Source organism: Eleutherodactylus coqui, chromosome 13 (genome assembly GCF_035609145.1).
Source record: "Eleutherodactylus coqui strain aEleCoq1 chromosome 13, aEleCoq1.hap1, whole genome shotgun sequence".
NCBI classification, from domain to species: Eukaryota; Metazoa; Chordata; class Amphibia; order Anura; family Eleutherodactylidae; genus Eleutherodactylus; species Eleutherodactylus coqui.
Window position 1 is genome coordinate 117,641,800 of NC_089849.1, and position 288,358 is coordinate 117,930,157.

At 43.5% G+C, this 288,358-nt stretch overlaps 3 protein-coding genes across 7 annotated transcripts; 1 reads left to right on the forward strand and 2 right to left on the reverse strand.

Moving 5' to 3' along the window:
• Positions 1 to 22,653: 22,653 nt before the first annotated feature.
• On the reverse strand, positions 22,654 to 177,920 carry BAHCC1 (BAH domain and coiled-coil containing 1). 5 transcript variants are annotated; one of them, XM_066586714.1, is made up of 29 exons: positions 161,315 to 161,422; positions 159,023 to 159,663; positions 143,471 to 143,714; positions 93,878 to 94,060; positions 68,655 to 68,753; positions 61,998 to 63,713; positions 60,524 to 60,626; positions 60,197 to 60,405; positions 59,689 to 59,847; positions 59,148 to 59,338; positions 58,684 to 59,062; positions 53,178 to 53,999; positions 49,161 to 49,348; positions 48,905 to 49,041; positions 47,642 to 47,752; positions 37,256 to 37,376; positions 37,034 to 37,151; positions 36,480 to 36,671; positions 36,114 to 36,355; positions 35,901 to 35,996; positions 35,450 to 35,573; positions 35,192 to 35,306; positions 34,970 to 35,045; positions 34,537 to 34,645; positions 31,248 to 31,364; positions 30,361 to 30,534; positions 28,843 to 29,927; positions 26,007 to 26,243; positions 22,654 to 24,707 (listed from the first exon to the last, which is right to left on the reverse strand). In XM_066586714.1, the coding sequence occupies exons 3-29, from the start codon at positions 143,622 to 143,624 to the stop codon at positions 24,501 to 24,503; spliced, it is 7,464 nt and encodes a 2,487-aa protein (XP_066442811.1). In that variant the 5' UTR covers positions 143,625 to 143,714; positions 159,023 to 159,663; positions 161,315 to 161,422; the 3' UTR covers positions 22,654 to 24,500. The 5 variants fall into 5 exon arrangements, with proteins under 5 accessions (XP_066442811.1, XP_066442807.1, XP_066442808.1 ...); XM_066586710.1 differs by having other exon boundaries at positions 36,902 to 37,151; XM_066586711.1 differs by having other exon boundaries at positions 36,902 to 37,151; positions 159,023 to 159,535; positions 161,315 to 161,339.
• Positions 177,921 to 219,681: 41,761 nt separating this feature from the next.
• LOC136587439 (uncharacterized) lies at positions 219,682 to 222,934 on the forward strand. Its single transcript, XM_066586007.1, has 5 exons — positions 219,682 to 220,087; positions 220,239 to 220,342; positions 220,435 to 220,581; positions 221,291 to 221,615; positions 222,923 to 222,934. The coding sequence occupies exons 1-5, from the start codon at positions 219,998 to 220,000 to the stop codon at positions 222,932 to 222,934; spliced, it is 678 nt and encodes a 225-aa protein (XP_066442104.1). The 5' UTR covers positions 219,682 to 219,997.
• Positions 222,935 to 223,105: 171 nt separating this feature from the next.
• LOC136587440 (uncharacterized) lies at positions 223,106 to 225,293 on the reverse strand. Its single transcript, XM_066586008.1, has 5 exons — positions 225,191 to 225,293; positions 224,519 to 224,612; positions 224,293 to 224,434; positions 224,000 to 224,150; positions 223,106 to 223,910 (listed from the first exon to the last, which is right to left on the reverse strand). Exons 2-5 carry the CDS (start codon positions 224,567 to 224,569, stop codon positions 223,106 to 223,108), a joined length of 1,149 nt encoding a protein of 382 aa, XP_066442105.1. The 5' UTR covers positions 224,570 to 224,612; positions 225,191 to 225,293.
• Positions 225,294 to 288,358: the final 63,065 nt, after the last annotated feature.

Sequence of the window (288,358 nt, forward strand, 5' to 3'; positions counted from 1 at the left end):
GGGCTGCCGCTGCGCCGGGCTGCGCCGGGGGGGGGGGGGGGCTGCCGCTGCGCCGGGGGGGCTGCCGCTGCGATGGGGGGGGCTGTCGCTAGGCCGGGGGGGCTGTCGCTGCGCCGGGGGAGCTAGCGCTAGGCCGGGGGGGCTGTCGCTGCGCCGGGGGAGCTAGCGCTGGGGAGCCGGGGGCTAGCGCCGGTTACCTGCTGTCTGGTCGGCGGCTGCGGGGCGTCTGGTCGGCGGCTGCGATGCGTCCGGTTGCCATGGAGACACAGCTGGCGGCGTCTCGGGAGCGCGCACGTCGGGCTGCAGCGAGCGACGGGGAAAGAGCCGGCGGCCATCTTGAGGAAACTTTTATAACTTGCTGAAACGCTGGAACGGTAAGTACGAACCAGCTAGAAATGTCATTTACAGGGGGGCTTAGTGATGTGTGTTTAATGGGGGGGACTGGGCAAAAAAAAAAATTAACTGCTTCCTCGAGACATCTCCTTTAAGGCCTACCACTGGCCTTTGGCCACTTGACTGGTTCTGCCCTGTGAATTCCAGTAGCTCAGTCATACGCACCTAGGTCTCACTACAGGCTTGCGCATCATTGTTTCCTGGCTCTGCTGTGCGTTCCGTAAGCGAAGTCAGCCTCCAACCACAGGCCAATAAGCGGCACATTTAATTACAGTGTTCTGTTTCTGCTCTACTCGTAATACACCATGCTGAGGGGTAGGGGTAGGCCTAGAGGACGTGGACGGGGGCGAGGACGCGGAGGCCCAAGTCAGGGTGTGAGCACAGGCCGAGCTCCTGGTCCAGGTGTATCGCAGCCGACTACTGCGGGATTAGGAGAGAGGCAAGTTTCTGGCGTCCCCACATTCATCTCACAATTAATGGGTCCACGTGGTAGACCTTTATTAGAAACTGAGCAGTGTGAGCAGGTCCTGTCGTGGATGGCAGAAAGTGCATCCAGCAATCTATCGACCACCCAGTCTTCTATGCCATCCACAGCTGCAACTCTGAATCCTCTGGCTGCTGCTCCTCCTTCCTCCCAGCCTCCTCACTCCATGAAAATGACACATTCTGAGGAGCAGGCAGACTCCCAGGAACTGTTCTCGAGCCCCTGCCCAGATTGGGCAGCAATGGTTCCTCTCCCACCAGAGGAGTTTGTCGTGACCGATGCCCAACCTTTGGAAAGTTCCCGGGGTCCGGGGGATGAGGCTGGGGACTTCCAGCAACTGTCTCAAGAGCTTTCAGTGGGTGAGGAGGACGATGACGATGAGACACAGTTGTCTATCAGTGAGGTAGTAGTAAGGGCAGTAAGTCCGAGGGAGGAGCGCACAGAGGATTCGGAGGAAGAGCAGCTGGACGATGAGGTGACTGACCCCACCTGGTTTGCTAAGCCTACTGAGGACAAGTCTTCAGAGGGGGAGGCAAGTGCAGCAGGGCAGGTTGGAAGAGGCAGTGCGGTGGCCAGGGGTAGAGGCAGGGCCAGACCGAATAATCCACCAACTGTTTCCCAAAGCGCCCCCTCGCGCCATGCCACCCTGCAGAGGCCGAGGTGCTCAAAGGTGTGGCAGTTTTTCACTGAGAGTGCAGACGACCGACGAACTGTGGTGTGCAAGGTTTGTCGCGCCAGGATCAGCTGGGGAGCCACCACCACCAGACTCATCACCACCACTATGCGCAGGCATATGATGGCCAAGCACCCCACAAGGTGGGACGAAGGCCGTTCACTGCCTCTGGTTTGCACCACTGCCTCTCCCCCTGTGCCCCAACCTGCCACTGAGATCCAACCCCCCTCTCAGGACACAGGCACGACCGTCTCCCGGCCTGCACCCACACGCTCACCTCTGCTGTCCTCGGCCCCATCCAGCAATGTCTCTCAGCGCAGCATCCAGCCGCGCAACTGTTTGAGCGCAAGCGCAAGTACGCCGCCACGCACCCGCACGCTCAAGCGTTAAACGTGCACATAGCCAAATTGATCAGCCTGGAGATGCTGCTGTATAGGCTTGTGGAAACATAGGCTTTCAAAAACATGATGGCGGCGGCGGCCCCGCGCTACTCAGTTCCCAGTCGCCACTACTTTTCCGATGTGCCGTCCCAGCCCTGCACGACCACGTCTCCCGCAACATTGTACGCGCCCTCACCAACGCGGTTACTGGCAAGGTCCACTTAACAACGGACACGGGGACAAGCACAGGCGGGCAGGGCCACTATATCTCCCTGACGGCACATTGGGTGAATTTAGTGGAGGCTGGGACCGAGTCAGAGCCTGGGACCGCTCACGTCCTACCCACCCCCAGAATTGCGGGCCCCAGCTCGCTACCAACTCCAACATGGGCGGCGTAGTGGGAGTCAGCCTCCTCCATTCTTTACAGAAGAATGGGCCTGGTTGGCAGACATCTGCCAGGTCCTTGGAAACTTTGAGGAGTCTACCCAGATGGTGAGCGGCGATGCTGCAATCATTAGCGTCACCATTCCTCTGCTATGCCTCTTGAGAAGTTCCCTGCAAAGCATAAAGGCAGACGCTTTGCGCTCAGAAACGGAGGCGGGGAAGACAGTACGTCGCTGGATAGTCAGAGCACCCTCATGTCTATATCTCAGCATGTTTTGGAGGAGGAGGAAGAGGAGGGGGAGGAGCATGAGGAGGAGGGGGAAGAGACAGCTTGGCCCACTGCTGAGGGTACCCATGCTGCTTGCCTGTCATCCTTTCAGCGTGTATGGCCTCAGGAGGAGGAGGAGGAAGAGGAGGAGGAGGAGGAGGAGGAGGATCCTGAAAGTGATCTTCCTAGTGAGGACAGCCATGTGTTGTGTACAGGTACCCTGGCACACATGGCGGACTTCATGTTAGGATGCCTTTCTCGTGACCCTCGCGTTACACGCATTCTGGCCACTATGGATTACTGGGTGTACACACTGCTTGACTCACGGTATTAGGAGAACCTTTCCACTCTCATACCTGAAGAGGAAAAGGGTTCGAGAGTGAAGCTATACCACAGGACCCTGTTGGACAAACTGATGGTAAAATTCCCATCCGACAGCGCTAGTGGCAGAAGGCGCAGTTCCAAGGGTCAGGTAGCAGGGGAGGCGCGGAGATCAGGCAGCATGTACAGCGCAGGCAGGGGAACACTCTCCAAGGCCTTTGCCAGCTTTATGGCTCCCCAGCAAGACTGTGTCACCGCTCCCCAGTCAAAGCTGAGTCGGCGGGAGCACTGTAAAAGGATGGTGAGGGAGTACGTAGCCGATCACACGACCATCCTCCGTGACGCCTCTGTTCCCTACAACTACTGGGTGTTGAAGCTGGACACGTGGCCTGAACTCGCGCTGTATGCCCTGAATGTGCTTGCTTGCCCTGCGGCTAGCATCTTGTCAGAGAGGGTGTTTAGTGCGGCTCGGGGAATCATCACGGATAAGCGTACCCGCCTGTCAACTGATAGTGCCGACAGGCTTACACTCATAAAGATGAACAAAGCCTGGATTTCCCCAGACTTCTCTTCTCCACCAGCGGACAGCAGCGGTACCTAAACAATACGTAGGCTGCACCCGCGGATAGAAGCATAGTTCTCTATCACCATAAAAAACGTGGACCTTTTAGCTTCATCAATCTGTATATTATATTCATCCTCCTCCTCCTGCTCCTCCTCCTGAAACCTCACGTAATCACGCCGAACGGGCAATTTTTCTTAGGCCCACAAGGCTCAGTCATATTACTTTTGTAAACAATGTTTATACGTTTCAATTCTCATTAAAGCGTTGAAACTTGCACCTGAACCAATTTTTATTTTAACTGGGCTGCCTCCAGGCCTAGTTACAAATTAAGCCACAGTAACCAAAGCGATTAATGGGTTTCACCTGCCCTCTTGGTTGGGCATGGGCAATTTTTCTGAGGTACATTAGTACTGTTGGTACACCAATTTTTTTGGGCCCTCGCCTACAGTGTAATCCTAGTAATTGTTATGGGCTTCGCCTGCACTCATGGTACAGCAAGGTGTGTGGGGTTGGCCTACACTTTTGATACATAAATGTAACTGGGGCCTTGTCTATACTGCAACTACTGAAATGTGAAAGAGACTGTTATCTCCCTAAACTGCTGCAACGGGAATGTTACTGTGGCCTGTCTTGACTGCTACTACTACTGAAATGGAACTAAGACTGTGCTCCCCCTATACTGCTGCTTCGGAATTGTTACTGGGGCCTGTCTTGACTGCTACTACTACTGAAATGGAACTAAGACTGTGCTCCCCCTGTACTGCTGCTAGTGATATGTTACTGGGGCCTGACCAGACTGCTACTACTACTGAAATGGAACTAATAATGTGCTCCCCCTATACTGCTGCTAGTAATATGTTACTGGGGCCTGTCTTGACTGCTACTATTACTGAAATGGAACTAATACTGTGCTCCCCCTATACTGCTGCTAGTAATATGTTACTGGGGCCTGTCTTGACTTCTACTACTACTGAAATGGAACTAATACTGTGCTCCCCCTATACTGCTGCTAGTGATATGTTACTGGGGCCTGTCCCTAATGCTACCGCTGAAATGTTACTAATTCTGGGCTCTGCCTATACCGCTGCTAATACTATGTCACTGGGGTGTGGAAACAGAGGCTTCCCAAAGACATGATGGCGGCGAGGCCATTTCCCACCAACGCGGTTACTGTTAAGGTGCATATAACCACGGACACGTGGAGAGAACACGTAGTGCCTCAAAAACATCCCCCTCCTCCTCCAACAATGAAAACATTCTTGGCAAATACCTTAGCATTGGTCCGTCTGGTGGCAGTCCAAGAATTTCACCTTTAACGACACAACAAGAGAGCCCCCCCACCATCCCCCCGCCACGGCCCACTTAATCCTGGCCACATTCCGAAAGCCAACTAAATAAAACCGCGCTACTAGGTCCGCAGTCGCGACCACATTCCCACCAACGCGGTTACTGTTAACGTACATATTACCAGCCTGACTGGGGCATGCACTGTGGGCCAAAGCCCACCTGTATTGTATCTGACGTTAGCTCTGCTGAGCAGGGCACTGCAATGGGATACATTTATGTACCGCCGATGGGTTCCAGGGAGCCACCCATGCTGTGGGTCCACAGGGACTTCACATTACGGATTTGTACCTGCCAGTGTCTATGTATTAAAAACCCCGGTCAGACTGGGGCATGCAGTGTGGGCCGAAGCCCACCTGCATTTAATCTGACGTTACCTCAGCTGTGCTGGGCACTGCAATGGGATTTGTTTATGTACCGCCGGTGGGTTCCAGGGAGCCACCCATGGTTTGGGTCCACACGGACTTCACATTAGGGAGTTGTACCTGCCTGTGTCTACTTATAAAGAACCCCAGTCTGACTGGGGCATGCAGTGTGGGCCGAAGCCCACCTGTATTTAATCTGACGTTAGCTCTACTATCCGGGGCACTGCATTGGGACAAACTACAGGAGCAATACAGCGCTGATGAGTCGTGCACAGCTACGCTAGCATTGGAGTCCGCTGTAGGCACGCGATTGCTGAGGGTTTGTGCAGAGGCCTATGTCCTGGGTGCAGTGAAAGTCCGCTTCCAGCCTAGGATTGCTGAATCTGTGGGCCGAGGCCTATGCCGTGGGCGCGGTGCAAGTCTGCCATGTTTGGTCGCTCAGATCAATTTTTGGTTCATGTCTTGGGTTTCCTAGGACCCACCTATGCTGTTGGTGCAAACTTAGTTCCCATTGCGGTGTTTGACCTGTCTGGCACAAAGGCACTGACTGACTTAGGTAGGGGGCAGAGCGCTGACGGCTTTCCCCTTGCAGTGTGGATTGAGCTATGCGACACCTTGACAGAATGAATACTGTGTGGCACATGGATTCCCCATTGCTATGCCCACGTTTGCAGCTCCTGACGGAGGTGGCACAGGATTGGAGTTCTCATTGCTTCTGTACAGCATTGTGGGCTATCGCCCCGCCCCTTTTAAAGAGGGTCGCTGCCTCGCCCTGCCAACCCTCTGCAGTGTGTGCCTGCGGTTCCCCATCATGGCAGACACACTTATAAATAGACATGAGGGTGGTGTGGCTATGAGGCCAGCGTGTGGCATGAGGGCAGATGAAGGCTGCGCAGGGACACTTTGGTGTGCGCTGTCGACAGTTGGTCGTGCAGGGGGGTTGGGCAGCATGTTACCCAGGAGAAGTGGCAGCGGAGTGTCATGCAGGCAGTGATTGTGCTTTGTTGCAGGTAGTGTGGTGCTTAGCTAAGGTATGCCTTGCTAATGAGGGTTTTTCAGAAGTAAAAATTGTTGGGGGGGGGGCCCACTCTTGCCGGTATTGTGGCTTAATAGTGGGACCTGGGAACTTGAGATGCAGCCCAACATGTAGCCCCTCGCCTGCCCTATCCGTTGCTGTGTCGTTCCCATCCCTTTCTTGAATTTCCCAGATTTTCACCAATGAAAACCTTAGCGAGCATCGGCGATATACAAAAATGCTCGAGTCACCCATTGACTTCAATGGGGTTCGTTACTCGAAACGAACCCTCGAGCATCGCAAAATTTTCGTCCCGAGTAACGAGCACCCGAGCATTTTGGTGCTTGCTCATCTCTAGTTACTATAGATGTAAATATAACTAACAAAAAATGAAAAAAATAAACTCTTTGGTAGTCATGGCGCCAGCCGTTTTTTGCCAGCATGTAGACTTCTATGTAACATCTACAGACCTCCCCACCTTAGATCCTGCTGAGATAGACTCAATAGTTGAGTCAAATGTAGTAATACCACATCAATGTAATATATGTATATATATCTTAGTCTTAGGCTGGGTTCACACAGGGCGGATTTGTTGCAGTTTTGCTGCGTTTTTTCCGTTGCAGTTTTGCCGCAGAAGAACTGCTTCTGCGGCAAAACTGCTTCAAAGGTTATTTTTGTTTTGCAGATTTTCTTGTGGAAAAATCCGCAAGCGTTTTTTTTGCGCAGCGCTTTTTTACTTTTGCAGCGTATTTTGGTGCGTATTTTGCTGCGTCCATAGAGGTCTATGGACAAAAAAGCGCTGCGGAAAAGACAAAAGAATGGATATGCTGCGTCTTGAAAAAGCGCACGCAGTTGCATTTCCGCACTGCGGCTGTGCGGAAAAAATCCGTCCTGTGAGAACAGCTTTTTGCCCAAACACATTTGTACTGCATTGCACTGCAAACGCAGCAGTGCGGATATGCAACGGCAAACCGCGGCAAAACCGCAGCAAATCCGCCCTGTGTGAACCCAGCCTTAGACATGGTGCAGTTTGTTATCAAAACAACTCTGCCCTCATGGGCATGTATTACCGTATTTTTCGCTTTATAAGACGCACTTATAAAGCGGGGGGTGAAGGGGGAAGTCTTTGCGCCTTTTAAAGCGAATGTACCGAAATTTGTTGCATCGTCATTTGTTTGCGCAATTGTACTAACTAAATTGCGGTTGCGCAAAAAAAAAATTGCGACTGTGCGAACAAATGTGCGATCAGTTACCAGTTCCCTCTCCTCCCCACTGCCGCCCATACGTGCCCCTGATTAGTGGTGAGCGCCGGCGGGAACTGCTGCTGCTTCCCTGCCTCCACCAATTGGCTTCTTCTCTTCCTCCTGCTGAACAAGCACCGCTGCGACACGGAGCTCCGGGATTTCAGACCTCTGCTGCTCCTTCTGCTCCGTCGCCTGGTACTATCCACTGCACTGTCCCTGGGTGAGTTATAAATATTTTTTGCCTATTTATCCCCTCTAATACCGGGGTGCGTCTTATAAAGCGCAAAATACGGTATGTATCTATACCTCTATGTTTACAAAAATAGGCCAGTGGGGCAACACGCAAAGGAACCTTTATGTTGGTTTGCCATTAATATTTTGTGTATTCGAAATAGCCAATGCCTTTGCATTGTAACTATTATTCCTAATTCCACTGAATCATTTTCCTGAGCATGGAGATATATATATACACTGTCACTAAGACCCAGTAAGCAACTATCCCAGTGCCTAGGATTGTGGAAGAAAGAATTTATTACCGTATATACTTGAGTATAAGCCAAGCTTTTCAGCACATCACTGACATCACTAAATGGCTGTGATTGGTTTATCGAGCGCTGGCTGTGATTATCTGGCACTCGATCCAATCACAGCGCTTACTTAAACAGCGCTGACAGCGGAGGAATTCAAAGCTGAGCGGGGAGATGACAGTGGGGAGAATTCTCAAGTAGCTTTGTGAGGGTATATGTATATATTGCCATATGTTTTTTATGCTTTTATACCTGTATGCAAGTTCTATTCAATTCTAAAATGAGAAAAACTTAATCTGTCGCCTTACATCAGATATTCCAAAGGCCTTGCAAGGCAAAGACAAAATGTATCTTAAACACCGCAAGGAAGAACCGGATACGAAGGCCGTGTGCTTGGCTGTTTTCCCAGAAGCGCCGTATCTAGATAACGACTGTTCAACTACATATATAACTTTCACTGTCTCAGCCGGAAATCCGGACTTTACATATATGGTTATGCGGTGAATTTGAGCCAATGAGACCATTACCCATTCCTAGTGATGAGACCAAAGGGTATAAGATCCCATGTAATCTGTAATAAAGTGCGTAGTCATGTCCCCGTGTGAGGAACTATACCAGACCTCCGTGTGTGGTGTCTCTTCTTTACCGCCAGCAGCGGGGCATTGGGGTGGGCCTGATTGGTGCTGTACGCAGAAATTTCCCTGACAAATGGCGCCCAAAGGTGGGGCGGTAAAACCGGAGCCGTGCAGCGCAGTCCACCCGGATCCACGCCACGGGGAAGCCGTCCTGCTGCAAACCGAGCCTGATCAACTACAGAACTCCAGGTAAGACCAGCATATATTTATGTTGTGTTTTACACTGAGAGTCTTGCAGTAGGAGGGACTATCTGTGTTTTGTGACCGGACGGGTTGGGTTAAGAGTTCTACACGGTAACTCGTGGGCTTCGGGTTTGCCGTCACGGACCACTGACCGTGATAAGTGCACCAATCGCCCACCTAGGAACTAGTCTGTAGTCTATTTGTACTCTGAAGTCCGTAGCGTTTTAGCAATAGTGAAGGTTGTTTGTTGTATCTGCAGAATTTCTTTTTCTCGTTCTCTTTTCATTTCGTCTCACAGAAGAAGGGACCCTCGGTTTTAGTTTAGTTAGTTGTTGATGGTTTAGCAGAGAGGGATGCACTCTGTGAGATAGGTCCCATAGAAGAAGGGACCCTTGGTTTTAGTTTAGTTAGTTGTTGATGCTTTAGCTGAGGAGGAGATGCACTCTATGGGACTGGTTCCATAGAAGGAGATGCCTTTGGTTGTTTTGCCGTATATAAGAGGCTAACAATTTGGGTCAGAAGGATGCACTCTATGGAGCGTGTTATTATTATTATTGTTGTTGTTCTAATATGCGTAAGACCTTATTAAAGAAGACGGAGCCCAAAGGGTATAAGATCCCATGTAATCTGTAATAAAGTGCGCAGCTATGTCCCCGTGTGAGGAACTATACCAGACCTCCGTGTGTGGTGTCTCTTCTTTACCGCCGGCAGAGGGGCATTGGGGTGGGCCTGATTGGTGCTGTATGCAGAAATTTCCCTGACAGCTTGCCACACCTCCAGGGAGACCATCGCGCCGGGGACACAGACGCAGGCTGGGAGGTGAGTATTGCGAGAGGGGGGGTTTACCTAGTATATACTCAAGTATAGCTAGGCTTATACTCGAGTCAATAACTTTTACCAGTTTTTTGTGGTAAAACTTATTGACTCGGCTTATACTCGGGTCGGTTAATACTCGAGTATGTACGGTAGTTTTATGCTATGGAATAGGACATTCTGGTGATTAATGCAGCAACTAGTTGCCCTGGTATTTCTCTATTCTCTTAAAGTCTTCTAACAGAGTCGTGCCTGATGCACAAGTCCACCAGGTTAGTGCACTAGGTTACACTTTTCTGGCATTTTTCTGCTCTAAAGTTTTCACACCAGGAAGCACCCCTCTTTTTTCTTGCATAAGTATGGACAGATATCGCCTTCCATTACTACCTCTCGGGGTGGGGCATTTCATGGTTTGACTTCTCTAATTGTAAAAAACCCCTTTCCTATATAGATGTCTAAATTGCTTTTCTTTCACCCGTAAAGAATGTCCCCTTGTCCTTTGTAGAGTCCAGAAAAAAAAATACATCATTTGCCAGTTCTTTATATTGACCATACATACGGTACATATAAGCTTGGGATTACTTCTAAGGGGCCTGTTTTCACAAGACCAATTTTTTTAGCCTCTCATTTTTAGAGAGACCTCCCATCCTATGTAATAATCCAGTTGTCCGTCATTGAACCCTCTCCAGCTTTCCTATATACTTCTTAGAATGTGGATCCCCAAACTGAATTCCATACTCTACCTGTCGTCTCTTGTAGGAGGGGTAATGTTACATTGGGATCACAGATTTTAATCTCTCTTTATATACCACCTGAAATGTTTGCTTTGGAAGCCGCTCCTGCTGCTTAGTTTATTTGTAACCAGAATACCCGAGTCCTTCTCTTATTCTGTTGTCTGCAGATCTATTCTATTTAATGTACATGCAGTAATACAATTACTGTGGCCTTGGTGTATTACCTTACACTTATTAACATTAAAATTCATCTGCCATGCACTTGCCCAACTATGTGAGTTCAACAGGGTTCACTGGCAAAATATTAAAAGCTCCTTAAAACTATGGATTATGGCTTCTCGGATAAGATTATCTCCCTTTACCACCATCTCTTGCCTACAGGTAAATGGAACTCTCTCCCACCCTTTCACAATCGCCAATACATGTCTTATTTTCCACCAATATGGTTGTTTGAGGACTCTTTTTTTTTATGGGTATCCTGTAGTTTTTACTGCTACTATTTTGAAGTTCATATGACTTTTTGAAAGCTTTTTATGAAATTTTTTCTTCGAGACAGAGGTGACTAAAAAGGCGCAATTCTGGCATTGTGTGGTTTTTTTTTCCAATGACATTGACCGTGCATGATAAATTATGCGTTATTTTGATATATCAGACTTTTATGGATCCAGCGATGCCAAATATGTTTTGCTTTCGATTATTTGTTATAAACATGGAAATGTTTTTTTCTTTTTACTTTTATCATCTTTTATTTTTACTACTAATAATAATTTTTCTTACTCATTTTTATGTATTTTTAGTCCCCATAGGGGACTTGAACTTGTAATTGTTTGATCACTCATACAGTACGGTGCAATAGCATAGTATTGCATTATACCAAAGCCTGACAGGTAGTCTATGAAGAGGTTCCACAGGCATGTCTTGTTAGGCAATAAGTTATAACAATCCTAGCAGCCTTCAGAAAGCCCCAGGCTGCCATCGCAACTGAATGGCACCTCACAATCTCATAGCAGGGGGCCATTTGGGACATTTAACACCTGCAATTAGCATGAACACTGATTACATAGTAACATAGTTTGTAAGGCCGAATGAAGACAATGTCCATCTAGTCCAGCCTGTTTATCCTCCTCTTTTGTTGATCCAGAGCAAGGCAAAAAACCCCAAGAGCAAAAGCCAATTAGCCCTTTTGGGGGAAAAATTCCTTCCCGACTCCCTAATGGCAATCAGACTAATCCCTGGTACAACCCCTAATATTTCCTATCTGCTGTATACCCAGATTAACAATTAACCTAAGATTTATATCCTGTAATATCCTTCCTTCTCCAGAAAGATATCAAGTCCCCTTTTAAACTCCTCTATTGATTTTGCTATCACCACATCCTCAGGCAGAGAGTTCCACAGTCTAACTGCTCTTACAGTAAAGAACCCCTTTCTGTGTTGGTGATGAAACCTGCTTTCCTCTAGAAGTAGCGGATGCCCCCTCATTACCGTCACAGTCCTGGGTATAAACAGATCATGGGAAGGTCCTTGTATTGTCCCCTCATGTATTTATACATGGTTATTTGATCGCCCCTTAGCCGTCTTTTTTCCAGAGTAAATAATCCCAATTTTGATGCCTCTCTGGGTATTCCAGTCCCGTCATTCCATGTATTAGTTTAGTTGCTCGTCTTTGAACCCCCTCCAGTACTGTAACATCTTTCCTGAGCACCGGTGACCAGAACTGTGCGCAGTATTTCATATGGGGCCTGACAAGTGCCTTATATAATGGAAGGATAATGTTCTCGTCCCTCGCCCCTATACTTCTTTTAATGCACCCCAAGACTTTATTAGCTTTTGCCGCAGCTGACTGGCATTGGTTACTTCAGTTTAATCTACAATCCACTAGTACCCCCAGGTCTTTTTCCATATCACTTTCCTCTTGCAGTTCCCAATTTAGTGTATATTGGTGACATCCGTTTCTCCTGCCCATGTGCAGAGCCTTACATTTATCAACATTGAACTTCATTTGCCATTTTTCTGCCCAAGCCCCCAGCTTATCCAGGTCCGTTTGTAGCCGCACATCGTCCTCCATTGCATTGATTATATTGTATAATTTTGTGTCATCTGCAAATATTGATATTTTACTGTGCAGCCCCTCTATCAGGTTGTTGATAAATATATTGAACAGAATGGGGCCTAATACTGAACCCTGTGGCCCCCTCTAGCGACGGTGACCCAATCAGAGTATGAACCATTTATTACCACCCTCTGCTTTCTATCATTGAGCCAATTCTTAACCCAATAACACACGTTTTCCCCCAGTCCGAGCTGCCTCATTTTATATATCAGCCTATTATGCGGCACGGTGTCAAATGCTTTAGAGAAGTCCAGATATACCAGATCAATAGACTCTCCCAGGTCCAGCTTAGAGCTTACTTCATCGTAGAAGCTAATCAGATTTGTCTGACATGATCGACCCTTCATGAATCCATGCTGGTGAGGAGTTATTCCGTTGTTCTCCTTGAGGTATTCTAGGATGGCGTCTCTCAGAAACACCTTCGAATATTTTTCCCGTTATTGAAGTGAGACTTACCGGTCTGTAGTTTCCAGGCTCACTTTTGGTCCCCTTTTTGTAAATTGGAACCACGTTGGCAATGCCCCAGTCAAGTGGTACAACACCGGTCTTGATAGTATCCAGAAATATTAGATATAGCGGCCTAGCTATCTCATCACTTAGTTCCTTTAGTACCCTTGAGTGTATTCCATCTGGGCCTGGCGATTTATCGATTTTAATCTTCTTTAACCGGTTCTGCACTTACTCCTGCGTTAGGTATGAGATATTTTGTGAGGGGTTCATTTTATTCCCCTGCATCTCATGTGGCATTTCCTTTTCGTTTGTGAATACGCTTGAAAAGAACCTTTTTAATAGATTTGCCTTCCCTCCATCATCTTCAATGATTTTTCCTGCATTATTTGTTAAAGGGCTCGTTGCAAATTCTTTTGCTGTTAATATAGTTAAAAAATAGTTTCTGGTTGTTTTTGCTCTCTTTGGCGATCAGTCTTTCTGCCTCCTCCTTAGCAATTTTGATCTTATCTTTGCATATTTTGTTTTTTTCCCTGTACGATTTTAGTGCTTCTTCGCTGCCTATTTGCTTTAGTAGTTTGAACGCTTTCTTTTTTTCATTTATTGCCTCCCTTACCGTCTTGCCGAGCCACATTGGTTTGCTTTTACTGGAAGTTCTTTTATTTTTAAAGGGAATGAACTGCTCACATGAGGTGATTAGGATCCTTTTAAACTTTTCCCATTTGTTGTCTGTACTGATATTTTGAGGATGTTGTCCCAATTAATGTTACCGATAGTAGTTCTAAGCTGAACAAATTTTGCTTTACTAAAGTTTAGTTTCTTTGTCGCTCCCTGATAAGGCTTCTTATTGAATGACAGCTGTAAGTTGATTATATTGTGGTCACTGTTCCCCAAGTGCCCCTCAACCTGCACCCCCTTTATTCGGTCCGGTTTGTTAGTTAGTACTAAGTCCAGAATGGCCCTCCCTCTAGTTGGTTCCCGCACAAGTTGGATAAGGGAGTTATCTTTAATTGATCTCAAGAACTTATCACCCTCTATGAGAATTGCAGGTTTCATTTTTCCATATTATATCTGGATAATTAAAGTCCTCCATAATAATTACTTCATTGTGGTTTGACACCTCTTCTATCTGCCTTAGTAGTAAGGTTTCAGTTTCTTCTGTTGCTTTTGCTGGGCTATAGAAAACCCCTATCAGGATTTTGTTATTTTTTCCTCCCTGTATTTCTACCCACAGAGATTCCACCTGTTCATCTCCTACTCCTATATCTTCCCATAGTCTCGGCTTTAAGTACGATTTGATGTACAGACATACCCCTACCCCTTTCTGATTCCCACGGACTCTTCTGAAGAGATTATAACCCTGTAAATTCACCACCCAATCGCTCTTTTCATCAAGCCATGTTTCCGTTATTCCGACTATATCATAGTTTTCATCGGCCATTCTCGCTTCAAGCTCACCGATCAGACGTCTTGCATTCGTGGTCATACAATTTATACAGTTTTTTTTTGTTCTTTAAGTTTGTTTTGTTGCTAATGGTACTATTGGCTGACCTGTCAGTTCTAACTGTACTAACCCCACCCGCTGCTTCACCCTCATCCCCATTGCTTAGACCCAGGTCGCTAGCTACACTGACTACCCCACTATTTCTCTTTTTGCCCTCCCCCCAGTCCCTAGTTTAAACACTCCTCCAGCCTTCTAGCCATCTTCTCCCCCAGCACAGCTGCACCCTCCCCATTAAGATGCAGCCCGTCCCTACGGTAGAGCCTGTAGCCGACAGCAAAGTCAGCCCAGTTCTCCAGGAACCCAAATCCCTTCTTCTTACACCAACTCCTAAGCCACTTGTTTACCTCCCTAAGATCCTGCTGCCTTTCTAGTGTGGCCTTAGGTGCAGGTAGTATTTCCGAGAAAACTACCCTAGAGGACCGTGCCCTAAGCTTGGACCCTAAGTCCCTGAAATCATTTTTGAGGGCCCTCCATAAGGGTCTGTTGTGTGGTGCAGAGTGCTAAGACAGCAGAAATGCTGTCCTAAGCTCTCTCTCATGACCTGAAGGTTGTGGGTTCAGTCCCCACTTGGTTCAGGTAGCCAGCTCACGGTTGACTCATCCTTCTGGGGTTGGTAAAATGAGTACCCAGCTTGATGGGGGGGTAATAAATTGCTCAAAAGCACTGATAGTTGGTGCCATACAAATAGCAAGATTTTTTATTTCTTGGCAGGTGTGAGGTGTTAAAGACAGTCAGCACCCACTGTGTATGGAGCAGCATTGGCTGCCGATCCTGTTCCTTCCAAACCTCACATGCTCAGGATGTGATTCTATGCCATGGGGCGTGAAGGGATACTTTAAAGTAAGGACACACTTTCTCGACAAGTTGTGCTTAAAAAAAAAACCCTAGACTGTTAAGGTTTCTGAATAGTGTATGGTTATGCAGTGACCAAGAACTAGTGTGTAGCTCAAAACGCGTAGTGTTGCACTGTGTTATGGACGTTAAACTGATAATGATATTATAAAGAATAATCTGTTTTAATGAAAGTGTTGGACTTTCCTCTTTTTTGTTGCATGCGAATAGGGTAAGATTAGTATAACAAACAACCAAGCACTGATATGTTTCCCCAGATTATTATTATTACTATGCAAGGGCCAAATATAACCCCAAACCATGACCACATAATATATTCATACTATTACTGAGAAAAAACCTATGTAAAGACTAATATTACTTCCATACAACGACCATATAGTGGTAGATACTAGCTGCACACAGGTGCTATACAGTATGTATAGTCTGTATAAGTGGTTATAGTGCTGTCATGTCTAGTGATCAGGGGTGATGTCCTCTCTGACTGTAGTCATTCACTTTTTCCATATTTTCTATCTGACCAAGACAACCGTGATGAGTTCTGCTGGTCATTACTTTACCCTGCAGAATTTGACACACAGACATCTATGGCTCTTCACTTTTCCAGCACCCTCCCTACATTTTTCTCATCTCTACATAATCTTACTATCCGGAAAGTCCCAAATCATAATATTGCCATCCGTGATGCCCCAAACAGCAACCCTTTTGTGCCTGCTGTAGTCTCCATACAGTAAGCGCTGCTTTTAATGCCTTCACAGTAAAAGTGCCGCCTTTATGCCCCCATTCAGTAATACCACCTTTAGGCCCCATTTCTGTAATTTAGACATCTTTGATGTTCCCAACATGGTAATGTCCCCTTATACTCTTCCCTTGCTAAGTAGTAATGTCCTTATACACCCACTCAGTAACAATGCAGTAATTAAGACAGCCTCCTTATGCAGCCACTTAGTATTTCTGCCAACTTTATGCCCTTTTGGCACCCCTGAAAAAAATAAACTACTTTTGCTGACCTAACCCTATTCTGACTTCTGTATTTGCAGTCAGATACCTGCTCTACCATAGAATTCATTTCCACTACTGGATAATATTAGCTGTGCCTGCTCCTAGTGTGCTGTAATGCTGCTGAGTGCTGGGAAATGGACAGATGTGATGGTAGGTTATTTGTGTCCCGGAATGAACCCTGTGATGCTGCAGGCTTGACACTCACTTGTGCAGAGCAGATGGCAATGAACGGAGTGCACTGCAAGGCATGTGTACTTGCCAAGCTGAGCAGCCCAGGCCCCTCTGGTGCTACGGCGGTAATTCCACCCTTGGGAAACGTTATACTGGATTAGAAAACCAAGGAGCAAGACACACTGACTGGACTAGAAGAAGGTACTTGCAACTAGAACAAGGAATACTGAATAAAACACGTCACAGCTATCAACTACACCATACTGTAGAAACCAAAAGTATTTTAAGACAGGCTAACCAATCAGACACTTCTCTCTGTAATGAAGCTAGACTGAACAGTGTTATTTTATCCCTTTCAACATTCAGCTGTGGGAGCAGGTGCATAGCAACTACCCCAACAACAACTTGGACAGCAGGAAGTAATGATGCAGCATTTCTCCTGCTAATCGTAACACTTCTGCTTTTGAAAAGGGCTTGCAATAAGCTACTTTTTGTTGGCACTTGGTTGAAAAAGGCATCATCTTTGACTTTCAGGAGAAAAAAAAAAACATCAACTACAATGTCAAATTTCTTGGGAGATGAAGCAGGCGCAGATTGGCAATGTATTCTACTGGGAATTTTCCCAGTGGACTTACCACCCCACTAAGTATGAGCTGGGTCTGCTGCTGTCACTGACAGTTAACTAAAAGCAACTGGCCATGTAACTGCAGTGGCCCATCATATCAGGCCATTATACTAACACTGCCTGAGAAAGGAAGGGGGCAGGGCACAAGGCAGAGAAACAGCCCGTTTCTCCTCCCTCCCCTGTCTGCTGTTAGCCAGGAATGAGTCAGCCACAACCGTCATTCTGCTGCTCCACCAATCACTGTACATAGCTCTGTCACATGGCATTTCTGCAGAGGAAGCCTGCCTGAGAGTGAAAGTGCAGGCTGTAGTGGAATCTTGCCTCCTTCCTTGAAGCTCCCAAATGAGAATCTCTAAACCCTCTTTAATCACTACCTCAAGGGTATGTAAAATATGTGGCAAATCTGCATATAAGACACTTAAAGGGGTTGTCCACAATTAGATAAAACATGGCTGTTGTATTCTAGAAACAGTGCCACATCTATCATCAGGTTATATGTGGTATTGCAGCTCAGCCTAATTGAAATGAGTAGCTGTAATACCAGCCACAACTTGTGGACTGGTGTGGTGCTGTTTTTGGAAGATAGCAACCATGTTTCTTTAACCTTTTAAAAGATCAAAATTCTGCAACTGCCGAAAGTATATTTTAATATGGTATAGCTGTTTCCAACTCGCATTAGGGGGTAAGTCATCCCCCATCCAACATGCCTTCACAATAGCACACTGTGTATCACTGAACATCTGTTTAGGCTAAGTGTGTTGGAGAGGTCTTAATCTACAGGACCTCATTGACTTGTGAAGCCAACCAGTGAATGTTGCCAAAGAGCAGTGTCCGCATTCAGCTGCAAAGTCCAAAACCTAGCATGGAATTCCCATCACTGATTCTGGGACCATTATTTGGCAACCACAAACCTATTTGGATGCAAGTGAACTTTTTGGCAATGTGACCTAGCCTGACAGAAAAATTACCCTGTTGTGTCCAAGACAACAATGACAGTACCTGGTCTGTACACAAGGATAGGTCATTAGCATTATGGAAGCTAATATTCAGGGGAGAACTGGCATCATTTTTGGCTGTGGATGCTTGCTTGATGGTCTCAGAGACAGCAGCAACACATGTTACACACAATAATGGGGAAAATGCAGAGCTGGCAGCAGCTGCATCTGTATGTATGATGAAGGGGATTAGGACTCTGCATTCTGATGGGCATCAATGACATGTAAATAGGCAAATGAAAGTATGCATTGACTGTGCACTGTATAGCACGGAAATAACCCAGGCCTAATATTATTTTCTTACCTAATTTGAGCCATATTCCATCCAGAGAACAGTAGTTGGGATTTTGCCCCTAGGGGCATTGAGACAATCGTTGAAAGTGTAGTCAACAACATGCCAGGTTTTTCAGTGTAGGAGCATTAGGTCATATCCTAAACTCTATAACTCAAAACTATGGGATAAATCCTCTGAGCAAACTATTTGATTCATATATGTATATCCTATTAGAATAGACCAAGGCATGAAGAAGTGGTCTGGTACAACATCATGATGGTTGTAACTAATGTCACTTTTGGAATCTGTATGTATCACACATAGACAATGTCAATGACAGGACCGTCTATAAATCTTGCAGAGGAGTTCCCAATCTCATTAGTAATTGTGCCTGTATGGACTTTAAAATTTGGGTAATGTCAATTTAGGCTCAATGCCTGTGAAACAGGATGAAATTGTAGGGCAGAAGTAGTGAGATGGATGTATCTGATGATTTGCTGCTGCTCTGTTGGGTGGATAACTCTAAATATGCTTACATGTTGCAGATTCGCTGTGGATTTTCCATAGTTGAGAATCCACAGTGAATCTGCAGTAAATCGTTACTAAATGTACAACAAATAGTGTGAATTTCGGTACAGATTCATATTGTATTTTACCCCCTTGTTTGAAGGAATGAAATCCATAAGTAAAAATCTGCAGCATAAATTAACATGCTGTGGCTTTAAAATCCGCAGCCCAGGTCAATTTACGCTGCAGACATTCTCCCCAGGGTGTGGATGAGATTTCTAGATTGCTATCTGCAATGTTTGTGCTGCAAATGCTAATGCAATTCCACTGTGGAATATCTGCAGCATTTTTGACCCATCTGAATATAGATCCTTGTACTGATATCCGATCCTTTTTTGATAACATGTTTCAGGGCTAGCATGGCCCTAGTTCACTGCACAAAGGGGTTGGCCAAGACATAAAAAATTCTGGTAAAACAGGAAATAGGCATACTTACCATTCCTATACGCATATTTGGTATTTCAGCCGCACTTAAGCGGCGCTGCTGATTAGAGCCACCTGATTGGCTCTTCGGCACCACGTGACTACACTGCGTGCACGTGGATTGCCTTAAGCAGCCGTGCACTACACACTACAGTTAAGCAGCCGTACACGATGAGCCGTGCTAACCCTAAACCTAACCCTAACCCTAACCCCTAACCCCCCATGGGTCTGTGAAGTAGCACTCGTGCACATCTCTAAAGGGGGGTCTGTGCACGGCTGCTTAACTGTAGTGTGTAGTGCACGGCTGCTTAAGGCAATCCGCGTGCACGCAGTGTAGTCACGTGGTGCCGAAGAGCCAATCAGGTGGCTCTAATCAGCAGCGCCGCTTAAGTGCGGCTGAAATACCAAATATGCTTCCTGTACACATTTGTGATCACTACAGCCAATCACAGGCCTCAGTGGTTGCATGCTTCACACTGCTGAGGCCAGTGATTGGCTGCAGCTGTCATGTGGGTATATGGGCATGTCCCCACTCAAGCCATGTAAATAATTTACAGCCCTGGAGTAGCAGGGGATCACACTAGTGAGTACATCTGTTTATCCTCTTTTTTTATTTCAGAACATTTCCCCGATTTCTTTTTTCTATTTCTTGGAAAACCCCTTTAAGTTATCACTTCACTCCCCCACTCTTCAGTTGAATGCAAGAAAAAAACTTTGCCAAACCATCCAACTTTGGTCTATGTTCTTATATTTATAAATGTCTCCCTAGTCTCCCTGATGGGAATTAACATTTTGGATGACAAATCCCAACAGTGGTTTATTTTCTTTACCCCATTAACATTAACATGAACGCTTGGCTGAGCCAAGAGAGTATGTTTATGGTGGAGTCGGAAGTAGTAATCTCTTGTATGGCCAGCTTTAGGCCTGGAATCCATGTGGTTCTACAGCACTATACTTCAATCATCATAGAAGCCAATGCTGATCCCAGTTTAGTAGAACCACAGAGGTACTGGGGTTACATCCATAAGATCAGAGGCCACATGGGCCCCATGTAAGCTCTCATTACCATACTAAAGCTTGCAGCAAAACTCTTATTGTTGCTGGGGAGTTTACTGTGCAATTAGAGAGTTGTGACTTTTTCCACGAGACTTGTGTGGCATGTGACCTGTCTGTTAGTGCCATGTATGATGCATGTAAAAATGTTGCATGATGGGGGCCCATGCATACTTCTTGCACTAGGGCCTCTTCAGTCAATTTGCACCTCTGCAAAATTCAGACTTCAATGTGTGACCTAACTCTACAAACTGCATTGCTACTTATTATACTTCCCCTAGATTCCAGCACATGGAAGTCTGATAAAAATGGTCTGTGTTATTGTGATAAACTGCAAAGAAGTTCAATAAAGAAAGACCATGTGTAGTGGCCCAGCAGGTCCTACAGAACACTCACACCAACACTTGTCCTGTCTCACCTGTCTATATGCCGTCCATGGACATAGAAGGTGCCGCCTGTAGAAGAGACCCCCTTTCTTCCCTTCTCTCCACTAAGCCTAGAGCATAGCCTGATGTCAGCTGCAGTCCCATTGGCTGATAGTCAGATTCAATTTCACTGGTGCAGAGTCCAAAGGCAGGAAAGCCACAACACAAGTCCCTATGCAAGAGTGGGAGGAGTCCAGAAAGTGCGGGAAAGAAACAGAGGAGATAAAAGGCAGTGACAGTGAGCAGTTAAGCAGACTCAGCCAGGTGTGAGAGAGGAGAGGTTGCAGTCAGTCGTGTTGGAGAGGACAAGGTACGCGTACAGAAGCAAGTCAGCAGTGCAGCACGAGTTCTCCCAAGGTCGAGTGTGGTGTGAACCCATTCCCTTGGCATCCCACAGTAGAGGGAAAGAGAGCCTTTCTGAGGTCGGCCTTCTACTAACAGTGAGTCATAGCTACCCGGTGAACTCAAAGCCAGGATTAGCTTTACAGCCACTTTGCCCTCTGCTTCATCTACACTTCACTAAACTCAAATCAGTCCTTCAGCTAGATCAACTAGTAGGGAAATTGTCTGTCATGTCATTTCAGTAAAGGAAAGGAGAGAGCGTTGAAGTCAGGTCTTAATCAAGTTAAAGGTTACTGTATTTCTTATAGTGTACAATTGCCTGCCTACTACTGCATCTGCGTGTACCTATTCAAAGTATTGATAGTAATGTAAACTGTTGAAACACAAGATGATATCAATGATCATTCATACAAAAACCTCTCGGTTATTGAGTAATATAAATGCTAATAAATTAGCAGATATTGACTTGCCATGTCATCAATCATAGACCATTACTGGAAATACAATATTTGGGATCCTCATGGCTGAACAGAAAAATCTTCAATTTTTGGTACCAAATAAAGTGGTACAGAGCCATAGTCAGCAGGCCTGCAATCCCATATAGGTTTATCTACCTCTGTGTGCCACTGTATCTTGGTATGAAAGAGTTTTTTCTATGAACTCTGTGTAAACCTCCAAATAAACGCCTCACTGGATGCCCAAGGGCACCGATTTCCCCACATAAATCAATGGAGATTTAAAGGGGTTGTCCCGCGGCAGCAAGTGGGTCTATACACTTCTGTATGGCCATATTAATGCACTTTGTAATGTACATTGTGCATTAATTATGAGCCATACAGAAGTTATCAAAAGTTATTCACTTACCTGTTCCGTTGCTGGCGTCCTCGTCTCCATGGTGCCGTCTAATTTTCGCCGTCTAATGGCCAAATTAGACGCGCTTGCGCAGTCCGGGTCTTCTGCTTTTCTCAATGGGGCTCCTTGTAGCTCCGCCCCGTCACGTGCCGATTCCAGCCAATCAGGAGGCTGGAATCGGCAATGGACCGCACAGAAGCCCTGCGGTCCACCGAGGGAGAAGATGCCGGCGGCCATCTTCACCGGGTAAGTAAGAAGTCACCGGAGCGCGGGGATTCAGGTAAGCGCTGTCCGGTGTTCTTTTTTAACCCCTGCATCGGGGTTGTCTCGCGCCGAACGGGTGGGGGGTTGAAAAAAAAAAAAAGCCGTTTCGGCGCGGGACAACCCCTTTAATATCATCCATGCATAAGGATTCAGTCAAAAAACTCCATTTGTGTACATATGGAAAAACATGGAACTCATACAGCGCCAGGAAGAACCCCATATTAATGTCATATAAAAATGCATGGAACATCATCTAGTACACATTTGGTACCCTGTGGAACATTATACAGAAGCCAATGGCAAATGGTAAAAATACGGTACCATATGGAACTTCACAAGCTCATGCAGGACATTGACCTTCTCCAGGTGTATAGATTGCCTTCACTAGGACTTAAAAAAGAAATACAAGGCGACACTTAATTTATATAATATATATTTATAGAATATTTTCCTTTTTTTATTCCATCGGACCATATTGACATTCCCAATACATTTTCTTTTACTTTTTTCCTTAAAAAATGTCTTAACACAAAAAAAATATTTCAGACAATCTATATACATATTTCCAGGAATTTGGTGTTTTTAACAATAAAAGCATTTAAATGTGATTTTTTTTTTTAGATATTTCTCACTGTCCCCCCTCCCCTTCAAGTCCCCATCTAGTTCCCAAGTGCTTTTATTCTCTGTAGCCCACATTATAATTACAAATTATACAGAATTCCTAATATTCCCAGCCTTGCCAAAGGACACAGTGCATAATTTATATTTCAGCAACAGCAAAATAAGGGGGTCATTTTTTTTCCATTGAGTTGAATTTTTTTTAAGGATTTTTTTTTCTAGTTTTCATTTTGTTAATAAAAACTTTTCAAAAGAAATTCAGTATTTACACAGTGAATAAATAGAATATTATTACACCTGATCCTGCCTTTCAGGAAGAAAAGCTGTTAAGAGGTACTGGGGAGAATATGGCTTGAAACTTGAGGCTGTTGACCATAAATTAGGAATAATACACACAATAAACACACAAAAAAAATTACAAAAACAAGAAAAAAATTTACAAAAAAAAAATACAAAAATGTGATGGTAAAATGGATGGAGCAGTTTTGCTAGGAAAAAATCAGTTTGATACTTGCTTGTAGAAATTCAAGAAGATAAAGGGTTATTGTTATTGGTTTGTTATTGGTTTCACAGCTGTTTTCATGCTCCTTGTGTCTACGCTCTTGGTTATAGAATGGAACGTTTTTTTATGGTTTCTGCTTATAGAAAATGTCATATAAATGTTTTTGTAAAAAAAAATTCTGTAGTGTTTTGAAGTGCTACGTTGTACCGCCTGCCGTTGGCATATGAGGTGCCAATTGATGTATAATACTGTAAAACCGTAAAAGAGCAAATATTTATTTCGGGCAGGTATCAAAATAAAGAGCTTCCTAGCACAGCTGTACATTGCCCTTCTGCAATCAGTAGGTCTATATTAAGTTATGATATCAGGTGTTACAGTGTGTTCACAAGCTTCGTAAATGGGGTGAAGACCATCTATATAATGGGCGATACTTGATGGCCAGGATTTTGAGCCAAAATGTGTCCAACTTTGAAACACACTGTGGCCTGTCCTGTCAAACTCAAATCGCCAGGGCATGACAGTTGGACCAATGGCTTCATCAAAGTAGCTGTGACCACTTTGAATGGGACCTACACTTTTCAATTTCCTTCTAGGCTCTCAAAGGTGATCCATGAAATTGGGCCTTTCCACCTCATGTCTTCAAAGAGTCCCAATATTTGTCATAATCTGACCAGCAGTGGATGTGACTGCCAAGGTGGCGTAGGTTGAAATTTTACAAAAACAGGACATCTAAAAGAAAAAAAAAGGGAAGAGTAGCTCCAATTTACCATGTCAGAGCTCTCCTTTAGTGTTGCGTGCCCCAAGTGCCTTGGGCATCATTTTTTTTTTTTAGAAATGTATCAACCAGGTCCTCTCGTTAGGAGAAAGATCTACTGATTTCAGAAGCAGTCAACCTACATGAGACACAGGTGCATCGGAGACTGTCGTCTTGTATTAGTGAAGCACAACAGTGTGTTGGTGCACACTCCACATGTCATTTAGGTGGCTAGGACTTGTGCGTATCAGTTTCCATGACTACGTCTGATGTGTGAAGTTTAGTGTACAGATTTCCAGACTTGTCCATGCTACCTGTTTCAATGTAAGAAGAAGTGCTGTGTAGTTAAGTGGTACCCTCCTCCACAAGTCAACTCCCATTGTGGCATTTCAGCACAGCACTGGCACACCCTCTGCGGTCACCAGCCGCCCTATTCCTGGGTCATAGGTTCCTGCCAGGTAGTAGAGGTTCTGCCGATCTTGGTAGCGCTTGCTGTGACTCATCTTGTCATACTGCTGGCGGCTCACCACCTGGCACTTGTGTGAGATTGTCTGTACATCATTTTCATCCTCATGGGATGACTGGTACAACGCATTCTGCAAAAAAAGAAAAAAAAATCACAATTGAAAATCCCTAGTACTGGCATATCATAAAGGGCTATAACTATTAAACTATGGATACATATCCATCAGTGACTGCCATGATTACCAACCTATTAAGCGCTGCGGAATATGTTGGCGCTATACAAATAAAGATTATTATTATTACCTATTGAAGCCTCATTGCACTCAACTTGTCATGAATAGTCATGATCTTGTCATGAACATATGGGCACAAAAATAACCCATTGGAATAAACATATCTTGTATCCTAACTTTATACAGAAAATGCAAAATCTACGCAATCTTGTTAGCATGACGAGCACATGCTCTGGATCTTTTGCCTAGTGCCTCGGGTCTCTTGCTGCCAGCTATCCCCATATTCCATTGTACCTGTACCTTCCCACTTGACCACTGCTTCAGGTATTTTCAGAGCCTACCAACACTCCTGTATCACATCTTTTTCTCTTAGATGGTTTTGTAGCATTTATAAAAGCACAAAAATTGGGATTATGGGAAAAGTACTGCATTGCAAATGCAGAGTTATTTAGATTCTGCCATTAAGATCCCCTAGAAAAGGAGTCTCTGTGATCCCTAAAACACAATCCATCGATACATATAAGTATTATCATACATCATCAATCCAGACAAGTGTCTACTGGCAGGGTAGCTACAGCGGATTCTTCTTGGTTCCGCCATCTTGCATCTACCATGGTTTCTTCTGATGTTCTGAACCTATCTGTACCTCCAGTTCATGCCCCTTCTAAATATTTTTACCAAGTAGCTTAATAGGATTTGTGCCCATTGTCTAGATTCACTGTTCTATGAATCACCCCTTATATTTTTCTAGGTAGGCAGGCTTTAACTTGAAGAAACATAATTATTCCATTAAAAGGTTGTCTCATCAGAGGATAGAAGTTGTGGGTCCAATTTTCGGCACTGCTGGCAACAACTGATTTTTCTGGGGGAAAGCTGTGCGGAGGAAATATAGCATTACATGGCGGTTGATGAATGGCCATCCATCTAATATATGGACGATTCGAGACTGCCAGACTAGAAACCACTCTTCCAGAATGACTTCATTCTGGCTCATAAACAATGAGTCCTGAGCAGAGGCACCCCTCTATGAGGTCCATATGCTCTAATGGGCGTATACAGGAGTTGGTTGTTGTTATCCTCTAACAGGGTATATTGATAAGTTGGTTGTCATCATTAGCAAACCCCTTAAGCTAAAATTACAACCATAACTATGTCAACATTCAACCAAATCCTACACATCCCTCCGTAATGCCTCACCTTGCCATCGCTGTGCCTTTTGCCCAGTTTAGTCTCTTCTGGATGGTAAAACCACTTGACTTTAACCACCATATTGCCACCCCAGGACTCCCACATGCTCTCAATACGTCCTATATAGGGCAGATTGGGGCGTCCGGCCGACAGGAAAACTGCACATTCTCCAACGTGCAGAGTTTCTTTTCCTCGCACTATTGACTTGTAAAACAGTTTTCTGGCCTTCCCTTTCATTCCTCGCCTCTACAGATAGAAAGAAAAGGGACCTGTTAGTAAATAGCATGGATGACTCCGCATCTTAGATCTTTAAAGTGCAAATACACTGCCCAAGAACAATTCAGGTCCATATTTCTATCCCAGAGGTGCAGCTTCATACACTGCAGTTTAAGGGCTAGGTTGGTAAACCTGTGGTACGTGTACATCAGGTGGACCTTGCCAGAAGTGGAGAACAGTATATGATTATGTCCTTGGGGCACTTTTTTAGCACAGGATACTTGCTTTTGGAACATTAAAAAATGGATACTAACTTTTCAGACAACTTATTCTCATCCTTATCAATCTTGTAATATACATTAACATTTTTGTTTTACCACTGTAAATCAAGTTTAAAGACCAGCCCCTCTGCAATCTACTGCCTGTTAGGACTAGGACTTCTGAACAGTGTACTTAGCTGTGGGGGAGGGTCTGACAGCTTCCTTCCTGCTCTCACACTGCTCTGCATGCTCTCAGATCTGCAGTCAGTGTGTACACAAGCTCTGTCTTTCCCAGTCTTATACAGATATTCCCCTAATTGCGAACATTCGAGTTGCAAACTTTGCTACATGGAAACAAAGTTGTCCGCAATCTGACAGGCATTCTATCAATCCGAACCATAGGCACGGCTTGATAGGCACTCTGCAATGACAACCCTGAGGCCTTCAGAAGGCCTCCGGCTGCCATGGCAACCCGTGATCTTATTGCAGGAGGCACTGCGAGCCCCCCCCCCCCCCCCCCCCCCGAACATAGATCAGGGCATTTAAAGGGTTAACAGCTCCGCTGAGTGCGGCTTAACCGAGCTGTTGCGGGCAAGTGTCAGCTGTAAGAAACAGCTGGCACCCACGTTGTATAGAGCGGGATCAACTCCCAATCCCTCTGCATACAAGCCCCAGTACGGACATACGAACAAAATGCACTTACGAACAGCTTCCTGGAATGGGACCTGTTCGGAAGTACAGGACTATCTGTGTTTATCCAATCTGGTTGGTGCTGTCATCTATCTTTATGTTGTGTATGTGTCTCCAGTTTGCGGTGTGCAATGCTGCAGAATGCCTATTGGATTTATCTTTTATTGGATGCTCTATCAGGTGTTATGTGTTTGCATGGTCACTGCATATAAAGAGATCTCCATATATGCAGTGACCATACAAACACATAAGATCTAGTAGAGCAGATAATAAAGATCAATTGAATAAAAATGATGCCACTTCGCCTACAACATAAAGCTAACTGCACATACAAGGTAAGGGCCCTTTTACACAGCCCAATAAATCGTTCAGATTCCTGCATCCAGCAGGAATCTGAACGATTATCGTCCAGTTTGAATGCATACCCCAACTGAACGATGAATGAGAATTCGTTTGTTTCTTGTTCGTCGTGCCAATTTCTGCAAGCAGAAAATGGAATGACGGATCGGCCCGTCTAAACAGGCAGTCATTTACTTATGAATGACTGTCTGTTTATTGTGAATGGAGGTGGGTGAGCCAAATGATTCCCGGCCCACTGCGCCTTCATTCACTGAGTGATACTTGTTCCTGTGTAAAAGCACAGGAACAATTATCGCTGGCACAACCTATTGGACATCTTCACCCAACAGGTCATCCCATGTAAAAGGGCTTTTAGGAAAGTTCAGATGAGACAATTTTACCATGATTGTGATAGTACAGTGCAGAAAGTTATCTTATATTAACCCATTAAAAAGCTATTGTTCTCTTATCCTCAGGGCCCTTTTACACGGGTCGACCTGGCGGGCTCAGGTGTCCAAAAGGTTATCCCAAGGAGCAATCATGGCTCAGTGAATAGAGACTGAGCAGGTTGGGTATCGTTCCAGCCCGTCCAACTCCATTCACAGTAAACAGGCTTCCATAAACTGAATGATGAATGAGAAGCTAACAGGGCATGCATTTACACTGAAAGATAATTTTTCAGATTCTCGCACAAATTTTTATTGTAAAGTAATTCGAAGTATAAATAAACCACCCTGATAGCATGGTACACTATGATATCACATCACGTTAAGAGTCAAACTAAAGAGCAACCCATCCGTATAAGATCAGCAGAGATTGTGTACCTACTGACTGCAGATCTGAAATCAGTGTGAGTGCAGGGAGCTGAGCATGTGAAGATAGCTGCGATGGAGGGGCTGAAAAGAGGTCCAAAAGTTCTAGTTGCTAGAGAAGCTGTAGGCCCAACAACATGCAGTGGAATGCAGAGGAGCTGCACATCAAACTTGATTTACAGTGGTAAAACAAACATTTTAATGAAAGTATGTTACAAAATTGCTAAAACACATGCAGGCTATTAGATAAGCATACATCTTTTAAATAGAGCTGGTTTAAAAGGTAAAATAAGTTTGCTAGACTAATAGTTGAAATGGCTTCAGGAGGTTACAGCTATCATTCTATACCAGGATGGCGCACAGTACAGTTGACAATAATCAGGCTCTACCAATGGTTCAAATATTTGCAGCTGCTACATAAGTGGTTGGAGGATAAGGAGATGTGTCAATTATTCAAAAGGACTTGCCTGTCTTTAAGTGCACTTATTGCAAAAGGGCCACTAAATTTAAATTGAAAAAGATTCTTACCTGGGTAGGCTCCCCAGACCATTTCCATAATTGGCGTGCAGGCAGAAAGGCAGAAATCTTTGGCCGGTTTTCAACAGAGGGCAAGCGCTGCTGTCTACGTAGGGGCTCTTTGGTTTTAGGGAAGTTTGAAGGGGTCCCTTTCCTCCTCTGTTTGGCTTTTTGTCCTGAGACAAAGCAGCCCTGGGATCCTTGACCACCATCTTCTGTGTGTTGTGCCAGCAAGGTAGGCACAGGGTGAGTGAGGCAGGGCTGCAGGAGCATTGTAGAGTCTGCTTCATCTGAACTTTCCGATGAATCCTCATTGTCCGAAGAGCAAATGCTGGAGCTGGACATGGAGCCAGAGCTAGATGATGAAGAGGACCCAGAGGAAGAGGAAGAAACTGATAGTCCTGCAAGAAATCTTGATGGAACCCTTGCCCGTAGACCTCCCTGGTTCTCCTCCTCATCCTGGTCAGAGTATGAGCAGTCACTGTCACAGTTCACACCATATTCTGTTTGCCCAGTGTACTTTCCAAGTGCCAAGCCCATGGATAGATGATCATGAAGAGGTGGCTTTCGTTTCTTGTCCTTAGTCAGTCCTGATGCAGAACTGTAGTTTTGTCTAATATGAAGCCCAAAGTCTTTATCATACAGTAGGAGCGCTTTGCCATTTTTAGTTTTGGGGGACATCACACCCTCATGATCGAGTTTCACTAAAAACTCATTACCTGCTTTCCTTTTCCCCCCTTTTCCCTTGTCCTCCTCCTCTGGCCTTTCCCCTTTTTTTGTCCGCACAGGTTTTTGCCCAGTTGTAATCCCAGTGTTGGCACTACTTCCAAAAGGACTGTACGAGTTAGCCAAGCTGCTGAAGGAATCAGCTCCAAAGCCATTACCAAACACATGAGGCTGTTCTCTACACTTCTGTTTCTTGCCACTCCCCTGCGACTGGAAAGGATCATGAAGCCCTGTGCTAGTCTTGTTGCCGGCTTTGCGTTTTCCTTGAGAAGGCCAGCTCATCAAGTCCACGCTTGTCGAACGACCCAAGAAGTTGTTGGTGGCAGCAGGTAACGGAGTTTTTGCCCCTGAGTTGAACACATCCATTTTATCTGTAAAATCAAAGTGTGAATTGAGTCAGCTCTGAATGTGTGTCACCACTTTATTTTAGTCATACCTGTGACTTTCAAAATTAGAAAAGGTTTCACACTTAGGTCATGCGGAATCTAAAAATGTTAGATAAATAGGATGCTCCTTTGATAAAGTTTGCTCATCATTTCTGCTAGAGCTTGTGATTCAGTTTCTCAAGCATGGCTTGGAATTGGAGAAAATGCATCTTGAAAAGTAGCACATTTTGTTCCACCCTTTAGAAAACATCTTACGAACTTTCCATATCTAGCCCGATGACTGTTCAGAAGGGCAACTTGACAAAATCAATCGATTGAACTCACCCAAATCACAAAAGATGAAGGTCCTTACTTAAGCATCTTTCTCTAGGTTTGCTGATGTCATACCAGTGGTTACAACATTTTCGGTTCCACTCACCCATTTTTTCCTTGTTCAACGCTTTCTTCCCATTATTTCTTGATGTCTCTACTGAATCTCGATTGTCTGAGGATGGGTTCTGAGAGGCTTCAGATGTTGAGGTGCTATTACTGGCAAAGCGCTTAGTTCTGCGACTCTCTGCTGACAACAACAAAGCAGGGGAGGGTTCTGTACCTGCAAAGAAGAGATCAATGTTTTATTGGAATGTCATTGCCAATTACTTCACTGTCACTTATAGCATCTGTAGATCCCACCAATGTGCATTGTTCATATGTAGCCCCTGTCTAATGACTACAGGTGCAAAATTACATTGAAATGTGGGGGTTTTTTTTTTTTTTTCAAGAGACGTGGTTCTCTCTAAGGCTGGGTTCACACAGGGCGGATTCCCGTCAGAAATCTCGCGGTTTGGCCACAGCAAAAACCGCGAGATTTCCGCCTGGAGAACCGTCGCGGTTTAAGCCGCGGCGGCTTTGAAGCGGCCCGGCCACTTGCTTTTCCGTTGCGGCCGGCGCTCCCATAGAGGAGAGCGCGGCCGCGACGAAATTGAACAAAAAAGGAAAGGTAAATAGACATGCTGCATCTTCTGAAACCGCGGCTGCGGCGGCCGCAGCAGCGGTTTCAGCCGGACTTACCGCAGCGGATTGGCCATCCCGTGTGGACGAGGTTTCTGAGAAATCTCGTCCACATGGCTGGCTAACCCCGAGATTAGCGGCCGCGGGCGGATTTCCCGCGGCAAATCCGCCCTGTGTGAACCCAGCCTAAGAATATGGTCAGTGTGCATAGTATATGGGGCAACTGAAAAATGCAGTCTGGATAAGGAAGTGGAGTTCTCAAACAGGTGGTCTTGGAGAAGGTTCTCTGTATTCGTATTATTTATTTTCACTCACACTGGATGGTAAAATCAGGAGGCAGTAAGCGAATGTTGTTCAGAGTGATACGTCCACGATCACCATCATCAAATGCTACAGTCACCGAGTCAGACTCCCCTTCATCATTTGAGGAACCTATAACGATAATATAAAGGAACATTCCAATATAAAACAAGACACTGAGAAAACTCATATGACTCATATTAAATACAACTTTACATGTATAGTTTATGGAGGGCACGTTTTTTCATAGTGGTGATATCATGATATCATGTGAAAGACATAGTAGCATTGACATTGCTTGAGGAGCCTGACTGATTGTTAAAGTGTTCCACGTTGGAATGTATGAGACTCCATGAACCCATGAATTAAAAATGTCTGGAATTATGAACCACTTGGTATTAGGAATCCCCTACTGTGAAATTAAAAGGGTATTAGAAGTCACCTGTACAATAGCCTGCCCCCTCATGTGTTAATATGGCTGCATAGCTCCTTACTGAATACTTATAGCATGAATTAAACAGCTGGGGGTATATTATTCCAGTTATTCCCATTATGCATATCCGTGTATTTGGCACAATTACAGAGATCATAGTTTCACTTTTAGTCATGAATTTATTGTTTTAGCATTCTAAATTTTGGGGAAAATTCATAAAATACATAAAAAAGAAATTTGAAAATCAATAAAAAAAATAAGAAGGAAGCGACATCAAAGTAGCAGAACTTGTTCATTATCATTTTATTTTCTTTTTCAATTTTTTTTTTAATGCAGTTCATTGTAAAATTTGCAGAAAAACACCAAGGAAAATAAAAAGAAATAGCGATAATGTAAAATTGTGTTTAAACATGTCTATAGAATACAGGTGCTTGCTGTTTCTCATTAAATCAAGAAATCAATTTAAAATTCTATAAGGATCATGTGACCGGCCGGCCAGTGGTGCAGGTTGCTAGGCAACGTCCCCTCTGACAGCAAGTGTCAATTACTATATTGAGCAGGAATGGGTGTTTGAGATTGTAGAGCAAGTAGGGAACATCTGAAGATGATGAATGTGGTATAATACAGGACTGCATGTTGTCCATAATGTATCATTCCATATTTGAAAAACAAGCCAAAAAAATTGCGAATGAATTTACTGCTGTCGCCGCACCACTTAATGCATTTTACACCCCCCCCCCCCCCTCCCCGCCTGTAAAGAGAAAGCCCTGTTGTTGTAAATAGGTGACCTACAATACACGGGGACATCATCAATGGGGAACATAGATTTTCTTACAGTAGGATTAATGAATCTATATATATAAAGACGAAAGCCCTCACTGACTCACTGACTGACTCACTCATTCACTCACTGACTGACTCGCCAAAAGTTTTACAACTTCCCGATGTCGTAGAAACATGAAATTGGGCACACGCATAGATTATCTCCAAAATAGGAAAAGTAATTGGGTTCCAACTCGATTATTCAATTCTAGCGCAAAAGAATTGGCGTCGAAATTTTACGTACGGAATGTAATTTTTTCACTTTCCAGCGTCATAGAAACAGGAAATTTGGCACAAGCATTGATTATGTCATAAATACTAAAAGCTAATGGGTCCCAACTCCATTATTCAATTCTATGCGCAAAAGAATTAGCGTCCAAATTTTACGTACGGAATATAATTTTCTCACTTTCCGGTGTCATAGAAACGGGAAATTTGGCACGAGCATTGATTATGTCATAAGTAGGAAAAGCGAATGGGTCCCAACTCGATTGTTGAATTTTATGTGCAAAAGAATTAGCGTCCAAATTTTACGTGCGGAATGTAATTTTCTCACTCTTCGGTGTCATAGAAACGGGAAATTTCGCACGAGCATTGATTATGTCATAAATAGGGAAAGCTAATGGGTCCCAACTCCATTATTCAATTCTATGTGCAAAAGAATTAGCGTCCAAATTTTACGTGCGGAATGTAATTTCTTCACTTTCCGGTGTCATAGAAACAGGAAATTTGGCACGGGCATTGATTATGTAATAAATAGGAAAAGCTAATGGGTCCCAACTCCATTATTCAATTTTAGCGCAAAAGAATTGGCATCGAAATTTTACGTACGGAATGTAATTTTTTTACTTTCCGGTGTCATAGAAACAGGAAATTTGGCACAAGCATTGATTATGTCATAAATACTAAAAGCTAATGGGTCCCAACTCCATTATTCAATTCTATGCGCAAAAGAATTAGCGTCCAAATTTTACGTACGGAATATAATTTTCTCACATTCCGGTGTCATAGAAACGGGAAATTTGGCATGGGCATTGATTATGTAATAAATAGGAAAAGCTAATGGGTCCCAACTCGATTATTCAATTTCATGCACAAAAGAATTAGCGTCCAAATTTTACGTGCGGAATGTAATTTTCTCACTTTCCGGTGTCATAGAAACGGGAAATTTGGCACGAGCATTGATTATGTCATAAATAGGAAAAGCTAATGGGTCCCAACTCGATTATTCAATTTCATGCGCAAAAGAATTAGCGTCCAAATTTTACGTGCGAAATGTAATTTTCTCACTTTTCGGTGTCATAGAAACGGGAAATTTGGCACGAGCATTGATTATGTCATAAATAGGAAAAGCTAATAGGTCCCAACTCCATTATTCAATTCTATGTGCAAAAGAATTAGCGTCCAAATTTTACGTACATAATCTAAATCTCTCACTTCCCAATGTCATAGAAACGGGAAATTTGGCACAAGCATTGATTGTGTCATAAATATGAAAAGTTAATAGGTCCCAACTCGATTATTCAATTCTAAGCGCAAAAGAATTAGTGTCCAAATTTTATGTACGTAATCTAATTCTCTCACTTCCTGATGTCATTTTATATAAAGGAAACGTCGCATGGTTGCCTACACGTGATGTTTCCTGGGTAACGCAGAGAACTATGCAAAATGGTGAACATATGTTTTTCCTCAGTATCTCTAAAGTAACCACAACTTCATAAGATTTTCCGTGTGAACACCAGATAAACACCAGTACCAAATTAACTCGGGCGAAGCCGGGTATATGAGCTAGTTCAATATATACGCCAAAATGTGAAAATTATTTGAGAAATTTTTTAAACACATAAATACAAAAAAAATGTATTCATTCTCTCTCTCTCTCTCTCTCTCTCTCTCTCTCTCTCTCTCTCTATATATATATATATATACACATATATATTTAGGTTATTTTATATAGGGGCTTTTACGTTCTATCCTGTCTTAATCATTCTATCACAGCTTCATTCTTTATGCTCTCTTTCCAAGTAATTTACATGGAAAGCTTCGTACCTCTCACCACATTTCCTGGGTATAGGCAGCGTGACTTTTGACTCCAGTAGGCACAGACACGAGTCCCATGTGGAAGGCAACGTGTTGACTGAGGCCTCACATCTACAACCTGCAGGGAAGTGGAGCTTGTTTGAATTGCAGGGACATAATTCACCACAATATATTTATTGATACTATAATATACAGCAAGACAAAATAGCTATTTTATAGATTACTACTACAATATATTTTTAGGAGGCAATTTTTTATAATTTTGATAAAATTCATAGTTTTTTTTTATTACATCTACATTTTTTTCTAGTTATTTTTTAAAAAAATCTATGCAATATTTACACAGCCCACATCAAAATATTTTACCTCTGACCTACTCTACATTTTGTGTACAGGAAGTTCTAGAACTTCCTGTTGCAGCTGGCACACATTCGGTACTTACAGCTTCCTGTAGAAGTTGCTCCTGGGAGTAAATACGAGGCCGATTTCCTCTCTCACCCTCTATCACAACACTGTATCTGTAATGAAGTACAAAATAAAAGTAGTCGTACAGCCATAAGTAGTCACCATTCTCGAAGAATCTGATATTTTAGTGTTCTGACTACAACAACAGAACAAGGGCCAATCACGGACAACATTGAGGATGTAATATGTGGTCGCTTACATGTCAGGCGGCTGCAGACTGCGAATACTGGCTGCGTACAGTAAGTTATCCTCCTTGGGTATCAGAACCTGCAACCCTTCTCTCAAGTCCATCTTGGAAAGTGAGCAGATGTGAGCTGGAACGAGTCAATTACATCACAAAATCACTGGTTTGATACTTCAGTAGTAATGCTCATGAAGACAATAGGAATAAACCATCAGATAGGACTTGCTTCTTGAGGACAGCAGTTGGTCATGTGTCTTTAAGGAATTATCTTACCTTTGTTCTTGCTTGTTGAGCTGGTTTCCTCGTCTCCTTCTGAAAAGCTGCTGTTATCATCAAATTGAAAGTCGTCTTCTACAGCAAAACTTTGCAACAGTCGACTGACTGCTCGACCTCTCTCCTAGATAGGAAGGAAGAAGTTAAGTGATTACAATAGAAATGGATACTGAGAAAAAGACAGGACACTGTCCCAGTGGTGAAACGTGGCACTGAAAGTTTTTGGGTAATGGGGGCATTTTCTGAAAATCTTGAACTTCCAAAGCTCTGTCAGTATGCCTACATGAAGACAAAGCCTTCTACTAGGTGAATGGGAAACACAAACAAAGTCCTACACACAAATACCAGATAACCAACTAACAAATATCCATTAGTGATCACTTCTAGTTCTTCACTCCAAGGTCTGTACCTTTTCCTAAACTACAAAAAGAATAAAAAATATGCCACATACCTGTTTGGACTTCATTCTTCCCATCTTCATGTCTTCTTTCACCATATTCTTGGGGGATCGAGAGGTCAGGGAAAGACTCAACAGTCCATTTTTTCTCTACATAGATGGATAAAACATGTTTAACATAAGCATAATAATATTTCATAGATATGGTTATACTATATAGGACAATTCCTTGTAAACCTATCAAATACTTGTACTTTGTTAGTTTACCTGGATATTTTTGAGCTTTTTGTCCTTTTTGAGTCCCTGGCTAGGAGCACAGAACAAAGCCTTGCTGGGTGTCAGAGCCTGGGTGTCAGGTTGTATTCTGCGCCGCATGTTTCCCTCAGCTTTCTCCTTGTGACCCAAAGATTTTTTCTTAAGAGGCTTATCAGAGTGAGCTCGAGCTTCCAACTTGGCTGAGCGTTTGCGAATCTTGACTTCACTCTCAGGGCTGGTAATACAATATGACCCTTGGAAATAAAAAAAAAAGAATTAACATATAACCTTTAGACACTCTATAATATAATACAATATGTGGATAAAGGAGTATAATTACGCTCCAAACCATGCAGAGTGATATTAAAGGATCCTTACCTAGCAGTCCCTGTCTTTCAATTTTCTTTTTAGCTTTTTGATTGGCTTCCATTTTTACTACTGCAGAGGCGGAAGGACCCACTAGGGATGAGTTAGCAGGAGCATTGAGAGATAAGCTGCCATCATGGTTGGATAGCCCAGGGAGATCCTGCTCCGCATCTTCACTGTCCGAGTCCTCATCATTGTCCTCATCTGTAGAGAGACCACCAACATATAATGTTTGTGGGGGAAATTTACTACAGATATTTAAAACACAAGCCATAAAGGTCTGCTAACCAAAACAATCTAAGGACTCACCACTACCTATGCATTATACACCAAAGTATCCAGGTACAATACAAAATCTCAATTCACAAGCCTGGTTGGAACTCCTATTTAGCGCACTACTAATCTGTATCAGAGTCCAACATAACCCTCCTCACCTGGTTCCCCAGCTCCCTCTGGCCTCTGTCTCTCCTGCCCTTTCCTTTCACTTCCTTCTTTGACCGTTATACATGACCCTTTGAGCCGAGGTAATTTCTTCTGCATCTTACAAGTTGGAAGAACTTCCTTACGGTGAAAAGGGCTTGTGCCAGAGCTTAATGCCTTGCTCTTCAGTTGCGAGACCTTCCTTGCCAGTTTGGATGCCAGCTTGTTCTGTGGGCACACCATCTTTTTGCAATGCATCTTAACCTGCAAGAAGATACACATGTATATAGACTAGGCAAGTAAGCTGGCCTATGAGGGCCCATAGTTGTTTTTAGCAATTTAGGTCACTCATTTTAAGTAGAACTTACTGTCTTCTGTGAGTGGTCTGGATCACTGTAACCTTCCTCTGATATTTTACTCCTCTTATTCTTGGGCTCTCCATCATTGCGAAGCTCTGCACATAGGAGACTTAAAGCTCTACTCAAAGGCCTGGTTAAAAAAAATAATGTATACTTAGAATTTAGCCATCACATCATCTAGGTACACTGTACTACAAGATTTCTATTGATGCCAAGAAATGTCAAGAACAATACAGTCAATCCATGAGTTTTCTTTGATTTCCACTGCAAAGTGTAAGACATCTTTCATTTGAAGGCCAGAATTCATGTAAGCTTTAAGTCAATAAAACAAGGAGGGAGTCAATTGTTCTATGGAGGGTATATATGTGGTGCTGATCCATCTACTTTGGCATCTCAGTAAGCGCATATATGCTGTATGCCAAGAACATCTACAAGACTGACATGTGCATAAGCAGGTACATACCCGCAGCCTGCTTTCCTTCTGGGCACAGTAGGAATTAAATGAATGGCCTATCTGAAACTTGTCACTTCCCAACGCACTTCAGCACAGAGAGATGTGTCTCCAGCCAGGAGGAGTGAGGTTCCCCCTACCCGCTGTTAACCTCGCCTCAATGTGCCAAATTCCATGTAACTGCAAATGGGGAGGGCGCCGGGGAATTCCCCTCTGCACAGCACTCCGCACACATCTCCATCTAATTTATTTCAACCAATTCATGCTCTCCAGACCCTACTGTACACACTACCGTGGACTGAATTGTCACATCCTATGAAACATTCTGGCTCCAATTATTATAAATGGATTGCAGGTTAGACTGATAAAAAGTAATGGTCGTCACCACACTGATGGACAGGCACAGAATCTAAGCTATTCCATAGTTTAGTGAAATACAATTGGTGGGTGGAAAGGGGGCCTTTTGGAGGTCCTATCCTGGGTCAACTAGGGCTGCTGCAGCCCATGTCTGTCGTAACATCAGTGGAGAGATATGTCTTCCTAAGAGGCGTTTCTCAGGTAGTCTCAGGACCTCTTCGCTTGGCTCTGGTTTGGAATTTTATAAATGTCTACAGATACTTTTACTAATATAATACATAGTCCACAACGCTTCTAGAGGACCGCGGACAAACCTGGAAAAACACTGGACCTTATTTCATCAAGGTTGTCTAAAAGAATTGGCCTTGTTATCCATGGCAACCAATGGAATTGCACGTTTCATTTTTCTAAATCTGCTTTACCCTCTAACTACCAAGCCTTTTTTTTTGGCATTAAGGCCTTATTCATATGACCATATATACGCAGATAATTTAGCTGCACCCAAAAATCGTAACCATCTGAAGCATTGGACTCCAATGTATTCATTCAGATGAACGATTCTTAGGCACATAAAAAAAGATCGCACTTGGAAAAATAGCACATCTGTGACTGAAAACGACAGCTGCCGCTATTTAAACATTAATAGTCATTCCAAGGATTTCTGCGCTGCAGAGTGTTTTTCCACCGATACGCCACAGCCGCCGTGTGAATGGATGAGAAAATGCTAAGATCGGGACTTGATCGTGGCTTTTTTTCATTCATGGGATTTTTAGCCACGATCGATCGAGCCTAAAAACGCATCTGGTCGTGTGAAAGAGGCCTAAAGCCATCGCAGTCAGAAAGCCATAACTTTTTTTCTTCCCATTTAGGTTGTTGAATGAGGACTTTTTTTTTTTTTTTTGTGAGATGAGTCGCATTTTTCAATAGCACCACAGGGATATGTGTAACTCATTGATTAATTTTTATTAACTCTTTCTGGAGGGAGCTAAAAAAAAAAAAGGTCAAAAACTATTTTATTGATCAGTAGGATTACTGCTATACCTACTATGTATGTTTTCTGTTTTACAACTTTTGAACAATAGCCCATCTGATGAAAAAAGTAGTGTGTGTGTATATATATATATATATTGTAAATTACTATTTTTTTCCATGTTGTCATATTCAGAGAGCCATCATTTTTTATTATGGTTCAAAAGTATTTTAATAAAGAACTGTAGGATACAATGAGAATTGGTTTTACATTCAATATGTTTTACAGCAGAATGATACATTTTTCTTTTTTCGACCTCAAACTGATCAATTCTTGTGTTTTAAGCTATACCATAACTTTTTTTTCCTGTTGATGTAGCCATGTAACTACTTATTTTTTGCAGAAAAGAGATGTAGTTTTCATTGGTCCTATTTTGGGGTGCTGGGACCTACAGATTAACATTTGTTGAGGGTGGCTCGGTTAATAAAGCAATTATTTTTTTAAACAAACTTTATGAACATTTCTTTAGTCGCACTAGACGCTTTTCAAATGCTTTGCTATAGTATACCAGTGCATTATTTCCTTTGCCTTTCAAATTCACACTTAACTAATCTATTAGGCTGTGTTGAAGAGACAGTCTAATAGGCATTCAGCCATTGCAGTTCTGGAGGTCTTTATAGGGCCTCCAGTTGACATGGCAACACATTAGCACCGCACGACTGTACGCAGAGGCTGATGGGAACGGAGGGTGCCCCCTCCCTCTGCCACACCACCTGGATGCTGCAGTCAGCAGTCTATGATCCCGTCTATTATTGCAGGAGTCCCACTGTCAGTCAATGCCACACTCCTATGGAGATTGTGTGTGCACAGTTCCTGCACCTATATGATCACCATGAATTAAATTTCCATCATCCAGAGTTTCTATGATGTATGTTTGTGTCTTGGTAGGGAAAGGGGTTAAAAAAGAAATTAAGCTCTGGTTGGTAGCTATGGACAACAACATGTTGAGTTTTTCTGTTAGACAGCTTTAATAAATGAAGCCCAACTGAATAAAACAAAAATATTACTGTCACCACTAGGTGGAGCTCACTGCATACTGATCTATTATGGAGTGTAATGAGAGTTGTATAAATCCCTATGATGTGTGTTCCACCCAGTGACACCAGCAGGCAAAGAGAATTTTATTACAAAAAAACTAGAGCTCCATTAAAAAAAAATCCCTCTCTGACCCCTGTAGGAATTTATAGTTACTCTAGACCACCACGCTTACATACTATAACGAAGGGTTAATAATTTAGCAAATGTAGAAAGTTATGGGGAAGAGGAAATTGCCTGCCTCTATAACGGGCACCATTGTACTTGAAATCCCCCCTTAAAAATCCTCCATTTGTTCTTGCTTGGTGTGGTGGGCCTCTTTAAAAGCAAAGATATACAACAAAAACATATCCTTAGGGTTTCATTGACCCTTACAGAACCTCAGGTTAGACAGGAATGGACTTTACTACAGACTTGATGCCACTAGGCAGATGGGCAACAACAAACGAATACAAAGAGCCAGTTCTATAGGACCTGGAGATGGACTTCATAGTTGGGGGCCAAGAGGTAGACTGGAGGTCAATCTGACCATGGGGGATTTCTTTACCGAGCGCGGGTCTTACAGAGCGGATTTTAGCCAGCTTTTTAAATCTGTAGTAAAAGCATCTCCCGCAGGCAGATCCATCAAAGCCTCTTAAATCCGCTCTGGAATCTCAGCTGGAATGATTTAACCCTTACAGCACCCAAATCCACACAAAGGACTTGAGAGCCCATGAAATATTTAGACATGACGCAAATGACACTTTGCAAGTGTCATCCCAAATACTCAAACAACCCTTCGTAAAGTGGTACATACATTACTGGTGAGAAATTATTAAATGACGTGCACATAAATAATGTACAATGGTCTTAGGAACGTATCCCTGGGAATCCATACACATACTGCATGGAATTGAAAGCTAAGCCTGAAAATGGAGGAGCCTTTCTCCTTGTAAAGATGGCTGCCAAACAGAAGCTTTATAGGTTTGGATGAAAGGTGTGTACAATGCCATCACCTTATTTTCCATCTTCCACATATCACACGGAGTCCAAATTGAGCAACCAGCAGGGTAGAGCTTAGGGGAGGAAGCAGAGGTTGCTAAGCAACTATTGCTGCGCTTGGCCTGAGGATATATAGCCTGCATCCATGCAGACTGGAGATGCCGCCGTTATATCATGTGGGGCCAGTATGGAACGAGTGACTGAACAGGGTATTACCATCAACCCCGGGGGAAGATGCAACCATCTAGCATAAACCATAAGTGCACTAAAGAAATATTTTAAACAAAGTCTTTCAAAACCCTTATCTTCCATGACTAATGAATGCTGAAAACTCTCAAATGCACCTGCGCCCTACAAGGGTCTTCTGCGTTCAACTACTCCGCGGAAGATGTAATCTTTGGCCATGTTAAGGTTATGAAGTGCTGGTATCTTGACCTTACCTGCCTTTATAAAGCTCGAGTCTTGAACATCATATAATAGAGCTTTCTACTATGGGCTACTGTTCAGAGCTATTATTGGGACTGTGCAAGGCTACATACACAATGGGGGGGCGGCCTACCGGCTTTGCGCGAACAGACCACTGTGGATGCCACAGCAGTTGTCATTTCCCTGGCCTTACGCAGAAGTGAAGGGAACAGGGAACTCATAGGAAGGCTACCTGCAGTAGATGTAATTGGCACTGTCTTAATGGAACCCTGATTAAGAACATACTGCCCAACGTGGTTGGTTCTGCTACACATGGAACTAGAGGCTAACGGGGTCCTGTGACCGTCCACCATCTCAGCAGTAATAGGACAAATCACTTGACAAATTTGAAATTAATGGCTAGGTTCTCACTAGACCACCAGGGATCATACCTTTTGTACACTCGACAACAATGACTTTTTTCTGATACCCCCATACTTGGTCACCATTTTCACTTCTGTTTTTCAAACCAAGAACAAGAGGCACACATAATGTTCATGCACAGGCGCCATCTGTTGTCTGCTCCTGCCCTTGCCCTCGATGCCCATTTAAGAGACATACAGAATCAATTATTATGTTATTGCAGAATAATTGACGCCATCTAATCACTTGACTTGAGCATGCAGAATAGGTGACTACTGCATTTGTCAATATTAATGAATACACAGAGGTGTCTCTTTAAAGAGGGCAGAGGAAGGTGAGATGCCGCTATCCAGTATTTTTTAAATACTAATGACTCAGCCGCCTCTTGTGCCCACAGTCTGTAAAACAGCTGCTTTTGTAATAGGGAGGAGGGAAAAGAAGAGAACCAAGGGGGAGTCGACAGCCAGTATTAATCCAGACACTTGCAAGTCCCTTAATAGCAGCTCAGCTAAAACCTGCTATCCCTCTCGCTATGGTCAGGAGGCATGAGCTGCCCCTTGCCCCAGTGGCACTGCCAAGCAAAACACTGCATCTTTTTGTAGACTCTTTCTCTCTGTCCTCCAAGCATGCAACGTTTGCTAATGTTTTCTGACATAAAACTCCGACATTTATTTTTTTTCCCTGTGTCTTAATTGAGGGAGTCATTTAGTAGAGATTTAACTATTATTACCAAATCATAGAGCTTGATGCATTGCACACACTCTCCAATCGTGTTTGGACTAGCTTGGAGGATTTATGCAAATGGCCCTGCCGGGAGAGGCAATTTGTAGCAGAGAAGGACAATTATACAGGGCCCGTGAGTGCGAGAATAGCTGCACCAGGCGGTTAATGGGTAATAGCAGAGCGCTGGAACCAGTGAGCAGCACCATAATGTGACCAGAGGCAGTTACATAGCACAGACAGGGGTTCTGATGCTTTGCTGTGTGCCACTTTTGTGGGAGAACCTCCCCCTAACAACATGTATCTAATGGGAGAGCATCAAGAGGTGGGAATGGACAGTAAAGGAAAGAAGGAAAAGTCCGGATTTTGAGTTTTTAGTTTTTTTTTTAATTCTAGTGATTTCAAACCATATTTCAATTTCACTAAGTAGTAGTTCTGTTCTATACAGGGATGTAGATAAGGGGAGGGGGGAACGACGTAGCAGTCACGCCTAGTCTCTGGTACTTGAGTGGGCCCAAAGGCTTCTCTGTAGACACCATTATTATTAAAAGGTACATGGTAGGTGGGGGCATTTGGACCCAAGAGCTTTAGGTTGTACCCCTGGTCTTATAAAAAGGGAGACCGGAACCGGAGCCCGGAGGGCCATAGGTAGAGGCGGACATGACGGGGTTAACGGGCAGGAAGGGGTTAATAATTTTAAAAGAAAATAGGAAAGTATGAGGCAAAGGGGGGGGAGGGAGTCAAAAAAGGGGAGTGAAGGATTATGGGTAGCGAAAAGAGCGCGAAAGAAGGGGGAGGAGTCATTCCGGGTGCGGCAGGGGAAGAAGAAGGACCTGGAGCCGGACGGAAAGAAGAGTGAAGAGCGGTGAGAGAAAAGTGAAGACAGCGGAAAAAAAATAGAAGCAGAGCGGGAGAAGACCTGAGGAAGACGACTTTCAGGGGAAGACAGGAGAAAGAAGACTCACGGGTGAAGACCGGAGGAAGAAGACTTACGAGAGAAGACCGGGGGAAGAGGTTTGTCCAGGAGAAGACCGGAGGAAGAAGATTGTCCAGGAGAAAACCGGAGGAAGAAGATTGTCCAGGAGAAGACCGGAGGAAGAAGATTGTCCAGGAGAAGACCGGAGGAAGAAGATTGCCCAGGAGAAGACCGGAGGGTGCAGCGAGTAGGAAGAGCCCGAAGAAGACGGTATCGGGGTTAGAATGGAGGCGTTAATGGAGCGGATCCGGGCGGCGGCGGCTGAGAGAGGCATCGGGTGGCTGGAGAGACTGGCAAGTGAGGGAGAGGGGGGAGCGGCGGCAGTTCCAGAGAGGGAGAGGAGGCCGCGTCGGACGCGAGCGCCGGAGAGGCTTAGCCCCGAGCACGCGCCTGTGCGTCGGCGCCGCACAAGGAGCCCAGCTATGGAACCTCCAGCCGGGTTAACCTCCGCAGCGGCAGGCGGGGGGGCCAGGGCTGGGAGGAATCCTACCCGGCGGCGTAGCGCAGCGTGCAGCTCAGGTACCCGTGCTGGAAGGGGTGCGGGGCCTGCGGCTGCACAGTCAGCTCCAGGAGCAGTTAGAGGGGGGGGCCGCTCCAGCGGTGAGTGTAGTAGAGAGGAGCGCCCCTGTCCCAGATCGTCGGGAGGATCCGGAGCAATAGTTAGCAGAGGGTCCAGAGCTGCAGGTGAGGAGCAGTGTGGACTCAGTGGGGGGGCTAGTCAGGAGACCAGAGAGTGGGGTGGGGAGCAGAGGATCGTGGTTAGGAAAGGTGGAGCAGGACAACGTTTCGGTGTCGCGGGTTAATCGGTTTATGGCGGGGGTAGCGTTTGGGTGCAAGTTAAGGGGTTTGGGGGACATAACTAAGAATTTTTTAGTGAGACAAGCTTTAAAAGGTTTTAAGAAAGGAAAAGGGAGGATTGATTTACGGAGGCCAGTTTCGTTTGAGTCACTAGAGAAGATTGGGGAGGTACTGGAAGGCATTTGTGAGGTATTATTTGAGAAAATGTTATTCAGGTTAGCATTTTCGTTGGCCTTTTTCGGGGCATTTAGGGTGGGGGAGTTGGTTTCTCCAAGTAAATCGGTTGGGGGAGGACTACAGACGGGAGAGGTAAGGAAAGTTGATGACCATTTAGAGTTGGTCATTCGCCGATCGAAAACAGATCAGACAGGGAGGGGACAGTTGGTCAGGTTGGGAAGGGTTCATGGGTCAATAATGTGCCCCGTGAAGGCGTGGGAGGACTATACCAGGGTAACGGGCAAGAGGTTAGGTCCTTTACTGCAGCACGAGGGGGGAAAGTTTTTGTCACGCTTCCAGTTTGCAGCGATCTTTAAGAAGGCACTGAGGAAGTTGGGCGTAGATGAGTCACAATTTGGAACGCACTCGTTCAGAGTGGGGGCAGCTACAGAGGTAACGGTGCAGGGGTTGTCAGGGGAGTCGATCAGGAAGATTGGCAGGTGGCAATCAGGGAGGTATAAATTGTATGTGCGCCCACATTTGTTGTAAAAGGTTTGGGGTGCGGGGCTAATTTAAAGGGGAGTTGGTCAATATTGTTTTTTCTTTCGTTACAGGTCCACAATCGGCGTTAGTGTGGATTATGGGCCACTCTTATGTTTATTGGGGGGCGGAGAGAGCCAGCGTTAGGCAGGATGGGAGGCAGCTGAGGTTCCCTAGGTCGGAGGCGGTTTTGAGATGGATGGGAATTAGAGGGATGTCTTGGTGCAAGGTGTTACAGGAATTTGAAAGGATGGTGGGATTAGACAGGGCCCCGGACATAGTCGTATTACACGCAGGGGGTAATGATTTGGGGAAGAGGCCATTCAGGGACTTATCAAGAGATATCAGGTATGATATCTTGAGATTATTAGCGTCGCATAAATAAATGGTAGTGGTTTGGTCTGAGATTGTACCAAGACAGATTTGGAAGTTTGTACGGACAGCAAAGGGTTTGGACAAAGCACGAATAAAATTAAACAGAGAGGTTTCGCGCTTTGTCAGTAGGAACGGGGGGGTAGCAGTGCGACACATAGACTTGGAGGCTTGCACTGGAAATTATTGGAGACAGGATGGGGTCCATCTAAATGAGATTGGGCTAGATTTGTGGCTAGAGGCAGTGCAGGAGGGAATTGAGCGCGCCTTGGTCTTGTGGAAGGCGGCGCAGGCTTGAGGGCTCAAGCCGTGCTGGCTGTGGCGGTTAAGGAGGGGTCCTTGGAGTCATTTACGAGGGGGTAGGGGGGGAGGCAGGGGTAGTAGAATTACCTCCTCCCCCCTCCAGTTCGGATTAAGTGTAGGTGGGTCTGTCGCCTCTTGGTTGGACAGGGGGTTCCCTGAAATAGTGGTTGGTGTTGCTAGCCGTGGTATGGCTAGATAGCCCCGGGGTCGGGAGGTAGGCGACTCGAGGTGAAGTGGCGAGTCTCCTGAGTCAGGTTATTAGAGACGGGAGGCGTGTTTTTTAGGAAAATAGGGTCTCCCGAGTCAGGTTTTTTAGGAGACGGGAGACAGTTACACCTATTTTTCCTTGGGTTTTGTGAGGCGACAGACAGTCTTAGTTGGGAGCTCCAAGGATCTCTCCAAAGTAATTTAAGGTTAGGATTAAAAAGTGTTATTTATGTTATATTGTTATGTTATAATAAATTGGCTGCTGTGGCCAAAAATTAGTCCAAAAAAGAAGTTGTCGGTGGTTATTTTAGATAAGTGGGGGGGGGGTAAAAGGGGGGTGATAGGCTGCAGCAGACGACTCCGTTGTACCGAGTCATGATTTTCTTCATATACTTATGCATAGGGGAATGGAGTAATGACTTCTATTGGGTTGTCTGTACTTACAAACCTGGAATTTAAAGAATATTTCCACCTAATATCCAAAGATAACCAGTGAATAGAAGCCTTTTTAGTTTTCTTTTTCTGCCACATTGTTTTAAAATTCAATTCAGCCATTTTTTCATTCTATTAAACGTTCTAGCAAAGCTGAGTGACAACACATATGGCTACCATTACAGTTGGCTTCTTGTTGGTGGCCCAGCTTTCCTAAAGTCTTAACCCTTTGCAATCCAATTTTGGATTCAGGGTTTCCTAGGGGGCTTTCTCTTTCTGCCATTATACAATGGCGCCGTCTGCTGGCTAGAGCCAGTACTGCAGTATGGGACATGCTGGAGAGGCCCCCGACAATAGAGCGGCCGGTGATATACAGTAAGAATACCCTGCTGGACGTCTTCCGACATTGGAGCTTTACAGCCTTCAATCAGAATGTCTTCAGACAGTGGATTGGAAAGGGTTAAATAACATCTGCCTAGTTATATAGTAACTCTAAAGCAGGCGGGCAAAGTTATCATTCAGCAGTGCGGGAAAGCTCCTTGACCCTATAGTTTTGTATTAGAAAGGAAAGGTTTAAGGGCTTTTAACAAACTGACAGAGGAGGATGAATCATGGACGTCAGATGGGTTAATGGGGGTTTTAATGTTGGATAGACATGTACTTGAAGACAGCACAACACAGGTGATTTTGGTGATCTCACAATTTATAGGTAGACTCATCCTCTAAACCTAAAAATGTGAAGATTTGACAAATAAAATTGAATTTCTTATTGAAGTCTACTATTTCAGTTCCATACTAAAAGGTAACTGCGAAATGGTCAAGCTGCTACGGGTTTCAGGTGCAGGTTAATGAATAAATGCAATATTTGCATTGTAGAATTGGGTAGACTGGAACACATACCTCTTGGTCCTAATGAGAGTACACAAGTCATATGATGAGAATTGAAGGGCTGAGAGGCAGGTTTAGACAAAACTCTAAAATTCTATCATGTGGAAATTGAATTGCCTTAAGATAAATAGAAGGGGCAGATATGTCTCCCCCCAAAAATGCAGACACATACCAAGATCTCAAGGGAACATAAGACAATACACTACCATAAATGCAATATTTGCATTCCAGGCCCCAGGGACTGTGTATCATGGCCGCTGTTGCCTAGCAATGCTTACAGTTCTTATTGGAGGAGTATAGAGATATATTCTGGTAACTTACTTGGTCTTCTTATTCTCGTACGGCCGATGCGAGGAGGGAGCACGACAGTGTGGGCGTTTTCTTGGCCTCCCTGGACCCCGTCGAACTGGACTTCGAGAACTCTCTTCCTTACTGTAAATGGAGAGAGAGAGGAGTCTGATTTAAAAGTGTTTTAATGGACACAAATATAAAACCTCTTCAAGATTTTGATGGTTGACCTTGCAGACAGAGATCGTTTAGTTCGCCCTTGATGTCAGACATGTGACCTATTATCTCACTACTGCAGCACTAGTTTTAATTTAAGTCTGTAGACTACATAAATCAGTGGTCTCCAATCTTTGACTCTCCAGCTGGTGTGCAATTACAACCCCAGTATCATCTAAAAGGTCTATCTAAGCTGTGGGAGGTCAATTTTATCTCTGCTTTGACTGTAACCTCAAATGGTCTAATGATTGACAGGTCATATTCCAAAAATGGAAGAGACTCCAAAAGCCATACATCCCACAACTTAGATATCCCAAATACCCATTACTCCCTTAATGCTACAGGATATATATATATTTATGTCATCGGGCATGGGGTTTGTATAGAGCAGGATTAGGGTCCGATCCCACTGCTTACATGGCAGGAGGTGCCGTCTGTCTTTGACGCTCATACTGATCGCAGCTATTAACCCCTTAAATGCTACTGTCAATTCTGATAGCTGTATGTAAATGCCCTAACCAGTATTCGGGGTCCCCAAACACCCCCAGCAATAAGATCACGAGGTGTCGTTTGGTTGCCATGGCAGCCTGGGTCTTTGTGATAGCCCTCAGGGCTACCATGGCCGATTCCCTATCATGTAAAATTTGGTATCGTCGTAATCGTACTAACCTATATCATGTCTCTTTTGCTGCAGTTTGTACCCCCTTCAGCCTCAAAGATAGTGGAATTGTACTTTTCTCCATTTCACTCCATGTAGAAATGTTTTTCAGTACATTAAATAGTACAATTGAAAAATATAATGCATTCACAAAAAATAAGCCCTCAGACAGCTACGCTGAGAGATAAATGAAAAAGTTATGATTTTTTTTTTTACGTAAGGGAGGAAAAAACAAAAATGGAAAAAAGAGGGCCGCGTCATTAAGGGGTTACAGTAACAGCTGGAGGCCCCTTCCACTTAAAAGCAATGTAATTTACAGAACATTGATCATCCCTAACATGAAATGCCCCCAATCCTCACTGTCCCCCTACCATGCTGCCCATTTATATCTGCTTTGGTGATGTACTGAAACATCTACTTACTCATGGTCATGTCTCCTTTGCAATTTCACCAGCTCCCTTTGCTTCTCTTTATATCGTCTCTGGATCTCTGCCAGTTTCATTCGCATGTCGACCTCCTCAGTGTCCAGGTGGTCAATGGCAGCCTTCAGCGGACAGACCTAAGGATGGATGAGAAACAATATCTGTTTAGAGTGATACTATGTAATCAATAAATGAATGTGAAGGAATAGGTGGGAATACAATTATTATCTGGATGAAAACGGCTTCTCTCATTTACCGGCTTTGTTTTAGGTGTCCAGATATATGTCCGGCGTGATAGGCGGACACGAGGTGTCTGTTTCGGGCAGCAGGTAAGGTGGCATGTTGGTTTAGCACCCTCTAGACTATCAGCCTCGGCAAGAGACCATGCAGCAGCGATGGTTGCAAAAACTTGAAGATCAGAGATTACCAAATCATCTTCACTGGCTAAAATGAAAGGAGAAATTTGTCAAATAAAAAATTTCAAAAAGCCCACTAGGACAATTAAATTTACGTAAAAACCGTTATTTTACATTGATGCATTTATGTAGATATTAATAGAAAATAGACCAAAAGTATACCCAGAGAGGCTATCCAAATTGGGATTATTCACCCTGGAAAAAAGACGGCTAAGAGGTGATCAAATAACCATGTATAAGTACATGAGGGGACAATACAAGGATCTCTCCCATGATCTGTTTACACCCAGCACCACGACGGTAACAAGAGGACATCCGCTACGATTAGAGGAAAGTAGGTTTCATCACCAAGATAGAAGGGGATTCTTTACTGTAAGAGCAGTTAGACTGTGGAACTCTCTGCCAGAGGAAGTGGTGATGGCAAAATCCATAGAGGAGTTTAAAAGGGGACTTGATGTCTTTCTGGAGAGGAAGGACATTATAGGATACAAGTCTTAGGTTAATTAATCCGGGTATATAGGCAGGTAGGAACTATTAGGGGTTGATCCAGGGATTAGTCTGATTGCCATTAGGGAGTCAGGAAGGAATTTTTTCCCCAAAAGGGCTAAATTGGCTTCTGCCCTTGGGTTTTTTTTGCCTTCCTCTGGATCAACACAGGAGGATAAACAGGCTGGACTAGATGGACATTGTCTTCATTCAGCCTTACATACTATGTTACTATGTTACTATGTTACTATGTTACTATGTTATTACTATGTATGACTTTGAATCTTAATGTATTGAATAAAAGAATTGAGGGACAGCAGGAAGAATCATGATGGCAAAAATGTCTAAATGTATGACTATATAGTATAAATGCAAAGTTAGAAAGAAAAAATTAGTGTATGATTTAGACTGGGTTTCCGTTCATCGGTTATGACCAACCAGTATATTTATGCAGGAGCCAGACACAACTAATGTCTTTTTGGTGCACTTTTGGCACTGGTCCTGCATCCATAGCCGGAGCAAAAAATATGATTTTTTTCTAGATGGTGTAGGGAGAAATCCATCAACAAAAACGCTGTATGCTTCGAACTATCCCATAAAAAACTATGAGATCAGTCCTGGCATGGCTGGACATATGGGAAGCTGACCTTAATAGTCATATAAATTGAACATAAGAATTCAGTGCACAACCTGCTAGGAGGGGGATCCGATGGTGTTAATATCCTCCCAGTTTTTGGCTCTCCACTTGCTAGGCAATCTAGTTATGGGTTGAGAAGGCTATGATACCATTCAAAATTGTTATTACAAACGTATAGACAAATATCCAAGTGGATCTTGCAAAAAAGCAGTAATAATATCACCATTGTTACTTTTACATATTTCCAGTTACTTAAATATTAGAATGATTAATCTGTCTTTAAACCTGCAGTAATATAAGCCCTGCATCTTTGATTCTGGAGGACAGATCGTATTTTCGTTTTCTTGTTTTTTCCCCTCATTATATTAAGGATATAAATTCTCTAATTCTATCTATGATAATAAACCAAATCCATTAAAACACCCAGCACAAAATGCAATGATTCCATCAAATAAACAGGTGTAAGAAGAGGTGTTGCAACTCCCCTTGGAACAAGCAAGTTGCCAATTATTGCCACTGCTCCCCGTAAAGATGCCCACACGAGTGTTTAGAGAACCATCTTCCAGACACCAGACGGTTGATGTGGTTGCATTTCCGTGCATTACCTTATCCACGATGGCAAATGCAATCAATACTAAAAGCTACTTGGAGAACATTGCCCTATTTAAGTATGGCTTCCTGTGCAATATCGCAGCTTAGCACATGTGTCCATCTGTCTTCCAACTGACAACACACTTCCGATGGGTCCCATGACAGACACACAAAGGGGCTGGCCTGCAATATGCAGCTAATTATCACCCCCATTACGCTACATGGTTTATAATTCATCATCCAAAGAAAAGCCTTGCCACAACTTACTAGAGAAGGTTTATTATAAAGGGGCCAACAGGCATTGAGAGGGTTAAGACTTGTAGAACGTCTATTTAGCCCTTTAACAATGGGGAGCAAAGGTAAAGACAAGAATTTAGCAACTGATTAGCATTTGCTCCAAATAACCATTATTTATGGGACTGCACAGACCAATATTTACAGAAAGTAGTTTAGATTATAGACGTTCGCGAAGAATTTCATAATTTTTTTAGTATTAAGAAATAGGGATTTTTAGGTGGCTTGTTGGCTTGTGAGGAAGAATGTCCCACTGATCTGCCTAGCAAAGCATATAAGTCAATGAGAGGACTATGAATGGTAATCAATCAATATCAACCCTTAAAACCCCTGCCCAACTTCGCACCTTGTGGCAGCTACATTCTCCTATAAGACCCTATTGTTGTTTTGGGATAAAAAACTGGGTCAGGCAAGGTTGACATCCGATATAGAACACCCTCAAGGTTGTCACTATTTCTATAAGATTTCATTGACCTCCAGAAGTTTACTTTGTGGCACAACTCACGTACTCACTTTCATGGCCCAACATTAATAAATGGATATATGCTTTTTTGAGGTAAAAGAACCCCTTTGTCTCACGTCAGAAGAGATTTGTGTGTGAAGCTCCATGCTATATCCTATAGCAAAGTTAATAACAATTAAGAAGAATAAGATTTTTTTTTAAATACCAAAATTTGCAAAAATAACCAAAAACAGAGCAAACTACCACTGATGGTCTATTTAAATAGTAAATGTTAAATACCAGGGTGCCCAAAATAACAGTGGTCTTGTTAACAGCTTGCTAAAGACCAAATCCCTGATGTCCCCTCAAAAAAAAGTAACTCCAATAGACTGGGCATCATACTGGCTGGTAAGAGACTGGAAGCTCAGTCACACTGTATCGTTGCACACTTCTATGCTGCAGTGTGTTTATTTGCTGAACTAGGGAATCAAATCCTCCCTCTTAATGGCTGTTCTAAAAAGTGACTTTGGAGGGGAAGGTCGGGGGCTCAGGGTCCCTGTGGAGAGCAAGAGTCTGTGATTAACTAGCACACTGCTCTTAGAGGCCTGGGCTGCAGTGTTTGGGTTTAATAATCTCTCAGGAGATGACAATACTGAGCATGCAGGGAAATTAAGTGCATACGATCCTGGGCTTTTAACTGCTCTTAGAAGAGAAAACCCTTCCCTTATTTTCCCTACAGACTTCTGGAAAAGCTTCAAAGGGTGTGTATTAACCCTACCCACACCTTATTATAAATAATTAGTGCATGCTGTGGACTTCAGGAGTGAGATGCGCATCCTACTGGTCAAGTGATCTTCTGTAGGTTACTAGACAGCAACCACTAAACAAGGCTACAGAAGCCAATAACATTTCGGGGGGGGGGGGGGGGAATGCAAATTTTTTTATTTTTTTCCTTCACTGTTTTTTTTGTCTGCTTAATTGGATCTACTGCAACCTATAGTAGATCCAATTTTGCTCAGGATCCTTCTATGGTTAAATAAACAATACTTCTGTTCTGTTGGCAGTGGTTGAGTTTTGGGCTTATGCCGATACCTAGCAACCAATTTTAGCAAGTTGTAAAGTATGGCGAAGGTACAAAGGAACAAGCTGGTTCTCAGAAAAATTAAGGAGGTGGATTTCAGACTCCCTTAAACAATACAGCTCAGCTGGAGTCACCAACCTTATTGAACAAAGACTGACCATCAATAAAGGAGGTAAATGTTTTAAATGGAAAATGGAAATCACTGTGAAAAAAAAAGTTAAAACATGACTTATTAACCTTATTGAGCAAAAACATAAAGGGCTCTAGTGGTGGGTATTGGTACTACCAAAACAATTACACTAGTAAAGAGTACAAAGATCACTTACCTTTCGCATCTTGCAGCTGGTCTTGCAGAGCCAGATCTGCTAACTCACTGAGCAGAGCAATCCCATGAATACCTGAGCTTGTGGGAAAGGATGAAGTGTCGGCAGCTGAGAAGAAGTTCCCCTCTTCCTGAATGGAAGGGAGTTCTCCTAAGGAGATACTGGCAGCTATGAGTGTATCCAGACTATAGAAGGATTCATGATGGTCTATTTCAGCTGGTGAGCAAGGTGATGAAGGAGTTAGATGCTCATCATCTTCTGCCTGTACATCCCTAGAGTCCAGGTCATTATTGACCTCCTGCAACAAAGTCTGATCTACATCACTACTAGCCCTATCATCAGGCTCCCCCACAGTCACTGAAGCCTCAGGTGGCTCCTGAGAAATGTTTGGCAACTCATCAGCCAATGTGCCCTCAGTGTTACAACCATCACTTTGTTCTTTATCTTCATTTGCTTCAAAACATTGAGATTCTGCATGTTCCTTCTCTTCCACATTAGTCTCTGGCTCATCCAAACTCCCACTGGCTATATCTTCTTCACTCTCCTGGGACTTGGAGAGCTGGGGTTCTTGGCTACAAATCTCACTTAGATCTGTGTCAACTAGGCGAGGTAATTCTTGGTGATCCTCCAAAGAGTCCACTGCAACTGCTGCGTGACAAGAGGATTGTTTTGAAGGGGTAAACGTCCTTGACTGCTCAGGTTCTGCTGCAGTTGATGCTGTTTGCATAGTTTCAGGAGCAACAGGGTCCACAGAGTGCACACGGTGGGGAGTTGGAGAGGTATAGGATTGGACAACCTCTGGGTAGGGGTATCCAGGAGGCAGATCTATGTAACAGAAGTAATGAAATCAATGAAAACCTAAATCCACCACAAAGGTTAAAAGACAGGAAAAGAAAAAAAAACACACAGAATTTTTAGGTAGAACTTATGCTGAATAGTTAATAACACCATTGCTTTAAGGATATTACATTGTTGACTCAGTGACATCTAAGGCTCCCTGTCCACAGATCTCAGCCGCAGAAGCCGCCACCCGGGAGCAGGAGCCAACACACGGTTCTCCGCAGGTCAGCCTATCTGACAGATAGGCTGACCGCGGAGAATCGGGGCAATTCGCAGCATGCTACGAATTGCCGGCCGCGAGTGGAGAATCGCAATGATTCTCCACTCATGGACAGGGGGCCTGCGTGATCTGCCGGCGATTTACCGCCTTACAACTTTAAAATTATAATGTAGGTCCTTAGTAGGTTTTGGCACCTTCACGGTTATTTTTTCAGTTTAAGTAAGATACCACCCTTAATTAGTTTATATAATTTTTTTTACTGTATCTTTTTATTTCTATAGCGCCAACATATTCCGCAGCGCTTTTAAGTAATTACAAGTAATTACCCCCCCAAGCTGGGTACTCATTTTACCGACCTCGGAAGGATGGAAGGCTGAGTTCACCTTGAGCCGGCTACCTGAACCATGTGAAGATTGAACTTGCAACCTTCAAGTTGTGAGCGAGAGCTTAGGACTGCATTTCTGCTGCCTTAACACTCTGCGCCACACGGGGAGGACAACTTATGTGTGGACCCATGCAACCGAAAACAAAGAAAAGATACTCAAGGACTACCAAGCAGTGGTTAGTAAAGCCTTTTTTCATTTACTATTTTTGGCAGTTCATCTTCCACTTCCTACAATATCAGTGTTTTCAGATCTGAGTGACATTAGCCAAACAAAAAAAAAACTATTTGTGATGATAGCAAATCAATTTTCAGGAACAATTGGCCAAGCATTACTTAAAACGTATTTGTTGTCTGTTGCCAGCATCCTGAATGTGCAGCCAAATAAGTTCAAATATGTGAAGAGTCAAATATGGTAGCCTATCATAGAGACCCCATTCCAGGCTGGTCTCATCCCCATTTTAATGGGTAGTCTCCACAGCTGCAGTGCACTTAAGCCATGAAAATAAGATGTGGGCCAAAAGAATCCCCGGTTCCATTAAAAGGTCATGAGAGTGGAAGTGCCAAGCTGCTGCTGAGAGGGGCCTAATTTTAATCTTTGCTATTGGGCCCCATTTCTTCTATGTGCACAACTGTGTTAATCTGTAACTCTTTGCCATAACCAGCCAAAATACCCTAGATGAATGCTCTTCCAGAGTAGTGTTCTCTCAAGAACAAGGCCGATATATATATATATATATAGCATATAAAATAATTGAAAATTCATCATAGATCAAGGTTGATTTTTTCAAAAGGTGATTTTTTTGTTGTTTTCACTAATATGCACATGGACACTCGTATGAAATGTGTACCACTGTATAGTGGGATTGAGCCAAGATCATGAAGAAAAGACGTAGAAAATGCCACGTGTGTTTTTAGCTATCAGACACCAAGGTGGCGGATGAAATGGCAGCCACTGAAAAGTGAAAATGCACTATAGGTTTATACAGCAAGGAACTGATCTCGTATATATCATAGAGGAAGCTACTAGGTGGGTCAACACTTTTTAATGTTTAACCCCTTGAGTGGCGGGTTTCCTACCACCCTGTCGTGCACACCAGGGCGGGTTTTTTAAAATGGTCTAATCATTGATTTTCAACTAATTTTGCAGTTGCGTCTCAAGAGCCATAACTTTTTCATTTTTCCATTGACATGGCCATACGAGGGCTTGTTTTTTGCGGGACAAGTTGTGATTTTTTAAACAGGAGGGAGGAAAAAAAGAAATGGGGAAAAAAGGAAAAAAGGGGCCATGTCATTAAGGGGTTAAATAATGTATTAACTTCCTTCTCTGGGTCATTACGACGCATGGATACCACATGTGTGATTGTATTTTTGATTTTTTACAAAGTAAAGGGAGACAAGTGTTTTTATAAAAAAAAATTTATAATTTTTTAACTTTTTTTTTTTTTGTCCCTTTAGGGGACTTCCACTGGGACCCATCAGGACCCCCTGATCACATTCCGGGGGTCCGATGGTGACAGCCCTTTACATGCTGCAGTGACAGCCCTTTACATGCTGCAGTCACATAGACTGCCGCATGTAAAGGGTTAACACAGCAGAGATCGGAGGTTTTCTCTGATCTCTGCTTTAAGAGCTGGTACCTAGCTGTCCTCTGATAGCCAAGCACCAAGCTCTCCCTGTCACAGAGACCATCGGCTTGCTTCTGACAAGCCGATGGTCTCTATGGCAACCTGTAAACAAAGCAGGAGATTGCCGGCATGTCGGCAATATCTTCTGCTGGTTTTTCAAAGCCCTTGCTTTGTTCTTTGTGGGACTGTGCAGGCAGAGCACAATGTCACAGCTTGTGGCATTGTGCTCTGCAGCTCCCATAGTGATACATAGCCCGGAAATCTTCCGGGCTATGTCACTATGAGCAGTGGAGCTCGTCCCGGAAAATTTCCAGGCGTGCCACTCAAGGGGTTAAAGGGCATTTTCACCAGTAACAGTAAATAGGTATTTGATCCATCATTATCTGTGAAGCTGAACAGTTCTATTAACTCAGATTTTTTTATTTGTATTTTGGGACATATGGATTATAACCAATATGGGCCCCATTACAGCTGCCACTTGGTTGTCACCGGGCTTTCATGGGAATTATATAGTTTTGCAGTGACATAGGAGTCTGAGATGTATCACTTCATAACTAGACAGATTTGCCATTCAGAAGTCTGTGAAAGCTAGATCACCTTTCTTCAAGGAAGCTCTAATGATGGAAATATTTGTTATCACCCAGGTTCTTAGAAACACATATGAAAGGAACAGTGGAATAAATATTTTTATAACCTTTGAAAGGAAATACTCATTAAAAAAGGAATGAAGATATTAATGCTGGGAGTTCCTGTCCCAATGACTACTGCTGAAAAGTGTGGGACAACAGTAGTCACCAGGATCACTACGCGAGTAAAACAATGAAGTCAAATACACTAATAAATGTAAAGTCATAATAAAGGGGTAATTAAGGGCTTGCTGTAACTATTTTAGTGCTTAGTCATGTGGGAGGAGTAATTGAAACAGGATACTACAGTGTTACTAGCCAACCTTCATTAGGTGGACATACCCTTTAAGGAATACTCAGAATAAGGGTACATGCATACGGTTAATATGCATTCTTGGACGCAAGTTGCATTGGACAGCACTCGGACATCCCAAATGGGTGTATGCACATGTGCCGAAAATCGGCCAAAAATAGGATTTTTTACTCAGGCTTTCTGTCGGAGTGAGAAAAAAAAAAAGGCCCATGTGCATACACTCATTCAAATGAACAGGAACTATTTCTGTCCGAAAATTGGCCAGAAGAAAATGCTGTATGCATGTACCCTAAAAGCAGTACAACTGAAGACATGGTCAAAAATATTAACTTCGTAACCCTTTGCAACGCATGAGAATGCAGCGCATGCACTCACAGAATCGTTGATTCTTCAGGCCAAACACAAAACCAAAGCTTTAAAAAAATAAATAAAAAATCAAAAACAGAATGAAAAGGACGGAAACAACGAGGGACTGAGAGAAATAATGTAAAAATTTGATGACATGAAAGCTCTTAGGCTTCCCCTTGTTGCTAGACCACCGGACAGGAGCACCATTCAGGAGGACGTGGGAGGTGTAAAAAGAAATGGTCACAATGAGAAATGGAGTTGAAGCTGCAAGCGTGAGAAAAAGAGAGGAATGATGGAAGGAAAGAAAAGTAGAAACATGACCAGACCAAGCATTAGATAGATGAAGTAAGAGACTGCATAAAAGGGAGGGTGAATGATTGAAAGCAGAGGAGATAGATGGACATGGGTGGGTGGGGGGTGGATTAGACAGGTTTAGAAGATGGATGAAGCCAGCGGGAATCATTACCCTGGCTGTTTTCTGGGTGTTTATGCAGCTGACACAGACTGAGGACTAGGAAATAAATGTTATCACTCTGTCTTGAGAAGGCTCTGAAGGTGCCCGAAGTTGGCAATGCCCCCCCCCCCCCCTCCTTTCCCTCCATGGCTGCTCATCATCATAGGGTTATTAATGGTATCCTTCCACCCTCCTGACAGCATGGCCAGATGAACAGAATATCACTCCACCGGCTTAGTCCCTCACACAAGAACAGTTCAAGGAGACATCCGTGACTCATAACCTTGGGGTTAAGACACAGCCTGGTCTTTGAAGTAGAAGTAATATTCTGTGATCCCAAGCCAGTAAGGCTTCGGGACCCATGAAGCAGTTCTTCCCAGAAAATGAGGAGTGGGACTTTCTAATTTTAACTCCATAAGTGTTTGATTGTGCCTGGAATACACTGCAGTGATTCAGGCACGGGCTGGCAGAACCTACAGTGGAGGGGAGCAGATTTCCAACCATACGCAGAGGAGACGTGGTGACAAATGGGCCTTGCGGCATGCAAATATGTTTTTAATTTAAAAGGCAATCAATAGCACTGCAATTCATTTAACGGGATGTGTAGATCCCTTCCATTGCGCTGCAGATTTTTTTTTCCTTTGACTTACTGTTAACCTCTTTAGCGCCAACAAACACCATGAGCAATGTGAACGTACCTGGTTCCAGTGATTTGGGATAGTCTCTAGGGGGTTGTCCTTCTCCTCTCCGATCTTCTCCCTCTTTCCCCTTGGAGCTTTGAACGGGCACAGGGCTAACAGCTGGAGAGCTGGGCACCAAGGCGGAGCTGCCATCAGGGCAGGCCGGTAAAGTGCATGGGGCCAGTGGCCGGGGTGTTGGGCATTTGGACGGAGGCCGTAGGGCAGGTGAGTGTGAGCAGGGTGAAAGCTTGGGTTGTGCAGGGGCAGAGGGTGGTGGAAGCAGCAAGCTGGGTGGGGTCTGGCTCTTGGAAGTGTTTAAGGCATCTGCTTTACTATGAGGCTTTACTGCCTTTTCTGGTGGGTCGTCAGGCTCTGGCAGATGATCTTCAGTCTTCCTCTATAGAAGGAAGTGAATTGTTACATTAGTGCCACATATGGAATAGAAGCAATCATTAACATATAAGAACTCAAGTCTGACATACTTGAAGATGGGTTTGCCTCTGAAGCTCTAGAGCCTGTGCTGCCCTTTGCTGTTGCAGGGCATAGAGCTCTTGTTGCCGTAGAAACTGTGACCGTGAGTAGACCGGGAGCTGTCCTGGATGCTGGAGGTGAGAGGCGGGTCCTCTGCCAGGGTACATCGGAGGCCACAAAGAAGCCTGATCCATGACATCAGCTGGGGAAGGAGGGAAGCATAAATTAGAATGCCGAACAGTCCATGCCACTTGAGCCAATTAAAACAATTGCTTTCACTTATTACTGTGCTAAATAAACAGTCCATATATAATATGAGCTTTACATTTTCAAACTTTTTGGTTAAAAGGTCCATCAGCCTTTGCCTTACTCTTATCTCAAATCAGTATATCTCCTTATATAATTTACGGTACCAAGTAATCATACAGAGAACAATTTTTCAGTACTATGAGGCTACTATATGGCACTGTTGCATGCAAAGCTTCAATACAATAGAATTTTAACCCTTCTAGAACACATCATTCATAAAATGCATTGCCCTTATTAACTTACCAAGAGAGTGTGGAGCAGTGTGGGGAGAGGGCTCCGGAGGTAGAATGACCAGTTGGGCAGGAGGTTCCTGTGATAGGGGGAACACTGGTTGCATGGCACTAGGCATAGATGGGGGAAATCCTGGGGGCAGGTTCTGATGCAAAGCAGGGTGACTAATACCTGGTGGCAGATAGATTAGCTACAGTTTATACGACTTGGAGGACTCTGATATTTTTCGCATCCATCATAGTTCAAATTATATATTTTTATATAATAAAAAAAAATCTGTGCAAGTGCCAGGGCAAGGGAATATTTCCAAATTATGTCCAGTGCCAAGTTACTCAATACCATTTTATTTGTCTTCACATGGGAAGACCAGTTTCCTTTGAGCACACACGTCTAACAAATTTATGCCAGCACAAAACTGCAGCGTGAGTTTGGAACACTTGATTACACATTGTTCTGCTTTTCAGTTGTGCAAAAAAATCCATGTAGCCATGATATAACTTCTTAAAATTAGAATACTCACTGTATGAAGGGCCACCCATCCATATGGAAGGACTCCTTGTTCTGGGTAGCCAGTGGGGATGGGTTGGGTGTGTATGTGGTGTAGGATCAGCTCCTAATTGGCTGGCTTGGAGAGAGGAACTGCTCGCTATCATAAGATGAGGGGTTAGATCACCAGGGCAACCGCTGGAAGGATGGATTCTAGCAAACTCAACCAGGTCCTTGTTTTCTCTAAAATGAATGGGACATGAAAAGTGTGAAACAGGATTAGGAGTCCACATTCCTGGGATATAGCCGCCCTAAGAGCTAGAACCAAGGAGTCTGTTGTATAGAACTGACAACTACTCACTGCATTAAAAGGTCTCTACCAGGGATCCCTAGCCTTTCATCACAAAGACGGTTTCTCTCTTCTTCTGCATCCAGGTCAATCACATGCATGGACCGACCAGAGCCTGCAAAAAGTATAAAAAGGGGTCAGTGTAAAAACAAAAGACTATTCATGTATACCAAAGCAGATCTTCTATTCAGAAGGTGTTGACTTCTACATAGACTAGGATATTCACAAATATTAATTAGCTTGATTTTTTTCAAAAAACACGCAAGGTGACATGGTCTACATAGTTCTTACACCACAAGCAACAATCAATCAGTCAGGATGACCGTAAATATTAGGTCGAGTAATAGATCTCAATGGAGAATAGTGTTTCAATAACACAACGAAGGCACGATTTACAAAAGGCAGTTGCATACAGAGGAACATAGGTTTGGGTGGACATCATCTTTTAGAGTTGGTGGGCTAAAAAGTTGAAACACTCATAATACTAAGAAAAGACACTCCTAAGTTCTGTAGCCTACCATGAGGTGAGGTCAAGAAGGGGTTAACATCTTAATTCTGAGGGTCTTGCCAACTGACTAGACAAGTCTCAACTGGAAGCTGTGTCTTATTGGGAGATTGGCCCAGAGGCCGGCTAATAAAAAACATGTGCTCTAAACAAGCCAAGGGCTTCTGGTAACCCCGGATATTATTTTCCTGCCAACATCATAACCCCTCCCTCTCTGTTGGTCCCCCCAAACCACATGGTGACATCACTCTCATCACACATCAGACAGGAACCTCTCACGCCTCCTACTCACAAAACACTTCCTCCCAGTAGAATCCACTGTGCAAATCTTGATTTAGCAGGTTTCTTAACTTAGCCACTGACTCCTGGCACAAACTAAAGGTTTGGGTGTCTGTAGCTCCACGTGTTAACAGCAGTACCATGCATCTGACACCACTATAGTTGTAGAATACTTTGCCTGTCTTCAGATTAACCATTCTCAGATCCAGATAAAAGCTTCGCTTTGGGGGAAAACTCTTAAGGGCATGAGTCATACCTCCAAAGCAGCAACAAATTTAGTCATGTACTAGTTATCAATCTGTATACTCACATGTGACCACAAGGCTTTGCACACTTTTACTTTCCTTTAGACAGGTGCATACACAAAACACAATGCTATGTATAAACCACTCTCTCAGTACCTAAATAAATCTGGGCAATTGAGTCAAGAAAAAAAGCAGACGGTTGATAAATTCTTAGTGTAACTTAGTTCTAAGGTTCATATACATCCATGTTTAATGGTATAATGGTGGAAAATGAGGCCAATGCCAGCAGACCTAGTGGTAACATGTCCAGGGGCATGGATAACTCAAAAACATGGTGAGTCATCCCATAAACCAACATCACATTTTGAATACCAGCATGTTTTTAGGTCATTGCTACCGCAGGTAGAGCAGAACTATGATAAAGTTGCCCACAACAACTTTTGCTAATTGTACCTACCTTTCTGAGATACATTATTCCTGCTCTGTCGACTTGAACCTGAACCATAAGATGACTCATGGCGGCTGCTATTATCTTTTTGACGTGCCACTGCCACAGCAATGCCAACAGGAGGCTGCCTGACTTCCCCTTCACCATGAGAGGTGTCATTCTCTCTGCTTCGGGCACAGTCCATCCTCTCTTGTTCAGGCTGGCACTTGTTTCCATGGAATTTAATTTCTTGATGGGAACAGCTGGTCTTCATGTTACCCAACCCCACAAAGGGGGTCCTTTGACCCACAATAAGTGCTTGATTGCTGTATTTAAGCAGGTTTTTCATAGCAGACACCTCATCTGTGGGGCCTTGTATTTCCTGGCTCAGAGGAGGGCCTGGAGTCATCAGTGCAGCCTGTTGTAAACTTGTGCTAAAGGGGTCAAGGTAAGAGTTCTTTCTGTCCTCGCCAATAGACATGGGAGGTTCTGTCCATGGGGCTAAATGAGGCCCACTGTAGCCCAAGGAGCTGAGCTCAATGGTCTTTCTTTTTCCATCGTGGCTACTTCCTGTTTGCTCCATGTCTGTCGGCCTGTGCTGCTGGTGCCGTATCCTTGCAACTTTTTGAGAGCTACTGTGCACGTGGGAGTCCTTAGAGGACCGATCTAAAGTGCAGCAGGACTGGCTGGTTTTTATACAATGTACATCCTGGTTAGGACGGGGACAGTCTTGTGGTGCAGGCATATCAAAGTATGAAGTCTTATCAATGCCCCTCTGCATAACAGTCTCTGAATTTCCATGGTTTGAGAAGTCCAGGTTTTTGATCCTTGCGGTTGTGTTCTGTGGCCACTCTGACCTCCTATCCCCTTTTGACTCAGCTTTTAAATGGGAGAATGTATTAGAATAAGACCCAGGAGGGTGGGAGTCAGAGTTCATATCGTGGCTCTTTTCTTTTCCATCTCCTCCTCTGTCCATATGGCAGTTATCCTGGGTCACCTGAAAAGGCCGGCTTTTGTCGGTGAAGTGCCCCACGGAAGGCACTAACGTGGGCCTGCCCATCTTTAGATCCCTGCCAGACTTGTCCTGCAAAGAGCATACAACGTCTGAGTTGGAATGAAGCTGCAGACAGGGGAATGAGCCAGTGGAGGTGTTAAGTGGAGCAGGAATGCTGGGGAGACTCGATGGGACAGTGTATGACACAGAGTGGTGAAGCATTTGCCTCCGCTCTAGGCACTCGCTGTAAGGTTGCTGGGGCTCATGCTGGGGATATGACCGATCAGATCTCATTTCTTTGGCACATCGATTCTGGCTACTTTGACGAGGCATTCCTGCTCCAACAGTGCAGCTGGACAGCAATGCTTTACCGGGGTCCCCATTGAGTACCTTTGAGGTCATTAGGCAAGAGTTCAGATGCTTGGTCCGATTATCACACGATCCTCTCTGGTGCATGTCCTCCTTGCAATGACTGTCCATAGACATGGGCAATACCAATTTCTGCCTCTCCTTGCCATCTTCCTCCAAGTGCCTATCCTTCAGGTCCCCTTTACCCATTTTCTCCTTGTTCAATTCTGTGCCCCCCAAATAACGGTCATTGTCCTTAGAAGATTTCTGCATGTGACTGTTCTCTCTGTCTCGGCTACATGAACCAATGGGATGACCAGGAGCTGCCCGTGCAATGCTGGGAAAATTGTGGTTGGCTGACAAGAGGGTTGGTTGGGCTGGAAGGTTCCGCAAATAGAAATTATCTGGAAAAGTAGAAGACACAATTTTAGGCAAGATCATACATCAATTATCCAATGTGTTACAAATATAAAGTATTATCAAACCCAACAGTTAGCAAAACAAATCTTGAAAAACATTTACAGTAACTGTCCAAGAAGTCAAAGAGTTTATACCCTGAGGGGCGACCCCTTTAACACCCGTAGTGACTACCATATTGAGAGTCACTCAGCATTCTTGCAGTCCTGAATAGCAAATCTGCCTGGTTAAAGGTGTTGTCCAGAATTACAAAACAGGGCTGCTTTCTTCCAAAAAGATAACCCCATGTGTCTACAGGTTGTGTGTGGTATTGCAGCTCAGCCTCATTCACTTTAATGGAACTGAGCTACAATCTCACACACAACAACTAGGCATGTATGGTACTGTTTTTGGAAGAAAGCAAGCAAGTTTTCTAATTATGTATGGTACAACCCCTTCAAGTTGTGAAAGCTAGGAGACAACCATTGATTGCAGAGCTCTGTACTTGGCTGCAGCAGCCTGAGAAATCCTATACACAGGCTGCTGCAGCCTGTAAACAGTATACCAGTGTGGAGACCCAGATCTGTCGGCAGAAGACATGCAAAGAGCTGGGAGGACTGAGTTTGAGCTCATTTGTTATTTTATGTTTATGGGGCAGTTAATTGTGCAATAAAAATATAAGTTGGACGTGGAAGCAGAAGATCTGGGCAAACTTGTGCTTCAGGTGCCTGAAAAAGCTGGAGGTGGGGGCCAACTACTGAGAAAAGCTGTACTGACATCCATGTTGATTTGTACTCAGATTTACTACATCAGTTTGTCTTTTTTTGTTTTTTAAACGTTTTTATTTTTAAAAATTCACGGCTTTTTCTTATTTTTGTCTCCCTCTCTCTTACAGTCCATGAGGCTTCAGACAGATAGAAAATCCACTGGCTCGCTATTACCCAGGATTAGTGGAAAACCACAATATTGTGAAAGGTGAGATCCCATTATGAGAAGTCTGTCAGCGCAGGGGTTCAGGGCCTGGACTCTCCCAAAATGTGCAGGACGGGGCCCCAGTGCTCTTGGGTTACACTCTAGCGACATCTCTCCACCTGTTCATTTCTGGACAGTCAAAATACAACTTTAATGGAGACAAATTGTAAGCCAGAGGCAGAAAAAAGACACCGTGGCATTCAGCTGGCACCGATGCAGGAAACAGAGTTCTAGTTTATAACCAAGAAGGAATAAATCTTCCTCCCTCCCTGCTGGGAAACGACGAGGCTGCTATATGTGGACACAGTATCAATATACATTTTCGATTACCCAAAACCTTAAAGGTCAGACTGCTAGTGTACTCAATTTATGTCTGGCGGACCATATTCCCTTCTAGAAAACTGACTTGAAATCCCAACTGTGCTATTCTATCCAAACACGTCCTGTAAAAAACTTACCAGTGAATGGATACCATAAATGTCTATAGGTGATGGATGCCATTTTATAGCATCTATCATGGGTATCCGTTTTCAGATACATCAGGATCTTCTCAATAACCTTTAGTGACCTATCAGTTAAACAAATACTATCATAGGTTATGCGTGATGGATGTATTAAATGGATGCTTCACAGTGGTATCCATCACCCATAGGTTAAAATAGCATCCATGTAACAGATATATATATTATATATCTGGTAAGACTGAGGTACTGATCATGAGTGCCCACCAGCATTAGCCACATTTGATGGATGTTCTAAGAAGGAATCAAAAGAACAGTTGGGGGCACCACAACAAATATGTAACACCAATATCTATATATAGGATAATTTTATTTTATTTTTTAGCAATTGGTGACATTCAACATGTGCATGGGATTTGTATGAAATGGGCTTGGGATTGGAGCCCGCTCTATATACGGCGGGTGTCAGATGTTTTTGATAGCTGACACCTGGCCTCAACAGCCATGATCAGAGTTCACCGACAGTGGCATTTAAATGGACCAATCAGAATCGAGAACTATGGAACTGCTCCTCTACAATAAGATTCAGGTGTCATTGCAGCCACGGGCCTTTTGAAGGCCCCCAGAACTGCCATGAATGTTTGCCCATTAAAATGTGCCATAGGCACGTGTTAATAGAATGCATGTTAAAATATAGTAAACTTCAATACCAGTATTGCAGTACACTGTAGAAGTGAGCAAACGATTACAAGTTCAAGCCTCCTGGGGGAAGGAATCTTCTTAACAGATTTATTTTTAAGGAATGAAAAGTACCTCTCCAGACACATACCAATATCAAAATGTCCAGGACCGGGAAAGCTTTCTATAGAAAATGTTACCTCTGACATGAAAAATAATTAAATAAATCTCACAGCTATGTTGGCCATGGTGTTCACACTACCTCAACTGGAAATACTGAATTAGCCATGCCAATACAGCGCCTTGTAAAAGGATTCACATCCTTTGGTGTTTTTACTGTTTTGGTGCATTACAACCTGGAATTATTATGGATTTTATGGCTTGAAATAGTATTATTACTCATGCACCCAGACAGTAGTTTATTCTGAAAAGTCATGTGAAATGACAGATATACAAGTGTTATATCCACATCTATTGCAGGTTTCATTGTTTTTGATGCAGAATTTAGCCCGGGATTTCACTCACTGCATTGCAATGAATGAAATCCACAATGAAAATCTGCAGTATTTCCACGACATATAGGGCATGCTGTAAATTTGAAAATCTGCTGTGGATTTATTCCTCTGCGAGGGAACTGGATTTGTTAAAGCCCAAATCACTTCAATGGAAGTGTTCAAACAAAGGCTGGACAAATATCTGTCTGGGATGATTTAGTGATCCACCACTGAGCAGAGGGTTGGACCCGATGACCCTGGAGGTCCCTTCCAACTCCACCATTCTAGGATTCTATGAACATTGTACTGTACTCTGTTACAGAATTTTGGTGTGGATTTCGGAACAAGTATGTGATATATGAAAGTCATCTAAAAGTTATGTAGAGCAGATTGACGCCACTTACCTGCCAGCAGCATGCAAAGGTTTTTTTTCCAGCAGATGTTAGCAAACATTGTTTTTGATGCCTGGTGGCTACAAACTACACAGGAAGATACTATTTATCCCGGTTTGCTATCCCTCCCTCACAAACCCATCTTTATTTTGCCTTTTAATCTTAATATTGTCACCAGTTTACTACTTGCTATTCCTGCTGGCTCTTCAGCTTCAGAAATGCAACGAAGGACAGATTAGTGGGGGATTACTGGAGGAATTTTTATGCGGCAAGTAATACAGAACGTTGAGAAGGTTAAGTAAACGCAGGTCATAAAAAATTCAAGTCCAGTCCTGTTATTTCAGCTTAGTTATAACTTTGCAAAAGGAAGAAAAAAAATCAGCGTGAAGGCTTGTGGGAATGCAGAATTTCTGCATGCATGCCTGCCTGGTGCCAAATGAAGTAGCTAAAACTTCTGCACGACATGTCAGCAGGCTGGTAACGGCAGAAAGTTCTACCAAGTAAGGAAGGTAATGGAACCAATTTTATCTTTTTGTCTTTACAACAGCAGCATTTCTAATGACCAATGTTTTTTGCCATTTTGTAACTCGATGCTTTTTGCGGTTTTTTGAACAGTAATTTTAGTATTTTACAATAATTAGGCTGTGATTGAGGCGTTTTATTGTGCATTATTATTAATAATTTACGTATTTGATTTACATTGGGTTTTTTTTACATTCCTCTTTGCTTGATTAGTAGAGTTAATGAACAGCAGAGTTTACTCCATACTTCCACTGGTGACCGGCATATGTGGGTCAAATACCTCTGAATTTGTCGGGAGACTAGGTTTCTAGTAATTACCTGCACACTAAATGTCTAAGTGACTGATTCATTCAGCGAGAAAAAGTTGAATTATAATCAAACCTGGTTCATGGCTGTCCAAGATTAGGAAGGAAAAGTTGTTGTTTTTTTAAATTTTCAACCCATGAAACAGTGCCCACTTGTCTACAGGCTGCACCTGGTATTGCAGTCAGGCCCATTCAAGTAAATAAGGCTGAGCTGTAATACCACATACAGCCTATGGAAAAGAGTGGCACTGTTCTGTGGGAAAAGCAGCCTTTTTTTGCTAATCTAAGACAATGGATCTTCTATGTTATAAATATCTTCCCTCTAATTCATGCAAACATAATGGTTGCATGTCCTTCTTATTTTTGTGTTTTCATTCCAAATTGAAGACCTCCGACCTTATTCATAATTGTATTATGCATAATAATTGATTTAAACACGACTTAAAGGGAATCTGTCACCTACTTTTAGCCCTATACGTTAAACTCATAGGCTAAAGCAGGTGACCTGCTGAATCCGGGGATGTAAGCGTTATACTTACCTCCCCCCATCATTCCCTTGGGGTGAGCACTGGAAGCCCCAGCTGAATGCACACTAAGTAGTCCGACTCTTCTAATTTTATAATGGGTGGACTACTTAGCAGCGCTGCTCAATGCGGCTTCCAGCACTCAAACCAGGAGAACGACAGGCAAGATAAGCGTAAAACTTACATCCCTGGACTCTACTAGTCACCTACTTACAGTCCATAAGCTTAGCTCATAGGGCTAAAAGTAGGTGACAGAGTCTCTTTAAACTTTTTGTATTATTCATTTCTCACCTCTTAAGGTCTGGTAGCAATAAACAAAAGGATGAGTAATGGACACTCCCAAAATACTGCATTCAGAACAAGAAACTAGAGGATATACCTTAAACATAGTTGGTTACAGCAACATTGGATAAATAGCTAGAGGTTACATATGACTTGAAGTCTGTTACAAGGAATTAGGAGGGGACTGCACTGCAAGGCAGTCAAAAAAGGAAACAGGCAAGCGCCAGGATATGGATGTCCACTAGGGGCGCTGCTTCTGGACTTTGTAGAAGACGGTGTTTGGTTCTGGTATAAGTAGTGCATAATATACAAATCTTACCTTTCTGGGACTCGTAGAAGCGATGTTGCCCATAAAGAACATTGCTGTTTCCGTGATCCAAGTGGCTCATGGGTAGAAAAGTGGAAAAACGAGGATAACCTGAAAAATACAGAATTAGAAGACCATTTAAAAACACAGTACTATGTTGCTCCTGATTGTCCCTCTACTGCTTTTTGCCATACTGTTCAGCAGGGGAGGATTCCCTTAATAATTAGCGACTTACCAATTCAAAAAGAGTGCATCAAAAGTGTCTAAACATTTACTTTCTTTTACTGCCATTTACTTAACAAACCTAAACCCAACATTAGAAAGTGTGTCTTGTTGACTTCGGTTTTCAGATGCCATGGTAGTTACTAGCATCACTAGTGAACTAAAGTTGGCCAAACTACTTTGTTGAGGATGGGGGCCGGGGGTCCTTGGGTTGGGGTTTGGGTTGTTGTGCTTGTTGTTTTTCATAAAACGTTTCAATAAAAGCTATACTACATGATTTTAAAAAATGACAAAACACCAAGAATTGGCCACAATCAGTTCAGTGATCTATTATTGGGGCGACATACAAATGAAGATATTTGTATATGGTTGGAACTGTGGTTAAGTAATACCCATCATAGTGGGAATAATCACAATGTAAAATGGTCAACCCTTTATGTTGACCATTTTACATTGTGCTGCCTCACATTCACTGCTACAAACACTCTCTATGCACCTATTATTCCTCCTACAGCCCATTATACCCAGGACTGCAACAGTAACAAGAGGGCATCCGCTAAGTTTAGAGGAAAGTAGGTTTCATCACCAACATAGAAAGGGATTCTTTACTGTTAGAGCAGCTAGACTGTGGAACTCTCTGCCTGAGGACGTAGTGATGGCAAAATCCTTAGAGGAGTTTAAAAGGGGACTAGATGTCTTTCTGGAGAGGAAGGATATTATAGGATATAAATCTAAGATTATTTGTTAATCCAGGTATACAGGCAGGTAGGAACTATTAGGGGTTGATCCAGGGAACAGTCTGATTGCCATTAGGGAGTCGGGAAGGAATTTTTTCCCCAAAAGGGCTAATTGGCTTCTGCTCTTCGGTTTTTTTTGCCTTCCTCTGGATCAACAAAACAGGAGGATAGACAGGCTGGACTAGATGGACATTGTCTCCATTCAGGCTTACGAACTATGTTACTATGTTACTATTACTGATCCCCCAAAACAGCCCTACTCTTGTCCATTGGCTACATCTGATTTTTCAGAAGATGAGGCTGAGCTGCAATCACACACATTGTCTATGGACAGGAATTGCGCCGTTTCTGGGGAAACAATAAGCATACAATTTTTTCTGCTCTAATGCATGGTTTTAAGTAAATACCCACCAAGCCTTTGAGCAATTATCATATTACTGAAGAATGCAAATGTACTAAGTGAGTAATCACTTCTGATTACCGACTAGACCATGATAGTCGCGCATTCCTTGTTTAGACCTCTGCCCCAAGAAGACAGCATGTCATAATCTAATAGCAGGTTATAGCATACTAGCCATGCTTCCTGTAATAATCTGCAGAGCCCCTGAGACCTGAACAGTCTGTACAAAGGGTTATCTTACCCAGGAAACCAATCAAACATTCCTTGGTCTTACATAACTAAATGATGCAATATAAGAAGTGGAGGATGTACCTCCTCCACCAACAAAACTAAACTGGGTTAGGGGCAGGATACGGAGGGGAAAATAATCTACAACCAGGACTCTGGAAGAACTAGGCTCAAGAGTATTTGCTACTTCCCTTCCCCCACGCCAAAATGAGGGAGAATGCAATTCAACTAGCCTAGACTGGTCTTCAACAATTAATAGAGCACGATTGGAAGTGCTACCTGCTGTAGACAATCCTGGACTTTAAAGGCGAATGCCATGAAAATATGATTTAGAGTCATATTCTTTTAAATTTAGCCAATGTTGCTTGCATATATGTGGGACCTGAATTCTATTCAATTACAGATATGTATAGGATGGAAAATTCCTTTATACAATTCTGCATGTAAAAGACACAAGACCGACTGACATAAAGGGTTAACCCAATAGTTCACATATACAGTTTAGCTAATGATGAACTAAATCAGCAACATTTTTGCATATCCAGCCACCCAATGGGACACTATTCTTTAATATCCCCTCTTTATCACTCATTATTACACACAGTGAGCCTCACTCACCAAGTAATTGCATCAAACAGCAAGAACGTATTCTGGCCTTTATTACCACACACAATAAGCCAACTTTATCTCCTGTCAGAAATGATTTATGGGGCAAATCTGGGCCACCCTACAGCACCTGGACCTAAAAGAACCCCAAAATGACTGTATTATAAACCACCACTAGTTCTGAGAATAATGTAGCGTAGTTACCTTGCAGGTCATTGTACTCAAAGAACTTATATCTTCTCAAGCCTGTGTTCATTTCTGGTTCTCTTGTCTCTACCCACATCATTAACATACAGATAAGTAAGTTTGTAAATAAGTAAATAGTCTGATAAAAATGGCTACATTAGATTAGAAGGTGCAGGCTTATGAATGACTAATATTAACAGAAAACCCAAATCTTCAAAGTTTAAAGTCTGTCTATGGTGCACATCAATCCAAAAAGAATCAAAAATAACCAGATGCTTGTTTAAAAGAGCTGCAAATAATTTAGAAGTCAGTAGCAAAGTTTTTCTAATTCTATATAACCCACTTTAATATTCTGCATAATTGTCTGTTGTTGGCCTTGGGAATGAAAATTTTAAAAAAAATTAACAAAAATGTTAAAAATCCTCTTGAGTCTTGCAATATTTGGGTATTTTTCATTTTTGGAATGCCCTTTGGGAAAGCGCCTACATGACGCAATGAATGTAATCATGGTAATAGTTTTCTATGGCCAGGTCAGTACCACAAATGGAGCCCTTCTTCCTTTGTATGGTCACACCATCTCAGTCATATAGATTGTAAACTGCATCTCTGGCTGGCTTTAAGATGAGCCAAGATGCTCTAGTGAGGAACATAAAATGTTTTATGGCCCACAGCAGCTTGTACCTTGCTGCAATGAAACAGTCAAATTTCCTTGACCTGCGGTGGAAAGATTTCAGTCTATGGAGGAGGACTGGGAAAGAAGAGTTCTAAGCTTTCGACATTCTTGCAGCTGTCTCTTTTAATTGCCTCTTGTTAAAAGACTTTTACTAGCTTTCATTTAAGTAAACAGCAGTCAGTAAATTCCTCTACCACAGATGCCCTGTTCCCACGTGTAACCTTCTACTGACCCCTGGACTCATCCACCGCCTCCCAGCATTTCATATGGAGTTAGTGAAGAATATTATAGGTGAACATCTGTTCTCCTCCCCCAGTGACATCTTTCTAACCTGTTCTAACAAAGAATAAGAGTTGTATCTTGGGGGTAGGAATCAGAGTTATGTGTCAGTACCGCAGAATGTTCATTACTGCAAATGTCATATTTCATGTTACATCAGTTTGCATTGATGCATCAAGGTAGTCAACCTCGCCCGCAAGTAGCAAAACAAGTCTTCAGATGATTGGATACAAAATGGGCCACAGGGAAGTTTTTGAAAGCAAACAAAAGATGCTACGAATATGTACAGAAGGTGAAGTCCTATTAAAACATCCATATGGGGCCTTCTGGTGATGGTCCATGCCACCATATTCCAGGATAGGAGTAATAAGTTTATCCCACGCCATACAACCCTATCCCTTGGAGACAGAGATATATAGTTGCTTCAGGTTTGTCCTACCCTCCCCGTAGCTAAAGAAAGAGGTTTCTAAAAGCATTCTGTTTTGGTCAGTACAGCATATTAAATCGTTGTCTAGATAAGTGAAAACCTAGCTATGGTTGCTGTCTTATTGGTAGAAATGATAGTTGAGCTCCATGAAACAAATTGGCCAAATGAGTTGGGATGCCTTCTTTCCTCACAAGCCCTAAAGATGCCATCCTGTGTTTCCTTACATTCCCATGTTGAACAATACAAAGCCAAAAACATCTAGACAAAGTCTTCTACTGTTCCAGCTTAGAAGGGTTTGTCATTTCTTCAATGCCTTAAACTCCCATCCCTTAAGAGACAGACAGAGGGACAGACAAAGTTTGTTCCAAATCTTTGTAGAGAGGGTGAGGTCTATGCAAATTCGTGTCATCTATAGGAAGAAAGAGGTGGCCTACAAAAACTGGGACCCCCCCCCCCCCTCCATCCATACAGGCTCCATAGAAGATGCTGTCCATAGCATGGTTGTCTACAGTTGTACAATATAAAATCAAAAACATTTAAACCAGACGTCTACTATTCCAGAATATAAGGGTTTGTGGCTTGTTCGAGGCCCTACACTCCATTCCCTTGGAGACAAGAGTGGTTCCCTCTAGTTTATCCATACTTGTGTTTTAGGCATAGAAGTTGAGTTTTATGCTGGTTCAAGTAACTTAGAAGATATTGAATTGGGACCATCTTTCTCCACACAAACCCTACAGAAGAAGTTATTCAGTGTGCACACCACATAGCATTCTCCATTTGAAAAATACAAAAACATCTAGACCGGGTCTTTGACTATTCCAAAATAGAAGGGTGTGTTTGTCTCCAATGACAGGGAATGTAGGGTGTGGGACAGAGAAGTGTTACCCTCAGGTTTGTCATGTCTTCTCTTGCTTGCAGGAGTGAAAGGTGAGCTCTACACAGGTTCAAGTTACCTAAAAAGCAGGTGGACAAACGGGGTTAAGATCCCTCCTGTCACACAGGCCCCATAGAAGATTCTCTCCTGTGTGTCAATAAAATAGAGGTCTCCAGTAGAACAATACAAAACCTAAAACATCAAGTCTAATTGTGACCTCCTTTGCATCTAGCAATTGCTGCAATTATACTTATGGATCATGGTTGATTCCCCAGCTTCAGCTATGGAAGAAATACGCAAAGAGACAGAGGCAGCACATCCCATGTGACATAAATAGGTGCATGTTACTATATACAGGCACCCATATGGTAAAGTCTACCAGTTTCGAGGTAAAGTCTACCAGTTTCGAAAGGATAGATCTGATGTCAAAGAACTTTTCATTCCCAAAAAGGATTCTATAGATCTTGCTGGTTAGCTAAGGAATTTTGGCCAATTCACATATACCAAAAAAAGTTTTAAGACGTTATGGACCATGTCGGTGCTATATAAAGCATGATAACAGATGCTCATTGATGCATATCTTAACTCAAGCTTACTTGATCTGTCTAGCAAATTCATTCCCTAAGATCAATAGTCCCTATAAATTTACAGTTGGTGTGAACAGAGATCATTAATGATACACTTGATGGATTCCAATCATGCTTCGTCTTCCTGACACATGGAAAGACTTATGCGATATAGCAAGGCCATATTTATTTACATCTGGAAAGACATGTCCAGTCAGTAACACAGCTAAGCAGACAGCTCCCTCAGCAGGAGATAAGGCTTCTTTGAGCTTAGGACTCCTATTGAGTATTGAAGAGAGTACTTTGAGTACTATGAATTATAACAGCTGCCCCTTGGAAAAAAATTGCATCTCATCTCACCCCCCAGTCATAGGAACAGAGCTGGCAGTTCTGAGCCCCATAGAATGAAGTTCCGTGCAGCTGTGCTTTAGGAATTCCCAGGGTGAAGGGGCAGAGATGCCCGGGTACAAAATGTGCAGTCTGCTTTGAAGCCTGAAGCCTATGCCAGGGCCTGAAATGGCTTCATTCAAGGACAAACACAGAAAACAAGTCTTTGTATGTTGTACAAAATGAGGAGATAGACGGGCTAGGGAGGATGGAGTACAGCAGAAAGAGAAGGAGCCAACTTGTGTCTGCAGCTGACAAAAAATAATGTAAGAAAGTATATTAAAGAGATAGAGAGAGAATGTCTGATTAGAAGGCAGAAGAGAATGTAGCATTCTACTACTAGTAGCCCAGATGGTGGTGCTGCAGGACTACCTGCCTGAAGAATTAAGTTGCCACCATTTACAGCATACCCATCCTTCTACGATCTAGATTTTATTCCTACAGTGAGTAGAGATAGGAGGTTACCAGTTTTGAGATAGAGAGGAGTCTTCTGCCCACCTAGTCCCCAAAACATTTACATCTATGTGTAGGCAATGCTTTAATAACAATTCCATTATTAGTCATGTAGTCATGAACCTGTGCCTTGTTGCAGAAATTGCTGCGACTGCCCCATTCATGTGAATGGGGCTTGAAGAAATTTCATGTGCTTCCCACCAAAACAACTCTATGCAGATGAATGGAACCAATTCTCAGTTGTAGAACTTTCCTCAGTTGCAGCAAACCTACTACAAATGCCTATCGCCTTACATTGAGATAGGAGCACCCACATAAAATATTGAGACTTTGAATATCCAACCATCTACAGTACATAATATCATCAAAAGATTCAGAGAACCTGGAGAAATTCAAGTGCAGAAGGGACAGGTCCGACGGTCAATACTGGATGCTCGAGATCTGGAAGCCCTCAGGCGGCGCTGCATTATAAATAGGCATGGTTCTGTAATGCAAATCACTAAAATACTTCCAGAAATCATTGTTTGTGAACACAGTTTGCTGTGCAATCCACAAATGCAAGTTAAAACTGTATCATGCAAAGAAGGCGTATGTCAAAGCAATGCAGAAATGCCGACATCTTCTCTAGGCCAAAGCTAATTTAAAATGGACTAAGGCAAAAATCTGTCAAAATTTTGATATTCTTTTTGGAAACCACCGCGGAGTGTCCTGTGCACTCAAGAGGTTAAGAATCATCAAAATTGTTATCAGCACACAGTTCAAAAACCTGCATCTGTGAAGTTGCATTAGTGCTTATGCAAATAAGAGAAATAGAACAATACCTCTGCAGCGTCACCTTTTGGAAGGCAGTATCCAGCAAGTCAATATTAGACTCTTTATACAAGCCTTGTAACAATGACTGGGAATTGAAAACCAATTCAATTCCCAGTCATTGTTACAAGGCTTGTGTAAAGAGTTTAACATTGACTTCCAGGATTGCTGCCTTCCAATAGGTGGTGCTGCAGAGGTATTGTTCCATCTTCTTATTTGCATATTAAAGGAGCATGAATGGCCTTATAAGTCTCTTCACTCACCCTCTAGGTGCATCTCCCTAAGGAGAAAGGATCATAGAATGGTAGAGTTGGAAGGAACCTCCAGGGTCATCTGGTCCAACCCCCTGCTCAATGCAGGATTCACTAAATAATCCCAGACAGATGTCTGTCCAGCCTCTGTTTGAAGACTTCCATTGAAGGAGAACTCACCACCTCCCGTGGTAACCTGTTCCACTCATTGATTCATTTAATTCAATGAATGGCCGAGCACTGCCTGTGATTGACTGAGTGCTCAGCCAATTACATATAGGCCTTTCAGCAGTCAGGGATCTTAAATCCCCGCCTGCTCAAAGAACTTCACTACACTGCCGGGAAATCAAGCGGCTAGATGCACCTGAGCCCTGACAGCGGCGGAGAGGTGAGTATATATATATATATATATTTTTTTTTTTTTTTTTTACAAAAGCCAGGGATGATTTTCGGGGAAGGACTTGTAATTAAAGCCCTTCCCAGAAAATCACTGCAGGGGCGGCCTCATTGAAAGCAATAGTGCACGGAGCTGCATTCACCCGTGTTTTTGCACGTACAAGGGGGCACGGTTTTGTGCGCACCTATGTAAGCGTGAATACATACTCGTGTGATTGAGGCCTCAGTGTGACCCGTTATATGCACAATTCCACTAAAAAACAAACTACAATCATTCAGGGTGGAAAAATAAAGATAGCAGGCTCGGGGAGGGGGGGGGGGGTAGAGTGAGAGAGAGATCTCTCTCTCCTTCTTCTCCCCCACACACACACCCGCGCTGCCCCCCGAACCTGCTGGGAAGAGAATGCAGTTACTAGAGAAGAGTGAAGCTCACTCGAGTAACTGCCTTATCCGAGCGTGTTCGCTCATCTCTAGTGCTTATGATATGGGCAGCTTACACATCTTGAAAGGCACTTTTTATGCGGAGCTGTATATAGAGGTATTGGAACATCTACTCTCATCCAGACGTCTCTCTCTCAGGAAAGGCCCTGAATATTTCAGCAAAACAATTCTACGCTACATACTGCATCCATCACAACAGCATGGCTTCACAGAAGAAGAGACCGGGTGCTGAACAGCCTGGACCGTTCACCAATAGAAAACTTTTGGCGCATTATGAAACGAAAACTCCAGCAACAATGACCGAGGACTGCGGAGCAGCCAGAATCCTAAATCAGACAAGAATGGGACAATATTCTTCCCCCAAAACTCCAGCAATCGGTCTCCTCACTTCCCAGACTTTTACGACTGTTGTAAAAGGAAGAGGGGTTTTGCTACACAATGGCCAATATGGCCCCACCCCAACATATTCGGGAGATGTGGCCGCCAATAATTTCAAAATGAGTTATTTTTCCATTCCATTAAGATAAAAAAAAAAATCTCACCTTCGCCTTCTGATTTGTGTCCTGTGTTCTCTTGTGAATAAAATATGGTTGTATGAGATTCCCAAATCATTGCGTTCTTTTTATCCTTACATTTATTTACATTTTCACACAGCGCCTCACTGTTTTTGGATGGGGGGTTGTACATGCATACAAAATAGATATAGATGTAACATATTTTGTCTTGTCTGTGGTAAGGTAAGTGTGTGAAAGGTTAAAGGGGTTGTCCCGCGCCGAAACGGGTTTTTTTTTTTTCAATAGCCCCCCCGTTCGGCGCGAGACAAACCCGATGCAGGCATAAAAAAAACAAACCGTCCAGTACTTACCCGAATCCCCGCGCTCCGGCGACTTCTGACTTACCTTGTGAAGATGGCCGCCGGGATCTTCACCCTCGGTGGACCGCAGGTCTTCTGTGCGGTCCATTGCCGATTCCAGCCTTCTGATTGGCTGGAATCGGCACGTGACGGGGTGGAGCTACGAGGAGCCGCTCTCCGGCACGAGCGGCCCCATTCAGAAAAGAAGAAGACCGGACTGCGCAAGCGCGTCTAATCGGGCGATTAGACGCTGAAAATTAGACGGCACCATGGAGACGGGGACGCCAGCAACGGAACAGGTAAGTGAATAACTTCTGTATGGCTCATAATTAATGCACAATGTACATTACAAAGTGCATTAATATAGCCATACAGAAGTGTATAACCCCACTTTGTTTCGCGGGACAACCCCTTTAAGTCATTACAAAGCTATTGTTCTCCTATCCTAACACAACAAAGCCTTTGTAAAGTAACTCAAACGGTAAACAAATTGTGGCACAAAAATGCTAATAATGCATTAACCGTTCTATATATTATGTATATGGGAGATGGGCCGGCAAACTGCAGTTTTTCCATCCTGTCTATATCAGTTCTTGACACTTTGTTTTGGCAACAAGGTCTGTGTAGCAATATTTAGAAGTCTGTTTCCAGAGCCTTGAAGTGTACTTCATCCCTGTGCTAATCCAGCAAGGAGAGGGTTGACCTGGGAGTATTGCAGGAATTCTATTTGCGAGCTTAATTATATCTCTTTTTTTTTTTTATTGCCAATGCCCGAAGACACATGGGGGGAGGGGGACCAGTATCAGCACAGAGTCATGATAGATGGAAGGCGGACTACTCTAACGATGTAGTGGTGAGTGAATATGGGGTGTGAGGTTAATAAAATATAAAAAGAGGTATATTTCTCTTTGTGACATCGGTAACATCTACTGGAAATCCGATTGACACGATTGCGCAAATTCAAGAAACAGGTCAGTAGATGACAGTTCTAATCACCAGTACAATTCATAATTTACAAGAATAATAATTGTTATATATTACTATTATCATGACTACTGGTACTATTGTATCTTGACACCACCGAAGCTAGAGGTTTGACAGGGCGAATGCCCCTGTCACACCCCTAGCTCCCAATAGGGTCAAGGCAGGAAGGTCCTAGCAGCTGTGCATTGTTTTTTGCCGGGCCTGCAGTCTTAGGGTGAGGGTCATGACCACTTTGGTCTTTGATTTTATTAAATACCATCATTTAAAGAAGAAGAAAAAAATACATTTTTATATAATCGCCATTACTATATTGGTATTGCGGTATGATTTTGAAAAAAAAAAAAACAATATTAGGTGGAAATTTCCTTTTTTGAAAAAGTTACATTTTTATTTGTTTTAGATGAAAATTATTTTGAAAACCATCATCATTTTCCATAAAATCTCATTAGATTTTTTTTTTTTTTTTTTTTTTAAACAATTATACTATAAGAAATGCAATAATTTAATATTCATTTGCCCCATCCCCCAATTCTAAGGTTGACTTGCATGAATCTTTCCAAACCTGCGGTTGCTTAACTGTTGTACAACACAGCATCCACCGTGCCAGTTGTAGTGTAACAGCTGGAAAGGAACAGTTTACCCACAACTGCCCTAACTGTACTCAACTCTCACAAATAGATAAGGAATAGGAATTGTAGTTTTATGAATTGTATTCTTTTTATATCCAGCAGAGAAACGGTTAATAAAAATAATACTGCGAGGCTGTTCAACAACACACGCTGTACGGTTATGGCTGAAGAATACAAAGCAAGCCCTTGAAACTGACGTCTGTTTTGGCAGCTACATTAAAGGTAACGCCAGGTATTTCCTTGACACCCAACCCTACAGGAGATCCCAAGAAGAGTAGGAGGAGGGAGAGGGGTGTGGAGTGCCGCTAAATCAGTCTAGGTTTATAAATATACATACCAGGTGACTGTGAAGTCGCACAGAAAGTTGGCACGCACTAACTCTGCCTGTTGGACACCTTAGCTGCCAAGAAGGGCATGGCCTGGTTTGGGTCACACGAGTGGAATGGAATATTTTCTAAATTTCCCAATATTTAAACTTTTTCTAAGTATATCTTTACTTGCTGTTTTGTCTATTTTAGTGAAAATGTTGTATAAATAGCCAAAACAAAATTATGACATTAAAATTACTGTAAGAAAAATAAGTTAAAAAAAATTGTAAGTTCATGGCTTTTAATTTCTTTTTAAACTAATTTGAATGAAGAATAGATTTTTACAATCCACCCATGTGAAGAACACAACTTGTTCTTTATATGTTATGAAGGAGGCCAAGACCCAACCCGGTCACAGATGACCGAACCATGGATTAGTTATCAGAGAGAACAGGCTGGATGTCAATAACATCTGTATGTGGGCTCATTAACATCTGCCCACTCTCCACTCCCCATTGGCTTAGACACACCCCATCCTCCTTGCATCTGTTGCATCTGGTAACCAATTAACTCACGTTATGCTGGAGTGATGAAAAGAATAATGTAGGTACATTCATTCATTATTCAATTTCTGCAAATGGCCAATATCTCATCTCCAGTCATTATGCTACACCCCTGTAGCACACAAATCAGTCCAAACATATGATGTCACTGCGCCCCTCCCTCAAGAAAAGATCAGCCCACTCCTCAACTGCAGCTGGGGTCATTTCCATGAGCCGATTGGCTTATAGGGTTTTATATCCTCATTCATATTAATGGTAGCATACCATGTAGTGGCTGCAAAGTGGCCAAGAGCCCTGCCAGCATGCAAGTTGGCGCAGCAAGCAAATGAATTGCGTTAACTAACTGTTCATTGCTAATGGCCACACGGTTTTAGGCAAACTGCGAAGCCATTAACGACATACAGCCAGTTAACTCTTACTTCATTTGCTAGTCAAGCCAATTTGCAATATGGTGGGGGAGGGAGGTCACAGCCGCAACCCAGATGCTATGTGGGATATTCCATAAATGTCTGATAGATGGAGGTTTCACCCTCCTGTTCTGCAAGCCAAGGTAGCATCGTCCATGCTTCTGTGCCTGGCGGTCTCTGTAACTCCCTAATTTTCAAAGGATAGAACCATGTAAATGTGCAACTAACCAGTCCACTTCTATATGTAACTGGCTTGTCTTCCAATAGGGAAGGTCCTACATACAAGGCATTTCAGGCATGTATAGTGGATTTTGATGTTATTTGAGACCTATTATCAATATTGTAGACCAAACATTCTGCATCAGTACAGTACAATCCCTGTTTAGGAGATTGTGAAAGACCCAACCCTTTAAATAGATAGTTAGCACAAGGACTATACGGGGTTAAAAGAAAAAAGTAATCTATGCCAATCCTGTGCAGCCCTTGGTGGTGAGGAAGGCTGGGCGCAGGAAGCTCTTGCTGAGATGGGATAAGCAGCAGATGTTAGCACTGTGGAGTTGTAGTGAGCTGGGGAAGGGTGTGTGAAAGATGTGGGAGTAGGGAACTGCTTCAGGATACGAAGCCCAAAAACAAATCACTCAACCTTACCAAATAAAAATATTATGTTCACCATTACTGGGTAGGTTATGATGCAGCATACGTAGGCACAGCACTCTGCCACCAGTAAGCGTTGCACAAGTGCCAAATATCCAAGGAGCATCATCATGTTTTTTGCCATTAACTCAAGAAGGATCTAAACCCAAAGTATGCATCAAACGTTTTTGGACGCTGAACCAACTTTTAGGAGAAAGTATAACAAAAATCATCTAAATAGTTGGAATTTGATTACCATCGGTTGGTGTACTGGTACCTTCTCACCAACTAAACTGACGATCACGATTGGCAGACTTGGTCAGGGCATAGCTGTTCCTTAGTATAAGGAACAGCTAGGCTAACGTGAAGAGCTGGGAGGGATAAGTGCTGTCTCGTCACGGTGGCACTTCCAAGGCGCTGGTCTCTGAGGGATGACATGTAGGCCAGCTTCAACACTCCTTTGGCAGGGAGTGCCAATAAAGGGGATGGGGGAGTAGTAGTACAAATCACTTGTGATGCCAACGTTCCCACACACAGTTATTCTATGTGGCGGAGTAATAAACACAGACTTGTGTGTAGTACCTCAGGTCCCTAGGTACGGTTAGGGCCCGGTATAACTTTTACTTGGTAATAAACTTGTATAACAGGTAATGCAGGAACAATTCACTTCAAGTAGTTACAGGCTATAGCTCAAAGGTAGGGAGGATGCACAGGATGAATTCGACCCTACAGTCCACGTTATCTGTATGTCACCGGTCCTGGATTGGGAGCACTCCAGAGGAGGAAAGGGGGTAGGGGTCACTCCACATACACTCTGGCAAACAACTATTCAGGGAGGCTTAGCCAATACACACCCCGCATGGCAGATGCGTGGGTGTCTCAATAAATACCTCTGTGCGGTGATCCTAATTACGTACGGCCGCACAGGCAAAGCCTGTGGTGTGTACAGGTACCTGTTTAGGATTTGGACAGTGCATCCACATGAGACAAAACATGTATAACATTTATGGAGGGGACCAGGATGGTGTTCTGGGGCACTACATAGGAATTCTGCCAAGAATAGTGACAACTGACATTTAAGAATGTTGTGTAGCTCCTCTTGCAACATGAGGGGAAACTAACCCAGGGCTGGCTTTAGTACTGAGAAAACTGGGCAGCAGTTAGGGCCCTCTATAGGGGACCCCTAGGAGCAATAAGAATTTATCACTAACTTCTTCCCTTCCCCAGATGAACCAATTAAACCTTTCATCAAACCTAGACCACCAGGGAATTTATAAGTATGAGAATAACTCTAAAAATAGCTAGCTGTGGTGGGAGGTAGCAATTAGAGATGAGCGAGCACCAAAATGCTCGGGTGCTCGTTACTCGGGACGAAATTATCGCGATGCTCGAGGGTTCGTTTCGAGTAACGAACCCCATTGAAGTCAATGGGCGACTCGAGCATTTTTGTATATCGCCGATGCTCGCTAAGGTTTCCATTTGTGAAAATCTGGGCAATTCAACAGCAACGGATATGGCAGGCGAGGGGCTACATGTTGGGCTGCATCTCAAGTTCCCAGGTCCCACTAGTAAGCCACAATAGCGGCAAGAGTGCCCCCCCCCCCTCCCAACAACTTTTACTTCTGAAAAGCCCTCATTAGCAATGCATACCTTAGCTAAGCACCACACTACCTCCAACAAAGCACAATCACTGCCTGCATGACGCTCCGCTGCCACTTCTCCTGGGTTACATGCTGCCAACCCCCCGCGCGCGCACGACGCAGTGTCCACAGCGCACACCAGTGTCCCTGCGCAGCCTTCAGCTGCACTCATGCCACACCACCCTCATGTCTATTTATAAGTGCGTCTGCCATGAGGAGGAACCGCAGGCACACACTGCAGACGGTTGGCACGGCTAGGCAGCGACCCTCTTTAAAAGGGGCGGGGCGATAGCCCACAATGCTGTACAGAAGCAATGAGAAATATAATCCTGTGCCACCGCCATCAGGAGCTGCACACATGGGCATAGCAATGGGGAACCTATGTGTCACACACTATTCATTCTGTCAAGGTGTCTGCATGCCCCAGTCAGACCGCGTTTTTTTATAAATAGTCACAGGCAGGTACAACTCCGCAATGGGAATTCCGTGTGCACCCACAGCATGCAGTGCCCATCACAGCTGAGGTAACGTCCGATTAAATGCAGGTGGGCTTCGGCCCACACTGCATGCCCCAGTCTGACTGGGGTTCTTTAGAAGTAGACACATGCAGTTACAACTCCCTGTGGACCCACAGCATGGGTGGCCTTGACTGGGGAGCGGTGACACAGTCTTGCTGAGGAGCCAGAAAGCTGTCAAAGGCCTTGGAGAGTGTTCCCCTGCCTGTGCTGTACATGCTGCCTGATCTCTGCGCCTCCCCTGCTACCTGGCCCTCGGAACTGCGCCTTCGGCCACTAGCGCTGTAGGATGGGAATTTTACCATCAGTTTGTCCGCCAGGGTCCTGTGGTATAGCATCACTCTGGAACCCCTTTCCTCTTCGGGAATGAGAGTGGAAAGGTTCTCCTTATACCGTTAGTTGAGCAGTGTGTACACCCAGTAATCCGTAGTGGCCAGAATGCGTGTAACGCGAGGGTCACGAGAAAGGCATCCTAACATGAAGTCAGCAGTGTGTGCCAGGGTACCAGTACGCAACACATGGCTGTCCTCACTAGGAAGATCACTTTCAGGATCCTCCTCCTCCTCCTCAGGCCATACACGCTGAAAGGATAACAGGCAAGCAGCATGGGTACCCTCAGCATTGGGCCAAGCTGTCTCTTCCCCCTCCTCCTCATCCTCCTCATGCTCCTCCTCCTCAATGCGCTGAGATATAGACAGGAGGGTGCTCTGACTATCCAGCGACATACTGTCTTCCCCCGCCTCTGTTTCCGAGCGCAAAGCGTCTGCCTTTATGCTTTGCAGGGAACTTCTCAAGAGGCATAGCAGAGGAATGGTGATGCTAATGATTGCAGCATCGCCGCTCACCATCTGGGTAGACTCCTCAAAGTTTCCAAGGACCTGGCAGATGTCTGCCAACCAGGCCCACTCTTCTGTAAAGAATTGAGGAGGCTGACTCCCACTGCGCCGCCCATGTTGGAGTTGGTATTCCACTATAGCTCTACGCTGCTCATAGAGCCTGGCCAACATGTGGAGCGTAGAGTTCCACCGTGTGGGCACGTCACACAGCAGTCGGTGCACTGGCAGATGAAAGCGATGTTGCAGGGTGCGCAGGGTGGCAGCGTCTGTGTGGGACTTGCGGAAATGTGCGCAGAGCTGGCGCACCTTTCCGAGCAGGTCTGACAAGCGTGGGTAGCTTTTCAGAAAGCGCTGAACCACCAAATTAAAGACGTGGGCCAGGCATGGCACGTGCGTGAGGCTGCAGAGCCGCCACCAGGTTACAGCCGTTGTCACACACGACCATGCCCGGTTGGAGGCTCAGCGGCGCAAGCCAGCGGTCAGTCTGCTCTGTCAGACCCTGCAGCAGTTCGTGGGCCGTGTGCCTCTTCTCTCCTAAGCTGAGTAGTTTCAGCACGGCCTGCTGACGCTTGCCCACCGCTGTGCTGCCACGCCGCGCGACACCGACTGCTGGCGACGTGCTGCTGACACATCTTGATTGCGAGACAGAGGTTGCGTAGGAGGAGGAGGAGGAGGAGGGTGGTTTAGTGGAGGAAGCATACACCGCCGCAGATACGATCCCCGAGCTGGCACCCGCAATTCTGGGGGTGGGTAGGACGTATGCCGTCCCAGGCTCTGACTCGGTCCCAGCCTCCACTAAATTCACCCAATGTGCCGTCAGGGAGATATAGTGGCCCTGCCCGCCTGTGCTTGTCCCCGTGTCCGTTGTTAAGTGGACCTTGCCAGTAACCGCGTTGGTAAGGGCGCGTACAATGTTGTGGGAGACGTGGTCGTGCAGGGCTGGGACGGCACATCGGGAAAAGTAGTGGCGACTGGGAACTGAGTAGCGCGGGGCCGCCACCGCCATCATACCTTTGAAAGCCTCCGTTTCCACAACCCTATACGGCAGCATCTCCAGGCTGATAAATTTGGCTATGTGCACGTTTAACGCTTGAGCGTGCGGGTGCGTGGCGGCGTACTTGTGCTTGCGCTCCAACACTTGCGCTAGCGACGGCTGGACGGTGCGCTGAGAGACATTGGTGGATGGGGCCGAGCACAGCGGAGGTGAGGGTGTGGGTGCAGGCCAGAAGACGGTAGTGCCTGTGTCCTGAGAGGGGGGTTGGATCTCAGTGGCAGGTTGGGGCACAGGGGGAGAGGCAGCAGTGCAAACCGGAGGCGGTGAACGGCCTTCGTCCCACCTTGTGGGGTGCTTGGCCATCATATGTCTGCGCATGCTGGTGGTGGTGAGGCTGGTGGTGGTGGCTCCCCGGCTGATCTTGGCGCGACAAAGGTTGCACACCACTGTTCGCCGGTCGTCTGCACTCTCAGTGAAAAACTGCCAGACCTTTGAGCACCTCGGCCTCTGCAGGGTGGCATGGCGCGAGGGAGCGCTTTGGGAAACAGTTGGTGGATTATTCGGTCTGGCCCTGCCTCTACCCCTGGCCACCGCACTGCCTCCTCCAACCTGCCCTGCTGCTGCCCTTGCCTCCCCCTCTGAAGACCTGTCCTCAGTAGGCATAGCAAACCAGGTGGGGTCAGTCACCTCATTGTCCTGCTGCTCTTCCTCCGAATCCTCTGTGCGCTCCTCCCTTGTACTTACTCCAATTACTACTACCTGAGTGATAGACAACTGTGTCTCATCGTCATCGTCCTCCTCACCCACTGAAAGCTCTTGAGACAGTTGCCGGAAGTCCCTAGCCTCATCCCCCGGACCCCGGGAACTTTCCAAAGGTTGGGCATCGGTCACGACAAACTCCTCCGGTGGGAGAGGATTCGGAACCATTGCTGCCCATTCTGGGCAGGGGCCCGAGAACAGTTCCTGGGAGTCTGCCTGCTCCTCAGAATGTGTCATTGTTATGGAGTAAGGAGGCTGGAAGGAAGGAGGAGCAGCAGCCAGAGGATTCTAAGTTGCAGCAGTGGACGGCGCAGAATTCTGGGTGGTCGATAGATTGCTGGATGCACTTTCTGCCATCCACGACAGGACCTGCTCACACTGCTTATTTTCTAATAAAGGTCTACCGCGTAGACCCATTAATTGTGAGATGAATGTGGGGACGCCAGAAACGTGCCTCTCTCCTAATCCAGCAGCAGTCGGCTGCGATACACCTGGATCAGGAGCTCGGCCTGTGCCCACACCCTGACTTGGGCCTCCTCGTCCACGTCCTCTAGGCCTACCCCTACCCCTCAGCATGCTGTATTACCAGTAGTGCAGAAACAGAACGCTGTAATTAAATGTGCCGCTTATTGGCCTGTGGTTGGAGGCTGACTTCCCTTACGGAACGCACAGCAGAGCCAGGAAACAATTTTGCGCACACCTGTAGTGAGACGTAGGTGCGTATGACTGAGCTAGTGGAATTCACAGCGCAGAAGCAGTCAAGTGGCCAAAGGCCAGTAGTAGGCCTTAAGTATTTTGCTTCTATTTTTTTTTAAATGCTGAGCTGATACAGCAGACAGATACTGTAGGCAGCGTATAATATTATGTATACTGTTTCCCTCTGGCGGGATGACAGCGCTGATGTAACAGAGACAGCAGATCCAGGAAACAATTTTGCGCAAGCCTGCTGTAACGCTTAGCTGCGTATTAATTAGGACTACTACCCCCAGCAGATAGATACTGTAGGCAGCATATAATATTATGTATACTGTTTCCCTCTGGCGGGATGACGGCGCTGATGTAACAGAGACAGCAGATCCAGGAAACAATTTTGCGCAAGCCTGCTGTAACGCTTAGCTGCGTATTAATTAGGACTACTACCCCCAGCAGATAGATACTGTAGGCAGCGTATAATATTATGTATACTCTTTCCCTCTGGCGGGATGACGGCGATCATGTAACAGAGACAGCAGATCCAGGAAACAATTTTGCGCAAGCCTGCTGTAACGCTTAGCTGCGTATTAATTAGGACTACTACCCCCAGCAGATAGATACTGTAGGCAGCGTATAATATTATGTATACTGTTTCCCTCTGGCGGGATGACGGCGATCATGTAACAGAGACAGCAGATCCAGGAAACAATTTTGCGCAAGCCTGCTGTAACGCTTAGCTGCGTATTAATTAGGACTACTACCCCCAGCAGACACGCAGTAAACTGAAGACGGTCACAGGCAGCCCAAATATAGTATTTTTCCCCAATTTTTTGGAAAAAGCCCACTGCCTATATAGCCTGAATATCTCTTTCCCTGCCTCACCAGTACTGGCCCTATACTTTGTACAATGACTGCAGACTGCGGACGCAATGCTCTGCATGGCCGATATACAAAAAAAAAAAATTATGCAACACTGCTAAAAGCAGCCTCAACACTACTGCACACGGTCAGATGTGGCCCTAAGAAGGACCGTTGGGGTTCTTGAAGCCTAAAATCACTCCTAACACTCTCCCTATAGCAGCTCCGGCACCAGCAGCACTTTCCCTGATCTCTGTCAGAATGCATCTGTGGCGAGCCGCGGGAGGGGCCGATTTATATACTCGGGTGACACCTGATCTCGCCAGCCACTCACTGCAGGGGGGTGGTATAGGGCTTGACCGTCGCAGGGGGAAGTTGTAATGCCTTCCCTGTCTTTCAATTGGCCAGAAAAGCGCGCTAACGTCTCAGAGATGAAAGTGAAAGTAACCCGAACATCGCGTGGTACTTGTTACGAGTAACGAGCATCTCGAACACGCTAATACTCAAACGAGTATCAAGCTCGGACGAGTACGTTCGCTCATCTCTAGTAGCAATGCTTTGCGGGTTGTGCAGCCCCATTTTCTATACATCCTGTATTGGTTTAGCCTGATGTGTGTTTTGGGGTGCTTCCAAATTTTGGGGTAGCAGACAGAATGAGCTGGTTTCTGGAGTGATCCAACAATCTCCTTCAGGTTGTAATACTCTGTTCATCTCTTTCTATGGCATATTCAATGGTAAATTGCCTACAATATTATGTAACAAAAAAAAGTAGTGTTAGATTGGTAGATTTTTGGGACAGATTATGCAATTTGAAGCCTGATGCCACATTCCTCAAATTCCATATTTGCGCCAGTATTCTGTCACCCTGAGGTTCATTATCCAGCCTCTATGTAGTTTATGTTCTTTAAAGTGCCACTCCAGCTAAAACACATTTTTCCACCTCTGTCCCTCTCACACTCCGGAGGTCTCGTCTGTGTATTCCAACCACTTCCCCACAGCGTAGCCCCTAATCAGCTACTATCTTGATGCTGACAGATTTAGGTTTCACTTTCACATCTATCTGATGATGCATCAGCACAGCTATACTATTTCTTTCTGCAGGGGGACAGTTGAATTATCATTTCTTCATACAGTACATAAGTATACAGTTAGAGGAGATCACAGCTCATCGTCCTATCATAACTGTGTGGTCATCAACAGTAAGGCTGCCTGTCCATGAGCGATAGTCCTAGCGTGATCCACGGCGATAAATCGCCCGCGGATCACGTTATGAAAAGCTTTTCATAGGCTAACTATGGAAAGTGCAGCCCGACATCCACGAGTGGAGAATCATGGCGATTCTCTGCTCGCGGGATTAAGATCACGGCATGCTGTGATTAGCGGCGATTTTCCGCGGTGAGCCTATCTATTAGATAGGCTCATGGCGGAGACCTGTCAGTGCTCCCCTCTCCTCCCCCGCGACGGAATATCACTAGTGATATACCGTCATGGCCGTGGACAGGCAGCCCAACTGTGATAGGAATGCCTGTGTTCCCCTGCAGACAGGTCCTGTTTAACAGTGTAAGGGGAAGGCTTTACAAAATGGAGTGACTTTCAGGCGCTGGGACAGAGGCCTAAGAGCCGCGGAAGTTGGCCTCCGCCCCTCCCGGTCCAAGATGTGACCAGGAAAAGGGGGACACGGAGTTACACAAAGCGCCTGGCAGCACATGTTGTCAGCACTGCAGTGCGGTGTTACCTGCTCCCCTCTGCTGGCCAGAACCACAGCCAGGGAGGAGAAGCAGACAAGGCTCAGGGTGCAATATTGGAGCTGCTGGGTGCCACCATTTTGTTGTAGCCTGAAAGGCTGAGGCTGCAGAGTGGCTCTGCCCAATAGTGACATGGACGGTGATGCAAAAAGCATGTCATTGCCCAGAAGAGACACCCCCATGATAGGGGAAAGTGTATAGATCAGGGCTGAGACACCTACCATCCATAACAGCAGCCATCTTGACCTTGCATGGGAATTGATCTGCACCACCAGGGAGGTGCATTGGCAGCAGTTAAAGTAGAAGCAGTAGGGGGTGCTGCTCTAGCATTGCCCAGCAGAGACCCCACTGAGTGAGGGGGCAAGAAAGAGAGACTCGCAATGGCACGTGGTGTCAGCTGTTTTCAACGGCAGCTGAGAAGCACTTGAGAGAATCCGGTAGCCGGGTGCCCCGATGCTAGACGCGAATACAGTGCAATAGCTTCCGAAGTTAGGCACCTAAGACGGTACAAAGCTGCATCTGCAGTAATAGGTACAGTAGATAGTAATTAAGGTCTTCGCAGTACCCTGTCACTTCAAGGAAACTTGCAAAGATGTACCAATAGTGCACTGGATCCACATGCTGCGGAGTTCTGGGAATATTATATAGAGGTTAGGAGTGTGAAGTCCAGTTAAAGTAAGGTTAGCGTGTAACATTCAAGTATTCCCTCCTATGGAATGAAAGCACCAATTAACCCATTAGTTCAGTAAAATACATATCACCATTTTACATGCCATGATTATTGTTCCAAAAATCATTCGAACAAGCGAAAATGAACGATAATCGTTCAGTCTAAACGCGAGCGAACGACCAAACGACTGAGTGAGAATCGCTCGCTGTTTGTTCATTTTCTGCAGACATGAAAGTCATCGTTGGCTCGTTCACTAATCATTCGGTTTAAGCAGCGCTCAGCTGTTGTCAGCCACTTCTACAGCGAATGTGAACGATTTCTTGTTTAAACGAGCACCAATGTATCTGCCTGTATAAACAGGTTGCCCGTGCAAACAAGCTAACATCGTTCACTCATTCAAATGAGAATCAGCTTGTCTAAACAGACCCTTAATTTAAACATTTGGAGCAGCGTGCTGAATCTTGTGGTTCCACAAAGGCTTGGAAGCAGCAGACTGCCTAAGTTTGCTGTAAATTCTGAACTTGTGGCACCAATAAGATCATTCGACCAAAGTGAAAAATATGATACCATTTCTTCAAACACTATTGAGTTTTGCAACTGGAAACTCATCATGTTCCTCCACCCCCACAACACACACGCCATTACATTACGTAGTATCAACCCTTTCATAACCAACATAGTCAATACCTGGCTTGATATAATCTCACACGTAAGAATCTGCAATCAAATGGTTAAGGGCAAGGCCATCTTCTCGCCACACCCCAATTCCTCCCAAATTAGTTCAGTCACAGAGAGACAGAAACACGCAGAGTTAAAGAAAGTGAGATCGGGAGGTGGTATTGGCTATGGGCCCTGGCATCATGCCCGGCTGCTAGTCTGAAAAGATGCCAGCTGGCTTGTTCCACATCAGAACTACACCCCCCACCCCCTCCCCGTCCAAACTTCCCCTCCCTTCTTTAGTCTCAATATTCAAAAGAGAGGAAGAGAGAACAACCAGTGCAAAGAAACATACAAAGAGACTGAGAAGAAAACTGATACAAGAGGCAAACACAATAAGCTGGAGGTCAAAATGCAAGTAGCCTCTACACAATGCCAACCAGAATCACAACACCTCAAAAAACTAAATAAAACAGAAATGGGAAAGTTCCACCTTGTCCTTTAACATACATGAAGAACAGGTCAGCTTGGGCTAAAAGTTATTCTGGAGACTTGGGAAAATTGTTTTAAAATTTCCCTAACATTTCCATTATTTCAAATATTCATCTATATTATCAAACTGAACTCCAGTACCTTTTTTTGCTGACCTGCGCCACCGCCGCTTTCCAGACAGCTTCAGATTTCCACATTGTTATTTTAAATCAGTGCCAAAGAGTGCAAAAACTTCATCTCCCACAATAACCCACTGCCGGTTACGGACCAGTGCGCATTCACAACTGTACAAACTGTGTCGCCATTACAGAATGTGAAGGCACTGAGCAGCCCGACCAGTAACACAGCGGAGCCAACAGGACGTAACCTAGTCAAATTCATCAATTTCTGCTGGATAGGCTGGCTATATCATGTGTATAGGAGGCCCCAGACTCTTATGGAGAAAGACTGGTGGTGTATTTAAGATTTCAATATGCTTCATCCTTTGTTCTCATAGGACACAGGCCAAGAAGACAGGAGAAGTATTTAAATCCGTATGGCCACCCTTAGGGTGCTTTTAGACGGAACGATTAAGTTTAAAAAAAAAAAGTTCAATCGAACGAAAGTAAATGATCATCGTTCAGTCTAAACGGGGCCAACAACTGCATAACAAACAAGAATTGTACACTTCTCGCTCATTTAATGCAGACGTTCGCTTATAGCTAATATGAAAGACTCACCGTTACCAAACGATTCAATGATGTAGCTTCCTGTCTAAACAGGCTGCACAAGAGCAAACAAGCCAGCGGTGATGTCACCTGCTGGTTCTCTTGTGCAAACGAGATTCAGTTAGTCTAAAAGGAGCCTTAGAAGTAGAGCACCAGCCTAATGATCTAATGCTACTCTATAAAATGTCAAATGAAGACTCATTTGTGGCTCTTGAAACACTGAGCGATTAGTGCACAAGAACTGCACGATTCTCAATGAGATTCTACACGGGATGCCTGAGCTCATTCACTCGGGCAAACGAAAATCCTAAGATTCTCGGCCCATGTAAAGGGGGCATTATACTTACCTCCCATGTCGTTACCCTGGTGTCAGCACTGGAAGCCACCGCTCAGTGCATTGCGCGGCGAACTAGGTAGTTCGCTCATTATAAACTTGGAACGGACGGACTATTTAGTTGCTCAATGCATTGAGTGGCGGCTTCCAGCGCTGACACAGGGGGAACAACAGGAGGTTAGTATAACACTTACATCCCGAACTTCGTGGGTCACCTACTTCAACCCATAAGCTTAACTCATGTGGCTAAAAGTAGGTGCAGATTCCGTTTAACAAGTCAATCGCTTCTTCAATAATTATTGGCTCAAAGGTCCATTCACAGGAAGGTATGGTTCCAATGTAGATGAGAGGTGGTAGTGGTTAATCAACCAATTGTCCTCCAACCTGTATGTCTACATAGCAACACAAAATTATTTCCCAGCACTGCATAAACACAATAACATACCTTGACATACTTGAAACAACTTAAAATACAAGCTGCTCCACCCTAAGGAACCTTGGGGCTAAAACAGTTTGTCTTAATACACTTTCTGCCAAAAGCAAAACGGACTATCAACAACTTGATGACAATAACATCCATCTCCCAGGACAGTCCCTAAGGGGCACTTCATTTACTCAAAGCATTGAATCAAAAGGAGCTTGTCCAACAATGCTGAAATGACTACATGCAAATGTATACACCCAAGGGCTAGGAACATACCAGGTATGGATATTTTCTCCCATTGTCAAGTAGGGGAGTCACCTGTTAGGTGACTTCCGAATTCAAAAAAAGAATCTAAAACCCAAGATGGGGGAGGGCATTATTACATGATAGAACTATTTAAATGCAGTTTTGGCCTAGGGGAGAAACGTTGGCCATAAACACAACTTTATTTATACTTCTGAGGCCAAAAACCCTGATAAGTGACACCCCTCCCTTCCCAATGCATGCATGGACTTGCTTGTTATGAACACGCTACAGAATAGTGTATACTTTTATATAGTAATTTAGAGCAGTAATTATCAGATGGGAGATAGTTGGGTTTGGCTGCTCTTGAAATGTCAATGGATATGGATACTATGATTAAACTCTGAAAATATTTAATGTCACTATGAACCCAACCTCAATGGTCAACCAAGCATAAAGTCTGAAGGTCACTACTCACTACCCTAGATCCTCAACAGAACATACGTTTTGCCCTATTGATGTCGTCCTATAGATTGTCTTACAAATTTAACAACCATCCGGTTCCTCAAATTCTGGCCACCACAATGTCAAGTTGCTTTTCAGAAGGAAAGGATTAAAAGAGTAATGATTAATATGCAAGGAAGAGGGCGCAGTCATTCCTAACACTCTCAATAGGTCAAGGGTTATCTAGCCTAAGCGCTCAGGATGCTAATGACAAGAAGCTCCTGCTTGCAGGTGTTTCTATACAAGGCTGCTAAGCAGGTTTTGATGAGGAGGAGATGGAGGGCAGTGGAGTGCAAGGTTAAGGTTTAGACAGGCTTTGTTGTAGAAATTTCATACAGAGGAGGTGAGAAGAGACAAGATGATGACAGAACACTTGGATCAACTATAAAGTCTTTCTTTGGGAAGGGGGCAAGTATGTACCAAGGCTAGTGGTGGATGGAAAGTGAGAGGCCAGGTTCCAAATCAACATAAGGAACAGTCCATGCGTAGCGGCCAAGATGCAGCTGAAAATTTACCGATCTTGCGGTTTAAGCGCGGATTGGCATGTACAACTGCTGTTTACCCACAAAATCACATAGCCATTAATAAATTAAAAAAACACACCATTTTGCAATAAAACTGCAACCCGCCCCTATAGCATACCTACCGTACTAATATCTAATAGAGATTTTTAGAATGATACACCCTAAATCCAGTATGATCATACTACAATTCTATTGTAGTCTATACACAGAACACGGCTCCTCCCAACATGACCTAACCATAATATAATACTATTATACTCTATACAGAGATCACTACGCCTCCCAACAGCACAAAAATATGACTTTATTATACATAGTACTACTGACCTTCATGGGAGTGAGAGAACCAGATCTGGGAGGCTCCAGCCCCATGGGGTCCCCTGTATGTGGTTTCTGATGGAGATGAGGATGCTCCTGCCTGGTGTGCCGATGCTGCTGCAGAGCCCAGGCTACTACTCAGAAAACTGCCCATGAAAGAGGGGGAGGAGTTTGCCATTAAACCGGTGCTTGCTGAAAAACAAAGACAGAAGTCAGTAACCTGCTAACTGAACAATATAGCAAATTATCAATCCAGCAAATATTAAGTTCTTTGTATAGCGCCAACATATTCCACAGCACTTAGGCAGCTCTCACAGAGCGTTTTTTTACAGCGTTTGAGCCGCCCACTAAGAACGCTGTAAAACACCTCTATGGATTTCAATGGGGCTTCTCAGACAAGTGTTTCAATGCAGCGTTTATAACTACTCGCTTTTTGAACGCTGTCTGCTCTATTTTAGAGCGTTTCAGCACTTTTTAACGCATCTCATCACCCATTGCAGTGGTGGGGTCTGCGTTAAAAACGCTGTCGAATGTGTTTGAAAACGTAGTTCGAAAACGGGGTAAAACAATGCATTTTCACTAACGCCTGTGTGAGAGTGGCCTTAAAGTTGAGAATGAACATACTGGCATGCTGTTTAAGTACGTAACACTGAGTGGCCTACTAGGTGGCATGGATAAGCAAGACACATTGATATCAATCAGACTGGATATTGGGCAACATTTCTCCTCATAGAAGATTGGAAAAGCCACAGGATTTCACCAATAGTCCACTGGTAATTCTTGACCACTGCAAATCTCAGATGCAAACATTGGAATTTGATAACTAATAAGGTGAAAGCAATAGGCTCAGCGTATAGCATGGAGGGGAAAGCTTCACAATGATCCCAAAATGTCAACATACTATCACACCTCTCCATAAGACCAAGTCTTTGAGAAGATCCCCTCCCATTTAAACCTATTTTCTGGGCTCTGCTTTTCAGAAGACCACGTTGATAGTATTTTGGATGGTTGTCTCGAAATTTTCACTGCCTAAAAAAATGTTTGTACTTGTCATTGGAAAACAGTCAACGAAATATGCTGCAAAGTTAGATGCGACAGGATTGTTCCCTATGGGTACAACTAGATGGTGGAAGCAGGTCAAACTTAAATCTAGCCCACGCCTACACAGAATGAGAGAAAACATCAGGATTCAAAGCTCTTGTGATAGTAGCCAAGACTATTACTACTCATCGGCTAAATATCTACCTTAATAAAATTTCTAGGCTTGGAAACATGTATATCTACCACTGTAAATGTACAGAAATTCCTTTGGGATCCCAAGAACCCAACCCACTCTCAACTAATCTCATGCCGGAGATGAGTAATTCTCAGCCATAAAAAGGAGGAAGAGAAAGTCAGGGGGAGGTGACCTTCTCGGTTGACCCAATTCTCAGTTACAATATGCACAGTTCACGTTATGGTCAGAAAATGAAAGAGCTGTACACTGGGAAATTCAGGATTCATTTTTCATCCTATTCTTGGATCACTCATGCACAGAACTATCGAGCTTTAATTCCTGGGCCCTGATGCAAACTCTGTCCTCATAGTTGACCCTTTTTGCTACTTTTGGGGCTAGGGTCTTGTTGCGATTTCAACCTCTGCACTCCTTCCCCATAGCTACACCACTGTAAATTTTGCCGTATAGCTACAGCATGACCTTAAACTTTGCATACAGCTGTCAAGGTTTCAGGAGAAGTTTATTGACTTAACATTTTTGCTATTATGGGATTAAAACTAAAGGGAAGAAGGAAAAAAAACTTTTAACCAAAGTGTAATTCAGAAGTTGGAAAGAAGAAATAGAGTAATTAATGGAAGTCATGTGCAATAGGCGAGCAGTGTACAGGGTGTGTACTGTATCATTGGATGATCAATTCCCTTCCCTCCCAGCCTTTGGGGCACTGTTAAAATCTTGCATCTTCTACCAAGCCTCATACGACTCCCTCCCCCTTTCCCATCTTCCTGCAGCTGCTGCTGTCACCTGACAGGGAGTGATTTCCAGATGCAAGATTCCCCGTGAGATGTCAGAAGTGTCTTTCCAGATTATGCCTCATACACACACATAGCCCTCAGCCAAGACCTCCCTTGCTTAAGGCTAGGCTTAAACAACCGATGGACCTTAGAACATCAAGCTCCAGCATGCTCCACCTGCAAGTATAATAGGACTGGTAATCCTATATCAGCCGCAGAGTCATCACTTGCCAACCTATAACACCAGTCTGTAGGTGTGCCGCTCTAATAATAATAAACTTAATAATAATAAACTTTATTTGTATAGCGCCAACATATTCCGCAGCGCTTACATAGACAGGGGATACAGAAAGACAAAAGTACAAACATTACAGAACCACAGTTACATAGTAATCAATTGATGGAAACAATAGGGGTGCGGGTCCTGCTCCAACGAGCTTACATACTACAAGTAATGGGGTGATACAGAAGGTAAAGGGCTGGAGATGTGCACTGTATGGCGAGGTGGAGAGTGAGGGGTGATATACACATAGACAATGGTCAGACATTTAGCCGTGTGACGGCAGAAACAGTATGACTGCAGGAGCGGTTTATGATGGCTATCGGGGATTGCAGTCAGTAGGTCAGGGAGCATGTTATCAGGCGGAGTACAGAGAGGTTTGTTTAGGGAATTCGGTATGCCTCCCTGAAGAGGTGCATTTTTAGAGCACGCCTGAAGTTTTTCGAGTCCTGGATTGCTCGGGTAGCCTTTGGTAGTGCATTCCAGAGGACCGGTGCTGCTCTGGAGAAGTCTTGGAGGCGGGAATGAGAAGTTCGAATTAAAGGGGCGCTCAATCTGCTTTTGTTAGCAGAGCGGAGAGCCCGGGCTGGTTGATGGATTGAGATGAGGGAGGCGATATAGGGGGGCGCTGCACTGTGGAGGGCTTTGTGGATGAAGGTGGCGAGTTTAAATTGAATTCTGTATTTAACGGGCAGCCAGTGCAGTGACCGGCACAGGGCAGAGGCGTCCGAGTAGCGGCTGGACAGGAAGATGAGCCTGGCTGCCGCATTCAGGATGGATTGGAGAGGGTAGAGTCTGGTGCAGGGGAGGCCGATCAGCAACGAGTTGCAATAATCGAGCCGGGAGTGGATGAGGGCAACAGTAAGCGTTTTTAGCGTGTCCACAGTGAGAAAAGAGCAGATTCTTGCGATGTTCTTGAGGTGCAGCTGACATGTTCGGGCCAGAGATTGGATGTAGGGGGTAAAAGAGAGATCAGAATCAAATATGACTCCAAGGCAGCGGGCATGTTGTCTAGGAGTTATGGTGGCACCACACACTGAGATGGAGATGTCAGGAGGAGGTTGGTTAGTGGAGGGTGGAAATACCAGCAGGTCAGTTTTAGAGAGGTTTAGTTTTAGGTAGAGAGAGGACATGGTGTTAGAGACAGCGGACAGACAGTCGGTGATGTTTTGGAGTAAAGGTGCAGAGATGTCACGGGAAGAGGTGTATAGCTGGGTGTCATCAGCATACAGGTGGTATTGGAGGCCAAATCTCCTGATGGTTTGTCCAATAGGGGCTGTACAGATAGAGAAAAGAAGGGGGCCAAGGACAGAGCCCTGGGGGACCCCAACAGCAAGGGGAAGAGGAGGGGAGGTAGAGCCAGCAAAGGAGACACTGAAAGAGCGGTCAGATAGGTAGGAAGAGAACCAGGAGAGGGCAGTGTCCTTTAGGCCAATGGAGCGTAGCATACTGAGGAGGAGTTTGTGGTCAACAGTGTCAAATGCTGCGGAGAGGTCGGGGAGGATCAATAGGGAGTAATCGCCCCTCGATTTAGCTGTCAGTAGGTCATTGGATACCCTAGTAAGGGCAGTTTCTGTCGAGTGTTGAGGTCGAAAGCCAGACTGTAGGGGGTCTAGGAGAGAGTGCTCTGATAGGTAGCTTACAAGGCGGGAGTAAACCAGCTGTTCTAGTAGTTTGGAGATGAAGGGGAGGTTTGAGATAGGTCGGTAGTTGGCAGCATCAGTCGCGTCCAGAGTCGGCTTCTTTAGCAGTGGGGATATGATGGCGTGTTTGAAAGAAGAGGGAAAGATGCCAGAGGTCAGAGAGAGGTTGAATATAGTGGTGAGATGGGTGATGACCACTGGGGAGAAGGAACGGAGGAGGTGTGAGGGGAGGGGGTCGCTAGCACAGGTGGTGGGGCGAGCAGAGAAGAGCAATTTGGAGACTTCTTCCTCTGTCGCTGGTCTGAGTACAGACAGTGAGCAGGAGCTCTATTAAGGAATCTACCAAAGAAAACCCAGATGTTCTATAGTGGTTATAAACAAGAAGCTTCCACCGCATTCCATCCCTTGAACTGTGAAACCCAAAAGATCAACCTTAGCATGAACCCAAGCCAGTTCTTCTGAGCCCTATTTTTAAAAACTTGTATTGTTCCCAGTTGTTTCCACAGAGTGCCAGTTCATAAACGGCTGTGAGAAGGAGAGATGGACCATGTTCAACTCTAACCTAAAAAGAGCAGCGCAATATGCTCAAAGTATCGGCTTGCCTGCCTTTTCAAATATGTTCCCAACAAAACGAGAGGAAAAGGCAAAGCAAGAGCCACATCCTAAACCACACCCTGACTCACACCCACGGTACTTGACGGGGGATTTCCATTCACTGCTGGTCATTTGCTACGGATCTGAATTACTTACTGAATGTAAATGGACACACGTTTCAATACTTTGTATTCCATAACATGCCTGGAAGTAAGTTCTTATGAGCACAAGGTGAACGAATTAAGCAATTTTCGGAGATACCTACTGAACACATGTCTTAGAAAAAAAATTATGCGGTTGGAGTCTATGGGGGGCCAACTGGGCACAGACGGATGGAAAAAGTAACTATTTCAGTCTATGGATTCTTTAGGAAAGCATGATTTACCGGTATTGAACCTATTACACCAAATGCTGCTCCTTAAACTATCACTGATATCAGACAGCAAACAGTTGGTCATTCATTATGAACCAGGTGGTACAAGTTGTTAGAAAGGGATAATTTCCCCAAAACAACCCCATCAGTGGGATCAAACCCAATGATATTCCTACGCAAAATCATGGGAACAACAACATTTCCAGCTAGGCCCTCCACCTTTTTTTCACCGATACCCAGAAGCTTGCAATCAAAAATACAATACAAGCTAAGAGACTCCACAGTCCCATTTACTTACCCCAGAAGAACATGTTCCTCAAGATTAGTTAGGACTGTCGTAATAATGATCGCTCTGTACTGTTTTATCACATACCCCATAAGGGTCCAATAAATAGCTTCACGATGAGGAAGCAGAGGGAGAAACAGGACCTGCCAACCAAACAGCAGCCGTTCACAGGAGAAAATAGCAAGGGAAACAGTTACACGGATCATAAAAAAAGAAAACTTTTATTGTGAGATCATATGGTGGGGATCTCTCCTGGGATAACAGTCCTGGAAACATGGATACAGTAACCCTACCACGTCCAGATGGGAGCATCGCAATGTGATGTGTCCTATATTATTTAACTGCTTTTATGGCTCTTGGCAGCAAAGGGGTTATCCAATATGCAGCCTGCAATTGCAAAAAAATTTTAACCCTCCCTTCCTTTGCGCGGCATGTGTTTCTAAATGTAGGAGTGCAAGAAAAAAAAAAAGGAAAAACACACAAAGTAATTTGCCTCTGATAGAAAACAGGTCCTTGCTGTTGGTGATGGGAGGGGATTCGCCTGTGGGGGTCGCCCCACACTTCAAACTGCTTCCTCCTAGCTGTTTTGGAAATGATTGTCCCAACTGTTGTTTCAACAGGGGGAGTGTTGTCTCTCTTCCTACTTAACCCCATCAATACTGTCTTCTGTTTAAAGATGTCCATACATCGGGAGGGGCATCATCTCTCCTTAAGGAGAGCACTTAGAAGGTGTGTGGAGATACCTAGGAGGTGAGTGAGGAGACTTATAAACCAATGCATGCTCCTCTGCGAAAAATACGCAAATAAGGAAGATGGAACAATACCTCTGCAGCGCCACCTATTGGATGCCAGCATTCCTTCAAATCAATGTCAGACCCTTTAAAGAAGTCTTTAAAAAAATGATTGGGAATTGAAAACCAAGCCAGAATCCATACACAGACAGCTGTTTCAGGTGCTTGCCCCTCATCGGTGTGCAGTAGGTTTCTGACATGGCTGTTGAGAGACCTGTGATGGGGGTATCATCTCTCCTTATGGAGAGCACCTAGAAGGTGTGCGGAAACATCTCCCCCCTCCCCCCATAAATCTGCCATCACATGATAACATATATTCTATCGAGATGTTTCCTAGACACTTCCATTTTTGGGAAACCTGGGTGACAACCAATTCTGGTCTCCATCAAAGGGATAGCTATGGGGCTACAGAGGTAGCAGACACATTCAGGCCTTTTGCCTTATAAAACAACACCATTATTATAAAAAGGTAAGTGCTAGGTGGAAGTTGGGGCCTGTTATAGATTTATAGATTTTGCATTGCGACCCATGAGCTGCAAGTTACACCTCAGACCTTCAATATGGCTCTTACGAAGGTTGCCACCAGGGAGCGTAACTATAGGGAATGCATAGGATGTGGTTGCACCTGGGCCCAGGGGCCTTAGGAGGCCCAAAAGGCCTCTCTTCTCCATATAGGAAGCCCAGAACTATGAATAAAGTATTATAGTTGGGGGCCCTGTTACAGGTTTTGAATTGGGGCCCAGAAGCTTTGCCTTACGCCACTGGTTGCCACCAAGCTTTCTAAAGATCCCAACTGGCACATTTGTCTAGCTCTACAGGAATAAATTCCCCTAGTGCCATATCCCTGAGACCTAGGTTAGGCAGATTTGTCATTGGGGATGTTGGAGGACACCCCTCTTGGGAGCTAAGAGGTCTAAGATGACTTCTTTAGAAACACATCTGACTGCAGAACATCTGAATGGGGAAAGAAATGTGGTCCCTCAGCAAGAGATGCCAGAAGAATAAAATTTAAGAGCAGCAGGAAGATTCTATTTTTGGAGCATTTTTGGATTTTTATTGACTGTGAACAAAGGGCAACTGTAGAAAGGAAAATTCATAACTGTTAGCTGGCAAGACAGCGCCCATTTTCCTTACCTCCATGGAAGGATAGTGACCAAACATAGTGGAAAAACTATGTGTGAAAGTGTTTACAGAGGGCAAAAGGGCTCCTCATCTTATGGAATATAATGAGGCAGTTATTGTAGGTCAGAGTAATTCCCAGAAAATAAATTTGCATCGATAATTGAGGTTTCCGTCAAATACCATTGAGCCTTAAGATATGTGTTATGAAGGTGCAGAACACTCAGCCACGTATACCCCGAGGCGTGTAGATTGGAAATTGTCGACAGCTTTGTCTGGACCAACATCCCCAGCTGGTATCAATGTGTGGAATAGACAAACACAACTCCTTTGGTGAACAGATGTGCAGAGGATACAAAATATGGAAAGAGTATGTACAAGGCAGTGTCCTTCGCTGAGTAGATAGCAAAATTCCTTTAATCTGGCAAACAATACTGGACACTTCATATCAAATCACACTGTTCGCCAAGATTTCATAGCTCTCAATTGTTCCTTAGAAGGACCCCCAGAACACGTTCCGTTCTGCATACTGAAAGTGCACAACTCTCTTTTTGTGTATTACCCTCAAATGGCATACATGGAGCAAAGAGAACCTCATAGCAGAAATGAAACCCCTAATGAGTGCCCAGCACATCGTGTTCCCAGCCCCCATAAAATACCAGTCAAGACATTGGTTGTTTCTCCATTTCCTTCATACATCCCATAAAATGGGGAGGAAAAGGCTAACCTGAATCAACCCTATGGGCCACATAGCAGCCGAAGGCATACCTCCCGCTATTTGAACCCCAATTTGCAGGATATTTCAAGTCCCAGTTTCGGTTCAGTCCAGGAACGCCCACTTTGGGACATATTTGTACTCCCTTTGAAGTGGGCAGTCCCATAAAAAGTAAGGGGAACAGCATAGAACCCCTTATTCCAACAGGATATGTAATGGGATATACCCGCTTACATGCTGATAATTCTCTACACCTATCTAATCACAGAAGTCTAGTATGGGGGCAAATGGGATAAAGTAGGAGTACTTAAAAGGAACTATAATGGCAGCCGTATTTGTTGTCACTCTGCTTAAAATAGGTTTTCTAGGCCTTGTGATGTAGTTGGCCTATTTTCCCGTTTTCTTCTATTTTTGAGAACAGAACCTACTAAAGGATGTTATTATAATGTTTGTCATATTTAAAATTCCTCCATGATATCTTCAGAACGTCCTGCGCTATGGAAGCTCTCCGCGATTCAGGATGCATTCCAGTCTGCATCTCTCCAGATTCTGTGAATATATTGACACTGTCCCCGGCCCCCTCCTTCCCACTTGAGTTTCAGCACTGTCTACAACTGGTGTCATGGCCTGTTCTGTTTTCATATGATGCTTATCTGCCTGGGCACAGTGCCTGACCGCACTGCGCACTCACCAAACTGAACACTTCTAGTGTCTTACACACAAACAGACTGCCACACGGGGACACACACACCAGCGTCACGCATTCACACAGCTGACGGAATTACTACCGCCTAGATGTGACACAAGGACACGGACAGAAAACTTATTATAGACAGTATAGCTCGGTGCAGTCTGGACACTGATGGGGTTGGTTCAGCATTAGAGAATGATGCCTGCCGTCTTCCAACAACACTGCCACTCCTGTCCACAGGTTGTGTGTGGTATTGCAGTTCAGTCTCATTCACTTCAACTGAGACTATTCAAGCGGTTTGCATGATAATTGTGCAATGTGACCACATGCATTGAAAGACGCTGATCATGCAAATCATATAAATCATTGTTTGTCTGCCGCTGCATCGTTCAGTTTAAACAGGCAGTGGCTCATTTATGGACTGCCTGTTCACTGTGAATGGAGGCGGGTGAGCTGGAACGATCTCCATCACGCTACCCCTTTATTCTAAGGACAGTAGTCCCATGTAAAAGGTGTGGTATTGTATCGGGTAGGGTGAAGAACCCAAATTTATGTAATCCAACCTAGGTATAAAGTGCTAATTCTTCATAACTAAACATAATTGCCATTGTGCCCAGCAGGAAAGTTGGGTTAGAAATTGTTACACTCTTTTTTCCAAAGTGTTACATCTGTCTAATCATGTAGCATTAGGAGAAAATCTACATCTGTGCATAAGGAGGCAACTGTATCCTTCAGGAGTCTGGGATGGCTGGTTGACATTTCCACCGGCTTAATTGGCAACTGTAACCCAGCTTTCCCAGAAAAAAATATAACCGAGAGCAAAGTTATGAAAGTCGACAACTTGGGGCTTCGCATTTATAGTGGAAATGTTTTTGATTTTTGGAATTTAATTTTTTTTAACTTAAAGGAGAAATGCCCCCCACACTTCTATTCAATGGGGAAAGTGCATTCAGGACTCTGGCAGACACACAAGCACAAAAATCTGGGAGATACAAAGACCCATATTTCCCACACATGTTTAATAATACCCCCCCCCCCCCTCTTATTTTATGGAGCAATCCACCCACTTCTGTCCCAAGCCAACTTTTATAGAGGAACACGGGACACATGTATGGCACCTGAGGTCAAGAGCATGCATATGGACCGGGCTTGAGTACATATGGAGACCGGGTGACAGGCGCTTCCCCTAATGCCACAGCAGAGATGTCGCTGGCACAGGGCAGGATGGAAAACCGACATTTCAACATTTGCTTTCATTTAAAAAGTGAGAGGGAGAAGCCTCAAGATTCTAGGCGAAGCGTTAAAGGAACCAGCACTGGGGCCGTCTGCGGGTTCCTGAGAACGAAACTGCATGTTCGGATCCCACACCCCCTCCGCCTCTTAAAGGACTAGTCCCAGAGGTGCAGTCTCTCAGCTTGGACCAGCGTTCCAGGTTCCCAGGCTTCATCTGCAGCGTTCACACACATGCACAACACATCTCGCTGCCCCTTCACACGACCTGTTCCCCTGCACAAGTGGCTTTAGCCAGAAACGTATTCACAAGATTCTGTGGCTGCGATATAATTGTTTTATATGAACTGTAATAAATCAAAGACGGATCATTGAAAAAAGAAAAAGAAAAAACAATGCCTGCGCTCACGGGAACACAGGAACGATGACTGAATTGATTTCAATTACAATCAATTTATTTTAATACACAATATACTGAGCTACGCGTTTCTGCGACCATTCTGTTGCCTTTTTCAAGCTCTTTGGAGGTCGGAGGTTCCGTCGCAAATCCGTCTCAAAATACTTGAAGAAAAAGCACTGCATGCTGCGCCAAAAGTTGGGCAGCTAGGTGGAAAGTGAACTGATCCCATTCTAGTCAATGGTGCCTGTCCAGCACTGTTGGTTCGTCCAGAGGCGAAGCTGTTCGGCCTCAGGGATTCCTCTTTCCTGTCTCCCAAATGGACCAGGAAAGGAGAATCCCCAATGCAGGTGTGAGTCTACCCTAATAGCATTAGTAAATCCTCCCCTTTGTTTCCTCAACAACTTCAGGATCTCATTTTGATGTCATTGTAGAACATTCAGGGGCTGGAAACAGTCCTTATATCCAACAGACACAGCTGCGAGTCACCATATACCCTGTTTCCCTGAAAATAAGACATACCCTGAAAATAAGACATGATTTTCCAGAATTTTTGATGATGCAAAATGATTTTTCAGGCTTTTTGAGGATGCTTGAAATATAAGCCCTACTCCAAAATTAAGCCCTGCTAACAGTTAATTTAAAAAAGTCAATTTAAATAGTGTCCAGGCAGCTATACATGTAAAAAAGTTAAAACGTTTTGAACAAAAATTAATATAAGACACTGTCTTATTTTCGGGGAAACACGGTAGTATTGGTTAAACATGGTCAGAAAAAGCAGTCTAACATGAACCCCCAAATCTGCGAAGTCAATTTAGGGGTTCTATTAGGGCGCTATTGCACAGCATTTCTCTGACACTAAACGCAGGTAGAGAAGCGTTTATTTGGGCGGGCATCGGGACTTGCCATAGTGATTGAAGCGCCCTAGGACCACATTCAGATGAGCAGATCAGCTTATACAATCTGTGGACCATAATAGGGAGCTAATGTAAGTCTATGTATCCTTCAGAGCCATGACCTACTTTCTTTCCGTTTTTACCTTCGTATTGCAATAATTTTCTATTGGGCAAATAGGGACCAGTATTTGTCCACAGGATATATGGCGGCAACTAGTGATGAAATCGCGATGGCACACGGTTGTAATGTCATCTGTAACACGCATGTTATGGATCAGTATTACAGACATGCTGCAATAGGCTCATCCGAGAGCGGCCTAAGGCTAGATGCACACTCACATTAGGAAAAAAATCGTCCTGTAAAAAAATCACGCAATTCCATTTTTTCACCTCTTTATGCCATCCTTTTTTTCACGTCCGTTTATTTACTCAGACATCACCGGGTCTAAAAATACGCAAGTGTGCCAGAGGCTGAAAGCAAACAGCACATAAGCAGTAAGCAAATCACACGCTTTCCAGATATAGTTCTCAGGCCAATGGTGTTCGACGCAGCAGAGTCAAGTTTGTCACATGGTTCAACCTCTGGTCATAGCACTTCTATGCAGTTTTACGTAGGACTACAGATAAATCCTCTGCATGCCGGAGCCCTACTAATGGAATCTACAAATAGAACAAGTTCAGAATATACATTTATTTAGAATTTAGGATACATTATGGCAATTCATGCAGGCAGAGAAGAATGGAGCGTGCCAGGTACAATGGAATGGAGTTTGTCATTTGCAAAATTCATGGCGCTATTCCAGCATTTACATAGGACTGAAGGTTAAGCTGCCATGTTAAAAACACACAAACAATACAGCTCCACTTACTCAGTTCTGCTACATTTGTATTCATAGCCAGAATGTCAATCTATACAACATCTATGTACTTATGATGAACTTTAACCCCTTCACATCAGGTTCCCATAATGGTCCATATTGCACTACCTGCCTTGTAAGGGTTTCCTATTAAACTTACATGGGAATGGCAACCGTACGGAGCAGTTCATATTTGTACCCATAATAGGGAGAAAAATCTCAGAAACAGAGAAATAAGACTAAAAATGGGTTGTGAGCGGGTGTGTCACATCCACTGGGGATGGCCGACCCCAAAGAAAAGGCATCCTACTATTATGAATCACACACAACTGATCCATTAACTTTGTGTTGGCTGCCACCCCAAAAAGAGTAATTTAACCCATGAAGCACCATGGCAACCTAACTGAACACGGGTGCGCCACTATATATATATATTACATAGTATTAGTAATTGCCAGCTAACCCGTTTTTGCTATATGATAATGCTAATAAAAGATCTTCTTAAAGGGCCACTAATCCTGAAGGCAATAGAAATGAGATATGGATGTAAATGTTTTTAGGGGTTCTCAGCACTAGCAGGGGGCACTGTTATAGGGGTGCAATGTAAGGCCTTATATATCGCGGCTTATTTAGCCATGCAAAAAACCGCGCCCCTCTGAAGCGTTGGTTTCCCACGTATTTATTCAGATGAACGATTTTTTGGGTGTGCAAAAATGTCCGACCAAAAAATATAGCACATAAGTGCGTGAATTCAGCGACCGAAATTCCATGGCTGCTGAAAATCATAGACCTTGCCCTATCTTTGGATCGAATAACGCTGGAGGCTTCATACACTCTTAAGCCTCATGTCCACGACATGCGCGGAATCCAGCCGTGCCCGCAGCCATGGACATTGCGGTGCGGGTCTCGTCCGTCTCAGCCGGATCTTCTTTCTTTCGCACGGCGGATGCGTGCGTGCGCGTCGGCACAGTCCTTTTTTTTTTTTTAAATCTCCTGCTTCCTGCATCCGCAGTGTCAGCTGCGAGTGTCTCGAGGATCCAGTCAATGGAAGCCGTCCATGCGGGAATCCGCATAAAATGGAGAGCACTGATTTTTATTTTTTTTTTAACCGCGCATGTGATCCGCAAACCAGGAAAAAGGGCATCTACAGGTATTTAATTACCTGCGGCTGCCCAATGATTGTCTATGGGCTGATTCAACTACAGATCGCACGTGCGGGGGCCACGCACAGATTCCGCAATTCAATTGTGCCGTGGACACAAGGCCTTATGGGAGCAGTCAGAAAAGGGGGGGGGAGTTTAGCAGCGGCTAGCACTGCTGAACAATGACAGGTGTCTCTAGTGAGGCATTTAAAAGTGTTTACTAGTAGTTTTGCCGAACGAGGGTTTTCGGGGCTGCAGCGTAATTTCCTTGCAATACGCCACAGCCGGCCGTGACTTGGTTGCTGCTATTCATCATTCATGCGTTTTTTGGCTGAGATGCGAGCTGCGTTAAAATGCCACGCTTGTGTGAAGGAGGCCTAAGCAGTTCTGCCCAGTATGTCCCATTCTGCCACTTAAGACAACAGTGTAATAAATAGTAGCTGATAGTAGATTATTACACCTTTCTGCAGTAGACAATGCCAGTGAAAGGGTAAATGTGCACGGGTGGATTTTAACCAGAGCAGGCGACCGCCTCTGGATTCCGCAGCACATACCGCCCATAACAGGGGGGTACGGTCCGCGCTCTGAATGCACGGTCTGCGCGCTGACTTACAGGGGTGACCTCCTGGGAACCTGCACTATGAGCATCATGAGGATGGCTTCACATCTGCGCTGGAGCTTCCGTTGCAGATCCGGCATGCAGCGCTTTTTCTTCCAACTGAAAGATGGGCATCTGAGCAGAAAGCGAATGGACCCCATTATAGTGCATTCAGCGCTGTTCGGTTCTATCCTAAAACCAAGCCTTTCGGCCACGGGGATTCCCATTTCCTGCTCCCGAAACTAAGCCTTAATTAGGGATCATGACCGTGTTTTAACCACGTATTAAGTGTACATTGCACATTTGCGTGGTAAATGGAGTAGATGAAAGTCAACTGACTTTCATTGTACCTTTCACACCGGCGTGTGGACGCCGCGTATCGATATGCAAGAGAAATAAATCGCAGCATGCCCTATTTCTCTGTGTACCAGGCAGTGTGAGCCCTATATACTTGTGTGAGCTGCATATGATACACTGTCCATATGCAATACATTTTAAAAAAAAATCACACTGCGCATGTCCGTGAGTGTGTGATTTGCGGGCATGAGCAGTGCCATATGCTGCCCATACGCTACCTGCAGCGTGCATGGCTGGAAATGTGTAAAACACCACGGGGAGACCCACAGCATCTTACGCATACGGGCGTGGGCATGAGCCCTTGTGCAGGGTTTCACGAATCTCCTAGCGTATTTTTCATGCAAATGTGCAGGAGAATAGAGCCCGCTGCGGGGTTATTGTATTTATAGAAGGAAAAATATGCGCACGTGAAGTAAACAGTTGAAATCAATGGGTTCTATTCATTGCACAACGCACATGCAAATTTGCCCTTGTGAATCCGGCCCAAACTATAATGGCTGATGGTGTCCCTGGCTCATTGACAAACCACTGTGAAGCACAGGGGGTCATCCTACAGTTATACAACCCAACAGCTTTTACAAAAGGCACAGAAAGGAACGTTCACAACGGACAACCAAAATGCATCTACTTTACAGGGTATAAGATCTGTATATACATCTATATTAGAGGGTATAAGATCTGTATATGCACCTATATTAGAGGGTATAAGATCTGTATATACATCTATATTAGAGGGTATAAGATCTGTATATGCATCTATATTAGAGGGTATAAGATATGAATATGCATCTATATTAGAGGGTATAAGATCTGTATATGCAGCTATATTAGATGATATAAGATCTGTATATACATCTATATTAGAGGGTATAAGATCTGTATATGCATTTATATTAGAGGGTATAAGATCTGTATATACATCTATATTAGATGATATAAGATCTGTATATACATCTATATTAGAGGGTATAAGATCTGTATATACATCTATATTAGATGATATAAGATCTGTATATACATCTATATTAGAGGGTATAAGATCTGTATATGCATTTATATTAGAGGGTATAAGATCTGTATATACATCTATATTAGAGGGTATAAGATCTGTATATACACCTATATTAGAGGGTATAAGATCTGTATATACACCTATATTAGAGGGTATAAGATCTGTATATACATCTATATTAGAGGGTATAAGATCTGTATATACACCTATATTAGAGGATATAAGATCTGTATATACACCTATATTAGAGGGTATAAGATCTGTATATACATCTATATTAGAGGGTATAAGATCTGTATATACACCTATATTAGAGGATATAAGATCTGTATATGCATCTATATTAGAGGGTATAAGATATGTATATGCATCTACTTTAGAGGGTATAAGATCTGTCTATGCACATATATTAGAGGGTACAAGATCTGTATATACATCTATATTAGAGGATATAAGATCTGTATATACATCTATATTAGAGGGTATAAGATCTGTATATACACCTATATTAGAGGGTATAAGATCTGTATATACACCTATATTAGAGGGTATAAGATCTGTATATACATCTATATTAGAGGGTATAAGATCTGTATATGCACATATATTAGAGGGTATAAGATCTGTATATGCAGCTATATTAGAGGGTATAAGATCTGTATATACATCTATATTAGAGGGTATAAGATCTGTATATACACCTATATTAGAGGGTATAAGATCTGTATATACACCTATATTAGAGGGTATAAGATCTGTATATACATCTATATTAGAGGGTATAAGATCTGTATATACACCTATATTAGAGGATATAAGATCTGTATATACATCTATATTAGAGGGTATAAGATCTGTATATGCATCTATATTAGAGGGTATAAGATCTGTATATACATCTATATTAGAGGGTATAAGATCTGTATATGCATCTATATTAGAGGGTATAAGATATGTATATGCATCTACTTTAGAGGGTATAAGATCTGTATATACATCTATATTAGAGGGTATAAGATCTGTATATGCATCTATATTACAGGGTATAAGATCTGTATATGCATCTATATTAGAGGGTATAAGATCTGTATATGCACATATATTAGAGGATATAAGATCTGTATATACATCTATATTAGAGGGTATAAGATCTGTATATGCACATATATTAGAGGGTACAAAATCTGTATATACATCTATATTAGAGGATATAAGATCTGTATATACATCTATATTAGAGGGTATAAGATCTGTATATACACCTATATTAGAGGGTATAAGATCTGTATATACATCTATATTAGAGGGTATAAGATCTGTATATGCACATATATTAGAGGGTATAAGATCTGTATATGCATCTGTATTAGAGGGTATAAGATCTGTATATGCATCTATATTAGAGGGTATAAGATCTGTATATACATCTATATTAGAGGGTATAAGATCTGTATATACATCTATACTAGAGGGTATAAGATCTGTATATACATCTATATTAGAGGGTATAAGATCTGTATATACATCTACATTAGAGGGTATAAGATCTGTATATGCATTTATATTAGAGGGTATAAGATCTGTCTATGCACCTATATTAGAGGGTATAAGATCTGTATATACATCTATATTAGAGGGTATAAGATCTGTATATGCATCTACATTAGAGGGTATAAGATCTGTATATGCATTTATATTAGAGGGTATAAGATCTGTCTATGCACATATATTAGAGGGTATAAGATCTGTATATGCATCTATATTAGAGGGTATAATATCTGTATATGCAGCTATATTAGAGGGTATAAGATCTGTATATGCATCTATATTAGAGGGTATAAGATCTGTATATGCATCTATATTAGAGGGTATAAGATCTGTATATGCATCTATATTAGAGGGTATAAGATCTGTATATGCACATATATTAGAGGGTATAAGATCTGTATATACATCTATATTAGAGGATATAAGATCTGTATATACATCTATATTAGAGGATATAAGATCTGTATATGCACCTATATTAGAGGGTATAAGATCTGTATATGCATCTATATTAGAGGGTATAAGATCTGTATATGCATCTATATTAGAGGGTATAAGATCTGTATATACACCTATATTAGAGGGTATAAGATCTGTATATGCAGCTATATTAGAGGGTATAATATCTGTATATGCACATATATTAGAGGGTATAAGATCTGTATATGCATCTATATTAGAGGGTATAAGATCTGTATATACATCTATATTAGAGGGTATAAGATCTGTATATGCACATATATTAGAGGATATAAGATCTGTATATACATCTATATTAGAGGATATAAGATCTGTATATACATCTATATTAGAGGGTATAAGATCTGTATATACATCTATATTAGAGGGTATAAGATCTGTATATACATCTATATTAGAGGGTATAAGATCTGTATATGCATCTATATTATAGGGTATAAGATCTGTATATGCATCTACATTAGAGGGTATAAGATCTGTATATGGATTTATATTAGAGGGTATAAGATCTGTCTATGCACCTATATTAGAGGGTATAAGATCTGTATATGCATCTATATTAGAGGGTATAAGATCTGTATATGCATCTATATTAAAGGGTATAAGATCTGTATATGCAGCTATATTAGAGGATATAAGATTTGTATATGCAGCTATATTAGAGGGTATAAGATCTGTATATGCATCTACTTTAGAGGGTATAAGATCTGTATATGCAGCTATATTAGAGGGTATAATATCTGTATATGCAGCTATATTAGAGAGTATAAGATCTGTATATGCATCTATATTAGAGGGTATAAGATCTGTATATACATCTATATTAGAGGGTATAAGATCTGTCTATGCACCTATATTAGAGGGTATAAGATCTGTATATGCATCTATATTAGAGGGTATAAGATCAGTATATGCATCTATATTAGAGGGTATAAGATTTGTATATGCCCCTATATTAGAGGGTATAAGATCTGTATATACACCTATATTAGAGGGTATAAGATATGTATATGCAGCTATATTAGAGGGTATAAGATCTGTATATGCAGCTATATTAGAGGATATAAGATCTGTATATGCAGCTATATTAGAGGATATAAGATTTGTATATGCAGCTATATTAGAGGGTATAAGATCTGTATATGCATCTACTTTAGAGGGTATAAGATCTGTATATACATCTACTTTAGAGGGTATAAGATCTGTCTATGCACATATATTAGAGGGTATAAGATCTGTATATGCACATATATTAGAGGGTATAAGATCTGTATATGCAGCTATATTAGAGGGTATAGGATCTGTATATGCACATATATTAGAGGGTATAAGATCTGTCTATGCACATATATTAGAGGGTATAAGATCTGTATATGCAGCTATATTAGAGGGTATAGGATCTGTATATGCACATATATTAGAGGGTATAAGATCTGTATATGCACATATATTAGAGGGTATAAGATCTGTATATGCACATATATTAGAGGGTATAAGATCTGTATATATATCTATATTAGAGGGTATAAGATCTGTATATGCACATATATTAGAGGGTACAAAATCTGTATATACATCTATATTAGAGGATATAAGATCTGTATATACATCTATATTAGAGGGTATAAGATCTGTATATACACCTATATTAGAGGGTATAAGATCTGTATATACACCTATATTAGAGGGTATAAGATCTGTATATACATCTATATTAGAGGGTATAAGATCTGTATATGCACATATATTAGAGGGTATAAGATCTGTATATGCATCTGTATTAGAGGGTATAAGATCTGTATATGCATCTATATTAGAGGGTATAAGATCTGTATATACATCTATATTAGAGGGTATAAGATCTGTATATACATCTATACTAGAGGGTATAAGATCTGTATATACATCTATATTAGAGGGTATAAGATCTGTATATACATCTACATTAGAGGGTATAAGATCTGTATATGCATTTATATTAGAGGGTATAAGATCTGTCTATGCACCTATATTAGAGGGTATAAGATCTGTATATACATCTATATTAGAGGGTATAAGATCTGTATATGCATCTACATTAGAGGGTATAAGATCTGTATATGCATTTATATTAGAGGGTATAAGATCTGTCTATGCACATATATTAGAGGGTATAAGATCTGTATATGCATCTATATTAGAGGGTATAATATCTGTATATGCAGCTATATTAGAGGGTATAAGATCTGTATATGCATCTATATTAGAGGGTATAAGATCTGTATATGCATCTATATTAGAGGGTATAAGATCTGTATATGCATCTATATTAGAGGGTATAAGATCTGTATATGCACATATATTAGAGGGTATAAGATCTGTATATACATCTATATTAGAGGATATAAGATCTGTATATACATCTATATTAGAGGATATAAGATCTGTATATGCACCTATATTAGAGGGTATAAGATCTGTATATGCATCTATATTAGAGGGTATAAGATCTGTATATGCATCTATATTAGAGGGTATAAGATCTGTATATACACCTATATTAGAGGGTATAAGATCTGTATATGCAGCTATATTAGAGGGTATAATATCTGTATATGCACATATATTAGAGGGTATAAGATCTGTATATGCATCTATATTAGAGGGTATAAGATCTGTATATACATCTATATTAGAGGGTATAAGATCTGTATATGCACATATATTAGAGGATATAAGATCTGTATATACATCTATATTAGAGGATATAAGATCTGTATATACATCTATATTAGAGGGTATAAGATCTGTATATACATCTATATTAGAGGGTATAAGATCTGTATATACATCTATATTAGAGGGTATAAGATCTGTATATGCATCTATATTATAGGGTATAAGATCTGTATATGCATCTACATTAGAGGGTATAAGATCTGTATATGGATTTATATTAGAGGGTATAAGATCTGTCTATGCACCTATATTAGAGGGTATAAGATCTGTATATGCATCTATATTAGAGGGTATAAGATCTGTATATGCATCTATATTAAAGGGTATAAGATCTGTATATGCAGCTATATTAGAGGATATAAGATTTGTATATGCAGCTATATTAGAGGGTATAGGATCTGTATATGCATCTACTTTAGAGGGTATAAGATCTGTATATGCAGCTATATTAGAGGGTATAATATCTGTATATGCAGCTATATTAGAGAGTATAAGATCTGTATATGCATCTATATTAGAGGGTATAAGATCTGTATATACATCTATATTAGAGGGTATAAGATCTGTCTATGCACCTATATTAGAGGGTATAAGATCTGTATATGCATCTATATTAGAGGGTATAAGATCAGTATATGCATCTATATTAGAGGGTATAAGATCTGTATATACATCTATATTAGAGGGTATAAGATCTGTATATGCCCCTATATTAGAGGGTATAAGATCTGTATATACACCTATATTAGAGGGTATAAGATATGTATATGCAGCTATATTAGAGGGTATAAGATCTGTATATGCAGCTATATTAGAGGATATAAGATCTGTATATGCAGCTATATTAGAGGATATAAGATTTGTATATGCAGCTATATTAGAGGGTATAAGATCTGTATATGCATCTACTTTAGAGGGTATAAGATCTGTATATACATCTACTTTAGAGGGTATAAGATCTGTATATGCACATATATTAGAGGGTATAAGATCTGTATATGCACATATATTAGAGGGTATAAGATCTGTATATGCAGCTATATTAGAGGGTATAGGATCTGTATATGCACATATATTAGAGGGTATAAGATCTGTCTATGCACATATATTAGAGGGTATAAGATCTGTATATGCAGCTATATTAGAGGGTATAGGATCTGTATATGCACATATATTAGAGGGTATAAGATCTGTATATGCACATATATTAGAGGGTATAAGATCTGTATATGCACATATATTAGAGGGTATAAGATCTGTATATACATCTATATTAGAGGGTATAAGATCTGTATATGCACCTATATTAGAGGGGATAAGATCTGTATATGCACCTATATTAGAGGGTATAAGATCTGTATATGCACCTATATTAGAGGGTATAAGATCTGTATATGCATCTATATTAGAGGGTATAAGATCTGTATATGCAGCTATATTAGAGGGTATAAGATCTGTATATGCATCTATATTAGAGGGTATAGGATCTGTATATACATCTATATTAGAAGGTATAAGATCTGTATATACATCTATATTAGAGGATATAAGATCTGTATATACATCTATATTAGAGGATATAAGATCTGTATATGCATCTATATTAGAGGGTATAAGATCTGTATATACACCTATATTAGAGGGTATAAGATCTGTATATGCAGCTATATTAGAGGGTATAATATCTGTATATGCACATATATTAGAGGGTATAAGATCTGTATATGCATCTATATTAGAGGGTATAAGATCTGTATATACATCTATATTAGAGGGTATAAGATCTGTATATACATCTATATTAGAGGGTATAAGATCTGTATATGCACATATATTAGAGGATATAAGATCTGTATATACATCTATATTAGAGGATATAAGATCTGTATATACATCTATATTAGAGGGTATAAGATCTGTATATACATCTATATTAGAGGGTATAAGATCTGTATATACATCTATATTAGAGGGTATAAGATCTGTATATGCATCTATATTATAGGGTATAAGATCTGTATATGCATCTACATTAGAGGGTATAAGATCTGTCTATGCACCTATATTAGAGAGTATAAGATCTGTATATGCATCTATATTAGAGGGTATAAGATCTGTATATGCATCTATATTAAAGGGTATAGGATCTGTATATACATCTATATTAGAGGGTATAAGATCTGTATATACACCTATATTAGAGGGTATAAGATCTGTATATGCAGCTATATTAGAGGGTATAATATCTGTATATGCAGCTATATTAGAGAGTATAAGATCTGTATATGCAGCTATATTAGAGGGTATAAGATCTGTATATACATCTATATTAGAGGGTATAAGATCTGTATATACATCTATATTAGAGGGTATAAGATCTGTATATGCATCTATATTAGAGGGTATAAGATCTGTATATGCATCTATATTAGAGGGTATAAGATCTGTATATACATCTATATTAGAGGGTATAAGATCTGTATATGCATCTATATTAGAGGGTATAAGATCTGTATATGCACATATATTACAGGGTATAAGATCTGTATATACATCTATATTAGAGGATATAAGATCTGTATATACATCTATATTAGAGGATATAAGATCTGTATATGCATCTATATTAGAGGGTATAAGATCTGTATATACACCTATATTAGAGGGTATAAGATCTGTATATACACCTATATTAGAGGGTATAAGATCTGTATATGCACCTATATTAGAGGGTATAAGATCTGTATATACACCTATATTAGAGGGTATAAGATCTGTATATGCACCTATATTAGAGGGTATAAGATCTGTATATGCACCTATATTAGAGGATATAAGATCTGTATATGCATCTATATTAGAGGGTATAAGATCTGTATATACACCTATATTAGAGGATATAAGATCTGTATATGCATCTACTTTAGAGGGTATAAGATCTGTATATGCATCTATATTAGAGGATATAAGATCTGTATATGCATCTATATTAGAGGATATAAGATCTGTATATGCATCTATATTAGAGGGTATAAGATCTGTATATGCATCTATATTAGAGGGGATAAGATCTGTATATGCAGCTATATTAGAGGATATAAGATCTGTATATGCAGCTATATTAGAGGATATAAGATCTGTATATGCAGCTATATTAGAGGGTATAAGATCTGTATATGCAGCTATATTAGAGGGTATAAGATCTGTCTATGCACATATATTAGACGGTATAAGATCTGTATATGCAGCTATATTAGAGGGTATAAGATCTGTATATACATCTATATTAGAGGGGATAAGATCTGTATATACACCTATATTAGAGGGTATAGGATCTGTATATGCACATATATTAGAGGGTATAAGATCTGTATATACATCTATATTAGAGGGTATAAGATCTGTATATGCACATATATTAGAGGGTATAAGATCTGTATATGCACATATATTAGAGGGGATAAGATCTGTATATACACCTATATTAGAGGGTATAGGATCTGTATATGCACATATATTAGAGGGTATAAGATCTGTATATACATCTATATTAGAGGGTATAGGATCTGTATATGCACATATATTAGAGGGTATAAGATCTGTATATGCACATATATTAGAGGGTATAAGATCTGTATATGCACATATATTAGAGGGTATAAGATCTGTATATACATCTATATTAGAGGGTATAAGATCTGTCTATGCACATATATTAGAGGGTATAAGATCTGTATATGCAGCTATATTAGAGGGTATAAGATCTGTATATACATCTATATTAGAGGGTATAAGATCTGTATATACATCTATATTAGAGGGTATAAGATCTGTATATACATCTATATTAGAGGGTATAGGATCTGTATATGCACATATATTAGAGGGTATAAGATCTGTATATACATCTATATTAGAGGGTATAAGATCTGTCTATACACCTATATTAGAGGGTATAAGATCTGTATATGCATCTATATTAGAGGGTATAAGATCTGTATATGCAAGAGTAAAACGTTTACGGGAGTGCTCCTTTAAATTGCCTGTGCAGTCCTCCTCCTGGCAGCGCTACTGCAGACTCACACTTATGTGTTTCTGACTCCTAGATACTAATGAATGAATGAGCTGTGATGTAACAGACATTCCTGACTGTCCTGTCAGGGGAGATTCCCTAACCTCACCATGAGTCACCTACATTATTAACCCTATCCCTACTTCCAGCTGCAGCACTACTTCAAGTGACTTAAAGACAAACTCTTAAAGGGACAGCAATTCTATTTTCAGACTCTTAAGGGTGGCATCATACACAATGTTTATTAGGAAAATGTCAGTTTTTGATGTAGTTTTTTGGGGGGCAAAGCCAGACATGGATACAAAAGGAATGGGAAATATGAAGGAATGACTTGTGGATCCAGCAAGAAGGAGACGTATAAGTCCTTCCTTCATATTTCCCATATGTCATGAATCCACATCTGGCTTTGGCTCAAAAAAACTGCATTAAAAACTGTAGTGGTGTTTTTCCAAAAACATTGTATGTGTGTAAAACCCACAGGCTCCATGAGAGAGGAGGGGCGCTATAGCAAGGACCAGCATTGCTCCCCATCATGGAGCTACATTTTGCCTTGTTTTAAACAGAAGGGTCTTGTGCTACTTTTCCCCTCAATGTCCTTTTTATGACCGGTGGGCAAATTCTCCACCCCCTTATTAACAATACAGCAAGTCTTGTACACGTTTTCCACACCCATTAGCAAATGAGATAACCCCCTTCTCCATGGGCCACATAGCAGCTGCATGGTCTGCCATTGTGGTGTGTAAACCCTTAGGTCCAAGTCTAGTTTACAGTCACGAGTTTGGCAAATTACAAACTTAGGACATACAACCACATAAACTAATGCAACGTATACACAGATATACAACGTACGTTCTATTGAAGGGGGATATCGGGATTCGGTAAGGTCGTGCTATTTTTGTGCAATTTCTTTTTAAAACCGTTAATTTTTTCAAAACCGGGTTTTGAATGAGAAAAGTATTGTAGCTTTCTCCCAAACACAGCACCAAACTTGTCCACAGGTTGTGTGTGGTACTGCAGCTCAGTCACCTTCAACAGAACTGAGATGCAATACCTGACATAACCTGTGGACAGGTGTGGCACTGTGTTTGGAAGCAAGCTGACATTCTTTTTAAATTTCCGTATTATCCCCCTACAGCAGCATCTCTTAGATCATTGCACATTTGCAAGTCGCCAACTATAGGGGTAGTGTTCCTTTAAGAAGGGAGGGATTAGAGAAAAGGGCAGAGGCACATTTGGTTGCATGTGTTCCACAACAAATATTACAATCACAGAATAAATAAATGAAAAAAGCCCAATACATTAAGCATAATAAACAGCAAGCCACAGTCATCACTACAGATAACACTTTTTGCAATGCCATTTAATCATTTAAAGGGCTGTTCGAGTCGGGAATTGCAAGCTTAAATCAGTTGGTAACACTCTCTGCTTCACAAATGCATCTCCCCGAGGGGTTGCAGGATAATCTCTGCCCTTCACGGTTAATGTGAACAAGGCTGTAGAGTCTAAAACAGAAAGCAATGGGTCAGGAAGGCACCAAGAAGCATGAACCAGCAGTGCCAGGCAGCAAGTTGGCACAGTGAAAACGTGGCATAGAAACTCGATGCCGTATACTGTAGGTGTATACGTCAGATGATGGCTGGCAACTCTCATAGTTGGTGAGAGGAAGTTTCTGTAATATAGGAGCGCTTCTTCACATAAATCATCTATGATGGATAGATAGGCTGCCTTATGTAGTGGGGCATAATGATGCCAACTGGGCAAGTCTTTCCACATATAGTCCAAAATTAAAGTAGTACTTTCATATTGGTGTTATATAAAAACCATACGCCAATGTCTATAGTAGTCTAAGCAGTATTTACCATCAGATGTACATGGCCAGGCAGGATTTCGGATAATCACAGACTGCCTAAAGTTTGAGACCACCCCCAAACTTAACAGTAATTGTACAGCGGTATCGTTCATACTCTGTGTAGTACTCCAATTAAATTACATTGTATAAGAGGCTTTCATGTAATTACTGTACAGGGATATTTGATCCCTGTATAGCGGTATTTACTTTGGCATTGTGTGGCACTGCTACTAAGGCATTGTACATGTGTAGTTTATGATTGCAGTAGCACTATATAACTTTGTTATTTAGGCAGCTCTATGGAAATGTTATTTGGCCAACGTATAACATTTCCAATGACTTTATTGCGCTTATAATTATGTACTTTATGACATGGTTATTTGTGCACCACATAGGAGAAAGGGGTATCAACAGACGGTACCACACAGGACACCATTCCACAGCCCTGGACTTAGACCGCCTGCAGGCGGCCGGGTCGGATACGGCAGCGAGAATTCTCGCTGCGGGACCAGACCCGAGCGCCTGCAGAGAGCAGCGTGTACTCGCCCGCGCCCCGTAGCTCCGGATCTTTCATGTGCCGGCTGCCGGGCAGCCAGTGCATGCATAGACCGGAGCCGGCGGCGGGTGAGTGACGTTTCTGTGCGGGACTTGCAGAGCCCCGCACAGAAATAGAACATGCCGTGGTTTGTTTGCCGTGCGACATTACGTGGCTTGTTAACGCAATCCTATGCAGGCTTCCAGCGTCTGCAGGCGGCCTAAGGGCGCCCACCCACTGGCGTTTGCGTTTTCCGCGATTTTTACGCGCGTTTTTCGCGGCGTTTTCGCGGCTTTTCCGTTAATTTCCATTGACATTCATGGGTGCATTAGGAGAAAAATAAGGACACATATGCAACTGACAGTTCCTATGTTAAAAACGCAAACGCAACGCAAAAAAAACGCCAGTGGACAGGAACACATGTTATCTCTATGCCTGTGCAGGAAAAACGCAAAACGCAAAACGTAGGTAAAAAAACGCCAGTGGGTGGGCGCCCTAAGGCTGCATTCACACAGCAATTTTGTCAATGTCCAGCCATTCTGTCCCAGGATGCCGGCTGAATTGCCGAAAACGGCATTCTGATGGAGGTCTGAACAAAGCCATAGGCTTTCATTACTCAGGCGAAGTTGACTACACTATTCTGTCCTGAAAAGAAAAAATTCTGAAAACGAACAAAAACCTGCTCAAAGGTCGACCAAAGCTTCCATGTTTGGTCACTATTTAAATAATGAAAACCTGTGGTTCAGTGCAGGCTCCCCTCTGAATGCTGTTTTCATCGATTCTGAAGGCACCCAAGCATAGAATGAGTGGGCACACATAGAAACTGCGTGTGGACCCAGCCTGCGCTATATTGTGACATACAGATGCATAGCTAAAGTCTCATGGGCCCTGGTGCAAAAGTTTTATACAGTACTAGTACCCCTGTTTATGCCTCATAAGGTAATGGTGCCCCAACATGGTAATAATTTCCCCATTGAGCCCACCCCAAAATAATAGTGCCTCTTTATGCCTCAATGTTATAATGCCCTTTTTGGTGACCCTGTACTGTGCTAATCTTCCTTTATTGTCCTTTTAGTGTGCCACAGTTAAATTGGTGTCTTTGTGTACCCCACAAAGAAATAGTGCCCCCTTTGTACTATCTTCAAGGTAATAGTGCCCAGGTGCCTCTGTTGTGCCCCCCACAAAGTAACATTGTCCCCTCTATGTGTCCAATAAAGTGATAATGACTCTATTGTGCCTTTCACAAGCTGACAGTGCACTCTTTCACTAATAATGCCCTCTTGTGCCTCGCAGAAAATAATAGTGCAAAGGTGCCCTGCAAGGTAACATTGCCCTTTATGTGCCCCAACAAGTAATGCCCCTTTACTGTCTCTTTATACCCCCATGAATAGTATCCCTCTTCTGCCTTCTGCAAAAAAATAAAGTGGTCCTTGTTTCCCCCTGCACACACACACGAAGTAAGGGCTTCTTCACACTAGCATTAGGCTGCCTGTCCACGGGCGTTATTGAATTGCATTCCCTGCGGCGATAATCTGCCCACAGGGAACGCAATGCGCGCAGCCCCCCTGTCCACGAGTGGAGAATCGTAGCGATTCTCGTGGGCGGCAAATCGCAGCATAGGCTGACAGCGGAGATCCGTCTGCCAGCTCCTGCTCCCAAGCGGCGGCTCCCGCAACGCCCGTGGATAGGCAGCCTTAGTTATTTCCGTTTCGCTATTCCTCGTTTCCGTTTATTTCCTTAGCGCAGCAGTCCGCACTATTTGTTCACCTTTAAAAATGGAGATCAATGGGGAAAAATAAAGGAAATGTTTAATTACATTTTATTTTCAACCGCTAGTGTGAACAAGCCCTGATACTTCCTCCCCATCATCCTTCACACTCAGAGGTAGTACTCCAAAATCAATTCATTTCATAGCAACTTTGGTGATTTCTCAAAGTCGCTATTAAATAAGTTGACACCACAGCACTACTTCTGAGGTTGTACCGAGTGTGGGGATGTTCGGGGAGGTAATACTACTCTGCTTGTGTGCAGGGGGTGGTGGGGGACAACCAACTTTGCTGAATTCTTACAGCCTTAGCAGCTGTGCAGTAGTCACTGTCTTCAGTTGACCGCTCTGCTCCACTCCAGCTCCATGCGGTATCTTCATCCATCCTCTTTTGTCTGCCTACCTGGAGTGGAGCAGATGGAATAAATCAAATGAAGATACAAGACAGTGACTGCTGCAGGGCGTGTGCCCTGGAGGTTGTAGGGTGCTACTTTTTGAACAGACTTGTGCAACTTCACGTAAGAATTACAAGCATTGTCAGGATGCAATGGCACCAAGTGGCAACCATGTATATTGGGACACTGATGCCACAATGTAGAAAGAGCTTAAAGGGGTTGTCCCGCGAAAGCAAGTGGGGTTATACACTTCTGTATGGCCATATTAATGCACTTTGTAATATACATCGTGCATTAAATATGAGCCATACAGAAGTTATTCACTTACCCACTCCGTTGCTGGCGTCCCCGTCTCCATGGAGCCGTCTAATTTCGGTGTCTTCTTGCTTCTTTAGACGCGCTTGCGCAGTCTGTTCTTCTGCTGTGTGCCCGCGCCGGAGAGCTGGTCTGCGCGTCGTCATCGTAGCTCCGCCCCGTCACGTGGTGCCGATCAGCCAATTAGGTGGCTGTAATCGGCAGTGGTACGCAAGAAAGGAGAAGACAATCCATGGTGCACCATGGGAGAAGACCCGCGGTGCACCATGGGAGAAAACCGCGGTGCACCATGGGAAAGGACCGGCGGCCATCTTTAAAAGAAGATGCTGCGCGAACGGGGATGCAGGAAAGTGATTTTTTTTTTTAAATAACTAACGGAATTGATTTTAACGGGGCAGAATGCGGGGGTAAGTTAAAAAAAAAATTTGAATTTCGCCGCGGGACAACCCCTTTAAAGGAATTTTCGAGGACTTAACTATTGATGACCTATCCTACTGAATTCAATGGGAGCTGTGCATGCCATACCTATCCGGGCTGCTGCAATGTGTTCAGAGCCATCTGCTTCCGGCTCTTTCCGCAATTACAGCGGGCGCCGGCTGATCAATTATTGATGACCTATCCTGAGGATAGAAGGTCATCAGTAGTTAAAGGGAATGTGCCATTGGAAAATGACCTATTATATAAGCCACATTCCTGTGTTAAATATGGTGATCTTTGGTGAACTTTTTTATATTTTCAGTCACGATCTGTGTTAAAAAAAAAAATAAAAATCCTGCATTTTTAACGCTGAGCACAGAGCCCAATATTAGTTTGCTCTTCCTGATCTGTAGAGAAAGCTTTACAGCAGTCTCACTAACATTATTACACTGAGAGGTGACACCTATATGTAGATAACATAGGAGCCACCATTCACTATAGGTGATCAGTTGTGACTATCTACCCCCCTCCCTGTACAATGACCCCCTCATAGGTGACAGAGCATGCCCAGGACAGTTTCCTATACAAGTCAGTGGATCCCTTCCTGTCCATTATGTGAATGGCCCATGAGGCTGCTGTTAAGCGATAAAGGCTGTTAAATGTAGCTCAGGAAAGATGGTCTCTGCCATAGTCATGTATAGACATCAAAATACAAAAATTTACAATCAGAAAATGAAACCGGAATAGAAAAATGTAGTATGTTTCTCTATCTGGTTTTAATTAAAAGAAAAAAATAATGACATAGTCCCTTTAAATCCCATATAAAACCCCTTAAAAGCAATACAGGTAAAAATGTATTATCTATGTATTTTTAAGTCTATATATATATAAAGCTGAAAGCCCTCACTGACTGACTCACTGACTGACTCACTGACTGACTCACTGACTGACTCGCCAAAAGTTCTCCAACTTCCCGATGTCGTAGAAACATGAAATTTGGCGCAAGCATAGATTATCTCCAAAATAGGAAAATAAATTGGGTCCCAACTCGATTGTTCAATTCTATGCGCAAAAGAATTGGCGTCAAAATTTTACGTACATAATCTAAATCTCTCACTTCCCAATGTCATAGAAACTGGAAATTTGGCACGAGCATTGATTATGTCATAAAAAGGAAAAGCTAATGGGTCCCAACTCGATTGTTCAATTCTATGCGCAAAAGAATTGGCGTCAAAATTTTACGTACATAATCTAAATCTCTCACTTCCCAATGTCATAGAAACGTGAAATTTGGCACGAGCATTGATTATGTCATAAAAAGGAAAAGCTAATGGGTCCCAACTCCATTATTCAATTCTATGTGCAAAAGAATTAGCATCCAAATTTTACGTGCGGAATGTAATTTTCTCACTTTCCGGTGTCATAGAAACATGAAATTTGGCACGAGCATTGATTATGTCATAAATAGGAAAAGCGAATAGGTCCCAACTCGATTATTCAATTCTAGCGCAAAAGAATTGGCGTCAAAATTTTACGTGCGGAATGTAATTTTCTCACTTTCCGGTGTCATAGAAACGGGAAATTTGGCACGAGCATTGATTATGTCATAAATAGGAAAAGCTAATGGGTCCCAACTCCATTATTTAATTCTATGCACAAAAGAATTAGCGTCCAAATTTTACGTGCGGAATGTAATTTTCTCACTTTCCGGTGTCATAGAAACGGGAAATTTGGCACGAGCTTTGATTATGTCATAAATAGGGAAAGCTAATGGATCCCAACTCCATTATTCAATTCTATGCGCAAAAGAATTAGCGTCCAAATTTTACGTACATAATCCAAATCTCTCACTTCCCAATGTCATAGAAACATGAAATTTGGCACCAGCATTGTTTGTGTCATAAATATGAAAAGCTAATAGGTCCCAACTCGATTATTCAATTCTAAGCGCAAAAGAATTAGTGTCCAAATTTTATGTACGTAATCTAATTCTCTCACTTCCTGGTGTCATTTTATATGAAGGAAACGTCGCATGGTTACCTCCACGTGGTGTTTCCTGGGTAACGCAGAGAACTATGCAAAATGGTGAACATATGTTTTTCCTCAGTATCTCTAAAGTAACCACGACTTCATAAGATTTTCCGTGTGAACACCAGATAAACACCAGTACCAAATTAACTCGGGCGAAGCCGGGTATATCAGCTAGTATATATATATACATACACACAAAAAAGTTTGATTAAAATATTTGTTGTTATTTTTTATTTATTGCCGTTTATATTGTCTAATTAACTCATTCTAGATCTCTTAAGCATCGGAGATTGCAACTGAAGAGCGCTCAGCTTTCTCCCAAAAGCTTATGAAGACTGCAGCAATCTGGTTTTTCTTCATTTTTGCTGCATATTTTACTCCTTTGTTCATCAAGCAAGAAACCAAAAACAGAAATCAAAGCATTCCCTACAATAAATCACAATTATATCTTTGTTTTCTTTTGAGATAACACAATAAACATCACATCATACAAACTGCTTTCCACTGCCTGCCTACACATAATGGTGGCAGACATACCCTGAAACACAGAAATATATATTGGTAGGATTAGGCTGTCTTCACATCTGCATTGGAATTTCTGGTTGGAGATTCTGACGCAAATCCGGCACAAAATACCCAAAGAAATAGTGCTGCATGCAAAATGTTGGGCAGCTGAGCAGAAACCAAACAGACCCCATTATAGTCAACGGAGTCCGTTCTGGCATAAGACAGACCCGTTCAGCCAGGAGATTCCCCTTTCCTGCTTCCCGAACCGGAGGCATACTAACATCTACTGGACCATTCCTGGTAATATCCCTTGTGCCTACACTCACCTTTTATGTAGCCCTCATAGACAATTATAAAGTTTCAAGGCTAGGACAAATCCATACAAAAGCCCCTGGTAACTGGTCTTGTAGTAAAAAATAGCTTTCACGATGGGCCTGACCAGGAAAACTGCATTTACTCATTTATTTATGAGGCTTAAGTCACCACCAGCCAATTATTCATTTAGCTTTCTAACCCAGTATCATGTAACATACATGTGCAGTCATACATGTACTGGCCAGGGGTGATCTCAGTGTCCACGTGCTATGCTACAAGGGCTTTGATTACAAGTCTTTGTGTTGCGTTTCATTTATTGCTTTCTTTAATTAAAGTGGATGAGCAGAGCCGTCACTCGTGGCGTTCCAGTATGATCCAGCAGCAACTCAGAATTCCGGAAAAACATTTCCAGTCACTGGCAAAATGTAAGAATGCTTCTCATAGTGTCTTAGTAGGAAGGACCATGTGAAGGTCTCCTATTTTTGCATCAAGGTCTGCGTCATGTAGTCTCAAGGAACTATGCAGCATTACATTCTATGTAGAAAATCATCCCCTCTGTCCTAACATCAATGTAATGTCTCTATGGGTGCTAAAACATTTCTAGCTTTGGGGGCTGTCCAACTCTATTGTGTCCCCTGACATAACAGTCGTGTCAGTTAGCTTCTTGCTTATCTCCTTATCATAAGAGTATCATACAGATTTAACCAAGCCTTCTTTTGGGGGAAAATGGATAGAGATTTTTTTTAAAATAAATCAAGATTACCCATGGACGTTAGGCTGGTCTGCCAGTTCACATAAGGAGGAACAAGGCATTTAACCTACACATAGTTTCATCAAAAACTGTAAGCCAGGCTGAACAGTTCACCCAAGGAGTATGGAAGGTTTTCTGTCTTCTCTATTTTAGGGCAGATCGTTTGACGTAAAGAAGAAGCTCTAGACCAAAAAAACAAAATGTAATTCTGGATGTAATGGTCCCCACACACCAAGCTGAAGGTACTTTATGTAAGGACTCTTACAGAAATATCCACAGCAGTCTGGATAATTCATTGCAGATAATCCCCCATGTATTAACCAGAACACGTGATGAACAAGAAAAGATATATAGTCTATACAGATGTGCAGTGTGGGCTAATTAGCTGTCCTACCAGATACGACTTTATAAAGGTCCAGGGCAGACCAAAACCCCTGATATTGTGAATGAAATATGGATGAATTGTATTAAATCTATGGCGTATATATAATATCTCCTTTATTTATCACATGCCACTGTTAAAAAATCATATATTAATCTGAATCTGATAGTCTAGTCTGAAATGGATATTTTCTACAAAAACTATTCAAAATGGTGAAGGACATCTGGCCTCAAGAATTATTGATGTCTAATTTCACATGTTGAAGTTTAGCAAGGACCTCAAATGCACAGTTGTAGGCCCAATGCACACGGATCCCGCAGCAAATATAGCCCATAGGACATGCATTGAAAAATGCATTTCCATGCCCAGAAGCGGAAATCAACTGCGATATTCCGCTCGCGGAGTGGAAATCGCTGCATGTCTTATTCTATCCACGTGATCACCGGCCCGACGGCTCTGCACTGCACATGTGCAGCTGTGTGCCAGCAAGCACATTCGCAGAGCAGACAGACGACGCCGGACAGGTAAGCCAGGAGTCGCTGCAGGGGCACAGGGTCGCATCCCGCTGCAAGGATCTCGCAATTGGAATCCGACCCCGCCGTCTGCATTCAGCCATAGTTTCTGAAATACTACCTGTAGCATGTTCCACACCAGAGAGGAGCAAGAGATAAGAGAGGTAAGCAAATGGCCCAAGAACTGGTGTAAGAAGGAAGGGTTTGGGTTCTTGGAGAAGTGGGCTGACTTCTCTATTGACTACAGGCTCTATGGTATAGATGGGCTGCAGCTCAATAGAGAGCAGGGTTTTAGTGAGGAGTTAGGGAGAGCAGCTACACAAGACAGTGTAGACAGAAACATAGGATTTATTAATGAAATGGATGGAAGAGTTAGAAGAGCTAATAAGGACAAGTTTAACATTAAAAAAATGACCTATTAAAAAAAGTCTATTACTAAGGCAAGCAAGTGAAGCAGCAAATCACTTTGAGGTAATTATTATGGGAGATTTCAACTATGAGGATATAAACTGGGAAGCCGAAACCTGCGGATCTTCTAAACAAGTCTCTGTCAGTGACTAAAGTTAATTACCTTACCCAACTTCTAACATAGTAACATAGTATGTAAGGCTGAATGAAGACAATGTCCATCTAGTCCAGCCTATTTATCCTCCTGTGTTGTTGATCCAGAGGAAGGCAAAAAAAAAAACCCAAAGAGCAGAAGCCAATTAGCCCTTTTGGGGGAAAAATTCCTTCCCGACTCCCTAATGGCTATCAAACTGATCCCTGGATCAACCCCTAATAGTTCCTACCTGCCTGTATAAGATTTATATCCTGTAGTATCCTTCCGCTGCAGAAAGACATCAAGTCCCCTTTTAAACTCCTCTATGGATTTTGCCATCACCACATCCTCAGGCAGAGAGTTCCACAGTCTCACTGCTCTTACAGTAAAGAACCCCTTTCTATGTTGGTGATGAAACCTGCTTTCCTTTAAACATAGCGGATATCCTCTTGTTACCGTCACAGTCCTGGGTATAAACAGATCATGGGAGAGATCCTTGTATCGTCCCCTCATGTATTTATACATGGTTATTTGGTCACCCCTTAGCCGTCTTTTTTCTACAGTAAATAATCCCAATTTGGATAGCCTCTCTGGGGATTCCAGTCCCTTCATTCCATGTATTAGTTTAGTTGCCCTTCTTTGAACCCCCTCCAGCACTGTAACATCCTTTCTGAGCACCGGTGACCAGAATTGTGCGCAGTATTCCATGTGAGGCCTGACGAGTGCCTTATATAGTGGGAGGATAATGTTCTCGTCCCTCGCCCCTATACCTCTTTTAATGCACCCCAAGACTTTATTAGCTTTTGCAGCAGCTGACTGGCATTGGTTACTCCAGTTTAGTCTACAATCCACCAGTACCCCAGGTCTTTTTCCATATCACTTTTCCCTAGCAGTACCATATTTAGTGTATATTGGTGACATCCGTTTTTGCTGCCCATGTGAATAACCTTACATTTTTCAACATTGAACTTCATTTGCCATTTACAGGACCCAACTAGAGGGACGGTCATTTTGGACTTAATATTAATCAATAGACCTGACAGAATAATAAAGGCGCAGGTCGGGTGGCACCTAGAAAATAGTGACCATAATATGATAATTTTACACTTATCTTCCAATAGGATGTTTTATCAAGGCACCATTAAAAAAGTAAGCGATAATCAAAATTACAGTTATTTAGTCTAGGGGGAAAAATATCTGAGCAGTGACCAATTAAACATAAATAAGTGTCAGTACAGAGTCAGAGTCAGGTCTGTGTAGTGCTCTCTTAGTACTCAGACTATAACAAGGAGGCATCTACCAACATGGAAAACAGTCAAATGACACTATGGTGAATTCATTAAGAGTTCAAGAGGGACCAAGACATTTTTCTTGAGCAAAATAATATCATTTATAGTTTATAGATTTCTGCAGAAGGTTCATTGATCCAGGGATTTATTCTTATTGCTGAATTTGGAGTTGTAAGGATTTTTTCCCCCTAAGATGAGGAAAATTTCTTTCTACCTTCCTCTGGATCAACACTGCAGAATAATTGGTTGAACTGGGTGGAATTATGCAATTTTTTTTTGTCTTATAACCTAGCCTTACAAACTGTTACGATGTAAAGTCCTCTTGATGGCATGTGAATTTGGCTCAAAGAACCGGACAATCATCTAGTGTGTATGGAAGCCTTTTGACTCTCCATTGATGGCAGATGTCAAGGGAAAGAAGAATCGGGCAATTGGATTTCAACATGCTGATCCTTTGTTTCCTGTAGTAAATAAGCTACTGACAGATGTGTCTGGCAGCAGCTTAAGGGCCCTATTCACAGTACAACAATTGGGCACGAACATTCGTTTATTCAATCATCAAGCCATGTAAATGTGCCAACCATCAGCTGACAAACAAGCAAACGCTTATTCGTTAGCAGATCAGTTCATTTATGCAAACAGGAAAAAGCACACCGGTCAGCTGCTTATCTCCCTGTTCACACAGAGAGATGTGCATCTGATCAACGATAGCAGTACGGGGATGAACGATCATATTAACAATCGCTCATTCTAATGCTGCAAATCATTTGCATTGAATGGGCGCTGACCGACATGCTCATTGTTGGCCTCTCGCTGATTGCGTGGGAAGACGATCTGCTCATTTAAAAGGATCCTTACTCCCCATTCAGAAAATAATACATGTTGGTCGGACGTGTTTGTGAATTAGAGAGGGCTTCAGGGGGAAAAAAATTAAAGAAATCTCTGTTGACTCACAATTATCTGAAACGTATGATTCAGCTTTACGAAGATGAGATATAGAAGGAGGCGGCCATGACTAAAGTTTTCCTTCTAAGACAATGAGAACTATTTTATAACCGAAAAGAAAAGTTTTCCAAATGTACTGGAGGGCTGGAAACATTTCAGCATCACATAGTAAAGAACATATTTTGTAAGGAGAAAGACTTCCCCTGACCCTTTCTCTCTACGCAGCCTTCTCTCCTCTGTCCCTCTAAATCTCCTTCCTATCAGCACCAAGTCTCCTCCAATCCGTTCTACCTCAGTCGTAAATCAATTTGTCCAATAAAACAGGCTGACATGCTGAAATATCGGCTAAACAGCCACTCAATCTGTTTATGCAAATGGAATAAATCTATCTGTCCTCTCTAAATATTGATTATATTCCTTAATTTATGGCAAAATAAATACAAGGATTGCATGCAAAGTTGGGGAAAGTGAGAGCGGGGGGGGGGGGGATACATGCGATGGAGGAATTCTAGACATATGTGATGACGGATGTATTATACTGATACTATATGACAAGTGCCATAAACTGTGGTCAGTAGAACTATGTAATATTGATAGCAATGTGTGTGGGTGACCCTATTAATACCATAGAGCTACATGATGACTTGGGTTCCATGACGTGTGGCATCTACAGGCTTTGAACTGTTTCGCCCACCTGACGTGCTCTTGCTGCACGATCTTTGTCTCTTGCGGGCCTTATTTAATGCCCATAATGTCATGGCTGAGATAATACAAGACAACAGGGGATTTGTTTCTCACGTTCTTTGGCGGTTTCTTTAGTATACAGTATATGGCAATTATGGGAAAACCTAAAAACACTAGCCTACTGAATTTTTGAAAAGTACACCATGTATAACCATCATAGAAAACAAAAAATATATAAAGGAAACCCAGACTTCTCAGCTGAACTGTAAAAGATTATTTTAACCAAAATAATGGAGTAGGTTACCCATTGCTAGTGTTGGCATTGAGAAGTACAAGTGCAGGACAGCAGAAGAAGGGCACTGGATTTAACATTTTAATGCTAGGTACTAGAGTGTCCTATAAGTCTAGAACATGGGCAACAAGAAAGAACAGGCCAAAATGAATGGACCAGAAAGCCACATGGATCGTTTTAAATTATCTTTTTTAGAGACCATCTAGGGATTATTACCACAAAACTTTTAAAGGGGTATTCTATGACCAAAGTCAAATTCCAAAATAGTCCTAAATTAGCTCACAGTGCTACAAAACCCCCCCGATTGAAGCACAAGCACTCATTTCAGGTAAACAAAGGGCATTATTGAATACTTCACTGAGGCAGGATGTGGTAAAAAGCTAGAAGTTTTCTATAGTCCCAGAATACCTCTTTAACCACCCAAGGCTAAGGATATATATAGTTTGCTACCCCATTTGTATGCTGGTAGCAAGCTTTGGTGACATAGGCAAAAAGACAACCTATATTAGTACATGTTGTGTACCTTTAATATCATGGACAACTGACCACATGACAGTTAAAGCAGCCCTTAAAGGGGTTCTGTCATTACAATCTGTATTTTTTTTCTCCAGTAAATCTGCCCCGCTGGCACAACCTGTGGTAAATAACACATATAAAACGTTTTTTTCAGAAGTAGTACTTACCTAGGCTCCATTTTTCACCTCCATGCTCTGTTTACATCTTCAGCCCCTCCTGCTAGGAGGTCATCTCCCAGCACCCCTTGCTGTGCTGACCACTTCCGCCCTCACAAAGCTACTTCCGCCCATCCAGTGCAGTGAATAGTCCTGCCTGCAGTCTACCAAAATCTGCTAGTGTTTCTCCCTGGGTCTCTGAACACCCAGAGTTTCCCAAGGGCCTCCAGATCTTCCCTGCAATCTCACAGTAGCCACTCACTGTAGTCACTCAAAGCAGTCACTCATAGCAGTCACTCATAGCAGTCACTCACAGTAGCCACTCACTGTAGTCACTCAAAGCAGTCACTCAAAGCAGTCACTCATAGCAGTCACTCACAGTAGTCACTCCACATGGTAAAAACAGGAATATTCCCCATGCAATGTATTGTATGAGTGTATGTATATATACATTTATCTATGCGTATATGTATCAAGATGTGTGTGTATAGATATATGTATGTATGTGTGTATATATATATATATATACACATACACATACATACACACACACACATATAATATGTATAGTAATATATCTACACACTGCATAGGACATGTACGTTCCACGCTTACACCCATGTGCGGCTGCCCTCAGAGAGACAAAAAAGTGCACAAAAGTGTGCGCAACTGCACTTACATCTGTATAAAGCTGGTCTTATTGTATGTATATATGTATGTCCTGTTGTACCGCCTCTAGCTTGGATACAAGATGTGATACAGGGGGCATGCAGGCTCTAGTACCCTGTTGTACCGCCTCTAGCTTGGATACAAGATGTGATACAGGGGGCATGCAGGCTCTAGTACCCTGTTGTACCACCTCTAGCTTGGATACAAGATGTGATATAGGCGGGCATGCAGGCTCTAGTACCCTGTTGTACCACCTGTAGCTTAGATACAAGATGTGATACGGGGGGCATGGAGGCTCTAGTACCCTGTTGTACCACCTCTAGCTTAGATACAAGATGTGATACAGGGAGCATGGAGGCTCTAGGACCCCGTTGTACCGCCTCTAGCTTGAATACAAGATGTGATATGGGGAGGCATGGAGTCTCTAGTACCCTGTTGTACCACCTGTAGCTTAGATACAAGATGTGATACAGGCGGGCATGGTGGCTCTAGTATCCCGTTGTACCAACTCTAGCTTCGATACAAGATGTGATACAGGCAGGCATGAAGGCTCTAGTATCCCGTTGTACCACCTCTAGCTTGGATACAAGATGTGATACGGGGGTGGACATGGAGATTCTAGTACCCTGTTGTACTACCTCTAGCTTGGATTCAAAATGCGGATAAATACAGACGGATAGACGGATAAATACAGACGGATAAATACAGACGGGTAGACGGATAAATACAGACGGATAGACACAGACGGGTAGACAGATACAGATAGCATATATATGCATATAAATATATATATATATATATATATATATATATATATATATATGCATATATGCTTTTTATATATATACTTTTATTTATATATATATATATATATATATATATATATATGCATATATATGCATATATATATATATATATATGCATATATATGCATATGCATATATATATATATATATATGCATATATATGCATATGCATATATATATATATATATATATGCATATATATATGCATATATATATATGCATATATATATATATGCATATATATGCATATGCATATATATATATATATATGCATATATATGCATATGCATATATATATATATATGCATATATATGCATATGCATGTATATATGCATATATATATGTATATATGCGCATATGCATATATATATATATATATGTATATATGCGTGTATATATATATATATATATTTATGCATATATATATATATATATATATGCATATATATATATATATATATATATATATGCACACACACATATATATATGCATATATTTATATATGCACACACATATATATATATGCATATATTTATATATGCACACACACATATATATATATATATGCATATATTTATATATGCACACACACATATATATATATGCATATATTTATATATGCACACACATATATGCTTTTTTATATATATACTTTTATTTATATATATATTTATATAAATAAAATATATATATGCTTATATGCAGAAGCTTGCATTTCCATTGGCTAATAGAAATATATTCTGCCTGACAACAGTGTCAGGGATACATTTCTATTGGCCGAGAGGCAGCAGAAGCTTGCATTTCCATTGGCTAATAGAAATGTATTCTGCCTGACAACAGTGTCAGGGATACATTTCTATTGGCAGAGAGTGTGCACGTGTAACGTGCTCCCAGGCGAGCGCGAGCGCGCCGCAGACTCGCGCATGCGCAGTCGTGTGCCGCTGTCTCGCGCGTGCGCAGTCGTGCCGTTGACTCGCGCTGCTACCTTCATTCCGCGCTTCCTCACAAGACAATGTACGCACACGTCACTAGTGACGTATGCGTACATTGACCTGAAGGAAGCGGAAGGTAGGCAGTGTACGCTTTTTGACCGGATGGAAGAAAATCGGGTGCTGGAGGTCACGTGACCGAATTGACAAGCGGCTCCAGGAGAAGATTTGGGATAAGAAGAAGAGGTAAGCAGGCTGCCTGGGGAGCAATAGGTAAGTATAAAATTTTTTGTTTTTAATGACAGAACCCCTTTAAGTCCCTAAACAAAATTTGTCCAGGGACTGGATGGAGTAATATTACCAGGTACTGCTAACACGAGCAGTGTTGGGCTAGTCAGAAAGCAGCATGAACCGTTTGACTACGGATGACTACCCATATGCATTGAGTAATGACAGTAGTATTACATCCATGCCAGATGTTTGAAGAAGGACATCAGAAACAGGCAGATTGTCAATGGTACCAAAAAAAGGATTGAACCAAGTGATATAACTTCCACCTTATTGGCCCTGGGTCAAACTTCGTGTCTGTACTAGTTGATCATGCTAAGCTTCAGCTCGCCATGGCCATGTCAAGCTAAGTTTACGAAATGTTTGAAATAGAACTTTTCCATGAGACATAAAGACCTCATTGTTGTGGCTGTTGTATATGTTGGGTGAATTTGCTTCGAGTTCTGACCAACGTAAACCATAGGCATTGTGTGAACCTAGCTTTAGGTTGCATCAGGTTATAGCAGAGTAGAGGACAATGTAAGTCTTGCCTCTTGGCTATGATAGTGCCACCATAGGAAGGAGTATTATAGGAATGATTTCTCATCCATAAGGTACATGTAATAGAGCGTAAGACATTTATTTAAAATGGGTTACATGCAAAATCTGGAAAAAGGACCTGGTTAAGGAAATGAAGGGTAGGCATTCATGCCATCTATCAACTTATTGTTATGGCAGCTGATCATGGTCAACAGCATTCCTCACCTCCTTGCTGCAACTCTTTTTAGTTTCCTAATCTCCATAGGGTGTGCATGTAACCAGTCTGCCTCTTAAACAGCCAGTGTGTGCGCCCAGTTTTTCCATCCTCAGCCAATCTGGACAAGCCTCTGGCTATTTTAGGACCCCCCCCCCCCCCTGTGCAAAGGTGTTTTAGCGTTGTCTGCTCGCCTGATTTTGATTAATGCCTGTTCCACTCAACTTTCCTGATTTCTCCTTTCCTGACATTGGATTGTTTATTGACTATGTTTACTCTGTCTGCTGCTTGCCCAGTTCCACCTGTCCTGACTTTGTCTCTACTCCATAACCATGTCTCTGTCTAAAAACTCTGGTACTGATCCTTGAAATACCTTGTACAGGAATTTTACCTGCCCCGACTTCAGCTCTGTTCCTTGACCACGTCCCCGTCTAATACTCCAGTACTGCATTGCGGAAGGTGAGACTAAGTTGTGTCAGCAGCCACATAACTGAGACAACTTCTGGGGTAATGGTCTGGGGTCCCCCGCAGCAAAGACCAGAACCTGAATGGTGCGCTTAAAGGGTGAAAACCAAAAAGCCCAAGTGTGTCCCCCAGATCTAGCCCTAAGCCAAATCGATTCTGTGGCACGGCAGATCCACATCCACTGCCATGACACCAGTGAAGTGGGGTTTTTGAAATTAAGCTTGTCATGCTTCACCTGGAAGAGCTCCTATAAAGAGATGTGAGGCAGTCACAAGGCTCTCGTGATTGGGGAAGAAGCTGGTTTTGCCAAAGGCCTGTGGAAACCATGAACATTTGTATGAACCAAGTATATTTTCGGGGTTCTCGCTGGATAGCGAGGGATGCTATATATATATATATATATATATATATATATATATATATATATATATATATATATATATATATTAGAGGCTAGATGGCCTAGGATTGGATTTTATGTTCACACCATGTTTGGTTAAAGTGTTCTGTAATCCTGTGTGGACACAAATAAAGTCAGCTAAGTTCAGTCTACTACCAGAATTCACTGTGTTTGAGTGAATGTTTTTCACATGCCAACCATCTAACATAGAAAATGGCAATCTCATGAGCTAAATCCACTGCAATATTTATACATTAGAGTATGTTCACATAATGGAATCAGACACAGAATTTTCCACCCGTAAAACTGTGGCAAAAATCTGTGGCTAATCTGTAGATCCGTCCGTGGTTTTAGCCCTGCCAATGGGTAAATCTGCATGCAGAATTTCCTATGTGTTTCTTGCGGATCTGTGTGAAGAAGTGACTTGTCACTTCTTTGTACAAATCTGTGCTACTACATGTTTGAAATTCCATACACTCATTTTGTCCATGGACAGGCTAAATCTATGTGGGAATAGACGTCAGAAGCATACAGCTTTCAGGCAGGTGTGGAAAAACTGCTGCAAAGTAATTTTTTTTTTTTTTTTTTCAAAAACAGAAGGCGTTTGATTGGCTCAAAATTTATTCTGAAGCAGGACAAGAACCCCAAACATCCATCTTCAACAAGGAGTTCTGGAAGTGCTGATTTGGCCCCATAGAGCCCTGATCTCCCATCATCCAGTCTGTCTGAGATCACATGAAGAGACAAAAGGATCTGAGTGACATCCACAGAAGATTTGTGGTTAGTTCTGCAAAAGGTTCGAAAAAAAACGCCATGCTGAGTTCCTTCAAAAACTGTGTGCCTAGAATACTTGATGCTGATATGAAAGCAAAGGGTGCTCACACCAAATATTGATTTGATTTCATTTCTCTTTTGTTAATTGCATTTTATTAATTGACCAAAAAAACTATTAACACTTCTATTTTTGGAAGCATTGTTACTTATTTTGTATCATTTTTTCCACACTTGCCTAAAACTTTTTCCCAGTTCTATTATATATATATATACACACATACACACACAAATATCTCCGGATGAGAGACATAAAAATTCCTTTAATTTGAGGGCTCCTACATTTTTATGTCTATCATACAGAACTGCCTGAAAATTTGCTCTCTCTGATAACAGTGATTTTGGATTATACGGATTAAATAAAAAAAATTTAAGAAAAAAAGTTCTAGTTAAGATTTTATTTCAGAATGCCCTATGCCCGCCAGGAGGACTTCCACCAATAAAAATAAATTTATTGAATTCTCAATGTCAGACTCTGTTTTCCAAATGTCCTATCTTGCAGCGAGGCATTTGGTAATTATTTCAGCCCCTCTGCTAGGGAAAAGACTGTGCAGTCTGCAGGTAGATCCACACAGATCATGTCAGGTAAATTATTGAGAATGTCCATAATAAGAAATCACCACAGGCTTAAAAAGGGTGTGTGATATTCCTGGCTACACTGCGTGGAATGGTGCCAGAATTCAAGCCACTTATATCTCACAGCAACACTTTCAGGCTGAATTAATTAACTGCTCATTCACAGAATTGCTTCTTTTATGTAACTCTTTCCTTCCCTGGGAGTCCATCTCAAAGTACAGAAGGGGAAAAAAATCAAACCTTGTCGTGAAAGGCCGTACAAATGAAAATTCAACATTTTTTTTTTCAAAAAACATTCCACAAAATTGGTGAATTTTCCACCCCCTGTATTCTAATAAAACAATAAATCACTAGTTATGTACCCAAGTTTATACCCTAAACAATGGAAGCCAGACATGGGTTGGCAGCTTTCTCTTAGAGACACACAGGACATTGTTGTCACCACTCTCCCAACTGGTAATACTCAGTGTTGGTGATTTTCATGGCACAGTTTAATCCATGCACTAATTGTAATCCCATTACAGCACAGATAAATTCATTACAATTCACAGCTCATCAAGCCGGCAGCAATAACAGTTACTATGTTATTCTAAAACTGACTACCATGTGAAAAGCAAGCAGTAAACAAAAAGGAGGTTAAGCCTGGCATACAGCAGGAAGAAAAAAATCAATAGGACATTTCAAAAAGAGATATTTTTTTAAAAAATTTGAGTAATCTAAAAATATCATAGAAAACACACAGCCCTATATATTATATAAGAGCACACCAGGCAAAACTAGAATCCTCCGGAGGTTTACTTTATACATACAAGAGGTTAATGGAGGGCATCCCAGGCCTACCACGCTGAAAAGCTACCGTGAAGTACATTTTAGGGTGGGAAATGCAGTTCTTAGAAAGAAGAGTAAAGACTTGTATTTAAAGTTATATTTAAACATGAAATGCTTTTTGTGGTGAAAATACCAAATGAAAGAATGTTTATGGAGCAAAAAAGGGAAAGAAAAATATATAAATACACACACACACACATATATATACAAACATACATATTATATATATATATATATATATATATATATATATATATACATATATACAAACATACATATTATATATATATATATATATACACACACATATATACAAACATACATATTATATATATATATATATATATACACACACACACACACACAGATATACATGTGTGTGTATATATATATATATACAAACATATGTATTATATACACACACACATATATATATATATGCACAAAATATATATATATTGGCGCTCAGAAACGGAGGCGGGGGAAGACAGTATGTCACTGGATAGTCAGAGCACCCTCATGTCTATATCTCAGCGCGTTGAAGAGGAGGAGGGGGAGGAGCATGAGGAGGAGTGGGAAGAGACAGCTTGGCCCACTGCTGAGGGTACCCATGCTGCTTGCCTGTCATCCTTTCAGCGTGTATGGCCTGAGGAGCAGGAGGAGAAGGATCCTGAAAGTGATCTTCCTAGTGAGGACAGCCATGTGTTGCATACAGGTACCCTGGCACACATGGCTGACTTCATGTTAGGATGCCTTTCTCGTGACCCTCGCGTTAGACGCATTCTGGCCACTACGGATTACTGGGTGTACACACTGCTCGACCCACGGTATAAGGAGAACCTTTCCACTCTCATACCCAAGAGGAAAGGGGTTCGAGAGTGATGCTATACCACAGGACCCTGGTGCACAAACTGATGGTAAAATTCCCATCCGACAGTGCTAGTGGCAGAAGGCGCAGTTCCAAGGGCCAGGTAGCAGGGGAGGCGTGGAGATCAGGCAGCATGTACAGCGCAGGCAGGGGAACACTCTCCAAGGCCTTTGCCAGCTTTATGGCTTCCCAACAAGACTGTGTCACCGCTCCCCAGTCAAGGCTGAGTCGGCGGGAGCACTGTAAAAGGATGGTGAGGGAGTACGTAGCCGATCGCACGACCGTCGTCCGTGACGCCTCTGCTCTGTACAACTACTGGGTGTCGAAGCTGGACACGTGGCCTGAACTCGCGCTGTATGCCCTGGAGGTGCTTGCTTGCCCTGCGGCTAGCGTCTTGTCAGAGAGGGTGTTTAGTGCGGCTGGGGGAATCATCACGGATAAGCGTACTCGCCTGTCAACTGACAGTGCTGACAGACTTACACTCATAAAGATGAACAAAGCCTGGATTTTCCAGACTTCTCTTCTCCACCAGCGGACAGCAGCGGTACCTAAACAATACGTAGGCTGCACCAGCGGATGGAAGCATCGTTCTCTATCACCATAAAAAATGGGGACCTTTTAGCTTCATCAATCTGTGTATTATATTCATCCTACTCCTCCTGCTCCTCCTCTTGAAACCTCACGTAATCACGCTGAACGGGTAATTTTTCTTAGGCCCACAAGGCTCAGTCATATTACTTTTGTAAACAATGTTTATACGTTTCAATTCTCATTAAAGCGTTGAAACTTGCACCTGAACCAATTTTTATTTTAACTGGGCTGCCTCCAGGCCTAGTTACAAATTAAGCCACAGTAACCAAAGCGATTAATGGGTTTCACCTGCCCTCTTGGTTGGGCATGGGCAATTTTTCTGAGGTACATTAGTACTGTTGGTACACCAATTTTTTGGGGCCCTCGCCTACAGTGTAATCCTAGTAATTTTTATGGGCTTCGCCTGCACTCATGGTACAGCAAGGTGTGTGGGGTTGGCCTACACTTTTGCTACATAAATGTAACTGGGGCCTTGTCTATACTGCAACTACTGAAATGTGAAAGAGACTGTTATCTCCCTAAACTGCTGCAACAGGAATGTTACTGTGGCCTGTCTTGACTGCTACTACTACTGAAATGGAACTAATACTGTGCTCCCCCTATACTGCTGCTTCGGAATTGTTACTGGGGCCTGTCTTGACTGCTACTATTACTGAAATGGAACTAAGACTGTGCTCCCCCTATACTGCTGCTAGTGATATGTTACTGGGGCCTGTCTAAACTGCTACTACTACTGAAATGGAACTAATACTGTGCTCCCCCTATACTGCTGCTAGTGATATGTTACTGGGACCTGTCCAGACTGCTACTACTACTGAAATGGAACTAATACTGTGCTCCCCCTATACTGCTGCTAGTGATATGTTACTGGGGCCTGTCCAGACTGCTACTACTACGGAAATGGAACTAATACTGTGCTCCCCCTATACTGCTGCTAGTGATATGTTACTGGGGCCTGTCTAGACTGCAACTACTGCTGAAATGGAACTAATACTGTGCTCCCCCTACACTGCTGCTTTGGAATTGTTACTAGGGCCTGTCTTGACTGCTACTATTACTGAAATGGGCGGTTGGGCAGCATGTAACCCAGGAGAAGTGGCAGTGGAGTGTCATGCAGGCAGTGATTGTGCTTTGTTGGAGGTAGTGTGGTGCTTAGCTAAGGTATGCCTTGCTAATGAGGGTTTTTCAGAAGTAAAAATTGTTGGGGGGGGGGGGCGCTCTTGCCGCTATTGTGGCTTAATAGTGGGACCCGGGAACTTGAGATGCAGCCCAACATGTAGTCCCTCGCCTGCCCTATCCGTTGCTGTGTCGTTCCCATCACTTTGTTGAATTTCCCAGATTTTCACAAATGAAAACCTTAGCGGAGCATAGGTCCCATACAAAAATGCTCGGGTCGCCCATTGACTTCAATGGGGTTCGTTACTCGAAACGAACCCTCGAGCATTGCGGGAAGTTCGACTCGAGTAACGAGCACCCGAGCATTTTGCTGCTCGCTCATCTCTAATCATAAAGTATATCTGGACAGGCCTACAGTAAAGGGTTAAGTCCCCACCATAGACATTAGAAATGTGTGTAGGGATCTACCTGAACATATAGAAACTCTTTTGAGCCATTATCTTAATTTTCCATAAATATCTTTATTGACATTGATACTAGTTCTGGCATTGAATATTATGGAGTCCTCTATTTTGCTGGGTAATAAGAATGAGGCTATAAAAAGAGATAATGGAATTAATGTGGAAAGCGAGTGGACCCTTTGGTTAGATTTGTGAACATTAATGTATTGTGGGAGGCAGTGAGACGGTAACTACTATACGCAATAAAGGACCAGGATTTTATGACAGAGGTTTTCTTTCCTCTCTCAAAGAGTTAGGCCAGGCTCGTACGAGCGTAATTTAACAGCGTAATACGGGCGTGATGTATGCGCATAATACGCGGTGAATAAAGTCAATTTTCACCAATCCATTCACACTTGCATATATACATGGTGTATAATAAGAATGTAAAAAGGAACGCAGCAGGTTCTATTTTACCACGCATTATGTTTAATTGTTCCCTATTGTTCTCTATAGGCGTGTAATAAATGCTGTACATACGCAATTATATTGAAAAACCTTTGCCCTTGCATGAGTCTAGATAGGCACCTCGACAACCTAATAAGTATAAATTATGGGTCACTGATTTGCTCAGTTTTAGGTGGTGTTATTTTATACATCCATTAACAAATTGTCAGGTTTGAGGGTTTTTTGATAGTCCAAGAGCACAAGCCCAGCCCTTCCTATCCCAAATCTATTATTTGGGCCACCATAGCAGAGCTCTTATAATCACAGCATCACTAAGCAGCTGCACATACAGAAACATAATAACTTTAACACCGTCCCTAGTAGACATAGGTGGTACTTAAAATGTAAAGGCACAAGAGATGGAGAGAATGTTATAATGCCTATTGAGAAGTGGGACCCTGTAATCAAGAACGAAGCCAATAACATAAGGGGTTCAGTCTTCACTGAAACCCTGTTCTCCATAGGCACTTCCTGCAACTTTGTCTTGTGATTTTGATACCATTGAATGCAATGGTTCTATTTAGATATGACTGTCAAACTTGCAAGATTGATAACTAAAAGGAAGTCTAGCAAATATTGGAATATAACAAAAAGTAAAAATTAAAAAAGTCATTAAAAATAAGAAATAGAGAAATTCGAATTAAAATTGTTGGAGGGTGCCAAAAGCTACTTAGAAAGATAACGAAGGCAAAGATGCTTAAGCAACTTTGCAAAATGCCATTTTGTTTTCCTTCTATGACAATACCAAAGTCATTTGTAATCAATAAACATTTGTTGATACAAGTGAAATTTTGCTCAATGACACATGAGCCAGGTTGTCAAGATAAATATACTATACCCGTGGATGGACATTTGACCAACAACTATTCCTCTCTACTCCACCATACACGAGCATGTGCAGCTGAGCTGAGAATGCATGCATTTTCTATGGGGAGAGGAGAATAAGCCACTTTTGACATCTTTGTTTGGGGCTTATCTCCTATGGGAATAAAAATATTGGGTGTGTTGGAATCAACATGCCTGATCCTTCTTTTCTTTGGCATCGGCCACCAGGGAAGAGTTGGAAGACCATCATTCACATTAGATATTTGCCCAGTCCTGCTGAAATCAGAGGGGTTCTTCTGTCTCTCCAGTAACCTGTATGGGCATGTTAAAAAGGTTTTCCCATCTTCGTAGAATTTTACTAAGATGTGCCATCACTTTATGATCAGTAAGGGTCCGACTACTGTAAATCCTCAACTGATCCTGAAAATGAGGGGGATGTATTGCTGATTTAGTGCTTCATCCCTTTGTAGGCTTTCCCTCCACCTCAGTACCCCTGGCTATTTGACTGTGCAGAAAGCTGTAGTCGGCCTCATTAGGCTATTGTGCGAGTAAAACAATGAAGAGGAAAGATTGCTCAGCTAGCACTGAAGCCCCTTCATTTTCAGGAATGAATGGGAAACACAGTCTTAAGGATTTGGATTCTTGTATAGAAACACATGAATTCTTCCATTAATATCCCCCCATCCTCATACAGTGTACATTATAATTTAAGAAGAAGGCACTTACCAGTGTGAGTTGCCATTGGGAGGGGTGAGGAAAAGTATTTGGTGGCCTGGAAGTGTCCGGGATGCTGCACTGCACTGTGGCCTGCAGGTGGATTCATTCGGCCAGCTCCGCGGTGACTCAAGTGAGGAGGGGGAACAAACTCCCGGCCGTCCATCACGAGAGGGAGTGAAATATAGGGCAGCACTGTTTAGTGGGAATTCCCGGGATCCTTGCCGGGCTCCTCTTGAAGCTCCGGTATCATTCTCTATAGGAGACAAAAACAAAAGGATATTAAAAGTGACATACAAACCCTGCCCTAGAATAGTCTACAGATAACAATGTCAACTTAAGGCCCATTTACACAGGATGAATGTCGGGCAAACGATGCCTGACACTTGTCCCTGTGTATCCTCGCACGGGGTATCACTGGCTCGCTCACAGAAAGGCCAGCGGGGAGGCTGATGGAGATTTCTCTCCTCGCTCTCCCCTGCCCCTCTCTATTGACATAACATAACAACTATTCAGTACCGAACGGCTGCTATTTACACTGCATGATAAGCGATCAGCTCGTTGTCCATCATTTATGCAGCATAAACGATGGACGATGAGTTGATCGCCCAGTGTAAATAGCAGCTGTTCAGTACTGAACATCCGCTATGTTATGTCAATCGAGAGCGGCGAGGGAGCAGAAGGAGATAAGTTTTCTCCAGCCTTCCTGCTGTGAGCCAACGATACTAGCTCCTGTGCAGGTGCATGACAGCAAGTATGTGCAGGGACGAGTGTCCGGCATAGTTTGCCCGACACTCGTCCCGTCTAAATGGGCCTTTAGTATGCATACTCAAAAGAGACTATATGGTGACCTTAAAGGAGATGTCCCGCGCCGAAACGGGTTTTTTTTTTTTTTAACCCCCCCCCCCGTTCGGCGCGAGACAACCCCGATGCAGGGGTTAAAAAAACCACCCGCACAGCGCTTACCTGAATCCCGGCGGTCCGGCGTCTTCATACTCACCTGCTGAAGATGGCCGCCGGGATCTTCTACCTTCGTGGACCGCAGCTCTTCTGTGCGGTCCACTGCCGATTCCAGCCTCCTGATTGGCTGGAATCGGCACGTGACGGGGCGGAGCTACACGGAGCCGCTCTCTGGCACGAGCGGCTCCATAGAAGACTGCTGAAGACCCGGACTGCGCAAGCGCGGCTAATTTGGCCATCGGAGGCCAAAAATTAGTCGGCTCCATGGAGACGAGGACGCTAGCAACGGAGCAGGTAAGTATAAAACTTTTTATAACTTCTGTATGGCTCATAATTAATGCACAATGTACATTACAAAGTGCATTATTATGGCCATACAGAAGTGTATAGACCCACTTGCTGCCTCGGGACATCTCCTTTAAGTGATTTCCTATCACCAAATGTGGATTTGTAGGTATGGACATTGGTGTAGAGAGTATCTTCAAGGGATCACATAGCTGCACAGGAGCAAAATATCAAAAAAATGGTTCCCATATTTTAATTAACTCTAATGAGCCCTTAGGAATTTCTTTATGTCAAGTTTTTTTTCTTAATATTTCTTTCCCGTTTTTAGGCCCAAGACAGTAATATATTGAGCTAATTACTGAAATCAACCACTAAATAAAATTATATACTGTATTTTAAATATTACATTCACAGAAAACCCCATAATATTAACAGTGGTAGGGATAGACATGAGTATATATCACAAGCTCTCCACCATCACTGCCACCTCCAGGGCAAATACAGTTTAAGGAATGAAGGCCCAAAGACTGGCTTCAAACTATCCCAACTAGTAATGTGAACCATAAAACGGACTCTGACTCTGTTACTAATGGGAATGTGCAGACATTAAATGCAAAGAACAAGTGCATGCCATCCTTCCAGTCCGTGGCATGAGCACGTCTTTAGGAGCCAAGAAATTTTAGAACTAAATAAATCACTTATTTTTAGGGTAGCCATTCTATAACATTTGGTAAACACTTTTATTCATTGGTGTCCATAGATAGATGCTGCTTGACTTACAGTCTGTGTTAACTTATATAACAAGTGTGCTCTCTACATCATCAAGGCAATACATACCACTATGTTTGACAAATATTTTTTTTTTCTTGCTAGAACTAATAATTAAAAATACTACAAAACACAAAAATTCAAAAAAAATCCTAATTCTTAATAAATGCCCCCAAACTATCAGGCCACTCACAATTCATGACAGTAAAAAAAGAAGCACTAGTTTATGATACTTTCAGTAGTCAACTAAAACTTTTCGATGGTTTCTAAGCTTTTTTACACACGCTCACACACACACACACGTGAAACTGTTGCATGACAACCTGGAATCAAAGACGCAGATTTTACCTAACAAAGTTATCAGAATTGTTTCAGTTGAATGAAATAAACACCTTGTTTAAACAATAAATAAAAAAGGGAAAAGTTGTGAGTACATATTCATCCCATTTGCTATAGAACCCATAATAAGGTCTGGTTCAACCAACTGACTTAAAATGTCACATAATTAGTTGAACAATATTCCCCTGTGAGGAATCGTAGTGTTAAATGACCATAATGTCACTTTAAATACACCTCTTCTGAAAGGCCCCCAAGTCTGCAACACCACTAAGCAACATAAAGACCAAAGAGTTCTAGAAACATGTCAGAGACAAAGTTGTGGAGAAGTGTAGATGAGAGTTGAGTTATATAAAACACCCCAAACTTTGAACATTCCACAGATCTCCAAAATGGTAAGAATATGGCAGAGCTACAAACCTGGTAAGAGAAGGCTGCCCACCAAAATTCATAGACTGGACAAGGAGGGTATTAATCAGAGAGTCAACAAAAACACCAACGATAACTCTGAAGGAGCTCCAAAGATCCACAGCGGAGATGAAATTATCTGTCTATAGGACCACTATATGCTATGCACTCCAAAGTGGGGCATTATGGAAGGGCGGTCAGAAAGAAAAGTTGCATAAAAGGCTCACGAGAACAAACGTATGGGTAAAACGCTGCAGGTTCATTGACTCCATTCACCGCGTATCACGCAGCCGTGCCGTAATATGCGATGAAAACACGGTCATGGACATGAGCCCAAAGACATAAGAAAATACATTTGGAGTTCACCAAACAGCCTGTGGCAGACTCCTCAAACACATGGAAGAAAGTTCTCTGCTCAGGTTAAACTAAAAACCAAACTGCTTAGCCATCATGGAAAACACTATGGGGCAGATTTACTAACACTGTCTAATCACACAAGGCAAACTTAAAGGGGTTGTCCCGCGCCGAAACGGGTTTGTTTTTTTTTCAACAGCCCCCCCGTTCGGCACGAAACAACCCCGATGCAGGGGTTAAACAAGAACACCGGATAGCGCTTACCTGAATCCCCGCGCTCCGGTGACTTCTTACTTACCTGCTGAAGATGGCCGCCGGGATCTTCTCCCTCGGTGGACCGCAGGGCTTCTGTGCGGTCCATTGCCGATTCCAGCCTCCTGATTGGCTGGAATCGGCACGTGACGGGGCGGAGCTACAAGGAGTCGCTCTCCGGCACGAGCGGCCCCATTCAGAAAAGATGAAGACCCGGACTGCGCAAGCGCGTCTAATCTGGCGATTAGACGCTGAAAATTAGACGGCACCATGGAGACGGGGACGCCAGCAACGGAACAGGTAAGTGAATAACTTCTGTATGGCTCATAATTAATGCACGATGTACATTACAAAGTGCATTAATATGACCATACAGAAGTGTATAGACCCACTTTGTTTCGCGGGACAACCCCTTTAATCTTTAGATGCACCAGATTTATAACAGTAACTCTGCTGAGTGATAAATCTGTACGGCCCTGTTTACACAGAACTATTATGATTCAGAAAATCTTTCAAACGAACGAAATTGAATGATAATCATTCCATTTAAGCGCGGGCATAGGACTGAACGGAGAGTGGGAATCATGAGGTTCTCACTCGTTGTTCAGTTTCATCCAGAATAAAAATCATTGCCCACTCGGGCACTTCTCATTAGGCTGGGTTCACGCAGGGCGGATTTGCTGCAGAAATTCCAGGCGGAATTTCGCTGTGGCAAATCCGCCTGCTGCCGCTAATCCCTGTGTTAGCCAACCATGTGGACAAGATTTGTCAAAAATCCCTTCCACACGGGACAGCCAATCCCCCTCAAAAAAATAAATTTTAATTCCAGTGTGTAAAACAACAAAATAGGAAAAACCCCCAAGGGGCTGAATAGTTTCTAAAGGCAATTGCTGTGTACTATGCATTTTAAGCGTGTGAAAAACATGGGAGACGTACCCGCATGTGAGGGAGCCCTTACAGTCATGATGAACTGCTCAAGTACTACCAGCCTCAAAAAAATTCACCGACACATTTTTTTTTCACAGACACTAGAAAAAGTCCCCTGCTTTTACAGATCGGCCAGGAATTTTTGGCTGGTTGGCAACCCTGCCAACCAACCAGGCATGGACACAGTTAAAACGTGAACAGCAGAAAAGTTCAAAATAAGGTTAAAAAAATGAGACAAAAATGGAATGTTGCAGAAGGAAATTGTATCTATATGTAAGCTGAGTCTTCCAATTAGAAGAAAGATACAAGAAAATGGTCACCTCTGACTTATTCATGATATGGACTGCAACTATTAGTTTAAACGTAATCGACATTAACTACACTAATTATTGCAATGTGAAAAGGCCATTGGGTGTTACATGCAGCCGGAAACAGAAATCTTGCACGAAAGTTGAGCACAAACTCTGTAGGTTCTGGAAAGAGAGGTTTATAACATAATGCAAATCGTTCTTATATTAAAGAGAACTGACTGAAAGTCCTATGGGGATATGGTACTTGGACTCTATATAATTTATGATATCCCTAGATGGAATATCGGGAAGCTTATCTTGGGACTAATAACTTAAAGAATTTACTATTCCAAAGAACACTAGATCAGCCCAGTAACTCCCATATATTATATGAGCTCCTTTTGCATGGTGTTTGTGTCCCACCACCACCAGACTCATGACTACCACAGCATTTAATAGTATATCCTTAAAGGGGTTGTCCCGCGCCGAAACGGGTTTTTGTTTTTTTTCAATAGCCCCCCCGTTCGGCGCGAGACAAACCCGATGCAGGGATAAAAAAAAAAAAACGGGTAGTACTTACCCGAATCCCCGCACTCCGGTGACTTCTTACTTACCTTGTGAAGATGGCCGCCGGGATCTTCACCCTCGGAGGACCGCAGGTCTTCTGTGCGGTCCATTGCCGATTCCAGCCTCCTGATTGGCTGGAATCGGCACACATGATGGGGCGGAGCTACGAGGAGCCGCTCTCCGGCACGAGCGGCCCCATTCAGAAGGGAGAAGACCGGACTGCGCAAGCGCGTCTAATCCGGCGATTAGACGCTGAAGATTAGACGGCACCATGGAGACGGGGACGCCAGCAACGGAACAGGTAAGTGAGTAACTTCTGTATGGCTCATAATTAATGCACGATGTACATTACAAAGTGCATTAATATGGCCATACAGAAGTGTATACCCCCACTTTGTTTCGCGGGACAACCCCTTTAACTCCTTCCTTTGACTTTATGATCCACTATTGACCATTTCTGACACCCAAAAAACACTGACCACAAGGCCTGCCCCCACATGTGAGACACCAGCTACACAAAAGATCTGTAGTCCAACAATCAGATAGTAGATAGTATACGGTCTACATGTTCAGTCGAATACATAGAGGATTCTCAAAGGTGGCCTCATCATGGCTCACTGATTGGTTGGTTGCGCGTACTGAAGACAGGGGTTTTGACTGTAATGCTGAAAGTTTAAAAAGCCTCACATATTGAGAACCATAAAAAGACATCTTGAGGACTTTTAGAAAACAACATTCTAATGTCTGAATGGACAACTAGCAGGTGAAGCTTATGTTGAGTATTAAATATCTATTAAAGATGTATTCCCACAGCAAATCCTATTTCATACTATAATACTTAAAAATGCGCATGCCAGACAGAGAATGGAAGTACCCAAAATGTTCACGTAGAAAGAAAACAAAATGTAAAATACCCCTTTTGCCACTATTGTTTAAGAACGGCTGTCACTAGATACGTCCCCCTGTAGTCCATCTTGCACTAAGAAGAAACATGCATAATTGCTCCTTGTAATTTTCAATAGCGGTGTCTGAAATGTTAGAATATGTGCTGTCCAAACTACACAGGGCGAACATGGCCAGTGTCTTCTGGATGCCCCATGTGAACCGGAGAGAGCAGCATGAACCTGGGAATTGCAGTTTTGGATAACAAATTGGGTGGTAACATGGGGGGCTTGTGCTGAACTATCCATTTTGCCCTAAAAATACTAAATGTAACAGTCACAGGAGTACAGAATTTGGAGCAGAAATGAGTAAGAAGATGGCTAAAGGCACAGTTAGTGTTATACGGATGGTTGTCTACGTTTCCCAAGAACTACTTCTATTGGAAAACATACTTTAAAGGGGTTGTCCCGCGGCAGCAAGTGGGGTTCAGCACTTCTGTATGGCCATATTAATGCACTTTGTAATATACATTGTGCATTAATTATGAGCCATACAGAAGTTATTCACTTACCTGTTCCGTTGTTAGTGTCCTCGTCTCCATGGTGCCGTCTAATTTTCAGCGTCTAATCGCCGGATTAGACGCGCTTGCGCAGTCCGGTCTTCTTCTTTTCTGAATGGGGCCGCTCGTGCCAGAGACCGGCTCCTGGTAGCTCCGCCCCGTCACGTGCCGATTCCAGCCAATCAGGAGGCTGGAATCGGCAATGGACCGCACAGAAGCCCTGCGGTCCACCGAGGGAGAAGATCCCGGCGGCCATCTTCAGCAGGTAAGTAAGAAGTCACCGGAGCGCGGGGATTCAGGTAAGCGCTGTGCGGTGTTCTTTTTTAAGCCCTGCATCGGGGTTGTCTCTCGCTGAACGGGGGGGGGTTGAAAAAAAAAAAAACCGTTTCGGCGCGGGACAACCCCTTTAAGGCATTTTTCTCAGCCTTTGAGACTTTGAGGCATTGTATTCCTATAGAGAGGTCTATTAAAAAAAATGCCTGAAAATACTTGGCATGCTGCATTAGAGAAAAGCACCAGACCCACCCTACGTATGAATAATTCTAGCCATAACATATGGCCTGGGCCCCTCTCTACTAGCCATTTCTCAGAGCCACTAACAAACAGCAGCTATAACGGACACGGCACATTCATGTATTACATCTTTATGGCCAATATATAATGCTATATATACCTTCCCTGCAGTGGCCCTCTTCCACCCGTAGCTTCTCCCAATGATAGATGATCTCCGTGTAAGGTGATCATGGGTCATAGGTCACTGCTCACGAGTCCAGTGTCAACTTAAAGAGGTAATACCGTCAAACCACAATATAATCTCACAATTTTAACAATTTTAGGCCCACCAATATTAACTATCGGTATGTTATTGACGGTTCATTGTTCCCAGAAACCGTATACATATTGAAGTGGTTACCTCTTCTAAAAATGATTAAAATTAAATAAAAATTAAGATCTACAAACCCTCCTACTTATTTTTCCTTACAAAAAGAATTGTAAAAAAAATAAAATAAAGTTAACTTTAAAATATTGAGAATATCATGTTTAGGCTAGGATCGCAACACATTTATGTATCATGTGACATTTTTATTTATTTTTTGAATCTATTAAAAAATGTGCAGGAACCTTTTTAACCCTTTCCACTCCACTGTCTGACGTCTAAAGACATTATGATTTAGGGCTGCACAGCTCCGATGTTTGAAGACGTCCGTCGGGGTTCTCTTACTGTATATTGCCAGCCTCTCTGCTGCCGGAGCCTACTCAATGTGTCACCTCATGCAGTACTGGCTTTAGCCAGCAGATAGCGCCATTGTATAACAGCAGAAAAAAAGTAAGCCCCCTAGGAAAACCAGGATAGAAATTGGATTGGAAAGGGTTAAGAACAGCAGCTTCTTTTTTGACAGATCTGTTTTATCAACTTGCATCCGTTTCATAGAATTCTTACATGTATTCGTTTCAGGACTGTTCACACCTGTGCAAGGCGTTTCCATCATTGGGCTCCATCAAAGGAGCCAGACAAAGTAAACAACACAAGTGCTGGGTCCAGCAACTAACTGACATGAACGGCACTCAACAGACCCCGTTGACTGTAATGGGGTCCATCGAGCATCCAGCAAGCCATCAGGCATATTACCATGATTTTGCAATGGACCTACAATGCAGACTCCAACTAGGACCTCCAACACACATGTGAACTGCCCCTTAAACTGTTGGTATAGTGGAGAAAAATGGACTTCAAAACAGATGACTTCAACAGGATACCCATCCTAGAATATTCTTTTGCCATACACTTCAATGTAAAAAATTAATAGTCCAGGATTCATTTCTTCAATAGGACACAAAAATAAGACAATCTCCGTTTGTCTATCGTGTTAAAAAAAAACAGATCCTGACAGAAACTTGCCAACGGAAACAAAAACTCACTTCTAAACATGATGGGACCCCAATGAAAACCTATGGATCTATGAATGGATCCACTTGGGAAAAGACAAGTAAGAAAAAAACTACACCGGATATTACAAGAGGATAGCCCGCCGAGCGTGATGTGAAGAGGCGCCCTGACCCATGTGATAAGATACGTTCAGCGTTGTTTGACATACTAAGAGGGAAGGGGTTACTTGCATAGCATTCACAGATATTAGTTTTATGCCAGATTCACAACACTTTGCTCTGTTTTTTAATGTTTTTAAGAACTTTTTTTTTTTAGGCCGAAAACATTTTTTGCTGCATTTTGGGGATTATTTTTTATTTTCTCTTCTTTAAAATGCAGCATGTTTACGAATGGCGTTTCTCCATGCATTTTTTTCCTTTAGGCTTTTCTATGCGACCTCAAAAAGTCAGGAAAAAAATGTTTGTTTAAAATGTTACAAATAAAAACATTTTTAAAAAACCACCAAACACACTTGATAAAAAAAACAATAAAAAAAATACATGAAAATCATGGCATTTCTTTCAAGTGTTTAAAAAAAACATTGTGTGTGAGTAGGAGCCCTGAACTACGTATTCCAAAAAACTAAGCATCTTTCATGATATCTTTTAAAAACACACACGAGCAAAACTAGAGTTATACAAGTTAAGGTTATCAAAATGACTCTGCACAGACCTGGTATCTGCCACAGAAAACAGATACTTCTTAATAAATGTGTTGTGATATGAGATTGATCCCACTCTTGGTCCCCTGGGAGGGATCAGTAACAACAATCATAAATAAGACAAGCTTAGAATTTCTTATAAGAGAAAGTACATACTCTGGCGGTATTATGTAGTAAGCTCCAGTACATGGATATCCCAGTCCACAGGGAATTCCACCTTGAGGGAAGGGTGACACCATATTGGCTCAGCTACTTCTGTTACACAACCAAGGTACTCGGAGAACAGTACAGGAACCCCATATATAGGGTACATAATGAGGCGACATTTCCATTTCAGATCTCCGAACGTAATCACATTCAAAACTCTTCTCCCCACTCCAAAAGCCACATTTTTGGTTACTTCCTGCTATTAATCCCATTGAGGAATACTATAGTGAGCCTCTCCCCTGTCTGCTCCCAGGTACCAATAGATAACATTCAAAAATACAGTAAACAGAGATAAGATAGACTAAAGGTTCAGTGTCCCTTTAAGCTTAGGCCTTGGCAGCCTTCCCAGGACTCTTTACCTAGTGGTGAGTATATTATAAACTGTGCTTACCCAGAGTATGCCCCACATAGATAAAGATGTTGACTTATTCTAGAAGTGTTTTTTGTATATGTTATCAGGAGGTAGTGCCCATTTTGCTTAGCTTATCAATGTAAAACAACATCTATAGACCAAAGAGTCTGGTTCTCAGTTAATAGACGTATCACCCATTCAAGAAACCCAAAAGGTAGCAAGAATAGAGAATGGCTACCAAAAATCTCACTTTGTAGGAGTCAACGCATCCATACATGACAGAGATAGCCCATTGGTTTCAATGAGAACTATGTAATACCTCATTTCCCCAGCAGTGGCGCTGCAGGGAAATTGAACACTTGCTACCAAATTGCTCTATTGAATATAGCTGATTACTGGGTGAACCAGTAGAGGGACACAATCAGTTTATGACTGGGGACCCATGTAGCAAAAAATGGATTGCCCAGAGAAGAAGACTCCTTTTCAAGAGTATCTAAGGGTTCACTCAAATGAGTATTTCTTTGCTGCATATTATGCAAGTATTTCTAAAAGCCCATTGATTTAAAATTGAGCTATTCAGACCTGCCTGAAAAAAAACATAGCATGTCCTATTTTGGTGCTTAATACACCCGTTCTAGGCTACGGGTGTTTAAAATATGCATGTTGAATGCGTATTTGCTGCGTACTGTGCAATAAATGCATAAAAATACATGCTAATCATGCGGCAGACATACGTCTGTCTGAGTTAGCCCAAACACTGATTGGTATAAGGCAACAAATAATTAATATATTTACTAGGCTAAATTAACATATTAACTAACCAGTAACCAATGTGTGGATTACACTGTCTTAAAGGTAAAGAATAGGCAATTTTTGATATAGAACGTCATTGAACAGTGCCACACAGTGGACAACTCATGACATCATCATAAGACTTCAAATTGTATCAGGACATTTTCATCTGCCAACTGTCTCATGCCTGCAATCTACTTATATATGTGGTTTGGCCACATATGGATTCCACTTAAACTAATCCAATTTCTGATCAACTGGTTGGACTGATCTGATCTGTGAAAATCACACTCGGCCAACTGGAATTGAGATCAATTAATTTCACACCAGGTAGATATGTCCTTTAAAAATCTGTATTATTGGATTCTTGTATGGTCAACCTGATTTTCTTCCACCAAGCTTGATTCTGTGTAACAATGCAAGCTGTGTCCACATTAACTACCCACATACAATAGAATGGACACACAAGACAAGGTCCTCAAGGATCATAATGAACAAACGTATACCATGAGGGCCCTTTCACACAAGCGCAATATTTCCACATTCTGCAGCTAAGAACGCAGCTAAATCTGCTGCTGTGGATTTCCACTCCCATTACCCACAAGTTTACAAATGATTTTGGTGTGGAATTTTTAACATTTTTAGCTGTGAAACGCTGAAATATAACGACTATGTGAAAGGGCCGCAAGACGATTATGGTTAGTAAGACTAATCCGGGTGCAGTCAAGGTAAAATTCTGAACAAAATTACCAAATATTTTACCACCCATTAAATTTACATAAATTTACAGCATAACCAAAAAAAAAACATTCTAAGGGGAAATGTACACCCTACCAGTTTGTTACATTTTGACCTGTTATCTAAAGACAGTGAAGTTGCTTGCATAGATTGTTGAATGTTCCTAAAAAATTCTAGCATTGTTTAAATCTAGATCTATATACCGGGTCATAAAAAAAAATACTACATATGAAATCTTCTAATTACTTTTATGATAAATACAAAATAAAAAAAAAATGTGTTCTACAGAGGCACTGATATGTGAAAGATTCTAAAAAAAAGTATTTTAAATATTAATAAAAATATTAAAACTACGAAATGGTTTAAATATCCAAAATAAAACAATACAGAAAAAGGATCCCGAGGCAAAAAATATGTGTAGTGGTATACTGGGGTATTCTCAGACCTGCAATAACCATTACATAGACCAAAAATACATACATACATGCACATGCTCCATTCCCACGTTAAATCACTAATCTCACATCCTTACATGATGACACCAGAACAACAGCGAACATGGACACGATGACAGCCCAAACCAAGGGCTCAAATAATACAGAACTGATGAGTGAATTGAAAATATTGTATACATTACATGGTGTTGTCCTGTTTCCAAGATCACTCTTATTTATGTGCCATTTGTCTATTAGTGCCCACTTGTCAGGGAATACAGAACAATTACTGCATTGTTACTGTGCAATATTTCACCAGGCTGCCTCCATAAGCCAGGCCTGCGCACCTCTCCCTCCATCCAGGCTGTCTTACTATGGGACTGGTCCAAAATGCACTTCTGGGACATATCCAGCTGTTTCCAATACTCATTTTTATAATCTTACCACTTACATCATTGTAAGAGCAATGGGAAAATATACCCTAGATACACGGGGAGTCTGACCTTTGAATTTTTAATGAGAAAACACAAATACACATACAATCAATAATTATGCAAATATAATAAAAATAAATATTTTAAAAATGTATTAAAAATGTAGCTTTGCATTTACAAAAGATTGGATAACGACATTATTCCCCAAAATATTGGGGGAATGAAGTAAGATTTTGCAACTTTTTCTTTTTTTTATTGATAAAACACCTTGGAGAGTAATTCTAGCTTTACAAACAATATTTACGTTTTTGTTTTTTTCTTTAATTTCCTAAAAAAATAAAGCTTTTTTTAAATTGCTTTATTACTGGAAAATACGATTTCTTTCATTTTTTACTTCTTACTTGTCCTTTCTGCACCCAGTAGTAGACTAAACACATCATCTAATCTATTACATGTAGTGTGATTTTGGTAATGCTAATTTTCATGTGAGACTAGTCAAAGCTGAAAAAAAAGAAAGAAAACCTAATAGCTAACCATATGCCAAAAAGATGATATTGCAAAAAATAAAATTGTGTTTTTACATGAGACGGTTCGATTTTTAAAACTAAATCTTATTGTAATATTACAAGGTATATTAATGACAGCTCTCTGATAATAAAAAGAAACAATTTAGGTTACAGCTAAGGGTTAAGATTTAAAGTATATTACCACAAAACAAATTATTGGGGGGGGGGGAGGGGATTCTGCTTGTGCTAAGACACCCCTTTTGTATTTTTTATTTGCTATGAAAATGAAACTCAAATAAGGCCTCATTAACTGATATCCCCACTATGCTAAAGCCAAAGATGAAATTAACTGACCAGCTAAGATAACACCCCACAAAACAAAAGCTTCATATTAACTCACTGTGTGCTGCAGCTGTGAACAAACATCAACATTCTCTATAGGGTATCATACATATATTGGTCGCCATACCCCTGCAGTGCAATCACTCCATGTCAGTGAAAGCTATTTTTCTTACTTTTCAGACATAGGGGATAATACAAGGCTATGGATTAATGGAATCAGCTAAGACAAAGCTTTATACACAGCTGGATGGAGGAATCAGTGCAGCAATTATGATCCTGGGCAGATTTGCCATATTAGTTTTGCAAAGGATATTTTTATATATTATGCATATTACCAATCATTCATATACATGCAGCAAGTGCTGACTATACAACATATTAGGTAGGACAAGGACTTGTACAAGGTATGCGGACACTAGACAATAGAAGACCATGCAATGACAAGAGCTGTACTGTAATTATTCATTGTTATCAGGATCGGACGAAGAAGGCATCATACTATTCTATAGGAAAAGTCATCTAAAAAGATACAGGTACATAGGTCCAGCACACCAGCTCTATGGAGACCTGGCACCAGCAGGAAAAATCTATGAGAAGAACATTCAGTCCACACCTTTCTATATAAACCAAGATATATTATGGCCTGGCCTGTAAGTTACATTAATAATACTGATTATTACCTGCTATATCACAGGGTCCACCTAGATCAACGACAAAAAGGAGGGGGTTGTCTTTGTAATTGTGCAAGTTGATCTAAAGTGACACTTCCCTGTCAGTGAGAATGTAATCTCTGTAGGATCCTCAAACTGCATTGTATTAATATTTAATAGTGCACAGTGGAAATAAAGAGAGTGTGTGTCTCCCATAGACACGGATTGTCAATGCAAAATAACACATAGATACTGTTTGAAGATACATAGTCAGCCTGCACCAGCACAGAGAAGTAAGAAAGGATGTGGACTGATATAATAATAACAGTAATAATAATTGTATGTGTTTGTGTGTAATATTTTACACACACACACATATATATATATATATATATATATATATATATATATATATATATATATATATAATATATTTAGTATGTCTATATCGAACTACTATATGCATATAGGTTAATGTGTGTGGCTGTTATAGTATTATGTATTTGTGTGTACATAACAATTCTGTGTGTGTGTGCTATAAATTGTATATATAATAATATGTGTGGTTATAGTATTATGGTGTATGTTTGTGCCATGATATGATATAGTATGTGTGTGTGCCATATGTATAAATGGTATGCTATGTGTGTGGTTATTATATTATGTCATGTGTTCATTATATGTGCCAATGTGACTGTTCCTAATAAATGCATACCATACAGTATATATTTAGGCATCATAATACAATCACACACTACTATAAATATAGACACCATAATGCAACACACATTTACTAAATTTACAGATATATCTAGCTGCATTGCAAACTCTCGTAAGGACCCTCTCCTATTGTTTGAATTGTCGATTAGTTTGTCACTCTGTAATGACTGATTAATGATTATGTAAGTGCTGTGAAATACGTTGCCACTATATATAGATTATTAATACACATAATATAAATACACTACAATATATACTGACATCATTATACACACACACAAACGAGTAACATACTCCGCATAATATAATACACTGCTATAATATTTATGCAGAATATATATATATATATATATATATATATATATATATATTATAAACATATCAGTGTATTTTTTTATGATGTGTGCATTATTTGCATTCCTATATGATATGTTTAGTAATAAATATTTTACTCACACACATAATATAGTAGACATGCATAGTTTCAGCATATATACATTTATATTACACTCACATTAATATACTACACTACTATATTTATATATGTATTATTTTATAGTACACACAGTTATACATACATCATATGTAATAACCATGCACTGTCATGCTATTCATACATACACACACATATATACACAGTACACAATACACACTGTGCTACAACATATATTCATATACACACAATACAGCCGCACACTGTCAACTGTATACAACAAATGCATACCATACAGCACTAACAGAAAACACAATATATGCAAAACTTGGGGGAAAAAATAGTTTCACCCTTTTGTTTTACAAAAGGATTTTCCTCCACCCCTCCTTGGTCTGAAATCTTAATCTATTGTGTTCTTGCTGTTTTCCTTAAAATCCCCTGCTTTGCAATTACTGAGTATTGAAAGATCAGCTCCCCACCCCCACCCCTTTCCTTCCTTGCAAGCATATCATGGCTGGGGCTCTCCCAGCAGTCAACGGTTTCCAGTGAAAAAAACAAAAATCTGTCTACTGAAGATTGTATAAAAGGTGTAATTCAATAATAATGTGAACACACACACACATACACGCATTATGCTAGATAGATAGATAGATAGATAGATAGATAGATAGATAGATAGATAGATAGATAGATAGATAGATAGATAGATAGATAGATAGATAGCAATGCAAGCGATAGAGTGAAAGGCTCATACAAATAGGTTAGATCCATAGAGAGTACCTAAATTTGCAGTGACACCAAAAAGTAGACATTCCTGCTTGGTTTCAGATGTGGATTGAGATGGTGCCAAATTCCCTTCATTTGTAGATTAATTCTTGACTGATGAAGACACTAGTCCCTTGTAACATCGGTGCCTTTGGATTTTATTCTAGTCTACAGGTCCAAGAGCAGATGGAAAATAGTATCAAAACTTGTTTTTTTCTCCCCATAAATTACACAGGAATAAATCTTCAGTGTGAAAATCGAAATGGAGGGTTCTTTTTCAGGCCAAGGTAGATTGAGACAATGATATCGTCCACTACCGGTTTACTGAGCAGAAAAATGGCATAGGTGGGCAGAAGCTGTGTCCTTCTTAAGAATATCCAAAATCCAGAAGAAATCCAAAATCCAGGTTCTTGGGGAGTTCCAGCCCTTCACCACAACGATCTTGCCTTCCCCTTTGCAGGACTTTATCAATAACAAATCACTGATCCACCTAAATCCATTCTTTGTGAGGAGTTGGTTGTCAGGAGACTAAAAAAAAAATAAAAAATCAGTCCTGAAAAATATTCTCAGCGCTCTTAGTCCATGGGTGCCCCAAGAATCCAAGAGAGAATATGTATTATGGAAAACAATCCTTGTGCCAAAGGCAGAAGAAAATGCTGCAAAGTATTTTAAATATGTTTAATGAATAGAGGCTAATTAACAAACATGCCTGAATAATTATATACATACAAAATAAAAATAACGTTATTGTGGATTTTTTTTTCTAAAAATGTTTTCATTCTTTTCTTTTTGAATATTTTTGTCCTCTACGTTTATTTTTTAATTTTCCCTGCATTGTCTAGCGTTAATAAATGTTACAATAGGAATAGCATTAGAAGATTTAAACACAATTGGGGAGGTGGGGGGTAAGGTTACCTTGTTGAAGAGGCAAGGGGAGGGGGTCTAAACACAAACAGAACCCCATTTACATTAATCTAACCCTTCCCTACAGATAAATACATTTTAAAAGCAGGAAGAATGTAGAAGTTGCCGGATGGTTCATTGAATTCTAGAGGAATATTTAGGAGTAAATAAATAAATAACATAAATTTTAAAAAAACACGCCCCCATGCTGCCTTTTCACCCAGACTCAAATATTGTTGTGGCCGTGCCATGCATCTAGCTCAGTTGTGTTTATTCTCACAGATACATATAATGGACACCGGGAGAAAAAAAAATCATTTTTTATGTAATAGATTAAATTTTAAAAAAAGATATCAAGTAATCAACGGGTTAATGATTGGCTAAACAAAAAAAACCTCAACGTTCTAAAATGAAAGGTTGCTAGAACAAAACATCACGTTTTGTATATGGGGATGGGGCGCTGAACACGGGTATATATGCATATATGGAGGTATATAGGGGCTATATATGAATAATTTCAACGTTAGGGCGCAACACTGCGCCAATACTGCTTCCTATTATACCTTAGTATCTATCTGTAGAGCAGTTAGCGTCATTCTATGTACAACGATAGATATGAAATTGTGGCGTTTTTGTTTTTTTTATTCGTTTTATTCTTGTTATATGATGATCTGGGACTATCTGTAGAATCCAGGACCGGCTGAAAATGTTTTCCATGCAGCAATTCTGTATTTATGACGACGTTTCCATATAATGTACATTTCAGTGTATTATATATTCTTTACACACTGATACATTTTACAAGGACCCTTGTATGGTAATGTACAATGTTGCTGATTTCCATGTGAAGCATAATTTCTAGTATGATTATACAATTATCTTGCACTGATGTGTAATTATAGATATTATTGGACTCTTTATTTCATCTATATCTAGTTGCAGTTTTGTTTGTAAATAAGAAGATATTCCCTATGGACGCCAATATTTACAGGAATAGATGCAGCCTCATACCTTCTTGTCTTCTAGTACTTCCATCGCATGTTATTATTGATCTATTAAGAGAAATCTATGGATGATTGGATCGATTAGAAATAATTGGTTCAGATATCTTTAGTCGTCTTTATAGAAAGAGATATTTTTACACAAGATATTTTTAGTCATGGGGAGAAAAAAAGTTTCTTGTCGTGTTGTACGATGCAATCTTGGCCGATCTGTAGCGCGGATAATCGATAAAGCTCCTTTTTTCAGGGATCTCATTTTTGGGGATTGATAATAAATATGTGTCTTTTGGTAACACAGATGAGAAAAGTGCGCTAGTATTTGGGATCTGCTGGCATTGTAGGATAAAAGGTGATGGCAGTGATCTGTCACCGGGGATGCTGGAAGGAAGCGCAGGGTACTTACTGTGAGTGCAGTGGGTGCAGGGGCTGGCGGCTGGGCGCAGTGCTCTCCCCGGGCTCTGCATGCAGTGACTGGACTGGGTGCTTCCGGCCTGAGCCTCTCTGCAGCCCCCCCCCCCCCCCTCCCCTCGCTGGAGCAGCCCCCCTCTCTCGCATACTAATGAGCTGCTGCCAGTCTCATTGGCCGCTGGAGAAGGAACTCGTGCAGTTCTCTTGGCGTAAACAGGCGGCGCTATTGGATAATGCAGGGAATAGGAACTGCCAATCAAATGCTTGGGGAGGGAGCTGCCAATCAAGGGTGGACCAGAGGGAGGGGAGGTAAGGGGGATCTGAGTTGCCAATCATAGGTCTGGAGGGGGCAGGTCAGACTTGCAGCACAAAGGCGCCTAATTCAAGTATGGGGGAGTGTGCAGAGGATGGGGGGAAGGGAGCAGAGGGGAAAGGGTCAGGGGAAAGGGTTATATGGGGGTGAGGGAAGGAGGGGGAAGGATCAAAAGACTAGAGGTGGAGGAAAAGCAGGAAACTTTAATAAGTGTTACTCAAATGGATGAGTGTCACTCAACAGGAGCCAGTCTCCCTGCGAACAGCAACGGCCACTAGAGGGTTAACCACTGTGCAGGCTACTCAAAAAAATCCCTAGCTGGGAGATCAGAGGGGTCAGCAATGGTCGACGGCAGGGGTTGATGTATAATCGTTCACTGTGGTAATCAATGGGTTAAGAATAACGCACTAGCTGTAGAACCACAACTCCCAGGAGTAAGGGGAAGTTGTGGAACTACAACTACCAGAGAAGTCATATGGGTCAGTTGAGGAATTCCAATTCCCAGAAGACAAGCGGTAGGTAGTTGTAGAACTACAACTCGCATCGTATATGTTAGGAAACTGCAACAAGTCGGTGACCCCAACTCCTAGTTAATGGATATGGAGACCTAGGAGAGAATGGAGGAGGCTGTTGAACTACAAGTCTCAGGAGTCATGGAGATACAAATACCAGAATCTCATTGGTGGGAACTATTACTCCAACGATATCAGTCAACGTCATAGAGCTGTAGAAGGACTACAATTCTCAGGAATAATACACCAAAAAGTAAAACCAGTGAGGTAGGACCTGCTGGGACTTGTAGTCCTAAAGCGTCCTTGATAAAAGGCAGCCATATATCTGTCTCTGGGTAGATTCAGGGCTGTGAGTCTGGGGGATTATTAGCAGGCGAGGGGGAATTATTAAGATTGTGTTACCCTTCTCCAGTAACAGACTGAGGTGTTTATAGATATGTCAGTGTGGATTAGGGAGTCAGAGCTGCAGATGATATCAGAGCCACGACCCCTATACAATATGGGGGACAGGACTTTATATAAGGGGGATAAATAATGAGGGAGGGACAGGAGATCTCCATTTATTTCTATCCAAAGTGGGGGGGGGGGGGGGGGGGGGGCAAAACAAATTGTCGGCAACAACTGTTTTGGAACTACAATTTCAAGAATGCCAGTCATTACTTGCTGGGAGTTGTAGTTCCATCACAGGCTCCTGAGAGCTGTAGTCTCATAGATACAGGCTATTGGCTTACAAAAAAGGACTCCATTTTACTCTTCTACGAAAGGGAATTTACTAATTTTTGGTGGCACTATTTTTGATTGTCATCAGATGCAATAATTACATATAAAGAAGGAGTTCCTAGAACAAAAAAAAACGTGTTTCCAAAAAGTTTCCAGTAATTGAAGGGTTACTGCCCAGCCTGCATTATCCTCCCTTCTTTTATCCAGCCCCCTTCCCCCGCCCTTTGTAGTCGACTATGATTGGCTGGCTCCGTGCCAGCCAGCTGTCAATCATAGATTGTAAACAAGGCTCTGATTGGCTGCTGGCCAGTCCGCACTGGGTTGCCTGAAAAAAGCAATTACTGGGCCTGGCAGTTTCCAGGCTCCCCCAGCAGTTCGATGAAAGGAGATAAGCTGGAGCCGGTTTTAAGGCGCCTCTCCATAGGCAGAGCCCCATGGCCCCAGAGCCAAGAAGAGAGCAAAGTGTGAGGGCTTCAAAGGGAAACGATGCATTTACTATTAGAGAAGACTAAAAATAATGCAGGGCAGCACATGGGGGGTTTGTGTGTATCTCTTATGCATAGAAAGCATGGGGAGAGCACTTTACAATGGAGGATATGGGTAGGGGGGTAGAGTAAGGGGGAATGTACCCTCCTCCCCAAATTAAATGTGCACTGGACTACTATGTTATGTACAGAAGCCAAATCAAGGACTATGCGGCTGCTTTCCCCTTTTCTGCTTCCAGAGAAGAGATCTTAAGGATCACACAGGAGTCTCCCATTCAGGTATGGGGTATATGGAAACCATGGGGAGGTGAGGGGTTGGGGGTAGCTATAAGGACACATGGGAGAAAATACTAAGGGCTTCATTATTTTTATGCAATTACTCCTCCTAACTAGAGAATATGTCATAGACCTTATGTAAGGAGAAAAGAGGTGCAAGGGGTTAATCTTTCCTAACAGCAGAGATAGAAAGGGAGGAGGGCTATATACAAGCCTTGTAGACTGTGTGAATAAATGATGACTTTTGTAATGATGTAATAAGTGAAAATATGGTGCTGTGAAAAAGTACCCCCCCCCCCCATTTCTTCTGTTTTTGCATATTTGCCACACTTAAATGTTTCATTTCATTAAAATATTTTTAATAGACAAAGGTAACCAAGATAATCACAAAATGCTGTTCTTAAATAATTTTATTTATTAAAGCAAAAATGCTGTTTAGCCTTACCTGACCCTATGTGAGAAAGTAATTGCCCCCTTAGCTAAAAAAATCACCCAGTTAACCAAATTCAATTGACAATAGAGTTCAGTTTGACTAGCCAAACCCAGGCATGAGTATTGCCAGACCGGTTTAAACTAAACATCACTTAAATAGAACCTGTCTGGCAATGTGAAATAGTCTCGAAAGTCTCAAAAAGCAGCACATCATGCCACGTTCTGAAGAGATTCAAATATAGATGCGAAACAGCCTTTGAAATCTGTCAGTCTTGAGGGTGTTACAAAGCCATTGCAAGGGCTCTGGGACTCCAGTGCACCACGGTGAGAGCTATTCCACAAATGGAGAAACTTGGAACACTGGTGAATTCTCCCAAGGGTAGCCGGCCTACCAAAATTTCACCAAGAGTGCATCGAGTCATGCAGAAGGTCACAAAAGAGCCAAGACAAACGTCTAAAGAACTACAGGCCTCACTTGCTTCGGTTAAAGTTAGTGTACATGGTTCCACAAAAGAAAAGACACTGGGTGAAAATGGCATCCATGGGAGAGCTGCAAAGCACAAACAGCTGACAAAAAAAAAAAAGAAACACAAAGGCTTGTCTCTCACTTGCCAAATAACATCTAGATGACCCCCAAGACTTTTGGAATAATATTCTGAGGACTGATGAATCAAAGGTGAAACATTTTGGAAGACATGGGTTCTGTTATCTGGCGTAAACCTAACGCTGCATTTAACAATAAGAGCATCACACCAACAGTCAAACGTGGTGGTGGTAGTGTGATTGACTGGGGATGCTTTGCTTTTTAAGGACCTGGACTACTTGTCATAATTGATGGGACCATGAATTCTGTTCTCCTTAAGAAAATTCTGAGGGAAAATGTAAATTTGTGACCTAAAGCTCAAGCACAATTTGATTATGAAGCAGGAAAATGATCTGAAGCACATAAGCAAGTCCATCTTTAAATGGCTCAAAAGAAACAAAATAAAGGTTTTGGGGTGGCTGAGTCTAAGTCCTGACTTAAATCCCATGCATATGCTGTGGCAAGACCTTAAAAGGACAGTTCATGATCGGAAAGCCCTTCAATTTATCCGAATTAAAACAATTCTGTAAAGAGTGGCCCGAATTCCTCAACAGCGATGTAAAAGATTCATCACAAGTTATCGTAAATGTTTGATTGTAATTGTTACCACCAAGGGTGGCACAACCAGTTATTAGGTTTAGGGGGCAATTACTTTTTCATATGGGTGATACAAGTTTTGAATAAATCCTTATTTTCAATAAATAGAATGATCATTTAAAAGCTGCATTTTGTGTTTACTCATGTTCCCTTTATCCCATATTAAAATTAGCTGTATAATCGGAAACATTTAAATGTGACAGATTTATAAAAATAGAAGCAAGCGAGGGGTAAATATTTTCTCACAGCACTATATAGTGTTACATTGAATTTTGGCACTCAAGCATGCGGCATAACCAGAGAATATGCCGTAGACCTTATGTAAGGAGAACAAAGGTGCAAGGGGTTAATTTTCCCCAACAGGGGGAGATAGAAAGGGAGGAGGGCTATATACAAGCCTTGTACACTGTGTGAATAAATGATGACTTTTGTAATGATGTAGTAAGTCTAAATATACTCTGATACATTGTGCAATTTGAATAAAGGATATTTTTAAAGTCTTGCTTTATTTCTTGTGTAACCTTGATGTGGAGGTACTTACATTTTCTGGTCTTCAGATAACATCTTGGAACAAAGGACTGGAAAGTGGTGATGGGAATGTTCGGTCTTATACAGCAACAATATACAAGTTATGATTACACAAAGTCATCAGGATACGATGTATCAATCCAATGTAATGAATAAACAAGCAATATTTGTGTGTAACGTAGAAATTCTACACATCTAGTAGCAAATGTATTATACCACCAATTCTATTTCAACACATTAAGGAAATGCCATTGATAAGGTTCCAAATGAGTTACAGGTGTGTCCTATACAGTTATTAATAAGCAGAATATAGCTTTATACTATGTATTGTTTTTATTTTTTTCTGTTACTGTCTTAAACCCTGCATGATCTATGTAAGTGTTCATTCCTACCCAATAAAATGGAACATAATATTGCAAATGAATAATATAAATGTGGCATCATCCAGACTTTGAAGTTAGCACATTAAAGTGTGTGTTTAATATATATGCATTTTTTTTCTTCTCCTGTACATATTATTTATTTTTATGCCAGTAATTTATTAGTTTTATGTTTTTAATTCATTTCTGTTATATTATTTAATTTGTGAATTTTATTTAATAATCTTATCTAATTCTTATGCTACATGTTAGAATATTATAAAGTAGATATTCTATCATAATTATATGAATATTAATAATTATAAAAAATATACTCAATAAAACTAACAAAAGTAAACATAGTTATAGTTTGCCTTATACATCAAGCAAAACGTTTTCTTTTTTAAAGCATATTATATGAGCTATTTTTATTAAATTATTGTAAGTACTTTTTATTAAAAATATCTGAAAAATAATCTATACATTGGTGGGATTAAAGGAAAAGTTGTTTTTATTGTTTCCCTCTTGATTACATTGGAAAACGTACAAAATTTACTGCATAGTTATATATTGAGCTGACCTAGATACTAAATTTGAGAATTCCCCATGTAGCGACTGATCCTGGGTAGTTTATAGATGACTATAGTCCCTTATAGCGTCCTGATTTTGTATCCTCTCCCCACCTCCCACCGCTTGCTGCAGTGTGCCCTGGCTGAGGAGAAGCGCCGCTCTGGAGGTATTGACAGCTCGACTTGGACTTGATTTTATTCTGTAGTGTTTTAACTAAACGTCGTAAATCTCAGAGTCCATCTTCTCAACGGGTTAATATGATTTATTTACAAATTCCGCTGACATTTGAAGGAATTAAGGCCAAGGCAGTTACAGTTGAACAACTTTGGTAGAGTTGGGGATTATTGAAGAGAGGAACCTAATCCCCTGCATGCATCTTCTGTATAGTCAGAGGGGTGTGTGGGGTACTGAGTGCACATATAGAGGAGAACATATGCTTATAGTCGGGTGTGTGTGGAGGGGGGGGGGGGGGACTCAATGCACATATAGAGAGAAACGTATATAAAAGCTCTACATGCGCATATTATCGTGGGTTGCTACATACATATTTAGAAGAGAGAGGTGCATATTATATCTATAATATACATTGTCTTCTGCATTTATCCTCTGTATAATATTGGATGGAACTAAATGTTCATATTGTGGAGAATATATACATATATTATCAAATGCATGTATCCTCTGTGTAGTCAGGGACTATGGAATATTCAATGCAAATATAGAAGAGAGGGTATGCATACTATGTGCATGTCACATGTTATCCTCTGCATGGGTACTCTGTGTAGTCGGGGGATGTAGGGTACGCAAAACAAATATTTGAGGTATGTATAGGTTCTTTTTTGTAACATAAATGTATGCATTGTCTGTATAGTTAGTGGGAAGAATAGAATACCCAATGCACACATTGAGAAGAGCAAATACATACTATATACTTATCACATATCTTCTATATAGGGGTCGGGGAGTGTAGGATACACATACGGAAGAGAATGTATACATAATACATGTTTCCTGCATAGATCCTCTGTTGGAGAATGAGGGGGTAGAGTACTCCATGTACATATAAAGAAAAATGCATAAATACTATATTGATTACATATATAATCCCTTGCATGCATCCTATGTATAGTTAGTGGTGGAAAATGGTAGCGCGTGCACATACAGTGGGTTACATACATGTCCTGTCTGAACATGTGATGCACTGCATAGTTAGTGGTGGAGAAATGGTAATGAGCACACGTACAATGGGATACATACATGTCCGGTTTGAACATATAATACACTCTGTATAGACAGAGGAGAATATGGAAAAGAAGGCGTTTAACAAAAAATGTAAGTATAAAATATTAATTGCACGCACTACATAGTAGGGGTGTAGAAAACTCAAAGCTTCATTGAGGATAATGTATACATACATATAGTGTGCCGTATCCTCTGCAACAGTCTCAGAGGATGGTGAAGGGTACGAAATACAAATGCACATATAGAGGGGCGCCTATAATATACCACAATCTATATAGGCTATGGTAATATAAAACAACATTTATGCCATCTGTATGCGTGCTCCTATATGTCTGCTGATCAGTTGCCTTTAGTGCCCTACATTTTCCCCTGATTATATAGAGGAGGCATGCAATAGTTAATTAGCTATATGTACGTACTCCTCTGTATAAGATCCTACTTAGCCGCCTGAATACATTACATGTATCTATATAGTATATACAGTTCCTCCTACATATATAGCCTGCATTCCCCACGTGCATTTATAATACATCTATAGAATATAAGTTCCCTAAAATAATTCTATAACAGGGTATTTGTGAGATAGATAGATAGATAGATAGATAGATACCTATGACTAATCAGATAATAAAAGTACAGATCAGCCTTATCCACTTTGCTTACATACCCTTTTGTGCCCCATTATTACACCTTTATTATTATTGCATGGAAGGATTACTGGAAGATTCATGTCAGATGACTTGACTTCTATTGATTCCGACCATTTTCATCATAAAGTGCATTTTCCATGAAGCTGTCAATGGTGTTACCCCACTTCCATATACTGGCCACTGGAGATTATAACTTCTACACAGCTGGAATTTGGTTGGGAAGATAGGATGAGACAATAAAGAATAATTCCTCTGGCAGTTCAGCTGGCATGTAAGAACAGCCCTGCCTCAAGGGTATCCTGGCATTAACCCTTCAAGAAGGGGGAGTAGAGAAGTGTATTGTGAACGTAACAGCTATAATTGCACCCATGCAGGATAATATAATAGACTCCAGGGACACAGCTGCTCACAAAGCTGCTGCAAGGAGGCCCTGCTCCATGAGTAACTGACCGGTACCATGCCCATAGTCCTGCTGGAAGAAAGTTTCTCTAGCCCTATGCATCAATGGCTTCTTTGTTAACTATTTACCCTTGAGATGGATGAGAGTTTGGGGAGTTCTGCTGCAAAAACATCCGCCTGTTTGTGCATCGGTAATGACATATATCATATTTTCCATATTGCATGGAGGGAGCCTCCCTTCCAAGCCGTTGTGCCCCTGAGTCCAAGCTGCTTCCTGTCTGACAGTGCACTTCTCTGTGCAGATAGGGTGTTGCGCTGGACACAAGGCTATCAGCCTGACATCCTGCCCATTGTGCTGACTACACTGTATATAATGTACAGGAATCCACCACTGGCTTGTAATACTTCCCTTCTACTAAAAAAATGCAGCTGTAGGTAAATATTTATCCTCCTCAGCTGAGCAGGCCAGCCCCCCATCCCTTCATGTGGAGACATTCCACCCTTATATTAACCCTTGTCTTTAATGGCAAGACATAATCATGTATGCTACATATGAGCAGTAAAGCACATGACAGTATAGCATCCGAACATCTATCCATAATTGTACTATTGCAATTACGTATCAATCATTAATATCTATTTCCACATCTGAATTCTATATTAGATAGCAGAGACTGTCCGATAGATAATGCAATCACGTTGACATTAAGTATTGTTTGCATTGAAATGTATTTCTTCGGTGGAAATTTCTATATGAATTTGTGTAAAACCTGAAAAGCAAAATATGTAAGGCAGCCAAGCTGGGGATCCCACCCCACAATCCTATGATCCTATGTTAGTATGCAAATATATGTGTAATATCTGCCTACAGTATCTATTTGTCAAAGAAAGATTGAAATTAGATTTATAGCATAGACACTATACTGTCATATGTTGTTAGATAAGATCTGTCTTACTTTCTGCCTCAATCACTTATAGCGCTCTTTCCTCAACTGCATTTAATCTTCCATGTTAACAAATGATAGATAGATAGATAGATAGATAGATAGATAGATAGATAGATAGATAGATAGATATCTGCCTACCATTATAACCTCCCAAAATGCAGGGCCCGGTTCCACATCTGCATTTCATCGTCTGGGTTTATTTTATTACGGTGCATTTTGAGAGCGGCATCTAAACATTGTTTTTAGGATGCATTGTTTAGCCCATATATTAAATAAATGGACACGAAAATAATATGTAGCTAGATAATTGTGGGCAGTTAGATGACTTGCCAGTTAGTGGATGCGATTAGAAAACCAGACAGCTAGCACAAAAAAGCACATTATCTATTTAACCACTGTATTCTCAAAAGAGGAGGAGGGATGGGGTGCAAAAAGTTGAGATAAATGGTATATATATATATATATATATATATATATATATATATATATATATATAAAACCCACATTTAAATAATGATGGATGGATGGGTAGATAGGTAGATAAATAGGTGCGATTACATTACAATCGGCAAGCCAAACATAAGATTTTATAATATATGTATTTCTTGGATGATTTATCTCTTTGTGCACTTTTCAGGGTTACTCTTCGAATGGTGGTGTAAAACCTCAAGGGAAAAGGAGTTCATGCAAATATGTGTATGAACAAATCTATCTATCTATCTATCTATCTATCTATCTATCTATCTATCTATCTATCTATCTATCTATCTATCTAATCTAATCTATGTATGTGTAGGGTTAGGCATAATGTACTCCTGCACACTACCAAGCTCGTAAAACCACAAAGCTGAATGAGGTGATTTAGCCAATTTGGGGGTCTCTTCATACTCCTGGGGTATTAGTAAGTTATCACGCGCAAAGGGAGGTAGAATACAAATACAGATGTTAAATACATCAAATGTGGGATAAATTATCAAAACTCAGAAAGGCCTACTTCTACTTAAAACGACCCCGGGGATCCCCGGCTCTAGACCTGGATTGTGATTTGGCATTAAATGGATGCACAAGGGGACCCAGTGTAAAAGTCCTGACAATATCAGTGAATTAGGCATTTTGTGTCAGGATTTGAGATTCTTCCGCAAGAAGGGTTGAGTAATACAACGGTGTAGGGTACAATAATATTGTCACTACTTGCCGGTTTTAACCCTTAATCATGACCTGTCTAAACCTACAACCTAAAACCACCTCTATCTATCTATCTATCTATCTATCTATCTATCTATCTATCTATCTATCTATCTATCTATCTATCTATCTATCTATCTATCTATCTATCTATCTAACCTATCGTATTTGCCTATCTAGCTAGAAATGCTTTTATTATTACATGCTTTAGGTAACTCACCCGAATTGGATTAAATATGAACTTGGTCCAAACCACTTCCGATTTACATCACTTTGTTCACTTGTCATTACTATTTGGAGCTCTGGGGTGCCTCTGGAAGATATATGCACACCCAGTTGTGCTCGTACTTACTCCATAGGTGCTGGCAATTAATTAATGGCAGGATCTACTGAAAAATAGCATGTTCCATTGCGAGCCTATGTAATAATATATTGTCCTCCTATAATATTGGCATTGTAGAATAGTCAGTGCATACATCACATCATCAGCCTTGTATATTGCATAGTATACAGAACATATCACAGAATTAAGGTATCCATGTGATGACAACTTGACATCCTGAGGTACAATAGATCTTTTAACACAGTGAGAATATTGGGAGTGATATTTTCGTTAACCATACCAGAAGATATAGTCTATATAACCTGTATACTGTTTAGGTATGTAGCATGATACTGCATAAGAATTTTCTATATAGGTACGTATCAATTATTCTAGATTGTTACATATGCACTTACAATGGATGGATGGAGGTATGGATAGATATTAGTTAAGATAATTTTTCTAGAGAAGTCTTTGTAAACTGTGTAGAGTATATATGTGCCTATACATAATTCTTGCAATGTGGTAATGGTTCCATGCATGCTTTTATATTAATGTGTCTATCTCTTCAATATTAATGTGTCTATCTCTTCATTATTTATCTCATATCTAATCTATCTATCTAATCTAATCTATTTATTCTTCATAAGGCGATGCCAAACCAGGATGTCTATTTGCCCGGTGTTTTAGGGAAAGCACCTGGAGTGCCACACAACACAAATGACTGTACACAAAACATGGAAAAGATAGGGGAGAGACGGAAATACAAAAGCTGAATCAGCCCTTTAATCAGGAAAGTGTCAAGGGGACTTTCATTATAGCTTCCCTTCCCTCCCCCATCACCCAATTTCCTTTCCTTGGAAAGAGGCAGTTGATAAAATGTGATCAGTGGACACTGGGCAGCAATAACATAGGACAGCTAACCTTTCATAGCCACCATTCAATCAATGCGCTGACCTCCTCCACACATTGGTGTATAATGTTAATTATCCCCATCAGATCCGGGTACAGGCCAAAATAATACACACTCATTGACTGACTTCCACCATGAGTACGCTCTCCTTCACCAAAGAAACCCTTGCACCACCTTTCCGACACATCATGGACTTAACTTTTGAGGTAGTATACAGAAATGGGGATATACTGCAGAAATATATAAATGTACAGGGTGGACTACCGAAAAGTAGTCCGTCACTACATTTTTAGGAAAGCTGTCTACAAACAAATCTGTCTTTGTTGCCCATAGCTACCAATCACAACACAGCATCCATTTTTTCCTGGGCAGTATAAGAAATGAAAGCTGTGCTGTGATTGGTTGCCACGGGCAACAAAGAGATTTTCATTCTAGACAGCTTTTATAAGAGTGTGGTTGTCGGACTAATTTTTCGTGGTCCATCCTGTAGAAGTGACCAAAAAACGCCTGTAGGCATATATATGGAGGTTCAGTAGCGCCCAATGTAACTCTATGAGGGCTCTACAGCTGTGTACAACACGGAACCCTATTATGGCTGTGTACATAAGGGCCTGTTCATAGGTATGTTCATACTATCCCCATGTGTGGTTACTTTGTACCTCTATCACTCTATAGAAGAATACACATTGATAAGGATTTAATATTTTGCGCTACTGATTTGTAGCCATTGCTAAATGATATTATGGTATTTGCATTGAATTGTGGAGGTCTTCGGTCCTTACAACCACCGGCTCAGTCTGTTTGGATTGTATCTCAACATCCGACTATACACACCCTACAAAGTGTCGACTGAAAATTAGAGCCATTGCCTGCTTGCTCTATATAGTCCATTCCTTCTGCTGTCAGTCTAGACAGGTTTACATAGTAAATGAGACTTGGAATAAAACAAATAGATTTCTGACAGAATGTAGGAGTCTTAAGAGTAAACTGCCCCCTAATACATAAATGCTATATACAGTGTATGTGTACGTAATGATATGCTTATATGCACAGAAAGAAGGCCCATATACATACATAAATATGTTGGAAAATATAATTACATAGATATGTCGGAAAATATCATTATTGCTGGGTTTGAGATAGATGAGAGAGTGATAGATATGAGATAGATAGATAGATAGACTATACTGCCATAAAGTGTTATATAATATATATTTTTAAAATTTATTTATTTATGTATATCTTTCCATCTGTCCTCTGTTTATTTAGTATCTTACTATGTATGTTTCTACTTAGCTACTATATATATTTCATATCCAACAATCAAAATGTCTATTTATATTCCTCTAATAAAAAATATTAAATGCAAAGGTGGAAATGAGCATTCTAAATATATTTGCAATGATGTATGGATAGATAGATAGATAGATAGATAGATAGATAGATAGATAGATAGATAGATAGATAGACAGACTGATATGAGATAGATAAGAGATATAGATATTGTATGTTAGTACTGCAGCAGCAGATCCCCCACCCTGCGCGGTAGCCTTCCATGTGCTGGGTATTCCTTGCAGTGACATTACCCCCCCCCCCCTCCACTCTTTAGAACAGTTTACTTAATTCCTTGTTAAATGTAGATCCTAATTTGTATCTAAATATAAGCAGTGTGTTCACACACATCTCTGCGCCGGGTTGTGTGAGGTGCTCACAATGGAGCCCCCATCTGTTTTGAATTAAACTTTACTTTCATTTAGCCCGTGCTGCTAATATGGAAATTATTAATAATACGGTTATAATGGCAATAACAATAATCTCAGCATTCAGCAGGTAATTGAGAAGTCGGGGTGCTTGGTATGGATAAGGGGGGTACATCAATGACCAGAGAGGGGGTCAGTGGTCAAAGCACAGCTGCATAATCCAGACTGCATTGAACCCCCCCCCTCCCAAATAAGAGGCTTCCCCATGCAGGCTGAAGATGTGGGACTTGGGTTGCATGAAGCGAGTTGTTGCATGTCACAGGGAGCATGTTGTGATACACAGGTAATTAGTGATGTGAGGCAGCAGACAGCACAGGCTGCCTTAACACACCCAAATATCAACAGCCTCTGAGTGATCAGTGCAGGCTGCGTGTACCAACCGAACACATCACACACATACAGCAAGACCAGAGGATGGACAGGCAGATTTGAGACAGATATGAAATTATGTATTACCTCTCAAAATAAATAGTTTTTAGATTTTCTGCCTTGCCGTAAACAATGTTAGTGATTCCTAATCTATATCTGAGGATTTATCTTGACTATGAATATATCAGAATTCTACAATGGCTTTGCTGGTCTTTACAACGTCACAATGCGCAGCATAAATCCATCATATATAGATACAAATATTCCTATATCTTTAAAGGGAATATTTTAGAAGTACACCCACAGAATCCCCACACAATGGTAATGTCACATATATCCCGCGTATACACTGACACACTATAACCTTTTTATGTGTAACATAAGGAACCCTTTATTGCAACAATTAATGTATGTTTAAGCATGCAAGTTAACCCCTTGTTGTCGCGTTCTATAATCAGCCTGACCCTCGATCTCTACCCATCACATAGCCATGACAGGGAGCCTATTGTCCCCATCCAGAGGTCCAGATAAGATCAGTCCATGGCCACTGGGGGAGGGGAGGCTGCATGTGCCTGACCAGAGAAAGGGAGAGGGTTTATTACAGCCCAGTCTTGTTAGTTATTAATTATCAATGCAAACATGGACTTTGGGCAGATCAATGGTATTGAGTGCAGTTGATGTTTGAAATCATGGACAGCCAAGTGATGGATGAGCTATCCAGATGGGTTTGGATGCTGGAAATTCTCCTGGTGGAACTATATAGACGAAGAATGAAGTCTCCTAGGTAGAAGAGGGGGATTGCGCTGTCCCTGCTCTGCTGCGCCCAGGCGCAACCTTATCTCCAGCTTTCAGGGACCCCCAGACCCTTCTGAGCTTGTCCACTTAAGTATGCAGGGAACAGACACACTATCTGCGCTCTTGCAAAAAAAAAGCTAACGAAAATTGCTTTAAAACAAGACTTGCATAAATTATTCAGTCCTGAAAATATCCCATTAAAAATCCTCCCATCAGCGCTTATAAAATCTGACCATAAATGCGCCCCTTTCCGCGTTTCATATTCTAATGGAAGGATTCTCTTACGACTACAAGATGAAATCTAGTTTTCTACCATACTAACGATTTACCATGTGCACGCCAAGTATAGAAGCATATGCGACTTTATTTTGGGGTTATTATTGAAAACTCGAAAAAATGTCGCCTCGTTAAATAATGCGTATATTGCATTCACCCTGCCTCTGATATGGTTAACAAAAAAACTGCGGTCTTTACTGCCCTTGTTTGCGGTATCAACACATAAAGGCGATTTCCTGATTTAGAAAAATGTAAGTCTTTTTATCTGGTCCTTTGATTGAACGTTTGTTTCCAAATCAAGATATACAATTACAGACCAAAGGAAAAATAAAAAGATTCGAAGCGGAAACAAAAGGCTCTTTGTAGACTCCCCACAGACAGGAACACAGGGCTCACCCGGATCACCCACACCCTGATTCCAGATCCCTGCTTTGACGCCCTTCTAAATTCACTACAAAAAAAAAAATAGTTCTAAATCCTCTGGCTGCATCCTGTAGAAACCCAGGTACAGAAATAAGTTGGTTTAAGTTTATGTTAACTTCCTCTTCAAATACACATTTTACTATATTCATAGAAATAATAAAATCTGTTAGGATATAGAAAATTGTGAAAAAAAGAGAATCTAACAATTGCCAGATATGTATATTATAAAACCCACTTCTCATTTTTAAGTATAGGCTACATATAGTACAATATATTAATATGTTTTTATGTCCTCCGGTCTACTAAAAATCTGACAGCATTGAATGAATATAACTTGCTCCAACCTATATATAAAAATACTCTAGCCAACATATATATACACACACACATACGTATGTATAGATTGGCTAGAGTAACAGATTTTAAAAATATCAACACACAAAAACGACAGAAAAAAGTGTATATTATTACGGTATTATGAGGAGGAATTGATTATGCATAAATAGCCACAAAATTGTGAGTTACTACATTATATTGCTATATTTTAAGTCGTATGATTTTACTATTGAAATATAACATATATATATAACGTTTGTGTATAATACATTATAATGATGATATTATTCTTGACAATTTTCATGGTCTATGCCTTCTCCAGCCATACTGAATTAGCAAAGACTACACATTCTTTGCACTAACAAAACATCATGTGGCTATTAAATAAATGTAAAAAATTAACAACTATCAATATTTTTGTAAATAAGAAAAAATATGAAGTTGCAGATATATATAAACTAAACATGTAAAACGTCAAAATACTAAAAATCATCCTATTTAATCCCACATTTCTTCTGACTTGGTTATTAACTGAAAAATCGATTACTTTAATTAAAAATCTTTGTTTAAAATTTTTTTTTTTTTATTCTCAGCTAAAATTGTATTATTTTTGCTGTGGATATATAAAGTAGACAACAGATGAAGAAAAAAATAATTTGTTTTCTTTGATTTTTTGTTTTCTACTAAATACATTACTTTAATGAACACAAGAGGAAAATATTTTCCATATCAAAATGTATTTGCTGCTTTCTTTTCTAATAATGTTTGTTAATTGTAATAATTTAAATTATTTTAAGAAAGCAAACTATGTATTCAACTAATTTCTAATAACTGTAACAAAATATTTCTGAGAATCTACATAAATATTTGTTGGGATTAAACTCTGCTGTAAAACTATTAAATTATATTAAGATCCTTAAGCGTCTACCTGAATCCAGTCCATAATCTCGTGAGCGAAATAATTAACGATTGATCGGTTTCTATCGTATTCTCATATGTACATTAATAACGATACTGCTTGGTTATCATTTTGTGTTCGGCACAAAATAGTTTTAAAAATGCTCCAAAAAAATGATAAAATGTATCATGCTTTTAAACTCTATCTTTTTTTTTACGGTATTAGTTTCACTACATGGTGAATTTATCCTACTTCTAAAAAGAAGCAAAAAATAGCGTAATTAAATATGTATAATAAGCTATATCTACATTTCTATAAATTATTTTTGTGATAGATATATATATATATATGTGTAACATTTTTTAAAAATTATATGTATACAAAATAAGAAAATAACAATCACCTACCTACAAAGAGTAGTCTTGACTCATTCTTTAGCAATCCAAGAACAAAATGAAGGGAGGGGGTAAAAGCTTGAAAACAGTGCAGTACAACAAGGTTGGTTCCTGTTCTGCCAGAATCTTTAGTCGTTTTTATTGTTGTAGGGGGAAGTTAACCTTGATTGCTGCTCCTTATTTTGACTGTGTGGTCACTGTACAGCTCCTTTTGTACTTGGCTGTTTTATGTTGTCTTTATATCTATCTATATGTATATATTTGGTACCTCACAGCTTAGGGGTCTCTCTCTACCTGCCTTGCAATGGAGTAAATCCATTCAATTAGAGCAGAGGCTGCTGGTAGCTGTATAATCACAAATTTATGGCTGTGTGACGTATCTCCTCTCCCACAATGGAGTCCCAGTGACATTAAACAGAAAATTGATGAGAGAGAAGCGAAATTTAATCTCTTTTCCCCCCATCCAGGCATTTAAATGTTGTTTCCCTTCCCTGGCCTTTAACTCTTCATACACCGGGGTGCCCAGCCAATGCCGCTCAATGCCACTCTGGCACTAAAAGGGTGCACATACATATTTATTCTATTGCACTCCTCCTACACCATTGCAATGCAAACACACGACTGTGCAGTGACATCCAGATCTTTATTGAGAGTAGATGCACTTACCTTGGTTTAAAGAAACAGCATTAAGTCCACAGAAAGCATGCATGACCCCCTCCCCCATAAAGCAATACAGCCCCCTCCCCACCCCCACAATGCAGCCAGTCCAGTCCTGGATAGAGATCAAGCCTTGATACATTGTACCACCAGTCAACAAGGCCTATGAGGAAACACAGTCGCCCCCATGTCTTCTTGGCAACGTTGCGGCCGCAGTCTTCCTCTGTGCGTCAGCTCAGCGCTCCGTCTCTTGCCCGCGGTTTTCTGCGCTTGTCGCATTACCGACCTTCTTCTGCGGTCTTAAAGGAACCGCGCATTATTCCTTTGCAAGCTCCCGGGGCCGCTATTGTCCACTATGCCTACAAAACACCGCCCCAGGGTGTGACATCCTTGTCCCCTCCCTGAGGCTGAGCCCGGATGGTTGCATTTGTGTATTGCAAGGCAGATAAACATACCATGGTCTGATGATATTACGATCTTGCTGTAAGAGAAATTTGCCTAGCTTTTCATAGGGCTCAATTGATAGATATGGTGGAGGTTTACGGTGTCTTATTTGATCACTGGACTGCATAACATGAAATAGTTCTAGAAATGACAACTTATAGTATATGTATTATGGGGAATATGGGGTCAGCAATCAGGCATCAAGAACATTTGCACTTATGTTCTATCTATATGTGGAGGTAACTTGCATCTGAGGGCATTTTTTTTTCATTTTCCTTATCAGATCTTGTAAGACTATGTACACATGCCCTTGCAGCCTCTATGAGGTTGCCAAAGCTGGAGGGCACCCCTGCAGGGAAAATGTAGTATTGCACTCATTGTCCAAAAAAATCAAACACCTAGGAGTTACAGTAATCAAATGAAACTTTCTCTGTGTGATCGTATTGCTGTTATAAGTAAGTGGTTACAATACCAGAGCAAAAGGAGAATTTATAGCAGAAAACTGACCCCTTGAAGGGAGGCTCTAGTACCCTGTTGTACCGCCTCTAGCTTGGATACAAGATGTAATACTGGCATGGAGGCTCTAGTACCCTGTTGTACCGCCTCTAGCTTGGATACAAGATGTAATACTGGCATGGAGGCTCCAGTACCCTGTTGTACTGTCTCTAGCTTGGATATAAGATGTAATACTGGCATGGAGGCTCTAGTACCCTCTTTTACCACCTCTAGCTTGGATACAAGATGTGATTCAGGGGGCATGGGGGCTCTAGTACCCTGTTGTACCGCCTCTAGCTTGGATACAAGATGTGATATGGGTGGGCATAGATGCTCTAGTACCCTGTTGTACTGCCTCTAGCTTGGATACAAGATGTGATACGGGAGGCATGAAGGCTCTAGTACCCTGTTGTACCACCTCTAGCCTGGATACAAGATGTGATACAGGTGGGCATGGAGGCTCTAGTACCCTGTTGTACCCCCTCTAGCTTGGATACAAGATGTGATATGGCTGGACATGGAGGCTCTACTACCCTGTTGTACCGCCTCTAGCTTGTATAAAAGATGTGATATGGGTGGGCATAGAGGCTTTAGTACCCTGTTGTACCGCCTCTAGCTTGGATACAAGATGTAATACCGTCATGAAGTCTCTAGTACCCTGGTTGGACTGCCTCTAGCCTGGATACAAGATGTGATACGGGGGGCATGGAGGCTCTAGTACCCTGATGTACCACCTCTAGCTTGGTTACATGATATGATATGGGTGGGCATAGAAGCTCTAGTACCCTGTTGTACCGCCTCTAGCTTGTATAAAAGATGTGATACGGGGGGCATAGAGGCTTTAGTACCCTGTTGTACCGCCTCTTTCTTGGATACAAGATGTAATATCGTCATGGAGGCTCTAGTACCCTGTTTTACCACCTCTAGCTTGGATACAAGATGTGATACGGGTGGGCATAGAGTCTCTAGTACCCTGTTGGACCGCCTCTAGCCTGGATACAAGATGTGATACGCGGGGCATGAAGTCTCTAGTACCCTGTTGTACCACATCTAGCTAGGATACAAGATGTGATACAGGTGGGCATAGATGCTTTAGTACCCTGTTGTACTGCCTCTAGTTTGGATACAAGATTTGACACGGGAGACATGGAGGCTCTAGTAGCCTGATGTACCACCTCTAGCTCGGATACAAGATGTGATATGGGTGGGCATAGATGCTCTAGTACCCTGTTGTACTGCCTCTAGTTTGGATACAAGATTTGATACGGGAGACATGGAGGCTCTAGTACCCTGCTGTACTGCCTCTAGCTTGGATACAAGATGTGAAAGAGGCAGGCATGGTGGCTTTAGTACCCTGTTGTACTGGCTCTAGCTTGAATATGAGATGCGATATGGGAAGGCATGGAGGCTCTAGTACCCTGTTGTACCACCTTTAGCTTGGATGCAAAATGAGGAGGACGGACTTGGAGCCATACAGGTTCTGTATGGTATCCTGCAGCATATCGCTCCACATTTGCTGTAGCTGAGCCCCTAGATCGTGCAAACCCGTAGGCTGTTAAAGTTGGCATCCCAGATGGTCTCATACATATTCTACTGGCGGTAAAATTTGGCGATCGGGCAGCCACGGATGTGTGACAATGTTGTGGAGGCTTTCCTGTGACACCTTTGCTGTGTGCTGCCTTATCCTGCTGGAAAATGCTTCTTGGAAGCCGCAATGAGAGGAATACATGTGGCTGCAGGATGTCCTGAAAATATCAATGAAATGTCATTATCCCTCATACCAGGGGCGTAACTATAGAGGGTGCAGGGGATGCGGTTGCACCCAGGCCCAGGAGCCTTACGGGGCCCATAAGACCTATCTTCTCCATATAGGGAGCCCAGTACTTTGAATAAAGAATTATAGTTGGGGGCCCTGTTACAGGTTTTGCATTAGGGCCAATGAGCTTCAAGTTACGCCTCTGCCTCATACCACTACTTGGGGGGATCGACTGTTGTATGAGATGGCCCCCCAGACTAGCAGTGGGGGCAGTGTGGTGCTTCACAGTAAAGGCAGGATTGAGGCGCTCACGACGAGGTCTCCAGACACGAACACGGCCGTCATCAGCACCCAAACTAAATCTAAATTAGTTGCCGAAGACAACCTGGTTCCCCTCTGTAGTGTTCAGTTTCATCGTTCACAACACCACTGCAAGTGGAGGCAACAGTGGATAGTTGTCAAAGACAGTATACGTAATGGGTGCCGTGAGGCTAAATGTTCTTCAGCCAAACACCTGGAAATGGTTCTGTCAGACACAGGGGTGTAACAATGGTGCCACGAGTCTCTAAATGACAGACAACAAAACAGTTGGAGCTGCTCGTGCTTGTCATACCATCAGATGAACCGCTCTACTGTTGGTCTGTCGAGGGCAGTCTGAGCCCGGTCACCTTGTGTGCCCCCATCCACTGGTCCCAACACCTCCTAACAGTCTGGTCAGAACGGCTGTGGGGGACAATTTGTTGATACGATCATCCAGCTTCTCACATCCCAATAATGCGCCCCTCTCAGACTCTGGGAACGGGGTGAAATCTCGTTGATTGCATCGTAGAGGCATCTAGTGGTCAACAAGCTCTACACAAGCAGAAGAAGAGGTCACTGCACACAAGGAGCCTCCAAGAGCCTTTTATAGGCCAAGGGGGAACCACTTTTAGGGCCTCCGGTGACAAGACCGTTCATCTAATCACCACAACTCTCATCATTTACAGATCTGCCTGAGATGGAACTGCATGCCGGGTTTTGCAGCAGAAGGGGCTTGTTTTTTTTATTTACAAAGAATGTAAATGCACAAAGGTGTCGCAGGATGTGACAATCAGAGATTTGTGCCTGTTAATACATTTGTCTCACTTATGCCACTGATAGTTTACTTAGACTGGCATATGAAACATCAGTCTAAGTAAACATGCCCCAATGCCTCTAGGGCAGTATAACTGTGCAATGCACAATGCATTGGAATATATCACAGTTTTTATCTTACAGAGATGCAATGTAAGTCAATAAAATTGCATGCAATAAAGTTATATTCATGAGGCCAAATGGATCAGGCTACACATTTATATAGCGCATACTTATTCCGCAGCTCTGTGTATCACTCGATGACTCTTAGTGGGCTTCACAGTCTAAGTTCACCTTCAGTGTTTCCTTAAAATAAGACCCTGTCTTATAATGATTTTTGCCCCAAGAGAGGTGTTAGGTCTTATTTTCGGGGGATGTCTTATTATATTTACCTAGCAGGCTCAGTCCAGGTCACCCCCACTGCTCTCCGGAGCTCTGACATGCTCAGCCGCAGCATTAATTGGCCAATTCATAATTCCCGTCTCCACAATGTGATGGCTGTGATTGATTCAATCGAGAAACAATCGGAGTCATCGCTTCCTAGAGGTGGGATTTATGAATCCCATAACCAGGAAGAGATCTTTTGTGGGCGGTCCTAGGACTGAAAGAAGCGTGTCGGAGTTCTGTAATGCAGCTAGTATAGGGCTTATATTTCAAGCCTCCCCAAAATCAGGGAAGGGCTTATTTTCAGGGTAGGTCTTATTTGCAGGGGAAACAGTACGTTTTTTAGAGTGTGAGGGAAAACTGGAGTACCTGTAGGTGCTGCCCGCTCTATAATGTATATATGTCCAAGTAGGAAAATATGGACATAGTTATAATCTACATGCTATGGAGTGCAAAGGTTTGTGCTATTAAGTTCATGACATAAACTTGGTAAATGTGCTTAAAATAACTACTTCTGGTGTTTAAAAGGGATGAGCAGATTCTTGAAGTATTAGATGGATCTGTGGTGGTTCTGTCAGTAGCACTGTTCCCTTGCAGTTGTACAGTCTGAGGGTGCGTTCGCACGAGCGCAGCGTATAATCGCCGGAAAGAACGTTTTTCGCCGATCACGACCAGAGCTAGAAAGCGTATTTTTGTTTGTTCCTACTTTTCAAACGGTCTTTTCGGCCATCGAATATTCGCCGGCACGTATTTCGGTCGCATATGTCCGTTTTTCCGCGGGTTGCCGTTTTTCCGCGCCGTAAAATCGCCCATGTGAACGAATACATTCGAAACCATTGCCTCAGATGGTCATGTATATACGTTTGGTCGCAAAAACGCGCCGTTTATGCGCTCGTGTGAACGCACCCTGAGTTTGAATCTGACCAATAGCAGCATCTACATGGAGTTTGTATTTGCTCTCTGGGTTACCTCCATACTGATAGGTTGTTTTGGCATTTAGATTGTGAACCCAATGGGCATAGTGACCAATGTCAGTGATGACAATCTTTGTACATTGCTATTAGAATAATAATGGAGGCTTATGGTGGGTTAAGCTGGTGGAAAGGTCATTAGAGAAGATGGTGCTAAGGCGTACTATAGAGTTCACAAGTGGTCATTAATATCTGACTAATGTTTATCATGGCATAATACGGTATATGACTTTAAAATGTTGAGCATGTATAAATAGACATGATGAAAAGTTTGGATGTGGCCATTGGATGTTTTTGGACTTTGGCCCGAGTGTGCCTTGGCCGGGGTTTAGGATTTCAGCATTTAAACTTTGACTTGATGAAAGGATTTTCCATTATCTCCTGTCATTGATCTACCACGGTTGGTTCCTTTTCACCAGGTGTATCCATATAAATATATATAAATGTGGCTAGGTTTTTCAAACTGTAGACAAATGTATAATCCATGGTCCTACTGGACACAGTGTTCTGTTCATAGCCGAATAATCCTGAGGATACTTATTACTTCTGGCCAAGATACTAGGAATGAAAAAAGGACAATTGCCATGATATATCCACCACTTAGGGGTTTCCAACACCTTAAGCCCCATTTACACGCAAAGATGATTGCTCAAAATCTGTTCAAAAGATAAGGAGAATGACAGATTTGAGCGATCATTTTGCATAAAATACTAATGGGCACTAATGCCAATTAGTACTTTATCAGCTTCATTTGCGTGCAAACGAGCCTCCAGGAGCTGTTGCAGAACTCAGCAGGAGCTCCGCAATTAGCTCCATTGTTCTGCCATGGGTGACTTAGAGAAAACAATGTAATCTCTAGCTCCCCATGTAGCTAACAGCCTGAGGTCTGTTTTCTCTCACATGCTGCTCAGAGAATAAAATGTTATCTCCTGTTCCCCCATGGGGTCTGAAGGATGGTTTTTAAACTCAACTAAAAATCGTTGTTCAAACGAAAAGTGCACGATAGTAGCATTTACACACAATGACTATCGTTAAAAAGCCATTGTTTTAACTTATTTTTAAAAAAAATCATATTTCTCGTTTTAACGAATTTTGAGCGATAATCGTTGCGTGTAAAAGGGCTGACCATACAGGCATGAAGATTCAGTGGTATGTTTTAACCACAAAAAGAGGATGTGGTTTAGCCAGTTCTGACTTAACCCAAGCCTTTCCAAATCAATTTTGAACCTAAAGTGCCATAGTGAATTGGAAGTATTAGCAGAAGGAAAACTCCAGATGATTGGAAATGGTGAAAGATGTGGCATGATAACTACAGATAAGCTAGTTAAACAGGGGCTGGCTGGTAAATTTTTAGCCCGGGTGGCAAACACAGTCACACGTGGCAGATTTGCTGCAGCTGAAAAAATCCACAGCAAAACTATACTTTTTTTTTTACAGATTTTAATGCACATTTTTGTACAAATCTACAGCAGATTTCACCCGTTCAATTGAAGGGATGAAATCTATTGTGGATCTGCACCAAACATCAGTGTCAAAATCTGCACCAAAGATGCTGATTTTTGGTGCGGATTTGCTGAAGATTTTTCCACTGTGGATAATCCAGAACAAATCCACTACAGCTGAACGTACTTTTATAGAATGGAAGCACACAGTGCGGCTGTCTGCACTGCCTGCACCCAGCCAAACCATGGCCACACAAATTACTGGCAAAATTGTGAGGCCATTGGCCACCATGGGTGGGCATGGTTTGTCTGGGAGTAGCCTTACCCTTCTATCTTTTACCTGTTTATAAATACATCACAAGAACTCACCTCAGTACATAAGTACAGCAGCAGAACCAAGCTCATAATATAAATATAGTACCAGAACCAAGCTAATTACATAAATACAATACAATAGCCAAGCTCATAACATAAATAAAGTATCAGAACCAAGCTTCTAACATGAATAAAGCACCAGAAACCCCCAAATAAATTACATATATTCTATAAGACAACCTGTTGTATACCTCAAAATAATACAGTTACCAAATAATGTTTTCAAATACCAGCTCTTCATAGTGATTACAGTGTAGCTACATCCAGTGATCACCAGTGCTGTTGTGTCTTTTTGGTGCAGTCTGCATTCAGTTTTCTTCTCTCTGGCCCAGACCACTACTAAGACTTCTAACAATCATAACTCACCTCCGCACACTCTCCCCATACTTTTGCTGCAACCCCTAATCAAATTTTCAGTCCTCCCCCACATTGTGATAAAGTCACTGCTGGGGTCCCATTTAGTAGTAGTCACCCTTTCTGTGACCACACTTAGTATTAGGTGGCCCGACTTAGTAATCAGACCCCCTGTGTGGCCTAACTTAGAAATAAGAAGCTGTATGTGGCCCCCACTTAGTAATAAGGCTCCATGTGTGGTTCCACTTAGTAATAAGACCCCATATGGAATCCCAGTTAGCAATAAGATCTGTTATGTGACCCCACTTAGTAATAAGACCCCATATGAGACTTTATTTAGTAATAAGACCCTCTACTAAGAGCCCATTAATGGTCCCAGTGTGTAATAGAACCCCCTCTGCAGCCCCACTTATTAATAAGATCCACCCTGGGTGCCCCTACTTAGTAAGGGCCACAGCATAAGAAGGTGTGGACCAGGTAGCCCGAAACATGCACTTAAAGGGGTTGTCCCGCGAAACAAAGTGGGTCTATACACTTCTGTATGGCCATATTAATGCACTTTGTAATGTACATTGTGCATTAATTAGGAGCCATACAGAAGTTATCAGAAATTTTTCACTTACCTGTTCCGTTGCTGGCGTCCTCGTTTCCATGGAGCCGTCTAATTTTCAGCGTCTAATCGCCAGATTAGACGCGCTTGCGCAGTCCAGTCTTCTTCTTTTCTCAATGGGGCTCCGTGTAGCTCCGCCCCGTCACGTGCCGATTCCAGCCAATCAGGAGGCTGGAATCGGCAATGGACCGCACAGAAGCCCTGCGGTCCACCGAGGGAGAAGATCCCGGCGGCCATCTTCAGCAGGTAAGTAAGAAGTCACCGGAGCGCGGGGATTCAGGTGAGCGCTGTCCGGTGTTCTTGTTTAACCCCTGCATCGGGGTTGTCTCGCGCCGAACGGGGGGGCTGTTGAAAAAAAAAACAAAAAACAGTTTCGGCGCGGGACAACCCCTTTAAGGCTTGGCCTGTGTGGCCTCCCGTCTCCCTGACCAGCCTAGCTTAAGATTTAGGCACTGTATGGCATGATTATTGTTTGTACTTTTGTATGCGGACTGTATGTTGGTATAATTTAGTGTTGTGTTAGTTTAGGCACTGTAAATCATTGTTATTTGGCCATCTGATTGTCGTACTGCAAAGCACTATTTGGACTACTGCATGTGGTATGGCACTTTTTCCAAGCACTTCAGTATATGGCAGTATTATTTGGTCATTGTATAGCGTTAGTCTGATCTTTCTCATCTGTTCTTAAATTTTCAGTTTCTAATAAGCTAATGCTGAATGTAATGCAATAATTTGCCCAGGAGACTCCATATACTTTAAGGGGTTGGCCCACAAACAACATTTAGAAACTAATCATAGGATAGGTGCTAAATATATATAATCGCTGCAGGTCTGATCGCTGGGACCACCACCAATCAAGCGAACAGGCATATCGAGTCCCATGTTGGAGTGAAGTGAGAGTCACACATGTATACTACTGCTCCATTCATTGGCTATGGGACTGATGGAGATAGCTGTGTGTTATGTGGTTCATGGGCCAATTCCTTTAACCCTTTCCAATCCAATTTGTATCCTTTTTTTTTCTATGGGGGCTAAAGCCAGTACTGCATGAGGTGACATGTTGGATAGGCTTTAACAGCACAGAGGCTGGCAATACACAGTAAGAGAACCCTGACGGACGTATTCTAACATCGGAGCTGTACAGCCTTAAATCATAATGTCTTCAGAGGTCAGTGGATTGGAAAGGGTTAAACATCAAATATTTATCTAATAATTCTGTCTCAATAATTTGACTGATTTACATAAGGCTACATGATCTGGGCCGTACTAAAAACTCTCTCTTAGGCCGCCTGCAGACGGCCGGTTCAGATTCCGCTACGAGAATTCTCGCAGAATTCGCTCACCTCTCTCACGGTGCATGCACAGAGCGAAGCCGGCAGCCGGGGAGTGACATTTCTGTGTGGGGCCGCAATTTGTTTTCTGCTCAATCCAATGGAATTTCCGCCCGTGTGCAGGGGGCCTATGTATTAGCACTTTTTGTTTGATAACATAAAAATGCTACAGTATTTGTAATTATGCCCGACTTCAGAAATGTAAAGTAGGAATGTAACATTTTCTGTACCACAAATACAGATTTCCTACTGGAATAAAGTCTATATAGCATTGTAATGAATACTCATATGACGCACAGTGCTGTTTAGACTGGTGGATGCTTCTGAAATAGCTTAAAGGGGTTGTCCCGCGGCAGCAAGTGGGTCTATACACTTCTGTATGGCCATATTAATGCACTTTGTAATGTACATTGTGCATTAATTATGAGCCATACAGAAGTTATAAGAAGTTTTTCACTTACCTGTTCCGTTGCTGGCGTCCTCGTTTCCATGGAGCCGCCTAATTTTCAGCGTCTAATGGCCAAATTAGACGCGCTTGCGCAGTCCGGGTCTTCTTCTTTTCTCAATGGGGCTCCGTGTAGCTCTGTGTAGCTCCGCCCCGTCACGTGCCGATTCCAGCCAATCAGGAGGCTGGAATCGGCAATGGACCGCACAGAAGCCCTGCGGTCCACCGAGGGAGAAGATCCCGGCGGCCATCTTCAGCAGGTAAGTAAGAAGTCACCGGAGCGCGGGGATTCAGGTAAGCGCTGTCCGGTGTTCTTGTTTAACCCCTGCATCGGGGTTGTCTCACGCCGAACGGGGGGGCTGTTGAAAAAAACAACAACCCGTTTCGGCGCGGGACAACCCCTTTAATATTGTGGGCATAAATGTCTTCTTCTCACTGGGTCCACTTTTATGTGTTTCACTGTTGGAGAATGGAGTTTAAAGGAAAAGAAAATAGGAAGGCCTTTAACCTAAACAAACTAAGGGCCCTTCTACATGGAACAATTAGCATTCAGATTCTTGCTGTATGGTGGGAAGCTTAATAATAGTTCAGTGTAAATGCCGGTATGATCTGTATGAGGAACAATTCTTCATTCATCGTTCGGATCGTGCAGACATAGCAATCAAATGATGATCGGCCTATGTAAACAGCAGTCATTCATCTATGAACGACTGCCTGTTTACTATGAATGGAATGATCCCCGTCCGCTACGCCTCTATTCACTGAGTAATCAGTAAAAAGCACAGGAGCGATAATTTCTGGGGCGGCTGTCGGGCGCTTCTGCACCCTTGGGGCTATTTAACACGCTAGCTGCTATTTTCACGCTGGCTGCATCACGGCCAAAATATACGTGAAAAGGAAAAAAGCCAAAATTAGCGTTTTCTCGTCCATTCACTCAGCCGGGTGAGACGTATTAGCCAAAAAGTATGCCGCGGTCCGGAAATCCCTCGGTCGTCATAATTACTCAGAATGACTTCTAATGCCTAATTAGAGCACTTGTAAGCTTTTCGCAGCGCTGGACGCAGCTAAACTTCCTCCCCCTCCCTTATTTTGCAGCTCTTCTAGGAGTCTATGGGAGCCGCCAGCATATATCGATTGGAGGATAGGGCAAGACCTATTTTTCCCGGCAGCGTATAAATTCGGTTGCCTATGAGCTATTTTCTGGCGTGTCTTTTTCATGCAGCTATAGATCAGTCATCTGACCGAGTACATTGGAAACCAATGCTTTAGATGGTCGTGATTTTCGGTCAATGTATTTACGTGGCTATGTAGCACCTTAAACGCATGTATAAATAAGGCCTTATTCCTCACTTCTTCCTTTAAAGAGTCGTCATAATACTGCGATACACATAATACGATAATACCCAAATAATATATCGATAAATAGTTTAGTTTATATTGCTCCAGAAGCTCATGGGGGTCCCCACATTCAGGGACCTTCTTAGGCAATTGCTTCAATAACACACCTAAAACTGTTTGTTATGGAGGTGACAGAAGAAGAACAGGAAGGGAACAGAGTGAGGAAAGAGAAGAGATGTGAGAAGGATAAGAAAGGAACTGACTTAGGACAGGGAGGAGATGGAAGAGGAATAGAGAGGGAACAGAGACTGGAAATAGATGAGATGGAAGAAGTATGGAGAGAAAACAGAGACAAGTGAATGATAGAGAGAAGAGACGGAGGAGGCAAAAAGGACAGAGAGGAAACAGAAACAAGAGAGGGAAGAGACAGAAGAAGGATAGAGAGAGAGACACACACAGAAAAGGGAGGAGATGAAAGAAAGACAGTGAGGGAGCAGAGTCAGAAGAGTGAGGAGACAGAAGAAGAATATGGAGGAAACAGAGACAGGAGTGGCGTAAAGATCAACTAAGGATAGGGAGGGAACAATGGCAGGATAGAGGGGCGACAAAAGAAGGCTATAGAGGGAACAGAGACAGGAGTGGGGTAGAGATAGATTAAGAATAGGTCGAGAAAAGGAAAAGTAAAGGGAAAAGATGGAATAAGGGTAGGGAGGAAACAAGGACAGGACAGAAAGAAGACAGGGAGAGAACAGACGCAGAAGAGAAAAGATATGGTAGAAGGATAGGGAGGGAACAGAAATAGAGAGAGGAGATGGAAGATGGAAAGGGAGGGAACAGAGACAGGAGTGGGGTAGAGATAGATTAAGAATAGGTAGAGAAAAGAAAAAGTAGAGGGAAAAGATGGAATAAGGGTAGGGAGGAAACAAGGACAGGACAGAAAGAATACAGGGAGAGAACATAGGCAGTTCTGCTACGTGGTGACTACCTATTACCCACCTACGCTGCAGGTTTTTCAAACTTACAATGTCTCCTTAGGTAATGGATAGATGAAGGAAAGATGTCCACTGTGCAGGTGCCCTTCGTGCAATTATAACAGCTCTGACGTGTTGAAGCATGGATTCCTCAAGATCCCCAAAGTTGTCCTGTGGTATCTGGTTTTAAGCTGTTAGCAGCAGATCCTTTAAGTCCTGCAAGGTGTGAGTTGGGCCTCGATGGATCGGACATGTCTTTCCAGCACAAAAAAAACAAAGATGCTTGATTGGATTAAGGTCTGGGGAATTTTGAGGCCACGTTACCACAGTGACTTATTTGTTGTGTTCCTCAAACCATTCCTGAACAATTTTTGTAGTGTGGTTGAAAAAGGCCTTTGCCATTAGGGAATACTGCTGCCATGAAGAGGGGCACTTGGTCTTTACAATATTGAAGGGGATGGTACGTGTCAAAGTGGCATCCACGTGAATGCCAGGAACCAATGTTTTCCAGCAGAATACTGCCAAGGGCAATAAATAGCCTTCGCCAGAATCTTTTCTTCCCATTGTGCATCCTAATGCCATCTCTTCTCCAGGTAAGCAACACACATGATGTATAAGAAAATGTGATTCATCAGACCAGGCCACCTTCTTCTGGTTTATGGCTTCATGGTGCAGTTCTGATGTTCACATGCATTGTAGATGCTTTCAGTGGTGGACAGGGGCACTCTGACCAGTTCATGGAATACTACCTATAAGCAAATCACAGAAAATGGGATGACATTTACTTAAAATTGCAGAGAGGCCATATTAACTGATTTATTAGCAGGTTTAGGGTATGTTTACCTGAAGCAGAAATATTTGCGGATTTTCCAAAATGGGAAATTCCGTTGCAAAATCCATAGCATTTTTGAAAAAGACACATTTAGGGCTCACACCCACTTGCGTTATATTCTGAAATCAGCTGTGGAAGAGCAGCTGATTTCAACTCAAAATCCGCACTAAGGGCTGCCACCCACTTGCGTTTTTTGAACACTACAATATCGCTGCGCTTTTTTAACGCGATTGTCAATGGGACTTTCTAATGTTAAAAACACATCGCACAAAAATTGCAAGAGCGCAAACTTGCGATGCATTTTTAACATTAGAAAGTCCCATTGACAATCGTGTTAAAAAAACGCAGCGATATCGCAATGTTAAAAAAACGCAAGTGGGTGGCAGCCCTTAGGCCTCCTTCCCACGAACGGATTTATGCCGCGTAAATCCGCGGCAAAAATCCGCTGCGTTGCCCCCTGCTATTAGGTTCTATTGAACCTAATAGCACAATGCTCACGATGCGGAATTCCACTGCGGAATTACGCACCGTGAAATCTCCCGTTCTCACCCGCAGCATGTTCTATTTGCTGCGGGTGTACGCGCTGACAGCTTCCATTGCAGTCAATGGAAGCCGTCCGTTCACGCTATCTCCCGCTGCAACCAGCGGAAGATAGCGTGAAAAAACGCTTCCCCGCCTACCGCCGCGCGTCATATGACGCGGCCGGCTGCGTCACGTGACGTGGTGGGCATGTCACATGACGCGATGCCGGTGGGCGGGGAAGCGTCTTCACGCTATCTTCCGCTGGTAAGTATGGGGTCTCTGGGGGGCGCCGTGACGGGCTTCACTGCGGAATATTACGCGGCGGAGCCCGTCACGCTCGTGGGAAGGAGGCCTTAGTGCGGATTTTGAGTTGAAATCAGCTGCTCTTCCACAGCTGATTTCAGAATATATTGGGCTCCTCCTCACCTTTGAAGTCTTCGCGCTCTCGGCACTTCCTTTAACGGGCATCTGGCAGCCTCTAGTGAGAGCACCGCCACTGGTCAGGTGATGAGGAAGTGGCATCATTTGACCAGAGGCAATGCGCTGGTGAAGGGAGTGCCAAGAGTGCGAAGACTTTAGAGGTGAGGAGGAGCCCAATATATTCTGAAATCAGCTGTCGAAGAGCAGCTGATTTCAACTCAAAATCCGCACTGATGGATTGTAACTCTCTTTTGGATGTGGAAATTGCCATTGAATTTTCCGCTGCAGAAAATCCTCAGCATTTGCGTTACGTATAAACATACCCTGCGGACTTATTCCCACACAGTTCGCACAAAAATGAAATCACAGTAGCAATTTTTTTCTCGCAGCATGCTCGATCTTTGTGATTGGAATGCCGTGCCCATTGTTTTCAGTGGGACCTTAAAAGACATTGCATGGCACTCGCATGCTGCATAATGTGTATCACTTCTGTGAAATTGCGATCCTCACGTGCGAGTTTCACACGCATCAAAGGATCACAAGTGTTTCCAATTGATTTGAATTTCGAAACATCGCATTGCCCTTGCATACACATCATGCAGCGCATTGCCTCTGGTCAAATGATGCCACTTCCTCATCACCTGACCAGTGGCGGTGCTCTCACTAGAGGCTGCCAGATGCCCGTTAAAGGAAGTGCCGAGAGCGCGAAGACTTCAAAGGTGAGGAGGAGCCCAATATATTCTGAAATGCCATTAGATGATCCCTCATGTAAAACAGGGGTTACCTACATGGGGCTCACCGACCAATCCATGGTGATGCCATGACCTTAACAATGAACAAATACTACCGTGCAGTGCAAAACAAAGACCACCATGCAGTGCCCATATTAACTGCAGCAATGCTAACATAACACCAACCTAGAAGCACTAAATACCACAATGCAACACTACATACCTCCACAGCAATGTCAAACACCATAGTGCAGCACAAGATGCTACAATGTAGCAAACACACCAAACACCCCATTGAAAAACAAAATACTTTCCTAGAAATGCCAAATACCATGGAACGGCTCAAAATACTTCCCTGGAAGTTCCAAACAGATATCACAAAGCAGAAAAAAACTTCGCAGCAGCACAAAACACCAACCCGGAATGCCAAATACCTCAATGCAGCACAAAAGTTTCCCAACAGCACCAAACAAATATGACAGCACAGAATGCCTCAAATATCACAATGCAGCACTCAATAACTCCACACTGGCATCGAATACAACAATGCAGGCAAAAAAAACTTTTCTGCAGTGCGAAATACCACAATGAAGGCCAAAGAAATGATATACAATGCTAGTTATAAAAACTTGTATTGGTGGATAGGACGGAGTGCCTGCTGCTTGGCTGTCCTCTCAGTATCCTAGTGAGTCCACTTTTCACATTCCCTCCCTATTCCCTTTCCTGCCTCCCAGGCTGAGGCTGCCACAGTGTATTGTCCTCTTCCTCAATTTGTCAATTAAGACATGAAGCATGAGACTGAGGTACAGAAATGTTGGTGCGGAGCCTTGGCCAGTTCTTAACCTGGAGGTGGTCCGGGCTGATTAAGGTGCACCTTACTTCTCCTGCTTCCCCAAACATGAAGAAGTGGAGAAGGTGGTGCTGGCTATAAGAAGGGGAGTTGATAGAAACAGCACAAAAGCAACTTCTGCCTGATTCTGCACTACTGCAGGCAGGGACGGACTGGGACTAAAAAGCAGCCCAAGCCCACAAACCTCATTAGCCGACATACAAAATTGCCCCATGGTGGAAAAATAGCACCGCACTATGATGGCTGCAGAAAATATTGCTTTACTTGGTCATGCCCCTTACAATGTCCTTAAAGGGGTTTCTCCCCTTTATTATTATTGTCAAAAATGTGTTCTAATGGGAAAACTGAACAATGCCTCTACAGCTCCACCTGAAAGGCAGCATTTCTGCAAGTCATGTCTGATCTTTTAACAAGCCTTGTAAAAATTCCTGGGAATATAAGCCAAAGCCAGACTCTTCTCCTGAAGGAAAAGATAACCATGTACAGAATGACTGTTTCAGGTTTTTGGCCCTCATCATTTTTAGTATCTTTTTGAGTGAGAGGCCTATGATGTGTGTGGGGAGGGGTAAAGTTTTTCCTTAAGGAGAGCACCTATTAGATATGAGGAGACTTAAGACCCTTTTACACGCAATGCTTATCACTCAAAATTCATTCAAGCAGCTGAAAGTGAGCAATAATCGTTACATGTAAATGCTGGCAGTCGTGCACTATTCGTTCAATTATCTTTCAGCACTGGTTTTTAGCTGGTATAAAATCCATCGTTAAGCCATTTAGAATTCCTTCCATTTAAATGCAATTTGTTCAGTCTTTTCAGTGACATAAGGATTTGTTTGCTTGGCATACACAATGAGTGCAGTGTTTAGTTGTTCTGGGAGAGGACAATGTACTCATTGTGTATGCAAGGGAAAAAGACAATGGAATCTGCTGGCCAGATAATGTCTCGCATAAACACACGCCCAGCTGCTACTGAAGTTTACTTAGAGGGAAAATACAGATTACTAGGTGAAAATAATTTTATTCAAAAATGTTGGCAGTTCTTTCAGTGGTGCGGTAGTTTAAGCGATAATTGTTGCGTGTAAAAGGGCCTTTATAAAGACCTGCATGTTTCTCTGGGAAATGTATGCAAATAACAAAATAGGAAAATGCCTCTATAGCACCACCTATTAGAAAGTAACATTCTTGCAAGTCAATGCCTGACCTTTTAACAGGCTTGTAACAATGACTGGGAATATAAGTCAAAACCTCTACAGCGCTACCTATTAGAAGGTAGTATACCTGCAAATAGTACCACTCAGTACCGCTTCAACAGTAATAGTTCCCCTTATTGTCCTTTCAATAGTAATAGTGCTTCTTAAAGGGTTTGTCCCGCGAAAGCAAGTGGGGGTATACACTTCTGTATGGCCATATTAATGCACTTTGTAATGTACATTGTGCATTAATTATGAGCCATACAGAAGTTATTCACTTACCTGCTCCGTTGCTGGCGTCCTCGTCTCCATGGTGCCGTCTAATTTTCGGCGTCTAATCTCCAGATGAGACGCGCTTGCGCAGTCCGGTCTTCTTCTTTTCTCAATGGGGCCGCTCATGCAGGAGAGCGGCTCCGTGTAGCTCCGCCCCGTCACGTGCCGATTCCAGCCAATCAGGAGGCTGGAATCGGCAATGGACCGCACAGAAGAGCTGCGGTCCACCGAGGGAGAAGTTCCCGGCGGCCATCTTCAACCGGTAAGTAAGAAGTCACCGGAGCGCGGGGATTCAGGTAAGCGCTGTGCGGATTTTTTTTTAGGTCCCTGCATCGGGTTTGTCTCGCGCCGAACGGGGGGGGGGGGGCTGTTGAAAAAAAAAAAAAACCCGTTTCGGCGCGGGACAACCCCTTTAAGTGCCCCCCATTGCCCCTTTCATATTAACAGGACCCCTTCAACAATAATAGTGCCTCAAGAAAAAGAAAAACATTATACTCACCTAACAGCCGATGCCTCAGTGCAAGTCGTCATCTGCTGTTCATCCAGCGCAGGTGGCACAATGTCCTGAATGCAGTCCCAGTGACTTGTAGGACAGAGAAGGAGTAGAGCAGGCTACGTACTATACTATAAGTCCAAACTGTATCAGCACCTCTTTTACATTAAACCATTTTGCTCTGCTATTATCCTGCAAGGCTGCCACTATCAACTACGTTAAAAGCTGAAGTAAACTATGCACTTCCGGAAAAACAGCTACCAGGACTTGTGTCAAATTATTTCCGCCATGGACTACCGTAGTCCTGGATGAAATGCTGGCGTCACGTGACAAACCACCGTTCATCACCATAGGAAATGTATGTGTATTTTGTGCCACTGTGCTGCAACCGAGTAGGACACCTTTGCCGCCATTGTCGGGAGAGATTGCAGAGCCACCCGTGACTTCCATCTTGCAATCCCCGTGGTCTCCCCCACTTTGGCGTGTCTCGCTAGGACGCTGCAGCTGCTCCAAACTGATTGGAGCATGCTGTCTGAAAACTTTCTGCTGGTTGGAATCCTGGCTATATAAAGGACAGTTTTTGCTTGTCATAAAAGAGAGCTGTAGAGACTGTGTATGCAACTGATTCACTACCGGAGGCTGCTGCTGAAAGGGACAAGACAGAAAGTACCTTGCAGAGAAAATGGATACTGCCTACTGCAAGCGAAGAGAGCGAGAGATTACGCTTTAGAGCCACCAAGGAGAACACTGAGAAGTGCATTGGCAACAAGCTGAAAGTGAGGCCGACCTCAGCAAAACCACTAGGTGTGAACACCAAAGTTAGCTAACAGGCGTGCTACAAACAGGGACAGAGACATTTGTAACGTAGTATTTTTGGCTGAGAAAAAACTTGTGTCTATCCAGTTCAGTCTATTTTCCTATAATGTTGGTTCAGAGGCATTCATAGGCAAATGTGTGATCACTACAGATTCCATCCTTAAGCATAAGAGACTGGACTAAGAAAATTACCTTAAAGGGGCTGCCTCAGTTGTAGGTTTTAACTAAGAAGCCTTTCCCATGTTGTAGAAAAACTAACGGGCATATAATCAACTCTTTCTGCTCCCACTGTTTACAGGATGCCACAAGCACTGCAGGAGGAGAAGACACAAACTAGATATTAGAAAAACCTTTCTGACAGTGAGGGTGATCAATGAGTGGCTCAGGTTACCACACGAGGTGGTGAGTTCTCCTTCAATGGAAGTGTTCAAACAAAGGCTGGACAAATATCTGTCTGGGATGATTTAGTGAATCCTGCACTGAGCAGGGGGTCGGACCCGATGACCCTGGAGGTCCCTTCCAACTCTACCATTCTATGATTCTCAGAGAGGAGACATTGTGACATCAGTGTGCACCTAGGATCCCCCCCCCTTCCCTGACGTCTCCTCTTTGGTTCTGCGAGAACAGGGGGAGGAGGCGTCCGGCAGCACAGTGATGTCACAGTGTGCACCTGGAATTAACGCCAGCAGCAGCGCCAAGCAGAGCAGCAGAGGTGCTTCAAAGAGGTGGAAGGGGTAAGTATATGGATCTTGAGGGCACTATTACTACTGGGGCCGCTGTGGGGTGTAACTATTACTTCTAGGGGCCGCTGTGGGATGTCACTATTATTACATGGGCCTCAGGGGGATGTCACTTTTACCACTGGGGACCACTGTGGGATTTCACTATTACTACTGGGGCCAATGTGGGATGTCACTATTGCTACTGGGGGCCACTGTGGGATGTCACTATTACCACTGGGGCCACTGTGGGATGTCACTATTACTACTAGAGGCCGCTGTGGAATGTAACTATTACTACTGGGGACAGCTGTGGGATGTCATTATTACTACTGGGGACCTCTGTGGGATGTCAATATTACTGCTGGGGCCGCTGTGGGATGTCACTATTACTACTGGGGGCCGCTGTGGGATGTCACTATTACTACTGGGGCCTCTGTAGGGGTCACTATTACTACTGGGGCCTCTGTGGAATGTCACTATTACCACTGGGGGCCACTGTGGGGTCTCACTATTAGTACTGGGGCCTCTGTGGGGTGTTACTATTACTCCCCGGGGGCCGCCGTGGGATGTCACTATTACTACTGGGGTCACTGTGGGGTGTCACTATTACTACTAGGGACACTATGGGCTGTCACTATTACTACTGTGGCCTCTGTGGGGGTCACTATTATTACTGGGGGCCACTGTGGGATGACACTATTACCACTTGGGGCCACTATGGGGTGTCAAGTACAATTCACTGTAACACTTTGGCAGGCTTTAGCTCAGAGGTAGGGAGGATACACAGGATAAAAACGGTCCTACAGTCCATGTTATCTGAATGTCACTGGTCCTGGATTGGGAACACTCCAGAAGAGGAAGGGGGATAGGAGTCACTCCGCATACTCTCTGGCAGACAATTATTAAAGAAGAAGGCTTAGCCAATAAACACCCCGCATGGCAGATGTGTGGGTGTCACAATAAAGTACCTCTGTGCAGTGATCCTAACTATGGACGGCCGCACAGAAAAAGGTTGTGGTGTGAACTGGTACCTGTTTAGGAAACTTGTGTAGGGCTCTCTCTCTATTGACAGGACTCACTCCTCTCACATCCACGCTCCAAACACTACGGGATGTCACTCCTCTTCTTCCATCTTCACCTACATGGAAGCTGAAGGTGCTTCCATGTGGCTTTGTGTTAGCACTCTCTCAGGCAGACAAGATGGAAGCCCCTTCCCACTCTCAAACACTCACATTTATAACCTAACTTGTACCACATAACAAGACAAGCTAATACATTTACATACAGGCAGTGATTTTATGACTGTTAACTCTTCAAGCGCCGCAGCTGTGCAACACACATACTGGATATGACAAGGCAAAGTTTGCACAGTGCATCTACATAGGACAAAACATGTATGACATTTCTGGATGGGACCAGGATGGTGTTCTGGGACACTACACTAGGGTTGCTGTGGGAGTCACTATTACCGTTTGGGTATGTTTACATCTGGCGGAAATGGGCAAGGCTGTTTCAAAATAGACAGCGTGCAGATTTTGGCTGCCTTTGAATGCGGAAATGCTGCAGAATTTGCCACAGAAATTTCCGCCGAGGACATTCTGCAGTATTTCCGCATCCAAAAAGCAGTCAAAATCTGCACGCTGTCTATTTTGAAGCGGCCCTGTCCTTTTTAGAATGACGGAGGTAAAATCATACATTGTGATAAGCCCCGCCCCCTGACGTGTTGGCACTTTGCAATAAATAAGTGGGTTTTGGGTTGCAGTTTGGGCACTCGGTCTCTAAAAGGTTCACCATCACTGCCCTATATGGTAATAAGCCGGAGCACCAGACAAGGGAAATACAACATAATACACACTGAAACAGGTCAGTTCACATCTAGTGTAGTCAACACCTACAGACATACACTGAGCAGGGCCTCGTTCACACCAAGTGACTGCAACATAAAGAGAACACCACACAGAACAAGACATTGTTCACACCTAGTGTAATCCATACTATCAGACATACACTGAACAGGACGCTGTTCACACCTAAAGTCTTCTTACCTCACAGAAGGAAGGAAGCCCCGCTCAGAACCTCATGCATGCATAGATAAACAGGAGCTAGTTCAATGCTCCACTCACCGAGAAGGAGACCAGAGCGTGAGACATCACCCATCTGATGACAGTAGAGAACATGGTGTCAGACTGCACCCATCTTACAGGTTGCATAATGTCTGGAGACTGCACCTGATGAAGAGGAAGGGAGCAGGGGCCCACAGATCATACAGACGGGGAGATCAGGTGTCCAGACCATCTTCAGGGAAGGTAGGGAAAACAACTCAAACAAATAGCATGCATAACACAAACCACCAAGTACCGAGAGGGAATAATGTAAATGGACAAATGCCTAGCAGCCTCTAACAAAAGGGTCTGGAACTTATCTGCACAGACAGGCGGTGATTGGCCGACTGAAGCAATCCACCCACCCAGCCAGCTCAATCATCCCACACCCATGGACATGTGCTCCTGGTAACTACAGATCCCAAGAGCAACACGTAATACCCTTTTAAGTAAAATTGACCCTAACTTACTTCAATGTGAGAAGTGAAGTGTTAAAGGGGTTGTCCCAGTGCTAGCTATTTTACTGCAGGCTGAGTTCTATTGAAGTGAATGTACCAATTCGGGCCACTGCGCAATGTATTTAGCTGTCTGCTTCCTTCAGAAAAACAGCTAGAAGTGGTACAACCCCTTTAACCCTTTTTGTTTTGGAATAAACTGTGTATTGCATTGTGTGACTTTACATATGTGTGATATTGTGTGATTTACATTTCTGCTCCACAGGACTAATCTATGTACATCATTGTAGATAATATACTGTCGGTAGTATTCTGCATTGTGCATGACATATTGATAATCCTAGGAGTGAGTTAGCCGTAGTTAGGGATAGGTGGATCTACAGTAAAAGTTTAGCTGCTTGTATGTTATTATAACATTACACATTTTTATATCTTGGTTCATAAATCCTGTATTGTTTTGTAACTCCTTCTGCTGCATCGTTTTCTAAATCTGTGTCATGATACCACCACCAGCAGCAGGAGGACCAAGTTGTGGTTGGGGAGATGCAGAGAGCCTGGAGAGGTGAGTATATACCCATTTGTTATGTTACTGCATGGGGCACATGTTAATGAAAAAACTTGGAGAACTCCTTTAACAGAAGAGGAAGACCCTCCTGCTTCCTGCAGAGCTGCCAGCAAGATTCAGGTGGAAGCAGTGCGCCAGTGTGAGGTGAGAACTATCAGACAGTATGCCTGTAAACATTTCAACAGGATGGGGACCCATGCATCACAGTTTTTGCCTTTAGTGAGATAAAATGTCAAGATGTAGTCCACTTTTGCAAGTGCTGACTAAGAAAAAACATCTCAATAAGCACTCCTTAGTGATGTTCATATGTGGCAGAGGATCATCATATAGGGACAAATGATTGTTCGTCCCCATATATAGTTTACACGAAGGGGATATGCTGCCAACAAGCAAACATTTTATGTTTCCGTAAAATATCCAATCAGCTGATGAAAGAGCGTTTGCTTGTTTGCTGACTGATCACCAGATGGGCCAATGATGTGGCAAACGAACGCTCATGCCCTAATATCGGACTGTGTAAATGGACCCTTAGGGAGCAAAACCTGGATAAAGTCAGAAGTGTTGAAGACTATTATTATCTATGTGTTGGAAAAGCAGCTGATTTGGATTAGTTCTATACCACAACTCAGACACAAAGCCTGAGGGCCAAATCCGTCCTGCTACATCACTTCATGTGGCCCGCTGGCCATGCAGCAACCTAACAGGCATTCCACTCATCCAGCCTGTAGCTCTGGCCGGCGGTCTGCGACTGCTGACCTCTCCTTCCCTACCTGGTGTCCGCATGTGTCATCCTGTATGCAGCAGAGACGCTGAGGGGAGCGGTCAGCAGTCACAAACTCAGTAGCGGCTTCCGCTGGACCTGTAAGGATTACTACTGGAGCTACTATGAGGGGCACTATTAGTAATGGAGCCACCAATATAGGGGACAGTACTGGGGTCACTTTGGGGACACTTCCTCCTGGAGCCACTATGGAGGTTACTACTACTACTACCCTGTTTCCCCGAAAATAAGACGCGTCTTATATTAATTTTTGCTCCCAAATATGCGCTACGTCTTATTTTCAGGGGGTGTCTTATTTCGCCGTGGCAAATCCATCTGTGGCCGCTAATCCCTCAATTGGCCAGCTTTGTGGACGAAATTTCTCAGAAATCTCGTCCACATGGGACAGCAAATCTGTCACGGCAAAGCTGGGAGAAGCCGGTGTTGCAGTGTGGATTCACCGGCCACAGAAACGGAAAAGCGTGCAGCCAGGTCGCTTCAAAACAAGCAGCTGAGTGCCGTGGGTTTTGAAGCAGCGCTTTCCCGGCGGAAATCTCGCTGTTTATCGCTGTGGCCAAACCGCGAGATTTACGCTGGAAATACGCTCTGTGAGAACCCAGCCTTAAGAATTACACACAGGTTGCCTGACTCACACACAGAGCCATAAAAAAAAAAAAGGGCTGTAAAGTAACGTACCTGTCTGCAGACAGAAGTTCCTGTACCACTTGTAAGCAGGGATGGTATTGCAGCTTCCGGCCACCAGGGGGAGCTCATCACAGCAGACATGTACAGTAGGAACAGAACGTACAGTATGGACTCTTCCGGCCAGCAAGGGGAGCTCACAAAAGCACACTCGTACAGCACAGCAGGGACAGGATAACAGCAGACTGTCTGCAGATCTACCTATACATCTGGAGGTAGGAGACAACGGGGATGGCAGCAGGGGACAGGCCTCTTGACTTGCCTGCACACTTTACTATGCCTTACTATCGGGGGTGCCTTATATTTGGGACTTCTGCAAATTTCAGGGGATGCCTTATTTTCAGGGGGTGCCTTATTTTCGGGGAAACACGGTAGGATCACCATTATTACTGGGGCACATATGAGGTCACTATCACTACTGGGGCCACTATGGGGGCCACTATTACTATAGAATCTTACAATTACAATTGGCCCTTTGAAGGAAACCATAATGCTGATGTGAACCTAGGTGAAAATGAGTTTGATACCACATTTCATAAATGTCCTCCACTGTGCATAATATATATATCAGGACAGCGCACCTCGGCAAATGGAAAGCAACCCAATACGGGCAATAAATCAAAATAGACTCACCCGGTGTAAAGTGGAGCCTGGTCCTAAGCCCCACCTACACCTCCAAGTCCTAGGTAGCCTTAATACATGCCAAACGTCTCCCTGCGTATCCACGAAATCCCGATGGGCTATATCAGGAGAGCCGCCAGGAGTCTGTATCACACTCTAGGTATGACCCACTGAAGCACTGTATAGTAAAATAAAAAAAGGTTCCTGCGCTCCTTTTTGGATCCAATTTCACCAGGAAATGGAGTTACCAATGCAAAGATAGATATAAAAGTCCTCCTTTATTCCATTTAACCAAGTGCAACGCGTTTCATCGCATATAGCGACTTTCTCAAGCACAGTTTTAAAAAACACACACTCATTTAACATATATATATACACACATATAATCATATCTCCTTATGTCATTTACCTTATTACTCCTCCCTCCTCCTAACATGCGGGTCAGTCTGCTGTTGTGCCGGCGTCCTGGTCCGGGTCGCTCACGTGACGTATCAGCTATAAGTAAATCTAAAGAGTGCTCTGCTCCTACAGCTCCTAGTATATAACCACATGTGTCTGTCCTATAAATTGCATTTAGCAATTCTGTATGAATGATGTAATTAACCACCCTACTGATTGATGTTATCAATATGAACTTTGCTCCTGTAAATATTATAATAGATCAGATCTTTATAACCAATAGAATTGTCAGTCTCTCTTATCACCAGAAATACAATTGGTTGTCAACAATAACTCCCAACATAACTCTTATGGACTCCTTAGTCAGATTATGACCATTGTGTGTAGTAACCTTGAAGTAAATCTCCACCTTTGGAACTCCAACATTACATGCTCATTAATTTCCTAATACATGTTTATAGCAGTTAGAGATCTATTTTTCTGCTTCAGAGCTCCAAATCTCCTGCAAAACACAGAGTTAAAGGGGTTGTCCCGCGCCGAAACGGTTTTTTTTTTTCAATAGCCCCTTCGTTCGGCGCGAGACAAACCCGATGCAGGGGTTAAAAAAAAAAAAACGGACAGTGCTTACCTGAATCCCCGCGCTCTGGTGACTTCTTACTTACCTTGTGAAGATGGCCGCCGGGATCTTCTCCCTCAGTGGACCGCAGGTCTTCTGTGCGGTCCATTGCCGATTCCAGCCTCCTGATTGGCTGGAATCGGCACGTGACGGGGCGGAGCTACGAGGAGCCGCTCTCCGGCACGAGCAGCCCCATTCAGAAAAGAAGAAGACCGGACTGCGCAAGCGCATCCAATTGGTCTTCTGTGCGGTCCATTGCCGATTCCAGCCTCCTGATTGGCTGGAATCGGCACGTGATGGGTCGGAGCTACGAGGAGCCGCTCTCCGGCACGAGCGGCCCCATTCAGAAAAGAAGAAGACTGGACTGCGCAAGCGCGTCTAATCGGGCGATTAGACGCTGAAAATTAGACGGATCCATGGAGACGGGGACGCCAGCAACGGAACAGGTAAGTGAATAACTTCTGTATGGCTCATAATTAATGCACAATGTACATTACAAAGTGCATTAATATGGCCATACAGAAGTGTATAGACCCACTTGCTGCCGCGGGACAACCCCTTTAAATTAAAAGTTTAGGAACGTACAGCATTCTGCTTCATTATTGAATCTTATGAACTTGTTACAGGCAAAATGTGAAATGCAAGCATTCTACACAATGCCTAAAACTTCAAGGACATTAATTAAGCTGTACACATTTCCTAGCCCTAACCCTATTATTTTATACTTTGCCTAAATTAACTATAACCCAATAATTATTGGGATTAACGCTAAACCTAACCCTAATATTATTCCAGTCTAATCTATGGCTAACCCTAACATTGAATGGGTTTTCTGGACACAAAATGAACATTCTGAAATAGCTAAGTAGTAGTAACCTGTACCTTTCATCCGCTGCTCTGGACCTCCTTCTTCGATCCTGTTCACCTGCCGATCTGCCGCCGAGTTCACATGCATCACTTCCACAGCAAACACAACAACAGATTTACAGCTCCCAGCATGCACAGAGCTTGTTTACTGCCCAGCCTTGTAGGTCCGCCCACAACTTACAGGTCCTACAACTTACCAGCGCCAACCTTCCTCTTACTGAGAGAGCCAGACAAAGCTGTTGGATCAGACAGAGCAGAACTTCTGGCACTTGAGCAATACAGCGTAGTGCTTCCACTCTTGTCCTCCCATCATGCACTGCTCACAGGATGCTGGAAGCTATGGACAGAGAAGGAAGTAGCAAATGTGGACAAGATATCAGAGGAAGTGTAGATATTTTTCAGGCGGAGGTCACGTGACATAGATAGAAATGAAGAAAGTAGCTAGACCAGGAACCTATTACAGAATGACTTATTGTGATGATGTACATTAAATTTTAATTTCAACAGATTTTTATTAGGAAAAAGATAAGTGAATTATTACATACTGATCAGCCAGAAAGTTCCCCTCGCAGGGGGGTGCAATAATGTAGTTACACAATAAAAGCAAAACAATTACCATGCACACAGGGTTCCGTTTACAGGAAATTTAACAGGTATTTCTGTTGCTCTCTTTTAGATCTTCTTTCTCTTCTTTTGAGGAGAATGTGAAACCAAGGTTAGAATTATTAAAATTATGAAACAACGCAAGGGAAGCTAGGGTCAGGACTTTAGTATCAATGTACATTAGATTTTAAAAATGTAGTCTGGGCCCGTAGTACCCCTCTAACTGCATTGGAAAGGAGGAATGGTTAAAATGTAGCAATGTATGGGACCCCTAGGGTGAGTAGAACTAGAAATGGTAGACACATTGCAGTAAATGGTAACAGTCTTTAATTGGCAGCAGTATTATGAGTACAGTCTTTTGAACTTGACAACACTGTCTTTAATACTTGAGACACAGTGTCAATCTCAAAGTCCTTGCAGAATCAAGTTGAAGTTTCTTTAAATACCCAGCAGATCTGGCATAGTTCCAGTTACAAGCTTGTCGACTCACACAGTCTTTATGGTGTAAAGGCTTCCACTCAGCAATACTGCAAGTCAATGGCCAGGGTTTACTATCCTCCCATGGTCACGAGGCTCTAGAGCTAAAGGAAGCAGTGGAGGTAATTGATGAACCACTTGCCATAATCTTTGAAAATTCCTGGAGAATAGGAGTGCAGGCTATCTATAAGCAGAGAGATGGTGAGGGAAAACAATCCCTAAAAGAAGGAAGCATTTAAAGAGACCAGGATGGTAAACACAGAACTTGCACACATGTTAAAAACAAAGAAAAATATGTTTATCAAATGGAAAGAGGGGGGAATATCTAAAGAAGAATATAATGGGATCTGCAGAAACTGTAGGGCAAGTGTCAGTAAAGCTAATAATGAATTGAGGCTTGCAACAGATGCCAAAAGCAATAAAAAAGGATTTGGGGGGTTTGTCAAAAGCAAAAAAAGTCAAAGATGCTATTGGATGCTTACAGGATGAAAATGGTGAATTGGTTAAGAATGAGGTTGAGAAGGCCGAACTTTTAAATTCCTATTTTGTATCTGTTTTCTCTCAGAAAGTAGATGGAACATCAGCTAATCTTCCCTGTGCTATTGGGGGAATACAAGAATGCAGGCTATCTATAAGCAGAGAGATGGTGAGGGAATACTTAGCTAACTTAAATTAATTCAAGTCTCAAGGTCCAGATGAATTACATCCTCGGATACTAAAGGAAGCAGAGGAGGTAATTGCTGAACCACTCGTCATAATCTTTAAAAATTACTGGAGAACAGGAGAGGTCCCAGAAGATTGGAAAAGGGCAAATGTTGTCCCTATCTTCAAAAAAGGAATAAGGTGGATCCAGGAAACTACAGGCCTGTGAGCCTGACTTCTATACCGGGAAAGATCTTTGAACAAATTATTAAACAGCATGTATACAAGTACTTGGATAAAAATGGAGTAATGAACCAGAGCCAGCATGGGTTTGTAACAAACAATTAGACTAATCTAATTTTCTTCTATGACAGAATCACTGCCTGGGTTGATCATGGATATGCAGTGGATATAGCATATCTTGACCTAAGTAAAGCATTTGACAAAGTATCTCAAACAATACTTATTGAAAAAAATGACCAAATATGTAATTAACAATTACATTAGCAGTTGTTAAGTAGATTCACAACTGGCTGAGTGATCATCCTCAAAGAGTGGTCATAAATGGCTGCACATCCAAGTGGAAGAATGTATCAAACGGGGTACCACAAGGCTCTGTCCTAGGCCCAGTGTTGTTCAACATTTTTATAAATGATCTGGAGGAGGGAATTGATGGGAAACTGATCAAATTTGCCGACGACACAAAGCTAGGAGGGATAGCTAACACTAGGGAAGAGAGAGAGAACATTCAAAAAGATCTAGAAAAGCTGGAACGGCGGGTGGTGACTAACAGAATGGTATTTGACAAGGAGAAATGCAAAGTCCTACATCTGGGCAAGAAAAATGAAAAAAAAAACACATACAGACTGGGGGGAATTGAGCTAAGCAGCAGCACATGTGAAAAAGACTTGGGTATACTAATAGATCATAGACTGAACATGAGCCAACAATGTGATGCAGCAGCTAAAAAGGCAAACACAATTCTGGGATGTATTAAGAGAAGCACAGAGTCTAGATCACGTGAGGTAATTATCTCCCTCTACTCTTCCTTAGTCAGACCTCATCTGGAATACTGTGTCCAGTTCTGGGCACCCCACTTTAAAAAAGACATAGACAAAGTGGAGCAAGTTCAGAGAAGAGTTACCAAAATGGTGAGAGGTCTACAAATAATGTCCTAAGAGGAACGGTTAAAGGATCTGGGAATGTTTAGCTTGCAAAAAAGAAGGCTGAGAGGAGACTTAATAGCGGTCTACAAATATCTGAAGGGCTGTCACAGTGCAGAGGGATCAGCCCTATTCTCATCTGCACAAGGAAAGTCTAAAAGCAATGGGAGGAAACTGAAAGGGAGGAGACACAGATTAGATATTAGAAAAAACTTTCTGACAGTGAGGGGGATCAATGAGTGGAACAGGATACCGCAGGAGGTGGTGAGTTCTCCTTCAATGGAAGTGTTTAAACAAAGGCTGGACAAATATCTGTCTGGGATGATTTAGTGATCCTGCATTGAGCAGGTGGTCGGACCCGATGACCCTGAAGGTCCTTTCCAACTCTACCAGTCTATGATTCTTTCTCACAGCACAGCGCTTTCAGCTGCATCCAACCTTTCTCAGGCTCCAAGGCTCTCTTCCAGCTCACGACTACAGGCTGCATCTAACTATTTCACAAATGTCTTGTACATAGAATCAACTATACTATTTACTTGACTTCCGAAAAGTAGTATTTTCGTTCCCCTTACAAACTTGTGTTAAAATCGCACCAATATTTTTGCTCAAACTAAGACAACCAGTAGGTCGTTTCAAGGTAGACAAAAGTGTCTAAAAATGTGCTAAACTGATCAACCAACATGATCTACTATGATAAACATGGTGCATTTTAGACTGCATGTTCTACTTGGGGATGTGAAGATTCACTTGTTAGAGGAAAGTCTCATTAGACAAGCTCTTTAAGCGCTTAGTGACGAAGCCTGTTCGCACCTTAGTGATGGAGCCAAATTTTGGAAATCTTTAACATAGAATAACTCCGTAAAGGTTTTGCATATCCAAGTGATTATGACATTCCTTTTTCACCCCATATTATACTTCATTTAGGTCGTAAAAATAGACAAATAAAATTTGTGTATATTTATTAAAAATCAAATATGTCGAAAATCTAGGACATAGAGAATTTTGATGTAGTTTTTCAGAATGTAAACTAAATGATGGAGATTGTTTTTTCCTCTAATATGTACAATCTAGTATTTGTTGAAAACCAGAATGGTTTGCTCCATATATGATGTATATCGTGTCCTAATAAAAACTCTTTGAATGAAAAATCAAATATGTGCATACTGTACAAATTTTTGCTAAGACATATATTTTCATCTGTCTACTTTATTCTGGGTGCACATTTGAAAAACTGTTTTTTTTAACCATTTAGGAGACGTACAAATTTAACTAATCAACTTAATGAGGGCCAAGGCCCTCTAGCGAGTTTCGTATCCCATTTTTGTTGACCTGTAATTTTGGTAGGAGCTGTTCATGTGGTAGTATTCATTTGAATGGTATTGAGCTGCAATACAAACTACAGCCACTATCAAAAATATGAAGCTGTTCCTGGTCAACAATGAAGGGGACACAGGCTTTTAATGAGCAGTGGTTCTGGGGTTCAGACTCCCACCAATCTGATATTGATGGCTTAAAGATAGATATTGCGAACCAGAAACCAGCTCCTCTGCAGTCGCTCCCATGCAAGGACCGTCTGGAAACCACAACTGATGCACAGGAAAATGGAGAAAGTCCAGCGTTGGGTTAAAAGATGGCATATGTCCCTTGTTCCTCCATGTCTGTCTGGATCGTTTAATAAAGACCTAAAACTTTTAACCCAACGCTGGACTTTCTCCATTCTCCTGTGCACCAAAGATAGAGATAAAGATGCATAAACCCTCTAAAGCAGTGCCCGCGGGCCCGTGGCCAGAAAGGACAAGCAGTCCATGTGTCAGATGCAAGATTAATTGTAGAGCAAAGGAGTAATTTGTGATGTGGCATTTATAATACTTGGTTTCTTATGTAACAGAGAGGACCTTTGTCCAGGTCCACAAAAAAGAGAGCTATAAATGCTGCTTAGAGACATTGTCATAACCTCGTTTAAGTGTATTATAAATATGGCTGCTGAAAAAGAACTCATGATCATTATTGCCTAAGGACTCTCAGTGTCACTCTGCATCTAGTAACTTTTTTTTTTTTTTTTAAAAGAAAATAAAATTAGTACTGTGCCTTTAAATAAGGAAGTGAAAACAGGAAGCGTCCAAGTTTGTGTTGAAAATTAATCCCTGCAGGAAGCGCTGAACAAAATACATTGTTTCCTGTTTGCTGCATCTGTAAGAATGGCAGGTGTGCGCTGACGTTCCAGCTAGAAGTACTGCTTTTTCCTGGCACAGCACCAGGGTGACTTTACCATCGCTGAGTGACATTTAATGCTTTCTAAATAAATTTAAATACTTTGTCAGCTTGTTGCCAGTGATATTGTTGCAGCAAATGTGTGTGTAATATCCTCGTTTCACTGCCCTGATTTATGATGCCCCTGTCTGGAGAAGACCGAATACCCAGAATACAGCAAAGAGAATAACACAAGAATCATGCATTTCATTCACAGAAAGTGACAGTTTTACTACCAGGACTTCATTGTGCCAATACAGCGGGATGCTGGGATATGCCATGCGTTACATGAAAACATTGACCTGGTTTAAGCATCCGCATGGGGCAATGGGAGAGCACAGGATCTGTCATGCATTAAGGGACAAGATAGCTGCTGGTTCTCACGCCCTTTCTATGCAATCTAAAACCCATGGAGAGCTTTTCTTTGGATTGCCCAAATGCTCTGTGCCCCCTCACCCACTAACCTGATGTGCTACATTAATCACAGAGCCTTTGATCTCAAATTGGCTTATATGTGTAAACAGGAGAGCAAAGAAATGTCTTAACTTATTTAACCCTTCAGCAATTAGACATTCTCAAGGCCTGAGAAGGGCTGAAAAGCTTCTCCCAAGACTGAGATCCCTTCAGAGGGGAAAATAGCATGGATCCCAGTGATAGCAGGGGCGTAGCTATAGGAAGTGAAGATTTACCAGTTGCATTTTGGCCCTGGTGCCTGAGGGTTCTTAAAGGGGTTGTCCCGCGAAAGCAAGTTGGGGTATACACTTCTGTATGGCCATATTAATGCACTTTGTAATGTACATTGTGCATTAATTATGAGCCATACAGAAGTTATTCACTTACCTGTTCCATTGCTAGCGTCCTCGTCTCCATGGTGCCGTCTAATTTCAGCGTCTAATCTCCCGATTAGACGCGCTTGCGCAGTCCGGTCTTCTCCCTTCCGAATGGGGCCGCTTGTGGCGGAGAGCTGCTCCTTGTAGCTCCGCCCCGTCACGTGTGCCGATTCCAGCCAATCAGGAGGCTGGAATCGGCAATGGAGCGCACAGAGCCCACGGTGCACCATGGGAGAAGACCCGCGGTGCATCGTGGGTGAAGTTCCTGGTGGCCATCTTACTAAGGTAAGTAAGAAGTCGCGGGAGCGCGGGGATTCGGGTAAGTACTGGACGTTTTTTTTTTTTACCCCTGCATCGGGTTTGTCTCGCGCCGAACGGGGGGGCTATTGAAAAAAAAAAAAAAAAACGTTTCGGCACGGGACAACCCCTTTAAAGACCCCTCGGCCACATAAGATGACTCCAGTATTAGAGACTACACAAGGTAGGTGGGGGCGCTGATAAAAATGAAAACTGTACTCTACTCCTCAATCCTGCTGTACAGTCTTTTAACTTTTGGCTCTGATCTGCCTCCAGCTTTAGAGAGGAAGCATCTAATAGCAACCACTGTTAACCAAATTAGCTCTCACAGGACTAATTTCTTTGTCAATCACCTTCCTTCAGCTCTTCTTTGCAGGCAATGACAGTCAGACAACCCTGCTGCTCTCATGCATCTCACTGTGCGTAGATATACTCCATCAAACCAATGTTTGAAGTGTGGGATCACGTTCAGTGACTAATGTAATGTCCATCAGAAATGCGTAACAGGTGTGGAATATGACTCCCATTATCGACAGGCTTTACACCAGTTCAGATGCACAATACTTTACGATAAAGAATAATATAGCAAAAACATACAAAAGTATTATTTGGATACAATGCAAAGAGTTTGCTAATGTTCAATTAATGCTATACCACGATCTGTACCCTACGAATTGGCTGCCCTTAAAATTGTGCATGCAATATAGGATTATCACAGTCAATAAATAGTTTACCCTGGTCAGGTGTAAATAGTCTTAACCCTTTCCAATCCAATTATTTTTTCTCATTCATTCTCCCCAGCTCCAAAAAAATTGGAGTTGGGGAAAATGGGTGAGAAAAAATACATTTTCCCTGCACCCTCCTGAACTGACAGTTTAGGAGGGTGCAAGTGCTCACTGCACCGTGGGGTGGCGGGCTGCTTACCTGTCAGGCGTCTTCCGCATTGTCCTTCTGCCTCCCGGCTCGGCGATCATGTGACCGCTGGGGTCAGGTGGCACATGGTGGTCACATGATTGCCGGGCCGGGAGACAGAAGGAGAACGCGCAAGACGCCGGTCAGGTAAGCAGGTCCCACAGTGCAGGCTCCCGGCTCGGTGTTCATGTGACCGCTGGGGGTCAGGTAACACCAGCGGTCACATGATCGCCGGCCGGAATCTATGCATTGCATAGCGCTAATTGAGCGATATGTAATGTGTAAAGGAGAAGGCAGAAAGGGTTAAAAACCCTTTCTGCCTTCTCCTAGGGGGTCCTCGATGGGGACCAGTGCACAAGTGTATCTGCCCCCGATGTGTCTGCCGATCGGGTGCAGATGCACTCCTGCACTGCAGTGTCGGGCCTGCCCCGACATTGGAGCTGTGGAGGAAAATGATGATGTCGGGGCAGGCCCGACATTGGACTGGAAAGGGTTAAAGATGCTGTTTGCAAATAAGAGTCTTCTCTGAAGTAACTTTTAGGCTGGATTCACACAGGGCGGATTTGCCGCGGTTCTGCCGCAGCAGATCCGCCCGCTGCAAAACCGCCCGCGGCCGCTAATCTCGGGATTAGCCAGCCATGTGGACGAGGTTTCTCAGAAACCTCGTCCACGCGGGACGGCTAATCCGCTGCGGTAAATCCGGTTGAAACCGGCCGCAGCCGCGGTTTCAAAAGAAGCAGCATGTCTGTTTACAGTCGGTTTTTTGTTTATTTATGTTACGGCCGCGCTCTCCTCTATGGGAGAGCCGGCCGCAACGGAAAAGCATGCGGCCGGACCGCTTCAAAGCCGTGGCGGTTCTCCCGGCGGAAATCTCGCGGTTTCTGCTGCGGCCAAACTGCGAGATTTCCGACGAAAATACGCCCCGTGTGAACCCAGCCTTAGTCTTGCAGAAACTTCAGTTAACCAAATTACTCAATGCGCTAACTAAAATATGCAGGCACTGTTCCCTAAACAAATTATTGGCACAGTCAGGGCCGGGCTGAGTTGGGGGGGAGCGGCAGGGAGACGTGTTTTGGGCCCCTGCTTTTAAGAGCTGGTCCACTTGAAGAGCTCACACTGTCCTCATTATATGCGCGCACATTCAAGATCCATAGCCCTGGAACGCTAGCAGTTGGTGTAGGTATAGCTTACATGATCTTCCTCATGCTCATGTATGGTATTGCTGTCTGACGCTACGCGCTAGGTCTCACAATCTAACATCGCTTCCCCCTCCCGCTATGGCACTGCACTCTAAGTGAGCAAGTCGGGGAAGAGGAGCAATGTGAGACTTAGCACAATATGTGAGCATGAGGAAGATCATGTAAGCCATACCTATACCAATCACTAGCATACCGGGGCCACGGAGGGGGTCTTGTATGTAAGTGCATGTAATGAGAAGAGCAGAAGCTCTACCAGTGGCCAGACTTCCAGGGCTCCATAGAGGGTCTATATTAAAGGGGTTTTATCATTAGAAAAACATTTTTCCAAGCAGCCGGACCTGGAAGAAAATAAAAAATTAATGCATACTGACCTCTCCTCGGCACGCAGCTCAATGGCTTCCATGGCTCCAGCACCAGCTTCAGGGTAGATGGCCCGGTAGAAGTCAGGTGACCGTCAGGTGACCGTCAGAGGTAGCAACCTCACTGTTCCAAACTTCTGGTATCTTGGCGCTCAGGACATCCAGCCTATCCTATTTTGGCATATAATACGATCATTATAGGCTATGTGTGCTTAAATTACACAGTAAATAGGCATGTTACAGGCGTATTTGCTGCGTATTGCATTTTATGCAGACAGTAAGTCCTTAGGGTGGGTTGTTACTCGTGGGCCATTGCTGTGTGCTTGTCCCCAGTCTAAAATTTGCCAACCTGAGCACAGTACCATCAGGGATGCTATACAGTGATGCAGTCAAAACAATCCGTTTTACCAGTGAAGAGCCTGGGTGAAGGAACTCAAAATTAGGCCGCCTGCACATGGGCGGAAATTCCCGCAGAATTTCCACTCGTGCCCACTGACATAGTATTGCATTAGATAATGCAATCCTATGCAGACAGCCGCGATTTGACCGCGTGAAAACCCGCAGGTAAACAAATTGCGGCATGTCCTGTTTCTGTGCATGCCTCGCAGAGGCCCGCACAGAAACGTTACGGCTGACCCGCCAACTCTGCACATGTGCCGGCACATAGCAGAGCGGAGGAGACGCCATAGCAGTTGAGCTGCAGGGGCACGGCTCACATCCCGCTGCGAGAATTCTCTCAGCGCGATCCGACCCAGCCGTCTGCAGGAAGCCTTACACAGCACCGAAGCTTGCACATCTGGATACTGGCTATTGGTCTATCTGCTCTGGCTGGTGTTCTCTCTCCTGGTGCAGGCTCAGCGCTGGTGGTTGATAATTACAGCTGATGTTTACTTGAATAATCATTAAATCTCCCTCTGGCACTTGGTTTGCAACAGCGGGGAAATGCCACTACAAGAGTTCAAGTAGCGTGCTCTCTTTCTCTGGGGCAGGTAAACACCCAAACCCTTATTTACAGCCTAGAACGCTACAAGGGTTTGTGGGGTTTTTGCATTAACAAATAATGTTGGGAAGATGATGCAATAATAGCAAGTAATCAGATTTCAATAACATTTTGTGAATCCTTCAGACTGCAACTGGTTTTGCACTAGCTAGACTGGGGTTAGCTAGACTGGGGCGCAGAATCTAAGGGGCTTCCTGGTTTTCACCAAGAATCTCTGCAAGTAGATATGAACATTGCTGAAATTGGCAAGTCCCAAGTCACAGGTAAAAAGTTCATATAAAATGCACTGTAAAAACCACTTGGAGGTTGGAGAAGTGTTTAAACTAGGGACTGGGTGGGGTGAGGGGTGGGGTGAGCAACCACAGCTATAGAGGCAAAGACACTTTAGACAGTGACCTGGGGCTAAGTAACAGAAATGGGTGTGGAGCAGTGGGAGGGGTGAGTACAGTCAGAACTGACAGAACAGTTAATAAGGATAGAAATAATATTAAAAAAACCCAAAACTTTCTAAACAGTATGGTGACTAATGCTAGAAGCCTGGCCAAAAAGGTTGACGAACTGCAAGTAATAATGTCTCAGGAAAACTACGACATAGTGGGAATAATTGAGACCTGGTTGGACGAAACCTGTAGCTGGGTGGTGAACCTACAGGGTTACAGTCTATTCAGAAGGGATTGGAAAAAACAAAAAGGGGGAGGGTTTATTTCTTTATGTAAAACCTGTTTAATGCCCCACTACAGGAAGATATATGTGATCGAGATGAACACGTGGCGTCTCTATGGGTAGAGATACATGAAGGGAAAACAATAAAATCCTCATAGGGGTTTTCTATAGGCCAACAAATATAACAGAAGCCACTGGAAATCTATCAATAAAGCAAATAGATGAAGCAGCAAATCACAATGAGGTAATTATTATGGGGAGACTTTAACTATCTGCATATAAACTGGGAAGCTGAATCCTGCAGATCTCATAAAGGTAACACGTTTCTGTTAATAACTAACGATAATTACCTCTCCCAACTTGTACAGGACCCAATTAGGGGGACATCCATTTTGGACTCAATATTAACCAACAGACCTCAGAGAATAACAGGGGTGCAGGTTGGGGGGCATCTGGGAAATAGTGATTAGAATATAATAAATTTCCACTTGTCTTTCAGTAGGGAGTTTTATTGGGAAGCTACAAAAATACTAAACTTTAGGAAAGCAAAGTTCGATCAGCTTAGAAATGCCCTTAACCTTACTGACTGGTACAAAGTCTTCAAAAATTGCAGACAGTAAATGGGAACATCTTAAATACTTACTGTGAGAGGTTCATGCCTTACAGGAATAAAGGAATTAGGAATACGAGAAAACCAATGTGGCTCCATAAAGATGTAAAGAGGACAAAAAACAGCAAAAAGAAAGCGTTTAAACTACTAATATAGGAAGGCAGTGAAAAAGCACTAAAAACCTATAAGGAAAAAAATAAATTATGTAAAAAGTAGATAAAAGCAGCAAAGATGGAGACAGAGAGACTCTTTGCCAAAGAGAGCAAAACTAACCCTAAACTGTTATTCAATTATATAAATAGTGATAAGGTTAATAATGAAAGTGTTGGCTCTTTAAAAAAATAATGTTGGAAAAATTGTAGCTGATGTGGATAAAGCAAATCAAAGAAATATTTGTTTTTTTTTCTAGTGTATTCACAGAGGAAAATGAAATGTCAGATAAAATGCAGAGTGACAAAGTAAACTCTCCACTAAATGTCACTAGTTTAACCCAGGAAGAAGTGCAGAGCTGCATTAAAAAAGATTCAAATAGACAAATCGCCGGGCCCAATGTGTACACCCCTGGGTTTTAAGGGAAGTAGGTAATGTGATAAACAGACTATTATTTCCTACATATAGAACTCTATAGTAATGGGGTCTGTTCCACTGGATTGACGCATAGCAAATGTGGTGCCAATATTCAAAAAGGGGATGAAAAGCGGACCTGGAAACTACAGGCCGGTAAGTCTTACTTCTATTGTGGATAAAATGTCTGCAGGGTTACTAAGAGATACCTTCCTGCAGTATATCAATGAACATAGCTGTTTAACTCTACATTAGCATGGGTTTATGAGGGCTAGCTTTTGTCAAACTACCCTGATCAGCTTCTACGAGGAGGTAAGTTCTAGACTGGACTGGGGAGAGTCATTGGATCTTGTGTATCTTGACTTTTCCAAAACGTTTGATACTGTGCCGCTTAAAAGATTGGTATATAAAGTTGAAGTATTGGGCAGAAAAGTGGCAAATGAGGTGTAATACTGATAAATGTAAGGTTGTGCACATGGGTAGGAAATACATGTCACCATTAAACACTAAATGGGAAACCACTAGGGAAGCCTGACATGGAAAAGCACTTGGGGATTTTAGTTAACGCAAAACTTAGCTGAAGCAGCCAGTGTCAGGCAGCTGCTGCCAAGGCAAATAGGATCATGGGGTTCATCAAAAGAGGTCTAGGAGGTCCTTGTCACATATCTTTTGGGCTGGCCTGAAGCTCATACCCTTCTGGAAGGGAGTATTTGACTTATTACACATTATGTATTAGAGCCTCGTGTGGTGCGGAGTGTAAGCTCTCACTCACGACCTGAAGGTTGCAAGTTCAAACCCTGAATGATTCAGGTAGCCAGCTCAAGGTGAACTCAGCCTTTCATCCTTCTGAGGTTGGTAAAATGAGTACCCAGCTTGGTGGTGGTGGTGGGGTAATAAATAAAAAAAATTACCTGAAAGCGCTGCATAATAAGTTGGCGCTATACAAATAACAAGATTTATTTATTACACAAAGTACTAAAAACAAAACTCCCCCAAAAACGTAAACTTGCTCTGTTATCTAACCTTAGTGAATTATCTCACCCAATCAGATACTTGACGGGCCACTCCATGATGATGGCCAAAACAATTATAGCAAAACACTGGAAGTCTCCTAAACCCCCAAAACTAGAAGAATTTGTAAGCTGCATGGCAGAACATTGTGTGTCCGATTTGCTCCAATTGATACAATAAATATATGGATACATGCGATTTGTGGTTGAAATATCATCAGCAATGAAACCTCAATACAGTTTAGATAAGGATGCCAAGTTATTGTTAATGTTAAAAAGTTAGTTACAATAATTATAAAGCTGATTTACAAGCCCAAGCATGGTCTCCATCGACCAAGGAGTTGGCATACATAGGGCTGATTTGATTGCAAACAATAAATAATTATAAAAAGCAGAGGAGTAGATGCAAAATTTAAAAATGAAAATTATGCATTGATAATGGTAAATATATGCTGTCGACTGTATTCATAATTTGTGAAAGATATGTATGTGATGCAATGCATTTATTTACATCTGCTCGTTCTAATACAAATACAATGATTTAATAGAGGTCTACATCATCTCTCCCATGATCTGTTTATACCCAGGACTGCGACGGTAACGAGAGAGCATCCGCTACGTCTAGAAGAAAGCAGGTTTCATCACCAACACAGAAGGGGGTTCTTTACTGTAAGAGCAGTGAGACTGTGGAACTCTCTGCCTGAGGATGTGGTAATGGCAAAATCCATAGAGGGGTTTAAGAGGGGACTAGATGTCTTTCTAGAGTACTATGATATTACAGGATATAGACATTAGTGTTTTGTATAGTTTTGGGGACCAATATTCAAGAAGGACATATCAGAACTTGAGTGGGTTCAAAGATGGGTAACTAAGTTAAAAAAAATAAATTGGTGGACTACAATACCCAGAGAGGTGATCAAAATTGTGGTTATTCACTTTAGGAAAAAGATGTCTGAGGTGCGACCTAATAACTATGTATAGATTTATCAGGGGATAATAGAGATCTCTCCCATCATCTATTTATACCCAGGACTGTAACAAGAGGGCGTTCTAATAACTATGTATAAATATATCAGGGGACAATACAGAGATCTCTTCTATCATCTATTTATACCCAGGACTGTAACAAGGGGGCGCTCTACTAACTATGTATAATATATCAGGGGTCAATACAGAGATCTCTCCTACCATCTATTTATACCCAGGACTGTGACAAGGGGGCACTCTAATAACTATGTATAGATATATCATGGGTCAGTACAGAGATCTCTCCCATCATCTATTTATACCCAGGACTGTAACAATCCTCTGGATCAACAAAGAGGTTGAAACAGGCTGAACTGGATGGACATTGTCTTCATTCAGCCTAATATATTATGTTACTATCTATTTAAACTGGGACTGTAACAAGGGGGCGCTCTAATAACTATGTATAGATATATCAGGGGTCAGTACAGAGATCTCTCCCATCATCTATTTATACCCCAGACTGTAATAATAATAATAATCTTTATTTGTATAGCGCCAACATATTTCGAAGCGCTTACATAGACAGGGGGAATACAGAAAGACAAAAGTACAAACATTACAGAACCACGGTTACATAGTAATCAGCTGATGGAAACAATAGGGGTGAGCGTCCTGCTCTAACGAGCTTACATACTACAAGTAATGAGGTGATACAGAAGGTAAAGGGCTGGAGATGTGCACGGTATGGCGAGGTGGAGAGTGAGGGATGCTATACACACAGACAATGGTCAGACATTTGTCCGTGTGACGGCAGAAACAGTATGACTGCAGGAGCGGTTTATGATGGCTAGCAGGGATTGCAGTCAGTAGGTCAGGGAGCATGTTATCAGGCGGAGTACAGAGGGGTTTGTTTAGGGTATACGGTATGCCTCCCTGAAGAGGTGCGTTTTTAGAGCACGCCTGAAGTTCTGCGAGTCCTGGATTGCCTGGGTAGCGTTTGGTAGTGCGTTCCAGAGGACCGGTGCTGCTTTCAAGAAGTCTTGGAGGCGGTAATGAGAAGTTTGAATTAAAGGGGCGCTCAGTCTGGTTTCATTAGCAGAGCGGAGAGCCTGGGCTGGGTGATGGATTGAGATGAGGGAGGCAATATAGGGGGGCGCTGCACTGTGGAGGGCTTTATGGATTAAGGTAGCGGGTTTAAATTGAATTCTGTATTTAACGGGCAGCCAGTGCAGTGACCGGCACAGGGCAGAGGCGTCCGAGTAGCGGCTCGACAGGAAGTTGAGCCTGGCTGCTGCATTCAGGATGGATTGGAGAGGGTAGAGTCTGGTGCAGGGGAGGCCGATCAGCAACGAGTTGCAATAATCGAGCCGAGAGTGGATGAGGGCAACAGTGAGCGTTTTCAGCGTGTCCACAGTGAGAAAAGAGCGGATTCTTGCAATGTTCTTGAGGTGCAGCTGACATGTTCGGGCAAGAGATTGGATGTAGGGACTAAACAAGGGGGCGCTCTAATAACTATGTATAATATATCAGGGGTCAATACAAAGATCTCTACCATCATCTATTACACCCAGGACTGTAACAAGGAGGCGCTCTAATAACTATGTATAGATATATCAGGGGTCAATACAGAGATTTCTCCCATCATCTATTTATACCCAGGACTGTAACAAGGGGGCGCTCTCTACATCTAGAGAAAAGAAGGTTTCTACACCAACAAGGAAGGGGGTTCTTTATTGCAAGAGTAGTGAGACTGTGGAACTCTCTGCCTGAGGACGCGGTGATGGCAAATTTGCTAAAAGAGTTTAAGAGGGGCCTGGACACCTTTCTTTACTGTCAATGATTACTTAAGAAGGGTCAGAGCACAAGTGGTTTTAGGCTGGATTCACACAGGGCGGATTTGTTGCTGAAAGTTCGCGGTTTTGCCGCTGCGGATTTGCCGCAACCTTTCCGTTTCTGCGGCAAATCCGCATGCAATGGCCCAATTAAGACGCGTTTTTGACCGCGTATTTATCTGCGGTTCTGCCGCCGGTAAATCCGCAGGCCCTTTGTTGCGGAAAAAACCGCAGCGGTTATTTTTGGAGAGGCGCGGTTTTTCTTGCAGATTTGCCTGCGTATTTTACTAGGTGCAGATTCTTAAAAAAACTGTTTCCTGTGAGGTCATCGATCCCACCCATTTCTGCATAGGGTAGGAAGAGCTTTGTATTTGTGGCCATTTTCTCTGCAGACATGGACCGAGCAACAGTCCGTCTGAGCCGCGCATACCGACGCAGACTGATTACATTTGTGCTTATGATGGATAGAGAACAATCTGAAAAGGTGAGCGATTTGTGGTCATTGTGTGCTTAGTTTCCTTGTTGTTTGTTTATGCACTGCGGACTAGAGTGTAATTGCAGTCATGTGCTTTAAATTCATGTGCTTTAATTCATGTTAATGTGCTTTAAAAATTCATGTGCTTATTCTTCTTCAGACTGATCGTGCTTCCCGGCGTCAGAGACGTTTCTGGGTTCATCCCCTACTAACCGAGAGGGGGACGAAGGGCCATTTTGCGAGCCTCTACCACGATCTTAAAAAGTAAGTGAAGTGTTGCATGGGAATAGGTTTGATGTTGCACTCTGAATTGTTATTAATTTTAGCCCGCTCTCCCTTTCTCTTTCTCTCTGCAGCCATCCTGAGAAGTTCGTCTCATTTTGTCGCCTGCCTCTGGAGGCCTTTGACCGCCTTCTGGAGCTGGTGCGCCGGGATCTGACCTACCAGGACACGCAGATGAGGAAGGCGATCACTGCAGAAGAAAGGCTGCTCATCACCCTTCGGTAAGTTACATTTCTTATTGTGTCACTGTAGTTATTTTTTTTTTTTTTGTTTTTCCTTTTTTTTTTTTGGTTCTGTGATTTTTGCGCGGTACCTTTTTTTATGCACTGATTGCTCCGGTAGTAGGACGTAATGCTATAGCATTACGTCACACTGCTTTTTCACAGCTGGGCTATCAAGCACCCCTGTTATTAGCACCACGCCCATCATGACACCTGCACGGCTACCCCGATCTCACCGGGACGGGTGGGTCTTTATTTGCCCGTGCGTGGCATTAGAACAGCATCATCTTGTGGCTGGTTGACTTCATTGACATTGTCAGAAGCTACATTGTTGAACTTACCAGACCAGCAAACTTGGGCAACCTTTTTTGTGCACCGGCAGTGAACGGGACCAAGTTACCTTTCTGAGTGTAGCAGGAACATGTTTTCATTTTCTCATTCTCCCTCCCCTTTTGTTTGGGATGGGGAGAATGGAAATCTGAACCATGTGTGGAATGGATAGTGAGAATTTCACGGCCCCCCCCCCCCCCCCACATCCCATGTATACCTTTCAATTGCAAATCTTATTTCCTTCACACGAATTCTTCTGCATTCTCCGATCTATTTCGTGTTGAGAACAATATCTGAATACTGCATACATAGAAGTGTTGATGTAATGCAAGTCTTCATTGTGTACTAATTTTTTTTTCTCTTCTCTGCTTCTTTTCAGCTTCTTGGCCACAGGAGAGAGCTATGCATCCCTGCATCTCCAATTTCGTGTTGGTAAATCAACCATCACCGAAATTGTGAGGTGCACATGCAGCGCCATCTGGCAGAAGTTGCAGCCCATCGTGATGCCTTCACCTACCGAGGACACTTGGCAACGTGTTGCAGCAGGCTTTCAAGATGTTGCCAAATTTCCTAACTGCATAGGCGCCGTCGACGGCAAACATGTGCGTGTGCTTCAGCCAGCCCACTCAGGCTCCAAATTCTTCAATTACCAAAAATTTTTTTCAATTGTCCTGATGGCCGTGGCTGATGCACATAGCAAATTTGTTTGCATCGACGTCGGCGCCTATGGCAGCACTGGGGATTCTCGGGTGCTGCGAACATCACAGATTGGGATGCAAATTCTCCGAGATGGCGTCACGCTCCCAGCCCCACAACCTTTCCCGGGAACCACACATCCAGTCCCCTTTGTGATGGTATCGGATGAGGCTTTCCCGTTGATGCCAAACCTGTTGCGCCCATACCCGCGGAGAGGACTGAATGCCCGGAAAAGGATTTTTAATTATAGGCTGAGCCGGGCACGTCGTGTGGTTGAGTGTGCCTTCGGGATTATGGTGAGTCAGTGGAGAGTTCTAGGGACTACACTGTTAGTAGACCCTAACACAGTTGATGACCTTGTCAAGGCATGTTGTGTTCTTCACAACTACCTCCGGGACTATCGCCCAGAGGTAGATGTCGAAGAACTTGATCCTGCCTTTGACACGGTCATCAACTGGGGGGGAGGTAGGACGCCTGCTACTGCAGTGCAGGTACGCGAACTCTTCACTGACTATTTCCTTAGTCACGAAGGCACCGTGCCATGGCAGTTCTCCTGTGTCGGTGGTGTGCAGCCCTAACTGCAGTGTGACCCTCCCCCGGCGCCCAGCCCCAGAAGGAAGCGGAAACCAAACTGCGTAGAGAAATACGTATTTTATTGAAGGCACAAAAGGACACTCCTCCACCTTTAATTTAAAAACTTCAATAAAATTGTGTTAAACAGTTTTCATAATAAAATGTTTTAATATTTCACAAAAAAGATTGTTCTCCAAATTTTTCTGGCGCACAAAACATATAATCTGCATTGTAAAGAAACGGAATTGGTTAGACAATGATGGTTTTTTATTTTGTGCAAAATAAACATAGCATTAGTTGAGCCGTCTACTTTTTTTCAGCGCACATACCAATTACCACTACTTGAATACAACTAACTTTCTCCTTCACTGGCCAATCCACAAGCAGTATAGCTCTGGCCACACTTGCCGGTCATGCCGCAAGCGAAAATGATGATGGCAACAGGCACGCAGAATGGCCCTGTTGTCATCACCATTTTTTTTTTCCATGCTCGAACTCCTGTTACAAACATAGAGCGAGCATGGAAACAGACAGACATGAAAATAAATATAGGGAAAGAAAGGACTATGAGTCAAGAGAAGTGATGTACCCCAACCTTGGAGGACAATAAGGCAGCGTTAAATTGAAAACAAAAAAAAAAAAAAAAGGCAGTCCTTCTCGTACAGTAGCACAGGCCGCAAAGAAATTTACGTGCGTTCCACTGCCGTAATGGAATTAGTGCGCCTTGCCTCTTTTGCCGCAGAGCACATCTTAGCTGGGAGTGAGCGATGTTTGCAACCCCAATCGTTCCCATGACCATCCGTTGGATTTCTGGGACACCAGCATAATCCGTGCATTGGCAGACACGGCAACAGCACCACGGAACCTATACTTTCCGATGGTTTGCTGTAGGACATTGCAGTTATCCCAAACTCAACGTTTGCGATTACTCCAATGTTGTATAAGTAAAAGAGTTTTCTCCTATAATGCATTGAGATGCATTTGGTGGCGTGCACAGTCGTGAGGTGGACTGTTGCGATGTCTGTTGCAGAGGGCTATTCATGAGTGATAGAAATGACGCTTGTGATGAGGAACCGCCTGAGGCAGTGTCGCCGTAGCCAGTGTCAGGAGAGCCATGGTGCATGGGGTATACCGGTGTCCTAGAAACCCTGGGCGGTTGATCAGGGAAAGATTGGGGTGCAGGCAGCATGCGGTTTGAGTGTTGAACAGGAAAGGCTGCATTTTTCATTGCCACAATAATGGCAGTGCTATCGGCAATGGCTCTTGGCGATCCGAAAATCTCTAGCACTGTGTACAGAACTGGCGGAATTGTCCACTGCCGCTCTGAGCTGAGTTCACGAAGGCGGGACGCAATGGCTGTACCCATTGTGTCCCACTGGTCGGCCGTCTCAGAACGGCGTAATAAAGACAGCGCCTCTTGGGTGGCATCTGCCTTGCTATTCTTCCGACGCGGGCCAGCAGCAACGCTGCGGCTGGCCCGCGCGGAAGTCACCACCCTGCTAACACATGCTCTGCTGGCAGGGGCAGTAGTATTGCCACACGACACAATTTGTTCCCCCACTTCTGGAGAAACAGAAGTGGGGTTCAAATCGGGCGTGCTACACTGGCTGTCCTCCAAGGCTGGGGTACCTTCTCTGGACTCATCGTCACACGGCTCCTGTCCCGGCCCATCTTTGTCAGGTGAAGCGGTGGTGTCCGTGGGAGGCGCGGCCCCAATGTTCCCGCTGGATCTGTTGGCGAAACAAGAGTAACATTAGAGACCTAGAACCTCAAAATGACACCACATCGAACCCGAGCTAGGAGAGTTATTTGCACTTACGCGCGCAACACTCGACTAGTTCGGAGGAAGCGCAGTTGCTCCTGGTATGGACATTTCTTTTGTGAAGGCGACATGCCACTTTTTTCACAATCTTTTTCATGCTTCTTGTAGCGGTCCCGAACCGACCGCCAACGATTCTTGACATCTTTAACTGCAAATAATGAAAAAGGACAATTAAACAGGGTACAAGCAGTACCACCGACACCTGCAATAAAGAGTGTTGTTAGATGCAGTACAGTTCTGAGTACATCCAAGGAAGAAACAACAAAGCAGTTTCAGGAGTGTAAACTTACGTATTTCACTGTGGAGGGCAGCAGTTCCGGAGTCCCAATCGGGATACATGCCAGTGCATACCGATAGCCAGGCGTCTGCCTTTAAATCTCGGTCGCTGTAGCCCGTCTCGGCTGGGTCCCATATCTCAGGCCTACTTTCAACCTGAAGGGGGGGGGAAAGAAGAAAAAAAGTTGAATAGCATTCCAAGTGGGTGGATATGGTTGTGTCAGCGCACACTACACTCACCAATGTTATCATCCTGGCAACGTTTATACCCATTCGCTGGTACCACGCCATACTCCCGATATATCCTTTGCGACAACCGAAAATCTTTTTCGTCCTGTGAGTAAACAGAGAATGGTTGCATTTCATTACATACACAACATTAGTGCCCAGTGGCGCAGAATTTCAATTTGCACAAAATAACAACGAGGCTCACATCTTCGCGTCAGATGCCGAAGGGGAAAGAAGCAAGGGAGGAAAAAGGCGGGAAAAATGCATTGCAATGCAAAAGATGAAAAGGCCATAAATTGTGCAGCAAAGCAAGGGAGGAAAAAGGCGGGAAAAATGCATTGCAATGCAAAAGATGAAAAGGCCATAAATTGTGCAGCAAAGCAAGGGAGGAAAAAGGCGGGAAAAATGCATTGCAATGCAAAAGATGAAAAGGCCATAAATTGTGCAGCAAAGCAAGGGAGGAAAAAGGCGGGAAAAATGCATTGCAATGCAAAAGATGAAAAGGCCATAAATTGTGCAGCAAAGCAAGGGAGGAAAAAGGCGGGAAAAATGCATTGCAATGCAAAAGATGAAAAGGCCATAAATTGTGCAGCAAAGCAAGGGAGGAAAAAGGCGGGAAAAATGCATTGCAATGCAAAAGAGAAAGGATGCAAAAGAGCAATGATAGGCGAAGTAGTGCATTACCTTCGTTATCCGATGTGCCGCCCGCTGTGGAGGGCTCTGGGCCCGCTGTGGAGGGCTGTGGTGCCGCCCGCTGTGGGGGGCTCTGGTGCCGCTGTGGAGGCCTCTGGTCACGCCCGCTGTGGAGGGCTCTGGTGCCACTGTGGAGGGCTCTTGTGGTGCCGCTGTGGGGGGCTCTGGTGCCGCTGTGGGGGGGTCTGGGCCCGCTGTGGAGGGCTGTGGTGCCGCCCGCTGTGGAGGGCTCTGGGCCCGCTGTGGAGGGCTCTGGTGCCGCCCGCTGTGGAGGGCTCTGGGCCCGCTGTGGAGGGCTCTGGTGCCGCTGTGGAGGGCCCTGGTCCGGCTGTGGAGGCCTCTGGTCACGCCCGCTGTGGAGGGCTCTTGTGCCGCTGTGGGGGGCTCTGGTGCCGCTGTGGGGGGGTCTGGGCCCGCTGTGGAGGGCTGTGGTGCCGCCCGCTGTGGAGGGCTCTGGGCCCGCTGTGGAGGGCTCTGGTGCCGCCCGCTGTGGAGGGCTCTGGGCCCGCTGTGGAGGGCTCTGGTGCCGCTGTGGAGGGCCCTGGTCCGGCTGTGGAGGCCTCTGGTCACGCCCGCTGTGGAGGGCTCTTGTGCCGCTGTGGGGGGCTCTGGTGCCGCTGTGGGGGGCTCTGGGCCCGCTGTGGAAGGCTCTGGTGCCGCCCGCTGTGGAGGCCTCTGGTCACGCCCACTGTGGAGGGCTCTGGTGCCACTGTGGAGGGCTCTTGTGGTGCCGCTGTGGGGGGCTCTGGTGCCGCTGTGGGGGGGTTCTGCCGGCAGAGCTCCTGCTCCCTGCTTCCAGTCTCCATCAAGTCCTGGCTGAAATGGCGCCAAGCAGCTAAAATGGCCGCTGAACCACTTCCTGGGAACAAACTTTATTGCCCCTCTTTTTCATGCGAACAATCTGCTGCGGAACCGCAATGAAAACCGCTGCAAAACAAGCAATAGCGGTTTTCATTGCGGTTGTAGCTGCGTTCATGGGGCCCTATGTAAAAAAAAACGCTGCGGAACCGTCAAAAGATTGGACATGCTGCATATTTCAAAACCGCGACGCAGTTGCATATCCGCACTGCGGCTCTGCGGAAAATTTTACGCCCTGTGAGAACGGGATTTTGGCCAAACACATTCGCACTGCATTGCACTGCAACCGCGACGGAATGGCCGCAATGCGGATATGCAACGGCCAACCGCGGGAAATAAGCAACAAATCCGCCCCGTGTGACCCTAGGCTTAGAGTTTTTATTGCATCCAAAGAGCACTGTGTAAATGTACCCTTATCCAAAATCTATATGGTGGTTAGCACTGCTCTCTTGCAACACAGGGGTCCTGAGTTTGAGGGTGAAGTCACACGAACGTATATTGGCTCGGTTTTTATGCCGAGCCGATATACGTTGTCCTCGTGTGCAGGGGGGGGAGGATGGAAGAGCCAGGAGCTGGAACTGAGCTCCCGGCCCCCTCTCCGCCTCCTCTCCGCCCCTCTGCACTGTTTGTAATGGGAAGAGGCGGGGAGGGGGCGGGGCTAAGTTCTGAGAATTAGTCCCCGCCCCCGTCCCACCTCTCTCCATTGCAAATAGTGCAGAGGGGCGGAGAGGAGGCAGAGAGGGGGGTGAGAGCTCAGTTCCTGCACTTGGCTCTTCCATCCTCCCCCCCCCCCCTGCACACGAGGACAACGTATATCGGCTCGGCGTGAAAACCGAGCTGATATACGTTCGTGTGACTTCACCCTGAATTTGTACATGGGCTACATCTACATGGAGTTTGTATCTTCTCCCTGTGTTTATGTGGGTTCTACAGGAGTCTGTCTTTGCTTTTAATTTCCAGTCATTGTTACAAGGCTTGTATAAAAAGTCTGATGTTGGCTTGAAGGAATGCTGCCTTTCAATAGGTGGCGCTGCAGAGGTTTTATTCCATCTCCCTTATTTACAGTTTTCTGTACACCCCAAACCATATTAATTGGTTAATTGGCTTCCTATGAAATTGGCCTTAGTGTATGTAGAAAGAGAACGTTGATTGTGAGCCCAAATGGAGGACAGAACTGATGTAAGAGTGGTGACAACCTCTTCATAGTGCTATGGAACATGCTGACACTATATGTACTTAAAGGAAAAAAGTATGTAGAAGAGTGCTAGGCTGTTTCTAGAATTGCCATAAAAATGAATGGAAAGTGCTAAGCACACAGCCAATTCTCCATTCATTCTCTGTTCGAATATGGTGGACATTTGGTACCTCGTCAAACAGAATGGGGTCCAGATGGACCCTTTGCATGACATAAGAACGGGTCTCTATATCCTGTAGGCATTTGATAAATATCTGAGATAGGAATACCTCTTTTTAGCCTAGGATTTAATTGTATTTTGTTCATTGTTGCGTATTACTATTTAATGCAAGTTATGCAAAAATAAAAGGCATGTGGGAGAAGAGTGACATGACGTGGGTATAACGGATCTAGGCCCTGTGACCTGACCCAACCACCCCTTTTCCCCACCTTAAAGAAACACGTTACAACTTCTAACTTTGGATAATTTGGCCACAGCAGCCATTTATTATAAAATTCTTTAACAATTTATATAAAAACATCCTAAAATAAACAACCCGTCCAACCAACCAAAAACCCCGTTAGAAAAAATGTTGGGGGGGGGGGGGGAAGTCCCTGGAGCCTCATCCACCGCTGTCGCCTCACCCACAGGGACAAATTTTGTATTGCCTCCCGCCGCACTCCACCTATCCGACTCGGGAGACCAAAATTCTATCCCGCTACCGCCTCCCGCCGCAAGACCGCCGACTCGGGAGGGAAGGAACACCCGGTTGCCCCTAGTCGCTGACCTCTTGACTCAGAGACCCGTTAGCCGTTCCGATGCTAGCTCCACCGTCTCTGCAGGGACTCCGGCCTGACAGAGTCGAGAGGCGACAGACTACCATACACCCTATGAACGATGGGTGTGGGGGAGGTAGCTCAGAGCTCCCGCCTTCACCCCACCCCTATTACAGCTGACTCCAAGGATCCCCCCCTTTAAACGCCACAGCCAGCAGGCATGACCCCCTCATGCCTGCGCAGCTCGCCACAAAACCAAGGCCCGCTCAATTCCTTCCTGCACTCCCTCCAGCCACAGATCCGTGCCTATTTCATTAAGGTACACGCCATCCGTCCTCCAATAATTCCCGACACCCGATTCCAAGTCTATATGGCGCACAGCTACAAGCCCGTTACGCCCCACAAAGAGAGACACCTCCCGATTGAGCTTAATCCTGGCTTTGTCTATACCCTGCACCGACCGCACATTCCTCCAAACTTTTCTGGGGACAATTTCCGACCACACCAGAATTAGCCCCCGATACTGCGTCAGTAGACGTAACATGTCGTACTGAATGTCCCTGGATAAATCCCTGAACGGCCTCCGCCCAAAATCATTACCCCCGACATGCAGTACTAAAATGTCAGGCGCCATATCCAAAGAAACCAACCGCTGAACATCCTGTAAAACTCTGAACCATGCCATCCCCCTAACATCAATCCACCGTAACACCACCGTATCCATGCTAAGCCTCAACTGCCTGCCATTCGGCCTCATCCTAGCCCTTTCCCCCCCCCCCCAATAAATGTACGAATGACCCAATATCCATACGAGGGCCGCTCGACGATCTGTAACGAAAAGAAATTAACTGTAAATAATCGCCCCGCATTGTACCGCTACCACCTCCAACCCCCTCCCCTTATAACAAATGCGGTCTAATGTATGATTTAAACCTCCCTGACTTCCATCGACCAATTCTCATTACCGTCCGGTTGTCTAAACCCCCATTTGCTGCTTCCGTCGCTGCCCCTATCCTAAAAGAATGTGTCCCGAAATTGGCACTATCCAGGCCCAGTTTAACTAGTGCCTTTTCGAACACCGCCGAAAATTAAAATCTGGACAAAAAGGAGCCGTCTCTATGGCGTAATAACGGCCCTGCCCCATCTCCTAGCAATGAACTATATTCCCTCCAACACTTCACGGGGCACATGATGCTTCCTTGAACATGCCCCAACGATACCCGCCGGCCCTTTCCCTCTTGATCCGTTTTAGAGCGACGAATAAAAAACTCTAGTCGACCCTTTTCCTCTTTCAAGTCCTCTGCCTGCAACCCCCCCCCCCATCTTCCTGCTGGGCGAAACAAGTTCGCCCACTCGCAAAGCCCCAAAAAATGCCAAGGAAAAGGCAAATCTAAACAGTGAACATTCCACAACCTGGTCACACACCTCCCTCAATACCTCTCCTATTTTTTCCAACATCTCAAACGATACAGGCCGTCGCGTATCCTGACCCCCTCTTCCCCTTCTAAAACCTTTTAGCGCTTGCCTGACCAAAAAGGATTTAGTAATAGCTATCCTACCCCTCATCTTCATACCAAACACCACACCCCCCATAAATCTATTAACCTTAGACACCGACAAACCCTTCGCCGAACTTTCACCTAACCATTCTAACAACGCCCCAACGGTGTCTTCTTCCGTGTCAACATTCTCAAACCGCCCTAGCCACTCTTCCCATTCCGACCATGCTGCATCATAGGATGCCCAAGTACCCCGAGCCAGCGAAGCGCTTATCAAGTGCTCCGCTGTTCGCCGACCACGTTCCAGATGTGTGGTGGGCAAGACACCCCCTCCTCCTCTGCTCCTGGGGCCAACAGACGGAATCGCTCGCACTGAAAATGAGAAAGAGCATCCGCGATTGAGTTGTTGACCCCTGGCACGTGTACCGCCACAATCCATGCGTTCAAGGACAGCGCCTCCAGTACCAAGTGGCACAATAAGGCCACTACTGGAGGAGACGAGGCAGACAAATTGTTTATTGCCTGCACCCCCCCAAATTGTCGCAGTGGAAACGTACCTTTTTATCCCTAAAATATTCTCCCCATAACGCTAGGGCCACTATGATAGGGAACAATTCGAGCAGCACCAGATTTTTGACCAAACCTGACGAAAACCAATCCTTTGGCCACTTGCCCGCGCACCACCGGCCTTGGAAGTAGGCTCCAAAACCGGAGCTTCCTGCTGTGTCGGTAAACAATTCCCAGTCAAAATTGTCTACTGCTTCTTTCAACATTACCGACCTACCGTTGTATTGCTCCAAAAACGCCGCCCACACGGCCAAATCCTTTTTGTGGCCTCCCCCTAGGCGGATAAAATGGTGGGGTAGCCGAACCCCAGCCGTAGCCGATGCCAACCTTCTACAGAAAATTCTACCCATCGGCATGATTCGGCAAGCGAAGTTCAGCTTGCCCAATAAAGATTGCAGGTCCCTTAAAGTGACCTTGTTTGCAACCCTCGCTCTATTCACTTCCTGCTTTAAATCCGCTAATTTGTCCTCGGGTAGTCTGCATTCCGTTGCAACCGTGTCAATGGTAATGCCTAAAAACTTTAAACAGGTTGTGGGCCCTTCGGTTTTTTCCGGCGCCAAAGGCACCCCGAAATGCCGAGAAACCCATTGAACAGATTCCAGCAACGTCGCACAAATTGGCGACCCCGCTGGCCCTATGCACAGGAAGTCGTCCAAATAGTGGATGACGGACCTAACCCCGGTGAAGTCCCTAACCACCCACTTCAAAAATGAGCTGAACGCTTTGAAATAAGCGCACGAAATGGAGCAGCCCATGGGTAGGCACCTGTCCGCAAAGTAACACCCTTCCTCAAAACACCCTAACAATCTAATACTCTCGGGAGACACGGGAAGTAACCGAAAAGCTGATTCTACTTTAGCCAGCCTAGCCCCCCGTCCATACTTCCGAACCCATTTAATGGCGGCATCAAATGAACTATAAACCACGGAACAGACATCCGGGTCTATCCCGTCATTCACTGATGCTCCTTTTGGGTACGACAAGTGGTGTATTAATCTGAACTTGTTTGGTTCCTTCTTAGGGACCACGCCAAGCGGGGACACAACCAAATCCGCTACTGGCGGAGACTTAAAAGGCCCCGCCATGCGCCCTAACTGCACTTCCCGTAATAACTTTTCTGTGACAACTGTCAGATGCCGAAGTGCCGACTGTAAATTTTTTGTCGTCACTGGCACCTTGTGAACTGGGACGGGAATTTTGAAACCATCCCGAAAACCTTCTAACAGTAACTTCGCCTTCTCCTTATCTGGGTACCTATTTAGAAACGGCACCATCTTTGCCAGTTTCACCGGTGTCATCCCTTTTACCAGTACCCCCGAAACCTTTTCCTCTACCTTTCTTAAAACACCTTGTCGCTCCGTGTGACGTAGCGTTACACACAGAGCAGACGTGTTTGAATCGGCAGGTGTTTCCGAACTTACATTGGCCGTCGTTAAACTGCCAACATAATCCTGGCTTGTGACCCCCTGCCTGTCCCCCCGACCCGCTTCCTTGGGAACCAACAGCCGAGCTCGAAGTCCCGGCCCCCCCCCTGAAAGGGCTGCCCATACCTCACTGGGGCCATCACTCGCAGCCAAAGCCCTATATCTTTTTGGTCCCAACGAATGGACGGTTGGACCGCTTTCCTTTGCCGGAACTGCTCGTCGTACCGGAGCCATGTTTGTCCCCCGTACACTCTGTATGCCTCGCCTATGGAGTCGAGGTAACAGAATAGGCCCGAACAATTTTCCGGCGCTTTCTCGCCTATGACACTGGCCAGCGTTGCAAACGCTTGAAGCCAGTTGGAAAATGTCTGTGGGATCAACCGCCACCGACGCTTTTCCTCCTCTTCCTTCTTGTAATCAGTTCTCTTCCCTTTATCCAAATTAAATTTTTCTAAAGGGAGAAGAGAAAAAATTTTGACGTACTCGTCGCGCCATATTTTTTCCTTTACCTCTTTCTTTAAATGAGCCCCCAAGGGGCCCTCGAAGCAGACATATACTTGCTCTATCGTCTAACCGAATCCCGTCCCCATCTTTTACCGTCTGCACCGCGACGGTGACCGGCCCTGACTGCTGACCCTCTGACGCCCCTGTCATGCTACCTCCCCCTGTGCTGTCCCGACTAACTGAAGCGCAAGACGGTACTGCCCATGCCGATGTAGTGTCCCCGGAATTAATCTCACCTGGCTGCGTTGGGGCTGTGGTCCCACCAGCCGCCGATCCTCCCTCCAACGGATCCGAGTCCTCATCCGAATGCGGTCCACGCCGGAAGTCAGGATCCATGCCGGGCTGCAGTCGCACCTCCTGAATCGCAGCCGCACTTCTACCAATAGGTCTGGCTCCTGGCGGCTGCTGTCCCTCCTCTGCTTCTCTCCAGTGTCCAGCAATGGGGGGCACTTGGCCCGTGTTTCTTGCAGCTCCCGTGCTGCTACGACTACTGTGGGGCTGCTCCCTGCCTGCTGCCTCCCTTGCTGAGCAGCCCCATGCATCTCCAGCATCTCCAGCCGACAGTCCGGCACTAGGCCCCGCCCCCCTGAGCAGCACGTGACCTAGAGCCGGATGCTGCACCTTGCCGCCCTGCGAGACTCCCCCCGGGCCTGCGCTCACCCCCTGCTGCTGATGCTGGGGGGAGCCAGACCGGAGGGCCCCGTGAGGGACTCTCTACGCGGCGTCGGCGCTGTGGGGCCTCCTCTGGGCTTAATCTTGCCGGCGGGCGGGCCCATCCGCGGCCTGCTCTCTCTCACCACCGCTTCCGGTTCTCCTCTGCTCCCCCGTTGCTGCACTGACCCCTCCTCCTGCTGTTCCCGCACTTTCTATCTGCTTCCTCCCCCTTAGCTCCCCCCTTTCTCTACTCACCAGTCTCACCTTTTGTTAACCCCTACCTTCCCCGTTAACCCTGTCATGCGCTGCCTCCATCTATAGCCCTGTGGTCTGCTATTCCGGCGCTTCTACTGCTCTGCACACGTCTCTGGCTTATAAAAGTAGTTGTCACTTGTAAGCCTGTTCAGCCAGTGGTCTTGCTCAGTCTGTTATAATACTGCCCTCTAACAATATGATTTGAAATATGGAGAAAATTTGCAAATCAGCATGGATTTGACATTTAAGTAAGTGATAAGCAAGGCTGGAAAATTACTGTCACATTGCCATAATGCAGCCACATTTTTTCATCTGTATAACAGCTGCAATACCTGCTTTCTGCTCTTCTATCCTTGTAAGGGAGTGGGGGAATCCCCGTTGAATAAAATGTGGTGACTTTTAATTGCCATGTTTGTGTCTTCCAACTTTTCTTGCAAGCTTAAAGGGGTTGTCCCACTTCTTGCTGCTTTTCTACAGGAAGCAGAAAACTCTGTACATTGCTAGTGGTCTGGGTTGGTACTGCAGGTTGAGTCTTATTGAAGTAAATGGTACTTCATTTGCAGTACCTACTAAAAGTGAGACAACCCCTTTAAGCTTGAAAGAGAAGTTGGAGGAAGAATGTCTGTATTCCTCCTGCTACACATGTTGTGCAATAGCAAACTGTTCCTGCAATGTTAATGTGCAGCGTCCCATAGGGTGGCCCCGGACACAAAGCATATGTTGAGCAGCTGGGAGGGCAAGATGGACACTGGTCACAGTGGCACTTACTACGCTCCCTCCCAGAGGGACACACATAGCTTCAGCCAGGGCAGCGCTGGGCCTCTTCCGGGCACCCCATAGAAAGGGATGCCCAATGACTTTGCGAACAGGTATAGGGGTTGTCACAGTTGACGCCACCATTCCGTTACCCCCCGGAAAGACCCTCAGCGATAAATAATTGAGTCGCAGACTGGAGTAACGTGCTTCAGGTCCCTGGGAATGGTCAGGGCCTGGAAAACTTTACTTTGCATAAACAATGGGTGAAAGGCACAGTTTAGAAACAGCAAGATTAAAGTACCTCTGCACGGAGATTTGGCCTTCACTCACCACCAACACACTCATGCTCTCTCTCTCTTTTGGGGTTCACTACTCCACGGTCACTGCCATACAGATATTCGGGAACTGCTTTTCCTCCTCTATTCTTCACCACATGGGAGTTCAAAGGTACCCCCATGTGGTTGGCATTCTCAGCAGAACTCCCAGAAGCGAAGAACCAAATAGCTCCCGACACACCCAAAGTACTCATATTTATATCTTCACTCACACCACGTGACAAGACAAATTGATACATTGCAAGCATCTCCCAGTCTCTTACAAACACTTAACTCCTCATTTGCTGCACCTGTGCAATACACATAACAGAATGACAAGACACTTTTGCACAGCGCACCTACAAAAGACATTACATGTATGACATTATGGAAGGGCCAGCAACAAAGACTTCTGGACACTACAAATGTTAACTGCAGTGTCTGTCAGGCAGTTTATTTATATTGTGCCAAGGGCATGGCTAAAGGCTCATGGGCCCGGGTACAAAAGTTTATCTTGGGCCTCCCCAACTTCTCTTAACACAGAGGTGTAACTTAAAGGGGTTGTCTCGCGAAACCAAGTGGGGTTATACACTTCCGTATGGCCATATTAATGCACTTTGTAATGTACATCGTGCATTAAATATGAGCCATACAGAAGTTATTCCACTTACCTGCTCCGTTGCTAGCGTCCTCGTCTCCATGGTTCCGTCTAAATTCGCTGGCAGCTTGCTTTTTTAGACGCGCTTGCGCAGTCCGGTCTTCTCCTTTCAGCACGAGCCGCTTCAGTGTGCTCCCCGCTACAGCTCTTCTGCGCATGCGCAGACGAGCTGTCACTGCTCGGGAGCGCGCTGGAGCGGCCATTCTGTACCTTCCTCTGTTAGAGGAAGGTGCAGAGCTGCCGAGCTGTCCGGAGAAGCCGCCCAGCTGTCCCGGTAAGTGATGGGCCGGGGGGGCTGCCGCTGCGCCGGGCTGCGCCGGGGGGGGGCTGTCGCTGCGATGGGGGGGGGGGCTGTCGCTGCGCCGGGGGAACTAGCGCTGGGCCGGGGGAACTAGCGCTGGGCCGGGGGGGGGCTGTCGCTGCGCCGGGGGAACTAGCGCTGGGCCGGGGGGGGGGGGGGGGCTGCACCGGTTACCTTCTGCCTGGCGGTGGGTGACTGGTCGGCCGTGTTCACTCCAGGGGTCCGGTCGGCGGCTGCGGGGCGTCGTGTTGTCATGGAGACACAGCTGGCAGCGTCTCGGGAGCGCGCACGTCGGGCTGCAGCGAGCGACGGGAAAAGAGCCGGTGGCCATCTTGGGGAAACTTTTATAAGTTGCTGAAACGCTGGAATGGTAAGTACAAACCAGCTAGAAATGTCATTTACAGGGGGGCTTAGTAATGTGTACTTAATGGGGGGGACTGGGCAAAAAAAAAAATTCACTGCTTCCTCGAGACATCTCCTTTAAGCTCCTGAGCTCCAATGCAAAACCTGTAAGAGGGCCCCCAACTATAATGCTATAGTACTGGGTTGCCTATCTGGGGAAGAGAGGCCTTATAGGCCCCCTAAGGCTCCTGGGCCCAGATGCAACCATATCTCCCGCATCCCTTATAGTTACGCCAGTGTACTGTGCCTTAACTGATATGGCGCTGGGGAGTGATGGGGAATTTGGCAGTGGCTGGTAGAGGCCATGTGAGAGTGCGTAGGGATGAGGATAGTCTGTATAGAATCAGGTCGTAACTAGTGTTGCGCTAGCAAGAGAGTGTGCAGTATACAAGTCATGACAGGAGTGATGTATGCAAATGGGAAGATGGAACAATGCCTCTACAGTGCCACCTATTGGAAGGCAGCATTCCTGTAAGTCAATGTCAGACTTTTTCACAAGCTTTGTGACAATAACTGGGAATTATGAGCCAAAGCCAGAGTCTTCTCCAGGAGGAGAGTATAACCATACAAAGACAGCTGTTTTGGGGTGATTGTCCCTCATCAGTGTACAGTAGGTTTCTAGCTTGGTTGATGAGAGGCCTATACATGTGGGTTGGGAAGGATATCGTTTCTCCTTCAGGAGAACACCAAGAAGGTGTGAGGAGACTTATAAGGCAATGCATGTTCATCTGGGAAATATGCAAATATAGTGACCCTGTAGGGATAGCCGATTGATGGAGCCATCTTGGACATATTACCTTGCTGCGAGCATCATCCTCCACAGGAAAGTTGGTGTGAGAGATGGTCTCCCCCCTGGTCCCCCACGGTGGAATATCATTAGTGATATTCCACCTCGGCTGTGGAAAGGGGTCCTAAAGAGGAAGATATTTGATTAACCTTCATCCTGAGGACCACTGAACTGTACAACCTGTGTAACAAGTTAAATGTCTCTCCAGACTATTGCATTGAACTTTGTTTGCGCTGACTGACTGTACCCAGTAACTCAATATGTATTTGCAAGCAGCATCTGGGGTGTAGTCCATCATAATAATCAAAGCTTCTTGTTAATCCATCTTTATTGTGTCATTAATGCATACAGCAGCGACGTTTCGACTGTTTATCTCCAGTCTTTCTCAAGCCAATGAGAAATGCTAGCATATACACCCTTAATATACAAAACCCAATGCACCAAATCACCAATCACAGAAATACTTGCAGTCCTGCTGTGTAAGTCCCTCAGAGGGACACAGATTGTGTAAAAAAAAACAGAAAAATAAAGTACAAAAAAAATAAAGTTTAAAAAACCTTTTTTTATGCTTTTTCTCATATTAGCATATATATATTTTTTTAATTAAAAATCCCACATATTTGGTATTGACGCATCCATAACGACATGTACAATAAATTGAACATACTTTGCATCCTGCATGGCAAAAAGCATTTTGCCTACCAAAAAACGGAATAAAAGTGATAAAAAAAACGTGTGTACCCCAAAATCGTACCAATAAAAACTACAACTTGTCTTGCAAAAAATAAGCCCTCATAGAGCTCTGTACATGGAAAAAAAAAAAGTTATAGCACTTTGAATAATAATTTCCAAAAAAGGGTTTTTATTGCGGAAAAGTGGAAAAACTTTAAAAAATATAAGAATTTTGGTATCGTTGTAACCGTACCGACCTGCAGAAAAAAATGTAGTGTGTTATTTATGCTGCATAATTAACGCTTTAAAAAAAACCACAAAAATCTATGGCAGAATTGATGCGTTTTCTCTCCCTACGATCATAAAAAAAACCAAAAGTTTTACAATATAGCCTATGTAACCAAAAATGGCACCAATAAAAACTACAGTTCGCCACGCAAAAAACAAGCCCTTATACGGAAAACGAAAAAATAAAAAAGTTATGGCTTTTGATAAATGGAGATGAAAAAATACCAAAAATCGTTTGGTCCTCAACGCCAAAATAGGCCATGTCCTTAAGGGGTTAAAGGGGTTGTCCCGCGCTGAAACGTGTTTTTTCTTTTTTTTTCAACCCCCCCCCCCCGTTCGGCGCGAGACGACCCCGATGCAGGGACTTAAAAAAACCCCACACAGCGCTTACCTGAATCCCCGCGCTCCGGTGACTTCTTACTTACCGGTTGAAGATGGCCGCCGGATTCTTCTCCCTCGGTGGACCGCAGGGCTTCTGTGCGGTCCATTGCCGATTCCAGCCTCCTGATTGGCTCGAATCGGCACGTGACGGGGCGGAGCTACACGGAGCTACACGGAGCCCCATTGAGAAAAGAAGAAGACCCGGACTGCGCAAGCGCGGCTAATTTGGCCATTAGACGCCGAAAATTAGTCGGCTCCATGGAAACGAGGACGCTAGCAACGGAGCAGGTAAGTGAAAACCTTCTTATAACTTCTGTATGGCTCATAATTAATGCACAATGTACATTACAAAGTGCATTAATATGGCCATACAGAAGTGTATAGACCCACTTGCTGCCGCGGGACAACCCCTTTAAGGGTGTATATGCTAGCATTTCTCATTGGCTTGAGAAAGACTGGAGATACACAGTCGAAACGTCGCTGCTGTATGCAATAATGACAGAATAAAGATGGATTAACAAGAAGCTTTGATTATTATGATGGACTACACCCCAGATGCTGCTTGCAAATACATATTGAGTTACTGGATTCTTTTTGGATGACGAGTCCTCATCTGGCCAACCTTTGCATCGCTGCCCTGAAACTGCTCTAGTGAGTATACACTCCTACACAGTGTGCTGCAACAACATTTTGAAGTTTTTGGACTGACTGCACCCCAGACGTCACTTGTTACAGACATTGATGACATATTCCTTCCCAGGGTCGAAACAGGTCTAAAGATTCTTCCCAATGACGCTGATTTGCATTGTGTTTGAGTTCATCAGTAAAAGTTAATAAGAAAGTTGGTGTAATTTTCTCTCTGTAGCTATTTCTTACTAGGGCCTTTGTTCCATCTTTGTGGGTCTTACATCCACATATGGTTCTGTAGTGATCTAAACTCCTTTTAGGATGAACTGTCTGGGATGTAATATGTAATTGGATTACAATCGTATACAACTCACCTAACAATGGGAAATCACGCAAATTGTCTAGATAGACAAGCAGGAATAGTGACTAAATTAATGTATGTACAATTTACATCATCCCAAATTGAGCAAGACCTTGATGTGTAGTTCAGCGATAAGGATGTATTTCTCAGAATAGCAAGTTCTGACTTATCAATGCACTAGTGAGTCAGGCTTCCTAGAAGGGAGTTCACACTGCCTGAGCCTGGACACAATCTTAACAAATTATATGCCATTGATGTTGAACATCCACCCAAGTGACCTGTGCAGATGGTTCGGGAGGCCTGAGCTGCTGGGCCACTCTGAGCAAATTTTTTTTTTAAAGTAGTTAAATAAAATGAAATGAATAAAAAGCATCTCATACTCCCTTGCAGTGAGCCAGAATGGACAGCAGTAACTCAAGTTAGTATTCTAACTACTGCCTAGTCACAGTGGTAGCTACTCCGCATAGTCCGTGGGCCTGCGCAGTAGGTGGATTACACAAAAATTTGGCTCGTGATAGAAACGTGATGAGTTCAACGTGATGTCAGTGCCTCTTAGTAAGGTGTAATGGTGAAATAAAGAGTCCAGGCCAAAGAGCTTTCATAAATCCATAGGCACACAGCTTTTACTTGTATCTTAGAAAACAAATCACAATCCAACACAGGCAAGTCCTTACATATACTTGCTTGATTAGGTACCCGATGATGGCGATTAAGTAGTCTAGCTAAGCTAAGGGGACTCTATCCCGGACGACTATTTGTGGAGAAATGGAGGGAACAACGCTGGATGTCCTGTAGGGACTTGACTTTGGACCGAAGAGGGACAATTTAAACTCATGATTGTGGTGGTCGCTTTCCCTTACGCTAACAAGCAAATCTCCCCTGGCTGCATTCCTTGAGGGCAAGGCTGTGGAAGACTGTAGTTGAATCCCCTCCATCCAGCCATACTCCCCGACCAGGAACTTCATAACTAAGCTTTCTCCATGCCGGGACTCCAGGCCTAGGCCAGGCACTCTCAAGGCCAGGACTAGCCTGGACTCCTCAATACGTTCCCAACTCCATCACCACTGAACAACACTTGAACCACACATCAACTCCACTTGAACCACCCTGAACTCTACCTTCCCTGCTCCTGAGCTGTACGTATACCAACCCCACTAACCAACTCGGGGCCATGGGGATCTTCTTACCCAATCTCAGGTCCAGCCAGGGGTGACTGACAAGACATAAAGTGGGTTAGGGTAAATTGTGCTCAGTCATACACAGGTTAGTCAGAGAAAACACCAGACATTGACCTTTGAATGACTGGTCTAAGCCAATACACATAATGAACTAGAAATACACATAGACAACCATGAAGACAGACAAACAAGTACATTTACAGGGAGGAGCCTAACAAAGTGCTGTGGGGGCCCCAATTCTGGGCCACTACACCCCTCTCTGCTGCTGCAGTCCACGCTGTAGTGGTTCCCCACTGACGTCCGGGTAGCATGATCCTGGACAAGTACAGGTGATTGCTGTGACCAACATTGAGGTTGAGGATTAGTCAGTGAGTTAGTGTGCTTGTAATGTGATAGATTCAATGCACCAGGGGTCACTTACACCAGGTCCTCCTCTGCAGAGCACTTGAGACGCCTCCTTGCTCTTATCTATCTATCTATCTATCTATCTATCTATCTATCTATCTATCTATCTATCTATCTATCTATCTATCTATCTATCTATCTATCTATCTATAGGGTGACATAGCTATGAGTGTTCAGTGTAACATTTCTATGTGCACTGTATATTGTTACTTAATATGGATGTAGGTGCCACACTGAATTTTTGCCTGGCTATTGAAAAGTCCATGTGTGACTGTTGCTGGGAAAAATATCCGTTCTAGGAGCTTTTTTTTTACTATTCAAACCCCATGCTATGGTGCGCAAGTTTGAACTCTGAATTTGGATTTATGCCCTCTGTGCTGTGTCTTATTGTCCTCCTGGTTTAACCCTACTTTGTGCCTGTTGTTGCCTCTTGTACATCCTGTGGCTGCATTCTTCATGTCTGCTCAATGGTGGGCAGTTGCTCTATGGACTTAACTGGGGGCTCCTTGCATCCAAATCCAACTCCCATGAGGTGGCAAAGGGGAAAACAATGAGCCCCAAAGACTCTACTAAGCAAAGACGAGCTGGACCATATCGTTACAGAAGCCACATGTAGGAGAGGTAGCCTTACATGCACGTTGCTCTCTCCATTGAAGTCTATTGATTAGAGAAAACCAAGTTAGCGAATCCTTTGACTTTAAAATAGAGAGATGTGCAAATATACTAACTTCTTCATCTATTGTCAGCTGGATAGGATCACCAACCACTGTGACATGGTCAAAGTGACTGAGCAGGTAGGGGAGTATTTGGCAGTAGCTGAGGTGGGAGGCATAACATGGCCATGATAATACAAAGCTTGCTAAATACAGAAGGAGCGATGCAGCCCTGGAGAGCATTAAGATCAGTAACACTCAAGTAGTAGACATACAGAATGCAACCAGAAGGACGCCAAAGAACAAGCCACAGGTTGGTACTAAGTAATCAGAGGAAAACGTCAAAGCCACAGGATATACAGGAGGCAACATGCTATGCGAAAATCCTGGACACTCAACATCCTTGAACAGTAGAGTTTTTTGAGCAGATCTCACCACTTTTAGCTAGATCATTTAGGAGTAGCCTAAAGTTTATGGCAACTGTTGCATGACTGGTCATATTGATTTGACCTTCTTAGGTGCCAGACCAGAGGACTCCGAGGTAAGTATAAAACGTTCTTTATTTAAATGATTAAAAGCAGTAGAACAATAATGTATTGCACCGCCGAGACTGGTGGCTTTCTCAGATGGTCAAAGCCTTCAACTTTATTGCTACATACTTCTTCACAATTCAAAATGGACAAAAGACACCCTTTAAAGTGTCCACAGTCAACCATTCACCCTTTCCCATCTGATTGGTTTTGATTTCTAACTACACATATTGAAACTATCGCAGGAAATACATAATCACATCTCAAACCCCCAGGGGGCTGCCCACTGGGAGATGCCCACTCCTCAATTCACAATCCTGCAAAAATGCTAGAGAAAAAGTTACTTTGAACAAACACATCTCATAAACATCATATAAAAATAATCTGCACTGCTTCGAGCAGTCTGAGCTGTAAATGGAACAACACTGGCCTCCGCGGATCATGATTTGTTGATCCCTTTGCCCAACCCTTGAGCTTCTGCTGTTTTGTCAAGTCTTTGATACCCCATAACTGTAACATGAAGGCAATTCCACAAAACCTGAAACCCCCTTTTACACAGAAAAACCAAGAAATTCAGTGTAAAATTTAGATCTTCGATTTCTGAACCCAGACAATTTCTGCCACCACATTCAACCACTCTTTCCAAGGCTTGTTAAGATTATGCCACCTACCTGGAGCCATTGATTCTTGGACCAAATTCACAAATTCCTTGTGACCAGAGCCCAGAAGTATTAAAGGACATGCTTCCTGATTGCCACTGCCCTTGGGTGCAACTTCCTATAGAGGAACATCTGTGAAGATGCTCACCTCAAAACCATATATTATATTGTAAACAGAGTTGAACACAATGTCTAAGTAAAGCCCAAACCAGTAAACAATTTGATGACAGACCATTAACCAGCTGAAGCACTGACCTATTATCAGTCCAGAAACAAATCTGTTTATTGGCCATGTTTTGTGTGATAATTCAACCGCTAGCACAATCGGAAACAGTTCCAACAAAGTCATATTTTTTTGTCAGGCCAATTCTTCAACCAAGGTTCACTGCACCACAAGTCCCCAAGAATGCCACTCCATCGACAACCACCTGCTGCATTGGTTTCAACTGCAAATCCATGTTAGATATTTACTTTTCTTGTCAGACCATTTAACCATAAAAATTTTGTACAAAAATCTCCTATATCACAATGTCCTCTTTCATGGGATGTGTCAAACACATAAAGTGGCCCCGGTGGTACTGTGGGTTAGCATAGAACATCCTGTTGTGGAAGGCATTTGTGTCCACACGCCTGAAGGGCAGCATTTCCACAGAGCTTGCATTCAGGCTCTGTGCTTGTAAATGGTTGGGGTGCTATTTTTTTTTACGTCCCCTAAGCCGAGGGATGCAGGGCTGGCTGCCGAACTTGGACATACTAGAATACGGGATAGATGTCAATTTCAGTTAAGGGGATGGTAGCAGCTCAACTTCTGCTCTGTTTTCCACTTCTGGCTCTGAAGCTCATAGCCCGATAATCAGTTGCAGTGCAGAGGCGTGACGTAGGTGTGCTACTGTCCCCACACAAAACTGCCTCTCCGTGCCCTGAGGCTACTGCATGAGTAGGGAGAGAGATGGATGAAGGGGCAGCCACAGCAAGGGAAGAGGGAGCAGGATGAGGCTGACTCTCTGCCCTTTGGCCCAGTTGGGCTCTCCAAGGCAGCTGGTGGTGGGAGTTCATGTGATTGTGTTGATGCATGTTGTGTTGAGGTTGTTGACATTTTTAAATGCTTACCGCAGATCTTACAGATGGCCACTTTGCTGTTATCATGTGTAGTTTCAAAGAATGCCCAGGTTGCACAAATCCTGTAAGCAGACCTAGCTAGTTTTTGGGGGGGTTTCTTTTTAGTGTAGTTTTATGCAATTTATTAACTAATCCCTGGGAAGCATAATATGCCAGAGCAGAAGGCAATAGAGTATAGCTTGTATCTTTGTAAGATGTCCCTATTTGGTGCAGCATAATCGAATTCCCCAGACCTCACTGCTAGCTGCGTAAGGTCTGCAAATAATTTTGTAGTGGCCGGACTATCAGCTTTGAATGATGTCTGAAGCTGCTGACACGCACCGTGTGTATTTGCTGTTTCCCTGTTTGGTTTTCTTTTTGCTTTATATCAATAAAAAAAGCTTTGCCAACTAAGTAAACCACAATACCTGGGCAGCTTGATGTGTGAGAACAGAAGCCCCACACAGTACAGCTTGTATATTTGTGCACTGTTCCTCTTTTTCGTGCAGTGTAATTTAATTCACCAAACCCCACTGCTAGCTGCATAAGGCCTGCAAATAATTCGTAGTGACTGGACTGGTGACTTTAAATGATGTTTGAGGCCACAAACAGAGAAATGCACTATCCCCCCATGCCAAAGTGTAGTTTGTAAATCTGCTTTGCTGTTGTATACAGTTGACAGCAGCAGAAATATATCCTCTCCCAATGTATAGACCATGTTTCGTATATAAACGAGATGCAGCTTCTTTCTCTGGTCCCTCCAGTTTAAGTTCTCTGCTGGTATACAAGCTTTCACACCAGCAGCAATATATCCTCTGTAGAATACCTGGCCCTTACAACAGAGCATGTGTTATATAGGCATATATAAACATGATGTAGCTTCTCTGTCCTGTGCTCAACTATAAAATGGCCGCTGGATACAGTGTCTATGTTATATATCTAATTCATATGATGCAGGCATCTAATGAAACTGCTACCCATATGCAAGATAGAGGGCACATTTGGTGACACCAGCAAGGCACCCTGACTGCTGATTGGCTGCATGCTGACCTCTGCAGCAAGATTTATGGGAAACTCAATTTTTTGCTTAAAGTCGAATTACACAATTCAATTTTGCTAAAATTAGGGCAATGCTATTGCTCGGTTGATCAAGACAAGCAACGCTAATTAACAGTATCCTCTTCAGACTCCTGACATGACATCCACATTATGTGTGTCCTGACAAGGTGTAGATTAAAGGGGTTGTCCCGCGAAACAAAGTGGGGTTATACACTTCTGTATGGCCATATTAATGCACTTTGTAATGTACATTGTGCATTAATTATGAGCCATACAGAAGTTATTCCACTTACCTGTTCCGTTGTGGCGTCCTCGTCTCCATGGTGCCGTCTAATTTTCAGCGTCTAATCGCCCGATTAGACGCGCTTGCGCAGTCCGGTCTTCTTCTTTTCTGAATGGGGCCGCTCGTGCCGGAGAGCGGCTCCTCGTAGCTCCGCCCCGTCACGTGCCGATTCCAGCCAATCAGGAGGCTGGAATTGGCAATGGACCGCACAGAAGCCCTGCGGTCCACCGAGGGTGAAGATCCCAGCAGCCATCTTCACCAGGTAAGTAAGAAGTCACCGGAGCGCGGGGATTCAGGTAAGCACTATCCGGTTTTCTTTTTTAACCCCTGCATCAGGTTTGTCTCGCGCCGAACGGGGGGGCTATTGAAAAAAAAAAAAAACGTTTCGGCGCGGGACAACCCCTTTAAGGTTACCATCTGCCATGGACTCTAGGAAGATTGTAGGCCATCTACTAGCAAATGATGAAATTGATGCTTACTGCATAGATACAATGACAGATCCAAGCTTCCCCAATAGATGTGATAACTGAACCAAGCTTACTACATAGATATGATAACTGAACCAAGCTTACTACATAGATATGATAACTGAACCAAGCTTACTACATAGATATGATAACTGAACCAATTCTTTTGATTTGCTTTGCTATTTTTTTTGAAACCCTAATTTAAATCAATGGAAAAAAAAACATCCGTTTTTTTCAGTTTTATTTCAGTTTTTCTTCTCCAAAAATGGAGCAGCGAGACGGAGACTCTGAACCGAGCCCAACGCAGGCGTGAAAGCAGCTTTATAAACAAATATACAAAGTAAAGCTACATGTGTTTGATTTACCACATGAAAGTAAACATCTACCCACAATGCACTTTCCATTAATGCTTTCTTTTATGTGGTATTCAGTACACCGGCTATAGACATGATGTAAACACCGTGACGCGACCTTTGTCTAGAAGCGTCATTTTCTTATGATTTAGGTCTAACAGCGTGACTCCAATTATAATAGAAGCTTCTATTAATCACAGGATTTTCAAGGTGCTGATAATTCACTAATGATGCACAGCTTAGAACATGCCGCATCTAGAATTAACCCAGTCTGAGGCGAGCGTAAGCGTATTTATGCATGCTTTTTGTGGAATGAAAGTTGCGTATTTGCGCGCTAAACTGCATCCTTTACTGTACTTTTTGTGCGTGAAAGTTTTGCGCAAATTGCGCACGAAAAAAAATATGCACCGTTGCTCCCGGCCATTGTGATGGCCAAATTCATTAATCAATGCCAGATATGTTCTTTTCCTGCGTAAATGCAGAGAAACATAGGGCATGCGGTATTTTTTTTTACACAACGTAATCACGCACCTAAAACACGTACTTGTGAAAGGACCAACTGAAATCAATAGGTTCTATTTCATTCGCAAATGCGCCATGTGAATCCAGCCTCAGGGCTCTTTCCCATGACCGTATTGCGTATTTCAGTCCATGAATACGTAGCATATTCACGGACCGATATACGATGATCCCAAGAGCGTTTCTGCCTGTCGGCAGTTTTTTCCAGCGTGTAAATAACGCAGCATATTTATGCATGTAGAAAAAAACGCACAAAATCCCATTGATTTAGTGGGTAAATACGCAGCGAATACGCAGGCCTCCTGCGGGTTTATGCATGCCCATTGATATTTTGGTGTGTATTTTGCTCCAAGATACGACGTGTTGCATTTTTTTCACTCGACTGAAAGTCATGTGAAAAATGTGCAGCTGTGAATGAACCCATTGAAGTCAATCGGCTTTATTCACTGCATATTACGCGTGTAATATGTTGCATATTTATGTTCGTGTGAAAGAGCCGTTAAACAAAACTGGCCATAGACAGGAGGATTTGTCCCTGAACCAACCAGCGCCAATTGATGGGTCATCCATAGTAATGTCACTGGTATGGCCAGAAATACCTACTGTTAGGCCCAATGTCCACAGGCAAATTAGGATTTTAAAATCCGCTTCGGTGACCTGCACACCTGATCCCCACCCATAGGGATGCATTGGACACCCGCAGGTAATAAAAAACCTGCAAATGTCATTTTCCCCTGATGCCCAGATCGCACATGTGGGAAAACACCTGCAGGATGCTCCATTTTCATGCGGGTCTCCAGTGCGGACAGCTCCCGCGGCTTCCATTGAAGCCTGTGGGAGCTGTCCGGTCCCACGGCACATCCGCAGCTGTGTTTCTCCTGTGCCGCAGGACCGCGGGAAAGCAGGCTTTACAAAAAAGAGGGTGCACAGCGCATGCGCGAGGTATGCTGTTGGCGTGCCAAGCACATCCCCCGGGCTGAAGAAAGAAGATCCAGCCGCGATGGAGAGAAGATCCGCAGCGTCCAGACAGGTGAGTATATCTGATTTTTTGGCCTCATGTCTGCGGGAAAGAAGGGACCCGCAGCGGGATTCTGCATGGAGAATCCGTGCGGGCCAGAAATTTTCCGTGGACATGAGGCCTTAAGGTCCCTTTATACAGGATAACTATTGGTTGAATAATCACTCGAAAGAGCGAATTTAAACCATAGTCACTCAGTGTAACTTTGGTCACCAACAGGGTGACAAGCGATAAATTGCCAGTTGTTTCGTTTCAGCCTACCAAGAAAATGCTCACCAGTTGATCAAAAGTCGTCTAGTGTAAAGTTCCAGTTGTTCAACTTGCAAACAAATTTGCATGGAGATCCCCTCTATAACGATATTTAGGCAAACAACTAATGAACCATCAGCGCTTTGTGTAACGGCAAACGACTGTCGTTCAAACACTTCAATGACTTATCTGAACAATAGTTGCTGCGTGATCTACAGCGCAGATCGTGCTCCATATAGGCCACTTAGCCAGGAAGGGGCAGCAGAGAGATGTGAGGTCACATAGTCTGAGAGCTATTAGAAGACCAGCAGAATTATAAATACTGCTCTTGATGGGAATAGAGATCTTGCAACCATGATAAGCACAAGATCAGTAATATATTGGCATTGTTATAGTGATTAAATTGAGAGACCATCCAGTGATCAAATATATGGAACCAACAGAGAGCAAATAAACGGCAGACTGTAGCCACATAAGTAACTCGTAAAGTATTAAGATAAAACAGACATACTGCTGCCACCTAAATAGTCTTATGCTGCTTTTACACAGGAGAATAGTCCTCTAAGCCACTGCACGAGCGCTGATGTCAGTGCTAAGGTCATTAGCGCTCGTGCAGAATGTTTACATAGAAAGTCTGGATCGCTAACTCCTAGATGGCTTTGGGCTCAGCGCTTCACGTTTTATGCGGGGAGCGTTTACATGTAAGAGAAAAAGCCCGCGATTCAGCGATAGTTTTTATGCTGACTGAAATTTCTTTGCATTTACATGGGACGATTACCGCTGAAGTGCATTTGTTACGTGTAAATGGCCTATTCCAGTGACCAAATAAGTACTGTATATCAAGAAAAACATGATAATACTAAAACACAGCACAGACACAGAGTTCCAGCGCTATATCCCCATGAGTTGGCACACCAGAAGCTTGCCTCTTTTTGTCCACGCATCTTACATAGATATGAATGTAGAATCATAGAACAATAGAGTTGGAAGGAACCTCCAGAGTCATCGTGTCCAACCCCCTGTGAGTGCAGGATTAACTAAATCATCCTAGACAGATATTTGTCCAGCCTTTGTTTGAACACTTCCATTGAAGGAGAACTCACCACCTCCCGTGGTAACCCATGTCTTTTTTAAAGTGGGGTGCCCAGAACTGGACACAGTATTCTAGATGAGGTCTGACTAAGGAAGAGTAGAGGGGGATAATTACCTCACGTGATTTAGGCTCTGTGCTTCTCTTAATACATCCCAGAATTGTGCTTGCCTTTTTGGCTGCTGCATCACATTGTTGACTCATGTTCAGTCTATGATCTATTAGTATACCCAAGTCTTTTTCACATGTGCTGCTTGGCCCAATTCCTCCCATTCTGTATGTGCGATTTTCATTTTTCTTGCCCAGATGTAGGCCTTTGCATTTCTTCTTGTTAAATACCATTCTGTTAGTCGCTGCCCACTGTTCAAGCTTTTCTAGATCTTTTTGAATACTCTCTCTCTCTCTTCCCTAGTGTTTTCTATCCCTCCTAGCTTTGTGTCGTTGGCAAATTTGATCAGTTTCTCATCAATTACCTCCTCCAGATCAATTATAAAAATGTTGATCAATACTGGGCCTAGGACAGAGCCTTGTGGTACCCCACTTGATACAATCTTCTACTTGGATGTGCAGCCATTTATGACCAGTCTTGGAGTACGATCACTCAGCCAGTTGTGAATCTACCTAACAGTTGCCTTGTCAATCCCAAATTGGGCATTTTTTCAATAAGTATGGTATAACATACTTTGTCAAATGCTTTACTAAAGTCAAGATATACTATATCCACCGCATTTTCCCGATCAACCCAGTCAGTGATTCTGTCATAGAAGGAAATTAAATTTGTCTGGCATGACTTGTTTGTTACAAATCCATGCTGGCTCTGGTTAATTACTCTATTTTCATCCAAGTACTTGCATACATGCTGTTTAATAATTTGTTCAAAGATCTTTCCCAGTATAGGAGTCAGGCTCACAGGCCTGTAGTTTCCTGGATCCACCTTTTTTCGTTTTTTGAAGATAGGGATAACATTTGCCCTTTTCCAATCTTCTGGGACTTCTCCTGTTCTCCAGGAATTTTCAAAGATTATAGCAAGTGGTTCAGCAATTACCTCCGCTGCTTCCTTTAGTATCCTAGGATGTCATTTATCTGGACCTTGAGACTTGAATTCATTTAAGTTAGCTAAGTATTCCCTCACCATCTCTCTGCTTATGGATAGCCTGCATTCTTTTATTCCCCCAATAGCATAGGGAAGATCAGTTGATGTTCCATCTACTTTCTGAGAGAAAACAGATACAAAATAGGAATTTAAAAGTTCGGCCTTCTCAACATTATTCTTAACCATTTCACCATTTTCATCTTGTAACCATCCAATAAGATCTTTGACTTTTCTTTTGCTTTTGACATAACCCCCAAATCCTTTTTATCGCTTTTGGCCTCTGTTGCAAGCCTCAATTCATTATTAGCTTTTCTGAAACTTGCCCTACAGTTTCTGCAGACTGCATTATATTCTTCTTTAGATATTCCCCCCCCCCCCTCTTTGCATTTGATAAACATATTTTTCTTCATTTTTAGCATGTGGACAAGTTCTGTGTTCATCCATCCTGGTTTCTATAAAATCTTTCCCATTCTTCCTTCTTTTAGGGATTGCTAATGATTGAGCTTTGAGAATCTCATTTCGCAATGTTTCCCAACCTTCTTGGACATTTCTGTCCTTAAGATCATCCATCCATTGGATTCTTCCTACCCTCTTTCTGAGTTCATTGAAATCTGCCTTTCTGAAATCCAACCTTGAGGTCTGAGTTTCCTCAGGTCTTCCTCCCCTTTTTATCCAAAATTCAGGGATAGCATGATCACTGCCTCCTAAGGTCCCAGCCACCCTTACTTCCTCAATCATTTCCTCCCTGTTGGTAAGAATTAGGTCCAAGATAGCAGATTCCCTTGTTTTCTCTTCTACCTTTTGGAAGATAAAGTCAGCAAGAGCGGATAAGAAATTGTTGGATCCATTACTTTTACCTGAGAGATTCCCAACAAATGTCTGGATAGGTAAAATCTCCCATGATCACCATGTGATGCTTTTTTGAGACCTTGGCTATCTGATGTAGAAAGAGTTCATCAATAGCTTCTTCTTGTCCAGGCAGCCTATAGTAAATGCCCACAATAGTGTCCTTTCTGTTGTTCACAGTTTCTACAGAACTCCCATGCTCTGAAGCTTGAATCTCTGTGGAGATGAATGTTTTCCTAACATACAGTGCAATACCTCCTCCCCTTTTTTGTCTGTTTCTTTTTAAAAAGTTGTATCCTTTAAGCCTCGTATTCCAATCATCTACCAAGTTTCTATGATGCCTATGACATCATATTTCTTTTCCTGCGTTAGGAGCTCCAATTCTCCTTGTTTGTTTCCCATGCTCTGTGCATTTGTGTAAAAACATTTTAGTTTGTGATTGGTGTCTCTTGCTCCTCTACTTTCCTTCTGAATTTTTTGTCTTTGTTCTTTCTTTCCACTTTTAATAGCAAGGTTCTCAAATGTATTAATTAGCTGTATATTTTTACCTGGCCTTTCACTTCCCTTCCCATATAGTTCTAGTTTAAAGTTCTTCTAATGAGCAAAGCAAGGCGCCCACCAAATATATGCTTACCAGTTTTTGTAAGGTGCAACCCGTCACTAGCAAGCAGTCCATCATATAGGTCATTCATTCCATGGTCTAGAAATGCAAATATTTTCTGACTGCACCATTGACGTAGCCAGTTGTTCACCTATAGAATCCTGTTCCATCTTCTCATTCCATGGCCATCCACTGGGAGGATGGATGAGAAGACCACCTGTTCCTTCACCTTCTTCATCTTCTTTTCTTCAAAGTCTCTGCAGATAGTAGCAAGGTCCTTTTTTGCAGTGTCATTTGTCCCTACATGTAGTTGTAGGAATGGGTGGTGTTCTATAGGACTGAAGAGCCTTGACAGCCTATCAGACACATCTTTGATTTGTGCACCTGGAAGACAGCAAACCTCTCGTGAGGTGTCAGGTCTGCAGACAGCCGCCTCGGTTCCTCTCAATAGGGAATCCCCCACAACCACCACTGTCCTTTTCTTCTTCACAACCGCACTTCTTTTTCTCCATTCAAGAGCACTCTGGCTTACTACACAGTTCTTTGTGGGTAGAGTCATTTCTTGCTGTACCTCTTTCTCCTCTGCGCTGTTCTTTGTGGGTAGAGCCATTTCATGCTGTACCTCTTTCTCCTCTGCTCTGTTCTTTGTGGGTAGAGTCATTTCTTGCTTTCCTTCCTCTTTCCTCTGCTCTCTACTTTGTGGGTAGAGTCATTTCTTGCTCTAATTTAGCAACATATACTCTTTGTAAAAAACAAAAATCCAACACCTATAAGAAGTTGTGGTTTTACTGAAAAACTTGTTCTGCAATTACATCTAAGATAGATCTGTAAATGATGAGAGTTGTGGTGTGATTAGATGAATGGTCTTCTCACCTGAGGCCCTAAAAGTGGTTCCCCCCTTGGCCTATAAAAGGCTCTCGGAGGCTCCTTGTGTTTAGTGACCTCTTCTTCCGCTTGTGTGGAGCTTGTTGGCCACTAGACGCCTCTATGACGCAGAGAAGAGATTTCACCCCATTACCAGAGTCTGGCAGGGGGCACATTATTGGGATGTGAGAAGCTGGACGGTCATATCGACGAATTGTCCTTCACCGGGCAGTTGCGACCAGACTGTTAGGAGGTTTTGGGACCAGTGGATGTGTGAGGGCATGCAAGGCGACCGGGCTCAGGACACCCTCGACAGACCACAATAGAGAGGAGCGTCTGATGGTCCAAAAAGTACGAGCAGCTCCATCTGTTTAGTCGTCTGCCATCCAGAGACAGGTGGCGCCATTGTTACCCCCTGTGTCTGTTGGAACCATTTCCAGGCATGTGCCTAAAGAACATTTGGTCTCACGACGCCCATCACATGTTCTGCCTTTGACCTCTGTTTGCAGTGGTGAGATGCACAAGGAAACTGGATGCTATGGAGTAGAACCATGGTGTCTTCAGCGACGCATACAGGTTTAGTTTGGGGAATGATGATGGTAGACCTTGTGTCTGTAGACCTCAGGGTGAGCACCTCAATCCTTCCTTTGTTGTGGAGCGGCACACTGCCCCACTGCTGGTGTGATGGTCTGCGGGGGCCTTCCAGCACAGGGAACTGTCTATGTAGCTGGTGCCAAACATGGATTCCCAAGTAGCACAGGCAGTATTCTCCCTGAGGTGCACTGGACTGCATTTCCTTTCCTTCTGTAATATGATGCAACCTGAAAATAGAGTGACAGGAGAGTGAGGACTGACGTGCAGAACTGGAATCTGAGGGAGGGGGCTAAGCAGAAAAGGGCAGAGACCCAGAAAGTCAGAGGATAGGTTCACCTAACTTCTGGGGAAGGGAACTGTCTCAGAGATTGAAAAGGGGACAGAAGAAAGCAGATCTTAGAAATCCCACACCCAACCTGAGAAGGAAGAAACATTTGCTGCACAAACCAAAGTTCTACAAGGCAGTACAACCCCTGAGGATCATCTGCAGCACACTGTCCAGAGTCCTTAGAGACCGCTACCTGGCTCTACATTCTTTCTTAGGAGCTTCCAGCTGGACCCCAGTCCATCATTGGGCCGACTAAGTCTAGGGATGAGTCCATTTTTGGAACTTTTTACCGTAAGTGCTCCAATGCCCCCAGAAAGCGTGCCAATGTTCCTCAGCAACTGGGCCCCAACGGGTGGGCTGTGTCGTTGCTCTTTATAGCATTAGCATCAGGGTAGGAGAGGGAGAAGAGCAAGGTAGATTGTGGGTACCATATTATAACTGTGCTGTGACGTGTATGTGGTTGGTTTGCAATTATTCTTGCTCATATTTTATTCTTGTTCAGCTTAACGTTTTCCTTCACTATGTTAGCAATAAACCTGTTTACTCATTTTAGTGTAATTCCTTGTGAGTGTGTATTGAGAGGGGTGGGTGTCTCCCGAGTTAGCCCCTAGCAGAAGATGTAAGTCCTCTGGCATTCCCATGGAGTTTCAATCAAGATTTGGGTGGAGGCCCTGCACCATAGTGAGGTAAGATTCACACAACACCCAGTGCACAGAGGTAGCCCAAAAGGGGTGTTACAGTGGAGACACAGCTGAGATCGATCAATGCACAGATAGTTGTTATGGAAACTTTAACAGAACAAGAAGTGTCTGTGTGGTGCGAGGAGATTAATGTAACAGAATACAGCTTTGCAGTTAACGGGGAGTTCTGTGATGCATCTGATTAAGAAATATTGCAAATAGTAAACAGACTTCATAAACTTGTATGTCTTAAAGTGATCGACAACCGAAGGGGTGTAGAAAGACAGCTGGCAAAAGGCCTGATTGTCGTGGAACAGACTTTGAAAAAGGAATACTTTCCATCTATCATAGCTGTGCCCCAGAATATGGTCGACAATGGAAGATCATTTGACCTACAAGGCCAGTTATGAGGATTTTGTGGCAGAAATCAGACAAGCAACATCTGGGGTATAGTAGATTTTAGCTTTCTACCCCACCTAGGACCAAACCTGAGGAGACTACTACCACTGCTGATATACTCTTGACAGCTATGGAGAGGTTATTTATTCAGTTTGCAAAAATACAGTCTGAAGGGAGCTATCATTGTCTGAGGACTTTTTCAGGTGCCATTCCTACTCCAGTTGGAGAAGAAGGATATGACACTTGGAGGGATGTCGCCTTGCAGTACCTAGAAAAGGGACACTGATTCAGTGAAGAAATAGAGAATAGTGGAATGTTTGAAGGATTCCTCTATGGAAGTGGTACAGGCTGCTTGGCAAAGCAAGCCACAAGCAAATTACCAGGACTATATGACTGCTCTAGAAGATGTTTTTGGGTTCCATGAAGATGTTAAAGATCTACTATACAAACTCCACACCACCTATCAACGTCCAAATAAGAAGATATCCAACTATCTCTACCGACTAGATAAGATGGTTTACAAATAAATATCTAAAGCTGGACTTAGCCCCAGAGAAGTTAATCGATGTCGTCTGGAACAAGTATTGTGTGGATCTCTAACTCAAGATCCAATCGCCCAGCAGCAGTCATAAAGAGAAGATTGCCTGTTCCTTCCATCAGTTGCTCAAGGACATGTGACAAGAGGAAGCTACTTTAGCTGCTAGAGAGCAAACCTCCAAGTGAGTGACTGCTGTTGCACTAAAACCAGAGCCTAGCTGTTGAGAGGAAGAGCTCCTGAAAACCATGGAGACACAAGGGAAGCAGATTACTAAACTGTTAAGTGCTCAGGCTAAAGTTTGAAGGATACCGCCATGAAGGTGGTACAAGCTTCTATATACAGTATAATAAAACTCTCAAACGTGTCATGGATGAAGCAGCACCCCTTGCATGCTGAGCCTCCCAATGTAGACCACAGCAACCGTGGCACCTCCCAATGTAGACCACCTCAAACAGTCTTCCGCTCTTTATACTCCCCACTTTATCCTCAATGCAGCAGCCCGGCTCATCTTTTTGTCCAGCTACTACATTGATGCCTCCACCCTGTGCCAATCACTACACTGATGCCTCACCCTGTGCCAATCACTACACTGATGCCTCCACCCTGTGCCAGGCACTACACTGATGCCTTCACCCTGTACCAGTTACTGCACTGGTTGCCCATCAAATATACAGTAGAATACAATTTAAACTCATTACTCTAATCCATAAAGCTCTCCTCAGTGCTGGACTATCTTAGATCTGCTTCCTCATCTCTGTCTACCCATGTCCTCTGCTTTACTAATAACCTTAGGTTAAGTTCCCCTTTAATTCAAACCTCCCACTCCTATCTCCAAGATTTCTCCAGAGCCACACCAGTTCTCTGGAATGCACTACTCCAGACAATCAGGTTGATTTCCACCGTCTGCAGTTTTAAATGGGTTGTCTCAAGTTGCAATATCTCAGTACAGCCCTTTCCCTATGCAGTGACATAACAAATATTGATATATTCACCTCTTTCTGTTCCTGCTGTGTTCCGTGTCGGTGCTTAGTCCCCCACTCCAGTCTGTGTTTACAGCTTCAGTCCCACAGGGTTTACGGAACGTCACAGGAGCTGCAGCCAATAACAGTTCAGTGATGGATTGCTGAGCTTTGTAATTACAACCCCAAGTAGTGGGATTGTGTTTGTCTATAACTGTGACTTTTGATAATAATCAGAACACATTTTATTAGTAATCAAGGCAGAAATACAGATAATCCCATAGGAGTCACCTACTCTTTCTTGATCTATACACTGGCAAAGTTATGAAACTATTTCTATGTAAACTAAAGACTTAAAAATGTTATAAATCTACATAAAATAGAAAAACTCACTCAGTCTATATTGAAAAACAAAAGCCCAAAGCCATACAGCAGACCAGCCCGATTATAATCTAACTAGACTGCCTTCAACTAATAGTTCCAATGTCTATTACCAGCTTTAATGAAAAACACTGATATAAACTAGCAAGCTATATCTACAGCCACAATGGAGACCCTGAACCAGTGCTAGTAAAGCCCTAAAGCGGTCCAGCGAGAATATAAAATATCTAATGTATGTCCTATTCATTAGATCACAACAGTGATCTCTAAGCATCATACGGAACATTGAATATTAATTGCTCCGTAGGCAAAACACTATACACCAGAATACTCATATCTAGAGATGAGCGAGCACCAAAATGCTCGGGTGCTCGTTGCTCGAGTCGAACTTTTCGCGATGCTCGAGAGCTCGTTTTGAGTAACGAACCCCATTGAAGTCAAAGGGCGACTCAAGCATTTTTGTATGGGACCGATGCTCCGCATAGGTCTTCACTTGTGAAAAACCAGAAAACATCCGAAAGTCATGGAAACACCACAGAAACGGATAGGGAAGGGCAGGGGCAGCATGCAGCGCTGCATCTCAGGCTCCCAGGTCCCACTATTAAGCCACAATAGGGGCTAGAGTGCACCCCCCCTAACAATTTTTACTTCGGATAAACCCTCATTAGCAAGGCACACCTTAGCTAAGCACCACACTACCTGCATAATCAAGCATAATCACTGCCTGCGGGTCACATTGCTGCCTCTTCTCCTGGGTTACATGCCGCCCAAACACGACCCTGCGTCCACAGCGCACACAAAAGTGTCCCTGTGCAGCCTTCAGCTGCCCTCATGCCACACGCTCGTTTCATAGCCACACCACCCTCATGTGTATTTCTCTGTGCATCTGCGAAGAGGAGGAACTGGAGGCACATACTGCAGAGGGTTGGAAGGCCAGGCAGCGACCCTCTTCGAAAGGATGGGGGGGGGGTGGGGTAGCTCACAATGCTGTTGAGAATCGATGATAAATTGACGTATGATCATCATTCCAATCCCGTGCCACCTCTGTTGCAAAAATATCACGAGTCGCAAACGTGGGCATAAAGGGGACTTCTACACATCTTCACAATGCAGCAATACTCTGTGTGGGAAGTATGTGAGCGGGCCCTGGGTCAGGCTCGGTCCCAGCAAACACCTTGTGTGGCCCAAGGTGCTGCGAGTGACATAGCAATGGGGAATCCATGTGTCCACACACTACTCATTGTGTTTGGGTGTCGGATACCTCATCGACAACGCAAGGGGAAAGCCATCTGCACTCTGCACCCTACCCAAGTCAGTCAGTGTCTTTGTGCCAGACAGTTCAAACACCGCTATGGGAAGTCTGTGTGCACCCACAGCATGGGTGGGTCCAAGGAACCCAAAGACAGGACACATAAAGAAATCAGAGTGCCCAAACATGGCAGACTTTCACTGCGCCTCTGCATAAACCCTCAGCAATCGCGGGCATAGAGCGGACTCTGATGCTAGCGCAGCTGTGAACGTCTCCTTAATGCTGTATCGCTCCTCTTGTTTGTCCCAAAGCAGTGCCCCAGATAGCTGTGGTAAAGTGAGAGAAAACACATGTTGGCCTCGCCCCATAATCCATGCCCTAGTCAGTCAGTGTTTTTTTTAGTGCCAGGCAGGTAAAACACTGCTATGGGAAGTCTGTGTGCACCCACAGCATGGGTGGGTCCAAGGAACCCAAAGACAGGACACATAAAGAAATCAGAGTGCCCAAACATGGCAGACTTTCACTGCGCCGAGGACATAGGCCTCTGCTCAAACCCTCAGCAATCGTGGGCATGAAGCAGACTCCGATGCTAGTGCAGCTGTGAACGTCTCATTAGCGCTGTATCGCTCCTCTTGTTTGTCCCAAACGAGTTTCTCTGATAACTGTGGTAACATGAGAGAAAACACATGATGCCCAGTGCTGATCCCTTGACCCCAAGCAGGAGGAGGAGGTGGCCTTACAAGGCCAAGAAACCAGGACCAGGACCCACTGTAGCCTTTGTGGGAAGTATGTGAGTGGGCCCTTGGTCAGGCTCGGTCCCAGCAAACACACTGTGTGACCCAAGGTGGCGTGAGCTACGTAGCAATGGGCAATCCGGGTCCCCTCACACTATTCATTCTGTGTTGGTGTCGGATAGCTCAATTGACACCGCAAGGGGAAAGTCATCTGCATTCTGCCCCCTACCCAAGTCAGTCAGTGACTTGAAGTCTGTGTGCACCCACAGCATAGGTGGGTCCTAGGCGACCCAAGAAATGAACCATGAAGAAATCACAGTGCCCAAACATGGCAGACTTTTACTGCGCCGAGGACATAGGCCTCTGCACAAATCCTCAGCAATCGCGGGCATAGAGCGGACTCCGATGCTAGCGCACCTGTGAACGTCTTATTAGCGCTGTATCGCTCCTCTTGTTTGTCCCAAACGAGTTTCTCAGATAACTGTGGTAACACGAGAGAAAATACATATTGGCCTCGGCCCACAATTCATGCCCTAGTCAGTGAGTGTTTTTGGGCCAGATAGGTAAAACACCGCGATGGGAAGTCTGTGAGCACCCATAGTATAAACAGACCCCTGTAACATTCCAGTAGAAAAGGTATAAGCAGACCCCAGTAACATTTCGGTAGCAGTAGTATAGGCAGACCCCAGTACCATTTCTGTAGCAGAAGTATAGGCAGATCCCTGTAACATTTCGGTAGCAGGAGTATAGGCAGACCACTGTAACATTTAGGTAGCAGGAGTATAGGCAGACCCCAGTACCATTTCTGTAGAAGTATAGGCAGACCCCTGTATCATTTCTGTAGCAGCAGTATAAGCAGACCCCAGCACCATTTCTGTAGTAGAAGTATAGGCAGACCCCAGTGACATTTCTGTAGTGGAGGTATAGGCAGACCCCTGTAACATTTCTGTAGCAGCAGTATAGGCAGACCCCTGCAACATTTACGTGGCAGAAGTATACGCAGACCCCTGTAACATTTATGGAGCAGCAGTATAGGCAGACCCCTGTAACATTTATGGAGCAGCAGTATAGGCAGACCCCTGTAACATTTACGTGGCAGAAGTATAGGCAGACCCCAGTAACATTCTTGTAGTAGAAGTACAGGCAGACCCCTGTAACATTTAAGTGGCAGCAGTATAGGCAGACCCCTGTAACATTTAAGTGGCAGCAGTATAGGCAGACCCCTGTAACACTTATGTAGCAGCAGTATAGGCAGACCCCTGTAACATTTACGTGGCAGAAATATAGGCAGACCCCTGTAACATTCATGGAGCAGCAGTATAGGCAGACCCCTGTAACATTTACATGGCGGAAGTATAGGCAGACCCCTGTAACATTCTTGTAGCAGAATTATTTTGGCAATGTGCACGTTTAAAGCTTGTGCATGCGGGTGTGTGGCGGCGTATTTGCACTTGCGCTAGCGACAGCTGAATGCTGCACTGAGAGACATTGCTGGATGGGGTCGAGGACAGTGGAGGTGAGGGTGTGGGTGCAGGCCGGAAGGTGCTCGTGCCTGTGTCCTAAGAGGGGGGTTGGATCTGAGTGGCAGGTTGGGGCACAGGGGAAGAGGCAGTGGTGCGACCCGGAGGCGGTGAACAGCCTTCGTCCCACCTTGTGGGGTGCTTGGCCATCATATGCCTACGCATGCTGGTGGTGGTGAGGCTGGTAGTGGTGGCTCCCCGGCTGATCTTGGTGCGACACAGGTTGCACACCACTGTTCGTCGGTCATCCGCGCTCTCACTGAAAAACATCCACATCTTTGAACACCTAGCCCTCTGCACGGAGGCTTGGCGCGAGGGGGTGCTTTGGGAAACAGTTGGGGGATTCTTCGCTCTGGCCCTGCCTCTACCTCTGGCCACCCCACTGCCTCTTCCAACCTGTCCTGCTGCTGCACTTGCCTCCCCCTCTGAAGACCTGTCCTGAGTAGGCTTAGCAAACCAGGGGGGGTCGGTCACCTCATCGTCCAGCAGCTCTTCCTCTGAATCCTCTGTGCGCTCCTCCCTCGGACTTACTGCCCTTACTACTACCTCACTGATAGACAACTGTGTCTCATCATTATCATCCTCCTCACCCACTGAAAGCTCTTGAGACAGTTGCCGGAAGTCCCCAGCCTCATCACCCGGACCCCGGGAACTTTCCAAAGGTTGGGCATCGGTCACGACAAACTCCTCAGGTGAGAGAGGAACCATTTTTTCCCACTCAAGGCAGGGACCCGAGAACAGTTCCTGGGAGTCTGCCTGCTCCTCAGAATATGTCATTTTCATGGAGTGAGGAGGCTGGAAGGAAGGAGGAGCAGCAGCCAAAGGATTTAGAGTTGCAGCAGTGGACTGCATAGAAGACTGGGTTTGCCGATACTTTGCTAGATGCATTTTCTGCCATCCACGACAGGACCTGCTCACACTGCTCAGTTTGTAATAAAGGTCTACAACGTGGACCCATAAATTGTGATATGAAGCTGGGGACCCCAGAAGCTTGCCTCTCTCCTAATACCGCAGCAGCCGGCTGTGATTCACCTGGACCAGGAACTCGGCCTGTGCCCACACCCTCACTTGGACCTCCGCGTCCTCGTCCGCGTCCACATCCTCGACCCCTTCCCCTCATCATGGCAGATAACGAATAGAGCAATGGCCAAATAAATTACCCCACTCTACAGCACTGACAACTGGGCCATAATTCACCGCACACAGAGACTTGTAGATAGCGGAGGGTCTATGCTGTGACTAGGAAAAAGTAACCCGCTGTCTCGTGCTGATACCCAGGGGTAATTTACTGCTCACAGAGACTTGTAGATTATGGAGGCTGTATGCAGTGGGAGAAGACTCTAAAGACAGTGGATAGTGCTGGTAACTGCGGCGATCTCAACCCCACCAACGGAAATGGTATGGTGGGACGCTCTGCACAGCGGCTGAGCTGAAATACTTTGCAGTGGCCCCGGTAATATTACAGTACTGTTTAGTGGTGAGACCGTGGTCTAATTCACTGCAGACAGAGAACTGTATAAATAATTATGGAATTATTTGCGTCCACTTTCACGCTGACAGCGGTATTGTAACGCTAACTCCAGACAGAAAAAAATTATACGGAAGGCTGCAAACAGGCCTAGCTGTGAAATAGTGAAGCACTACAACTCCCAGCAGGCACCCAGCAAAATGCAGACGCTGAGAGGCAGCCCAACGAAGGTTTTTTTTTTTTGTGAAAAAGAATACTGGCTGTATACTGTCTATATCACTTTCCCTCTAAAAGTGTCTGTGTTGGCCCTGGGCTGTGCGTATAATTCACTGCAGATGCAGACCGGTGTAAATAATTATGGAATTTTTTGCGTACACTTTCACGCTGACAGCGGTATTGTAACACAAACTACAGACAAAAAAAATTATACGGAAGGCTGCAAACAGGCCTAGCTGTGAAATAGTGAAGCACTACAACTCCCAGCAGGCACCCAGCAAAATGCAGACGCTGAGAGGCAGCCCAATGAAGTTTTTTTTTTTTTGTGAAAAAGAATACAGGCTGTATACAGTCTATATCACTTTCCCTCTAAAAGTGGCTGTGTTGGCCCTGGGCTGTGCGTATAATTCACTGCAGACACAGAACGGTGTAAATAATTATGGAATTATTTGCATACAGTTTCACGCTGACAGCGGTATTGTAATGCAAACTGCAGCCAGAGAAAAATTATAAGGAAGGCTGCAAACAGGCCTAGCTGCGTAATAGTGAGGCAGCCACCCAGTAAAATGCAGACGGTCAGAGGTAGCCCTAAGAAGGACAGTTGGGGTTCTTGTAGACAGGATCCTACACTACCACTGTCCCTATCTCAGGAGCACTTTCCCTATACTCTGTATGATTGACTGCAGACTGAGAACGCTATATCCTGCACAGTCCGAGATGAAAAGAAAAATTTTGGTGCAAAACTGCTCCCAGCAGCCACAACAGTAATGCACATGGTCAGATGTGGCCCTAAGGAGGACCGTTGCGGTTCTTGAGGACAGGATCCTACACTAACACTTTCCCTATCTCAGCAGCAGTACTTTCCCTAATCTCTCCCAGTGTGTGTCTGAGGCGAATCACGGGCGGGAACGCTTTAAGTACTAGGCGGTCACTTGATCTCGCCAGCCACTCACTGCAGGGGGGTGGGATAGGGCTGGCACGCCGCAGCAGGAAGTGGTAATGCCTTCCCTTCATGTCTATTGGCTAGAAAATGTTACTAAGCATGCAGGGAAGGAAATGGAATTGACTTGAGTACCGCGTGGTGTTCGTCTCGAGTAACGAGCATCTCGAGCACCCCAATGCTCGAACGAGCATCAAGCTTGGACGAGTGTGCTCGCTCATCTCTACTCATATCCTATCCCATTGGCCATAGTTGGGGATACACCCCAAGGTGAATTAAAAGTCCAAATAAGATACATATGGCAGAACTCACTGTTCAGCAATTAAACACGAGAAGGACAGCTGCTCAAACAAGCCCTCATACAGCTAGATCCATGGTTAAATAAAGGAGTTATGATTTTTTAAAAGGAAGGGGGGAGGAAAAAATGAAAATAGAAAAAAGCAAAAAAGCTCCTTCACTAAGGGGTTAACAGATCTCATCTTATATATTCACTTAGCCTCACACGTTGCCCACATGAACCTCATTTAAGTGCCTTGTCAGGGTCTTGTCCTGATAGTTTGCAATATCACCAATATGATCATTCGCATATGCTTCTATGAAACTCTCTAATAGTCTTGCCAATGTAATCATTGGGGCGTGGGCAAAAAATCCCATGAGATAGAAGTCAGTTTTTCTCATTTTAGGAAAAAATTCCTTCCTAACCTCAATCTGGCAATCAGAATAACCCCTGGATCAACAACCCTTCTGAGGTTATCAGTGATATAACATGTAATATTGTAACACTCAAGAAAGTCGTCCAGGCTTCTCTTAAATTTGCCATCACCACGTCTTTGGGCAAAGAATTCCATAGTCTCACTGCTCTTACAGTAAAGAACACCTTTCTACAGTATGTTGGTGTAGAAACCTTTCTTCTAGATGTAAAGGATGCCCCCTTGTTACAGTGACAAAGCAGGGTCAGACTGGCCCACCAAAGTTCCACAGCCAAGGCTTTGATATAATAATGATCCCTAAAGGCCCTTTTAGACACAACGATTTTCGCAAAAAAATTGCTCAAAGCCATCTTTTGAGTGATAATCGTTGTGTCTAACTGCACTAAATTCGTGCAGTTTTCGTTAAGCCGTCGCTAAATGTTGTCTTCCAGCATGCTGAAAGATCAGCGATCAGTTATCAGGGATTATTGTTTCTGTTGTTTCAGCTGCATCCCGCTCCCTGATGACAGGTGAGGTATGAAGAACACAGCAGTGCAGCTATGTTCTCCATACCCCGCTCGGAGCACTCGGCTGTATAGGAGCCAGGCGCTCCGAGCGGGGAACAGCTGGATGCAGAAGAAAAAGCGGGGGCACTGAGCTTGTCTTCTGCATCCTCCGCTCGGAGCGCAAGGTGATCGCTCAACGTTTGAGTGATCACCGTGCGCTGTAAAAGGAACACAATGATTATCGTTAAAAAATTGCTCAAAACCGGCCTTTAAAGGGGTGGTCTCGCGAAACCAAGTGGGTCTATACACTTCTGTATGGCCATATTAATGCACTTTGTAATATACATCGTGCATTAAATATGAGCCATACAGAAGTTATTCCACTTACCTGCTCCGTTGCTAGCGTCCTCGTCTCCATGGTTCCGTCTAAATTCGCTGGCAGCTTGCTTTTTTAGACGCGCTTGCGCAGTCCGGTCTTCTCCATTCAGCACGAGCCGCTTCAGTGTGCTCCCCGCTACAGCTCTTCTGCGCATGCGCAGACGAGCTGTCACTGCTCGGGAGCGCGCTGAAGCGGCCATTCTGCACCATCCTCTGTTAGAGGAAGGTGCAGAAACTGGAGCTGCCCAGCGGAGAAGACCAGCCCAGCCCAGCCCAGCAGCCCCGAGAAGCCTCCCAGGTAAGTGATGGGTCGGGGGGGGCTGCCGCTGCGCCGGGGGGGCTGCCGCTGCGCCGGGGGGGCTGCCGCTGCGCCGGGGGAGCTAGCGCTAGGCCGGGGGGGCTGTCGCTGCGATGGGGGGGGGGCTGTCGCTAGGCCGGGGGGGCTGTCGCTGCGCCGGGGGAGCTAGCGCTAGGCCGGGGGGAGCTAGCGCTAGGCCGGGGGGGCTGTCGCTGCGCCGGGGGAGCTAGCGCTAGGCCGGGGGGGCTGTCGCTAGGCCGGGGGGGCTGTCGCTAGGCCGGGGGGGCTGTCGCTGCGCCGGGGGAGCTAGCGCTAGGCCGGGGGGGCTGTCGCTAGGCCGGGGGGGGCTGTCGCTGCGCCGGGGGAGCTAGCGCTAGGCCGGGGGGGCTGTCGCTGCGATGGGGGGGGCTGTCGCTAGGCCGGGGGGGCTGTCGCTGCGCCGGGGGAGCTAGCGCTAGGCCGGGGGGAGCTAGCGCTAGGCCGGGGGGGCTGTCGCTGCGCCGGGGGAGCTAGCGCTAGGCCGGGGGGGCTGTCGCTGCGATGGGGGGGGCTGTCGCTGCGCCGGGGGAGCTAGCGCTGGGGAGCCGGGGGCTAGCGCCGGTTACCTGCTGTCTGGTCGGCGGCTGCGGGGCGTCTGGTCGGCGGCTGCGATGCGTCCGGTTGCCATGGAGACACAGCTGGCGGCGTCTCGGGAGCGCGCACGTCGGGCTGCAGCGAGCGACGGGGAAAGAGCCGGCGGCCATCTTGAGGAAACTTTTATAACTTGCTGAAACGCTGGAACGGTAAGTACGAACCAGCTAGAAATGTCATTTACAGGGGGGCTTAGTAATGTGTGTTTAATGGGGGGGACTGGGCAAAAAAAAAAATTAACTGCTTCCTCGAGACATCTCCTTTAAGGTCCAGAAGAAGATATCTATATTTGGAGCTGACTTTAGAGCCAACTAATTCTCAACAGCATCTATTTCTTAAGGACTGATCAGAAATACCCTCCTAGACCTTATTGACAATGTGATTATGTACATAATCTGCATAGCTAGATGACAGCCAACAAAGTCATTATGCTGCTGGGCCCAGGGAACCTTACTCTTGACACTTTCTGGAAGGTTGGAAAACATCCATTTATACAGTGCGTCTTACTATAATAGTTTATTGAATACCCTATACTCTATCTTTCTTGGCACTCATGACCCTGCCAGCAGCTCTGCAATTATATCTCCAACCCCATTTTTAATAACATGTAACTTTTTAATTAGCTTATGATGTATTAGTGCTCAAGACTTTGTTTGATGACTAACTCTGTGTGAAAGAGAATAACCAGAGGGGGCAGGAAGCTGGATGACAAAGAATGATTGTCTTCATCTGAGAAAAAAAAATTCCAGAAAAAGATATAGAGGTAGAAGAACCTGATTTGTCACATGTTCCTTGTCAAAAACATCTCACCATGTTACATATGCAGTAAATATAGCTGCAAGAAAAAGTAAGTGAACGCTTCGGAATGAATTGATTACTAATAAAATGGGATCTGATTGTTTTCTATATCACAGTTATAGACAAACACAAACTTCACTAAGGCTGGGTTCACACAGGGCGGATTTGCCGCGGTTTTGCCCCGCGGAATTTCGCCGCGGCAAATCCGCCCGCGGACGCTAATCTCGGGATTAGCCAGCCATGTGGACGAGGAGAAATCTCGTCCACACGGGATGGCCAATCCGCTGCGGTAAGTCAGGCTGGAACCGAGGCTGCGGCGGCCGCAGCCGCGGTTTCAGAATATGCAGCATGACTGTTTATCTTTTCTTTCCACCGCGGCCGCGCTCTCCTCTATGGGAGCGCCAGCCGCAGCGGAAAAGCGAGTGGCCAGGCCGCTTCAAAGCCGATGCGGGTTTTTACCCGGCGGTTCTCCCGACGCAAATCTCGCGGTTTTTGCTGCGGCCAAACCGCGGGATTTACGGCAGGAATACGCCCCGTGTGAACCCAACCTAATAGCACGCAAGCTGTTGTACCATTCATGCCTCTTATATGCACATTGAGTAAAAATCCACAGTGCAGGGAGAAAAAATAAGTGCACCTATGTACTGATGACTTCCTCAAGAGCGAATTGGCCAAAGGTATTTTACTTAAGGAGTTGACATTGAAAGTGTGAGATTCACAGGTGTTTATTCCATTATATAAAGGCACACAAAGCCTGGTTACTGCCAAATCTGTACTTCTTAAGAAAGAATGGTGTGAGCCATGCCTCGGTGCAAACACCTTTCAGAAGATGTGTTATAGAGATGCACAAAGCTGGAAAACGCTACAAAAGGATTGCCAAAGACTTAAGTTACCTCCATTCATAGTTAGATAACTTACCTACACAGCGAAAATTCAGGACTATCGCTACTCTCGCTGTGAATAAGTATCCTGTTAAGATCACGCCAAGAGCACAATAGGCAATCCTGAAAGGGCTGAAAAAGAACCCAAAGTAATAGCAAAAGTCCTACAGAAGACTGCAAACTGCAAAAACATCTGTTCATGTATCCACTAATAAAACAACAATTAACAAAAATGGTGTTCATAGAAAGACTCCACAAAAGAGGCCTCTAATATGCAGAAAAAAAAAAGTACAGCCCATGTCAAATTTGCCGAAGACCATCAGGATGTTCTACAATATTTAATGGAAAATATTCTATGGACAAATGAGACAAAAGTGTAACTTTTTAGCACAGATGCGCAGCAACACCATAACTTCATTCTAAAGCCTCGTTCACACAAGCACACAACGCATGCCGAAGTTTGCTGCACACAAAAAGCGTGGCTGTTAGAACCAATGGTTTCCTATGGAAACGTTCAGACAAAAGAATTTTAAGCACATAAAAGAAGCTTAAAAAGATAGGACATACACGGCTGAAAATTCCCAGCTGCTTGGGAGCTGGATAACAAGGGGTGAGATGGGGGGGGGGGGGGTTGATTAGATAAACATTCCGATTGTTTAGTTTAAACTTCTAAAGAATTGGAATGGGAGGGGGGGGGGGTGCTGCTCAGCTAAACACAGAAGCACATTTTAAATGTCCTGCTGTTCGCTCCTCCTAGTCCCTGTGGGGATGAGGGGACTAACAGGAGTTTACAGCAAGATATTTAAAATGTGCTGTTCAGCTGTCCAGGAGAGAAGGAATTCCGTCTGCAGGGGAACCTCTCTCTGCAGTGGGGAGAGATGGAGGAAAGCCCTGGGGGAACCCCCTTCTCTTTGGGGCTTTCCTTCATCTCTTTCTTTTCCCTCTCGGAGCAGCAGTGCCCATTTCCTGTGTTATGCTTTTAGCCTTGCAAATTCCCTTGTGTGAATGGATGAATTTTACGCGAAGCAATTTTGCAGAAAAACGTTCATTCACACTATTTTTGCGCAGTTACCCGCAGTTTTTTTTGCACGTCTTACTTTACTATGCGTTGTGTGCTCGTGTGAACGAGGCCTAACTGCGAAGCATGGTAGAGGAAGTATTAGGATTTGCTGCTATTTTGCTGCCTCGGGACCTGCATTGGCTTTCGGTCATTGATGGTAGAATGAATTGTAAGGTGTATCAAAACAGTTTACAAGAGAATAGAAGGCAGTCCATGGCCTCAAGCTGAAGAAATGTTTGGTGATGCAAAAACATCAAATACATTTTTACTGGATTGCATACAAGAATTGAAAATAATATTTCTGCAACGTTGATGAGTGCCAGAGTTTTCCTAATTGTGATTATACAGGGGTTGGGACCAGGGCATCAGCACTTTTGATAATCCTAGAGTGGTGGACTTAGGGCTCATGCCCAGGAGCATCACGGGATACGCCCGCGGATTTACGGCGTGGGAGTACCACAATTAAAAACAAAAAAAGCCTGCTGGTGATCGTGGAATTCCGCAGTCTCCATTAATGCTATATTAATGGAAACCTCCTGCGGCGTAAATCCTCGGCTAATAGAACATGCTGTGATTAATTTCCCACTGTGGAAATGCGCGTTAGAATTCCACATGTTAGCATTGGCGGGCAGAAAGCTATTAGGGTCAATAGGAACCACGGAATTCACGCGCAGATTTCTGTAGAAATCCGTTTGTGGGTATTCACCCTTAGGTGATGAACAGGCTAGTCCGGCATGCCCACCGCAACACTTTGCATAATTTACATACTGCGCAGGAAACGTTTGAACACAAACTATGCATGTCTGCTTTTATTATGATACCAAACAAAAGCACTATGTAGAATGCAGCAATATCCAAACTACAGCGCTCCACTTGGGTTCAACTACAAAGATCTACTGCCAGGTTCCTCTAATGGGTTACTCAGTGTAAACATTCAATGGACATATAGCAGGGCTGTGGAGAGGGCATTTTACACACTGAGGGATTATTAATAGACGACCACTCGGGGGCTTTCTGCAGTTATAAGAAGAAGGCAGCTTGTTGTCTGTTATTTGTAGGTTCATGTGAGTTTCCCACACAGCAATGTGCATTCTATGAAAGCTTATATGTCATTGTATATTACTCCATTGTATATTCACTTCAAGTTGCAAAAGGTGAATTTGCTACCCAGATTGCTACCTATTTCCCAGAATTGAAGAGAGCTGCAGGAGAGTTGAGTATATATCAAAGAGAACATGGCACATGGAGATTGTTGGCTCTTCTGGGAGTCCAAGAGATCTCAGCTTTTCCAGGAGGTTTTCCAGACATTCCAGGGGAGCATACAGGTATGGCATTCGTAAATGTCACCCACAGTGCATACACTTATATTAACACACATAAATGTATCCATAGCTTTACAATGCACACATATATTCACATACTGGACACATACTGCAGTACAGTGTATGGGGTGGGGGGCGCTAACCCCTGTAATGCAGAATGAAGAGTGGGAGCCAGAGAGTGAGGAGGTCATGAACTCTTCTATGCTCTGAATGTTATGAGCCTACAGATAGCCGTGTACTCATTTTATTTCTTCTAAACTGCTTTGGAGCAGGATAGTCAGCTGCACTAAGGTTACACGAACATAATAAACCATTAAAAAAAAAAAGTGTAAAAAAAAAAAATCATTACTCACCTCCCCCGGCGTTCTGTCGCGCTCCGGCAGGATGTCGCTCGCTCCTCGTCCCCGGCGCAGCATTGCTTTCTGAATGCGGGGCTTGAAATCCCCGCTTCCAGAAAGCTAATACACACGCCGTCAGCCGGTACAGCTATTCAATGACAGCATTGAATGGCTGTGATTGGCTAAAACACACGTGGCTTCAGCCAATCACACTATTCAATGACATCATTGAATGGCTGTGATTGGCTGAAGGCGCACGTGTGTTAGCAATCACACCCATTCAATGATGTCATTGAATGGATGTAACTGGCTGACGGCGTGTGTATTAGCTTTCTGGAGGCGGGGATTTCAAGCCCCGCATTCAGAAAGCAATGCTGCGCCGGGGACGAGGAGCGAGCGACATCCTGCCGGAGCGCGACAGAACGCCGGGGGAGGTGAGTACTGATTTTTTTTTTCTCCACTGTAATACCGGTGTATAAGGTGAAAGTTGGGGGGTCGTCTTATACGCCCCGTCGCCTTATACGCCGGTATATACGGTAATAGTGATACACATGTGTTGCAAAGTTATTATAAGTCTTTGTAAAAACGTTTTCTTTTTCCATCAAAACTTCTTTTGGTACTTTTTCGGCTGTGTTCTTGTGAATTTTCCCTTTTTAACATCCAACAGTAGTCTGCCATCATGCTGACATTCCATCGACCTTGGTATCTGCGCTCCATTTCTTTTAGATCTTGATGGAAATGTTCTACTTGTTCCTCACTTACAGCCCCAAGATTTTCTGGAAAGTAGTCCAGATGTGAGTGAAGGAAATGGACTTTGACACTCATGTTGCAGCCCAAGATTTTGTAGTTTTGTAACAATTCAGCAACCAAAGTTTTGTAGTTTGGGTCTTTTTTATTTCCAAGAAAGCCTGTTACAACAAGTTTAAATGAATTGCAGGCATTTTTTTCTTCCATTTCCATTTTAGTGACAAAGATTTCATCTTTTAAAAGTTTTCTTATGTCAGGCCCAACAAAGACTCCCTCTTTCAGCTTAGCATCTGATAGACCAGGAAACTGTTCACAAAGATACTTGAAACACTCTCCTTCTTTGTGTAATGCTTTCACAAACTGTTTCATTAGTCCCAATTTGATATGAAGTGGTGGAAGCAAGATCTTTTGAGGATCCACTAAACTTTGTCTTTCAACATTTTTAACTCCAGGAATAAGAGCCTTTCTGATTGGCCAGGTCTGCTTGACATAGTGTTGTTTCCTGTCACGGCTATCCCATTCACAGAGGAAATATGGAAACTTTGTGTAACCACTTTGTTGACCTAGTAACATGGAAATAACTTTCAAATCCCCACAAATGGTCCATTTATGGTCAGAGTAGCTGAGCTTATTAAGAACAAACCCAAGATTTTCGTAGCATTCTTTCAAATGGACTGAGTGTCCAACAGGCACAGAAGCATATTGGTTACCATTGTGAAGAAGTACGGCTTTCAAACTCCTTTTTGACGAATCTATGAAAAGTCTCCATTCCTCTGGGTCATACGTTATGTTGAACATTTCCATGATTCCAGGTACATTGTTGCAGAAAACTAGTTCACCCTCTTGTGTAAAAAAAAAGGGACAAATTCCTTTTCTCTAAGTCGGTACCATGAAAATGAAACACCGGAGGCTAACATATGTCTTTCTTTAAGTCTAGACCCTAACACTGACGCTGAATCCTTTGGTAGGCCCAGATCTCGTACTAAATCGTTCAAGTCTGATTGAGAGAAACGTTCAGGGTCATTGGTACCTGGATCATAGCTGTCATCATTATCGCTGCTACTATGTGACATTTGGTCTAAATCGTCTAAAATATTGGCCAGGGTATCCGGAGGTGAAGGAATAGGCAAGTCAGGTCCATGAGGAACAGGGCGAATAGCCGAACGTATGTTGGTTGGGTATGAAATGTCCTTCCTGTTTTTTAAATTGAAACCTTGCACTGAACAAGAACAAAAATAACAGTCATCACTGTGATTTTTAGGCTCTCTCCAAACCATGGGTACACCAAAACGAAATTATTTCTTCTTACCTTGAAACCATTGTCTCAGTTCTTCAACACACACAGAACACACTATATGGGGAGTCCAAGATTTATCTTGGTCCCCTAATTTCATACCAAAGTATGCAAAATACATTTGAACAAAATTAGAAATGTTCCTTTGTTGCTTCTTGACGGTATAAGACCCACAAATATAACAGAAACAGTTAGGAGAGTTGACACATCTTCTAGTAGCCATTTCTTCTAAATACCGGATCACAAAACTGTTTGATGCGTCCACCACAGTGGCTGGCTCCACACTGAGTCACTGACTGCAGTCAAGGTCACGCCTAGCAGACAGTTTAGATTCGTTGTCGTACGCATACCGAACCTGAAAAACCCTGAAAATAAGAAAATTTCAGGTGAAATTTGTGACTTATCTAGGGGTGATTGAATTTTTTCACTATTTGTACCATAATCAGCACAAAAAATACTGTTAAACCCACTAATTAAATATGCTACAATTTTTTCATCGCAGACATGTGTTATCTGTCCTAAGGATGGGTCATCAATATAAAGTCCCGTAAAAAAGTAGATACATAGCAGCAATTGAAGGCAAAAAATGGCCTCTGGTGCTCTAAGAATCTTCTTTAGGCCTTAGTCAGATGGGCGATTTTTCGCGCGATTTGCGGATCGCATGACGGATGCGCATCCGCAAATTGCGTGACCGGTGCGCGCAAGTCGCCTGCAAATCGCCCGAAAATCTGCTCCTAGCCGCGTTTCATTAGAAACGGGCCGGAGCTGTCCAGTGCATTGCATTCAATGGAGACGGCAATACAGCCGGCTCCATTTAAAGCAATGCGCTGCGGGCGAGCCCGGGATGAATTGTCGGTAAGGACTTAAATATATAAGCCCTTCCCTGCAATCCATCCTAAAATGTGTTAAAATAAAAAAAAATTGTATACTCACCTTCTGCCGGCAGCCGGAGCTCCGCGTGGCCGTCCTGCAGTGGGTGTGAAGGGGGTGTGAGTCAGACCTGCCCCCTGATTGGCTCAGCGCTGAGCCAATCAGAGGCATGCCTCACTCACACCCATTCATGAATTCATGAATGGATGTGAGTCAGACCTGCCCCTGATTGGCTCAGCGCTGAGAGGCAGCAGTCACTCACCCATTCATGAATTCATGAATGGGTGTGTGAGTGTTTTCAGCCTCTGATTGGTCAGGGCTGTGACCAATCAGAGGCAGATCATTCAGCAGGCGGGGATTTTAAAGCCCCGCCGGCTGATAGTGCCAAGAAGCAGTTCAGGAGAACTGACAGCGGCCGCGGCTGGACTCTGGCTGCAGCGGAAAGGTGAGTATACAATTTTTTTTTATTTTAACACATTTTAGGATGAATTGCAGGGAAGGGCTTATATATTTAACCCCTTCCCGACAATTCACCCCGCGCACGCCGGCAGCCCATTGCTTTCAATGGAGCGGCTGTATTGCCGTTCCATTGAATTCAATGGGCAAACATCGTTCTTCTCTGCCACAGCTGTTACAGCTGTGGCAGAGAAGAATGATTTGTCTTCTATATGTTCTCAATGGGGTCGGCGCTGCTGCCGCCGGCCCCATTGAGCGCATATAGAGAAGAGAACAGGAATCGCATATCGCAGATAGGTGCGATCTGCGATTTTTTGTTCTATAATTTATCGGACGAGCGCATAAAAAGCGCCCATGTGTCCGATACCATTGCAAAGCAATGGGTTTAAAAAATCGCCGGACGCATGCGCATGCGCAAATCGCGGCTAAAAACGCCCGTCTGACTAAGGCCTTAGGCGAGGAGGGAAATACAAAAACCAGAACCAGTCAGGATCAAGACGCACATCACATCCAGCAAACATATATGGTCCCGGCAGCAGAAGATGTATTAAAAAGTTACTCTTTATTCCTCCATAATAAAATAGCTGGCAGAGTTTCGAACTATGTAAACAGGTCTTTATCAAGCTCTTGATAAATAAGCTTGATAAAAACTTGTTTACATAGGTCGAAACGTCGCCAGCTATTTTATTATGGAGGAATAACAAGTAACTTTTTAATACATCTTCTGCTGCCGCGAACATGAATTTTTGCTCAATATATAACTTCTAGAAACAGCCGTTCTGATTTTGCAGATCCCAGAGAGATTACTGGACTCTTGATATGGCCAAGTGGGTGGCTACATGTAACTATCTGATGTTTGGTGGACTTAGTTGTAACACAATGGCAAGGATCTTGCTATCCACAATATAACCACAAGTACGTATGACAGATGGTTCCCTTGCACATATGACATAATGATGTGGTAATATGTTCTTAAAGGGGTTAGCCGGTGGAAAGGAAAATATTTATCAATGATTTTATTACAATGAATGAAATTACTAATATCCTCTTGATTCCAAAGATATGCTAATCACGTGACACAAGAAGGTAAGCAGTTTCATCCTGTGCCGCCTCTCTCATTTATTGGTGTCGACGCTTCATCAATCAAATGCCTGCAGGAACTTCAACAGAGTAAAACTCCATTTACATGCAATGATTATCGTTCAAAAGTTGTTCAAGGGATTGCTTTTGAGCGATAATCATTGTGTGTAAACGCTTCCCTCTTTAACTCTTAAAGGGGTTGTCCCGCGCCGAAACGTTTTTTTTTTTTTTCAATAGCCCCCCCGTTCGGCGCGAGACAAACCCGATGCAGGGATAAAAAAAAAAAACGGGTAGTACTTACCCGAATCCCCGCGCTCCGGTGACTTCTTACTTACCTTGTGAAGATGGCCGCCGGGATCTTCACCCTCGGTGGACCGCAGGTCTTCTGTGCGGTCCATTGCCGATTCCAGCCTCCTGATTGGCTGGAATCGGCACACGTGACGGGGCGGAGCTACGAGGAGCCGCTCTCTGGCATGAGCGGCCCCATTCAGAAGGGAGAAGACCGGACTGCGCAAGCGCGTCTAATCGGGCGATTAGACGCTGAAGATTAGACGGCACCATGGAGACGAGGACGCCAGCAACGGAACAGGTAAGTGAATAACTTCTGTATGGCTCATAATTAATGCACAATGTACATTGTGACAGGGGACAACCCCTTTAAGCTGATTGAGGATTTTTGGGTGAGTGTAAAATCTATCGTTCAGCCGGAGAGAAATAGCAGGGAACGCCTGCTGTGTTCTCCATGGGAGCAGATAATTACATTGTATTCAGCTGACATCCTGTGGCAGCCCATGGAAGACAATGCAGCTAAGTGCAAAGTCCAGAACTCATGCTGGCATTTACAAACAGCTGCTGGAGGCTAATTTACACGCAACTGAAGGTAATAAACTGCTAATGGACATTAGTGTCCATTAGCAGTTTATGCAAAGCGATTGCTAAAATTGTCAATCTTTCAATTGTTTGAAAGATTGTCTTTGCATGTAAATTGGCCTTTATAGTGCAAGCCTATGCAATTACATGGTTAGGTCCCGGTGGTAGAGCTGAAAAAGAATAGGTGCAGGGGAAAGAAGAGCATGCTGGGATTTGAAAGTCCCGCCTCAATAGAGGAAGTAGAGCAGCAGTATGTTAGCTAGATCGTGGATCTGTAAGTCATGAATTATTCAACTTTTTGACGCAGGCTGTGCATGGGATGATGATAAATCATGTTTGGTCAAGTGTTGAACTTTTTTATCTTTTATATATTGCTGGATAGCCCCAGTAAAATAGAGCAGTTGTCATCTCTAATATAGTATGTAAGGCTTCTTTCCCATGAGCATATATTGGCCGGCGTTTTCACGGCCAGCTGATATACGCTACCATCTGTGGTGTAGAAGCTCGTGAATGGGTGCAGAAATGTAAGGTTACCATGCCGTCACCCCTTTCCCCTCCCTCCCCCTCGTAGGCTCACCTCTGCTCTTCTCCCCAATCACTCTTTGCAATAGGAGGGGGCGGGATGGGTGGAGCTAAGCGCTGTCCCGTACCGCCACCTCCCATTGCTGCTGCGGACAAGGGGTGAGAAGATGGGCGGAGCCTAGCTCCGCCCCCGTTTTGCCCCTTGTCCACAGCCAGCAATTGAAGGAGGCGGAACGGGACAGCGCTTAGCTCCACCCATCCCGCCCCCTCCTATTGCAAAGAGTGAGTGGGGAGGAGAGCAAAGGGAGGGAGTTTAGCAGCCATGCTGCTAAACTCCCTCCCACCTCCGGATGCTGCCATGGACTCCCATAGGAGCCAATGCAGTGGCAGATGTATTCCAGCCCAAAAGATAGTTCTAGGAGTGTCTTTGGGGCCCGACGTAAAAACACCCGCTCCTATATTGGCCTGGCCGGGCGCTTTTACGTCTCAGGAATACGGCCATATGATTTAATGCATTGGAATCCATATACGCTCGTGAGAAAGAAGCCTAAGACCAAAAAAGACATATGTCTATTTAGTTCACCTACTGTATTATCCCCCAATGTGGATCCAGAGGAAGGCAATAAAAAATGAGGTAGGAGCCAATTTTCCCCATTTAAGGGGAAAATTCCTTCCAGATTCCAATCTTTCTTCCCACAAACCAATCCCTAGCCATAGCAAATGTGATTCCATTGCCAGGGTCAAGTTATTTCTTAGACGAGAACCACATAAAGCAAGAGGAAAAGAAAAAAACAACAATTTTTGTAAAATTTGCATGAGGAGGGTATATGCCCACTAATAAATGAAAGCACGGGATGATAAAAAAAAAAAAAAAACTCTAGGTAAGACTGAGATTTTTTTTTGTGTTTCTGACCCCAGAAAATTTCAAGCACTTGAGAACAATTATGGAAATAGTTCGATGGAATTACTGGGTGATATTACCGGCATTTGGTTTCATTTGTCAATAGTGCTCATTTGTAAAATGAAATACAGAGCTACATGTCCTTATTCAGAAATCACACAAATCAGAAAGTGAATTGGTATCGCACCGCCACAGACAAAGCTAGAATGTTGTACCGTATGAACTCTTTGTTGTGACATAATTTACCACCATTTAGCTCAGCATGAGGGCTTACTAGGAGGGCTTTTTGTAGAGGGCTTTTTAGCAACATTTACTGTATTACGAGGTAGGAATTAGAATCTAAGACTAGAGTAAAATATCGTCTTACACAATTAAAAGATGATGTGGGGATAGAGCGTTACAAAGTCCAAGGGGGGATTTCCCCTCGACTACAACATTACATGGAATCCTCTACTGTAATAAAGAACTATTATCTTTATAGAGCCAACTCTGCTTTTGGGTTATTTGCGTTTCCCTCAAACATCTTGGTTTCATCTAGACCAGTATTTCCCAACTCCGGTTCTCAGGGACCCCAACAGGTCATGTTTTTAGGATTTCCTCAGTATTGTACAAGTGATATAATCATTGTCTTCGCCTTATACATTGCCACAGGTATTCTCTCTATAGGATATCCTGAAAATATAACCTGTTGGGGTCCGTGAGGACTGGAGTTTGGGAAACACTGATCTAGATTAAGGTGACCAGACGTCCCGCTTTGGGACCGTGTCCCCCTTTCCCCAGGAACCGAAGCAGGGTAGCCATTTGTCCTGCTTTCGGGATGCCTGTTTCGCTTTTCTCCTGATTTCGGTATGCAGGGTCACCATGAAGGTGATTACCAGCCAGGGTGCCGTAGCTCCCCGGCTGGTAATCACTCACTGCTGTTGCTGCGGCAGTGTGTGCACCCGGGATCCTCCTCCCCTGACCTCTCCTCATTGATTCAGCAGGAGGAAAGGAGGTGTCTGGGCTCAGACACTTTTGTCAGTGTGTGCGTCCCACAGTAACGCCAAGCGAAGGAGCAGCGACGCTCTGAAGACGAAGAGAAAGTAAGTATATTGTCTCGGGTTGACGGGGAAGGTTCTATTACTACTAGGGCTACTATGGTGGTTGCTGTTACTATTGGGGTCTATATAGGGGACACTAATAGCAGTAGTATTACTACTGAGGTCACTATGGGGGTCACTATCACTACTGAGGCCACCAAAGGGGTTACTATTACTACTGGGGCTGATATAGGGGTCATTATTACTGCTAAGGCCACTGTGGAGTCACTATCACTACTGAGACCACTCTGGGGGGTCACTACTACTACAGAGAACACTGTGGGCATTACTACTCGGGCAAGTATAGGGGAAACTATTACTATTGAGGCCATTGTGGGGGCTACTATTACCACTTGGCCCATATAGGGGACACTATTATTACCGAGGATGATATAGGGGTCACTATTACTACTGAGGCCACTCTGCATGTGGCAGCGTACCTCAAGCTGAATGAGGGTATGTTTACACATGGTAAAAATGTCCACAGCAGAAATTCCCGCTGCAAATTCCGCATCCAAAAAACAGTCAAAATCTGTACCGTTGTTGCAGATTTAGACTAGAAATCAGCCATGTATTCACAGCTGATTTCATACTATGCGGCGCTCCCCCTCACTTCCTCCGAAGGCTTCCCGTTGTCAGCGTTCCCAGCGGTCTGGTCAGGTGTGGCGCCTCTGATCAGATGATGCTGGTCAGGCTAAGCCACTACATAGTATGAAATCAACTGCAGATACACGGCTGATTTCCAGTCAAAATCCGCACAGATTTTGACAGTTTTTTGGATGCAGAAATGCTACAGAATTTGCTCCCTGTCTTTTTTGAACCTGCCCTGTACTTTTTATAATGCAGAAGTAAAATCATAGGTCACAATAAGCCCCGCCCCTGACCACACCCCTCTGTCCCGCTTTGACCCTGGGAAAATCTGGTCACTTTATCTAGATAGTCCTAAATCCCAGACCCTGAAGATAATGGGACTGTAGGGTCCCCCCCCCCCCCCGCGCTTAGTTCTCCATTGGTGCCCAGTGGTTACGTCCTGTTGGCTCCACTGTGTTACTGGTGGGGCTGCTCAGTGCCTTCACATTCTGTAATGACGACACAGTTTGTACAGTTGTGAATGGGCGCTCATCCGTAACCGTCAGTGGGGCATTGTGGGAGATGAAGTTTTTGCATTTCCACACCCCTAGTAGAAAAGGGGGTGGGACCAAACATCACTGTGCCCCCTCTTCATGAGCCCCATAGCAGCTGCATGGTCTGCCTGCATTGTGCGTATGCCCTTAGGAACAGCTATCCACTCACCATATAAAGAGAGAAAATGTGCATTTATGGAAACTTTCAGAAAGTAGGAAAATTACCCAGCTGAGGTTACACACATTTCTTGCAGCACTAGGGGGAAGGGACTTGTTATTTATATAGTGCCAACTTATTGTGCAGCGCTTTCATGTAATTTATTCATTACCCCCCAGCAAGCTGGGTGCTCATTTTACCGACCTCGGAAGGATGGACGGCTGCTGACAGTCAACCTTGAGCCAGCAACCTGAACCACGCGGGAATTGAACCTGCAACTTTCAGGTAATGAGTGAGAGCTTAGGACTGCATACATCTAATTCACAGGTAAGCTTTTGTGATATCAATAGCCCCGATTGGCAAGTCCGCAAGGCTGCTACTTACCCCTTGCTCGTTCCCTTTATAAACACGTATATGGCACTATATAAACATTTATTTCAGATATATTATTATTCTGAAGTACACAAAATGTTAGAAATATTTATGATAGGCAATTGCTTTAAGTGCTGCTTAAATTTACACCAAGGGAATGAAGAAGTAATTAAAGCACCACTAAACATTACATAAAATGCTTTACAAGATGTTTTGAGGGGGGGAATGCTCATGTGACCGGGGAATTTTTTTTAATTGGACATAATGAAAAACTATTTTTCTCCACACAGGCAAACAAGCTTCCAGAACAATTATTGTCAGCGCCACCGTGTGTGACAGCTCCTACACTTGTCATTTATCAATCTCTGCTTCTTAAAGGAAGGCATTCGGCAAGACGCATATAGATATGTGACAACTAAACCTCAAATCTTCCATGCATTAAACTTTCACAGGAGAACATTTTCTTACCCAAGTCTTTTGTTTGTTTGATTACAATCAAAGTTTTGCTTACATGTTTGAAAAGCCAAACTTGGGTATTTTTGTAGCATATTTTGATTTTATTTTCTGCTGTGCCCATAGAAAGGACTACATTAAGTTTGTAGAATAAGGCTGCCTGTCCACGGGCGTAGCGACATCCTGCAGTGCATCTCTGCCGTGGGAGCCACCGCCGGGGAGCAGGGGCCAGCTGACGGTTCTCGGCACTGAGCCTATCTGACAGATAGGCTCACTGCGGAGAATCGCTGCATGCCGTGAGTTGCCGCCCGTGAGCAGAGAATCACTATGATTCTCTGCACGTAGGGGCGGTGGGGCTGCGCTTTCCATAGCAACACTGTGGAAAGCATTCACTGCGTTCCCCGCGGCCGGATTATCGTCACGGGAAACACAATGAAAATATGCCCTGGACAGGCAGCCTAAGACGTCATGTCCACGGCAAAAATGGAATTAGACAATCTGTGCGGATCTCCTGCGCGTGCGATCCACATCCATAGGGAATCATTGGGTAATTAAATACCTGAGGATGTCATTCTCCCCAGGCGCGTGGATCGCACGCGCAGGAAAACACCCGCAGCATGCTCCATTTTTGGCAGTTTTCACGCATGGACGGCTTACGTTGAAGCCAATGGAAGCCGTCCGATCTGCTACACAGCCGCGGATGACACTGTGGCTGTATCACGGATCCGCGAGAAAGCAAAAGTAAAAAAATAAATAAATAAAGGAAGGCATGGCTTATGCGCATGGCACGCCACCAGCGTCCTGAGTGCATCCACCATGCAAAAGAAAAGAAGATCCGGCGAGTAATTTAAGGTCAGTAATGTAATTTTTAGCCCTATGTCTACGGGCACGGCTGGACACCGCTGCAGGATTCTGCACTGGAAAACCATGCATGCCTGTGGACATGAAGCTTAAAAGGCTGGGAATAAGGCGCAACCCTTTAATAGACATGCACATGCATAGATGTCATTAAAATTTCTCCGTTTTTATTGGTAGAACCAGCTTAAAAATCATGTTTCAAAGCAATGCAATGCTTGTTCTTCAGTATTGCTGGGAACACATGCTAGGTAATAGCGGGGCGGAGGTTGGGAGCATAGAGTTGTGCCTTATTCCCAGCCATTTGGTCAATAACATTCCATTCTATATACGTCTACCCATGGGTTGAATGTTTCCTGGCTTGGCTGCACCCGGCACCCTATCCATATATCTCTTTTGCTACTTCACCATCAAGATACCTAATTAGGATAAGAACCTACTCACCACCACTGCACCTAACCTCCAATGAGGTAGCTCCATTACTTTTTCTGCACCCTATCATCTACATTAAGGTTGTTGAAGGCCTCCTAATCAAAAAAATTGATGCAACCCCCATTCCACGTTGAGGTCCTAAAACCCACCTGAGGTCCTACTGCAGCCACAAATAGAAAAAGTGGTCACTCAAGCACATTGCCCCTTTGCTTAAAGGACTTTCAGGGCTGACAGCACGGGCATCGTGAGGCAGGTAAGTAAAAAAAATGCCCCCTTACACTCCTGGGAACTACACTCCTGGGAACCTGCCCTGTGAGCACCATAACTCAGTTTATAGCTCCTATAGCCAGTGACAGGTTCCCCTTTACATCTATGGGAGTTGTGGCAACAACCGAGCCTTAATTGGGCAAAAACTACCAGACAGTCCAGCTGACTGATCTCAATTACCTGTAAGTATAGAGTCTAGCAGCACTCACTCCTCTGCTTCAACCCAGCCAGAGTGGGGAGAAAAAACAATGCAGAGCCGTAAATAGGGACAATGAACCAAAAAAGTCCCCAAATCATTCCAATAGTCATGAGTAAACGGCAGCATAGATGGTAGATGAGTAAAATCCAAGTCTTTATTGTTCCATATTTAAAAAGTAGACCGGCAACGTTTCGACCAGTATGGTCTTTGTCAAGCCTCTGGCTTGTCATGTGGTCTTATTCCATTTTCAAGCTTTGGGTACATTTTCACTTCATTGTAACATAGTATGTTAGGTCAAGAAGAGACATATGTCCATCCAAAACCTAGCTGTTTAGCAGCGACAGAAAGAAACTAGATGTCTTTAATATAAAAAGTAAAAAAAAGAGGGCTATTATAGGCGATCTATGTTAAGGAATTGCGAAAGAGTTATATAAAAAAAACTAGGTGATACAAACAATAGTATTTTTGTCATTACAACATAAATAATCTCTTGGTCATCTGTGTCAAAAATACATGTAGTTTTGTGTATTGACCTATTAGTGACCTAAAATCTAGTAACGAAATCTGCGCGAGCCTAAATAAAAATAATCCAAGACCTTCGCTCGTGCGTTTAAAAAGGCAAATTAATTTTTCAATGGTCTTGGTTGCTGCTTGCAGGGTGCGTCACAACGGCATAGCCAATGGTTGAGTACTAGGTGGGCGTGTTAAAATCCCGACAGCCAATCGCTCTGCCTTTAGCCGGCTGAATGTACGCCCCGCTAAAGGATTAAACACTCCCATCAAATCGCTGAATGGCAGAACGAATGTCATTTAAACCAAACGAATAGCGAACTGCCGAACGATGGATTTTAAGCGGACTGAAAGACAATGGTGAACGAATAGGTAACGGAAAATGCACAATAGGCGCATGTTTACACACACCAATTATTGCTCAAAAGACGGCTCTTGAGCAATAATCGATGTGTCTAAATGGGCCTTTACAGAAAAGAACCCCTTTCTATGTCGGTGTAGAAACCTTTGTTCCTCTAGACGTAGAGGATGCTTCCTTGTTACAGTGACAGTCCTGGGTGTAAATAGATCATAGGAGAGATCTCTGTACTGACCCCTAATCTAAGTATACTTAGTTATTAGAGCGCCCCCTTGTCACAGTCCTGGGTATAAATAGATGATGGAAGAGATTTCTGTATTGTCCCCTGATATATTTATACATAGATAATAGAGCGCCCCCTAGTTACAGTCCTGGGTATAAATAGATGATGGCAGAGATCTCTGTATCATCCCCTGATATATTTTTACATAGTTATTAGGTTGCCCCTTAGCAGTCTTTTTTCGAAACTAAATAATCCCAATTTTGATAACCTCTCTAGGCGTTGTAGTCCGTCCATTCCATTTATTACTTTAGTTACTTGCCCAAGCTCTGATATGTCCTTCTTGAGTACCGATGCGCAAAACTTTCCACGATATTCCATGTGTGGACTAACCAGTGACTTGTAAAGAGGAAGAACAATGTTCTTGTCATGTGCCCCATAAATCTATTTGCCTTGGTAACAGCTACCTGACATTGGTTGCTCCAATTTTCCTTTCCTTTTCCATGTCAGTTTTGCCCAATGGTTTCCATTTTTGTTCTACTAAAATGGTTCCAAACTTGTTCTTTTCATCATCAGTCTAGACTAACACGTTAGAATCAAACTCACGGCCTCTGATTTTCAGGACCAGTGCTCTAACCTATGAGCTATGAAAAAGCAAGGGACTTATCCATAGTCTACCACCTGGGATGACAAAACCAATCTGAAAGCACAAAAGACAGAGGGGACAAGCTTAAGCCATATGAAGTATTTGATATTTTGGCAGAATGTGGCAATTGGGTTTAAAATCATGCAAGTACATTTAGGGCAACTGTAAGATACGCTATCAAAATTCATGAAACCTTGCTCACTGAAAAGACCATCAAAGAGCTGATAAGGGAGGCAGATATAATGTACCATATAAATTAATGTGTGTATATATATATATATATATATATATATATATATATACACATTATAGCCCTGCTTCTTTTGCTTTCTTAGTTTTTGTTTTGAAAAACAGGGGGTAGATTTATATGACATACTGAGCCATAGATGTATGAAGCCAATAATATAGTACTAGAGTACCAGGCTTTGGACACTATAGGGAGCTCCAACATAAAGAAAGAGACTTTCTTCAGTAGAAGTGAATAAGCAATGTTAATCTAAGGAACCTGCTGGAAAGCTCTGGTAGATTGCCTGAGAAAATATAAAAGGGGGCTGGTTGTGGTTCTGGAGCCTTCTCTCTGCTGCTTATTTGTGGGATAGCTCTGCTGTGTTACTGAACAAGCTGATGGGGTGTTGTTCTGGGACTTCTGAGCGCTGCTTTGAAATGTTATGTGCCCAAAGACCATGGGTGAGAACTGTTGTAACTCTGTTGAAGCTAAGTTGGGGTGTGTCTGCTATATATTTGGGAGCCCATGGTGACCACCCCAGAGGGTAAGGGATGGGTCAAGTTCCCCAACCAGCTTGAGCTCATGGAGGCTTTATGCAATTTTCCCTCTGTCAACGGTACCAGCTTTTCAGACCCAAAAGAGAACAGTCTCCAACAATCTCACAACTGGTATAGAGTTTCAACAGGTTGTAGCTAGAGATGAGCGAGCATACTCGCTAAGGGCAATTACTCGATCGAGCATTGCCCTTAGCGAGTACCTGCCCGCTAGGAAGAAAAGATTTGGCTGCCGGCGGCGGGCATGGAGCCGCGGGGGAGAGCGGGGAAGAACAGAGGGGAAATCTCTCTCTCCCTCTCTCCCCCCCGCTCCCCCCTGCTCACTGCTGCAACTCACCTCTCACCTGTGCCGACAGCCGAACCTTTTCTTGCAAGCGGGGAGATACTCGCTAACGGCAATGCTCGATCGAGTAATTGTCCCTAGCCATCTCTAGTTGTAGCTGGTTAATATTAATAATATTGTTTTATTCCTGGTGTGTTTCAGAGATTTTCTTTTTACTGCTAGCCCCAAACCTATAATGAAATTAAAAAAACTGCATCTTTGTAAACATGTCTCCTTACCCGGCATCATATTAAACGTTTCACGATATGTTGCCATGTCGTACTACTGTAGTAGGGCCCCTGCCTAGCATTAATAATACTGGTGCCTTCTTGGCACAGTTGCTTTTGGGCCCATGGCCTAAATATGACTACAACCTATGCAAACTTTTTAGCTATGCCAATGTTTTCCAATAACTCTGTGAAGCCATTTTCTGTTCACCCCTACCAATTAATAGTTCAACAGACAGGTCAGTGGACATTCAATTGCCCTAATCTAGAGTCAGCTGCTGCAAAAGCTAATAGAGTCTTGGGGTGCATTAAAAGAGGTATAGGGGCGAGGGACGAGAACATTATCCTCCCACTATATAAGGCACTTGTCAGGCCTCACATGGAATACTGCGTACAGTTCTGGTCGCCGGTGCTCAGGAAAGATGTAGCAGTGCTTGAAGTTCAAAGAAGGGCAACTAAATTAATAAACGGAATGGGAGGACTGGATACCCAGAGAGGCTAACAAAATTAGGATTATTCACTCTGGAAAAAATACGGCTAAGGGGCGATCAAATAACTATGCATAAATACATGAGGGGACAATTCAAGGATCTCTCCCATGATCTGTTTATACCCAGGACTGCGACGGTAATGAGAGGGCATCGGCTACGTCTAGAAGAAAGCAGGTTCCATCACCAACACAGAAGGGGGTTCTTTACTGTAAGAGCAGTGAGACTGTGGAACTCTCTGCCTGAGGACGTGGTGATGGCAAAATCCATTGAGGAGTTTAAGAGGGGCCTTGATATCTTTCTCGAGCGGAAGGATATTACAAGATGTAGACATTAGGTGACCAGCAGGTTTGTAGTTCCAGGTATTACAAGCAAGGTAGGAGCTATCAAAGGTTGATCCAGGGATTATTCTGATTGCCATTATGGAGTCGGGAAGGAATTTTCCCCCAAATGGGCTAATTGGCTTCTGCCTCTAGGGGTTTTTGCCTTCCTCTGGATCAACTAGGGGGTTGAAATAGACTGAACTAGATGGACATTGTCTTCATTCAGCCTAACATACTATGTTACTATGTAAAGGAAACATATCACTACTCAACTCGCCCTTGCAGTGCCATTTCCTATTCACAGCCACTGGCTTCTTTCACAGCCATGGCCATATTGCAGCCCACTATAATGACCTATCAGGATGGAAGCTTTAAAAGTAAATGTCTGGCTGGATACCCATACTTTTGAATGAGGTACTGTCTTCCCTAACTAGTTTACTACTGCTTTGCCTGAATCTGAACTCTGCCTAGGTCTAGCTCATTTAAATTTAAAGTTTCCTATCTGCTCCTCTAAAAATATTGCCTAGTACTTCTTCGACCTCCTGATTTTTGACCTTGGGCCCTTTTTCTGATTATGTTTTTGCTCTGGTTTATCACATTTAATTACTTTCAAGTGACAACCCCTGGCATCGTTCCTGACTTTGCCTCTACTTTAGGCAGTCTTAGTAGAGAACCCAGCACATATTAGTGACTACCCTGGAGACAATGACCTGGGAGTCTTCAAGAGAAAGTCCATACTTCCTCATGGAATTTTAAGGGTGCAGAACAGGAAGACTCCTTAGGGGGGCCTACCCACTGGCAATAGATTTTCCTGCGATGCGAGAGTGAGTGAAAATGCATGATTATGAAACCAATGATTTTCAATGGTTTCTTTCTCATTTGCAATATCTTCACTTAAGGCTCGCAGTGCTAAGAAACATCTGCACTATCGCCTTTTGTTTGCAATGGGGGCGACGGCAGCTGTGCTGGCCCTGTTGAAAACATAGGGAGTACATCACACTCCCCTGACACAGCTGTGACAGCTATGGCAAGGAATTCCTTCATCCCCGCGGGGACCTTGGAGATGAAGGAATCCCCTGTCACAGCTCTCACAGCTGTGGCAGAGGTCTGCGATGCTATCCCATTGCTTTCAATGGGGTTAGCGCTGCTGCTGCCCTATTGAAAGCAATGGGATAAAGGCAACCACTGCAGCAATTATTTTTTTTGCGAGAGAGGGGCTTGAAATACAAGCCCTACCCCGAAAATCATCCCTAGCTGTAAAAAAAGTAAAACAAAAAATTAAATCACCTAGAAGAGCTGTCCAGCTTTTCTCTGTCTCCGTCAGTCTTCATCTGTCTTATGGTATTGAGAAATTCCCGCCTCCAGAAAGCGTTACCTCTGATTGACTGTCACTCAATAAATGGCTGATCTCTGACTCTGATTGGTAACAGCACTCAGCCAATCAGAGGCATCACTTTCTGGAGGCGAGGATTTTTCAATCTCTGGCCACAGAAAACAGATGAAGACTGACGGGGACGGAGAGAAAAGCCGGACGGCTCTTCTAGGTGAGTTAATTTTTTTTTAACTTTTTTTTTACAGCTGTGGAGGATTTTTAGGGTAGGGCTTATATTTCAAGATCCCCCCAAAAATCATTGCTGCAGGGAATGCCTTCATCCCATTGCTTTCAATGGGGTGGCAGCAGCGCCGGCCCCATTGAAAGCAATGGGATAGCATCGCAGACCTCTGCCAGAGTTGTCACAGCTGTGGCAGGGGATTCCTTCATCCCCGTGGTCCCCTTGGGGATGAAGGAATCCCTTGCCATAGATGTCACAGCTGAGTCAGGGAAGCGCAATGTACTCCCTATGTTTTAAATGCGGCCAGCACCGCTGCTGCTGGCCCCATTGAGAACAATGAGCGATAGCACAGATTTTTGTTAGCGCTGCGAGCCTTGAGTGAAGACATTGCAAATGAGAATGAAACCATTTCACTCACTCTCGCAGTGCAGGAGAGTCTATCACTAGTGGGTAAGAGCCCTTAGACTTTGCCCATCAGTTTAGCCAAATCCAAACTAATTGTAGTTCAAAAATGCACTTCAGTGATGATAATTTTAACAGTTAAACTAGAAATAGGTACTTTTTATGGTTTACCCTTATTATTATGAGCAGGACTGTTGAACTGGTCCATAGAAGAGATGAAAATCATCTGTTGGGGCCATGTTCTTTTGGTCCATTTAGACGGGATGGGCTGTTGGAAAAATAGGGCTCTACCACCACAGAGTTCTTGAAGGCAGATCCCATCTGTAGCTAAGCAGACAACGTAAGCCCCTTTTACATGACAGTTATTGTACAAACTGCTTGTTAGATTGAGTGGTTTGTTAGGTGTAAACAAGTGCAGTGAAAGAACAATCAGCCATAAATTGTTAGATTATTTCTAATCAGATCTGTCATGCAAACCTAAAAATCATCGTTAGTCTGCTGCTGCATTGTTTCGTCTAAACAGGCAGATGTTCATCTATGAACAACTGGCTTTTTACTGTGAATGGAGATGAACGGGCCAGAATGAACCCCGGGGTGCTCACCTCTATTCACTGAGTGATGATCGCTCCTCTGTAAAAGCACAGAAGCAATTATCACATGGATGACTGTTGGGCACTTTAGCTCCCCACTGTCGGCCCATGTAAAAGGGCATTTAGTGCACCGTAAGACATGGGGATGTTCTGTATACAGTACCCGTCTAACACTATATTCACCTATAAGCCTTGTATCTTATATAGCCAGTGAACTCCTCATTGACCTTCTAGCTACATAGTGCTTACATGTAAGCAAACACAACATTTCCACACAGACGCAAAAACAATAGTTTTGCACAAAGTTAGTGATTTGGAAAGTCTCTACAAAAATGTTTAACTTAGGTCAGCCAATTACCTTGTTTCATTTGCATCTGGCTCTACTCATTTGGTATTAAAGGAGTTAAATGTGACTGTAATGACGGATTTGTCAACAACTAATGCATTCATTACTCCAGTGCCATAATGCCAAAGCTCATCCAAATGTCATAGGGGGATCACACTATGGCTTCTCTACATGAAAGCCCTTAGGCTGAGTGAGGTTATCTAGACCAGGGGTCCCCAACCGCCGGTCCGCGGACCGGGGCCGGGCCGTTAGGTGTTTACTGCCGGTCCGCGGCACCGCCGGGAACTTTTGTTCTAAAAGGAACAATCCCGCGGCCCCTTCAGCAGCGCTCTGCGCTCTCACACTAACCTGCTATAGTGTGAGCGCAGAGCGCTGCTGAAGGGGCCGCATATATTGTATTTCAGCCGCACTTCAGTAGCGGTGAGCGAATCCAGCAACCTCATTGGTTGTTGGGTACACATCCCCCACACCTCAAACTGGGGTGTGTGTACCCAACAACCAATGAGGTTGCTGAAATCGCTCTCCGCTACTGAAGTGCGGCTGAAATACAATGGTCATTGCTGGTGTGGAAGCAGAGCGCCGCAACCAATCACAAGGTGCCTTCTTGAAGCGCTGAGGACTGCAGCACCAAACAACAGAGCGTCCCACGAGTAGGAGGAAGAGCCGCCTCTGTGCAAGCAGCAGCAGCCTCCGCGCCTGTACGCCTCTTAGGACCTAGGTCAGTTTTCAAGGTAATCCTGCCGGGGAGGAGGGGGAGGTTGGGGTAGTAAATTATATGCTGCCCTATGTGTGTGCTGGGGGGGGGTAGTAAATTATATGCTGCCCTATGTGTGTGCTGGGGGGGGGGTAGTAAATTATATGCTGCCCTATGTGTGTGCTGGGGGGAGGGGTAGTAAATTATATGCTGCCCTATGTGTGTGCTGGGGGGGTAGTAAATTATATGCTGCCCTATGTGTGTGCTGGGGGGGGAGATAAATTATATGCTGCCCTATGTGTGTGCTGGGGGGGGGGTAGTAAATTATATGCTGCCCTATGTGTGTGCTGGGGGGGGGAGTAGTAAATTATATGCTGCCCTATGTGTGTGCTGGGGGGGGTAGTAAATTATATGCTGCCCTATGTGTGTGTTGGGGGGGGGTAGTAAATTATATGCTGCCCTATGTGTGTGCTGGGGGGGGAGATAAATTATATGCTGCCCTATGTGTGTGCAGGGGGGGGGGTAGTAAATTATATGCTGCCCTATGTGTGTGCTGGGGGGGGGAGTAGTAAATTATATGCTGCCCTATGTGTGTGCTGGGGGGGGTAGTAAATTATATGCTGCCCTATGTGTGTGTTGGGGGGGGGTAGTAAATTATATGCTGCCCTATGTGTGTGCTGGGGGGGGAGATAAATTATATGCTGCCCTATGTGTGTGCTGGGGGGGGGGGGAGTAGTAAATTATATGCTGCCCTATGTGTGTGCTGGGGGGGGAGGGGGATGATAAATTATATGCTGCCCTATGTGTGTGCTGGGGGGTGGGGGAGAAGTAAATTATATCCTGCCCTATGTGTGTGCTGGGGGGGGGAGATAAATTATATGCTGCCCTATGT

What these genes read in the sequence shown, in the direction of transcription:
- LOC136587440 (XM_066586008.1), bottom strand. Translation starts at nt 224,569, where the DNA reads ATGGCGTGGTACCAGCGAATGGGTATAAACGTTGCCAGGATGATAACA. An exon ending in TTGCCAGGATGATAACATTG is followed by an intron (nt 224,435 to 224,518) that starts GTGAGTGTAGTG and finishes CCCCCCCTTCAG; the next exon opens with GTTGAAAGTAGGCCTGAGAT. An exon ending in ACTAGTCGAGTGTTGCGCGC is followed by an intron (nt 223,911 to 223,999) that starts GTAAGTGCAAAT and finishes TTTCGCCAACAG; the next exon opens with ATCCAGCGGGAACATTGGGG.
- BAHCC1 (XM_066586712.1), bottom strand. Translation starts at nt 143,624, where the DNA reads ATGGACGGCCGGGAGTTTGTTCCCCCTCCTCACTTGAGTCACCGCGGA. An exon ending in CCCAGGAAATGTGGTGAGAG is followed by an intron (nt 31,365 to 34,536) that starts GTACGAAGCTTT and finishes TTATCGTTATAG; the next exon opens with GTTCCTCAAATGATGAAGGG. An exon ending in TCCTGATTTTACCATCCAGT is followed by an intron (nt 30,535 to 31,247) that starts GTGAGTGAAAAT and finishes TCTTCTTTGCAG; the next exon opens with GTACAGAACCCTCCCCTGCT.
- LOC136587439 (XM_066586007.1), top strand. Translation starts at nt 219,998, where the DNA reads ATGGACCGAGCAACAGTCCGTCTGAGCCGCGCATACCGACGCAGACTG. An exon ending in ATAGAGAACAATCTGAAAAG is followed by an intron (nt 220,088 to 220,238) that starts GTGAGCGATTTG and finishes ATTCTTCTTCAG; the next exon opens with ACTGATCGTGCTTCCCGGCG. An exon ending in AGGCTGCTCATCACCCTTCG is followed by an intron (nt 220,582 to 221,290) that starts GTAAGTTACATT and finishes GCTTCTTTTCAG; the next exon opens with CTTCTTGGCCACAGGAGAGA.